The sequence below is a fragment of the Rhinoraja longicauda genome, chromosome 5 (assembly GCF_053455715.1).
Source record: "Rhinoraja longicauda isolate Sanriku21f chromosome 5, sRhiLon1.1, whole genome shotgun sequence".
In the NCBI taxonomy this organism is placed as follows: domain Eukaryota; kingdom Metazoa; phylum Chordata; class Chondrichthyes; order Rajiformes; family Arhynchobatidae; genus Rhinoraja; species Rhinoraja longicauda.
This window is the reverse complement of record NC_135957.1, coordinates 84,367,299-84,594,943: the sequence shown is the minus strand read 5'-3', so window position 1 is coordinate 84,594,943 and position 227,645 is coordinate 84,367,299. Positions and strand designations below refer to the sequence as shown.

General features: G+C 46.7%; 2 protein-coding genes across 3 annotated transcripts; one reads left to right on the top strand and one right to left on the bottom strand.

The window, feature by feature from the left end:
* Positions 1-49,063: 49,063 nt before the first annotated feature.
* On the bottom strand, positions 49,064-157,171 carry LOC144594072 (AFG1-like ATPase). 2 transcript variants are annotated; one of them, XM_078400258.1, is made up of 13 exons: positions 156,917-157,171; positions 140,070-140,296; positions 136,777-136,828; positions 129,098-129,199; positions 121,195-121,325; positions 107,154-107,253; positions 104,448-104,506; positions 85,862-85,944; positions 58,760-58,830; positions 58,402-58,502; positions 55,005-55,145; positions 52,219-52,332; positions 49,064-50,038 (listed from the first exon to the last, which is right to left on the bottom strand). In XM_078400258.1, exons 1-13 carry the CDS (start codon positions 157,071-157,073, stop codon positions 49,916-49,918), a joined length of 1,461 nt encoding a protein of 486 aa, XP_078256384.1. In that variant the 5' UTR covers positions 157,074-157,171; the 3' UTR covers positions 49,064-49,915. The 2 variants fall into 2 exon arrangements, with proteins under 2 accessions (XP_078256384.1, XP_078256383.1); XM_078400257.1 differs by having other exon boundaries at positions 49,064-50,041; positions 156,917-157,168.
* Positions 157,172-170,301: 13,130 nt separating this feature from the next.
* snx3 (sorting nexin 3) lies at positions 170,302-211,322 on the top strand. Its single transcript, XM_078399873.1, has 4 exons — positions 170,302-170,542; positions 203,703-203,798; positions 206,392-206,516; positions 210,150-211,322. The coding sequence occupies exons 1-4, from the start codon at positions 170,381-170,383 to the stop codon at positions 210,262-210,264; spliced, it is 498 nt and encodes a 165-aa protein (XP_078255999.1). The 5' UTR covers positions 170,302-170,380; the 3' UTR covers positions 210,265-211,322.
* The last annotated feature ends 16,323 nt before the right edge of the window (positions 211,323-227,645 follow it).

Here is a 227,645-nt window from a genome sequence, read left to right as displayed (position 1 = left end):
CACTTACCTGCATTTGGAACATATCCCTCTAAACATGCCCTATCCATGTACCTGTCCAATTGCTTCTTAGATGTTGCAATTGTCCCCGCCTCAACTACCTCCACAGGCAGCTTGTTCCGTACACCCACCACCCCTTGCATGAAAACGTTACCCCTCAGATTCCTATAAAATGTCTCCCCTTTCACCTTAAACCTAAGCTCTCGTTCTCGATTCCCCCAGCCTCCTGGAGTGCAGAGCAATCTAGGAGTACATAGTCCCTTGTAAGTGACATAAATGAGTACAAGTACATAATTCCGTGAAGGTGGTGTTGCAGGTAGACAGGGTAGTGAAGAAGCCATTTCACTCTCTGACATTCATCAGTCATGGGATTGAGTATAGACGTTAGAAGTTATGTTACAGTAGTACAAAATATTAGTGAGGTCACATCCAGAGTATTTTCCACACAGAGGTGGAAAAATGAAAAGAACTGATAGAGGATGTGGTTGAAACAGTTCGCTAATAGCATTTATGGAGTTATAGAGTCTTACAATGTGGAAAAAGGCCCTTCGGCCCAGCTTGCCCACAGCAGGCAACGTCCCATCTACACAAATCCCACCTCCCTGCGTTTGGTCCATATCCCTCTAAACCTGTCCTATCCATGTACCTGTCTAAATGTTTCTTAAACTTTGCGATAGTAAAGGTCCATACACCTGCCACCCTTTGTGTGAAAAATTTGCCCCTCAGATTCTTATTAAATCTTTTCCCCCTCACCTTAAACCTATGTCCTCTGGTTCTTGATTCCCCTACTCTGGGCAAGAGACTCTGCGTTTACCCAATCTATTCCTCGCAATCTTTTGTACACCTCTAAAAGATCACCCCTCATCCTCCTGCACTCCAAGGAATAGAATCCTAGCTTGCTCAACCTCTCTTCGTAAACCTTCTCTGTAACCTTTCCAGCTTGACAATATCTTTCCTATAACATGCAGCCCAGAACTGAACACGATACTCTAAATGCAGCCTTACCAACGTCTTATATAACTGCAATATGACCTTTCAACTTTTATTCTCATTACTCTGACTGATTTTTTACTGATTAAAGTTATTCACTGTACCTCGGTACACGTGACAGTAAACTAAACTGCTGTAACTGTACTGATGAAGGCCAATGTGCCAAAGGCCTTTTTGACCACCCTATCTACCTGCGACTCCACTTTCAAGAAACTGTGCCTGCCCTCTGTTCCACAACACTCCACAGAGCCCTACCATTTAAGGGCCCGTCCCAGTTCAGCGATTTTTAAGGCGACTAGGGGTGTCGCGGGCATGGTCGTGAGTAGTCTCCAATGAGTCGTAGCTGTTCTTGGGTTGTTGCGAAAATTTCTCTCTGCTCGAAAATCTTTGGCGACAGCTGGCTTGACGCCAATGATCGTAGCTTGTCATGGGCGCTGTCGCAGGTTGTCGCCAGGTGAGGTAGGTTGTCGCCGGTACTGACGACGGTTCAAATTTCATTGGTGACTACCTACGTCAACCGGCGACAGGTACCGAGATCAGGAGAAGACAAGTTGCGTTGTATACCCGGCCACATTAAAAATTATTACATGGAAGAATCTGTTTAATGTTAAAAATCTCTTTTTTGGTAGTTTTTGTAATTGTTTGAAGTTTATATTTTTTCATGGATTTTTGCATGTAGTTATCCTCCTTTTATAGGAATTTAGTTTGTTTGAATAAAGTTGATTTTGGACATTTTGAGAAAAAAATTGATGTCTGAAGTTATTGCATTTCTAAGTACTTTCTCATGGCATCTCTTTCAAATATTTTAGTTTCATTTATTTTGACCAATGAAATAAACACAGACACAGGCATTGCATTTAAAAGCGAACCCTCTTTTCATTTAATTAGATCAATGAAGCAAACACAAAGACAAGCAATTCACTGCATTGAAAGGCGAACTCTTATCATTTCTTTCTATCAATGAAACAAAACAAACATAACCATTGCAATGCATTGAAAGGCAAACTCTTATCATTTACTTCTATCAATGAAACAAACACAGACACAAGCATTTCACTGCATTGAAAGGCAAACTCTTATCATTTAAATCAAACACAAACACAAGCATTGAAAGGCGAACTTTTATCATTTAAAACAAACACAAACACAAGCATCTCACTGCATTGAAAGGCAAACTCATACTTTCTTTCGATCATTGAAACAAAACCAACACAACCAATGCACTGCATTGAAAAATAAACTCCTTTGGGAGGGTGTGGGTGGCTCTGAAAAGGCGCTTGGGTTGTGGTCTTTTGGGGGCTCTCTTCCTGGAGTAGTGGACCTCTGCTTGTGGAGTGGTGACCTACCCACACCCCTTTGGCGCCAAGATTACGTGAAATGGCTATCCCCGTTGTCATCAGTTGTGACCTGACAGGGTCGTAGCTTGTCGAGGGTGGAGGTCTGGTGACGTCGATTGTCGTAGCTTGTCGTAGTCCCTGTCGTAGGTGGACGTCCTAGGTCGCAACGATTGGGTCGCCGGTTGTCGGCAGCTTGCCGTTGCTTAGGTGATAGGTTGTCGTAGCTTGTCGTAAGGGGAGTCGTAGACATTGTCGTAGGGTTAAAAAAATCTATGTTTTTCGGCGATCTGCTACGACTTTGACAGTCGCCGGCAGTAGCCTTAAAAATCGGCGAACTGTGACAGGCCCTTTACTGTGTAAGTCCCTCCCATGTTAAACTTCCCAAAATGCAACACCTCACACTTCTCTGTATTAAATTCCATCAACCATTCCTCCGCCTACCTGGCCAATCGATCAAGATCCTGCTGCAATCGTTCACAACCATCTTCACTATCTGCAAACCACCCACTGTTGTATCATCTGCAAACTTGCTAATCTTGCCTTAAATAAAGTTTGACATAATTGACTCTAAATGCAGCCTCACCAATGTCTTTTATAACTGCAACATGACCCAGCAGCACGGTGGAGCAGCGGCAGAGTTGCTGCCTTACAGCAATAGACAATAGACAATAGGTGCAGGAGGAGGCCATTCGGCCCTTCGAGCCAGCACCGCCATTCAATGTGATCATGGCTGATCATTCTCAATCAATACCCCGTTCCTGCCTTCTCCCCATACCCCCTGACTCCGCTATCCTTAAGAGCTCTATCCAGCTCTCTCTTGAATGCATTCAGAGAATTGGCCTCCACTGCCTTCTGAGGCAGAGAATTCCACAGATTCACAACACTCTGACTGAAAAAGTTTTTCCTCATCTCCGTTCTAAATGGCCTTCCCCCTTATTCTTAAACTGTGGCCCCTTGTTCTCCCCCAACATTGGGAACATGTTTCCTGCCTCTAACGTGTCCAACCCCTTAATAATCTTATACGTTTCGATAAGATCTCCTCCCATCCTTCTAAATTCCAGTGTATACAAGCCTAGTCGCTCCAGTCTTTCAACATATGACAGTCCCGCCATTCCGGGAATTAACCTAGTAAACCTACTTACAGCACCAGAGATGCGGTTTCGATCCTGGCTGTGGGTGCTGTCTGTGCGGAGTTTGTACGTTCTCCCCGTGACCACGTGGGTTTTCTCCGAGATCAGAGACTCCTCCTCACTCACCACATTCAAAACATCACTGAAGTCTCACCTGTTCAGCACTGCCTTCAACCACTGACCGTCACCTCACCTTCTGTCTCCTTTTTCTGTTTGTTTACTTATTTATCTATTTATTCACTTCTCTATGTTCTAGTAATCCCTGTAAAGCGTCTTTGAGTGTTTGAAAAGCGCTATATAAATGTAATGCATTATTATTATTATTATTATCTTCAGTTTTCTCCCACACTCCAAAGATGTACAGGCATGTAGGTTAATTTGTTTGGGTTTGTATTCTTGGGATAAGTGCGAATTGTCCCTCGTGTGTGTAGGATAGTGTTAGTGTGCGGGGATCGCTGGTCGGCGCGGACACGGTGGGCCGAAGGGCCTGTTTCCGCGCTGTATCTCTAAACTAAACTAAACAACAACAAAAATGTCAATAAAGTTTGCCAGGAGGCATATTTTCTTGATTACAGACTGAGTATTTAAGAGCTAAACACAATGGAAACATTTCAACTCCAGGAGATTATAGAGAGGAGCCCTCAGGGATAGATGGGCAATTAAAAAAAATTAACCCTTCCAATGACGAATGACGGGACCGTATCGGTGGAGATTAAAATGGGACGACATGCAAAGCAGGTGCCTGATCCAATCTTGTCCGTTTCCCAAGGGCAAGTTAAGATGAAGTTGCCTCTCCAGTTTCAGAACATAGAGTTATTATAGTTCAATGGTTCAATAGTTCAACGGAGCCTTTATTGTCACATGTGCAGTGCAAACGCACGGTGAAATTCTTTTCTTAGAAGCAGTCCAGTAGAGTATTGCCATACCCAAGCACATCCCCCACTAGCAAGTGTGCAGAAATAATCCACTGATCCCGCATGCAAGGAGCGCTATGTTTTGGTGCTATTTTCAAAGTCTGGTCCGCGCTCCAGTTGTGATGAGCGGTGCCCGTTCCAGGCGAGCCCCAAGGCTGCTGCGGGGCCTCCAGCCATCGCCTTCCTTGGTCGTGTGAATCGACTGGTGAACCCACGTCCCTCTCCCCGCCCGTCCACCTTTGTTCCCCGGGTCTCGTGTTCAACCGCGCCTGCATTATTTGCTCTAGACTGGATTTTTAAGCATGAAGTTCATTTACCACCTGCTATCTACCAGCTTTCTTTCCCTCTCAACCCCGTTCTACTGCCTTCTCCCCATAACCCATGACACCCTAAGCTAGTCCCATTTGCTGCATTTGGCCCATATCCTTCTTAACCTTTCCTAGCACGCACCACTAGACTCAGGCCAGCTTCTTCCCGAGTTGATGAATTGCTGGACATAGTCGACTTGATGGGCCAAATGGCCTAATTCTGCTCCTATAACCTATGAACTTAGATGGGGCATCTTGGTTGGCATGGGCTAGTTGGGCCGAAGGGCCTGTTTACATGCTGTAAGATTCTGTGTCTCTATGTTGTTCAGATCAACAGAAATGGATGAAATTCACACACCACCAGTCCGTTGTAGGCGCAATATTTACTGGTACTTGGTAACTTATGGTGGCACGGTGGCGCAGCGGTAGAGTTGCTGCCGTACAGCGCCAGAGACCCGGGTTCCATGCTGACTACGGGTGCTGTCTGTACGGAGTTTGTACGTTCTCCCCGTGACCTGCGTGGGTTTTCTCCGAGATCTTCGGTTTCCACCCACACTCCAGAGACGTACAGGTATGTAGGTTAACTGGCTTGGTACATATGTATAATTGTCACTAGTGTGTGTAGAGTAGTGTTAGTGTGTGGGTATTACTGGTCAGCGCGGACTCAGTGGGACGAAGGGCCTGTTTCCGCTCTGTATCTTTAAACTAAGCTAAACACTGGGTTCTTGGAACACATGGGCATGATTTACATCGGACATCCTACACGCCAAACTGGAGGAAATGCTTCCAAATATTTTAAATGAAATGTCTCTTTGACATGGAGGCTTCCTAAAGTGCAGAGCCCCATTTTACCAGAGTCTGTGTTGCAACACAAACTTAATAAGATTACTAGTACCAGCTGTTCAATTTATCTAGCAATATTGGTATCTGTATCAATATTGGTGTCCAGCAATATTGGTACCACCAGGGGGTGCCGCACGATGGCTGCCTCGCCTACGGTCTGTCTGTCCTTTTCAAACTCTTTTTGTTATTTTTGGTAAGATTTAAAAGTTTGTGTAAATGTTCTCTGGTTTGTTTTATGTGGGGGTGGGAGAGGGGGTCGGGGGAAACTTTTTTTCAATCTCTTACCTTGCCGGAGATGTGATTGTTTTCCGGATCGTATCTCTGGTCGCTCTGCGGCCTAACATCACGGAGCTGGAGGTCTTGCCTGGGACTGACCTTGAGTCCCCGCCGGGGCGTGGACTTATCATCTGAGCCTGCGATCCCTTGCCTGGGATCGACGCATCAATGCAGCCTGCGGACTTTAACATCAGGAGCTCGCAGTCTCGGGTTGAGACAAGTCGGGAGCTCCAAAAGCCGCACGAGGTTCGACTGGTCCCGACCCGGGGTAGATCGCCGGCGTGGGGGAGCTGAGATTCCCCCCCGATGCAGGAGCTTGATCGCCCTGACGAGGAAGGCTCGCCGCCGGCTATGGGAGTCAAGATCATCCCGTCAACGGAATGTTAGAGCCCCCGACCGCTGGAGGACAAAGAAGGGAGAGATTGAACTGTTTTTTCACCTTCTATCACAGTGAAGAATGTGGAGGAGTCACTGTGGTGGATGTTCATGTTAAAATGTATTTTGTATGTCCTGTTGCTTTTTATTATGACTGCATGGCAAATGAAATTCCTCGTATGTTGCAAAACATACTTGGCTAATAAAGTTTTATTGTGATTGTGATTGTGACAGAAAATAGGTTACTATCTTTTAATGGTAAATGGAACATTTTAAAAATGTATCTGATTTGGACCAGGCACATGCATCTGAATGCTTAATAATCTTTGAAAGACGCTGTCAAAAATATGGCTAGTTTAGGAAAAAATGTGTCACCGTTTAGACAAGTAAACATTTTGGTAATTGAGGTACATTTTGACTAAGGTAGACACAAAATGCGAGAGTAACTCAGCGGGTCAGGGGAGTGTTAATGAATTGACATCTGTGGTCTTTGTCCTAAGGATTAATTGTATATTTTAATGGTTCTGTGATATCCTGATTAGTGGACATTAAAAGAGAGACAGCAGATGCTAGGATTTGGAGCAGAAAGCAAACTGCTGGAGGAACTCATTGGGTCAGGCAGCACCTGTGGAGGGAATGGACGAGTCAATAGACAATAGGTGCAGGAGTAGGCCATTCGGCCCCTCGAGCCAACACCGCCATTCACCGTGATCATGGCTGATCATCCACAATCAGTACCCCGTTCCTGCCCTCCTCATATCCCTTGACTCTGCTATCATTAAGAGCTCCATCTAACTCTCTCTTGAAAGCATCCAGGGAAATGGCCTCCACTGCCTTCTGAGGTTTCTCCGTTGTAGAGGAGGCCACAAGGAGAGCACCACAAGCAATGTGACAAGGTTCAGTTTAGATTGGTTCAGTGAAAAAAACATGGAAGCAGGCCCTTTGGCCTGCCGAGTCCACACTGACCATCAATCACCCGCTCACATTTGTTCGATCTTATCTCGCTTTCTCATCCACTCCCGACACACCAGTGGGCAATGTACAGAGGGCCAGTTAACCTACAAACCCGCACGTCTTTGGGATGTGGGAGGAATCAGGGGAGCACACAGAGAAAACCCAAGCAATTATAGGGAGAACATCTAACTATGAAGGATGCCTCGCCCTGTGACCACGTGCGTTTCCTCCGGGTTGTGCCTGAAGACGTCCATCAACTCATCAGCGGTAATATGGAATGTCCTCAAGACATCTTCATTAAGTATCCCAAGTTCCCCAGTGTTCATGTCGTTCTCCACAGTAAAAACACATTGAGGCCCTTACCCATCTCCTATGGCTCCAAACAGAGATTACAGCTTTTATTTTGAGCGGCATTATTCTCTCCCTAGTTTCTCACTTTCCCTTAAAGTTCCAATAAAATTTTATTGAACTTTCCTGCCCCACTTTTTGCCCTCCTTAGAACAGTGGTCGCTGGTCCCCAAAAGGTTCAACCACGGACACTTCAGTCACTTTCCCTTTCCAACTTCCTGAGAGTAGATCACTACCATTTAAAAAAACGTATAAAATTATAAAAGGACTGGACAAGCTAGATGCAGGAAAAATGTTCCCAATGTTGGGCGAGTCCAGAACCAGGGGCCACAGCCCAAGAATAAAGCGGAGGCCATTTAAAACTGAGGTGAGAAAAAATGTTTTCACCCCGAGAGTTGTGAATTTGTGGAATTCTCTGCCACAGAAGGCAGTGGAGGCCAATTCACTGGATGAATTTAAAAGAGAATTAGATAGAGCTCTTGGAGCTAGCGGAATCAAGAGGTGTGGGCAGAAGGCAGGCACGGATTACTGATTGTGGATGGTCAGCCATGATCACAATGAATGGCGGTGCTGGCTCAAAAGGTCAAATGGCCTCCACCTGCACCGATTTTCTGTTTTCTATCATTGCTCTCTGCATATTGCCTAAGGAAACTTTCCTGAACGCATTTGCCAAGTTCCACCCCGTCTAGGCCTTTGGCACTATCACAGTCCCAGGCTATTTTGGGAAAGTTAAAATCCCCCTACTATGACAACTTTATTAGTCTAGCAGCTGCCTGCAATCTCCTGGCAGACTTGTTCTTCTAATTCACATTGACTATTTGAAGTGCCCAAAACATCCCCCTTGTTTATTTCTCAGCTCCAACCATGTAGTCTCACTGGACAAACCATCAGTAATGTCATCTTGCATTATTGCTTGTGACTATTTCTCCTTGATCTATAAAGCAACACCCCTCCTCTTTACCTCACCTATATCTCCCCTGTAGCACCTGTTCCCTGGAACATTAAGCTAGCTACCTGTTCTGTCCTTCTCTCAGCCAGGTTTCCGTAACATCTATGTAAAAATCAGAACAGTTTTGCCGGTGGCAAAGTTTCTATTTAACCCATACATTTGGGTATAATAAGTCAATAACTCATCTTTTTCTCCCAACTGATTTTGAAAAGAAACATAGAAACATAGAAAATAGGTGCAGGAGGAGGCCATTTGGCCCTTTGAGCCAGCACTGCCATTCATTGTGATCATGGCTGATCATCCACAATCAGTAACCCGTGCCTGCCTTCTCCCCATATCCCTTGATTCCGCTAGTCCCTAGAGCTCTATCTAACTCTCTTTTAAATTCATCCAGTGAATTGGCCTCCACTGCCTTCTGTGGCAGAGAATTCCACAAATTCACAACTCTCTGGGTGAAAAAGTTCTTTCTCAGGTTTAAATGGCTTCCCCTTTATTCTTGTAGGAAAATAACTGCAGATGCTGGTACAAATCGAGGTATCACAAAATGCTGGAGTAACTCAGTGGGCAGGCAGCATCTCTGAAGAGAAGGAATGGGTGACATTTTGGGTCGAGACCCTTCTTCAGACTGTTTCAGACTCCCTTTATTCTTAGTCTGTGGCCCCTGCTTCTGGACTCCCACAATATTGGGAACATTTTTCCTGCATTTTTCTATGAAAACGTATAAAATTATAAAAGTATAGATTAGTTTGAGATAGAGAATGGAAATATGCCGATTCGGCCCACCGGGCCCATGTTGATCATCGACCACCCATTCACATTAGTCCATGTTATCCCTCTTTCTCATCCACTCACTACCCACAAGGGGATTTTACAGAGGGCCAACTAACTCGCAAACCTGCATGTCTTTGGGATGTAGGAGGAAACCGGAGTACCCGGAGGAAACCCATGGAGAGAATGTGCAAACTCCACACAGACAGCGCCCGAGGTCAGGATCGATCTCGGGTCTGTTGTGTTCCGAGGCAGCAGCTCCACCAGCTGCCCCACTGTGTCATCTTTTCTTTGAATATTTCTCAAGATTTTTTAAAAATGGTTGATCACGATGCCCTACTTTTAAGGCAGCATCTCTGGAGAACACGAATAGGCAACGTTTCGGGTCAGGACCGGACTCCACCAAACGTCACCTATCCATGTTACGCAGAGGTGCTGCAGCAAGTAAGAAGTTCATTGTTTCATTTGCATGGTACATATGACAATTAAACACTCTTGACTCTTGACCTGCTGAGTTGCAACAGCACTTTGTGTCTTTTTTTTGTTCTAAATCAGCATCTGCAGTTCCTCGTGAGCCTGTCCATGTTCTCCAGAGCTGCTGCCTGATCCACTGAGTAACTCCGGCACTTTGGGCCTTTGTTTTTGTAAATCAGCATCTGCAGTTCCTTGTGAGCCTGTCCATGTCATCCAGAGATGCTGCCTGACCCGCTGAGTTACTCCAGCACACCGTGTCTTTTTAAATAATCCAGCATCTGCAGTTCCTTGTGCCTGCCATGTTTTTTCAGCTGGGTCCTCGAACACTTTTGGCATTCGGAATGAAACAAGTGTTGGGTTTGCAACAGTTTCATTCGAAAAACTGTTTCAATAATACAAAAATAGCTTGGTGATCTTCTCACTGCCACCTCTTCCAGCAGCTCATGAAACTGTCCACACACATGGCTCACATCTGCCATCTACTGGGCATCAAGCAGTATTGACGACCATTTCGCTCGCACCATTTATAGTATCTGGAGAGCAAATTACTTGCATGACTTCACAGAGCATTTGCAAGTAAGTCCCACAAGATAAATAGATAAAGACACTACTAAACCCATCAAAATTCAACCCAGAAAGATCTATAGCTCTTACCTCCTTCCTGGCATCCAACTAACTGCTGGAATTTATTCATAAGTTACTGTATGTTGTTTCTTTTTTTTTTTCCTAATCAGATGTGCAGCACTTTGGTCAACGTGGGTTGTTTTTAAATGTGCTATACAAATAAAATTGACTTGACTTGACTTGACTTGATAAGTTATAGGAGCAGAATTAGGCCATTCGGCCCATCAAGTCTACTCCGCCATTCAATCATGGCTGATCTATCTCTCCCTCCTAATCCCATTCTCCTGCATTTTCTCCGTAACCCCTGACACCCGTACTAACCCACTGCACCCTCCCCTGGGTTCATAAGTGATAGGAGCAGAATTAGGCCATTTGGCCCATCAAGTCTACTCCGCCATTCAATCATGGCTGATCTATCTCTCCCTCCTAACCCCATTCTCCTGCCTTTTCTCCGTAACCCCTGACAACTGTACTAATCAAGAATCTATCTATCTCTGCCTTTAAAATATCCATTGGTGGCCTTCACAGCCGCCTGTGGCAATGAATTCCACAATAACCACAGACTTATTGCCGCAGAAGGCTGTGAAGGCCAAGTCAATGGATATTTTTAAGGTGGAGATTTACAAATTCTTGATTAGTACGGGTGTCAGGGGTTCTTGGGAGAAGGCAGGAGAATGGGGTTGTGAGGGAAAGATAGATCAGCCATGATTGAATGGCAGAGTAGACGATGGGCCAAATGGTCTAATTCTGCTCCTATCACTTATGAGCTCATGAATTTATAAACAATTCCCTGGCTGCGATGCTATTCATTAGAGTTAGCTGACTCGTTCTAGTATTGGAAAAAAGTGACAGTCTTGGTACAGTAGACATATTCAGCAACTTTAGAGGATAGTTCGCATGCACTCACACGATTCAGTAATTTCATTTCATTTCATTTTATTTTATTTCATCTCGCACCATTCAGTAATCTACTAAGCAAAGCACTCACAATAATCTATGCATCTAAACATGTACTTTACATATGCTCTTGTTGAATTTCAAGGGTATGGGGAGAGGGCAGGAACGATGTACTGATTGAGGATGATCAGCCATGATCACATTGAATGGCGGTGCTGGCTCGAAGGGCCGAATGGCCTACTCCTGCACCTATTGTCTATTGTCTATTGAATTAACAACAAGCTTGCAAAATGATTAAAACATGCACAATCATACTGCGTGTGAGTTTTGAAGTCATTTACCAATACATTGAATAGATTGCAATCACCCGATCGGAACCCAATTGAGCATGCCTTTTATATGCTGAAGACAAATCTGAAGGGGGGCTAGTCCCCAAAACAAGCATAAGCTAAAGATGGCTGCAATACAGGCCTGGCAGAGCATCACCAGAGAAGACACCCAGCAACTGGTGATGTCCATGAATCGCAGACTTCAAGCAGTCATTGCATGCAAAGGATATGCAACAAAATACTAAACATGGCTACTTTCATTTACATGACATTGCTGTGTCCCAAACATTCTGGTGCCCTGAAATGGGGGGGACTATGTATAAACACTGCTGTAATTACTACATGGTAAAACCAAAATGTATAAAAATGGCCTTTATTAAAATCTGACAATGTGCACTTTAACCACGTGAGATTTTTTCTATTACAAATCTCAAATTGTGGAGTACAGAGGCAAATAAATAAATGAAGGGTCTTTGTCCCAAACATTATGGAGGGCACTGTACATAGGAAAGGTTTAGAGGGATATGGGCCAAATGCAGGCATGTGAGACTAGTATGGATGGGACATCTCAGTCGGCAATTTCAAGTTGGGCCGAAGGGCCTGTTTCCGTGCTATGTGACACTGCGAATCTCGCTGTAGTTTGTGATTGGCAATAAAGCAATATTTCAGGAGATTATCCAATGATGAATGAAATTTCCCAGCATTGATAAGACTGTTCACAGGTGCCCAAATGAAAATAACTCTCTTTAGGGTGAAATGTTATCCAGTGCTTTGATATCATTAATAAAGGTGTTGCATTTTGGAAAGTCTAACATAGGCAGGACCTACATAGTGAATGGTGGGGCTCTGGAGAGTATGGTTGCCAACTTCCTCACTCCCAAATAAGGGACAAGGTGACGTCACCCACGTGACCTCACCCACCCAGCGGCCACATGCTCCCGCTCCACCAATGGCGGCCGCCAAGGCCAGGAGGCGGGTTGCTATGCAACCTCCGGGCCTATAGTGTCCAGGCATACAGTGTCCGGGCCTACAGTGTCTGGGCCTACAGTGTCCAGGACTACAGCGGCCCCCGGGCTACAGTGTCTAGGCCCACAGTGTCCGGGCCTACAGTGTCCAGGCCTACAGTGTCCGGGCCTACAGTGGCCTACAGTGTCTGGGCCTACAGAGCCGTCCGGGCCTAATACGGGACAAGGGCGGTCCCATACGTGACAAACCAATTTAGCCCAAAATACGGGATATCCTGGCAACCCTACTGGGGAGTGCTGTAGAGCGGAGGGATCTGGGAGTTCTGATGAGGTAGATGGTTCAGTTGCCTGATAACAGCTGGGAAGAAGCCAACCATCGATCACCCGTTCACAAAAGTTCTATGTTATCATCCCACTTTCACATCCACTCCCTACACATTGGGGGTAATTCTGCAGAGACCAATTAACCTACAAACCCGCATGTCTTTCAAATGTGGGAGGAAACCGGAGCACCCGGAAGAAACCCACGTGGTCACAGGGAGAACGTACAAACTCTACACAGACAGCACCTGAGGTCAGAGTCGAACCCAGGTCTCTGATACGGTGAAACCGTAACTCTACCAGCTGCGCCACCATGCCGCCCAGTGTATCATCTGTTTGGTCCCAATTGAACTGCCAGAGACAGTCGGGTGTTACAATTGCAGACAGGTTTGGTTTCTGGATGGTTTCAATTTAAATCTGTAGGTTCTAATGTCATTACATTATTATTAATGCAACAGATGCAGTACATTATCCTGGCGTTATTGATTTTTAGATGTAAACAGCAACTTGGTATTACCTCCTTGATGTGAATCTAAAATAACATTACCTTAGTTTAGTACAATGAAGGATGATCTTACTGAAACATGTACAATAAGATCCTAGGGCCACATGGCTGGGTAGATGTGGAAGATAGACACAAAATGCTGGGGTAACTCAACGGGTCAGGCAGCATCTCTGGAGAGAAGGAAAGGGTGACGTTTCGGGTCGAGACACTTCTTCAGCTAACTTGCCCACGGCCGACCAACATGTCCCATCTACACTAGTCCCAACTGCCCGCATTTGGCCCCTATCCCTCTAAACCTGCCCTATCCATGTACCTGTTTAAAAGTTGCTTAAACCTTGCGATAGTCCCTGCCTCAACTACCTCCTCTGGCAGCTCGTTCCATGCACCCACCACCCTCTGTGCCAAAAGGTTACCCCTCAGGTTTCCACCTTTAGACTTTGCGCCTCTCACCTTCAAGCTCTGCCGGCTAGCCTTTGACATTTCCCCACTACTCCTGCCCTGTGCGTGGTGACGACAGAAACAAAATATTTAATATTTATCCATTTCTTAGTTGCCCATTATCATTTCTAGCCATTGCTTCTGAGAAACCTCCATTTATTTTTTTGCAATCTTATTTTTTACATAGATTGCTAAAGCGTACACTTCTTTCTTATATTTAGTTCTAATCTCCTGCCATATCTTAATAAGTTCATATGTGGTAGGAGGTGAATTAGGCCATTTGGCCCATCAAGTCTACTCTGCCATTGGAATCATGGCTGATCTATCTCTCCCACCTAACTCCATGTCCCTCTATTCCCTGCCTGTTCATGTGTTAGTCTAACTGCATCTAAAAGGTTGGCTTCATATCTGCTTATACCACCTCCCCTGGCAATGCATTCCAGGCACCGACCACTATCTGTGTGAAACAAAACTATCCTTGCACTTCTCCTTAAGTTTATCTCCTCTCACCTTAAACCTTTGCCCTCTGGATTGCATACCTGGACAGTATTTGATATTTCAACTCTGGGGGAAAAAGACTGATTGTCTACCTTAACTTTTGGGCGGCACGGTGGCGCAGCGGTCGATTTGCTGCCTTACAGCGTTTGCAGCGCCAGGGACCCGGGTTCGATCCCGACTACGGGCACCGTCTGTACGGAGTTTGTACGTTCTCCCCGTGACTGCGTGGGTTTTCTCCGTGATCTTCGGTTTCCTCCCACACTCCAAAGACGTACAGGTTTGTAGGTTAATTGGCTTGGTATAGGTCTAAATTATCCCTAGTGTGTGTGGGATAGTGTTAGTGTGCGGGGATCGCTGGTCGGTGCGGACCCGGTGGGCCGAGGGACCTGGTTCCACGCTGTATCTCTAAACTAAACTAAAGTAAACTAACAGGTTTCCCCTTAGCCTCCGACACTCCAGAGAAACAATCCACGTTTGTCCAGCCTTTCCAGTCCGCCTTGGCCTACGCAATCTCCCAGTTGCCAAACACTTTAACTCCCCTTCACGTTTCCATACTGACCTTTTTGCCCTGGGCCTCCTCCATTGTCAGAGTGAGGCCACACACAAATTGGAGGAACAGCATCTCATATTTCGCTTGGCCAGCTTACAGCCCAGCTGTACTAGTGATTTCTATAACATCAGGTAACTCCTGCATTCCCTCCCCTCCTCTCTCGCCGCTCCTCCTACCCCATCCTGGTCATTCTGCTTGTTGGCATCCTTGCATCCCTCTCGTTCGCACACCGTCCCCAGCCAACAACCGGCCCATTATGGACTCCACCCTTCCCGAGGTCATCCTTTGCCCCCACCCCACCCCCCAGTTTGATCTGGCCCTTCTCTACCTTTCATTCTGAAGAGGTGTTCCTGCCCCAAAACGTCACCTGTTCCTTTTTCTCTCCGGAGATGCTGCCTGACCCAGCTGTACTGTAGAAGGATGAGGGGGGATCTTATTGAAACATATAAGATAATTAGGGGATTGGACACATTAGAGGCAGATAACATGTTCCCAATGTTGGGGGAGTCCAGAACAAGGGGCCACAGTTTAAGAATAAGGGGTAGGCCATTTAGAACCGAGATGAGGAAGAACTTTTTCAGTCAGAGGGTGGTGAAGGTGTGGAATTCTCTGCCTCAGAAGGCAGTGGAGGCCAGTTCGTTGGATGCTTTCAAGAGAGAGCTGGATAGAGCTCTTAAGGATAGCGGAGTGAGGGGGTATGGGGAGAAGGCAGGAACGGGGTACTGATTGAGAGTGATCAGCCATGATCGCATTGAATGGCGGTGCTGGCTCGAAGGGCTGAATGGCCTACTCCTGCACCTATTGTCTATTGTCTATTGTCTATTGTCTATTGTCTGACCCGCTGGGTTGCTCCAGCACTATGTGTCTCTCTTCTGAGAATCCATTCATCTCTCTTGAATGCGCTCAGCGGCTAAGCCTCCGTAGAAGTCTTTGAACAGAGCATTCCAAAGATTCACCACTCGGCGGGTGAAGAAATCTCTCCTCTTCTCAGCCCTGAATAGCTGACCCCCTATTCTGAGACTGTGACCCCTAACTCTAGCCCCCAACAGCTCGGGAGAAACATCAACTCTCCCATCTCCTCTTCAAGTCTCTCGTAAGAGGTTACTTCTCATCCTTAATGGAATTTGACTAAATTGCGAGTTGAAGGCAATTATTCTGCAGTGGATCTTATTCAGTTTACATTGTTTCTGCTGTTAGGCATTGAACCATTGAGTTTCAAAACCCACCCAGTACAAAAAAATGAATGCACTTGAACTTGCGAATGAATGTCAGCGGGTCTTTTAACGCTAATTATATAGATTACATTTAAATAAAAAGCAAACGGCTCAACATTTCACATCGCAAGAAGGTAGCCGTGCAGCTCATTTTCAATTTGATAAGCACACTGTGACAATCCTGCACACAAGTACATCAATCTTCAATGCGAAAAGACTTGACAAACGATTTATGAATCAATTTTTGGAAGGGGTTCAACGAGATCAGGGCTGCAGTGTGACAAATCCGGGATTGCACCATAACCTGCGATCAAAGAGGCAGAATACCAGTACAAAATTAGCCAGCCAGTAACAAGAACACTCTATCTCCAAAGAGTACATAGAAACATAGAAAATAGGTGCAGGAGAAGGCCATTTGGCCCTTCGAGCCAGCACCCGCCATTCATTGTGATCATGGCTGATCATCCACAATCAGTAACCCATTCCTGCCTTCTCCCCTTATCCCTTGATTCCGCTAGCCCCTCGAGCTCTATCTAACTCTCTTTTAAATCCATCCATTGAATTGGCCTCCACTGCCTTCTGTGGCAGAGAATTCCACAAATTCACAACTCTCTGGGTGAAAAAGTTTTTTTCTCACCTCAGTTTTAAATGGTCACCCCCCCCCCCCCCTTTATTCTTAGACTGTGGTCCCTGGTAATCACATTGAGCTGGCTCGGGAAAAGTAATTAATTTAAAATGTAATTGGCCTGTTGGTAGCATGGAGCTCAATGGGCTAAGTGACCTTTCCATGGTCCTTTATTCCCATGTTGCTTTACTTTGACGGTAGGTTTTTCACAGGCCGCGGTGAACTCCTTTATTGTGGCCATAAAGGTGGCAGGGAGAGTTTAAAGATGAGCCAGGGAGCAAAGCAACAAGTGTGGGAACCTCAAAAAACATTTCACATGGAGTGGAAATAACTCCCAAAGTTATAAAAAATCGTCAAAAGATGGTGAGAGTCTTTCCCTATTCACGTTATTTTGGTTCAGTTTGGTTTAGTTTAGTCTGGTGATGCAGCGTGGAAACAAGTCCCTTCGGCCCACCGAGTCCGTACCGACCAGCGATCCCCGTACACTGACACAATCCCACACACACTAGGGACAATTTACAATTATACCAAGCCAACCTGGTATTTATTCACAAAATGCTGGAGTAACTCAGCAGGTCAGGCAGCATCTCGGGAGAGAAGGAATGGGCGACGTTTCGGGTCGAGACCCTTCTTCAGACTGATGGGTCGTAGAGTAGGAGGGCAGGAGAAATCACGGAGGGGAGGCAGCGAGAGAGCATGTTGCTAAACTCTCGTCGAAGAGAGAACTTCTTCAAAGTGGACATACCTTGAGGAGAAATCGCAGTGGAGCAACAGGTAGTATAACCTACAAACCTGTATATACGTCTTTGGAGTGCGGGAGGGAACCGGAGCACCCGGGGAAAACCCACACAGGTCACAGGGAGAACGTACAAACTCCATACTGGCTGCACGCGTAGTCAGGATCGAACCCGGGTCTTTGGCGCTGTAAGCGCTGTAAGGCAGCAACTCTACCGCTGCGCCACCGTGCCATCCCAGTAATTTATTTTCAAAAAGGTTTTCTTGAAATATATGATTTGTATTTTTCTGAAGTGGGATACTGATGCAAGAAAGAAATAATGCAAGATAAACTTCATAAACACCACTGCCCTCCTGGGGTCAATCACATGGCATTAAGAACATAGAACATAGTATTGCTATTACAGTATTGCTATTGAGGGCGTGCATAATAGGTTAATTCCCGGAAGGGCGGGACTGTCATATGTTGAAAGACTGGAGCGACTAGGCTTGTATACACTGGAATTCAGAAGGATGAGAGGAGAGGAGATCTTATCGAAACATGTAAGATTATTAAGGGGTTGGACACGTTAGAGGCAGGAAACTTGTTCCCAATGTTGGGGGAGTCCAGAACAAGGGGCCACAGTTTAAGAATAAGGGGTAGGCCATTTGGATCTGAGATAAGGAAAAACGTTTTCAGTCAGAGAGTTGTGAATCTGTGGAATTCTCTGGCTCAGAAGGCAGTGGAGGCCAATTCTCTGAATGCATTCAGGAGAGAGCTAGATAGAGCTCTTAAGGATAGCGGAGTCAGGGGGTATGGGGAGAAGGCAGGAACTGGGTACTGATTGAGAATGATCAGCCATGATCACATTGAATGGCGGTGCTGGCCGAATGGCCTCCTCCTGCACCTATTGTTTATTGTCTATTGTCTAGTACAAGAACAGGCCCTTCAGCCCCCAATGTCTGTGCCAAACACAATGCCAAGACCAACTCTTACCTACCTGCACATAAGGGCGGCACGGTAACGCAGCGGTAGAGTTGCTGCCTTACAGCGAATGCAGTACTGGAGACCCGGGTTCCATCCCAATTACGGGTGCCGTCTGTACGGAGTTTGTACGTTCTCCCCGTGACCTGCGTGGGTTTTCTCCGAGATCTTCGGTTTCCTCTCACACTCCAAAGACATACGGGTTTGTAGGTTAATTGCCTTGGTAAATGTAAAAATTGTCCCTAGTGTGTGTAGGATAGTGTTAATACCCGGGGATCGCTGGTCAGCGCGGACCCGAGGGCCTGTTTCCGCGCTGTATCTCTAAACTAAACTAAACTAATCCATATCCCTCAATTCTCTGCATATCCATGTGCCTAGTTTATTATTGTCCTATGTACCGAGGTACAGTGAAAAGCCTTTTGGTGTGCTATCCAGGGTCAGCAAAAATACTATACGTGATTACAATCGAGCTGTCCACAGTGTACATAGAGGGTATAACGTTTGGTGGAAGATAAAGTCCAATAAAGTCTGATTAATGATAGCTTGATGGTCTCCAATGAGGTGGATGGGAGGAGGTCAGGACTACACTCTAGCTGGTGGTGAGGGGACGGTTCAGTTGCCTGATAACAGCTGGGAAGAAACTGTCCCTGAATCTGGAGGTGCGCCTGATGGGAGAGGGGAGAAGAGGGGGTGAGACTGGCCCTTGATGATGCTGCTGGCCTTGCCGAGGCAGCGTGAAGTGCGGATGGAGTCAAGTGGAAGGGAGGTTGGTTAGTGTGATGGTCTGGGCTGCGTCCACAACTCTGCGATTTCTTGCATGTCGTGGATGGAGCTGTTCCCAGACCAAGCTGTGATGCGTCCCGATAAAATGCTTTCCACGGCACATCTGTAGAAGTTGGTGAGAGTTGTTGGAGACTTGCTGGTCCTCTTATCCACAAGTCTCTTAAACACCACAATAATATCTGGCAGCATGTTCCAGGTACTCACCTGCCTCTGTGTAAAAACATGCCCCACATATCTCCTATGTGAGAAGTTGCTCTTCTCACATTAAAGCTATGCTCTCTGGTAATTGATTTTTTCCATCCTGGAAATAAAAAGGTTCTGACTGTCTACCCTATCTATGCCTCTTATCGTCACCTATATACTAAAACTCTTGTTTGTTTGTTTGTTTGTTCCTGAACTACAGCCAAAACGGTACACGTGAGCACGACAATTTTAGACCCATCTTACTCACCGTCGTCCCTTCGGTGCTAATGGAAGAAGTTTCATTGAAATCGGTGTTATATTTTAAAAGTCATTCACATTTTAAAGTTTAAATCTATCTCCTAGGGAGGGAGAGAGTGAGGGAGGGGGGAGGGAGGAGGATAAGGGGGGTTGAGGGGGATGGAGTGGGGGAAGGGGGGGAGGGGAGGGGGAGAGGAGGAGAGAGGGGAGGGGGGAGGGAGGGCAGTGGGGAGGGGATGGGAGGGGAAAGGGGAGGGGGAAGGGGAGGGGGAAGGGGAGGGGAGGGGGAGAGGAAGAGGAGAGGGTGCTGCACCAATGCAGGAGAGGTTTGGGCCCAACAGGACCTCTTGGTCTAGTATTCTATATTTCTATCAGCTCTCCCCCCCCCCCCCCCCCCCCCCAACCTCTGGCGTTCCAGAGAAAACAATCCAAGACTATCCAACTTCTCCCTGTAGCTAATACCCCCTATTCCAAGCAGCAATCTGGTGAACCTCCTCTGCACCCTCTCCACAGCTTCCACATCCTTCCTGTGACGGGGCGACCGGAACTGCATGCAATTCTCCAAATGCGACCAATAATGTCCTATGAAGCTGCATCATGACATCCCGACTCTTATACACTCCAGCTAAAGCAAAACGAAAAGAAAGGTTCCTGATCATGGAATCACTTCAAAACCAAGCCTCACCATGGTGGCGCAGTGGTAGAGTTGCTGCCTTACAGCTCTTGCAGCGCTGGAGACCCGGGTTCCATCCTGACTAGAAACATAGACAATAGGTGCAGGAGGAGGCCATTTGGCCCTTCGAGCCAGCATCGCCATTCATTGTGATCATGGCTGATCATCCACGATCAGTAACCCGTGCCTGCCTTCTCCCCATATCCCTTGACTCCACTAGCCCCTAGAGCTCTATCTAACACTCTTTGAAATCCATCCAGTGAATTGGCCTCCACTGCCCTCTGTGGCAGAGAATTCCACAAATTCACAACTCTCTGGGTGAAAAAGTTTCTTTATACCTCAGTTTTAAATGGCCTCCCCTTTATTCTTAGACTGTGGCCCCTGGTTCTGGACTCCCCCAACATTGGGAACATTTTTCCTGCATCTAGCTTGTCCAGTCCTTTTATAATGGTATGCATCTCTATAAGATCCCCTCTCATCCTTCTAAACTCCAGTGAAGACAAGCCCAGTCTTTCCAATCTTTCCTCATCTACATCACCTCTCTGGCTCCGACCCCACCCTCTCTGATCACTTATCCATCACCATGTCTGTCAACATTCCCACCCCAGCTCCAAAGCAAAAACGCAAAATAAACTTCCGCAAGCTGAACTCTGTTTCACCTACCTCGCTCTCATCCTCCCTCTCTGAAATAATGTCCGCCTCTCCCTTCGTTGACCTCCACAGCCCCTCTGACCTCACTGACTACTACAACCGCACTCTCTCCTCCTGCCTCGACCAGCTTGCACCTATAAAAACCAAAACAGTTTCCTTCACCCACTCTGCTCCCTGGTTTACCCCTGAACTCCGCGTGATGAAAACTCATGCCCGCCAACTTGAAAGACTCCGCAACAAAACAGGTCTCACAATTCACTCCCAAGCCTACAAAGACCACATACAGCACTATAAAGATGCCCTCTCCCGCGCCCACTCCACCTACTACTCTCAAATAATTCACTCTGGCTCCGGAAACCCAAAAACACTCTTCTCTACAATAAACAAACTCCTCAGCCCCCTGGACACCATCTCCCAATCATTCACAGTTGACAAATGCACCACTTTCCTTTCATTCTTCCAAAGCAAAATAGACAACATCTACAGCACCTTAACCACCAACGCACCTGCTCCCCCTCAAACCACCTGCCCCCCTTATCCTGTCTGCCCCTGCCTCAGTTCTCCCCAATCTCCACCACCGACCTCTCTGACCTCTTCACAGGAATAAAAACTGCCACCTGCTCTCTGGACCCCATCCCCTCCAGCTTTGTCAAGGCCTGCCTTCCTGCTCTCTCTCCACTTATCACTGCAACAATAAACTCCTCCCTGTCCACTGGCATCGTCCCGCCATCCCTCAAAATCGCTGCTGTCACCCCCATTCTGAAAAAACCTGGTCTAAACCCTGACACCCCAAACAACTTCAGACCAATCTCCAACCTACCCTTTCTGTCCAAAGTTTTGGAACATGCTGTAGCTTCCCAACTCAAATACCACCTCTCTACCAATAACCTGTATAAAACTTTCCAATCCGGATTCCGCTCAAACCACTGTACTGAAACTGCGCTCCTCAAAATCACAAACGACATTCTCCTCTCCTCCGACGCTGGCAACCTCAACATCCTCATCCTACTTGACCTCAGCGCCGCCTTTGACACCATAAATCACTCCATTCTCCTCACCCGACTTGAAACCTCCCTTAACATCACCGGCACAGCCCTATCCTGGTTCAAATCTTACCTCTCTGACAGACACCAGTTCATCTCCATTAACAACTGTAAATCCCCCACCGCTCCCCTCCCCCAAGGTGTCCCCCAAGGCTCAGTCCTTGGCCCCCTCCTCTTCATCCTCTACCTGTTCCCCCTTGGTCAATTAATCCGCCGTCATGGTCTCAACTTCCACTGCTTCGCCGATGATATCCAGCTCCTCATCTCCACCAAGTCAATCTCCCCCACCACACACTCTACACTGACAAACTGCATTACTGAAATAAAATCCTGGCTTCAATCAAACTTCCTCAAACTCAATTGCAACAAATCTGAAATCATCATCATTGGTCCAAAAACGCTCACCAAATCCACCCAAAACTTCATCCTCAACATTGATGGTCTCCCAGTATCCACCTCACCTCACATCCGGAATCTTGGAATCATCCTTGATCAAACCCTCTCCTTCGACAAACACATCAAACACATCACAAAGACAGCCTTCTTCCACCTCAAAAACATTGCCCGTCTCCGTCCATCCCTCTCCTCCACAGCTGCAGAAACCCTCATCCACGCCTTCATCACCTCCCGTCTGGACTACTGCAACAGCCTCCTCTATGGCGCACCCTCAAAAATCATCAATAAACTTCAATACATTCAAAACTCCGCTGCCCGTCTACTCACACACACCTCGATCCGTGACCATATCACCCCCGTCCTTTATAAACTCCACTGGCTCCCCATCCCCCAGAGAATCCAGTACAAAATCCTCCTCATAACCTACAAAGCCCTCCATAACCTGGCCCCATCCTACCTGACTGACCTCCTCCACAGGCACACTCCCACCTGCACCCTCCGCTCTGCCGCTGCCAATCTCCTATCCCCCCACATCCGGACTAAACTCAGATCCTGGGGGGACAGGGCTTTCTCCATCGCTGCTCCCACCCTATGGAACTCACTACCCCAAACCGTTAGAGACTCCCCCACACTCACCACATTCAAAACATCGCTGAAGTCTCACCTGTTCAGTACTGCCTTCAACCACTGAAGGTCACCACACCTTCTGTCTCCTTTCTCTGTTCATTTATTTATTTACTTATTTATCTATTTATTAATTTCCCTATGTTCTCAAAATCTCTGTAAAGCGTCTTTGAGTATATGAAAAGCGCTATATAAATAAAATGTATTATTATTATTATTATATGACAGTCGCTCCATCCCAGGGATTAACCTCATGAACCTACGCTGCACTGCCTCAATAGCAAGGACGTCCTTCTTCAAATTAGGAGACCAGAACTGCACACAATACTCCAGATGTGGTCTCACTAGGGCCCTATAGAACTGCAGTAGGACCTCTTTGCTCCTATACTCAAATCCTCTTGGATGCTCTAGGATGCTACGGGTGCTGTCTGTACAGAGGTTGTACGTTCTCCCCGTGACCTGCGTGGGTTTTCTCCGAGATCTTCAGTTTCCTCCCACACTCCAAAGGCGTACAGGTATGTAGGTAAATTGGCTTGGTAAATGTAAAAATTGTCCTTAGTGCGTGTATAGGATAGTGTTAATATGCGTGGATCGCTGGTCGGCGCAGACCCGGTGGGCCGAAGGGCCTGTTTCCGCGCCGTATCTCTAAACTAAACTAAAACTAAATTAAATTACATGAGCGAGAGGAATGAGAATGATTGTTAAGTTATTATTTTCCCTGAGTAACACATCAAAATATTTTTCACAAAGAGAGAGGGCTTGAATGCCACAGGTGGGGGGGGGGGGGGGGGGGGGGGGGAGAGGATAGACAATAGACATTAGACAATAAACAATAGGTGCCAGGGGTAGGCCATTCGGGCCTTCAAGCCAGCACCACCATTCAATGTGATCATGGCTGATCATTCTCTGGTATACACAGTCCTGATGCAGAGTCTTAACCAAAACATTGACTACCCCTTCGTCTCCATAGGGGTTCTTTGAAATATACAGCGTGGTATCAGACCCTTCAGCCCACCAAGTAAGTACCAACCCACGATCATCTATAAGCTAGTGTATCCTACAAACAAGGGACAATTTACAGAGGCTGATTAACCTACAAACTGCGCATCTTTGAGATGTGGGAAGAAACCGGGAGCACCCGGAGAAAGCCCACGCGCTCATGGGGAGAACGTACAAACTCCGCACAGACAGCACCCAGAGTCAGGATGGATCCTGGGCCTCCGGCGCTGTGAGGCGGCAACTCTACGCTGCGCCAACCGCACGGTTCCTCCAGCAGTTTGTTTCTTTGCTCCACATTCCAGCGTCCAAGTGTGTTTGCACGACATTGTTGCTTCCATTTGCGTCAGAGCACTTCAAAGAGAATTGTTATCGGTCACATATTTTACGGAACACTTTGCCTTTCTGAATGTGACTGGGAGGAAATTGAGATATCAGAGATAGGACAAACAAATCGACCAGAACTATTCAATTTTCAATTGCTGGTCAGGCGTGAACACTTAGAGATGCATTGAGAAGAAATGTCTTGGTTAGTACCGTGGTGTTCAGGGGTTACGGGGAGAAGGCAGGAGAATGGGGTTGAGAGAGAGAGATAGATCAGCCGTGATTGAATGGCGGAGTAGCAATGATGGGCCGAATGGCCTAATTCTGCTCCTCTACCTTGCGAACCTATGAAATCTCGCACTTACCATGCCTGCTATTGAGTGTTTTCATCAATTGTGATTCTCCTTTCAAAATGTGTAATTCCCCTACGATGGAGTCCTATTCCTCCTCCTTCTCTCCACTCCCGTCTGGCAGAAGGTGCAGAAGCTTGAAAGCATGCACCACCAGACTCAGGAACAGCTTCCTCCCCTGTTTATCAGGCTTCTGAACAGCCCTTCCATAAGCTAGGGCACTGTCCCATTCACTTCTACCCCACTGCGGACATTGGACTTTGTCTGTGGAACTGATGCGTTACAAATGCTGACAACTATATTCTACACTCTGTATCTTCCCCTTTGTTCCATCTATTGTAAAAAAAAAGACACAAAGTGCTGGTGTAATTCAGCGGGTCAGGCAGCATCTCCGGACAACATGGTCAGGTGACTTTTCAGATCGGGACCCTTCTTCAGACCCGACCTGAAACGTCACCTATCTATGATCTTCAGAAACGCTGCCTGACCCGCTGAGTTACTCCAGCACTTTGTGTCTTTTATCGTAAGTCAGCGTCTGCTGTTCCTTGTTTCTCTGCCTGTTGCACTTGAGTTTGATTTGATTGTATTTATATACAGTATTACTTGATTTATTACTTGATGGAATGCAAAACAAAGATTTTCACTCTACCCTGGTACACATGACAATAATAAGCCGAAACCTAAAATGTGGTCTCTGGCAGAAACAGGGAAATGCAGATGATGGGTTTTTTTTTAAAAGACACAAAGTGCTGGAGTAACTACACAAGGATTACTTTACGGGGATGTTGTTGGAATTCGAGGGCCTGAGAGATAGGGAGAGATTGAGCAGGCTAGGACTCTATTCCTTGTAATGCAGGAGAATGAGAGGTGATCTTATAGAGGTGAATAAAATCATGAGAGGAATAGATTGGGTAGATGCACAGAGTCTCTTACCCAGAGTAGGGGAATCCTGAACCAGAGGACATAGAATTAAGCAGAGAAGGGAAAAGTTTATAGACAATGGACAATAGGTGCAGGAGGAGGCCATTCGGCCCTTCGAGCCAGCACCGCCATTCAATGTGATCATGGCTGATCATTCACAATCAGTACCCCGTTCCTGCCTTCCCCCCATACCCCCTGACTCCGCTATCATTTAATAAGAAGCCGAGGGACAACTTTTTTTACACAAAGGCTGGTGGGCTTATGGAACGAGCTGCAGGAGGAGGCAGGTGGTATCACAAGAGTTAAGCAACATTTGGACAGGTACATGGATAGGAAAGGTTTGGGGAGAAACAGGCCAAATGCTGGCTGGTGGAAGTAGTGTAGATGGGACATGTTGGCCAGTGTGGGTGAGTTGGACATAAGGCATGCTTCCACGCTGTATCACTCTATGACTTTAAACCAGCAGGTCAGGCAGCGTCTCTGGAGAACCTGGTCTCCGCCCGAAAAGTCAACTATCCGTGTTCTCCAGCGATGCTGCCTGGACCTGCTAGTTACTCTGGCACCTTTAGTTTAGTTTAGAGATACAGCACGGAAACAGGCCCTTCGGCCCACGCAGTCCGCGTCGACCAGCGATCACCCCGTACTATAGACAATAGACAATAGGTGCAGGAGTAGGCCATTCGGCCCTTCGAGCCAGCACCGCCATTCAATGTGATCATGGCAGATCATTCTAAATCAGTACCCCGTTCCTGCCTTCTCCCCATACCCCCTGACTCCACTATCATTAAGAGCTCTATCCAGCTCTCTCTTGAATGCATTCAGAGAATTGGCCTCCACTGCCTTCTGAGGCAGAGAATTCCACAGATTCACAACTCTCTGACTGAAAAGGTTTTTCCTCATCTCCGTTCTAAATGGCCTACCCCTTATTCTTAAACTGTGGTCCCTGTTTCTGGACTCCCCCAACATCGGGAACATGTTTCCTGCCTCTAACGTGTCCAACCCCTTAATAATCTTATACGTTTCGATAAGATCCCCTCTCATCCTTCTAAATTCCAGTGTATACAAGCCTAGTCGCTCCAGCCTTTCAACATATGACTGTCCCGCCATTCCGGGAATTAACCTAATAAACCTAAGCTGCACGCCCTCAATAGCGAGAATACCCTTCCTCAAATATCCCTACTCTAGCACTATCCTACCCACACTAGAGACCATTTACAATTTTTCCAAAGCCAATTAACTTACAAACCTGTACGTCTTTGGAGTGTGGGAGGAAACCGGAGTCCCTGGAGAAAACCCAGGCAGGTCACGGGGAGAACGTACAAACTCCGTACAGGCTGGATCCGTGGTCAGGATGGAACCCAGGTCTCTGGCGCTGTGAGGCAGCAACTCGACCGCCTGCGCCACCGTGCTACCTCCTTGTGTCCGAATTTGGTGACTGACCATTTTAGCTGCCTTTTGTTTCACTGCCTCTAGGGGATGCCATTGTCCTGTCATTCAACCAAGCAACTTTAATTATTTATCCCACATCCCCGAAGCATCAAGGCCTGTAGCAGTAAAGATGATTGCAAGAGTGTCGTAATAAATAACAAACCGAGCACTGGGCGGAAAACTAACCAAAATATACTCCGAAAGGCTTTTGCACTTGTTGCTTGTTATAAAAGGGCGGTCACGGTGGCGCAGCAGTAGAGTTGCTGCCTTACAGCGAATGCAGCGCCGGAGACCCGGGTTCCATCCCGACTACGGGTGCTGTCTGTACGGAGTTTGTACGTTCTCCCCGTGACCTGCGTGGGTTTTCTCCGTGGGAGATCTTCAGTTTCCTCCCACACTCCAAAGACGTACAGGTGTGTCGGGTTAATTGGCTTGGTAAATGTAAAAAATGTCCCTAGTGGGTGTAGGATAGTGTTAATGTGCGGGGATCGCTGGTTGGCGTGAACCCGGTGGGCCGAAGGGCCTGTTTCCCCTCTGTATCTGTAAACTAAACCAAACTATTTCCCCCTGCTCCTCTACTTTCAGTCAGAAGAAGGGTTCCGACCTGAAACGTCAGCCATTCCTTCTCTCCAGAGATGCTGCCTGACCCGCTGAGTTACTCCAGCACTCTGTGAAACATCACCTATCCATGTTCTCCAGAGATGTTGCCTGACCCGCTGAGTTACTCCAGCACTCTGTGACTTTTAGTGGGGAACAACCTGAATTCTCAATTACACAGTTGCAGATTCATCAAGGAGAATATTGAGTTATTCTTTATGAGGCAACTTTGTGTACATTCCTGTTCAACAGTTGTGGGGATTTAATGGGTCATAGGGCATGGAAACAGGCCCTTCGGCCCAACTTGCCCACACCGACCAACATGTCTCATCTACACTAGTCCCACCTGCCGGCATTTGGTCCATATCCCTCTAAACCTGTCCTATCCATGTACCTGTCCAAATGTTTCTTAAACATTGCGATGGTACCTGCCTCAACTACCTCCTCCGGCAGTTCGACACCCACCACCCTTTGTGTGAAAGAGTGACACCTCAGGTTCCTATTGAATCTTCCCCCCCCCCCCCCCACCTTAAAGCAATGTCCTCTGGTGCATAGTAATGTCACAGAGGGAGGGCAATTGGCCCATCAAGTTAAGGTTGCCAACTTTCCCAGTCCCAAATAAGGGACAAAAGGTGACGTCACCACCCCGCGCCCCACGTAACCTCACCCAGCCAGCGGCTACCTGCTCCCGCTCCACCAATGGCTGCCGCCCGGGCCAGGAGGCGGGTTGCTACGCAACCTCCGTTCGGCGGCGCACGGACCTCTGGGCCTCTAGCGGCCCCCGGGCCTACAATGTCCAGTCCTACAGCGCCCCCCGGGCCTACAGTGTCCGGTCCTACAGTGTCCAGTCCTATAGCGGCCCCCGGGCCTACAATGTCCGGTCCTACAGCGGCCCCCGGGCCTACCGTGTCCGGGCCTACAGTGTCCGGGCCTAGTGTCCAGGCCTACTGCGGCCCCCGGGCCTAAAATGTCCGGGCCTACAGTGTCCAGGCCTACAGCGGCCGCTGGGCCTACAGTGTCCAGGCCTACGGCGGCCCCCGGGCCTACAGTGTCCGAGCCTACAGTGTCCAGGCCTACAGCGGCCGCCGGGCCTACTGTGTCCAGGCCTAAAGTGGCCCCCGGGCCTACAGTATCCGAGCCTACTGTGTCCAGACCTACAGCGCCCTCAGGGCCTAATACGGGACAAGGGCGGTCCAATTTAGCCCAATATACGGGATGTCCCAGCTAATACGGGACAGTTGGCAATCCTCCATCAAGTCAATGCCAGGTCTTGTAGAGATCCTATTAATCCCATTCCCTTATTAATTTACAGTCACCCATATCAACTCCATCCTGACTGTAGAATGAACTTTAATACACGACTGTAAAGAAGCAGATCTGTTGCAATTAGGGCAACATCTATCTCGGAGTTGAATCTTTGTAATCACGATGAGTGGCACTTTAAAATTGAAGTATGCACACTAATGACTAATCTAACTTTTAGACTAACGAATCAAGTAATAATATTTAAACCACAATTTTGGACACTCTTGAATGCCAATTATTCAGTCAAGGTCATCGAGCTATGAAGCATACACACAGACCCTTCGGCCCGACTAGTCCATGTTGACCACGATGCTTCACTGAGCTATTCCCACTTGCCTGGACCTGGCCCATGTCCCTCCGAACGATTCCAGCCCATGCCTTAAACGTCGCTGAAGGTAGACACAAAATGCTGGAGTAACTCAGCGGAACAGGCAGCATCTCCGGAGAGAAGGAATGTGTGATGTTTCGGGTCGCGACCCTTCTTCAGAGTGAAGTACCTGGAGTACTGTGTGCAGTTTCGGTCTCGTAATTTGAGGAAGGACATTCTTGCTATTGAGGGAGTGCAGCGTAGGTTCACCAGGTTAATTCCCGGGATGGTGGGACTGACCTATGATGAAAAGAATAGGTCGACTGGGCTTGTATTCACTGGAATTTAGAAGGATGAGGGGGGATCTTATAGAAACATATAAAATTCTTAAGGGATTGGACAGGCTAGATGCAGGAAAAATGTTCCCAATGTTGGGGGAGTCCAGAACCAGGGGTCACAGTTTAAGAATAAGGGGTAGGTCATTTAGGACTGAGATGAGGAAAACCTTTTTAACCAGAGAGTTGTGAATCTGTGGAATTCTCTGCTACAGAAGGCAGTGGAGGCCAATTCTCTGGATGCTTTCAAGAGAGAGTTAGATTTAGCTCTTAGGGCTAACGGAATCAAGGGATACGGGGAAATAGTAGGAACGGGCTACTGATTTTAGATGATCAGCCATGACCATATTGAATGGCGGTACCGGCTCGAAGGGCCAAATGGCCTACTCCTGCACCTATTTCCTATGTTTCTATGTTTCTGTCTCACCCCAAAACGTCACCCATTCCTTCTTTCCAGAGATTCTGCCTGTCCTGCTGAGTTACTCCAGCATTTTGTGTCTACCTTCGGTATCAACCAGCATCTGCAGTTCCTTCCTACGCCTTTAAACTTTGCGATTATACCCGCCTATCTACTTACCCTGCAGGTTGTCCCATATACACACCGCCCTTTGTGTGAAAAAGTGCCCCTCAGGTCCCTTTTAAATCTTTGCCCTCTCACCTTAGACTTATGCCCTCTAGTGTTAGATTGCTCGACCCTCTGGAAAAGGCTTTGGCTGGCCAGCTTTTCAATGCCCAGTCACCAAATCCTTTCATGAATATTAACGTCTAGAAATTTTTTAACACAAGTTAGAATAATGAGGCAAGAGTAGGTTTTATTTAACTGAACAATGCAGAAAGGTTTAGGCACAAAGTGCTGGAGTAACTCAGCAGACCAGTCAGCATCCCTGGAGATAGAGGATGGGTGACGTTTCGTCCGAAACATCTGAAGAAGGGCCCGGACCCGAAACATCACCCATCCTTTTTCTCCAGAGACGCTGCCTGACCCAATGAGTAACTCCAGCACTTTGTGACTATCTAAGGTATAAATCAGCATCCGCAGTTCCTTGATTCTACAGAAAGGGTTGAGAGTTTAAGTTTATTATTGTCACGTGCACCAAGGCACAACGAGAAGCTTATTTTTGAATGCTCTCCAATCAAATGAGATAATACCTTTTCAGGCGTAGTTTAGTTTAGTTTAGAAATGCAGCGCGGAAACAGGCCCTTCGGCCAACCAGGTCCGCACTGACCTGAGATCCCCGCACACTAACACTATCCTACCCATACCAGGGACAATTTATACTCGCACCAAGCCAATTAACCTACATACCTGTACGTCTTTGGAGTGTGGGAGGAAACCGAAGATCTCGGAGAAAACCCACGCAGGTCACGGGGAGAACGTACAAATTCCGTGCAGACAGCGCCTGTAGTCAGGATCAAACCCGGGTCTCCGGCGCTGCATTCGCTGTAAGGCAGCAACTCTACCGCTGCGCCACCGCGCCCGCCTTACATGAATGCAAACAAATCCAACTCAGGTGCAATGGATTGAGCAAAGGGGAAGATGCAGAGGGCAGAATATAGTTCTCAGCATCGTAACACAATGGTCTAGAGGTCAATGTTCACTGAGAGGTCGAGGAGATTCGAACCTCAGCTTCTGGAAAGACCATTGAGCCACCGGATAACAGAGGGGAAGCAGCTGCTCCTGAGAAAAGTGTGGAGACACAAAATGTCCTGATGCTTGGCCTCAACTGGAAACATTAACAAGGAGACACAAGGTGGTGAGTCTGTGGAATCCATTGCCACAGACGGCTGCGGAGGCCGCCAATGGATATTAGTTCTTTTTTAATTTAATTCTTCATTAGTACGGGCGTCAGAGGTTATGGGGAGAAGGCAGCAGAATGGGGTTAGGAGGGAGAGATAGATCAGCCACGGTTGAATGACGGAGTAGACTTGATAGACCGAATGATTTCTGCTCCTAGAACTTCTGAACAGAAGTGCTGAAGGAACTCAGCGGGCCAGACATCATCTATGGAGAGCAAGGTTGGGTGACATTTCAGATGCTCCACAGATGCTGCCTGACCCACTGAGTACTTCCTGCACTTTGCGTTTCTTGCTGCAACTATCAACAGTTCCTTCCCCCCACCCCCTTCTACTACTGGCCCTGCTTTACTCACTGGTGCTCCAAATGAGGGGGGACCTCATTGAAACTCACCGAATAATAAAAGGACTGGATAGAGTGGACGTGGAGAGGACGTTTCCACTAGTGGGAGAGTCTAGGACCAGAGGTCACAGCCTCAGAATTAAAGGACGTTCCTTGAGAAAAGAGATGAGGAGGAATTTCGTTAGTCGGAGGGTGGGGAATTTGTGGAATTCATTGCCACAGAAGGCTGTGGAGGCCAAGTCAGTGGATATTTTTAAGGCAGAGATTGATAGATTCTTGATTAGTACGGGTGTCAGGGGATATGGGGAGAAGGCAGGACAATGGGGTTAGGAGGGAGAGATAGATCAGCCATGATTGGATGGTAGAGCCGACTAGATGGGCCGAATGGCCTAATTCTGCTCCTATCACATATGAACATGTCAAATAGCATCATTGGTCATGTAAACGGTAAAATAACCGAATGACGGTACTTCAAAGAGTGTCAACTTAACAAAGGTTTTAAAAATCATAATTGTTTAATTTCACCTAGAACAGAATTCATGAAATATAAAGTGTAAGAAAATAACTGCAGATTCTGGTACAAATCGAAGGTATTTATTCACAAAATGCTGGAGTAACTCAGCAGGTCAGGCAGCATCTCGGAAGAGAAGGAATGGGTGACATTTTGGGTCGAGACCCTTCTTCAGACTGATGTCAGGGGGGGCGGGACAAAGGAAGGGTATAGGTGGAGACAGGAAGACAGAGGGAGAACTGGGAAGGGGGAGGGGAAGAGAGGGACAGAGGTACTATCTAAAGTTGGAGAAGTCAATGTTCATACCACTGGGCTGCAAGCTGCCCAAGCGAAATATGAGGTGCTGTTCCTCCAATTTCCGGTGGGCCTCACTATGGCACTGGAGGAGGCCCATGACAGAAAGGTGAGACTGGGAGTGGGAGGGGGAATTGAAGTGCTCAGCCACCGAGAGATCAGATTGGTTAACAGGGACCGAGCGCATGTGTTGAGCGAAGCGATCGCCGAGTCTGCGTTTGGTTTCGCCGATATAAATAAGTTGACATCTGGAGCAGCGGATGCAATAGATGAGGTTGGAGGAGGTGCAGGTGAACCTCTGTCTCACCTGGAAGAGATAGATCAGCCATGATTGGATGGTAGAGCCGACTAGATGGGCCGAATGGCCTAATTCTGCTCCTATCACTTATGAGCGTATCAAATAGCATCATCGGTCATGTAAACGGTAAAATAAACGGTACTTCAAAGATTATCAACTTAACAACGGTTTTAAAAATCACAATTGTTTAATTTCACCTTGAACAGAATTCATGAAACTTAAATTGCATTTTGGATGTGCAAAAAAAAAAAAAAAATCCTCAACAAAGCATTTATATTTTGGGCCCCTCGTAGGCTGGGTCAAAGCAGTTAGGCCACAGTGGGGACAGAGATACCATACGGATAAAAATCACATCTCCGTCGAGGTAAGAGATTGTAAACAAGAAGCGTTTCTGCTGAAAGTCCTATTTTCAACGGGAGCTCTATTTATCCGGAACTGATAGTGCAGCCTATTTGTCACCAAATCAAGCCTATTGTCATCTTCCCAACACAACATTCTCATCCAAGTAGTTATTTTCTTGTCAGTGCAGGGATCACTCACTGACACTTGTAAGGGGTGTTCCTTTTTCACGCATTTAATTGCAGTCATTGTTTAAGGATTACCGCATGCTATTGATAGTTGCAAGACCTGCACGGCTCTTCAATAGCACTCTTAAATTGCATTAAAAAGACAAATAACCGATCTGATGGCAGGTTTGCCCTTTCCGGGTACATTTATTTGGGGGGGGGGGGGGGGATATTTCTGGTGATGATATTTTCTTTTGAAAATCATCTAAAGTTCCAGATTAAAAATATTCTCAGGAAACCTGTGCAAGAGTGGTGAAAATTGGGGGGAAAAAGGGTACACAGTTTGGGGCATCCAGTATGAAAACAGCCCTGTGTAGGAAAGGGAACTGCAAATGCTGGTGTAAATCGAAGGCAGACACAAAATGCTGGAGTAACTCAGCGGGCCAGGCAGCATCTCTGGAGAGAAGGAATTGGTGACGTTTTGGGTCGAGACCCTTCTTCAGACTGAAGTCAGGGGAGGGTCGGGACAGAGATAGAATGCAGTCGGAGACAGGAAGACTGGTGGGAGAACTGGGAAGGGGGAGGGGATGGAGAGGGAGGGAAAGCAAAATAGAGAAGTCAATGTTCATACCGCTGAGGTGTAAACTACCCAAGTGAAATATGAGGTGCTGTTCCTCCAATTCACTCTGACAATGGAGGAGGCCCAGGACAGAAAGGTCAGACTGGGAGAAGGAGAGGGAGTTGAGGTGCTGAGCCACTGGGAGATCAGGTAGGTTAAGACGGACTGAGCAGAGGTGTTCAGCGAAATGATCGCCGAGCCTGCGCTTGGTCTAGCCAATGTAGAGAAGTTGACACCTGGTAAAAGTTGAAAACAACCTTCCCTATCCTAGTTCTCCAACCAGTCTGACTGTCTTCCTTATTAAATGTTATCTTTATATGCCTCATTGTCTCCTTCCCCTTGCTAACAATGATCTATTCTCCATTTCCCTTGAACTTCATCCCCTTTCATCCCCTTGTATATGTGCATATGCAAGGCACATTCCTTGTATATGCACATACTTGGCCAATAAACCCATTCATTCATTCATTCATTCATTCATTCATTCATTCATTCATTCATTCATTCATTCATTCTTTGATCTCTCGTTTTCACACCTTACCCTTCCATACCCTTTACCTCTTAGGACGAAAGGAATCAAGGGATATGGGGAAAAAGCAGGAACGGGGTACTGATTTTAGATGATCAGCCATGATCATATTGAATGGCGGTGCTGGCTTGAAGGGCCGAATGGCCTTCTACGTTTCGATATCTCTGTGTCTCCCTCGCCCCTGACTCTCAGTCTGAAGAAGGGTCTCGCCCTGAAACGTCACCCAATCCTTCTATCCAGAGATGCTGCCTGACCTGCTGAGTCACTGCAGCATTTTGTGTCTCCCTTCGGTGTAAAACAGCATCTGCACTTCCTTCCTGCACACTTCCACCATCGCTCCCCGCTTCCCACCATGGAGCCAATTCTGTATCCAGTTCTTGACACAAAAAGCTGGAGTAACTCAGCGGGTCAGGCAGCGTCTCTGGAGAAAAGGAATAGGTGATGTTTCAGGTCGGAACCCTTCCCAGACCTGATTCAAAACATCACCTATTCTTTTTCTCCAGAGATGCTGCCCGACCAGCTGAATTAGTCCACCATTTTGTGTCTGTCTTCGGTATAACCCAGTATCTGCTGTTACTTCCTGCATATCTGCATCCAGTTAGCTAACTCTCCGAGATCCTGATCAACTGGATTCCGACCTATCAGAGCAGCCTTCCATGCCGAACCCTATCAAAGGTCATGCTGAATTCCATATAGACTATGTCTGTGGTCCAACATCAACCTTCTTGGTTAAACAAAGACACAAAGTCAACGGATCAAGGTTCAAAATTCAAGATTCAATTTATTGTCACATGTTCCAATTAAGGTAGTGAAATTTGAGTTACCGTACAGCCATACTAAGTAAAAACCAACAAGACACACAGCCACATAAAATAAAATTCAACATGAACATCCACCACAGCGGATTCCACATTCCTCACTGTGATGGAAGGTAATAAAGTTCAACCATCTTCCTCTTTGTTCACCCGCGGTCGGGGCTGTTGAACCGTCCGCAGTCGCCGCTGCCGACTGTCCGAGGCCCTCGCGTCGGGGTGATCGAAACTCCCCACATCGGGGCGGTTGAAACACTCTCCGCAGAATGGAGCTCCCGAGTCGGCCTTTTCTTACCAGAGACGGCGGCCTTCAGGGTGTCAAAGTCCACAGGCCCCGCGGTTGGAGCTCTCCACAGTCGATCCTCGGCAAAGGATCGCAGCTCCACGATGTTAAAGTCCGCGCCGTGCCCGCGGCTTGAAGGGCCGGGCCAGTCTCCAGGAAAGGCCACCAACTCCTCGATGTTAGGCCGCAGTGGGGACGGCGATATGACACGGAGAAACATCACATCTCCGTCGAGGTAAGAGATTGAAAAAAAGCTTCCCCCAATTCCCCCCCCCCCCCCTCCACCCCCCACATAAAACAAACCAAGAAACACTAAAACATACTTTAACACATACTTAAAATAATAAAAACAGAAGAAAGGACAGACTGTTGGCGAGGCAGCCAGTGCTGGTGGCGCCACCCGGTGGAAAATCAGGCAGTGTCTCTGGAGAACATGGATAGTAGATGCTTATGGTCGAGACCCTTCCTGGTTTCCCATGCACAAAACCATGCTGACTATCCCTAATCAACTTATCTTTCCAAATATGTGTATATCTTATCCCTCCGATTCCTCCGACTACATTTCACACTGCCTTGGCAAAGTGGCCAACATAATCAAGGACCACTCTCACTTCGGCCACTCCCCCTTCTTGTCAAGTAGATTTTACGGTCCCTTTCCAGTCAGGCAGAAGACACAAACGTTTGAAAGCACGTACCACTGAATTTAATACGTTTGAAACGTTTGAAAGCACGTACCAGCTTTGCCCCTGCTGTTATCACACTCTTGAACAGACCTTCGATAGATTCTTGTAAGAAAATAACTGCAGTTGCTGGTACAAATCGAAGGTATTTATTCACAAAATGCTGGAGTAACTCAGCAGGTCAGGCAGCATCTCGGGAGAGAAGGAATGGGTGACGCTTCGGGTCGAGACCCTTCTTCAGACTCTTCGATAGATTCTTGATTAGTACGGGTGTCAGAGGTTACGGGGAGAAGGCAGGAGAATGGGGTTAGGAGGGAGAGATGGATCAGCCATGATTGAATGGCGGAGTAGACCTGATGGGCCGAATGGCCTAATTCTACTCCTATCTCCTCTGACCTTATGACCTCTTTGGGATGTATTCCCGATCCTCCAATCTACCTCATTGCCCTTTTTTTCTATCTGCACTTCCTCTGTAGTTTCTGTGGCACTCTGTTCTGCACTCTATTTCCTTTCTCTTTGGATTACCTATTGTACTCCCGCATGGTTTTGATTGTAATCATGTTATCTCGGTGCACGTGACACTAATGAACCAATAATTAAAACTTTTACCTCTCGTTACAGCACCTTTAATTGTGCTGCAGCAACTACCGGAGAGCAGTCCTGAACTGCCATCTACCTCATTGGAGATCCTCCGACTATCTTTAATCAGACTTTACTGGACACTTTATCTTGAACTGAACGTTATTCACCTTACTATCATTATCATAGGTTAAAAAAAATGCAGATGCTGGTTTAAGTCGAAGGTAGACACAAAATGCTGTAGTAACTCAGCAGGTCCAAATTTGAGGAAGGATATTCTTGCTATTGAGGGCGTGCAGCGTAGGTTTTTAATTCCCGGAATGGCGGGACTGTCAAATGTTGAAAGACTGGAGCGACTAGGCTTGTATACACTGGAATTTAGAAGGATGAGAGGAGATCTTATCGAAACGTATAAGATTATTAAGGGGTTGGACACGTTAGAGGCAGGAAACATGTTCCCAATGTTGTGGGAGTCCGGAACAAGGGGCCACAGTTTAAGAATAAGGGGTAGGCCATTTAGAACTGAGATGAGGAAAAACCTTTTCAGTCAGAGAGTTGTGAATCTGTGGAATTCTCTGCCTCAGAAGGCAGTGGAGGCCAATTCTCTGAATGCATTCAAGAGAGAGCTAGATAGAGCTCTTAAGGATAGCGGAGTCAGGGGGTATGGGGAGAAGGCAGGAACGGGGTACTGATTGAGAATGATCAGCCATGATCACATTGAATGGCGGTGCTGGCTCGAAGGGCCGAATGGCCTCCTCCTGCACCTATTGTCTATTGTCTATTGTCTATTGGGTCAGACAGCATCTCGGGAGAGAAGGAACGGGTGACGTTTCGGGTCGAGACCCTTCTCCCCCGACCACTCCCTTGACATCAGTCTGAAGAAGGGTCTCGACCCGAAACATCACCGGTTCCTTCTCTCCCGAGATGCCGCAGCTCTACTCTTGCTCCCCCTCCCCCCATTCGTAACAAGGATAGAGTCCCCCTCGTCCTCACCTTCCACCCCACCAGCCAGCGTATCCAACAAATCATCTCCAACATTTCCGTCACCTCCAACTAGAGCCCCACTACTGGCCGCATCTTCCCATCTCCACCCCTTTCTGCGTTCCGCAGGGACCGTTCCCTCCGTAACTCCCTGGTCCACTCGTCCCTTCCCACCCTTCCTACCCTCTCCCCGGGCACTTTCCCCTGCAACTGCAGGAGATGCAACACCTGTCCCTTTACCTCTCCCCTCGACTCCATCCAAGGACCCAAACAGTCGTTCCAGGTGAGGCAGAGGTTCACCTGCACCTTCCTACTCTCGCTCCTCCAGCATTTTGTGTCTAACTCCCATCATCACGGGTCTGTACGCTGTGGACGGCTCGATTGTAATCATGTATGGTCTTTCCGATGACTGGTTAGCACGCAACAAAAGCTTTTCACTGTACCTCGGTACACGTGACAATGAACTAAACGGAACTAATTCAACAATACCTTCCCGATCAAAAGAAAAAGATGCCTGAAATCCAAAATTAAAATAGAAAATGCTGAAAATAGCCAGAAGGTTAGGCCATGTGTGGGAAGAGAAACATTTAACGTTTCAGATTGAAAACTCTTCGTTAAATGCCTGATAAAGAAACTTCAATCTGAAACATTTACTCTGTTTATCTTCCCACAGGCTTGGATAGAGTGGATGTGGAGAGGATGTTTCCACTAGTGGGAGAGTCTAGGACCAGAGGTCATAGCCTCAGAATTAAAGGACGATCCTTTAGGAAGATGAGAAAGAATTTCTTTAGTCAGAGGGTGGTGAATCTGTGGAACTTATTGCCACAGACGGCTGTGGAGGCGATTTTTAAGGCAGAGATAGACCTGAATAAAGTGGATGTGGAGAGAATGTTTCAACCTTAACTGAACATATGCTTGATTAGTACGGGTGTCAGGGGTTCTGGGGAGAACACAGGAGAATGGGGTTTGGAGGGAGAGATAGATCAGCCATGATTGAATGGCGGAGTAGACTTGATGGGGCCATTTGTGCTTGTATTAGCTGTTTAGCATATCATATTATTTTGTATCTTGCTGTATTATTTTTGGACACGCGGGGGTTGTCGTGAGATGAATACATATATGGGCATAACGTACTGGGAGGAGCCAGAACGAGGTACTATCTGGGAATGCAGAGATGGGATGCCTCAGATGCAGAGAATCTATGGTGAGATATAGTTTTTACCAGATCTATGACGGGAGAAATACAAATCTGTTTGTATCACTACTTCAATAAACGACTAATTAAACTGAAACGTCGTGAAGATGTCTCTGTTGTTGATTTGTGTCAAGATCAATCACTCCAGCCTCCGTGAAATGGTAGTAAGTGGAAAGGGCTTTATTGTAAGGACTGAAGTTGCCACTACAGGGCCAATTAGCCCAGTTCTACCCCGATCACATGAACTTATGAAGATGCTGCCTATCCTGTTGACTATTGCAGGCATTTTCTGTTGTTAATTTGATATCTTCCTAGTTGGTTTTGTTCAGATTGGAAACTCAAGCGTTATGGCCATGAATCATGGTCAGGTTCGGCAACTCAAACGCCCAGGAATGAAGAAGATATTAAAAAGCGGTGAACACTGCCTGGTCCATCACGGGTGCCGACCTCCCCACCATCGAAGGGATCTACAGGAGTCTCTGCCTCAAAAAGACAGTCAGCATCATCAGAGACCCACACCACCCTGGCCATGCTCTCATTTCACTCTTATCATCAGGAAGAAGGTACAGGAGCTTGAAAACTATGACCGTCAATGGGTCAATGGTTTAGTTTAGTTCAGAGATACAGCGCGGAAACTGGCCCTTCAGCCCACCGAGACCGCACCGACCAGCGATCCCCGCACACTAACACTATCCTGCACCCTAGGGACCATTTACAATTATACCAAGCCAATTAACCTATAAACCTGTATGTCTTTGGAGTGTGGGAGGAAACAATGGTGCTGCATTGTCACACAAAATCAGCGAATTCACTCTTCATATCATTGAGTGTAAGCCTCGACTTCCTGACCAACAGACTCCAATCAGTGAGGATAGGGGACAAATCATCCTCTACGATAATCCTCAACACTGGTGCTCCACAAGGCTGCGTTCTCAGCCCCCTTCTTTACTCCGTGTACACCCACCACTGTGCAGCCACGTACACATCTCATTCAATCTACAAATTCGCAGCCGACATCACCACCATCAAATACTGACAGGGTATAGGAAGGAGATTGAGAACCTCGTGTCCTGGTGTCATAGAATCCTAGAGTGATACAGTGTGGAATCTGGCCCTCAGCCCAACTTGCCCACAACGGCCAACAATGTCCCAGCTACACTAGTCGAGACAACAACCTCTCTCTCAATGTCAGTGTCGAGTTCGACTTCGCGTTCGCAGTCAGTTCGCAACTCCTGGACCACCCATATTGAAGCAACGACCAAGAAAGCACAACAACGCCTCCACTTCCTTAGAAGGCTTAGGAAGTTCAGCATTTCCCCAACAACTCTCACCAACTTCTACAGATGCATCACAGAAAGCATTGTATCAGGATGCATCACAGGTTTGGGAACGGCTCCATCCAAGAACGCAAGAAATTTCAGCGAATTGTGGAAGCAACCCAGACCATCACACAAACCAACCTCTCTTCCATTGACTCCATTTACACCTCACGCTGCCTCGGCAAGGCCAGCAGCATAATCAAGGACCAGTCGCACCCCGGCCACTCCCTCTTCTCCCCTCTCCAATCGGGCAAGAGGTACAGAAGTGTGAAAACGCACACCTCCAGATTCAGGGACAGTTTCTTCCCAGCTGTTATCTGGCAACTGAACCGTCCTACCACAACCAGAGAGCAGTGCTGAACTACTATCTACCTCATTCCTTCCCCTCGAACTATCTTTGATAGGTCTATATTGGCTTTACCTTGCGCTAAACGTCATTCCCTTATTCTGTATCTCTACACCGTAAACGGCTTGGTTGTAATGGTGTATAGTCTTTCCGCTGACTGGATAGCACACGGCACAAGCTTTTCACTGTGCCTCCTCGGTACACGTGACAATAAACTGAACTGAACGGAACTAAAATAGATTCGGACCCGCTGATGTAGAGCAGGCCATATCGTGATATGCAAGTGTTTATATTGAATTGTTTTCAGTTTTCGCTTTAGGAACACAGCACAGAAACAGTCCGTTCTGGCCACCGCTTCCACACCGACCAGCGATCACCGATACACTAGTCCTATTCGACACACTCGGGACGATTTACAGAAGCCAATTATCCTACAAACCTGCACGCCTTTGGGATGTGGGAGTAAACCGGAGCACCCGGGCAAAACCCAAGCAGGCCACGGGGAGAACGTGCAAACTCCGTACAGACGGCACCCGTAGTCGGGATGGAACCCGGGTCCCTGGCGCTGTGAGGCAGCAATTCTACTGCCGTGCCACCGTGCCGGCCTCGAATTGAAAACGATCAAAAAATATATTGGAAAGCTTCACATTTAAAAGAAGAGTTAAAAAAAAAAAACGACTTGAAATTTAATCCATAGTAGTACAAAAATTGTAATTTATGCAGCAGGGTGGCGACTTTCAAAATTAGCCATGAGTGAAGAGAATACTGATAATGTCCATTTGGAGAAACTGTTGGGTTAGTTGAACCTATATGTTACACAGGTCAGTCTGCAGCTGTAGTCAATTTACATTTCCTATTCAATAAACAACTGATACGCTCATTACCACACAGACTAAGCACCTTGCTGAATGCAGCACAAGACGTGGGGTGCAGGAAGGAACTGCAGATGCTGGTTTAAACCAAAGAAAGACACAAAATGCTGGAGTAACTCAGCGGGACAGGCAGCATCTCTGGAGAGAAGGAATGGGTGACGTTTCTGGTCGAGACCCTTCTTCAGACTGAGAGTCAGGGATAGGGAAACGAGAGGTATAGAGGGTGATGTAGAGAGATATAGAAACATAGGAAATAGGTGCAGGAGTAGGCCATTCGGCCCTTCGAGCCAGCGCCGCCATTCAATGTGATCGTGGCTGAATATCCAAAATCAGGACCCCATTCCTGCTTTTCGGATCAGAAAGGCCATTCGGCCCATCGAGTCCGCTCTGGCACATCGCACCTCAGTAGTGGCGGAATGTCACCAACGCAGTAAGAACCACAAATGCCTCTTGCCAGTGTGACCCGAAACATCCCCCATTCCTTCTCTCTAGAGATGCTGCCTGTCCTGCTGAGTTACTCCAGCCATTTGCACCTATCCCTCGTTACAGGTTGGAATTCGTTCAGTGAAATTAAAAGAGCATTTGCATGCACTTGATTTGAGCAATGGCCTATACCTAACATACGTAAAACCTGTCAGATTGTAATTGGCACATAATTGATTTAACAAATAACAAAAGTAGTAAAAATACCTCAATAAAATGGCACACCACTAAATTAAAAAAACACTGCATTTCTCAGTTGCTTATCCAAAGGTTGCTAAGGCAAAGTGATTCACAATTGTCTTCTTTGAATTTAATGTCTAATTTGCACATGAAATGCAAGACAAACAAGTTGGCAATTAAAGCAACAATGTGCCATGTACATAAAGAAAAGCCTTGAATCTACATTCCACCTTTCACAGCCCCAGGGTGGTTCAAAGTGTTTGCAGCAAATTATATATATTTTTGGATTTTAGTCACTATTTTTTTAATGAAACAGTGCACAGCAAGCTCCAGGACAATGCTTCATAAAGATTGAGAGATACATTTTGCCCCAGACCACAAGAAATTGCAGAGTTGTAGATGTAGCCCAGTCCATCGCACAGACCAGACTCCCCACCATCATAGACGAGGCCCTCACTCGTGTCTCCTCGGTACCCCGCAGCTCCGCTCTAGCTCCCTCTCCCCCCAGTCAACAGAGACAGAGTCCCCCTAGTCCTTACCCTTCACCCCATCAGTCGTCGCACACAACGCATAATCCTCCGACATTTTCGCCAACTCCAACGGGATCCCAACACTGGTCACATCTCCCCATCTCCACCCCTTTCCGCCTTCCGCAGAGACCATTCCCTCCGCAACTGCCTGGTTAACTCACCCCTTCCCACCTAATCCACCCCCTCCCCAGGTACCATCCCCTGCAACCACAGGAGATGCAACACCCGGCCCCCTGGCTTTATATTCCACCTCTTTTCACCTTAACTGACATCCTTTTTGGCTCATTTTCATCTCCGGCCTTTGTCATTGACTGGAAAGACTGGGCTTGTATTCACTGGAGTTTAGAAGGATGAGAGGGGATCTTATAGAGACGTACAAAATTATAAAAGGACTGGACAAGCTAGATGCAGGAAAAATGTTCCCAATGTTGGGGGAGTCCAGAACCAGGGGCCACAGCCGGAGAATAAAGGGGAGGCCATTTAAAACTGAGGTGAGAAGAAACTTTTAAACTCAGAGAGTTGTGAATTTGTGGAATTCTCTGCCACGGAAGGCAGTGGAGGCCAATTCACTGGATGAATTTAAAAGAAAGTTAGATAGAGCTCTAGGGGCTAGTGGAATCAAAGGATATGGGGAGAAGGCAGATGCAGTTTACTGATTGTGGAGGATCAGCCATGATCACAATTAATGGCGGTGCTGGCTTGAAGGGCCAAATGGCCTCCTCCTGCACCTATTTTCTATGACTCCACCCATCTGCCGATCAAACCCCTTCACCTGTATCCACCTATCACTTACCAGGCTATGTCCTGCCCCCACCTCTCGTTCCCAGCTTTTTCCTCCCTACTCCAATGGTCTGAAGAAGGGTCCTGATCCAAAACGTCACCTGCCCATTCCTTTCACAGATGCTGCCTGACCCGCTGAGTTACTCCAGCACTTTGTGTGTTGGTCTAGACCCCAGCATCTGCGGTCTCTTGTGTCTCCACATGTACAATGTCCTTTCAGTGACCTTATCAACTACACCACTAATTTCCATCCTGCACTCAATTTCACTTGGATCATCTCCCTACCGTTTCTAAATCTCACCGTCTCCATCACAGCAGACTATTGACCGACATCTACTACAAGCCTACTGACTCCCATTGCTATCTTGACTCCTCTTCTTCCCACCCTGCTTCCTGTAAAGACTCTATCCCCCTACTCCCAATTCCTCCGTCTACGCCGCATCTGTGCCCAGGATGAGGTGTTCCCCACTAGGGCATCGGAGATGTCCTTGTTCTTTAGCAAACTATCGTCTTCCATTATAGATGAGGCTCTCCCTAGGATCACCTCAATATCCCGCAGCTCCGCTCTTGCTCCCCCTCCCCCCATTCGTAACAAGGAACAGAGTCCCCCTTGTCCTCCAACATTTCCAACACCTCCAACGGGACCCCACTACTGGCCACAACTTCCCATCTCCACCCCTTTCTGCTTTCCGCAGAGACCGTTCCCTCCGAAATTCCCTGGTCAACTCGTCCCTTACCACCCAAACCACCCCCTCCCCAGGTACTTTCCCCTGCAACAGCAGGAGATGCAACACCTGTCCCTTTACCTCCCCCCTCGACTCCATGCAAGGACCCAAACAGTCTTTCCAGGTGAGGCAGAAGTTCACTTGCACCTCCTCCAACCTCATCTATTGTATCCGCTGTTCCAGGTGTCAACTTTCTCTACATCGGCGAGACCAAGCGCAGGCTCAGCGATCGTTTCGCTGAACACCTCCGCTCAGTCCGTCTTAACCTACCTGATCTCCCGGTGGCTCAGCACTTCAACTCCCTCTCCCATTCCCAATCTGACCTTTGTTTGACAAGCAAGTCAACGCTGTGGTAAAAGCCAGCTTCTTCCAGCTTCGCACCATAGCTAAAATAGATAATAGACAATAGGTGCAGGAGGAGGCCATTCGGTCCTTCGAGCCAGCACCGCCATTCAATGTGATCATGGCTGATCATTCTCAATCAGTACCCCGTTCCTGCCTTCTCCCCATACCCCCTGACTCCGCTATCCTTAAGAGCTCTATCTAGCTCTCTCTTGAATGCATTCAGAGAATTGGCCTCCACTGCCTTCTGAGGCAGAGAATTCCACAGATTCACAACTCTCTGACTGAAAAAGTTTTTCCTCATCTCTGTTCTAAATGGCCTACCCCTTATTCTTAAAACTGTGGCCCCAGGTTCTGGACTCCCCCAACATTGGGAACATGTTTCCTGCCTCTAACGTGCCCAACCCCTTAATAATCTTATACGTTTCGATAAGATCTCCTCTCATCCTTCTAAATTCCTTCAAACCATTCCTTCAATTTGACATTAAAAAAATCATCCATTGAAAAAATCATTTCCTCCCGCCTAGACTACTGCAACTCCCGGTACACTGGGATCAGCCAATCATCCCTGTCCTGCCTGCAATTGGTCCAAAACGCCACAGCGAGACTCCTAACGGGTGCCCGTAAAAGGGACCACATCACCCCGATTCTGGCCTCTCTCCACTGGCTCCCAGTACGGTACAGAATCAACTTCAAGCTCCTCCTATTCACATACAAAGCCCTAAACGGGCTTGCCGCCCCATATCAAAAATCTTCTAACCCACCACTCTATCTCCAGGTCCCTCAGGTCGGCCGACTTGGGGCTACTCACTATCCCGCGGTCTAGGCTTAAGCTCAGGGGTGACCGCGCTTTTGCGGTTGCAGCTCCTAGACTGTGGAACAGCATCCCTCTCCCCATCAGAACTGCCCCCTCCATCGACTCCTTTAAGTCCAGGCTCAAAACCTATTTCTACTCCCTAGCGTTTGAGGCCCTCTGAGGGGGCGCTGTGAACTGTTTATGTATGTGCTGTTATGTTTGTGTGCCATTGTATGTTCGTTCTTAGTACCTGAACTGAACTGATGTACAGCATTTTGGTCAACGTGGGTTGTTTTTAAATGCGCTATACAAATAAAATTGACTTGACTTGACTTGTCCTGGGCCTCCTCCATTGTCATAATAATAATAATATAATAATATATTCCTTTATTCGTCCCACACCGGGGAAATTTACAGGGTTACAGCAGCAACGTGGATAGCAAGAGAGCAAGATTATTCATTATAGATAAAAGATACATAAATTGTCATCAGTTTTCTGTGTGTTCTTAGCTGTTATATCTCTCCTTCACGCACTTGGGGTGAAGGAGTCTGTCACTGAAGGAGCTACTCAGTGCAGTGACAGTGTCATGCATGGGGTGGGAGTCGTTGTCCAGCAGCGATGTTAACTTTGCCACCATTCTCCTCTCTCCCACCGCCTGCACTGAGTCGAGGGGGCAACCCAGGACAGAGCTGGCCTTCCTGACCAGCTTGTCGAGTCTCTTCCCTTCCGCCGCTGAGATGCTGCTGCTCCAGCAGACCACTCCATAGAAAATGGCCGATGCAACCACCTACGTGTTGTAGAAGGTCCTTAGGAGTGCCCCCTGCACATAGTGAGGCCCAGCGCAAATTGGAGGAACAGCACCTCATATTTCGCTTGGGTACTTTACACCTCAGTGGTATGAACATTGACTTCTCTAACTTCAAATAGCCCTTGCTTTCCCTCTCTCTCCATCCCCTCCCCCTTCCCAGTTCTCCCCCTAGTCTGTCTCTGACTACATTCTATCTTTGTCCCACCCCCTCCCCTGACATCAGTCTGAAGAAGGGTCTTGACCCGAAACGTCACCCATTCCTTCTCTCCAGAGATGCTGCCTGTCCCGCTGAGTTACTCCAGCATTTTGTGTCTACCTTCCATTTAAACCAGCATCTGCAGTTCTTTCCTACACATTTGGCCCCTTTCATTCTCCCCTTGCCCCTCACACATACGACACGATATAACTTTATTTATCCCAGGAGGGAAAAGCAACTCTATAACGGATGTTTCAGTCTTTTTCACTTACTGGATAGCACGCAACATAAAAACGTTTCACTGTACCTCGGTACATGTGACAATCACTAAACGAAACTGATGGAAGGTTGTTGTTCTGTTTCGGGACATGTGAGAACAAATCACTCTTGACTTTGAAGAGAAGATTTTGAAAATACACTTGACTAAAATATAGAATACACGTGACTAACTTGGGTCTTTGAGGATTGGCAGTACTCCTCAATTCATAAGTTCTAGGAGCAGAATGAGGCCATTTGGCCCAACAAGTCTACTCCGCCATTCAATCATACTTGATCTATCTTTCCCTCTCAACTCCATTCTCCTGCCTTCTCCCCATAACCCCTGACACCCGTACTAATGAAGAATCTGTCAATCTCCACCTTAAAAATACCCATTGATTTGACCTCCACAGCCTTCTGTGGCAATGAATTCCACAGATTCACCACCCTCTGACAAAGAAACTCCTCCTCATCTCCTTTCTAAATGTATGTCCTTTATTCTGAGGCTGTGACCTCTGGTCCTAGACTCTCTCACCAGTGTACACATCCTCGCCACATCCACTCTATCCAGGCCTTTCACTATTCGGTGAGTTTCAATGAGGTCCCTCCTCATTCCCACATAACTCCTTTTTGAATTCTCTGCCTCAGAAGGCAGTGGAGGCCAATTCTCTGGATGCTTTCAAGAGAGAGCGACATAGAGCTCTTAGTGATAGCGGAGTCAGGGGGTATGGGGAGAAGGCAGGAACGGGGTACTGATTGTGAATGATCAGCCATGATTACATTGAATGGCGGTGCTGGCTCGAAGGGCCGAATGGCCTCCTCCTGCACCTATTGTCTATTGAAGATAGACATAACAAGCTGGAGTAACTCAGCGGGTCAGACACCATCTTGGAGAAAAGGAATAGTGGACGTTTCGGGTCGAGACCCTTTTTCGGACATATGGTTTAAACCAGCATCTGCATTTTCTTCCTGCACAGTTTGTTTCTGACACTGATTCTGGGCATCCTCATCATCTCTTACCTGAGAAACGTTGTTAATCGAGAGGAACAGGTTTCGTTTAATTTAGTTTAGAGATACAGCGCGGAAACAGGCCCTTCGGCCCACCGGGTCCACGCCGCCCAGCGATCCCCGCACATTAACACTATCCCACACCCACCAGGGACAACTTTTACATTTACCAAGCCAATTAACCTACAAACCAGAACGTCTTTGGAGTGTGGGAGGAAACCGAAGATCACGGAGAAAACCCACGCAGTCACGGGGAGAACGTACAAACAGCACCTGTAGTCGGGATGGAACCCGGGTCTCCGGCGCTGCATTCGCTGTAAAGCAGCAACTCTACCGCTGCGCCACCGTGCCGCCCTCCAGCTTCATCAGCAAACCCACCGGGTGGAGTACGATGCCCTTAATGCTCCAGAATCAGATGCAACATGAGCCTCAGTGTTGAGTTGCTGGGGTTGGTCTGGCCAGCCCTGTCCACCCACATACGAGACACAGTTACAAATGTCAAACCCTTTTCCCCGTGTGAAAATGTCACAGACCAGCATGTTGGGCACGGTCATTGTGGGCCAAAGGGCGTGTTCCTGTGTGGTACAGTGCTATGTTCTGGAGGGCACTGCTTTAAGGTGAGAGGGCCAACGATTAAAGGAGATGTGTGGGGCAAGTTTTTTGACACAGAGGGTGGTGAATGCCTAGCACCTACTGCCAGGGGAGGTGGTGGAGGCAGATTTGATATTGGCATTGAAGAGGCTTTTGTGCAGGAACATGGATATGCAGGCAATGGAGGGATATGGATCATATGCAGGCAGGGAAGATTCGTTTAACTTGGCCTCGTGTTTGGCGGACATTATGGGCTGTACTGTTTTATGTTCTGTGTTATAGAGTCAGAGAGTCATACAGCACGGAAACAAGCCCTTCGGCCCAGCTTGCCCATGCTGACCAAGATGCCCCAGCGACCCATGGTCTATCCACACACCTCCGACTGTTATTTAATGGTTTAACCTGTAATTGATTCTTCCCCGTGAGTTGTCACCTTGTGGTGGTGGAGAAGCTCGTGTGGTCCTGAGATCCTGAGAGCGATGCCGTCTGGAGTTACGCTCCTGGTAGGGTCACCCATGGCGGTGAGGTCGAGGGGGAGGTCCCTGACAAAGAGCGATCCAACCAAGACCTCAACGGTGGAACAGGCGGAGGGTGACGGCTGACTTCAGTGGAGCGTCACAACGGCTGGGAAGGCGGATGGATGAAGGCCGCAGCAGAAAAGGGTCCCCAGTTGTCTTGGACTCCACGCCACTGGATCCTGACCCAGATCTGTCAAGGACCGTGTGGTGGCTGTCTGTGCACCGGTCTCCCCACGTTAAACAAAGTCACGCACAGGCGTCCGACCCTATGGAGAGGACATTCACACTCGCTTCCAGTGACCGCCGATGATGAGGAAATAATTGATTCAACATGTCACCCGGTAAAAAGAATAAGAACATTTCTTGACGTTAAATACGTTTATTGATAACAATTTAAATATGCATAAATACTTAAGAGTTTCCCTGAGGTAATGAAATTGATAGAGCATTGCCCACAGAGAGAGATGATAAAGTCAGTGGAAGGAGTGGGTTTAATGGTGCTCCTTGCTTTTTCTTTAGTTTTCTTTAGTTTAGTTTAGAGAAACAGCGCGGAAACAGGCCCTTCGGCCCACCGAGACCGCGCCGACCAGCGATCCCCGCACACTAACACTATCCCATACACACCAGGGGCATTTTCTACATTTACAATTGCCAATTTACATTTATACCAAACCAATTAACCTACAAACCTGCACGTCTTTGGAATGTGGGAGGAAACCGGAGCTCCTGGGGAAAACCCACGCAGGCCACGGGGAGAAGGTACAAACTCCGTGCAGACGGCACCCGTAGTCGGGATGGAACCCGGGTCTCCGGCGCTGTGAGGCAGCAACTCTACCGCCGCGCCACCGCGCTGATCTTGATGTGTGATTTTATCTCGTTATCTTTCTCCAGCAGTCTAAGCGAAAGGCCAAATTTGCACAACATGGAAACTCCAGCAAGGAGTTATTTATAACTGTGGGGCGGTAGAGAAAATAAATCAAGAAGTAACGATCAGATGATACCCCTTCCAAAAGCAATTGGAAAGGAAAGTGTCCACTAAAAAGATAAGAGACAACAGCATTATCTGCTTAGGCCCAGCAAAAGTTTTAAAGTGTGTGGAAGTTTGTTAAATGGTCCTGTTGATTAAAAAAAAAGGTACACCTATAATTCATCGTGCACATCGCGGTCCTTAGATTTGATCCATAGTTGGCTGCACCGTGTGGAGTTTTCCACAGTGTTACACTCAGTCAAGCACAGTCACTTCCCATTCCGATCCCCTTCCACCCAGTACTGCTCCGTTTGCATTTCCGTAAGCCGGGAAACGGTGCGCTGAAATGCAAATATTTCCTCTGCTCCGGAAAAGATTGACAGGTCCTCCACCTTCTGCATGTTGGAACAAAGTAGAAACGAAAAGTGGGTGCAAATCAATCTTCATTCCATGAAAGTATTCATTCATAATTTTCATTCTATTCTACACTGAAGTATACTGCGAACTTAAGTTTGTTGCAAAAGGTCGACACAAAATGCTGGAACTCAGCAAAACTCAATGGGCCAGGCAGCATCTCTGGAGAACAGAGTCTTTTACCCAGAGTAGGGGAATCGAGGACCAGAGGACACAGGTTCAAGGTGAAGGGGAAAAGATTTAATAGGAATCCGAGGGGTAACTTTTTCACGCAGAGGGTGGTGGGTGTATGGACAAGCTGCCAGAGGAGGTAGTTGAGGCTGGGACTATCCCATCGTTTAAGAAGCAGTTGGACAGGTACATGGATATGGACCAAGCGCAGGCAAGTGGGACTAGGGTAGCTGGGATATTGTTGGCCGGTGTGGGCAGGTTGGGCCAACAGTATCAATCACACTATCAATCTACGACTATTACAATCCACACTATCAATCTACGACTGTATCTATGACTCTAACATGGTCTGGCGACGTTTTGGGTCGGGACCTTCTTCAGACTCAGTGAGTTATTTCGGGCAGGGGATGGGATGGTGATTCTGCGTGGGTTTTCTCCGAGATCTTCGGTTTCCTCCCACACTCCAAAGACGTACAGGTATGTAGGTTAATTGGCTGGGTAAATGTAAAAGTTGTCCCTAGTGTGTGTAGGATAGTGTTAATGTACGGGGATCGCTGGGCGGCACGGACTTGGTGGGCCGAAAAGGCCTGTTTCCGGCTGTATGTGTATGGTATGGTTTACGAAACATCACCCTTACGTACGTCGGGCAGTGTCTGTTGCAACTCAAATAATGAAATCATTTGAGAGGGGATCTTATCGAAACGTATAAGATTATTAAGGGGTTGGACACGTTAGAGGCAGGAAACATGTTCCCAATGTTGGGGGAGTCCAGAACCAGGGGCCACAGTTTAAGAATAAGGGGTCGGCCATTTAGAACCGAGATGAGGAAAAACTTTTTCAGTCAGAGAAATCTGTGGAATTCTCTGCCTCAGAGGGCAGTGGAGGCCAATTCTCTGAATGCATTCAAGAGAGAGCTGGATAGAGCTCTTAAGGATAGCGGACGCAGGGGGTATGGGGAGAAGGCAGGAACGGGGTACTGATTGAGAATGATCAGCCATGATCACATTGAATGGCGGTTCTGGCTCGAAGGGCCGAATGGCCTCCTCCTGCACCTATTGTCTATTGTCTATAATGAAAGATGGAAAAAAACAGATCAACAGATTTTGAGTATAAAATTTGGGAGGTCATGTTGCAGTTGTACAAGACGTTAGTGGGGCCACATTTAGAGTATCGTGTTCAGTTCTGGGCACCATGTTATAGGAAAGATGTTGTCAACCTTGAAAGGGTTCAGAGAAGATTTACCAGGATGTTGCCAGGACTAGAGGGTGTGAGCTACAGGGAGAGGTTGAGCAGGCTGGGTCTCTATTCCATGGAGCGCAGGAGGATGCGGGGGGATCTTATAGAGGTGTACAAGACCATGAGCGGAATAGGTCAGGTAAACGCACAGTCTCTTGCCCAGAGTAGGGGAATCGAAAACCAGAGGACACAGGTTTATCATGAAGGGGAAAAGATTCAATGGGAACCTAAGGGGCAACTTTTTTACACAAAGGGTGGTGGGTGTATGGATAGAGCTGTCAGATGAGGAAGTTGAGGCTGGGTCTCTTGCAACATTTAAGAAACAGTTACAGTTACAGTCACCCATTCCTTCTCTCCAGAGATGCTGCCTGTCCCACTGAGTCACTACAGCTTTTTGCGTCCATCTTCGGTTTAAAGCAGCATCTGCAGTTCCTTCCTGCACAGTTACAGTTTAGTTTATTGTCACGCGTACCGAGGTACAGTGCAAAGCTTTTTGTTGCCTGCTATCCAGTCAGCGGAAAGACAATACACGATTAGACAATTAGACAGGTACATGGATAGGACCGCTTTGGAGGGATATGGGCCAAACGCAGGCAGGTGGGACTAGTGTAGATGGGGCATGTTGGCCGGAGTGGGCAAATTGGGCCGAAGGGCCTGGTTCTGCGTTGTATGACTCTATGAAAACCGATGCCACCAGAACCGAGAAGTCCTAGCATTTTAGAAAAGGAAAACTGTAAAGCGGTCTACTCACTTGGTTCAATCCGAGGTCATCTATAAACACTCTGGCATCATCTGTATGGCTGTCATGATCCTCCTGAACAAATATATTCTCCAGTGGCATTGCAGCCGAGCAAATAACCCTGACCTGTAGCAAAGCAAGACATTGACAGCCTGTTTTATAACTCAATGGAAACGAAAGACTTCCACTCGATTCTAAAACATCAGATTTACCACATTCCACAGATTTCCCATGCCTGTTTAGAAACATAGAAACATGGAAAATAGGTGCAGGAGGAGGCCATTTGGCCCTTCGAGCCAGCACTGCCATTCATTGTGATCATAGAAACATAGAAAATAGGTGCAGGAGTAGGCCATTCGGCCCTTCGAGCCTGTACGCACCGCCATTCAATATGATCATGGCTGATCATCCAACTCAGTATCCCGTACCTGCCTTCTCTCCATACCCCCTGATCCCTTTAGCCACAAGGGCCACATCTAACTCCCTCTTAAATATAGCCAATGAACTGGCCTCAACTACCTTCTGTGGCAGAGAATTCCACAGATTCACCACTCTCTGTGTGAAAAAAAAAGTTCTCATCTCGGTCCTAAAAGACTTCCCCCTTATCCTTAAACTGTGACCCCTTGTTCTGGACTTCCCCAACATCGGGAACAATCTTCCTGCATCTAGCCTGTCCAACCCCTTAAGAATTTTGTAAGTTTCTATAAGATCCCCCCCCCAATCTTCTAAATTCCAGCGAGTACAAGCCGAGTCTATCCATGGCTGAACATCCACAATCAGTAACCCGTGCCTGCCTTCTCCCCATATCCCTTGATTCCACTAGCCCCCATGAGCTCTATCTAACCCTCTTTTAAATTCATCCAGTGATTTGGCCTCCACTGCCTTCTGTGGCAGAGAATTCCACAAATTCACAACTCTCTGGGTGAAAAAGGTTTCTTCTCACCTCAGTTTTAAATGGCCTCCCATTTATTCTTAGACTGTGGCCCCTGGTTCTGGTCTCCCCCAACATTGGGAACATTTCTCCTGCATCTAGCTTGTCCAGTCCTTTTATAATTTTATACGTCTCTATAAGATCCCCTCTCATCCTTCTAAACTCCAGTGAATACAAGCCCAGTCTTTCCAATCTTTCCTCATATGACAGTCCCGCCATCCCAGGGATTAACCTCGTGAACCTACGCTGCACTGCCTCAATAGCAAGGACGTCCTTCCTCAAATTAGGAGACCAAAACTGCACACAATACTCCAGATGTGGTCTCACCAGGGCCCTAAACAACTGCAGAAGGACCTCTTTGCTCCAATACTCAAATCTGAGGGGTAACCTTTGCACCAGGGTGGTGGGTGTATGGAACAAGCTGCCAAAGGAGGTAGTTGAGGCTGGGACTATAACACCATTTAACTATAGCAACAGTTAATTAATGTTAACAGACATTTGGACGGGTACATGGATGGGAAAGGTTTAGAAGGATAAGTTGCAGCATTATTATAGCAGAGAAAGTGTAGATAAAAGAAATGTAACAAACAGACCAGCTGCCAGAGATTAGGCAAGAGGGAAAAGGGAGGGAAGTGGGGAGTTTTCTAATCACGGCATAATAACGCCTTGACAGAATCTGTTTTATGAAATGATTTCTGTACACGAACAATCCTTTACATTTGGAAATGTAGAGTTATCTCTAAAAGCAAAAGCGAATGCAGGACGGAGACCCGGGTTCCATCCCGACTATGGGCGTTGTCTGTACGGAGTTTGTACGTTCTCCCAGTGACCCGCGTGGGTTTTCTCCGAGATCTTCGGTTTCCTCCCACACTCCAAAGACGTACAGGTATGTAGGTTAATTGGCTTGGTAAGTGTAAAAACTGTCCCTAGTGTGTGTAGGATAGTGTTAGTGGGCGGGGATCGCTGGTCGGCGCGGACCCGGTGGGCCGAAGGGCCTGTTTCCGCGCTGTATCTCTAAACTAAACAATGGATATGTTACATCTTTAACATTACATCCTACATCCAGATTCAGAGACGGTGTCTTCCCAGCTGTCATCGGGCAACTGAACCATCCAACCATCAACTAGAGAGCTTTTGACAGCACTGGGCCTGTACTCGCTGGAGTTTCGAAGGTTGAGGGGGGACCTCATTGAAACTTGCAGAATAATGAAAGGCGTAGATAGAGTGGATGTGGAGAGGATGTTTCCACTGGTGGGAGAGTCTAGGCCCAGAGGTCACAGCCTCAGAATTAAAGGGCGATATTTTAGAAAGGAGGTGAGGAAGAACTACTTTGTGCAGAGGGTATATATCGGTGGAATTCATTGCCACAGAGGGCTGTGGAGGCCAAGTCAGTGGATATTGTGGAGCCAGGTCACTGTGATGGATGTTTGTGTTAAAATTGTGTGTCTTGTGTCTTTTACTCTGCACCGTTGTGGCTGTGTGGCAAATGATTTTCGTTCAATTCATTTTGAATGACAATAAAGGGAATTCAAATTCAAATTCAAATTCAAATATTTTTAAGGCAGAGATATTCCAATTCTTGACTAGAACGTGTGTCAACATAGAAACATAGAAAATAGGTGCAGGAGTAGGCCATTCGGCCCTTCGAGCCTGCACCGCCATTCAATATGATCGTGGCTCATCATCCAACTCAGTATCCCGTACCTGCCTTCTCTCCATACCCCCTGTCAAGGGTTATGGGGAGAAGGTAGGAAAATGGGATTAGGAGGCAGAGATAGATCAGCCACGATTGAATGGCAGAGTAGACTCGATGGGCCAAACGGCCTAATTCCACTCCTATAACTTGCGATATCTAATGAAATCCAACCTTCTGATCGTAAAAGGTATCAATAAGAGTGATGAAGCGGCGAGCTTGAGTCTTCTGTGCCAGAGTCAGCATTGGTATGTTCCTGATCAATACGGTGTCAAAGTGTTGAGCCATCTCCAGGTAGTCACTGGCTCCAAGGGGCTGCAGTTTAATCATAGAAACACGTTACAGTTAGACTTTCAGCTTCAATTTGGCGACTTTCTTTGACCCTTAGTCCTTAACACAAAAGCAGACAGATTTTTGTGATTAGTTTGCACCAAAAATGGTAAGCAAAGAAAAGCTTTTCACTCTACATCGGTGCACGTGACAAGGAACGAAACAAAACGAAGCAAGTGGCGGCACGGTGGTGCAGCGGTAGAGTTGCTGCCTTACAGCACCACAGACCCAGGTTCGATCCTGACTACGACTGCTGTCTCTACGGAGTTTGCACGTTCACCATGTGACCACATGCGTTTTCTCCAGGTGCTCTGGTTTCATAGAGTCATAGAGTGATACAGTGTGGAAACAGGCCCTTCGGCCCAACTCGCCCACACCGGCCAACAATGTCCCAACTACACTAGTCCCACTTGCCTGCGCTTGGTCCATAACCCTCCAAACCTGCCCTATCCATGTACCTGTCTAATTGTTTCTTAAACGATGGGATAGTCCCAGCCTCAACTACCTCCTCTGCCAGCTTGTTCCATACACCCACCACCCTTTGTGTGAAAAAGTGTAGCTGGGACATTGTTGGCCGCTGTGGGCGAGTTGGGCGGAAGGGCCTGTTTCCACACTGTATCACTCTATGACTCTATGAGATAAGAGATAGTCTTGGCATCATGTAGAAATAAAGAACTGCAGACGCTGGCTTACCAAGGCAGCATCCCTGGAGAACATAGATGGGTGACGTTTTGGGTTGATTCTCAGGTCCTGACCCAAAACGTCACCTATCCATGTTCTCCAGGGATGCTGCCTGACCCGCTGAGTTACTCCAGCACTCTGTGAAACGTCACCTATCCATGTTCTCCAGGGATGCTGCCTGACCCGCTGAGTTACTCCAGCACTCTGTGAAACGTCATCTACACTTTTCCCATCCAAAGATACTAGAGGAGCAAGATGAACCACTCCGTCAAAATCGCTTGTACTGAAGTGTGGTACGCAAAGGAACGTAACGTCCGCAAATTTTAGTAAGCAAAACCCGCCGTCCGTTTTGCCTCTCGCAGTGTAATCAGTGTTGTGGGGGAACAGTATGTGTGATGATACCATAAAAATGCAGAATATATCTCATCTATCAATTCACAGATTTTTGTTATTTTTCTTTTAAAATGTTTCTGCAAGTTTCTGCCTACCAAAATGGCGCCATGACGTACTGTGGTTTTTAAGGTCAAGTGGACTATCTTGGTCTGCTCTATTATCTTTGGTCCCATTTGCCTGTGTTTGACCCAAATCCCTCCAAACCTGTCCTATCCAGGTACCTATCTAAACATTTCATAAATGTTGCTCGAGTACCAGCTTGAACTACCTCGCCCAGCAGCTCGTTCCATACACCCACCACCCTTGTGTGAAAAAGTTACCCCTCAGGTTCCTATTAAATCTTTACCCCATCAACTTAAACCTATGTCCTCTGGTTCTCGATTCCCCTGCTCCGGGCAAGACAATAGACAATAGACGATAGGTGCAGGAGTAGGCCATTCGGCCCTTCGAGCCAGCACCGCCATTCAATGTGATCATGGCTGATCATTCTCAATCAGTACCCCGTTCCTGCCTTCTCCCCATACCCCCTGACTCCGCTATCCTTATAAGAGACTCTGTGCGTCTACCCGATCAATTCCTCTCATGATTTTACACACTTCTATAAGATCACCCCTTGATCTCCTGCGCTTGAAGGAATAGAGTCCTAGCCTACTCAACCTCTCCCTATAGCTCAGGCTCTCGAGTCCTGGCAACATCCTCGTAAATCTTCTCTGCGTCCGTCAGTAGCTCGACAACATCGATCCTATAACCTGGCGCCCAAAACTGGACACAATACTCTAAATGCGGCCTCACCAACATGTTATACAACTGCAACATGGCCTCCCAGGTGTACTGTGCACAGTGCACCATTCAACAGGTTAGTCAGTTAGTTTAGTTTAGTTTATTACGTGTATCGAGGTACAGTGAAAAGCTTTTGTTGCGTGCTGATCAGTCAGCGGAAAGACAACACACAATTACAATCGAGCCGTCCACAGTATTTAGACACAGGATAAAGGGAATAATGTTTAGGGCAAGACAAAATCGAGTAAAGTATGATTAAAGATAGCCTGGAGGTCTTCAGTGAGGTAGATAGTAGTTCTGGACCGCTCTCTAGTTGTTGACAGGATGGTTCAGTTGCCCTTGAAAGAGAATACATTTAGAGACTCGGTTTCGATCCCGACCACGGTTGCTGTCTGTACGGAGTTTGTACGTTCTCCCCCTGACCTGCGTGTGTTTTCTCCGAGATCTCCAGTTTCCTCCCACACTCCAAAGACGAACAGGTTTGTAGGATAACCTGGTGAACCTTCGCTGCGCTGCCTCAATAGCAAGGACGTCCTTCCTCAAATTAGGAGACCAAAATTTGAGGAAGGACATCCTTGTAATTGAGGCAGTGCAGTGTAGGTTCACGAGATTGATCCCTGGGATGGCGGGACTGTCATATGAGGAAAGATTGAAAAGACTAGGCTTGTATTCACTGGGGTTTAGAAGGATGAGAGAGGATCTTATAGAGACGTATAAAATTATAAAAGGACAATAGACAATAGGTGCAGGGGTAGGCCATTGGGCCCTTCGAGCCAGCACCGCCATTCAATGTGATCATGGCTGATCATCCTCAATCAGTACCCCGTTCCTGCCTTCTCCCCATACCCCCTGACTCCGTAATCCTTAAGAGCTCTATCTAGCTCTCTCTTGAAAACAAGACTGGACAGGAAAAATGATCCCAATGTTGGGGGAGTCCAGAACCAGGGGCCACAGTCTTAGAATAAAGGGGAGGCCATTTAAAACTGAGGTGAGAAGGAACTTTTTCACCCAGAGAGTTGTGAATTTGTGGAATTCTCTGCCACAGAGGGCAGTGGAGGCCAAATCACTGGATGAATTTAAGAGAGAGTTAGATAGAGTTCTAGGGGCTAGTGGAATCAAGGGATATGATGGGGGAGAAGTCAGGCACAGGTTACTGATTGTGGATGATCACAATGAATGGCGGTGCTGGCTTGAAGGGCCGAATGGCCTCCTCCTGCACCTATTTTCTATGTTTCTATGTTTCAAAACTGCACACAGTACTCCAGATGTGGTCTCACCAGGGCCCTGTGCAACTGCAGAAGGACCTCTTTGCTCCTGCATTTTGTGTCCATCTTCTGCACTTAAGGGGAAACCAAACCCTTAACGTTTGACTTTGGCCCCTACTCACATTATCGCACAGCTCTTCAAAGGTGCAGTCTGCCAGGGTGCCACAGGCTTTGCTCAAACGCAGGCCTCTACCTTGCACTCTCAAAATCCGTGGTCTTGTTACTATGGAAACACGAACAAAGCATCAGTCTTGCCTGGATAATTACTGTAAAATTCATCCCTTATACCTTGGAAATGCGCGGTTTCATGAATAATAGCAGATGATTCAACACAGAGATTAGACAAAATACTGATACAATGACAACCCACTTGAATGAGGCATCGACCTGAACACAGCAATGGAACTTACTAATTGGTCAGTGGAGATTGGGTATTGTGCTCTAAATGTATTCTCTTTCAAGGGAAATTAACTTACGTACTATCATTTTGTTTCTGAGCCAGCTCATCAAATAGCTTATCCAGGGCAGCCTCCACATCAACTTCACTTGTGCTACGGTGAAAGGAATAATGGAATATGAAATTAATAACACTTGAGCCCGACATCAAACAGCTGCCCGGACTCGCTTAGCTTTTTGCCCATCATCAAAAAAAAAAAAAAAAAGAGAACAGGATGTCGGGCTGTAAATACAAACATTAGATTTAGAATACACTTTAAAGCTGAGAATATTAACTCTCAGGTAGATGATTCTGCCGTATTTGCATACACTGAAAGACTCCTGCGATTGAAAACCTAAGGCAGTAATGAGGCGATAGAGATGAAGCAGATCCATTAATGCTCTGTGTCTACAATGAGAAGAAAGCACTACTAGCTTCCCTCGCATGCAAAACAAGAGCCGGCAGAACAAATCAGTTGTTGTTCTGAAGAAAACAAGCTTTTGAAAATGTACCGCTCCGGTGCATCATTGAGAATAAAATTTGGCTAAGTAGCTTGTTATAAAAGTCAAATTAGAGCAGTGTGTAGAAATAGCATGTTGCTGTTAAGCTTATGAAATTCTGAGTGGATGCACAGTTAGTTAGAAGGTAGACACAGAGTGCTGGAGTAACTCAGCGGGTCAGGCAGCATCTCTGGAGAACATGGATAGGTGACATTTTGGCACTCTGTGAAACGTCATCTATCCATGTTCTCCAGAGATGCTGCCTGACCCGCTGAGTTATTTCAGCACTCTGCGAAACGACACCTATCCATGTTCTCCACAGATCCATAGGTGACGTTTCACAGAGTGCTGGAGTAACTCAGCAGGTCAGGCAGCATCTGTGGAGAACATGGATAGGTGACGTTTCACAGAGTGCTGGAGTAACTCAGCGGGTCAGGCAGCATCTGTGGAGAACATGGATAGGTGACGTTTCACAGAGTGCTGGAGTAACTCAGCAGGTCAGGCAGCATCTGTGGAGAACATGGATAGGTGACGTTTCACAGAGTGCTGGAGTAACTCAGCGGGTCAGGCAGCATCTGTGGAGAACATGGATAGGTGACGTTTCACAGAGTGCTGGAGTAACTCAGCGGGTCAGGCAGCATCTGTGGAGAACATGGATAGGTGACGTTTCACAGAGTGCTGGAGTGACTCAGTTCTTGCAGCACAAACCATTCTGTTATCCAAGAGACTCACTGGGAAATTTAAAAACATATATATTTCTTTCTCTTGTAGAAGTAACGATTTTAAACCATCGTAGTAAGTCAATACGTAGAAACTGACCTCCAGAAAAAATACATGGCAACGGCCTCTGAGATTTGGTGCAAAAACTAGTGGGACAAGAGCAAAATAGAGCAAAGTCACAAGAAACTACAAACGCTGAAAGCTTGAATAAACATAAGTCTGAAGAAGGGTCCCGAACCGAAACGTCACCTATCCATGTTCTCCACAGATGCTGCCTGACCCGTTGAGTTACTCCAGCACTCTGCGAAACGTCATCTATCCATGTTCTCCACAGATGCTGCCTGACGCGCTGAGTTACTCCAGCACTCTGTGTTTTACTCAATATCAAGTAGTAAGACGACACAACACAAACTGACAGCTAACAACGTAGCCTATCTATACTTCTCATCATTTTATATACTTCTATCATGCGATCTCTGAAATGTTATTAAATATCATTAACGTGAACACACTAGCAAACAGTTTTCTGCTTATATGAAATTTGCAGAGATTTTTTGCTCCACCTACATGATCTGTTCACATTAAGCATCTTGTTTACTAAACATTATATTATTTTCAATCGGACTTTACTGGGCTTTACCTTGCACTAAACGCTAAACCCTTTATCATGTATCTGTACACTGTGGACGACTCGATTGTCTTTCCACTGACTGGATAGCATGCCTTGGTACAGGTGACAATAATAAACTGAACTAAACTGAAGAACATTGATGTGTAAGACAGGAACAGAGTGCTGGAGTAACTCAGCGGGTCAGGCAGCATCTGTGGAGAACATGGATAGGTGACGTTTCACAGAGTGCTGGAGTAACTCAACGGGTCAGGCAGCATCTGTGGAGAACATGGATAGGTGACGTTTCACAGAGTGCTGGAGTAACTCAGCTGGTCAGGCAGCATCTGTGGAGAACATGGATAGGTGACGTTTCACAGAGTGCTGGAGTAACTCAGCTGGTCAGGCAGCATCCGTGGAGAACATGGATAGGTGACGGTTCACAGAGTGCTGGAGTAACTCAGCTGGTCAGGCAGCATCTGTGGAGAACATGGATAGGTGACGTTTCACAGAGTGCTGGAGTAACTCAGCTGGTCAGGCAGCATCTGTGGAGAACATGGATAGGTGACGGTTGGGGTACAGACCCTTCTTCAGACTGAAGAAGGCTGAAGGAGGGTCCTGACCTGAAATGTCACCCATCCTTTTTCTCCAGAGATGCTGCTTGACCCGCTGAGTTACTCCAGCACTTTGCGCCTATCTGTGGTATAAACCAGCATCTGCAGTTCTTTGGTTCTGCATTCTATGTTCCAACATCGATGTGTGACTTTCTAAATTTCACAACCCTCCAAGGTCAGTGGGCAGCTTGATTTATAAGGGGACACAAATAAATGGCAGAACAGTTAGACGGTACTTCGGTTCTGCTTCACTTAAGGAAGACACAATCCCCCAGAAATACTAGGGAACCCAGGATCTCGGGTGACAGAGGAACTGAAGGGAATTCACATTAGTCAGGAAATGGTGTTAGGTAAACTGTTGGGACTGAAGGCAGACAAATCCCCAGGGCCTGATGGTCTGCATCCCAGAGTACTTAAGGAGTCATGGATGCGTTGGTGATCATGAATGCATTTGTGATCATGACCCACGAAATCATGGATGCATTGGTGATCATTTTCCAATGTTCTCTCGATTCTGGATCAGTTCCATTCATTTGTTCTATATCTCTCTGTATCACCGTCTATATCTGTCGTTTCCCTTTCCCCTGACTCTCTGTCTGAAGAAGGGTCTCAACCCGAAACGTCACCCATTCCTTTTCTCCAGAGATGCTGTCAGATCCGCTGAGTTACTCCAGCTTTTTGTGTCTATCTACCTTTAGTCTAGTTTACTTTAGATACAGCGTGGAAACAGGCCCTGTATTTGTGTGTTCATACTGCTTTTAATATTTTAATTTCTCTGAAGTACTGGCTTTTGTCTCCACTCTCGCTTTTGCTTGTGGGAAGATGTCGTGTCTGAACCTCAGTCAGTTCTTCTTTGAAAATTTCCCATGGTTTGTTCAGCGTCTAGTTTGACATTTTTCTTTTCAATGTGTTTGGTGAGTTCCCTTTGCATCTCACTCAACTGGCTCCTTTCCAGTTAAAAACATTTAACTTTTTCAACTCCATTTACCCTTCCAGAGCCCAGGTTTAGTTTAGTTTAGTTTAGTTTGGAGATATAGCGCGGAAACAGGCCCTTCGGCCCACCGGGTCCGTGCCGCCCAGCGATCCCCGCACACTAACACTATCCTACACACACTGGGGACAATTTTTTACATTTGCCCAGCCAACTAACCTACAAACCTGCACGGCTTTGGAGTGTGGGAGGAAACCGAAGGTCTTGGAGAAAATCCCTCGCAGGTCACGGGGAGAATGTACAAACTCCGTACAGACAGCACCCGTAGTCGGGATGGAACCCGGGGCTCCGGCGCTGCATTCGCTGTAAGGCAGCAACTCTACTGCTGCGCCACCGTGACCGCCCTAAGTTGAGCAGAGCGAAATTGGGCAGTGCTTCTTTCAGCCAGATATAAAGTGCTGGAGGAACTCAGCGGATCAGGCAGCATCTATGGAGGGATTGGACAGGTGACGTGTCGGGTCGGCACCCTTCCTCAGACTGGTTGCGGGGTATCAATCCAGAAGAGAGGAGAGGCAGAATAAAGCCTGGCAGGTAATAGGTGGGGAATAAAAGGAACTGCAGATGCTGGTTTACCAAGGAAAATTCACAAAGTGCTGGAGTAACTCAGCGGGTCAGGCAGCGTCTGTGGAGGGAAATGGACAGGCGACGTTTCCGTCTTCACTCAATTGAAGAGGAGACCCGACCCGAAATGCCAATTGTCCATTCCCTCCACAGATGCTGCCTGACCCGTTGAGTTTAGTTTAGTTTAGTTTCGAGATACAGCGCGGAAACAGGTCCTTCAAGCCCACCGAGTCCGCGCCGACCAGCGATCCCCACACATTAACACTATCCTGCACATACTCAGGACACTTTACATTTATTACCAAGCCAATTAACCTACAAACCCGTACGCCTTTGGAGTGTGGGAGGAAACCGAAGATCTCGGAGAAAACCCGCGCAGGTCACGGGGAGAACGTACAAACTCCGTACAGACAGCACCAGAAGTCGGGATCGAACCCGGGTCAACGGCGCTGTAAGGCAGCAACTCTACCGCTGCACCACCGTGCCGCCCAGTTCTGCCAGCACTTTTGTGTTTCTGAAGATTCCAGCATCTGCAGTTTCTTGTTTCACCATTTCCTTCATAGAACGTAGAAGATGGAGGATATGCATCACGAGTAGGCAGAGGAGATTAGATTAACTTGGCATCATGCTCAGCACGGACATTGTGGGAAACAGGGCCTGTTCCTGTGCTGTACTCTTCTATGTAGTTCAATAGACAATAGGTGCAGGAGGAGGCCATTCGGCCCTTTGTGCCAGCACCGCCATTCAATGTGATCATGGCTGATCATTCTCAATCAGTACCCCGTTCCTGCCTTCTCCCCATACACCCTGACTCCGCTATCCTTAAGAGCTCTATCTAACTTTCTCTTGAAAGCATCCAGAGAATTGGCCTCCACTGCCTTCTGAGGCAGAGAATTCCACAGATTCACAACTCTCTGAGTGAAAAAGTTTTTCCTCATCTCCATTCTAAATGGCCTACCCCTTATTCTTAAACTGTGGCCCCTGGTTCTGGACTCCCCCAACATCGGGAACATGTCAAATACGCTTCGTCAGAAGGCCCTCTCGTCTGCTCCACCTTCATTAGGATTAGGGTTGATCTGCCCCAGGTCTCATCTCCTCTTCTGTGCCTATTCCACATAGGACTCAATTTCCCGATATGTCAAAAAATATATATCCTGCGGTCCGCTTTAATACCCCTGTGATTTAGCCTCCACAAGACTCTCGGATAGAGATTCACCCACCCTCTGCGGGTAGATCCGAGACCCTCAGTTAAACGGCACAGTGGTGTGGTTGGGCAGCACAGTAGTGTGGTTGGACAGCCCAGTGGCACGGTTGGGCGGCCCAGTGGTGTGGTTGGGTAGCACAGTGGTGTGGTTGGGTAGCACAGTGGCGTGGTTGGGCGGCAAAGTGGCGCGGTTGGTAGAGTCTCTACCTCACAGCACCAGAGACCCCGGTTCGATCCCGACCTCGGGTGCTGACTAGATGAAGTTCGCACGTTCTTCCCCGAGACCACGTGGGTTTCCTCCGGGTGCTCCTGTTTCCTCCCACATCCCAAAGACGTGCGGGTTGTTCGGTTAACCTTTCAGCGTGTGGGGAGTGGGTTGGGATGTGGGATAACATGGAATTAGTGTGACCGGATGGTGTGCACTCGGTGGGCCGAGGGGCCTGTTTCAATAGACAATAGGTGCAGGAGGAGGCCATTTGGCCCTTCGTGCCAGCATCGCCATTCAATGTGATCATGGCTGATCATTCTCAATCAGTACCCCGTTCCTGCCTTCTCCCTATACCCCCTGACTCCGCTATCCTTAAGAGCTCTATCTAGCTCTCTCTTGAATGCATTCAGAGAATTGGCCTCCACTGCCTTCTGAGGCAGAGAATTCCACAGATTCACAACTCTCTGACTGAAAGGTTTTTCCTCATCTCAGTTCTAAATGGCCTACCCCTTATTCTTAAACTGTGGCCCCTTGTTCTGGACTCCCCCAACATTGGGAACATGTTTCCTGCTTCTAACGTGTCCAACCCCTTAATAATCTTATACGTTTCGATAAGATCCCCTCTCATCCTTCTAAATTCCAGTGTATACAAGCCTAGTCGCTCCAGTCTTTCAACATATGATAATCCCGCCATTCCTGGAATTAACCTAGTAAACCTACGCTGCACGCCCTCAATAGCAAGAATATCCTTCCTCAAATTTGGAGACCAAAACTGCACACAGTACTCCAGGTGCGGTCTCACTAGGGCCCTGTACAACTGCAGAAGGACCTCTTTGCTCCTATACTCAACTCCTCTTGTTATGAAGGCCAACATTCCATTGGCTTTCTTCACTGCCTGCTGTACCTGCATGCTTCCTTTCAGTGACCGATGCACTAGGACACCCAGATCTCATTGTACGTCCCCTTTTCCTAACTTGACACCATTCAGATAATACTCTGCCTTCCTATTCTTACCACCAAAGTGGATAACCTCACACTTATCCAAATTAAACTGCATCTGCCATGCATCCGCCCACTCACACAACCTGTCCAAGTCACCCTGCAACCTCATAGCATCTTCCTCACAGTTCACACTACCACCCAGCTTTGTATCATCTGCAAATTTGCTAATGGTACTTTTAATCCCTTCATCCAAGTCATTAATGTATATGCTTTCCATGCTGTCTCTTAACTTCACTCAACCCCTGATCATGTAACTACAACATCTGATTTGAGATGCTTTCTGAGTGCAGCCATTTAACATCTACATGCGGGGGGGGGGGGGGGGGGGGGTGCTGGAACGCGTGGCCAGTGGTGGTGGAGGAGGCACTCTGGATAGTGGTGCTTAAAAGACTTTTAGATAGGCAGACACAAAATGCTGGGGTAACTCAGCGGGACGGGCAGCATCTCAGGAAAGAAGAAATGGGTGACGTTTCGGGTCGAGACCCTTCTTCAGACTGATGTCAGGGAAGGGGGGGGGCGGGACAAAGATAGAATGTAGTCGGAGACAAGAGGAATGGTGGGAGAACTGGGAACGGGAGGGTATGGAGAGGGAAAGCAGGGACTATCTGAAGTTAGGATAGGCACATGGATATGCAGGGAATGGAGGGCTATGGATCACATGCAGGCAGCGAGATTAGTCTAACTTGGCATCGAGTTCGGTACGGACATTGTGGGCCAAGTGGTCTGTTCCTGTCTTGCAGTGTTCTATGTTCTATCTACCCAGTCCTACCACCTCAGGAACTTCACAGTGGGGAAACATTGAAACATAGAAAATAGGTGCAGGAGGAGGCCATTTGGCCCTTCAAGCCAGCACCGCCATTCATTGTGATCATGGCTGATCATCCACAATCAGTAACCCGTGCCTGCCTTCTCCCCATATCCCTTGATTCCACTAGCCCCTAGAGCTCTATCCAACTCTCTTTTAAATTCATCCAGTGAATTGGCCTCCACTGCCCTCTGTGGCAGAGAATTCCACAAATTCACAACTCTCCAGGTGAAAAAGTTTCGTCTCACCTCAGTTTTAAATGGCCTCCCCTTTATCCTAAGACTGTGGCCCCTGGATCTGGACTCCCCCAACATTGGGAACATTTCTCTTGCATCTGGCTTGTCCAGTCCATTTATAATTTTATACGTCTCTATAAGATCCCCTCTCATCCTTGTAAACACGGCAAGTGTCTCATCGAACTGCTGTGGACAGGAAGAAAGGGGTGATATGATCTCATACTGATTCATATGCTCATAGAGTCATCGAAACAGGCCCTTCGGCCCAACGTGCCCATGCCGACCAGGATGCCTCATCCACACTAGTCCCACCCACCCTTGTTTGCGCCGTGTCCCTCCATAGGGTGGCACAGTGGGTAGAGTCGCTGCCTCACAGTGCCAGAGGCCCGGGTTCAATCCTGACCTCAGGTGCTGTCTGTACGGGAGTTTGTACGTTCTCCCCGTGACCGCGTGGGTTTTCTCCGGGTGCTCCGGTTTCCTCACATACTCCAAAGACGTGCAGGTTTGTAGGTTAATTGGCTTCGGTAAAATTGTAAATTGTCCCTAGTGGGTGTAGGATAGAATTAGTGTACGGGGTGATCACTGGACGATGTGGACTCTGTGGGCCGAAGGCCCTGTTTCCGTGCTGTATCGCTAAAGTCCAAACCTTCCCTGTCCATGAACCTGTCCAAATGTCTATTAAATATTGGTCTCCGGCTGCTTCTAACTTTTAACTGCACCTTCACATATTAGGATAAATAATTTTAATCTTTATTGATATTAAAATTCCCTCCTTGTGCAAAATACAATTTTTTTTTAAATGTCACCATTAAAATAAGCTCAATTACAATCAGCTAAGTTCAACATAGTCGGAGGTATCCTGTTCAAACTACTGCAACTGGTGATCGAGAAACATTACATCCAAAAATTAGGCTGATATATTCCTTTGTTTTGACGAGCTTTTTTATTCATTTAATGCATGTCTGCTGACAATGTAAAATTAACCTCAATGTCACTTCATAGTCTCAGACAAAAAGAGAGACACACACACACACAAACAAACGTTAGACCATACTGCTTTATCTTTTTATAGCAACATTATTTCCCAAGACTTGCCAGGGAGAGAGAGAGAGAGAGAAAAAAAGCAATCTTTGTAGGCACCGTGCAGGGATTTTAATGCTCGCCAGCCAATTCCACTTAACTTCAAAACAATGTGCTAATTAATTCAACCACCAGAATATGTTGCAGCCAGAAAGCAAATTGCAACGCTGTTTTTGGACAAAATACTTGCAAAGAAAAATGTCCCTTCAGATTGCCTTGTGATCGAAACGCTGTTTTTCCAATGTTTGGAGTAAAAATAAATAAATTTTGACTTAGAAATAAACTTTAAAAAGACATTTTTTTTGTCCTCTGATATTTGAATGAACAAAATACTAACTAATCAATCAGCTCTGTGTGTGACATCTCATAAAAATAAACTGGCTGGTTGTTTCAAATGTAGAAACAAGGAACTACAGGTGCCGGTGTACAAAATAAGACACAGAGGTGTATGGAACATAGAAAATAGGTGCAGGAGTAGGCCATTCGGCCCTTCGAGCCTGCACCGCCATTCAATATGATCATGGCTGATCATCCAACTCAGTATCCCGTTCCTGCCTTCTCTCCATACCCCCTGATCCCTTTAGCCACATGCCACAAAGAGCTGCCAGAGGAGGTAGTCGAGGCAGCACCTATCACAACATTTAAGAAACAATTAAATAGGTACCGTACATGGATAGGGCAGGATTAGAGGGATATGGGCCAATCGCAGGCAGGTGGGACTAGTGTAGATGGAACATGTTTGTCGGTGTGGGCAAGTTGGACCGAAGGGCTTTTTTTCCATGCTTTAGGACTCTAACTCTCTATAACTCTATAAGTGCCAGAGTAACTCAGCGGATCAGGCAGCATAGAGCCATTGAGCATGGAAACAGGCCCTTCGGCCCAACTTGCCCATATCAGCAAAGAAAGGACAGATATAGTTTGGGTCAGACAGCTTATTGTCACTGATGGAAAACGGCTTATTTACGTGGAGTCCCTTTATTTGCAGGCCCTTCGGCCCAACCTGCCAGTGCCAAGCAAGATCCCCCATCTACACTAGTTCTACCTACCTATGTTTGGCCCATATCCCTCTAAACCTTTCCTAACCACCTCTGGAGAACATGGATAGGCTCAGTTTCGGATCGCTTTTTACTCAAAGGTTCCCAACCTGAAACATGTTCTCCAGAGATGCTGCCTCACCCACACTGAGTTACTCCAGCACTCTGTGAAACGTCACCTATCCGTGTTCTCCACAGATGCTGCCTGACCCGCTGAGTTGCTCCAGCACAATGTGAAACGTCACCTATCCATGTTCTCCAGAGATGCTGCCTGACCCGCTGAGTTACTCGAGCACTCTGTGAAACGTCACCTATCCATGTTCTCCAGAGATGCTGGCTGACCCGCTGAGTTACTCTAGCACTCTGTGAAACGTCACCTATCGGTGTTCTCCAGAGATGCTGCCTGACCCGCTGAGTTACTCCAGCACCCTGTGTCTTTGGTTCTCACTATTGCCATTTAATACCTTCTTTCAAAGTAAAATTGAAATCTCGTAGAATTGAGTTCCGAAGTTGGTTTTAGAAACCATTCTACAATCATGGCGAGAGTGCCTTTTAGACAGTGGGGATATTGGCATATAGGCAGAGGAAAGCACAGGCAACAGAGGGCTATGGGTCATGTACAAGCAGATGACACGTACGGCATCATGTTCAGCACGAACACTGTGGGCCGAAGGGACCTTTGCCATGCTGTACAGAACTGTTTTATGCCCTCCCTTTGGAAGTTAATATAAATATATAAATAACTATTTTCTCTATATCTCTGTGTTCATATAAATATCTAGGGTGGCGCAGCGGTAGAGTTGCTGTCTTTCAGCGCCAGAGACCAGGGTTCGATCCTGACTACGGGTACTGTCTGTATGGAATTTATACTTTTTGTCCCTGGGACCGTGTGGGTTTCCTCCGGGTGCTCCGGTTTCCTCCCACACTCCAAAGATGGGCAGGTTTGGCGCTTAATTGGCTTCGGTAAAAACTGTGCCTCAAGGGTAGGATGGTGCTGGTGTACGGGGTGATCGCTGGTCGGCATGGACTCGGTGAGCCAAGGGGCCTGTTCCCGTGCAAGTCGAGAGTAAAGTCTAAATAGCTTTTGGCAGGTTGATTTTCAGAAATATGTTTTTTTCAGAAAGACATCTGTGCCGTTCGTGTTGTTCCAGCACTCTGCCTGTGCCGGGCAGAGCTGGATGCAACTGTTCCAAACTCTCCCGTTACATGGTAGCCACGAGAGATTCCCAGCACGCCACGCCACGCCATCCCTGCCACGCACCGCGTTCATAGGGCTTCTCTCACGCTCAGGATGGAACCTTCCACCACACTCCCATGGAAAATGATCATATAAAATGTAACAACTAGCCACAGAGAGCTCAAGTCACCAGTACCCCATTTCATAACTTCATAAGTTACAGGAGTAGAACTAGGCCATTCGGTCCATCAAGTCTACTCCGCCATTCAATCATGGCTGATCCAGCTTTCCCCCTCAACCCCACTCTCCTGCCTTCTCCCCGCAACCCCTGACACCCGTACTAATCAAGAATCTATCTACCTTTGCCTTAAAAATACCCATTGACTTGGCCTCCACAGCCTTCCGTGGCAATGAATTCCACAGAGTCACCACCCTCTGACTAAAGAAATTCCTCCTCATTTCCTTCCTCAAGGAACTTTCTTTAATCTGAGGCTGTGCCCTCTGGTCCTAGACTCTCCCACTGGTGGAAACAACCTCTCCACATCCACTCTATCCAGGCCTTTCACTGTTCGTTAAGTTTCAATGAGGTCCCCCCTCACCCTTCTAAACGAGTAGAGGCCTAGTGCCACCAAACGCTCATCATACGTTAACCCACTCATTAAGATCATAATCGGAGTAAAATTAGGTCATTCAGCCCATCAAGTCTACTCCACCATTCAATCGTGGCTGTTCTACCTCTCCCTCCTAACCCCATTCTCCTGCCTTCTCCCCATAACCTCTGACATTCCTGGGATCATTCTCGTAAACCTCTTCTGGATCCTCTCCAGAGCCAGCACTTCCTTCCTCAGATATGGGACCCAAAATTGCTCACGATACTCCAAATGCGGTCATACCAGCAGCTTATAGAGCCTGGGCATTATAACAGTTTTTGTATTCTAGTCCTCTCGAAATAAATGCTAGCACTGCGTTTGCCTTCCTTGCTACTGATTCGACTTGCAGATTAACCTTTTGGGATTCCTACACCAGCACTCCATGTGACCACTTGGGTTTTCTCCGGGTGCTCCGGTTTCCCCCACACTCCAAAGACGTACGGGTTAATTGGCTTCAGTAAAATTGTAACTGGTCCCTAGTGTGTGTTGGACAGTGTTAGTGTGCGGGATGATCGCCGGTCAGCGCGGACTCAGTGGGCCGAAGGGCCTGTTTACGCCTTGTTTCTCTAAAGTCTAAAGTGCAAAGACAGCACCTGAAGTCAGGATTGAACCAGGGTCCCCATTGGTAAAACATTAAATAGTCTGTGGTCTCACAGCGTACCATAGACATATTACATGGAAACATAGAAAATAGGAGGCGGCCATTTGGCCCTTCGAGCCAGCACCGCCATTCATTGTGATCATGGCTGATCATCTACAATCAGTAACCCGTGCCTGCCTTCTCCCCATATCCCTTGATTCCACTAGCCCCAAGAGCTCTATCTAACTCTCTCTTAAATTCATCCAGTGAATTGGCCTCCACTGCCCTCTGTGGCAGAGAATTCCACAAATTCACAACTCTGGGTGAAAAAGTTCCTTCTCACTTCAGTTTTAAATGGCCTCCCCTTTACTCTAAGACTGTGGCTCCTGGTTCTGGACTCCCCCAATATTGGGAACATTTTTCCTGCATCTAGCTTGTCCAGTCCTTTTATAATTTTATATGTTTCTATAAGATCCCCTCTCATCCTTCTAAACTCCAATGAATCCAAGCCCAGTCTTTTCAATCTTTCCTCATATGACAATCCCTCCATCCCAGGGATCAATCTCGTGAACCTACGCTGCACTGCCTCAATTACACGGATGTCCTTCCTCAAATTAGGAGATCAAAACTACACACAATACTCCAGATGTGGTCTTACCAGGGTTCTGTACAACTGCAGAAAAACGTGCAGGTTTGTAGATTAATTTGGCTTCGGTAAAACTTGTTTCTTGTCCCTAGTGTGTGTAGGATAGTGCTAGTGTATGGGGTGATCGCTGGTCGGCGTGGATTCGGTGGGCCGAAGGGCCTGTTTCCGCGCTGTATCTCTGGTCTAAAGTCTAATTGAAGTGTAATTGCCCCTATTGTGTGGGATATAACTAGTGTATGGGTGATCGCTGGTCGGCGCGGACTTGGTGGGCTGAAGGGCAGTTCCATGCTGCATCTCTAAAACTAAAATTAAAACCGCTAAATGATCACTCCTCAGCCTCCTGCACTCCAAAAAAACAAAGTCCCAGCCTGCCCAATCTCTCCTGGTAGCTCAAGTCCTGGCAGATTCCTCAAAAATCTTCCCTGCACTCTTTCCAGCTTAACGGCGTTTCCTATAACCGTGTAACCAAAACTGAACTCCCACTAGACTTCCTGTCACCAACCTCCCACTAGTCTTCCTGTCTCCGACAGTCCCTGCTTTCTCTCTCCATCCCCTCCCCCTTCCCAGTTCTCCCACCAGTCTTCCTGTCGCCAACTTCATTCGACCCGAAACGCCACCCATTCCTTCTCTCCAGAGATGCTGCCTGCCCCGCTGAGTTACTACAGCATTTTGTGTCTGGCCAAAACTGAACTCCATACTCTATGTGCGGCCTCGCTAAGATAAACGTGTAAACTCCGTACAGGCAGCACCCGTGGTCAGGATGGAACCCGGGTGTCTGGTGCTCGCTGTGAGGCAGCAACTCTTCCCCTGCGCCACCGTGCATTTCAACTTCCAGTACCTAGAGGGGTCTGATTTTCAATCACTGCGATTGTGTCTTGAAGTGAAACTCAGGAGGTGCGATGAATGTTATCCCCACTGTCAACATAAAGGAAAGTAGTCTGAAGATGGGTCCCGACCCGTATCACCTATGTACGTTCTCCAGAGAAGCTGCCTGACCCGCTGAGTCACTCCAGCACTTTGTGTCTTTTTTTTTTTTTTGTAAACCAGCACCTGCACTTCCTCGTTTCTACAAAGTAGCGTCAGGACTTATTTGCAAGTGTACCAGGAAATAGTGACTTACACTGTCAGCCAAATCTCTGAAGAGCTCTCTTGTCTTTGTGTCAGAAACTGCTGAATTTTGAGTTTATTAATTTCCTGCTGCAGTATTGGTTCCTCTCCCAGATAAGAGAAACTTTAGAATCCAGTTGACTTGGTCGAGAAATCGAGATTTATCTTCAACAAACAACAACTTACTGAACAAATCACTCCAGGTCAACATTTTGGCTGCAGCTATATAACAGTATAACAGTATAACAGAGCTTTATTTGTCATTCGGTACCGAAGTACCGAACGAAACTACATAGCAGTCATAGAAAAAAAGAACACAAGACACATAGCCCCAACACAAACGTCCATCACAGTGACTCCAAACACCCCCTCACTGTGATGGAGGCAACAAAACTTCCACTCTCTTCCCCACGCCCACGGACAGACAGCTCGTCCCCGACCGACCCGCACAGTCCCCGCAAGGGGATGGAAGTCCCCCCGGCCAAATCGCATCGGGCGCTGAAACGTCTCGCGGCCGAGCCGGGCGATGAAAGGCCCCGCGACCAAGCCTTGCGCAGCTAAGTCCCGTGGTCGAGCCGCACCAGCGATGTAAAGTCCCGCAGCCGAGCCGCACCAGCGATGAAAAGTCCCGCAGCCGAGCCGCACCGGGCGATGTTAAGTCCCGCGGCCGAGCCGCACCGGGCACTGTTAAGTCCAGCGGCCAAGCCGCACCGGGCGATGTAAAGTCCAGCGGCCGAGCCGCACCGGGCGATGTTAGGCCCCGCAGCCGAGCCGCACCCCGCGCCGTGAGGAAGAGAAAAGTTTCCCCCACCACCCACCCCCCACCCACACCACCACCCCCCACACATACACAACCAAAAGAAATACAAAAACCATCCCAACACCGACACACAACAAAAAAAAGGAAAAAAGACGAACAGACTGCTAGCGAGCCACAGCCGTTAGGCGCCGCCACAAAATCGGCAAGTGTTGCAAGGATATGTTTAGATATTTTTGCAGAAATTTGGGCTTGGAGAGCTCTTATGAAACGTGAAATGGACAGCTAGTTGGCGAAAACCTGTCTAAGGCATAGTTAGGGTCGACAGCCAGAACCTATCTTGCATGGGCCAAGCAGAAGCAAATACAGATGCTCCTCGACTTACGATGCTTTGACTTACGATGCTTCGACTTTACGATGTTGCAAAAGTGATACACATTCAGTCTAAACCGTACTTCGAATTTTGATCTTTTCCCGGGCTAATGTAAGTGTTCTGAGCACGTTTAAGTGGGTGGCTCGATGGTGCAGCGGTAGAGTTGCTGCCTTACAGCGAATGCAGCGCCGGAGACCCGGGTTCCATCCCGACTACGGGTGCTGTCTGTTACGGAGTTTGTACGTTCTCCCCGTGACCTGCGTGGGTTTTCTCCGAGATCTTCGGTTTCCTCCCACACTCCAAAGACGTGCAGGTACGTAGGTTAATTGGTAAATGTAAAATTCGTTACTAGTGGGTATAGGATAGTGTTAATGTGCGGGGATCGCTGGTCGGCGCGGACCCAATGGGCCAAAATGGCTATGATGTTTTGTAGGTTAGGTGAATTAAATGCGTTTTCGACTTATGATATTTTCGGTTTACGATGGGTTTATCAGAACGTAACCCCATCGTAAGATGAGGAGCAACTGGAGGACTATCTTACGTAGGGCATCTTGGGCGGGATGGACAAGTTGGGCCAAAGGGCCCGTTCCCATACTGCATGACCCTTAATAGATTCAGTTACTGTTTTAGTTGAGTTTATTATCACGCGTACCGAGGTACAGCAAAAAGCATTTGCCTCGTGCTCTCCAGTCAGTGGAAAGACAGTACATGATTACAATCGAACCAGTTTATCACAAAATGCTGGAGTAACTCAGCGGGTCAGGCAACATCTCAGGAGAGAAGGAATGGGTGACGTTTCGGGTCGAGACCTTTCTTGTTTTCCTACACATTTACAGTTTATAGATAGATAGATAATGGAGTTTAAGAAGATCACAGTTAAAATAAGGAATGGTGCTGCAGGAGTAGAGATTTAAGAGTGTGGAGCGATTGTAATGTGTGATTGTAGATCTGCTTCTGTGGCTAGCACGCAGATGGTCGCCTGGGTTGGACGCCATCTTGGAAGGGGGATTCATTCCTTGACCTTTCATTGCCACCTCACTTTGTAGAGCGCTACAATAGTTTTTTTTTTGCTCAATGCTGTCATCACCCCACGTTTTTTCTTTGCCAATGTTCCCAAACACCTTGCAGCCAGGAATATTAAGTTCCCATCCTTCTTTGAGCCAATGTTCTGTTCCTGCCATCACAATAAACCACAAACTCTGCCAAGTAAACAGAATGACTTGTGAAATGCTCCTTGTAATCAGAGCTCATGACAATTCAAGGACAAATTTAACCTGCTACCACCAAAATTAAACACATATTGAACTAAGTAATTACCAAACCAAACACATGCAAAAAGGGGGTGGCGGGTAGAGCCACTGCCTCACAGCAACGGGGACCCTGGTTCAATCCTGACTTCAGGTGCTGTCTTTGCACTTTAGACTATAGAGAAACAAGGCGGAAACAGGCCCTTCGGCCCACCGAGTCCGCGCTGACCAGCAATCATCCCGCACACTAACACTGTCCAACACACACTAGGGGACCAGTTACAATTTTACTGAAGCCAATTAACCCGTACGTCTTTGGAGTGTGGGAGGAAACCGGAGCACCCGGAGAAAACCCACGTGGTCACGGGGAGAACGTACAAACTCCGTACAGACAGAGCACCCGTGGTCAGGATCGAACCCGGGTCTCTGGCGCTGTGAGGCAGCAACTCTACCGCTGCGCCACCGTGCCACCCTTGAGAGTGTCCTTTCGCCCATCTCTGTGGAGTTTGCTGCTGGCCTGATTCATTCTTGCACCATCCTGCGACTCTAATAACTTTATTGCAAACTCTTTACGGTGTGTAAAAATGTGAAATCAAAACCAGTCAATAACGAGAGGGCAAGGTCACAGTGAGAGGAGACAGATATAATAGGAACCTGAGGGGCTATCTTTTCACGCAGAGGATGGTGGGTATACGGATCGAGCTGCCAGATTACGGGAAGAGGGGCAAGATTTAAAGGAGATATGCAGGGCATCCTTTTTTTTACACAGAGAGTAGCAAGTGCCTGGAATGTGTTGCCATGAGTGGTGTTGGAGGCAGCTACAATAGTGGCATTTAAGAGTTTTTTTGGATAGGCAGATGGATATGCAAGGATATGCATTATGATAAGAATGGGAGATAACAATTGGTCTTGGCATCATGTTCAGTACAAAGGTTGTGGGTGGAATGGCCTGTTCCTTTGCTGTACTGTTCTATGTTCTATGTTCGCCCATGCTGACCAAGATGCCCCATCTAAGCTAGTCCATGTGGCAAACGGAGGCCACAGCCTCAGAATAAAAGGGCGTACACTTGAACAACTACTTTGGTTCTGTCTTCACTAAGGAAGACATAAACAATGTAACCCCACTTTTCAAAAAGGGAGGGAGAGAGAAAACGGGGAATTATAGACCAGTTAGCCTTACATCGGTAGTGGGGAAAATGCTAGAGTCAGTTATTAAAGATGGGATAGCATCACATTTGGAAAGTGGTGAAATCATCGGACAAAGTCAGCATGGATTTATGAAAGGCAAATCATGTCTGACGAATCTTATAGAATTTTTCTAGGATGTAACTAGTAGAGTGGATAAGGGAGAACCAGTCGATGTGTTATATCTGGACTTTCAGAAGGCCTTCGACAAGGTCCCACATAGGAGATTGGTGTACAAACTTAAAGCACACGGTATTGGGGGTTCAGTGTTGAGGTGGATAGAGAATTGGTTGGCGGACAGGAAGCAAAGAGTAGGAATAAACAAACGGGTCCTTTTCGGAATGTTAGGCAGTGACTAGAGGGGTATCGCAAGGCTCAGTGCTGGGACCCCAGTTATTTACAATATATATTAATGATTTGGACGAGGGAATTGAATGCAACATATCTAAGTTTGCGGATGACACGAAGCTGGGTGGCAGTGTTAGCTGCGAGGAGGATGCTAGGAGGCTGCAGAGTGACGTGGATAGATTAGGCGAGTGGGCAAAGGCATGGCAGATGCAGTATAATGTGGATAAATGTGAGGTTATCCACTTTGGCGGCAAGAACAGGAAAGCAGAGTATTACCTGAATGGTGAACGATTAGGAAAAGGGGAGATGCAACGTGACCTGGGTGTCATGGTGCACCAGTCATTGAAAGCAAGCGTGAAGGTGCAGCAGGCAGTGAAGAAAGCGAATGGTATGTTGGCATTCATAGCGAGGGGATTTGAGTATAGGAGCAGGGAGGTTCTGCTGCAGTTGTACAGGGCTTTGGTGAGACCACACCTGAAGTATTGTGTACAGTTTTGGTCTCCTAATCTGTGGAAAGACATTCTTGCCATAGAGGGAGTACAGAGAAGGTTCACCAGATTGATCCTTGGGATGGCAGGACTTTCATATGAAGAAAGACTGGATAGACTAGGCTTATACTCGCTGGAATTTAGAAGACTGAGGGGGGATCTTATTGAAACATATAAAATTCTTAAGGGGTTGGAGAGGCTAGATGCGGGAAGATTGTTCCCGATGTTGGGGAAATCCAGAACCAGGGGTCACAGCTTAAGGATAAGGGGGATGTCTTTTAGGACCGAGATGAGAAAACATTTCTTCACACAGAGAGTGGTGAGTCTGTGGAATTGTCTGCCACAGAAGGTAGTTGAGGCCAGTTCATTGGCTATATTTAAGAGGGAGTTAGATGTGGCCCTTGTGGCTAAAGGGATCGGGGGTATGGAGAGAAGGCAGGTACAGGTTACTGAGCTGGATGATCAGCCATGATCATATTGAATGGCGGTGCAGGCTCGAAGGGCAGAATGGCCTACTCCTGCACCTATTTTCTATGTTTCTATGTACCTTTAGAAAGGAGGAGGAATTTCTTTAGTCACAGGGTGGTGAATCTGTGGAATTCATTGCCAATGTGGAGGCCAAGTCAATGGATAATTTTACGGTGGAGATTGACGGATTCTTGATTAGTACGGGACGTCAAGGGTTACGGGGAGAAGGCAGGAGAATGGGGATGAGAGGGAAAGAAAGATCAGCCATGATTGAATGGCAGAGTAGACATGATGGGCCAAGTGGCCTAATTCTGTTCCCAGGGCGCGGCACGGTGGAGCAGCGGTAGAGTTGCTGCCTTACAGCGAATGCAGCGCCGGAGTCTCAGGTTCGATCCTGACTACGGGCGCCGTCTGTTCGGAGTTTGTACGTTCTCCCCGTGACCTGCGTGGGTTTTCTCCGAGATCTTCGGTTTCCTCCCACACTCCAAAGACGTACAGGTATGTAGGTTAATTGACTGGGTAAATGTTTAAAAAAAATTGTCCCTAGTGTGTGTAGGATAGTGTTAATGTGCGGGGATCGCTGGGCGGCGCGGACTCGGTGGGCCGAAGGGCCTGTTTCCGCGTTGTATCTCTAAATCTAAATCTAAACGTATGCACTTATGATACCTTTCAATAGACAATAGACAATAGACAATAGGTGCAGGAGTAGGCCATTCAGCCCTTCGAGCCAGCACCGCCATTCAATGCGATCATGGCTGATCACTCTCAATCAGTACCCCGTTCCTGCCTTCTCCCCATACCCCCTCACTCCGCTATCCTTAAGAGCTCTATCCAGCTCTCTCTTGAAAGCATCCAATGATGCATTCCTCTCCATGTACCTGTCCAAATGTTTTTTTTAAATGTAAGGTAAACTTAAAATATCAATATATTTCTATGGGTCAGATACCTTTGTAAGCAGTTTTTCTAGAGTATGTGCTATCTTGAAAAATATTTGGCAGTAAAAAGAATTTTGTTAAATAGTGAAAATACCAACATAAAGACGAGACTTTAATTTTTTGCTAAAACAACATAAATCACCAGATTGGGACCTCTCATTTCTTTTCAGAAGAGGAGCTTAATGAAGTTGAATTTCAAATATGATATGGACAAGTTTTGCATAATAAAATATGAATAATTTCTATTATTCAGATGTGAAGCTCAACATAATTCTCACAATCCAGTCAGCAGGAAAATAATATGTTGTATCTGTGCATAATCAAAAACCGTGAACAAATTTCCTTTCAGTTCTTCAGTTGTTTAAATGAGCCACTTTAAACATGGGATCAAAAGTCACCGTCTGTTTTTTTTAATTACCAAGGAAATAAAGCAGTTTAAAATTCATGACGGTCTACAAAAAAAACAGTCGGTAATTTTTTCTCTGTTTCAACAAAAAAAAGTGTTTCACAATGTGCACTGCTTGTGTGGGAGCACAATGAAGTAAATAGTCTGCCATACAGTACGTCCAAATGTTGCCTTGTATTTTACTGGAATTAAACGCTAAAAAGGAGCTATTACTTTCTAAACCTAGTCTTTTTCCTCTGTGTACACCAATATAACCACCACGATCGACTGAAGTGAAATTTCCTCATCTATCTATTAAATAATACATGGTCATTGAGTCATCTCGCATGGAAGCAGGCCCTTTAGCCTAACCCGTCCACCCCGACCCATCTGTGCTAGTCCCAATTGCCCAGTGCCTGGCCCATATTCCTCTTAAGATAGACACAAAAAGCTGGAGTAACTCAGTGCGACAGGCAGCACCTGTGGAGAGAAGGAATGGGTGACGTTTCGGGTTGAGACCCTCCTTCAGACTCATATCCCTCTAAGCCTTTCCCACCCATGTACCTGTCCAAATGTCTTTTAGAAACATAGAAAATAGGTGCAAGAGGAGGCCATTCGGCCCTTGGAGCCAGCACCGCCATTCAGTGTGATTATAGCTGATCATTCACAATCAGTACCCCGTTCCTGCCTTCTCCCCATACCCCTGACTCCGCTATCTTTAAGAGTTCTATCTAGCTCTCTCTTGAAAGCATCCAGAAAATTGGCCTCCACTGCCTTCTGAGGCAGAGAATTCCACAGATTTACAACTCTCTGACAGAAAAAGTTTTTCCTCATCTCCGTTCTAAATGGCCTACACCCTTATTCTTAAACTGTGGCCCCTGGTTCTGGAATCCCCCAACATTGGGAACATGTTTCCTGCCTCTAATGTGTCCAATCCCTTTAATAATCTTATATGTTTCAATAAGATCCCCTCTCATCTGTCTAAATTCCAGCGTATTGATTTATATATTAATTTAGATTAATTTCTTTTAAGGGATACAGCTTGAAAACAGGCCCTTCAGCCCACCGAGTCCATGCCAACCAACGATCACTCGTACACTAGTTCCATCCTACACACGAAGGACAATTTACAGAAGTCAATTAACCTACAAACCTGCACGTCTTTGGAATGTGGGAGGAAACCGGAGAAATCCCACGCGGTCACAAGGAGAACGTACAAACTCCGTGCAGGCAGCACCCTTAGCCAGGATGGAACCCGGGTCTCTGGCGCTGTGAGGCAGCAACTCTACCGCTGCACCACTGTGGTGCCTCCAACTGTACCTGGTTCAACTACTACATGAAGTCATGAAGTCATGACTTGCGCTTGACTTGGATTTAAGCGAAGGGGAGTTGCACAGATCGCCGGCCTCACTCTCTCGTCCCGGCCTATTGGGTTCCAGCAGCAAGACATAGTCGGGACGGCTGGGGACAGGTCGGGATGCAGTGGATGGTCAGAAGTGCCCTACGTATCTCACTCTGCCCTGTTTGCGCTCCACGGCGCTTTGCTGGGATCGTCTTTCTGCCCGTAGAGCCTTCTGGTGGTTTCCTCCGCTCAATCCGCCGAACCCAGGCTTCATTCACAAAAAGCTGGAGTGTCTCAGCAGGCCAGGCAGCATCTCAGGAGAGAAGGAATGGGTGACGTTTCGGGTCGAGACCCTTCTTCAGACTGAAGAAGGGTCTCGACCCGAAACGCCGGCCATTCCTTCACTCCTGAGATGCTGCCTGGCCTGCTGAGTTACCCCAGCTTTTTGTGAATAAATACCCTCGATTTGTACCCGCATCTGCAGTTATTTCCTTATAGAACCCAGGCTTCACATGCTAGGTAGACAAGCCCTAAAGCCGCTGGAACCAACGACTTGCCAACTGTACATGTGGCATGCACACAAGACAGTGGAGACATCGTGGGGGTGGGGTCGTACAACTCACATACAAGTCCCACTGAGGACTTGCCCACTGGCCAACTACTATATAGAACATGGAACATCACAGCACTAGAACAGGCATTCCGGCACATGATGTCTGTGCTGAACATGATGCCGTTGGTTATTCCAATGTCACTCGATAATGTAAGGCAAGATAACTTAAAAGTCAATAACAGATTTCAATCAAACAACATTATGCCAGCACAGGGCCAGTGGAAGGACCAGTCTCACCCTGGCCACTCCCTCTTCTCCCCTCTCCCATCGGGCAAGAGGCACAGAAGTGTGAAAACACACACCTCCAGATTCAGGGACAGTTTCTTCCCGGCTGTTATCAGGCAACTGAACCATCCTACCACAACCAGAGAGCAGTGCTGAACTGCTATCTACCTCACTGGTGACCCTCGGCCTATCTTTGATCGGACTTTACTGGCTTCACCTGGCACTAAACGTTATTCCCATGTCATGTATCTATACACTAAACTGCACGCTTCTAATGCTCATAAGTGATAGGAGCAGAATTAGGCCATTCGGCCCATCAGATCGACTCTGGCTGATCTATCTCTCCCTCCTAACCCCATTCTCCTGCCTTCTCCCCACAACCCCTGACACCCGTACTAAAAAAGAATCTATCTATCTCTGCCTTAAATATATCCACTGACTTGGCCTCCACAACCTTCTGTGGCAATGGATTCCACAGATTCACCACCCTCTGGCTAAAGAAATTCCTCCTCATTTCCTTTCTCAAGGTACGTCCTTTTGTCCCGAGGCCTTGCCCTCTAGTCCTAGACTCTCCCATTACTGGAAACATCCTCTCCACATCCACTCTATCTACGCCTTTCACTATTCTGTAAGTTTCAATGAGGTCCCCCCTCATCCTTCTAAACTTCAGCGAGTACAGGCCCCGTGCTGTCAAATGCTCATCATATGTTAACCCACTCATTCCTGGGATCATTCTCGTAAACCTCCTCTGGACCCTCTCCAGAGGCAGCACATCCTTCCTCAGATATGGGGCTCAAAATTGCTCACAATATTCCAAATGACCACCGCCATCTAAATGTCTTCTTCAGACTAATGGGTGAAGTTTTGTGTCGGAACCCCCCTTCAGTCCGAAGTGGTGCTCTGATCCGAAATGTCACCTATCCATGTTCTCCAGAGATGCTGCCTGACCCAGGTGCTGAGTTACTCCAGCACTCTGTGAAACGTCACCTATCCATGTTCTCCAGAGATGCTGCCTGACCCAGGTGCTGAGTTACTCCAGCACTCTGTGAAACGTCACCTATCCATGTTCTCCAGAGATGCTGCCTGACCCGCTGAGTTACTCCAGCCCTCTGTGAAACGTCACCTATCCATGTTCTCCAGAGATGCTGCCTGACCCGCTGAGTTACTCCAGCACTCTGGGTCTATCTTCGGTATAAACCAGCATCTGCAGTTCCCTCCTGCACGTGATTCTTTTCCCGTTCCTGTCCCTATCAAGAGTTTATCCAATTTTCAGTTTACATTGTTGACAATTTTATTCTAATTTCTTTCTTAAACTCTCGTCTTTGTTTCCTAATGAAGTAGGTACCATCTGTAATGATTCATTGATTCAATGCGACGATTTGAGTCGACACAAGTTGTGTGGGTGTCAGCTCCGCAGGTAGATGTCAAAACTCCTTGCAATTTAGTGTAAAATAATTAACTACTTTGTCCAGTGAAATGTTGATCTCTCAATTATGAGCACAGAAACGTAGCTCCAGTCATCAGCACCGCATTGTTCAAGGGAACTTGCTGTGTGGAAATTGGCTGCCATCTTCTCCCACGGAGACAAGGCATCAGAATGAATGTCACAACACCTGGGATCACGATATTCATGCTTTAATCAACATCTCTGCAAGTTACTGATTGTTCATTCACTGCGTTGCAAAAACACTTTGGGCATAATGACTCGTTGAAAAGTTTGCTGAAACAAAATCACTGCACTTCATCTTTTTTTGAGATACACCGTGGAAACCGGCACTTCGGCCCACCGACTCCAGCGATCCCCCCCCCACCCCCCACCCCCACCCGCGCACTTACACTATCCTACACACACACACACACTGGGGACAATTTACATTTTTATACCAAACCAATTAGCCTACAAACCTGTACGTCTTTGGAGTGTGGGAGGTAAGCGAAGATCTCGGAGAAAATCCAGGGGGTCGCGGGGAGAACGTGCAAACTCCGTACAGACAGCACCCGTGGTCGGGATCAAACCCGGGCTCTCTGGCGCTGATAGCGCTGTAAGGCAGCAACTCTCCCGCTGTGCCACCCACTCACTTGCAACCCTTTTGTCTGGTGTCTTTTTGTATATTGTATACCAAGTGAAAAGCAACAAGACACACAGCCACATAAAGTAAAATTTAACATAAACATCCACCACATTCCTCACTGTGACCTGCTAGTTACCAATAAGATGTGTTCCATCCTCATTCTATGCCAAATGGCCTTCTGTGGTTCATCCAAAGACAGAACATTGTGGTTTCCTCCTTGTCATTTACTCCTTAGTAAATAGAGGTTGTCGAGTCATTTCCCATGTTACCATTTACAACGATTTGTAAACCTAGAATGGAGAACAGTACGATGCAGAAACAGGCCCTTCGGCCCACATTGTATGTGCCGAACATGACGCCAAGGTACACTAATCTCCCCTGCCTGAACATCACCCATATTGTATTTATTTCCACCACCACCACAGCCAGTGAATTCCAGACACCCACCATCACCTATGTAAAACAATAGACAATAGGTGCAGGAGGAGGCCATTCGGCCCTTTGCGCCAGCACCGCCATTCACCGTGATCATGGCTGATCATCCACAATCAGTACCTCGTTCCTGCCTTCTCCCCATACACCCTGACTCCGCTATCCTTAAGAGCTCTATCTATAGGAGCAAAGAGGTCCTTCTGCAGTTGTACAGGGCCCTAGTGAGACCTCACCCGGAGTACTGTGTGCAGTTTTGGTCTCCAAATTTGAGGAAGGATATTCTTGCTATTGAGGACGTGCAGCGTAGGTTTACTAGGTTAATTCCAGGAATGGCGGGACTATCATATGTTGAAAGACTGGAGCGACTAGGCTTGTATACACTGGAATTTAGAAGGATGAGAGGGGATCTTCATATCATATCATATCATATATATACAGCCGGAAACAGGCCTTTTCGGCCCTCCAAGTCCGTGCCGCCCAGCGATCCCCGTACATTAACACTATCCTACACCCACTAGGGACAATTTTTACATTTACCCAGCCAATTAACCTACATACCTGTACGTCTTTGGAGTGTGGGAGGAAACCGAAGATCTCGGAGAAAACCCACGCAGGTCACGGGGAGAACGTACAAACTCCTTACAGTGCAGCACCCGTAGTCAGGATCGAACCTGAGTCTCCGGCGCTGCATTCGCTGTAAAGCAGCAACTCTACCGCTGCGCTACCGTGCCGCCCAAAATCTTATCGAAACGTATAAGATTATTAAGGGGTTGGACACGTTAGAAGCAGGAAACATGTTCCCAATGTTGGGGGAGTCCAGATCCAGGGGCCACAGTCTAAGAATAAGGGGTAGGCCATTTAGAACAGAGATGAGGAAAAACGTTTTCAGTCAGAGAGTTGTGAATCTGTGGAATTCGCTGCCTCAGAAGGCAGTGGAGGCCAATTCTCTGAATGCATTCAAGAGAGAGCTAGATAGAGCTCTTAAGGATAGCGGAGTCAGGGGGTATGGGGAGAAGGCAGAAACGGGGTACTGATGGAAAATGATCAGCCATGATCACATTGAATGGCAGTGCTGGCTCGAAGGGCCGAATGGCCTCCTCCTACACCTATTGTCTATCTCTCTCTTGAAAGCATCCAGAGAATCAGCCTCCACTGCTTTCTCAGGCAGAGAATTTCACAGATTCATAACTCTCTGGGTGAAAAAGTCCTTCCTCATCTCCGTTTTACCCCTTATTCTTAAACTGGGACCCTTGGTTCTGGACTTCCCCAACATCGGGAACATGTTTCCTGCCTCTAGCGTATCCAAGTAATCTTATATGGTTACAATTGTCCTGTACATCTCCTTTAAACTTTGCCTTTATCACCAAAGGCTGGCTTCCCCTCTGGCATAGTTGACAAAGGCCTCACACACGTCTGCGCCATTTCCTGCAAGTCTACTCTCACTATCCCACCCCCCTTGCCCAGATAGAACAGCAACAGAGTTCGCTTGGACTTCACCTTTCACCCCACCACCCTCCACAGCCAACACCGCAAGAAATTGCAGCAAATCTTGGACGTAGCCCAGGCCATCACCGAAACAAACCTTCCATTGACTCCATCTACACCTCACGCTGCCTCAGCAAGGCCAGCAGCATAATCAAGGACGAGTCGCACCCTAGCCACTCCCTCTTCTCCCCTCTCCCATCGGGCAACCGGGACAGAAGTGTGAAAACCCACACCTCCAGATTCAGGAACAGCTGTTATCAGGCAACTGAACCATCCGAACGCAACTAGAGAGTAGCCTTGAAATACTATCTACCTCATCGGGGACCTTCGGACTATCTTTGATCGGACCACTGGTTTTACCTTGCATTAAACGCTATTCCTTTTATCATGTATTTGTACATTGCGAATGGCCAGATTGTAATCATGTATTGTCTTTCCATTGACTGATTAGTACGCAGCAAAAGCTTTTCACTGTACCTCGGTACATGTGACAATAAACCAAATTGAGCTAAACATCCACCATTTCCACCAACACCAATGTGATCTCACCACCATCACATCTTCCTCCACACACACACACACGCACGCACGCACACACCTTTTCTTTCAGCAGTCTGTTAGTTGATCATACCAAGGGATATGGCATTTGTACAGGAAAGTAGCATTGAGGTCAGCCGTAGTCTAATTAAACAGCATGAAAGGTGAAATGCTCCACCAAATGCCCTGGCCATTTGTGACCCTATCTTGAAATTAGTATTACAAAATCTGAAGGAAACATGGGAACATTTTTATACTTAGTGGATAATCATGACCATGCTTTTCTCATGTTCATAAGTTTCTAAGTGATAGGAACAGAATTCGGCCATTCGGCCCATCAAGTCTACTCCGCCATTCAATCATGGCTGATCCATCTCTCCCTCCTAACCCCATTCTCCTGCCATCTCCCCGTAACCCCTGACACCCACACTGGTGAATCTATCTATCTCTGCCTTATAAATTGCTTCTCAAACAATAGATTTTTTTTTGGCGTCTCCCATTTATCCGGAACTTTATAAATATCAAAACTTACAGGTAATAAAGTCGCACTGTTCTAGAACCAGCCCTTTTCCTGTAGTCAATTCCAGAATTCAATTGGATAGCATCACAATATTCCTGAAAATTAAACAAAAAGATCAACAAAACACAGTTAAAAATAAAGAATAGTTCAGTTCAGTTTATTGTCACGCGTACCGAGGTGCAGTGAAAAGCTTTTGTTGCGCGCTAACCAGTCAGCGGAAAGACAACACAGGTGCTCATCTACTTACGATGTGGTTACGTTCTGATAAACCCATCATAAATCAAAAATATCGTCAGTCGAAAAATGCATTTAATACACCTGATCGCATGGCTGACTGGGAGCTACGGCTCGCTGACGTTGCCCAGCTTTTGCACCATCGTAAAGACGAAATATTGTAAGTCGAATCATCGTAAGTCGAGGGGCATCTGTACATGATTACAATAGAGCCATCCGCAGTGTACAGATACACCTCTGTGACCAGCGCGCAAAGAGTCGCCTGGGTCGGGCGCCATCTTGGATCGTACAACGGAGATGCATTCGCGCCATTGAAAGAAAAATTCTTTGTAGGATTTTAAGATCTGAGAGATAGTTTGAATGTTTCCACGGCGACAGAACATTACTTGTGCTCTGTGGACACAAGAAACTGTAGATGCTGGCTTTCAAAAAAAAAAGAAAGTGCTGGAGTAACTCGAGCGAGTCATGCAGCAGGTTCATAAGTGATGGGAGCAGAATTCCTTCTCTCCAGAGATGCTGCCTGACCCGCTGAGTTACTCCAGCATTTTGTGTCTATCTCCAGATATGGGATGGGGGGGGGGGGGGTGGTGTGAGATTTCTGAACCCCCCCAAACATAGAGAATGTGCCATGCTTTGAGTACTGAGAAAGCCCAGCAGTGTCACAGTTAAATGGGATTATATATATTCATGTCTCATTCAGGGTTCCACTAAGTTGACTTGGAAATCTTCTTTCATTCTGCAGCATTTTCAACATTTCACCATGCAATTATGAAAGATTCAAAGAATCAGTTCTTAACAACCTAGATTTTAAAGGCTGATTAGGACAAGGGTTGATATAATGGTGGGTTGGGACTTGTGGCAGCATTATTCCTGGGTATCATTATTAATCATTGCTGGTCAAAAATGTGTACCTGCGTATTACTGATTATCCTCATTTAGGATCGTTAACCCTTGGCTGTTAGTCGTGGCATTTTGTTGCACTTGAGCTCGCAACGCTGAGAGACGGAAGCTCCTAATTGGGAGGCTGTTAATGCGGGCAGTTGGAGAATGGGCTGATTGAAAATAATACTGTTTGTTTAATTGCACGGCTTTCATGCTAATCGGCAGGCAAAATGGAGAAGGATTTCTCTGTGCGTGTTGTGCTCCACTGTCCCACTGTTTTGGCAACCTTGCGATGGGATAACATCTCGAAAATTACTTCAAGTGCAAGAGATGCCGTTTGCCTCCGTTTGATCTATTCCCTGTGTCGGGGAAAGGAGTTCAATGTTCAGAAACGTGCTTAATTTAGCTGAGGAAGGAACTGCAGATGCTGGTTTAAACCGAAGTTAGACACAAAAAGCTGGAGTAACTCAGCGGGTCAGGCAGCATCTCTAGAGAGAAGGAATGGGTGACGTTTCGGGTCGAGACCCTTCTTCAGATACTTATTCCTTTTCTCCAGAGATGCTGTCTGTCCCGCTGAGTTATTCCAGCTCTTTGCGTCTAACTTAGTTTCGTTCAGTTTATTGTTGTTACATGTACCGAGGTACAATGAAAACATAGAAACATAGAAAATAGGTGCAGGAGTAGGCCATTCGGCCCTTCGAGCCTGCACCGCCATTCAATATGATCATGGCTGATCATCCAACTCAGTATCCCGTACCTGCCTTCTCTCCATACCCCCTGATCCCTTTAGCCACAAGGGCCACATCTAACTCCCTCTTAAATATAGCCAATGAACTGGCCTCAACTACCTCCTGTGGCAGAGAATTCCACAGATTCACCACTCTCTGTGTGAAAAAAAACATTCTCATCTCGGTCCTAAAAGACTTCCCCCTTATCCTTAAACTGTGACCCCTTGTTCTGGACCTTATTTGTTGAGTGCTAGCCGGTCAGTGGAAAGACTGTACATGATTACAATCAGGCTGTCCACAGTGTACAGATACAGGATTAAGGGAATAACATTTAGTGCAAAGAAAGTCCAGTGAAGTCCGATTAAAGATAGTCCGGGGGTTCAAACGAGGTAGATGGTAGGTCAGGACTGCACTCTAGTTGGTGATAGGATGGTTCAGTTGCCTTCGAAATCGTGATTGTCTACTTTAAAGTGACCTGATACGATGGTGGTACACATAATTATTATGTAGGCCAGCATCAAAATTTTGCATTGTTGGAAAGGAATCTGGTGAGAACTTTATCTATTGCATTTAACTTGAAAAGCTGGAACTTTTTTTTGTAAGGTGCAAAGGGTTTTTGTTACAATGTGCCAGAAGTTTTATGAACTTTGCTTTCTATATAATGTGTCATAACATGATGGGAGAATACCTCATTCATCCCATGCGGACTGATCGTCGCCTTTGCACGTATGCCTAACCTTTGTCCCCCGGCAGCTCAGCTACTTCCAGTCTTCCACAGCATCTCAATGGCTAGCGAAGCCACGTCAGAGATGAAAGATTACATCATTGAAAATCACCAGAATGCCTGTCACCAACCCTGACAGGGCGGATAAAAGTGATGCAGCGCGATCCTTTGCAATTATACAGAAAGATTAAATGAAAGACAGGAATCAAACGACCGTACCTTTTAAAAGTCACAACACGGCAGGCAGCAGAACAAGTCAGGATATAAATGCAACTTGATTTTAGTGCATACTGTTAAACTACCGCTGCACCACCTTCTGTCAACCTTCTGTGAACAGTTCCTTGTCATGTAAATAACGCAGAAAACCCTTGTAAAAGACAATTAAAGTGAATTACAAGAACACTTTCCTAGTGCCCCACATCGAGCCCCAGATTCCTATTGTGCTGGTCTGCTGAATAATTTTTATTTCTTGGATTTAAGGGAAAAGATACGGTGGGGCTGTGCGATAGGAAAGCTTCCTTTCACATATTTTCTGCCGCCCATGCCCCTTTTCCGCCATGTACACACTCACACACGCACGCATGCACACACGCACGCACTCACACACACACGCACACAAACACACAGACACAAACACACACACGCACTCACGCACACACACGCATGCCCACACACACACAGACACACACGCACTCACACGCACACGCACCCACACACACACACGCATGCCCACACACACACACAGACAGACACACACGCACACACACACACACACACACACACACACACAAAATTTACTTTGTATCTTACGATAGGAAGCCGACATTTGACCTCACTCTCCTCTTTCTATTCACATATCCGAGGAAACATAGAAACATAGAAAATAGGTGCAGGAGGAGGCCATTTAGCCCTTCGAGCCAGCACCGCCATTCATTGTGATCATGGCTGATCATCCACAATCAGTACCCCGTTCCTGCCTTCTCCCCATATCCCTTGATTCCGTTAGCCCTAAGAGCTAAATCTAACTCTCTCTTGCAAACATCCAGTGAATTGGCCTCCACTGCCTTCTGTGGCAGAGAATTACACAGATTCACAACTCTCTGGGTGAAAAAGTTTGTCCTCATCTCAGTCCTAAATGGCCTAATCCTTATCCTTAAACTGTGTTGGCTCCTGGTTCGGGACTCCCCCAACATGGGGAACATTTTTCCTGCATCTAGCCTGCCCAATCCTTTAAGAATTTTATATGTTTCTATAAGAACCCCTCTCATTCTTCTAAATTCCAGTGAGTACAAGAGGAAGATTTTGAAACCAATTGTTCTGTTGCCTGCAAGTCCTGTTATGTTGCAGAGAATTGTGGACGCAGCCCAGACCATCACACAAACCAACCTAACCATCCATTGACTCCAACTATAACCTCACGCTGCCTCGGCAAGGTCAACAGCACAATCAAGGACGAGTCGCCACCCTTCTCCCCTCTCCCAACCGGCAAGAGGTACAGAAGTGTGAAAACGCACACCTCCAGATTCAGGGACAGTTTCTTCCCAGCTGTTATCAGGCAACCGAACCATCCTATCACCAACTAGAGAGCGGTCCTGACCACCCACCTACCTCATCGGAGACCCTCGGACTATCTTTGAACAGACTTAACTGGACTTTACCGTGCCCTAAACATTATTCCCTTTATCTTGTATCTGTACACAGTGGACGGCTCGACTGCAATCACGTACAGTCGTTCCGCTGACTGGATAGGACGCAACAAAAACTTTTTCACTGTACCTCGAAACACCCAACAATAAACTAAAATAGACAGCAAAGATAGTTTTCAAAAACTTTAGCAGGATCTTGATCATTTAGGCAGGTGGGCTGAGGAATGGCCAATGGAGTTTAATGCAGGTAAGTGCGAGGTGTTGCATTTTGGGAGGTCAAACCAGGGCCTGGTCTTCACAGTGAATTGAAGGCTTCTGGGGAGTGTTGTAGAGCAGAGGGTTCCAGGAGTGCAGGTACATAGTTCATTGAAAGTGGCACCAAGGACGAGTCGCACCCCGGCCACTCCCTCTTCTCCCCTCTCCCATCAGGCACAAGGTACAGAAGTGTGAAAACGCACACCTCCAGATTCAGGGACAGTTTCTTCCCAGCTGTTATCAGGCAACTGAACCATCCCACCACAACCAGAGAGCAGTGCTGAACTACTATCTACCTCTTTGATGACCCTCGGACTATCCTTCATCGGTCTTTGCTGGCTTTACCTTACACTGAACGTTATTCCATTATCATGTATCTATACAATGTAAATGGATCGATTGTAATAGTGTATTGTCTTTCTGCTGATGGGTTAGCACGCAACAAAAGTATTTCACTGTAGCTCGGCACACGTGACAATAAACTGAACTGGAACTGAAACATAGGGTGGTCAAGAAGGCTTTCGGCACATTGCAAGGATATTCTTGCTATTGAGGGCGTGCAGCGTAGGTTTACTAGGTTAATTCCCGGAATGGCGGGACTGTCATATGTTGAAAGACTGGAGCGGCTAGGCTTGTATACACTGGAATTTAGAAGGATGAGAGGGGATCTTACTGAAACGTATAAGATTATTAAGGGGTTGGACACGATAGAGGCAGGAAACATGTACCCAATGTTGGGGGAGTCCAGAACAAGGGGCCACTGTTTAAGAATAAGGGGTAGGCCATTTCAAACGGAGATGAGGAAAAACTTTTTCAGTCAGAGAGTTGTAAATCTGTGGAATTCTCTGCCTCAGAAGGCAGTGGAGGTCAATTCTCTGGATGCTTTCAAGAGAGAGCTAGATAGAGCTCTTAAGGATAGCGGAGTCAGGGGGTATGGGGAGAAGGCAGGAACGGGGTACTGATTGTGAATGATCAGCCATGATCACATTGAATGGTGGTGCTGGCTCGAAGGGCCGAATGGCCTACTCCTGCACCTATTGTCTATTGATCCTGATCTCGGGTGCTGTCTGTGTGTGGAGTTTACACATTCTCCCTGTGACCACGTGGGTTTCCTCCGGGTGCTCCGGTTTCCTCCCACATCCTGAAGACGTACGGTTTTGGAGGTTAATTAGTCCTCTGTAAAATTGCCTTTAACGTGTAGGGAGCAGATTAGAAAGTGGGATAACGTAGAACTAGTGTGAACAGATGATCAATGGTCGGCGTGGATTTAGTGGGCCGAAGGACCGGTTTCCATGATGTATCTCTAACCTAAACTCATCCCGGGACTCCATCTTGGTCCCTAATTCTCTCTTGGCATCCTTGATGGCATCGCAATGGTCTTATTCCACATTATCAGGTGCCAGTGTGGCCCCAGCATTGGCAGGGCTTGTCCGGAGGCTTAGCCAGTTATTGAGTGCAGGTCCCCGGGATAGCAACTGGGATGATGTTTAGGAGGGAGATGAGAGTTTAGATTTAGAGATACAGCGCGGAAACAGGCCCTTCGGCCCACCGGGTCCGCGCCGCCCAGCGATCCCCGCACATTAACACTATCCTACACACACCAGGGACAATTTTTACATTTACCCAATCAATTAACCTACAAACCTGCACGTCTTTGGAGTGTGGGAGAAAACCGAAGATCTCGGAGAAAACCCACGCAGGTCACGGGGAGAACGTGCAAACTCCGTACAGATGGCGCCCGTAGTCAGGATCCAACCTGAGTCTCCGGCGCTGCATTCGCTGTAAGGCAGCAACTCTACCGCTGCGCCACCGTGCCGTTCCATCCTGACTACCAGTGCTGTCTGTACGGAGTTTGTACGTTCTGTACGGAGTTTGTACCTTCTCTCCAGGACCTGCGAGGGTTTCCCCCGAGATCTTTGCTTTCCTCCCACACTCCAGGAACGTACAGGTCTGTAGGTTAATTAGCTTGATATAAATGTAAATTGTCCCTCGTGTGTGTGGGACGGTGTTAATGCGCGGAGTTCGCTGGTCAGTGCAGACTCGGTGGGCCGAAGGGCCGGTTTCCGTGCTGTATCTCTAAACTTAAAAAAAGGAGCACGATGCCATTTCTCAAACACACTGCCAAGGTCAAATAGTTATTGCTAAAGGATCAGCAATGTGGTTGAAAAATGCTAAATTTAACACTCTATTCAATAAGGTTTTGTTTGTATTGGTCCATTACAACCTATGATTTTTTTTGTTTGCGTTTGAACACCACAAGAGGGTGGCACGGCGGTAGAGTTGCTGCCTCACAGCGCCAGAGACCCGGGTTCCATCCTGACTACGGGTGCTGTCTGTACGGAGTTTGTACGTTCTCCCCGTGACCTGCATGGGTTTTCTCCGGGTGCTCCGGTTTCCTCCCACACTCTAAAGATGTACAGGTTTGTCGGTTAATTGCCTTTGTATAATTGTAAATTGTCCCTAGTGTGCGTAGGATAGTGTTAGTGTACACATCCCCTCTCACTATAAAGCCCTGCACTCCAGTCTTTGACATTTCCACTCTGTGGAAAAAGGTATTTTAGTTTAGTTTGAGTTTACTTTACTTAGTTTATTGTCACATGTACCGAGGTATAATGAAATTTATTCACAAAATGCTGGAGTAACTCAGCAGGTCAGGCAGCATCTCAGGAGAGAAGGAATGGGCGATGTTTCGGGTCGAGACCCTTCTTCAGACGTTTCGACCCGAAATGTCACCCATTCCTTCTCTCCTGAGATGCTGCCTGACCTGCTGAGTTACTCCAGCATTTTGTGAATAAATACCTTCGATTTGTACTAGCATCTGCAGTTATTTTCTTACACTACGAGGTAGGATGAAATGTTTTTACGTTGCCTTCTGTCCAGCCAGCGGAAAGACAATAGGCGATCCCAATCAATTCGTCCACAGTAAACAGATGCAGGATAAAGGGAATAACGTCCGGTGCAAAATAAAGTCCATCATCATCTTTGGAATGTGGGAGGAAACCGGAGAAAACCCACGCAGGTCACGGGGAGAACGTACAAACTCCGTACAGACAGCACCCGTAGTCAGGATGGAACCCGGGTCTCTGGCGCTGTGAGGCAGCAACTCTATTGTAGTGCTCAAAAGCAAATGAAAAAAAGTCATAGGATGTAATGGACCAATACAAAAACATGATGTTTCAAGATTAGCAACACAACCAAATTGTAATATTTAGAAATGGCTAAGCAAGTTGTGACATATTATCTATTATATGTTTATTATAATTATCTACTATAATTTCCATCAAAATGTTGCTGTCACAAAACCTTTATTACTCCTTCTCAGAAGGCAGAACATGAACGAACGCAGCAGCAATATATTAGCAAAAGCAGGCAATGAATGAATAGTTTCTGACTTTACCTTGCACTCTTTGCTATTCCCTTTATACTGTATTTGCACACTGTGGACGGCTCGATTGGAATCATGTACAGTCTTTCCGCTGACTGGTTTAGTTTAGTTTAGTTTAGAGACACAGAGCGGAGAGAGGTTCTTCGGGCCACCGAGTCCGCACCGACCAGCGATCCCCGCACACGTACACTATCCTACACACATTAGGGACAATTTACATTTATACCAAAGCCAATTAACCTACAGACCGGTACATCTCTGGAGCGTGGTAGGATGATCTCGGAGAAAACCCACGCGGTCACGGGGAGAACGTACAAACTACCTACTACCTACGGCATCTGTAGTCGGGATTGAACCCGGGTCTCCGGCGCTGTAAGCGCTGCAAGGCAGCAACTCTACCGCTGCGCCACCGTGCCCCCCCAATTTAGCAGGCAAATTGGTTAGCTCGCAAACAAGAAGCTTATTCCCTTTATTACGTTATTCCCTTTATTCGTGCACTCTAGATGGCTTGATTGTAATCATGTTTCGTCTTTCCACTGACGTGGATAGCACGCAGCAATAAAAGTTTTACACTGCAGGGGACAGTAAACTAAACGAAACTTTTCTCACATATCGCATTGCTGCATGCAAGACACCACTTGGTTTTTTTTGTAGAAAGTCAAGTTAAAAACACTCTTCCCACCTACAGACTCTAACTTGTTGCCTGAATCACTTTTGAGATGAGAGTTCAATTTTCTTTTTTGTCGCTCTGTTATTGTTCGATGCAGAGGGGAGAAACTGGAGATAACTAAGTCCTTCAGGCGTGTTGAGATCTACCCCTCATTACCAACAGCTGAAAACTCCTGATGCTTCTCGTCTGAAAGGAATCGACCGACCTCAAAGCACTTGGTCTAAAGAAAATAGGACGGGGGTTGTAGTCCATTCACCATTTCTGTGTTACATCTATTATGCAAAAAGTATAAAACACTGCCTTTATACTGCCATGCCAAATCTACTCTTCTTACATCAAAGCATTTTCATCACAAGGGGGGTTTTTTTTTCTTTCCAAATTTATTCATTCCCAAAACCGAAGGCAAGGATTCATACACCCTAATTACATCTAATTATCAATTCCTTTTTCTCCGACCAACTTCAGCCGAAGCTATTTACCACTGGCATTTCTCACACCCTCCCCCCCCCCCCCCCCCCTCTGCCTTTCGCAAAGACAGCTAACATAATGGCAAGTTCTTTGGAGGACAATTATTATTTTCTTCTATGGCCTGCGATAAAGGTTTCTACCTGCATTAAATAATTATTCTATTATTTGGCCTCAACAGAAAATGCATGTTAAATATCGGGGGGCCCCCTGGCTAATTTGACAGTTCCCCACAGTGTTGCTGCTTTGTGGCAGCAGAAACGACCTCTCCTTTGCGGGCACCCCCTCCTCATTTCTTTTCATGATCTAAATGAGACGTTTATTGGATTAGGGTTCTTCCCTGCAGACCTCCAAGGTGGACGGTGACAAAGAATTTAAAAATCCCAATGACTATACTAATTGCCCTGGGATTAAAACAGAGAGGGGGGGGGGAATGACCCTAGATTCAGCATTACATCAGTGCACCAGAAAGAGAGAGAAATTTATTTGTTTCACCGTGGGCCAGTGATGCCTCAAACTAGAGTTCGACACGGCAAAGCAATGGTCCATTGGAGGTCTTAAACAATAGCCAATTGACATCAATCTAATTGTATAAGAAAATAACTGCAGATGCTGGCACAAATCGATTTATTCACAAAATGCTGGAGTAACTCAGCAGGTCAGGCAGCATCTCGGGAGAGAAGGAATGGGTGACGTTTCGACCCGAAACGTCACCCATTCCTTCTCTCCCGAGATGCTGCCTGACCTGCTGAGTTACTCCAGCATTTTGTGAATAAATCGACCCTTCAGAAGGGTCTCGACCCAAAACGTCACTATTCCTTCTCTCCCGAGATGCTGCCTGACCTGCTGAGTTACTCCAGCATTTTGTGGACATAAATCTAATTGCTGGATTTTGGATGATCGGACTTGGCTGGCTTTACCTTGCACTAAACGTTATTCCCGTATCAACGATCCACGCGCTGTGCATGGCTCGATTGTCTTTCTGCCGACTGGTTTAGCTAGCGCGCAAAGAAAAGCCTTTCACTGTACCTCTGCGCACATGACGACAAAATCAAAACTAAAACCAAGTAAACCAAACCAGGGATGGCAAATAAACTTCACAACTCTTGAAGAGAAGCGAAAAGGATGGATCTCCCCACCCCGAATGAAAGCCGAGGCAAAAAAGTTGGCGGCAAAAGATTTAGCGACCGGCGTCAAATGATAAATAGCTGGGAATTAAATTGACATCGGTGAGAAGACTGCGCTGTGAAGTCAATTGAGAAGCAAATACATTGGCAAAGGATTAACCCCACTACTCAACCTAGGTGACAGTCACACAGAGGTCACCAGACTGACCTCACAGGTTGGTCGGCGGGTCATTGTAGCTCATAAAGAGCTGTTGTAGTGTCAACCTCCTTTTAGGCTGCAGTCTGACAACTCAATTTGAGCTTCCACGCCGACAACTCCAAGATTGATTGTTCATGGTGTCGGAAGGAGCTGCAGATGCTGGGTTTAAACCGAAGGTAGACTCAGAAAGCTGGAGTAACTCCAGCGGGCCAGGCAGCATCTCTGGAGAGAAGGAACAGGCGATATTTCGGGTCGAGACCCTTCTTCAGACTGGCCAAGACAGGCCAAAGGGAAACGGGAGACATAGACGGTGATGTAGAGATATATAGGACAAATGAATGAAAGATAGGCGAAAAAGCAACGATGATAAAGGAAACAGGCCATTGTTAGCTGTGGGCTCGTTGATGAAAGACTGGAGCGACTAGGCTTGTATACACTGGAATTTAGAAGGATGAGAGGGGATCTTATCGAAACGTATAAGATTATTAAGGGGTTGGACACGTTAGAGGCAGGAAACATGTTCCCAATGTTGGGGGAGTCCAGAACCAGGGGCCACGGTTTAAGAATAAGGGGTAGGCCATTTAGAACCGAGATGAGGAAAAACTTTTTCAGTCAGAGAGTTGTGAATCTGTGGAATTCTCTGCCTCAGAAGGCAGTGGAGGCCAATTCTCTGAATGCATTCAAGAGAGAGCTAGATAGAGCTCTTAAGGATAGCGGAGTCAGGGGGTATGGGGAGAAGGCAGGAACGGGATACTGATTGAGAATGATCAGCCATGATCACATTGAATGGCGGTGCTGGCTCGAAGGGCCGAATGGCCTCCTCCTGCACCTATTTGAAGCTGGTACGAATTGGGTGGGGGGAGGGATGTAGAGAGAGGAATGCAAGGGTTATTTGAAGTTAGAGAATATTCATACCACTTGGGTTGAAAGCTGCCCAAGCGAAATATGAGGTGCTGTTCCTCCAATTTGCGCTGGGCCTCACTGTGACAATGGAGGAAGCCCAGAACAGAAAGGTCAGTGTGGGAATGGGAGGGGGAGCTGAAGTGTTTGGCAAGTGTTCGGGAGATCAGGTAGGTCCAGGCCGACTGAGCAACAGTGCTACTCGCTATTGGAAAGACGTTTGGCAGGGAACAGAGTGAAGGAAGGAACTGCAGATGTTTAAACCGAAGATAGACACAAAATGCTGGAGTAACTCAGCGGGACAGGCAGCATCTCTGGAGAGAAGGAATGGGTGACATTTCGGGTCGAGATGCTCAGACCCGTTCAGACCCGTCTGAAGATGGGTCTCGACCCGAAACGTCACCCACTCCTTCAATCCAGAGATGCAGCCTGGCTGCTGAGTTGCTCCAGCATTTTTTTAAAACCCAAGACAGATTAACCCAGTACATGAGAGGGAACAAAGAGGAAGCAGACTAAAAACTTTAACACCTCAGCACAAAACAACTCTGATTGTGGACTTTAGAAGGGCTCAACACCCAAGGACGTACACGCCACTGGAAATAAATGGGTCTACTGTGGATAGGGTGAGCAGCTTTAAATACCTGGGAGTCCACATCAAAGAGGATCTGACATGGTCAACACACATTGCCGCACTGGTGGGTAAGGCAAGGCAGCGCCTTTACCACCTCAGACAGCTGAGGAAATTCAGAGTGTCTCTGAGGATCCTTCAGTGCTTCTACTCTGGGGCTGTAGAGAGCATCCTGTCCGGCAACATCACAGTCTGGTTTGGGAACAGCTCTGCCCAGGACAGGATGGCCCTGCAGAGAGTAGTTCGTTCGGCAGAACGCACCCCTGCAGGACTTATACATCAGGAGGTGCAGATCCAGAGCAAGTAAGATCATGAGGGACCCCTGCCACCCCAGTAACGGACTGTTCCAGCTGCTACGGTCAGGCAAGCGCCTCCGCTGTCACGCTGTGAAAACGGAGAGAATGAGATGGAGTTTCTTCCCACAGGCCATCAGGACTGTTAACTATCATAACTCCAGGGACTACATTTTTTTTTTCTGTATTAATTTTAATTTATATGCTGTAATTGTAAAAAAAAAAATTGCACAATCCGCAGGCATTGCCACTTTCATTTCACTGCACATCGTGTATGTGTATGTGACAAATAAACTTGACTTGACTCATCACGCCTATTAACACTGCCCTTTTACAAAATTAAAACCTCAGCCGCAATGAAATCATCTCTGTCACATTTGACCAAGATATCTGTGCATTAACAAACATATCCGAGGAGTGATGTGCTGCTGCTAGAGAGGGTCGAGAGGGGTTTTATGAGAATGATCCAGGAATGAGTGGGTTAACATACGATGAGCGTTTGTCGGCACTGGGCCTGTACTCGCTGGAGTTTAGAAGGATGAGGGTGGAACTCATTGAAACTTGTGATAGGCCTGGATAGAGTACTAATCGGACATTGTGCTTAGATGTGGCAATACTTTACTGAACTGTATACAAAAAAACAATTTCACTGCATGTATGCACACGTGACAATAAAGAACCATCGAACCATTGATATCAAAGAAACTATAGCTATCTTATCATAAGACTCACAGTTTCGTTTAGTTTCACTTAAAGATACATAGAAACATAGACAATAGGTGCAGGAGTAGGCCAATCGGCCCTTCGAGCCAGCACCGCCATTCAATATGATCATGGCTGTTCATCCAAAATCAGTACCCCGTTCCCGCTTTTTCCCCATATCCCTTGATTCCGTTAGCCCGAAGAGCTGAATCTAACTCTCTCTTGAAAACGTCCAGTGAATTGGCCTCCACCACCTTCTGTGGCAGAGAATTCCACAGATTCGCAACTCCCTGGGTGAAAAGGTTTTTCCTCATCACGTACAGCACGAAAACAGGCTCTCCGGCCCACGTCGACCAGAGATCACCCGCACACTAGTTCTATCCTACATACAAGGGATAATTTACAGAGGCCAATCGTCCTACAAACCAGCACGTCTTAGGGATGTGGATAGAAACCAGAGCACCAAGAGGAAACCCAAGGGAGAAACCCATTGGGATAACATGCAAACTCCACACAGACAGCACCTGAGGTCAGGATTGAACTCTGGTGCTGTGAGGCAGCGGCTCGACTAGCCGCGCCACTGTGCCACGCAATCATTTACTCGGTTAAAACAGATAGGACTGCTGCATTTGATGGGCGGCTTGGGGAAGAAGTGAGCGTTTTTTTAGTTTTTAAATTTTTAGTTTTAGAGATGCAGCGTGGAAACAGGCCCTTCGGCCCACCGGGTCCGCGCCGACCAGTGATCCCCACACATTAATGAACATATAAAGGTGTATGAGTATTTTTGTATTAATATCTGATACTTGATAAATATTGATCAGGGAATGGGGGTAGGATTAAATAAGTTCACACTTCTTCCTCCTCCTTTTCACACATGTTAAGTAATGGATGAAATTCCTTGTATTTCTTCTGTTTTTTTGTTTATTTTGTTTTTTAATTGATGTCTTTTAACATGTTCGAAATAAAGTAAAATGAAATGAAATGAAAATGAAATGAAATTAACACTATCCTACACCCACTAGGGACAATTTTTACATTTACCAAGCCAATAATAACCTACACACCTGTACGTCTTTGGAGTGTGGGAGGAAACCGAAGATTTCGGAGAAAACCCACGCAGGTCACGGGGAGAACGTACAAACTCCGTACAGACGGCGCCCGTAGTCAGGATCGAACCTGAGTCTCCGGAGCTGCATTCGCTGTAAGGCAGTAACTCTACCGCTGCGCCACCCTTGTGGATGTGTCTGGGGAAAGGTTGCTAGGATGGTAGGGATTTTATTTGTGCAAAAACATTTTGAAACAGTCCCTCTGAGCTAGACATTGTTTCTATGGGCAAAACAGGGGTAGGGTAGGACCAATACAGATGGGGCAACTTGGTCGGTTTGGGCAGGTTGGGTGAATAGTGAAAGGCCTGGATAGAGTGAATGTGGAGAGGATGTTTCTACTTGTGGACGAATCTAGGACCAGAGGCCACAGCCTCAGAATAAAAGGTCGTACCGTTAGAAAGATGAGGAGGGATTTCTTTAGTCAGAGGGTGGTGATTCTGTGGAATTCATTGCCACAGACACTGTGGAGGCCAATCTTTAGCTCTTGGGGCTAAAGGAATCAAGGGATATGGGGAAAAAGCAGGAACGGGGTACTGATTTTAGATGATCAGCCATGATCATATTGAATGGCAGTGCTGGCTTGAAGGGCCAAATGGCCTACTCCTGCACCTATTTTCCTGTGTTTTCTATGTTTCTATGATATTTGTAAGATGGAGATTGACAGATTCTCGATTAGTATGGGTGTCAAAGTTTATGAGGAGAAGGCAGGAGAATGGGGTTGAGGGGGAAAGATAGATCAGCCACGATTGAATGGTGGAGTAGACTGAATGGCCTCATTCTGCTCCTATGACTTATGAACTTGTGAGCGAAAAGGCCAGTTTCTGTGCAGCATGACAATATGACTCTTTCACAGATAAAATTAGGAACACTAAAGTTTCCTGATTTTTTGCTGGTTAGTTTTATCACTAACGCTAACAGTGGAACATTTGTGGCTCAGTTTGGTTTTGCAGAACTGAATGGTTGTGATTTCTTTATCGTTTCAGATTTGGAGCATGATTCATGAATAGAACTGTCACGGTGAAAGTTACTTTAGTACCAGATTTATCGCTGATAGCCAGATCCGTTGGATGATGTTTTGGTTTAGAGCCCTTCTTCAGACGAACCTTGGTCATATGGACTGATGCGTAGACAAAAGGTCGACGAGAATGTACGCTGGTTTAGTTTAGTTTAGATATATGGCGCAGAAACTGGCCCCTTCGGCCCACTGAGTCCGCGCCGGCCAGCGATCCCCGCACAGTAACACTATCCTATACCCACCAGGGACAATTTTTACATGCACCAAGCCAATTAACCTACAAACCTGTACGTCTTTGGAGGAAACCGAAGATCTCGGAGAAAACCCACGCAGGTCACGGGAAAAGGTACAAACTCCGTACAGACAGTATCTTCTCCCCTCTCCCATCAGGCAAGAGGTACAGAAGTGTGAAAACGCACACCTCCAGATCCAGGGACACTTTGGTACACGTGACAATAAAGAACTAAACAAAATTAAAATAAACTGTCCTTTCAACGAAAATAAACATCAAAATACAATTCCTCTTCACAATACACTGGTTCAAGGTAAGTGTGAACATTATGCCTTAACAAGAACAAGGACAGAACAGGAGGTAAGCCTACGTCTGTGGTAATCATCCTAAACTCACCAATCTAATGGTGATGAGAGGGGATCTTATCGAAATGTATAAGATTATTAAGGGGTTGGACACGTTAGAGGCAGGAAACATGTTCCCAATGTTGGGGGAGTCCAGAACCAGGGGCCACAGTTTAAGAATAAGGGGCAGGCCATTTAAAACGGAGATGAGGAAAAACTTTTTCAGTCAGAGAGTTGTGAATCTGTGGAATTCTCTGCCTCAGAAGGCAGTGGAGGCCAATTCTCTGAATGCATTCAAGAGAGAGTTAGATAGAGCTCTTAAGGATAGCGGAGTCAGGGGGTATGGGGAGAAAGCAGGAACGGGGTACTGATTGAGAATGATCAGCCGTGATCACATTGAATGGCGGTGCTGGCTCGAAGGGCCGAATGGCCTCCTCCTGCACCTATTGTCTATTGTCTAATCAATCCCTACTTAAAAGAACGGACATTTTCAATGTAGAAATAAGGAACTGCAGATGCTGGTTGACAAAAGAAGAGTGCAGGAGTAACTCAGCGGGTCAGGCAGCATATCTCAATGGACTGAGGGACTTTAGAGAAGTTATGTGAGAACAGGCCCATCGACCCACTTAATCCGCACCTGTCCAAATGTCTTTTAAATTATGTCATTTATTTAGTTCAATTTTGTTTGGAAATACAGCAGGGAAACAGGCCCTTTGCCTACCCAGTCCACGCCGACCAGCGATCACCCCGTATACTAGCACTATCCTACACACACACTGGGGACAATTTCCAATTTTTTTTACAAAGCCAATTAACCTACAAACCTAAGGTAAACATATAATGCTGGAGTAACTCAGCGGGTCAGGCAGCATCACGGGAGAGAAGGAATGGGCGACGTTTCAGGTAGACAATAGACAATAGGTGCAGGACTAGGCCATTCGGCCCTTCGAGCCAGCACCGCCATTCAATGTGATCATGGCTGATCACTCTCAATCAATATCAATATCAATAGTCAATAGTCGTTTATTTGTTACATACACATAAATGTGTAGTAAAATGAAACATTACCCGCAGTTGAACAATAAGACCAATAAGATTAATCAATAAAAATGCAATAACACATACAATCACAACTAACACCAAACAAAAAGAAACATCCATCACAGTGAGTCTCCTCCAGTCCCCTCCTCACTGTGATGGAAGGCCAGAATGTCTTTTTCTCTTCCCTGCCGTCTTGTCCCGCGGTCAGGCTGTTGGAGTTGCCACGTCGGGGCGGTCGGGGCTCCCGATATTGAAGCCCCCGCTGGACGGTGAAAGGTCCACGGCCTATTCCAGCCCCCGCCGGATGGTGAAAGGTCCGTGGCGGGCCGACCCAAGCCCCGTGATTCGGGGTGGGTGAACACGTTGCCTCTGCCGCTGCCGGAGCTCCCGATGTCGGCCCCCATCCAGGGGCCTGCGGGCTTCCGACGTCCACGCGGCCCACGCCGGAGCCTCCAGAGACGAGTCGCAGCCGTTCCCGCAGCATCCGCAGGCAGCCAGCGCCGCAGGTGGTGAGTCCGGGCCGTGGGCTCTGCGAACCAGAGCCCCAGGTGGTCCCAGGTGCATGGCCGGTGGTAGGCCGCAACGGGAACGGAGACACGACACAGAAACAAAGGTCGGGTCTCCGTTCGGTTCCCGTTCCCTCCCACCCCCCCATTTTACAGTACCCCGTTCCTGTCTTCTCCCCGTACCCCCTGACTCCGCTATCCTTAAGAGCTCTATCTAGCTCTCTCTTGGATCCACTGCCTTCTGAGGCAGAGAATTCCACAGATTCACAACTCTCTGACTGAAAAATATTTTCCTCATCTCAGTTCTAAATGGCCTACCCCTTATTCTTAAACTGTGGCTCCTGGTTCTGGACTCCCCCAACATTGGGAACATGTTTCCTGCCTCCAACGTGTCCAACCCCTTAATAATCTTATACCTTTCGATAAGATCCCCTCTCATCCTCCTAAATTCCAATGTATTTGGGTGTCTTGTTGCTCTTTATTGGTTTGACTGTATGGCAATCTGAATTTCACTGTACCTTAATTGGTACATGTGACAATAAACTCACCTTGAAAACCTTGAAGTGCTGAAGTACCTCAGCGGGTCAGGCAGTATCTCTGGAGAAAAGGAATGTGATGTTCCTGCTCGAGACCCTTCCTCAAAAGCCAAAACCTCACCTATTCCTTCTCTCCAGAGATACTGCTCGATGTTGAAAGACTGGAGCGACTAGGCTTGTATACACTGGAATTTAGAAGGATGAAAGGGGATCTTATCGAAACGTATAAGATTATTAAGGGGTTGGACACGTTAGAGGCAGGAAACATGTCCCCAATGTTGGGGGAGTCCAGAACAAGGGGCCACAGTTTACGAATAAGGGGTAGGCCATTTAGAACTGAGATGAGGAAAATCTTTTTCAGTCAGAGAGTTGTGAATCTGTAGAATTCTCCGCCTCAGAAGGCAGTGGAGGCCAATTCTCTGAATGCATTCAAGAGAGAGCTAGATAGAGCTCTTAAGGATAGCGGAGTCAGGGGGGAGAAGGCAGGAACGGGGTACTGATTGAGAATGATCAGCCATGATCACATTGAATGGCGGTGCTGGCTCGAAGGATACTCCAGCTTTTTGTGCCTATCTTTTGTTTAAACCAGCATCTGCAGTTCCTTCTGACACTGTACAGAAACAAGCTTCTATTTAAATGCAACCCTACGATGGAAACATTACACAGATGATATCCCGTCCCCTACGTTACAAATGCCAGTTTTTTTCACAAATATATCATCTGCTACCCAAGCTTTCTTTTAAAAATAGAACTCGCCTGTGGCAGTCAAGTTTAAAGAAAGCAGGCTATCACGTCGCTGTGTACCTCCTCAAGAAATCTAAGGACCTGTCATTGTTAGGCTGGCTTTTCGAACAGCGATTCCATTAGCAGCAATCGTGGTAATTATTAGTACCATTCACCTCGAAGGCAAGATCAAAGGAAACTACATAAACCCTGATCAATACGGCAGTCAGTGAACATCAAAACGTGACAATCTTTACCTTCAGGACAGCAATGAAGGGCACAAAGTTAGCCCTCTGAAGACCGTTTTTATAGAGGTCTGAAAGTGAAAGAGAAAATTGGTTATTAGTTTTGCGACTTAGCTTGGTAATAGCCTCTCCTTTCAATTTTGGTGAGTGCAAGCACCCAACAATAGCGGGTAATAAGCAGGACGCAAAGGCACAAAATCGATTCCTGCTCATGCAATACAGAAGGTTCTTAATCGTGATCTGCCATAGTTAGGAAGCACACCAGAGTGAACAACTCCGGCCAGTTTGCAGACACTCTTATTTTTTGGGGGGATCTAACTGGGGGCTGGCCACATCAATAGACAATAAACAATAGGTGCAGGAGTTAGGCCATTCGGCCCTTCGAGCCAGCACCACCATTCAATGTGATCATGGCTGATCATTCTCAATCAGTACCCCGTTCCATCCTTCTCCCCATAACCCCCGACTCCGCTATCCTTAAGAGCTCTATCTAGCTCTCTCTTGAAAGCATCCAGAGAATTGGCCTCCACTGCCTTCCGAGGCAGAGAATTCCACAGATTCACAACTCTCTGGGTGAAAAAGTTTTTCCTCATCGCACTCAGACTCCTCATCAGACTCAGGAACAGCCTCTTCCCCTGGGTTCATGTGATAGGAGCAGAATTAGGCCATTCAGCCCATCAAGTCTACTCCACCATTCAATCATGGCTGATCTTTCTTTCCCTCTCAACCCCATTCTCCTGCCTTCTCCCCATAACCCTTGACACCCGTACTCATCAAGAATCTGCTTTAAAAATATCCAATGACTTGGCCTCCACAGCCTTCTGTGGCAATGAAGTCCACAGATTCACCACCTCTGACTAAAGAAATTCCTACTCATCGCCTTAGGAAAAGAACGTCCTTTTATTCTGAGGCTATGACCTCTTGTCCGAGACTCTCCCACGAGTGGAAATATCCTCTCCAAATCTACCCCATCCAAGGCAATTATCTGGCTTCTGAACGGTCCTTGCATAAGTTAGGGCACTGTCCAATTCACCTCTGTGGATATTAGACTTCTGTGGAACTGATGCGCTACCATGCTGAGAACTATATTCTGTACCCTGTATCTTCCCCTTTGCTCCACCTGTTGTACTAGTTTGACTTATTTGTATTTATGAATGGTTTTAGTTTAGTTTTGAGATGCAGAGCGGAAACAGACCCCTTCGGCCCACCGAGTCGGCGTCGACCAGTGATCCCCGCACATTAACACTACCCTACACACACTAGGGACAATTTACAATTATACCAAGTACACAAACCCAAGCCGATTAACCAACATACCTGTACGTCTTTGGAGTGTGGGAGGAATCCGAAGTTCTCGGAGAAAACCCAGGCAGATTTTTTTTTCCTTCAGATTTAGAGATACAGCACGGAAACAGGCCCTTCGGCCCACCGAGTCGGCGCCGCCCAGCGATCCCCGCACATTAACACTATCCTACACACACTAGAGACAATTTTTTTACATTTACCCAGTCAATTAACCTACATACCTGCACGTCTTTGGAGTGTGGGATAAAACCGAAGATCTCGGAGAAAACCCAGGTAGGTCACGGGGGGAAAGTAGAAACTCCGTACAGACAGCACCCGTAGTCGGGATTGAACCCGGGTCTCCGGCGCTGCAAGCACTGTAAGGCAGCAACTCTACCGCTGCACCACCGTGCTGCCGTATGGTGTATCTGCTCTGTTTGGATAACACGCAGGACGGAGAGTATGGAAGGGGGGGCGGGGGGGGGGGGGGGGCGGGGGTATGAACGAGCTGCCAGAGGAGGTAGTTGAGGCTGGTACTATAACAGTATTGAAAAGATATTTGTACAGGTACATGGATAGGAAAGGTTTAGATATGGGCCAAACGCGAGTAGGTGGGATGGGCTTAGATGGGGCATTTTGGTCGACATGGACGCAATGGGCGGAAGAGCCTGTTTCTGACTCGATGGAAACAACTAGAGACCAGTCCTGACCTACTGTCTACGTCATTGGAGACCCTCAGACTATCTACGATCGGACTTTACTGGCGTTATCTTGCACTAAATGTTATTCACGCTATTCCCTTTATCTTATAGAAACGTATACAATTATAAAAGGACTGGGCATCCTAGATGCAGGAAAAATGTTCCCAATGTTGGGGGAGTCCAGAACCAGGGGCCACACAGTCAAAGAATGAAGGAGAGGCCATTTAAAACTGAGATGAGAAAAAACTTTTTCAACCAGAGAGTTGTGAATTTGTGGAATTCTCTGCCACAGAGGGCAATGGAGGCCGATTCACAGGATGAATTTTAAAGGGAGTTGGATAGAGCTCTAGGGGCTAGCGGAATCAAAGGATATGGGGAGAAGGCAGGCACGGGTTACTGATTGTGGATGCTCAGCCATGATCACAATGAATGGCGGAGCTGGCTGGAAGGGCCAAATGTCCTCTTCCTGCCCCTATTTTCTATGTCACTAGATACAAACCTGATATTATTCTACCAGGGGGAAACAAGGAACTGATGAGGTAATCATGAGCAAAACCCAAAATGATGGTGTACATCTGAAGGTCGTCATAGAGTCAGACAGTGCAGACAAAGGCCCTTCGGCCCAACCTGCTCACACCGACTAACATATCCTTTCTAGATAGGCCCCAACTGCCTGCGTTTGGCCGATATCCCTCTGATTATTTCCTACCCATTTTAAAATAATTAATCTTACCTTCAGGTGGTCTGTTGGATGTGGCAACAACAACTACGCCGTTTTTAAATAGATTTTCAAAAAGCTGCTTCAGTATCATGGCATCAGCAATATCTGTCACCTGAAGAGACAGAAACAAACGGTCATCGAACGTCTTTCAGCTTCATTTGCACGGGCATAACTAGATAACAATTCAAATGCATCACTAAAACCAGACTCCACACCACTGACTCCACACCATTTGTATGACTCTATAAGCGCAGGCAAGTGGGACTAGGGCAGCTGGGACATCGTTGGTGGGTGTGGGCGAGTAGGGCCGAAGGGCCTGTTTCTACATTGTGATTACCTCATCTGCAGTTCCTTGTTTCTCCCTGGTAGAATAATATCAGGTTTGTATCTCGTAACATAGAAACATAGAAAATAGGTGCAGGAGGAGGCCATTTGGCCCTTCCAGCCAGCACTGCCATTCATTGTGATCACGGCTGATCATCCACAATCAGTAACCCGTGCCTGCCTTCTCCCCATACCCCTTGATTCCACTAGCCCCAAGAGCTCTATCTAACTCCCTTTAAAATTCATCCAGTGAATTGGCCTCCACTGCCCTCTGTGGCAGAGAATTCCACAAATTCACAACTCTCTGGGTGAAAAAGTCTCTTCTCACCTCAGTTTTAAATGGCCTCCCCTTTATTCTTAGACTGTGGCCCCTGTGGAGCCTATTCTAGACACCCGCAACATTGGGAACATTTTTCCTGCATCTAGCTTGTCCAGTCCTTTTATGACTCTATGACCATTGACTCACTCTGCATCTTCACCTTTGCTCGAACTTTGCCGACCAGCGATCCCCGCGCACAATTAACACTATCCTACACACACTAGGGACAATTTCCCAGTTACCATTTTACCAAAGCCAATTAACGTACAAAGCTGTACGTCTTTGGAGTGTGGGAAGAAACCAGAGCACCCGGAGAAAACCCACGCAGGTCACAGGGAGAACGTACAAACTCTATACAGATAGTATCCGTAGTCAGCATCGAACCCGGGTCTCTGGCGCTGTGAGGCAGCAACTCTACCACTGCGCCACCGTGCTGCCCTCTTGTACTTGCGTTTGAGTTGATTGGATTTATGGTGTACCTGATGTTCGGACAGCATGCAAAATGAAGCTTTTCACTGCACTTCGGTGGTACATGGGACAATAATAAACCTAAACCTGAACTTCTGCACTTAGCTCTGCCTTGGATAAGCAGCCAGAGTGGCGCAGCGGTAGAGTTGCTGCCTCACAGCGCCAGAGACCCAGGTTCAATCCTGACTCTAGGTGCTGTCTGCGTGGAGTTTGTACGTTCTCCCTGTGACCGTGCGCGTTTCTTCTGCGTGCTCCAGTGTCCTCCCACATTCAGTTCAGTTCAGTTTATTGTCACGTGTACCGAGGTACAGTGAAAAGCTTTTGTTGCGCGCTAACCAGTCAGCGGAAAGACAACACACGATTACAATCGAGCCGTGCACAGTGTACAGATACATGATAAGGGAAGTATAAGAAAATAACTGCAGATGCTGGTACAAATCGAAGGTATTTATTCACAAAATGCTGGAGTAACTCAGCAGGTCAGGCAGCATCTCAGGAGAGAAGGAATCCTGAGATGCTGCCTGACCTGCTGAGTTACTCCAGCATTTCATGATAAGGGAAGAGTATTTAGTGCAAGATAAAGCCAGTAAAGTCTGATTAAAGACGTAGATCGTAGCATGCGGGATTGTAGGTTAATTGGTCCGCTGTAAATTGCCCTTGGTGTGTAGGGAGTGGATGGGAATGTGGGATAACATTGAACTAATGTGAACCGGTGATCGTTGATCGGCGTGGACTCGGTGGCCAGAGGTCCTGTTTCCATGCTGTATCTGTGGCAGCAGTCACACAACATATGTGTTTAGTTTAGTTTAGAGACACAGCGCGGCAATAGCCCCTTCGTCCCACCGAGTCCGCACCGACCAACGGCGCCCACACATTCACACTGTCGTACACACGCTACGGACAATTTTACAATTATGCCAAGCCAATTAAACTACAAACCTGTACGTCTTTGGAGCGTGGGAGGAAACCGAAGATCTCGGAGAAAATCCACGCAAGTCTCAGGGGCAACGTACAAACTCCGTTCGGACAGCACCCGTAGTCAGAATTGAACGTGGGTCTCTGGCACTATCAGAGCTGTAAGGCAGCAACTCTACCACTGCGCCACCGTGCCGCCCATCTGGTGACTCTATACTGTCTCAGTGTACCACTGCTGTATACTTGTACTGTATCTGAGATGTGTACCTAACATGTCTTTAAGTGTTTATATGTAAAGTGATACTTGTACTGAACTGTACACAAAAAAGAATTTCACTGAACCTCGGTACGTGTGACAAAGTACCAAAAAGAATTGTGTGGGGGTCCAGTGGTCGGTGCGGACTGGGTGGGCTGAAGGGCCTGTTTCCACGCTGTAATACTTAACTGAACTAAACTGATCAGATTGACATTAATGCCAGATCCTTGGCTATTCTTAATTATCTTAGGCTCGATCAGATTTGAGCAGCGGTAGAGTTGCTGCCTTACAGCGAATGCAGCGCCGGAGACTCGGGTTCGATCCTGACTACGGGCGCCGTCTGTACGGAGTTTGTACGTTCTCCCCGTGACCTGCGTGGGTTTTCTCCGAGATCTTCGGTTTCCTCCCACACTCCAAAGCCGTACAGGTATGTAGGTTAATTGACTGGGTAAATGTAAAAATTGTCCCTAGTGTGTGTAGGATAGTGTTAATGTGCGTGGATCGCTGGGCGGCGCAGACTCGGTGGGCCGAAGGGCCTGTTTCTGCGCTGTATCTCTAAATCTAAATCTAAGACGAACTTCATGTACACCATCATTTGGGGTTTTGCTCCCACACGCCAAAGACGTGCAGGTTTGTAGGTTAATTGGCTGGGCAAATGTTTTTTTTAAAATTGTCCCTAGTGGGTGTAGGATAGTGTTAATGCGCGGGGATCGCTGGGCGGCGCGGACCCGGTGGCCCGAAGGGCCTGTTTCTGCGCTGTATCTCTAAATCTAAAATCCTTCATCAGCCCTGTAATTCAGCTAATTTCCCAGACCTTGTTCTCGTTGCTAATTCTAATTCCTGCATTGTCTTTCACTTCCCAACGCTGATCTCTCCTGACCTCGTCCTACATTTCCCCTCTTCCCAAACACCCTGCAGCAAATCAGACCGTTCCATTTGTCCTGGACTGTAACCCAACCAATCTCATGGCTCTTTCTTTCTTCTCTGCAGCTTTTCTGTGCTTCAAGGGCTGCCTTTTCACTATTCTGACTCCTGCTTCAATGTGTGGAAGTAAACGCTGTTATGTTCGTTAGCATGCATGGTTTCATATTTCGATGTCCATCAAGGCTGGGATTGTTTCTTGCTTCAATAATGCCTTCTCTTTTGCTGCGTTTCTGGCCCACTTGTTTTTTAACAACAACCTGACACATGATGACCCAAATTACCTCTGCGTGTAAATTAAATTAAATTAATTGCTTGTTAAGATGCTAAGAGAGTTTAGTTTAGTTTAGTTTAGAGATACATCCCCATACACCGACCAGTTGTCACCGCAAACTAACACTATCCTACACACACTAGGGACAATTTTACATTGACACCAAGCCAATTATCCTACAAACCGAAGGTAAAATGCTGGAGTAACTCAGCAGGTCAGGCAGCATCTCGGGAGAGAAGGAATGGGTGACGTTTCGGGTCGAGACCCCTCTTCAGACTCATGTCAGGGGGGCGGGACAAATGAAGGATATAGGTGGAGACAGGAAGATAGAGGGAGATCTGGGAAGGTGGAGGGGAAGAAAGGGACAGAGGAACTATCTAAAGTTGGAGAAGTCAATGTTCATACCGCTGGGCTGCAAGCTGCCCAGGCGAAATATGAGATGCTGTTCCTCCAATTTCCGGTGGGCCTCACTATGGCACTGGAGGAGGTTCATGACAGAAAGGTCAGACTGGGAGTGGGAAGGGGAGTTAAAGTGCTTGGCCACCGGGAGATCAGATTGTTTAACGCGGACCGAGCGCAGGTGTTGAGCGAAGCGATCGCCAAGCCTGCGTTTGGTTTCGGCGATGTAAATAAGTTGACAGCGCATGCAATAGATGAGGTTGGAGGAGGTGCAGGTGAACCTCTGTCTCACCTGGAAAGACTGTTTGGGTCCTAGGATGAAGTTGAGGGGGGAGGTAAAGGGACAGGAGTTGCATCTCGTGCGGTTGCAGGGGAAAGTGCCCGGGGATGGGGTGGAGGAGCTACAAACCTGTATGTCTTTGGAGTGTGGGAAGAAACCGAAGATCTCACCTACAGAGATGTCGGGGAGAACGTACAAACCCCGTACAGACACGTGTCTCTGGCACTGTAAGACGGTAGCTCTACCGTTGCTCCACCGTGTCTCCATGGCAACTGTGGTTTCCTTGACACTTCATCCACTCTCAAGAGTCAGAAGGTCACCCTCAGGTACGTTTCTTTTTACATAGAGGGTGCAGATTAGATCCCATGGGATCCAAGGAGAGATAGCTGAATGGATAGAAAATTGGCTTCATGGAAGGAAGCAGAGGGTGATGGTGGAAGTTTGCTTTTGGACTGGAGGCCTGGGACTAGGCCTCAGGTGTGCCTCAGAGTTCAGTGCTGGGCACATTTGCTGTGATCATCTATATCAATGATTTGGACGAGAACGTACATGGCAAGATTAGCAAGTTTAAAGATGATACAAAAGTGGGTCATTCCCTCTTCTCCCCTCTCCCATCGGGCAATAGGTATAGAAGTGTGAAAACATGGGTGATATTGCAGACAGTGAAGATGGTGAACGATTGCAGCAGGAACTTATAGACAATAGGTGCAGGAGGAGGCCATTCAGCCCTTCGAGCCAGCAGCGCCATTCAATGTGATCATGGCTGATCATTCTCAATCAGTACCCCGTTCCTGCCTTCTCCCCATACCTCATGTTCCCAATGTTGGGGGAGTCCAGAACAAGGGGCCACAGTTTAAGAGTAAGGGGTAGGCCATTTAGAACTGAGATGAGGAAAAACTTTTTCAGTCAGAGTTGTGAATCTGTGGAATTCTCTGCCTCAGAAGGCAGTGGAGGCCAATTCTCTGAATGCATTCAAGAGAGAGCTAGATAGAGCACTTAAGGATAGCGGAGTCAGGGGGTATGGGGAGAAGGCAGGAACGGGGTACTGATTGAGAATGATCAGCCATGATCACATTGAATGGCGGTGCTGTCTCGATGGGTCGAATGGCCTCCTCCTGCACCTATTGTCTATACAGTATAATTGACTGAAGTGACAAGTTACATGGACAAGAGCTATGAGTGTGATAGACATCAACAGAGAGCAAGGCAGGAAACAGATGATAGCACACATGACCACTGACACCCATGCAAGACCATGAGGAGGCAGTGAAATGCACATTAGGATGGATTTACACGGTTTGGTAGTAAACTTAATTGATTCTTTGACACCATTTCTCTATTCAATCTTTGGAAAGAAAATGGCAAATAGCACGTTAGCCGAGTACTGCTCAGCAGTCTAAATAAACAATTTTAAGTTGTCCGACATTGAAAAAAGTCAATTTTATAAGTCAAATAGTCTGCGCCAGTGACCCGGGTTTGATCCTGACTACGGGTGCTGTCTGTGTGGAGTTTGTACGTTCTCCCTGTGACCGAATGGGTTTCTTCTGTGTGCTCCAGTTTCCTCCCACATTCAGTTCAGTTTGGGATATTTTTTCTCGTATACCGAGGTACCGTGAAAAGCTTTTGCTGCGTGCTAACCAGTCAGCGGAAAGACAATACACGATTACAATCGAGCCATGCACAGTTACATAAGGGAATGTAAGAAAATAACTGCAGATGCTGGTACAAATTGAAGGTATATATTTCACTAAATGCTGGAGTAACTCAGCGGGTCAGGCAGCATCTCAGGAGGGAAGGAATGGGTGACGTTTCAGGTCGAGACCCTTCTTCAGACTGATGTCAGGGGGGTGGGACAAAGAAAGGATATAGGTGGAGGCAGGAAGATAGAGGGAGAACTGGGAAGGGGGAGGGGGAGAGAGGGACAGAGGAACTATCTAAAGTTGGAGAAGTCAACTTAGTCAAGTCAAGTAAGGGAATAGCATTTAGTGCAAGATAAAGTCAGCAAAGTCCGGTCAAAGACGTAGATAGTAGCGTGCGGGATTGGAGGTTAATTGGTTCACTGTAAATTGCCCTTCGTGTGTAGGGAGTGGATGGGAAAGTGGGATAACACTGATCTAGTGTGAACCGGTGATCGCTGGTCGTCGTGGACTCGGTGGCCAGAGGGCCTGTTTCCATGCTGTATCTGTGGCAGGAGTCACACAGCATGTGTGTTTAGTTTAGTTTAGAGACACAGCGTGGAAATAGCTTCTGCTTCCCACCAGGTCCGCACCGACCAACGATCTCCGACCATTCACACTATCGTACACACAATTTCGTATCGGACAATTTACATTTATACCAAGCCAATTAAACTACAAACCTGCACTTTGTTGGAGTGTGGGAGGAAATGGAAGGTCTCGGAGAAAACCCGCAGTGTACAAACTCCGTACAGACAGCACCGGCCGTCGGGATTGAACCCGGGTCCCTGGCGCTACAAGGCGGCAACTCTACCGCTGCGCCACCGTGCCGCCCCCGTGTTCTACTGTGTGGATCCTTTGATCATACGCAGCTCAAGAAGAGAGACTTAATTGTGTCGTCCAAGCAAGCAAAAGACAATAACCAGAGGATATACTTGAATGCAGCGCAGTATTCATTAGAAGAAAGCAGAATAGGATGGATACAAATTACTGTTAATGACAGACCGCTAATAGGAACAGAGAAATTTCATTAGCATTTAAAAGATTTTTATGACCTACAGTTGGATTTCATTATGACTCATTTAAGTAAAAGAGCAAAAAAAACCTCATCACAATATTTACATAAGCAAGTCCATTAATCTCAGTCATTGTTGATTGGTGGAGTTCTTTATAAATTTCTATCCATAAATACGTGCCTTCATTAATTAGTAGCAGCATGAAAGAAAACGCTTGGTTTTCGTGGAGATTGGGAGCAATCACGGCCTGGTTCTGCAACTCGAATGCCCAGGAGAGAAGAAGACTGCAAAAAGTGGTAGGCACTGCCCGGCCCATCACGGGTACTGACCTCCCCACCATCGAAGGGGTATCTACAGGAATCGCTGCCTCAAAATGGCAGCCAGCATCATCAGAGGCCCACACCACCCTGGCCACACGCTCATTTGACTCCCGCCATTGGGAAGAAGGTACAGGAGCCTGAAAACTGTAACGTCCAGGTTCAGGAACAGCTTCTTCCCTACAAACCATCAGGCTGTTAAACACCACAACCTCCAAATAAACCCTGAACTGCATAGACTGAGGGACACTGGTTTTGTCTTTTTTGCACTATTACAGTTTGTTTCTTGTGTGGGAGTGTGTGAGCATGTGTGTGTGTGTGTGTGTGTGTGTGTGTGTGTGTGTGTGTGTGTGTGTGTGTGTGTGTGTGTGTGTGTGTGTGTGTGTGTGTGTGTGTGTGTGTGTGTGTGTGTGTGTGTGTGTGTGTGTGTTTGTGAGTGTGTGTGAGTGTGTGTGTGCGCGCGCGAGTGTGAGTGTGTGTGTATATAGAAAAAAAAAGAAAAAAATAGTGTGTGAGTGTGTGAGTGAGTGAGTGAGTGAGTGAGTGTGTGTGTGTGTGTGTGTGTGTGCGCGTGCGCGTGCGTGAGTGAGCGTGCGTGTGTGTGTGTGTGTGTGTCTGTGTGTGTGTGTGGGTGTATATAGAAGAAAAATATATATATATATATATATAAATAAATACTGATCTTGTTTTCAGTATTGTATTGTTTACATACTCTGTTGTGCTGTTGCAAGTAAGAATGCCTGTTTGGGCCATATGACAATAAAAACTTTTGAAATATCATACAAAAAGGCTGCAAGAAATTGCAGAATTGCAGATGTAGCCCAGTCCACCATTCGATCTACACTTCACAATGTCTCGAAAAAGCAGCCAAAGTCTTGTTCTAACTCGTAGAAGCAGACAGCATGGGAACAGGCCCTTCAGCCCCACTCATCCTTGCCGACCCCAAGATACCCCATCTACACTGGTCCCACTTGCACGCATTTGGTCCACATCCCTCTAAACCTTTCCCATCCAAGTGTCCATTAAATGTTGTTTAGTGTTGATACTGTTGTCAAATGTGCTGTTAAATGTGCTGTTAATGTTGCTAAATATATATAGTGTCTGATTTTATTGGATAGCGTGCAAAATGTTCCGTCTTCTCCCCGCTCCCGTCCGGCAGGAGGTCCAGAAGCTTGAAAGTGCGCACCACCAGACTCAGGAACAGCTTCTACCCCCTCTGTAATCAGGCTTCTGAACGGCCCTTGCATAAGCTAGGGTACTGTCCAATTCACCTCTACCCCATTGCGGACATTGGACTTTGTCTGTGGAACTGATGCGCTACAATGCTGAGAACTATATTCTGCACTCTGTATCTTCCCCTTTGCTCTACCTATTACACTTGAGTTTGACTTTGTTGCATTTATGTACGGTATCTGATCTGTGGATAGCAAACAAATCAAAGCTTTTCATTGTGCACAGTACACACGACAACAATAAACCTAAACCTAAATCTAATAAAAAGCAAATTTGGAAGACTGAAACCTTAGTTTGGATTTATTCATAGAGGCACGCCATGTGGAAACAGATCCTTTGACCCATCTTGGGACAATGTGCAAACTCCGTGCAGACAGCACCCATAGTCAGGATCGAACCCGGGTCTCTGGCGCTGTGAGGCAGCAACTCTACCGCTGTGCTACCGTGCTGTCCCATGTTTAAAAGGCAACTGAACCATCCCACCGCAACTAGAGAGCAGTCCTGAACTACTAGCTACCTCATTGGTGACCCTCGGACTATCTATGACTTCACTGGCTTTACCTTGCACTAAACGTTATCCCCCTATCATGAATCTGTACACGGTGGAAGGCTCGATCGTAATCATGTATTGTCCTTCCGCTGACTGGTTAGCACGCACCAAAAGCATGTCACTGTACCTCGGTACACGTGACAATAAACTGAACTGAACTAAGTGCTTCACTAACTGAACTAAGTGCTGAACTAAGTAGGTTCACCTGCACCTCCTCCAACCTCATCTATTGCATCCGCTGCTCGAGATGTCAACTTATTTACATCGGCGAAACCAAGCGCAGGCTCGGCGATCGCTTCGCTCAACACCTGCGCTCGGTCCGCATTAACCAAACCGATCTCTCGGTGGCCGAGCACTTCAACTCCCCCTCCCATTCCCAGTCTGACCTTTCTGTCATGGGCCTCCTCCAGTGCCATAGTGAGGCCCACCGGAAATTGGAGGAACAGCACCTCATATTTCGCCTGGGCAGCTTGCAGCCCAGTGGTATGAACATCGACTTCTCCAACTTTAGATAGTTCCTCTGTCCCTCTCTTCCCCTCCTCCTTCCCAGATCTTCCTCTATCTTCCTGTCTCCACCTATATCCTTCCCTTGTCCCGCCCCCCTGACATCAGTCTGAAGAAGGGTCTCGACCCGAAACGTCACCCATTCCTTCTCTCCCGAGATGCTGCCTGACCTGCTGAGTTACTCCAGCATTTTGTGAATAAATACCTTCGATTTGTACCAGCATCTGCAGTTATTTTCTTATATGAACTAAGTGCTTAATGTCTGGAAGTTCCAGTACTTGCAACATCCTCTGTGGCGGTCTAATGCCAGCAGGTGGGGCAGTGCGTCGAAGGTTTACTTAAGAGAGCTGTAACCTCGTCACACATAGTTCCTCACTGTCGAATGACACTTGGAGAGGCTGCGCTGACTGCATAACAGATGACTTCTGTAATCCCCTTTCAACTGGTGAATTTATTGACCCTCTTTCAATGGTGCCCCTCTCCTTTGATGCTGCTCCCCGCCCGCCTTCTCAGCAAAACAAAGCTGCCAACACTAACATAGTCCCGTGCGCTGACAAAGCCCAGATAAATCGCTGCACATTTTAGGCTTATAGTTTTAGAGATACAGTGTGGAAACAGGCACGTCGGCCCACCGTGTCCACGCCGACCAGCGATCACCCCGTACATTCATACTATCCTACAAAACTGAGGACAATTTACAATTTTTACCAACTGACCTAGAATTAATTGCCACCTGTGGAGACCATTGGTGAATATTTTTCTTTAGGCAGAGGTAGATGGATTCTTGATTAGTACGAGTGTTCGGAGTTATGGGGAGAAGGCAGGGTAATGGGTTTAGGAGGGCAAGATAGATCAGCCCTGATTCAATGGCGGATTAGACGATGGGCCGAACGGCCCAATTCTGCTCCTATCACATAGAAAAACAGAAACATAGAATGTTTCTATTCGGCCCATCGTCTAATCTGCCATTGAATCACGGCTGATCTATCATGACCGATCGTCCACAATCAGTAACCCGTGCCTGCCTTCTCCCCATACCCCTTGATACCGCTAGCCCCTAGAGCTCTATCTAACTCGCTTATGAACTCATGAACTATGTACCTGCACATCTTTTGGAGTGTGGGTGGAAACCAGAGCACCCGGAGAAAACCCACACGGTCACAGGGAGAACGTGCAAACTCCGTACAGACAATCCTCAAGGGTCCAGATCAAACCCGGGTCTCTGGCGCCGTGAGGCAGCAAGACAACCGCTGGGCCGCCGTGCCACCCAGGATGCTCTACTCCTTTATGCCCACAATGCACTGCTCCTTGCTTCCCTTGCTTCACACGTGTTTGCAGACCTTCACTGAATAGGTGCTCACAAACCCGAACCGGCAGGGAGAAATCCACAAAGGTAAACCTATTTGCTAATGGACACAACGTGCTGGAGTAGCTCAGTAGAGAACAGGACTGACCCGCTGAGTTACTCCAGCACTTTGTGTCCTTTTGTGAAAACCAGCATCTGCAGCTCCTTGTTTCTACAATTAAATCTGTTCAGTCCCGAGGAATTTTCAGACAGGGTTAGAGTCGTAGAGTTATACAGTGTGGAAACTATGGCCCAACTTGCCCACACCGGCCAACAATGTCCCAGCTACACTAGTCCCACCTGCCTAAGTTTGGCCCATATCCCTCTAAACCGGTCCTATCCATGTACCTGTCAAAATGTTTCTTAAACTTTGCAATAGTCCCTGCCTCAACTACCTCCTCTGGCAACTCGTTCCATACACCCACCATCCTCTGTGTAAAAAGGCTACACCTCAAGTTCCTATTAAATCTTTCCCCCCTCACCTTAAACCTGTATCCTCTGGTTCTCGATTCCTCCACTCTGCATTTACCCAGTCTATTCCTTTCATGATTTGGTACACCCCTCTAAGATCACCCCTCATCCTCCTGTGCTCCAAGGAAAGGAGTCCCAGCCGACTCAACCTCTCCCAATAGCTCAGACCCTCGAGTCCTGGCAACATGGCGGCACGGTGGCGCAGCGGTAGAGTTGCTGCCTTACAGCGAATGCAGCGCCGGAGACTCGGGTTCAATCCTGACTAAGGGCGCCGTCTGTACGGAGTTTGTACGTTCTCCCCGTGACCTGCGTGGGTTTTCTCCGAGACCTTCGGTTTCCTCCCACACTCCAAAGACGTACAGGTATGTAGGTTAATTGACTGGGTAAATGTTAAAAAAATTGTCCCTAGTGTGTGTAGGATAGTGTTAATGTGCAGGGATCGCTGGGCGGCGCGGACTCGATGGGCCGAAGGGCCTGTTTCCGCGCTGTATCTCTAAATCTAAAAAAAATAAAAATCTAAAAACATCCTCGTAAATCTTCTCTGAACCATTTCAAGCTTGACAATATCTTTCCTACAACATGATGCCCAGAACTGAACACAATATTCTAAATGCGGTCTCACCAACGTCTTACACAACTGCAACATGGCCTCCCAACTTTTATACTCAATACTCTAACTGATGAAGGCTTCTACATTTAAACCTGTTCAGTCCTGAGGAATTTTCAGACTGGGTTCTGCGAACTAGATCTAGAATCAAGTGTGTTTAATTGTTATATGTACAGAAAACAGAACAATGAAATTCCCACCTTACCAATCCCTTACAGCACTTGTAGGGCTGGAGATCCGGGTTCCATCCCGACTATGGGTGCTGTCTGTACGGAGTTTGTACCTTCTCCCCGTGACCTGCGTGGGTTTTCTTCGAGATCTTTGGTGTCCTCCCACACTCCAAAGATGTACAGGTTTGTAGGTAAATTGGCTTGGTATCATTGTAAATTATCCCTAGTGTGTGTTGGATAGTGTTAATGTGTGGGGATCGCTGGTTCATATCATCATATCATATCTATACAGCCGGAAACAGGCCTTTTCGGCCCACCAAGTCCGTGCCGCCCAGCGATCCCCGCACATTAACACTATCCTACACCCACTAGGGACAATGTTTACCTTTACCCAGCCAATTAACCTACATACTTGTACGTCTTTGGAGTGTGGGAGGAAACCGAAGATCTCGGAGAAAACCCACGCAGGTCACGGGGAGAACGTACAAACTCCTTACAGTGCAGCACCCGTAGTCAGGATCGAACCTGAGTCTCCGGCGCTGCATTCGCTGTAAAGCAGCAACTCAACCGCTGCGCTACCGTGCCTTACAGCGAATGCAGCGCCGGAGACTCAGGTTCGATCCTGACTTGGTGGGCACGGACTTGGTGGGCAGAAGGGCCTGTTTCTGCGCTGAATGTCTAAACTAAACTAAACCTGCAGCAGAATAACAGGTCTGTAAATATAGTAGTTCAGCTTAGTTTATAGATACAGCGCAGAAACAAGCCCATCGGCACACCGAGTCCGCGCCGACCAGTGATTTAGAATTAGATTTAGAGATACAGCACGGAAACAGGCCCTTCGGCCCACCGAGTCCGCGCCGCCCAGCGATCCCCGCACATTAACACTATCCTACACACACTAGGAACAATTTTTTTTTAACATTTACCTAGTCAATTAACCTACAAACCTGTACGTCTTTGGAGAGTGGGAGGAAACCGAAGATCTCGGAGAAAACCAACGCAGGTCACGGGGAGAACGTAAAACTCCGTACAGACGGCGCCCATAGTCAGGATCGAACCTGAGTCTCCGGCGCTGCATTCGCTGTAAGGCAGCAACTCTACCGCTGCGCCACCGTAATCCCCATACACTGATACTATCCTACACACGCTAGGGACAAATGACAATTTTATCGAGCCAATTAACCGACAAATCTGTACGTCTTTGGAGTGTGGGAGGAAACACCGGGGGGGGGGGAAACACACGCAGTTACAGGGAGAACATACAAACTCCGTGCAGACAACACCCGTAGTCAGCATCGATCCTGGTCTCTGGCGCAGTAGACAATAGACAATAGACAATAGGTGCAGGAGGAGGCCATTCGGCCCTTCGAGCCAGCACCGCCATTCAATGTGATCATGGCTGATCATTCTCAATCAGTACCCCGTTCCTGCCTTCTCCCCATACCCCCTGACTCCGCTATCCTTAAGAGCTCTATCCAGCTCTCTCTTGAATGCATTCAGAGAATTGGCCTCCACTGCCTTCTGAGGCAGAGAATTCCACAGATTCACAACTCTCTGACTGAAAAGGTTTTTCCTCACAGTCAGGGAGCAACTCTACCGCTGGGCCACCTTGCTGCCTTCATAGATAACATCATAAACAACATTAAAATACATTTTTAAAAACAGTATTCATGCAAAATTCTGAAGTAACGTTCACTTTGCGCATGCACGAATACGAAAACTCAAAGGAATAAAACTCCAAGAAATTTCACCCGCTAAATTACTTAATGCATCTTCTTTCTCAATCCATTTCAATATCCTCTTTCCCAAAGACATGCAGGCATGTAGGTGAATTGGCCTCTGCGAATTGCCCCTGGGGTGTAGGGAGTGGATGAGAAAGTGGGATAGCACGGAACTAGTGTGAACGGGTGACCGATGGTCGGTGTGGACTCAGTGGGCCGAAGGGCCTGTTTCTGTGATGCATCTTTCAATCAATAGAATCAGCATGTGCAAAAGATGCTCCATTTACCTGAAACTCATCAAAACACAGCAGGCAAGTCTCGTCGCTGATTTCTGACGCGATGGGAGCTATTGGATCGTACGATTTTGCCATGAAACCAGGCTTCCTCTTTGGCAAGGTCAGCTTTAAACGATGAATTCCTGTTACAAGCGAGTTTAAAAGTTGTTATCCTTGTTTCTAGAATTAGCTTTGAATATTTACATACTAAAACTCTCGTTTGTTTGTTTGTTTGTTCCTGAACTACAGCCAAAATGGTACGCGATAGCGTGACAATTTTAGGCCCATCTTACTCACCGTCGTCCCTTTGGTGCTAATGAAAGAAGTTTCATTGAAATTGGTGTTAAATTTTTTAACTTATTCACATTTTAAAGTTTAAATCTATCTCCGCGGGAGGGAAGGGGGGTGGGTGGGTGGGGGATGGGGGTGGGTGGGGAGCGGGGGTGGGGAGGGGGAGGGGGTGGGTGGGGGGATGTGGAGAGGGGAGTACATGGTGCTGCACCAATGCAGGAGAGGTTTGGGCCCAATGGGTCCACTTGGTCTAGTCTGAAATAAAAGTGCTCTACCCAGGTATTTACTGAGTGGCAGAGTTATACAGCGTGGAAACAGGCCCTTCGGCCCAAACTGTCCATGCCGACCTCGGTGGCACAGCGGTGGAGTTGGTGCCAGAGACGGGGGTTCGATCCTGACTACAGCCACTTGTCTGTACGGTGTTTGGTTGTTCTCCCTGTGACGCCGTGAGTTTTCTCCGAGATCTTCGGTTTCCTCCCACATTGCGTACAGATGTGTAGGTTAATTGGTTTGGTATAAATGTAAGTTGTCCCTAGTGTGTGTAGGGCAGTGATAATGTACGGGGGTCGCTGGTCAATGTGCACTCGGTCGGCCAATGGGCCTGTTTCCGCGCTGTGTCTCTACACTAAACCAAGATGCTCCATCTACACTAGTCCCAAGTGCCCTCACTTGGCCCATGTTCATCTAAACCTTCCCTAACCATGTACCCATCCCACCGTCTTTTAAATGTTGTTATAGTACCTCCCTCAACTACCTCCACTGGCAGCTCATTCCATACAACCACAGAGAAGGTTCACCAGATTGATTCCTGGGATGGCAGGACTTTCATATGAAGAAAGACTGGATAGACTCGGCTTGTACTCGCTGGAATTTAGAAGATTGAGGGGGGATCTTATAGAAACTTACAAAATTCTTAAGGGGTTGGACAGGCTAGATGCAGAACGATTGTTCCCGATGTTGGGGAAGTCCAGAACAAGGGGTCACAGTTTAAGGATAAGGGGGAAGTCTTTTAGGACCGAGATGAGAAAGTTTTTTTTCACACAGAGAGTGGTGAATCTGTGGAATTCTCTGCCACAGAAGGTAGTTGAGGCCAGTTCATTGGCTATATTTAAGAGGGAGTTAGATGTGGCCCTTGTGGCTAAAGGGATCAGGGGGTATGGAGAGAAGGCAGGTATGGGATACTGAGTTGGATGATCAGCCATGATCATATTGAATGGCGGTGCAGGCTCGAAGGGCCGAATGGCCTACTCCTGCACCTATTTTCTATGTTTCTATGTTTCTATCACAGTAGAACGTTATAGGACATGTTCATAAGTTCATATGTACTAGGAACAGAATCAGGCCATTCAGCCCATCAAGTTGAGAGGGAAAGATAGATTACCCACGATTGAATGACAGAGTAGTTGTGGACACCAAATGCTGGAGTAACTCAGCGGGTCAGGCAGCATCTCTGGAGAGAAGCAATGGGTGACGTTTCGGGTCGAGACCCTTCTTCAACGTCACCCACTCCTTCTCTCCCGAGATGCTGCCTGACCCGCTGAGTTACTCCAGCATTTTGTGTCTACCTTCGATTTAAGCCAGCATCTGCAGTTTTTCTTCCGACAGAGTGGATGTGACGGGCCGAATGGCCTAATTCTGCTCCTGTGACTTATGAAAAATGCATGTAAAAACTAGATCGTTTTGTTTCTTAAAATAACTTACAATTGATGAAGTGAGCTGGAAGTGAGCATAAGAAAACCGAATAAACCAGATGGATTAATGTGGAAATGCAGGACAAGTTAATAAAACAATCAGACTAACTACGAAGGAAAATAAGCCCAGGACAAAAGTTAAAACGCGGGTTACATATGTGAAGCGCCCAGCATTAACCCTTCCACCCTGCAGTGATGCTAACACCAACCAGTCAGTACCAGACAACAGGTGCAGGAGTAGGCCATTCGGCCTTTCGAGCCTGCACCGCCATTCAATGTGATCATTCCCAGTCAGTACCCCGTTCCTGCCTTCTCCCCATACCCCCTGACTCCGCTATCATTAAGAGCTCTATCTAGCTCTCTCTTGAAAGCATTCAGAGAATTGGCCTCCACTGCCTTCCGAGGCAGAGAATTCCACAGATTTACAACTCTCTGACTGAAAGAGTTTTTCCTCATCTCCGTTCTAAATGGCCTACCCCTTATTCTTAAACTGTGGCCCCTGGTTCTGGACTTCCCCCAACATTGGGAACATGTTTCCTGCCTCTAACGTGTCCAACCCCTTAATAATCTTATATGTTTCAATAAGATCCCCTCTCATCCTTCTAAGTTCCAGTGTACACAAGCCTAGTCGCTCCAGTCTTTCAACATACGACAGTCCCGCCATTCCGGGAATCCTAGTAAACCTACGCTGCACACCCTCAATAGCAAGAATATCCTTCCTCAAATTGGAGACCAAAACTGCACACAGTACTCCAGGTGCGGTCTCACCAGGGCCCTGTACAACTGCAGAAGGACCTCTTTGCTCCTATACTCAACTCCTCTTGTTATGAAGGCCAACATTCCATTGGCTTTCTTCACTGCCTGCTGTACCTGCATGCTTCCTTTCAGTGACCGATGCACTAGGACACCCAGATCTCGTTGTACATCCCCTGTTCCTAACGACACCATTTAGATAATATTCTGCCTTCCTATTCTTGCCACCAAAGTGGATAACATCACACTTATCCACATTAAACTGCATCTGCCATGCATCCGCCCACTCACACAACCTGTCCAAGTAATTCTGCAACCTCATAGAATCTTCCTCACAGTTCACACTGCGACCCAGCTTTGTGTCATCTGTAAATTTACTAATGTTACTTTTAATCCCTTCATCCAAGTCATTAATGTATATTGTAAATAGCTGCGGTCCCAGCACCGAGCCTTGCGGTACCCCACTAGTCACTACCTGCCATTCTGAAAGGGACCCATTTATCCCCACTCTTTGCTTTCCGTCTGCAAACCAATTTTCTATCCATGTCAGTACCCTACCTCCAATACCATGTGCTCCAATTTTGCCCACTAATCTCCTATGTGGGACCTTGTCGAAGGCTTTCTGAAAGTCAAGGTACACTACATCCACCGGCTCTCCCCTGTCCATTTTCCTAGTTACATCCTCAAAAAATTCCAGAAGATTAGTCAAACATGATTTCCTCTTCGTAAATCCATGCTGACTCGTAACGATCCTGTTAGTACTATCCAAATGCTCCGCAATTTTGTCTTTTATAATTGACTCCAGCATCTTCCCCACCACTGATGTCAGACTAACTGGTCTATAATTTCACGTTTTCTCTCTCCCTCCTTTCTTAAAAAATGGGGTAACATTAGCTACCCTCCAATCCACAGGAACTGATCCTGAATCTATAGAACATTGGAAAATGATCACCAATGCATCTTTCTAGAGCCACCTCCTTAAGTACCCGGGGATGCAGACCATGAGGCCCTGGGGATTTATCAGCCTTCAGTCCCATCAGTCTACCCAACACCATTTCCTGCCTAATGTGAATTTCCTTCCGTTCCTCTGTCACCCTAGGATCTCTGGCCACTAGAACATCTGGGAGATTGTTTGTATCTTCCTTAGTGAAGACAGATCCGGCTTCAGAAAATCCTAGCGAGGGAAGGCGATCAACCTGAAGTCGTTGTGCACGTGGGCACGAATGACGTCGAGCGGAAGAGGAAGGAGGTGCTACAGCGGGAGTTTAGAGAGTTGGGAAAAACGCTGAGAAGTAGGACGTCGAAGGTAGTTATCTCTGGACTGCTACCGGTACCTCGTGCTGGTGAGGCCAGGAACAGAGAGATAGAGGGTATGAATTTATGGCTGAGGGACTGGTGCAGAGAGCAGGGATTTAGATTTCTGGACCACTGGGATCTCTTCTGGGCTAGGGGTGACTTGTACAAAAGGGACGGGTTGCATCTTAACAGCAGGGGGACAAACATTCTGGCAGGCAGGTTTGCTAGTGTGACACCTGTGGCTTTAAACTAAGTAGTGGGGGGGAGGGGTTAACAAATTGTGAATATGAAGATGAGGTAAAAGGGAATACAGGAGATATTGCAAAAGACTCTCGGAAGAATGGGAACAGAAGTTCTAGAGCGGAAAAGAAATTAAGGGCAGGGCCAATTGTGAACGATGTGAGAGGGGAGGTAAATACAGAAGTTAAAGTGTTGTACTTAAATGCGCGTAGTATAAAATAAAGTGGATGAGCTTGAGGCTCAGTTAGTCATGGGCAAGTATGATGTTGTAGGGATCACTGAGACATGGCTACAAGAGGACCAGGGCTGGGAACTGAATATTCAGGGGTACACAACGTATAGAAAAGACAGACAGGTGGGCAGAGGGGGTGGGGTTGCTCTGATGGTAAGGAATGATATTCATTCCCTTGCAAGGGGTGACATAGAATCAGGAGAGGTTGCAGGATCAATTTATTCCAAAGAGGTGGAAAGACTCTAAGGGGAGTAAGAGACACCTGTGGCTGACAAGGGAAGTCAGGGACAGCATAAAAATTAAGGAGAGGAAGTATAACATAGCAAAGAAGAGTGGGAAGACAGAGGATTGGGACTCTTTTAAAGAGCAACAAAAGTTAACTAAAAAGGCAATACGAGGAGAAAAGATGAGGTACGAGGGTAAACTAGCCAATAATATAAAGGAGGATAGCAAAAGTTTTTTTAGGTACGTGAAGAGGAAAAAAATAGTCAAGGCAAATGTGGGTCCCTTGAAGACAGAAGCAGGGGAATTTATTATGGGGAACAAAGAAATGGCAGACGAGTTAAACCGTTACTTTGGATCTGTCTTCACTGAGGAAGATACACACAATCTCCCAAATGTTCTAGGGGCTGGAGAACCTAGGGTGATGGAGGAACTGAAGGAAATCCACATTAGGCAGGAAATGGTTTTGGGTAGACTGATGGGACTGAAGGCTGATAAATCCCCAGGGCCTGATGGTCTGCATCCCAGAGTACTTAAGGAGGTGGCTCGAGAAATAGTGGAAGCATTGGAGATCATTTTTCAATGTTCTATAGATTCAGGATCAGTTCCTGTGGATTGGAGAATAGCAAATGTTATCCCACTTTTTAAGAAAGGAGGGAGAGAGAAAACGGGTAATTATAGACCAGTTAGTCTGACATCAGTGGTGGGGAAAATGCTGGAGTCAATTATAAAAGACGAAATTGCTGAGCATTTGGATAGCAGTAACGGGATCGTTCCGAGTCAGCATGGATTTACGAAGGGGAAATCATGCTTGACAAATCTACTGGAATTTTTTGAGGATGTAACTAGGAAAATTGACACGGGAGAGTCAGTGGATGTGGTGTACCTCGACTTTCAGAAAGCCTTCGACAAGGTCCCACATAGGAGATTAGTGGGCAAAATTAGGGCACATGGTATTGGGGGTAGGGTACTGACATGGATAGAAAATTGGTTAACAGACAGAAAGCAAAGAGTGGGGATAAATGGGTCCCTTTCGGAATGGCAGGCAGTGACCAGTGGGGTACCGCAAGGTTCGGTGCTGGGACCCCAGCTATTTACGATATACATTAATGACTTAGACGAAGGGATTAAAAGTACCATTAGCAAATTTGCAGATGATACTAAGTTGGGGGGTAGTGTGAATTGTGAGGAAGATGCAATAAGGCTGCAGGGTGACCTGGACAGGTTGTGTGAGTGGGCGGATACATGGCAGATGCAGTTTAATGTAGATAAGTGTGAGGTTATTCACTTTGGAAGTAAGAATAGAAAGGCAGAATATTATCTGAATGGTGTCAAGTTAGGAGGAGGGGGAGTTCAACGAGATCTGGGTGTCCTAGTGCATCAGTCAATGAAAGGAAGCATGCAGGTTCAGCAGGCAGTGAAGAAAGCCAATGGAATGTTGGCCTTCGTAACAAGAGGAGTTGAGTATAGGAGCAAAGAGGTCCTTCTACAGTTGTACCGGGCCCTGGTGAGACCGCACCTGGAGTACTGTGTGCAGTTTTGGTCTCCAAATTTGAGGAAGGATATTCTTGCTATGGAGGGCGTGCAGCGTAGGTTCACCAGATTAATTCCCGGAATGGCGGGACTGTCGTATGTTGAAAGGCTGGAGCGATTGGGCTTGTATACACTGGAATTTAGAAGGATGAGGGGGGATCTTATTGAAACATATAAGATAATTAGGGGATTGGACACATTAGAGGCAGATAACATGTTCCCAATGTTGGGGGAGTCCAGAACAAGGGGCCACAGTTTGAGAATAAGGGGTAGGCCATTTAGAACGGAGATGAGGAAGAACTTTTTCAGTCAGAGGGTGGTGAAGGTGTGGAATTCTCTGCCTCAGAAGGCAGTGGAGGCCAGTTCGTTGGATGCTTTCAAGAGAGAGCTGGATAGAGCTCTTAAGGATAGCGGAGTGAGGGGGTATGGGGAGAAGGCAGGAACGGGGTACTGATTGATAGTGATCAGCCATGATCGCATTGAATGGCGGTGCTGGCTCGAAGGGCTGAATGGCCTACTCCTGCACCTATTGTCTATTGTCTATTGTCTAAAGTACCGGTTCAACTCGTCTGCCATTTCCTTGTTTCCCATAATAAATTCCCCTGCTTCTGTTTTCAAGGGACCCACATTTGCCATAACTATTTTTTTCCTCTTCACATACCTAAAGAAGCTTTTACTATCTTCCTTTATATTATTGGCTAGTTTACCCTCGTACCTCATCTTTACTCCCCGTATTGCCTTTTTAGTTATCTTCTGTTGCTCTTTAAAAGAGTCCCAATCCTCTGGCTTCCCTCTCTTCTTTGCTATGTTATACTTCTTCTCTTTTATTTTTATGCTGTCCTTGACTTCCCTTGTCAGCCACGGGTGCCTCTTATTCCCCTTAGAATCTTTCCTCCTCTTTGGGATGAATTGATCCTGCAACTTCTGCATTATTCCCAGGAATACCTGCCATTGCTGTTCCACCGTCTTCCCTGCTAGGGCCTCCTTCCAGTCAATGATGGCCCAGATTGTGTGGGATATTACCTCATGCTCCACAGATGCTGCCTGACCCATTGAGTTACTCCAGCACTTTGTGTCTATCTTTGGTAGGAACATGGTATTCTCCAATTTAAGGCCATTTAAAACTATGAGAAAAAACGTTTTCATCCAGAGAGTTGTGGATTTGTGGAATTCTCTGCCACAGAAGGCAGTGGCGGCCAATTCACTGGATGAATTTAAAAGAGAGTTAGATAGGGCTCTCGGGGCTAGCGGAATCAAGGGGATGTGGGGAGAAGGCAGGCACGGGTTACTGATTGTGGATGATCAGCCATGATCTCAATGAATGGCGGTGCTGGCTCGAAGGGCCAAATGGCCTCCTCCTGCACCTATTTTCTGTTTCTATTCAGTCTGAGGTTTGCAGATAGACAGTGACCGCGTGGGCTTCCTCCAGGTGCTCCGGTTTCCTCCCACATCCCAAAAACGTGCGGGTTTGTAGGTTCACTGGACCTCTTATAAAATTGCCCCCAGTGTGCAGGGAGTGGATGAGAAAGTGGGATAACATAGAACTAGTGTGAAGGGGTGATCGATGGTCGGCGTGGACTCGGTGGGCCAGAGGGCCTGTTTCCAAGCAGCATCTTTAAACTAAAACCACGTTCAATATTTGAAAAAAAAATCTTACTTTTATGGACATCGTGCATGAAACCATGAAAATGTACTCGGTTCTTCTTTTTAACTGCTGCATGAGAATAAAACAGGTCCATCACCATTGTTTTCCCCGTACCTGTGAAGATCAAGGGTGAAGTCATACATTGCAGAAAGACCTAGAATGACATTGTTTCAATTATTTTCTTCATTTAAAAAAGAACACCTTACTCTGTTTTCAGCTGAGTTTTACAGGGTATTCAACAGTGTACATGTGACAATAAGTCATAGAGTCGTACTGCATGTAAACAGGTCCCACGACCCGACGTGCTGAACTACTGCCTCCCTCATTGGTGACCATCGGACTATCCTTGCTCGGACTGTGCTGGCTTGACCGTGCACTAAACGTTGTTCCCTTATCATCATGTCTATACACTGTAAATGGCTCGATGGTAATCATGTTTTGTCTTTATGCTGACTGGGTAACACGCAACAAGGGTGGCAAGGTGGCGCAGCGGTAGAGTTGCTGCCTTACAGTGCTTTCAGCGCCAAAGACGTGGGTTCGATCCTCACTGCGGGTGCTGTCTGTACGGAGTTTGTACGTTCTCCCCGTGATCACGGGGGTTCCCCCCTGAGATCTTTCGTTTCCTCCCACACTCCAAAGACCTACAGGTTTGTAAGTAAATTGGCTCAGTATACATGTAAATTGTCCCTAGTGTGTGTAGGGTAGCGTTAATGCGTGAGGATCGCTGGTCGGTGCGGACTCGGTGGGCCAAAGGGCCTGTTTCTGCGCTGTATCTCTAAACTAAACTAAACCAAACAAAAGCTTTTCACTGTACCTCGTGACAATAAACTAAACTGAGAGGAGATCTTATCGAAACGTATAAGATTATTAAGGGGTTGGACACGTTAGAGGCAGGAAACATGTTCCCAATGTTGGGGGAGTCCAGAACAAGGGGCCACAGTTTAAGAATAAGGGGTAGGCCATTTAGAACGGAGATGAGGAAAAACTTTTTCAGTCAGAGAGTTGTGAATCTGTGGAATTCTCTGCCTCAGAAGGCAGTGGAGGCCAATTCTCTGAATGCATTCAAGAGAGAGCTGGATAGAGCTCTTCAGGATAGCGGAGTCAGGGAGTATGGGGAGAAGGTAGGAACGGGATACTGATTGAGAATGATCAGCCATGATCACATTGAATGGCGGTGCTGGCTCGAAGGGCCGAATGGCCTCCTCCTGCACCTATTGTCTATTGTCTAACTTGCCGATGCCAACCAACATGCCCCATCTACACCTGCTTTAGTACAGGGCAAGTAGAAGTTACTTAAAATTAGAGAATTCAATCTTCATGGGGTGTAAGCCGCCCAAGCAGAATATGAGATGGTCTTCCTCCAATTTACGTGTGGCTTCACTCTGGCAATGGAGGAGGCTCAGGACAGAAAGGTCAGTGCGGGAATGGGAAGGGGAGTTGAAATGGTTGGCATCCAGGAGAATCTCTAGGTTTGTCAACACAGTATTCAATAGGTAAGATAATAAACAAACAATAAAATAAGCTCAATAGATTAAAAAAAAACTGTTGACAGTTTTCAGGCTCTTGTACCTTCTTCCCGATGGCAGGAGTGAAATGAGAGCGTGGCCAGGGTGGTGTGGGTCTCTGATGATGCTGGCTGCCTTTTTGAGGCAGCGACTCCTGTAGATACCCCTTCAATGGTGGGTGCCGTTACTTGCGCCATTAATATGCCTTTTGTTTTTTTCACACAGAGAGTGGTGAATCTGTGGAATTCTCTGCCACAGAAGGTAGTTCAGGCCAGTTCATTGGCTATATTTAAGAGGGTGTTAGATGTGGCCCTTGTGGCGAAAGGGATCAGGGGGTATGGAGAGAAGGCAGGTACGGGATACTGAGTTGAATGGCGGTGCAGGCTCGAAGGGCCGAATGACCTACTCCTGCACCTATTTTCTATGTTTCTATGTTTAATATACCTGTCTTGTGATGAATGTGGCGTACATTCGAATAAAGAACCTTCAATTTTGTCCTCTTCTCTTTCTTTTTAGTTCCAACTCTAATTGGAGGCATATTCTTATGTCTGTCACTCTTTCTGATGCATATAGTTTCATATGTTCATAAGTACAAGTGATAGGAGCAGAATTAGGCCATTCGGCCCATCGTGTCCACTCTGCCATTCGATCATGGCTGATCTATCTCTCCCTCCTAACCCCATTCTCCTGCCTTCTCCCCATAACCCCTGACACCTGTATTACTCAAGAATCTATCTATCTCTGCCTTAAAAATATCCATTGACTTGGCCTCCACAGCCTTCTGTGGCAATGAATTCCACAGATTCGCCACCCTCTGGCTAAAGTTTACTGCACCAGATTGAAGATATTGCTCCATTTGTTGCCTGTCTATAAATAGTGCTAGTGATGCAGCATGGGAAATGGCCGTCTTTCAGCCCATCGAGTCCATGCTAGCCCCATATCTGACGACGGGTGTGCTGCTGTTGGAGGGGGACCAGATGAGGTTTATCAGAATGATCCCACAGATGATTGGGTTACATATGATGGGTTACATACGACGGCACTGGGCCTGTACTCACTGGAGTTTAGAAGGATGAGGGGGAGCCTCATTGAAACTCACCGAATAGTGAAAGGCCCGGACAGAGTGGATGTGGCGAGGATGTTTCCACTAGTGGGAGAGTCTAGGACCAGAGGGTACGGCCTCAGAATAAAAGGAGAGGGGGAATTTCTTTGTAATGGAGAGGAGGAATTTCTTTGTAAGAAGATAACTGCAGACGCTGGTACAAATCGAAGGTATTTATTCACAAAATGCTGGAGTAACTCAGCAGGTCAGGCAGTATCTCGGGAGAGAAGGAATGGGTGACGTTTCGGGTCGAGACCCTTCTTCAGTCTGAAGAAGGGTCTTGACCCGAAACGTCATCCATTCCTTCTCTCCCGAGATGCTGCCTGACCTGCTGAGTTACTCCAGCGTTTTGTGGAGGAATTTCGTTAGTCAGGGGGTGGTGAATCTGGCAGTGGAGGCCAAGTCAATGGGTATTTTTAAGGAGGACATTGATAGGTTCTTGATTAGTACGGATGTCAGGGGCTATGGGGAGAAGGCAGGATAATGGGGTTGAGAGGGTCTGATAGTTCAGTCATGATTGAATGGCTGAGAAGACTCAATGGGCCAAATGGCCTAATTCTGCTCCTATCACTTCGGAACTTATGTACATACATACTGGTTATCATTGCGCTTTAAATACTACCATTTTGTTCGCTCTTTTTAGCTGAGTATACTGTAAAAGTTGCCTACTTAAACAGAGATGAGGAAAAACTTTTTCAGTCAGAGAGTTGTGAATCTGTGGAATTCTCTGCCTCAGAAGGCAGTGGAGGCCAATTCTCTGAATGCATTCAAGAGAGAGCTAGATAGAGCTCTTAAGGATAGCGGAGTCAGGGGGTATGGGGAGAAGGCAGGAACGGGGTATTGATTGACAATGATCAGCCATGATCACATCGAATGGTGGTGCTGGCTCGGAAGGGCCGAATGGCCTACTCCTGCACCTATTGTCTATTGTCTATTAAAATATATACCCCAGCAGTGTTTCTACTCAAGCAGTTACAACACAAATTTAACATCACCCTGGGAAGCACAGATATATACTATCCACAAACAACAGAACAAAATTTGTGGCATGGTGGCGCAGTAGTAGAGTTGTTGCCTCACAGCGCCAGAGACCCAGGTTCGATCCTGACTGCGGGTGCTGCTGTACGGCGTTTGTACCTTCTCCCCGTGACCTGCGTGGGTTTTCCCCGGGTGCTCTGCTTTCCTCCCACACTCCAAAGACGCACAGATTTGTAGGTTAATTGACTTTGGTAAAATTGTAAATTGTCCCTAATGTGTCGGATAGTGTCAGTGGACAGGGTGCTTGCTGGCCAGCGTGGGCTCGGTGGGCCTGTTTCCATGCTGTATCACTAAACTAAAATTCAATCCAACTAATCTCGGCCACATTAGTCAAAGCATAGCTGTAGATAAATTGTAATGTCTGTAGAAAATGATATCAATGTTCAATTTATCCACTGCTAAGATAACACAAGAGTTTCAGACCTCATTATAGTTTCCTTCCAAACATAAAAGATTTAAGTAGCACGTGAGATAAGAGTGACTGCCCTTGATATCAAGACAGCACTTGACAAAGTCAGGTATTAAATAGCAGGGAGGAACTCTTTATGAAGCCAATGGCCTTCATTGCGAGAGGATTTGAGTTTAGGAGCAAGGAGGTCCTACTGCCGTTGTACAGGGCCCTGGTGAGACTGCACCTGGAGTATTGTGTGCAATTTTGGTCTCCTAGTTTGAGGAAGGACATTATTGTTATTGAGCGTAGGTTCACCAGGTTAATTCCCGGGATGGCGGGACTGACGTATGATGAAAGAATGGGTCGACTGGGCTTGTATTCGCTGGAATTTAGAAGGAAAAATGTTCCCGATGTTGTGGGAGTCCAGAACCAGGGGGTTAAGAATTTTAAGAATAAGGGGTAGGCCATTTAGGACTGAGATGAGGAAAAACATTTTCACCCAGAGAGTTGTGAATCTGTGGAATTCTCTGCCATAGAAGGCAGTGGAGGCCAATTCACTGGATGTTTTCAAGAGAGCGTTAGATTTAGCTCTTAGGGCTAAGGGAATCAAGGGATATGGGGAACAAGCTGGAACGAGGTACTGATTTTGGATGATCAGCCATGATCATATTGAATGGCGGTGCTGGCTCAAAGGGTCGAATGGCTTACTCCTGCACCTATTTTCTCTGTTTTTATGTTTACCTGCTGAAATCAAACTGCGTAAAGAAAGAATAACACAAAGTGCTGGAGTAACTGAGTGGGTCAGGCAGCATCTCTGGAGAACGTGGATAGGTGACGTTTCAGGTCAGGACTCTTCTCTACTCTGAAGAAGGGTCCCGATCATTTTACTCTCATTTCACCCCTGCCATCAGGAAGAAGGTAAAGAAGCCTGAAAACCGTAACGTCCAGGTTCAGGAACAGCTTCTTCCCGACAACCATGAGCCTATTGACAATAGTCAATAGGCAATAGACAATAGGTGCAGGAGTAGGTCATTCGGCCCTTCGAGCCAGCACCACCATTCAATATGGTCTTTCTTTAATGCTTTATATCAGTCAATTTCATAAGTGGGGTGGTGAGAGTTGGGAGTGGTGATAAGGTAGTTTGAATCATCAAGTTACGTTTGCTATGTCAGAGTGAGGCCCAACGCAAATTGGAGGAACAACACCTCATATTTCGCTTGGGCAGCTTACAACCCAGTGGCATGAACACTGACTTCAAGTCACCCTTGCTTTCCCTCTCTCTGCATCCATCCCCTATCATAGAAACATAGAAAATAGGTGCAGGAGTAGGCCATTCGGCCCTTCGAGCCTGCACCGCCATCCAATATGATCATGGCTGATCATCCAACTCTGTATCCCGTACCTGCCTTCTCTCCATACCCCCTGATCCCTTTAGCCACAAGGGCCACATCTAACTCCCTCTTAAATATAGCCAATGAACTGGCCTCAACTACCTTCTGTGGCAGAGAATTCCACAGATTCACCACTCTCTGTGTGAAAAAAAACGTTCTCATCTCGGTCCTAAAAGACTTCCCCCTTATCCTTAAACTGTGACCCCTTGTTCTGGACTTCCCCAACATCGGGAACAATCTTCCTGCATCTAGCCTGTCCAACCCCTTAAGAATTTTGTAAGTTTCTATAAGATCCCCTCTCAATCTTCTAAATCCTAGTTCTCCGACCAGTCTGACTGTCCTGATTAAATTTTATCTTTGTATGCTTCGGTGTCACCTTCCCCCAGCTAACGGCGACCTTTTCTACATTTCCCTTGCTCTCCAACCCCTTTGATGTCTTGTTTTCACACCTTAAACCTTTCATATCTCCGAGTCTCCCACTCCCCTGACTCTCAGTCTGAAGAAAGGTCTCGACCATGAAACGTCACCCATTCCTTCTATCCAGAGATGCTGCCTGTCCCGCTGAGTTACTCCAGCAGTTTGTGTCTATCTGCTGTTTACTATGGTGGCTGCTTGGTGGGTATGCTGAAATGACCTAAACAATATATTTTTTAACATTGCTCTCGATCAGTGTTATTAAATTATGAACTGTTTAACAGGCACCTGAGGTTTATGAGGATGTTGCCAGGATGTTGATTGCCAACCGTGGTTATGTGGTCACATGTGCCAGGTACAGTGAAATACATTTTTACCACACAGCTCAGCTGGAGTAACCCCGTACATAAACACAACCAGCCGGTCAGTTCTGCTAGCACAGAATGAGAGGAATAGATCGGGTAGATGCACAGAATCTTTTACCCAGAGTAGGTGGAATCGAGGGCCGGAGGACATAGGCTCAAGGTGAAGGGGAAAAGATTTAATAGGAATCCGAGGGGTAACTTTTTCACACAGAGGGTGGTGGGTGTATGGAAAAAGCTGCCAGAGGAGGGTAGCTGAGGCTGGGACTATCCCATCGTTTAAGAAACAGTTGGACAGGTACACGGATAAGACTGGATTGGAGGGATATGGACCAAACTGCTTTCAGGTTCATTTGATGCTTTTTTTTTTTTGATTTAGAGATACAGCGCAGAAACAGGCCCTTCGGCCCACCGGGTCCGCGCCACACAGCGGTCCCCGCAAACTAACACTATCCGACACCCACTAGGGACAATCTTTTTACATTTGCCCAGCCAATTAACCTACATACCTGTACGTCTTTGGAGTGTGGGAGGAAACCGAAGATCTCGGAGAAAACCCACGCAGGTCACGGGGAGAACGTACAAACTCCGTACAGACGGCGCCCGTAGTCAGGATCGAACCTGAGTCTCCGGCGCTGCATTTGCTGTAAGGCAGCAACTCTACCGCTGCGCCACCGTGCCGCCGTGCACAGGCATAACTAGATAACAATTCAAATGCATCACTAAAACCAGACTCCACACCACTGACTCCACAGCATTTGTATGACTCTGTGACTCTATAAGCACAGGCAAGTGGGACTAAGGTAGCTGGGACATTGTTGGCCGGTGTGGGCGAGTTGGGCCGAAGGGCCTGTTTCCACACTGTATTAATCTATGACTCTAATGTACAGAACAGCCCACTGAGTCCATATGCAAGAGGCACCATTTTGACGCCAAGGATACTACACCTTGACGTTTACGAGGACGTTGCCCGGACTTGACATCCCGAGCTACAGGGAGAGGTTGGGCAGCCTAGGACTTTATTCCAGGATGTGCAGTGATCTCATAGAGGAGTATAAAACCATGAGGGGAATAGACAGGGTGAACCCACAGTCTTTTGCCCAGAACAGGAGAATCAAGAATTAGAGGACATAGGTTTAAGGTGAGAGAGGAAAGATATAATACGAACCCGAGGGGCAGCTTTTTCACACACAGGATGGTGGGTGTGTGGAACTAGCTGTCTGAGGAGGTAGTTGAGGCAGCTACGATAGTAACATTTAAAAGACATTTCGACAGGTGCATGGATAGGACAGGTTTAGAGGGACATGGGCCAAAGGCGGCGAGGTGGGACTGGTGTAGATGGGACATGTTGGTCGTTGTGGGCGTCAGGTTGAAGGGCCTGTTTCCATGCTGTATATGACTCCTTGACTCTCTGACTGTGCAGCATCTAATCAGCACATCAGTACAAAATCATTGAGTAGCTGCAGAATAATTATGATTTACACTTACCAACGTCTCCATAAACATAAAGGCCTTTGGGAGGTTTGGATCTTTCAAAAAACTGCAAACAGAAATATCAAGAACAGATTATTTTTTAAATGACTAAATAAAATAAAATCTGAAGAAGGGTCTCGACCCGAAACGTCACCCATTCCTTCTCCCCCGAGATGCTGCCTGACCCGCTGAGTTACTCCAGCATTTTGTGAATAAATACCTTCGATTTGCACCAGCATCTGCAGTTATTTTCTTACAAAATAATATATATATATGTCTTCAGAAATGTATGTTTTAAATACTTAAAAGCCCTCCATGAGGAGTGACTCATGGGCGGCACGGTGGCACAGCTGGTAGAGCCGCGCTGCCTCACAGAGTGACACCAGTGGCACAGCTGGTAGAGCCACTGCCTCACACCACCAGAGAGCCAGGTTCGATCCTGACCTCGGGTGCTGTCCGTACAGAATTTGTACTTTCTCCCAGTGGGTTTCCTCCGAGTGCTCTGGTTTTCTCCCACATCCCAAAGATGGTTAGTTTTTGTAGGTTAGTTCGCAAAAGTACCTAAAGTGCTGGAGTAATTCAGCAGGTTGGACAGCATCTCTGGATAATTGGCCTGTGTAAGTTGCCCCTAGCGTATGAGGAGTGGATGCTACATTGAGATAACGTGGAACTAGGGTGGACAGGTGATTGATGGTTGTTGTGGACACGGTGTGACAGCAGACATGCCAACCACTTTCACTTGAGCTGCCTACACAGACTCCTTCACATCAGGTGGCAGGACAAAATTCCCGACACAGAGGTCTTGGAACGGGCCGGAATCCCCAGCGTCCACACCCTCCTACGGAAAGCCCAAGCCAGATGGGCAGGCCATGTCGTCAGAATGCCCGAGAGTCGACTGCCAAAACAGCTTCTGTATGGAGAACTGTGTCAGGGCAAGCGCTCAGTAGGGGGACAGAAGAAACGGTTCAAGGACTGCCTCAAAGTGTCCCTCAAAGACTTGGACATCAACCTCAGCACTTGGGAGTCTCTTGCTCTGGACCGTCCAACCTGGCGTAGCAAGCTCACCACAGGAGCCCGTGCAGCAGAGAACAGATGCACTGCAGAGGCCCAGAGGAAACGCACCACGTGCAAGGCCCGGGCTACCTCCACTTCCACTGCAGCACCCATCCACTTGTGCCCTACGTGTGGGCGTTCCTTCCGGGCCCGGATTGGCCTCACCAGTCACTTCCGGACCCACAGTCACCAATCCTCCAACTGAAAGTGAAGCCATGGTCATCTTCCAACCCGAAGGATGAACATCAACATGGGGAGTGGATGCTAAATTGAGTAACGTGGAACTAGGGTGAACAGGTGATTGATGGTTGGTGTGGACTCGGTGGGCTGAAGGGCCTGTTTCCATGTTCATTAAAACTAAAAATAACTTGGAAAAACTGTGGAATGATTTACAGTGAAGTGCACTATACAAAATGATGTTCACAAAACGCTGGAGTAACTCAGCGGGTCAGGCAGCATCTGTGGAGAAAAGGAATAGGTGACGTTTCGCATCGAGAAGGGTCTCGACCAGAAACATCACCTATTCCTTTCCTCCACAGATGCTGCCTGACCCGCTGAGTTACTCCGGCGTTTTGTGTCCATCTTCAGGTTTAAACCAGCTTCTGCAGTTACCTTCCTGCACGATATCAATGTTTTTCTACGGGAGGGATATCAGGTGAGATAGCAGTAGAACAGGGTTGCAGGATCACTAAATATGCATCGACAGGGAAACGGACCTTGGTTTAACTTGAAGGACATCAACTCTGCAGACTTTCACCACCACCGAGGTTTCAACCTGGTTTCAGACCCCTTCACAGCTCCCGACTTGCTCACGTAAAATTCCATAGGAGTTCTTTCAGAAAAGATTGCGGCACGGTGGCGCAGCGGTAGAGTTGCCGCCTTACAGCGAATGCAGCACCGGAGACCCGGGTTCCATCCCGACTACGGGTGCTGTCTGTACGGAGTTTGTACGTTCTCCCCGTGACCTGCGTGGGTTTTCTCCGAGATCTTCAGTTTCCCCCCCACACTCCAAAGACATGCAGGTTTGTAGACTAATTGGCTTGGTAAATGTAAAAATGGTCCCTCGTGGGTGTAGGATAGTGTTAACGTGCGGGGATCGCTGGTCTGCGCGAACTCGATGGGCCGAAGGGCCTGTTTCCGCGCGGTATCTCTAATCTAAATTAAAAATCCCAACACTTTTACATAAACGGTGCAAATGAGCTGGTTTGGCCACCTGAGATAGCGGCTAATAATTTACAAAGGTGGCACGGTAGCACAGCAGGAGAGTTGCTGCCTTACAGCGCCAGAGACCCAGGTGCTTGTCTGTACGGAGTTTGTACATTCTCCCCGTGACCGTGTGGGCTTTCTCCGCGATCTGTGGAATGTAGAATTCATTGCCACAGAAGGCTGTGGAGGCCAAGTCATTGGGTATTTTTAAGGCATTCTTGATTAGTACGGGCGTCAGGGGATACGGGGAGAAGGCAGGCGAATGGGTTTGGGAGGGAAAGATAGATTAGCAATGATTGAATGGCGGAGTGGACTTGATGGATTGAATAACCCAATTCACAGGTTCACAAGTTTTTGAAGTAGAATTAGGCCATTCGGCCCATCAAGTCTACTCCACCATTCAATCATGTCTGATCTATCTTTCCCTCTTCACCCCATTCTGATCTTATCGAAACGTATAAGATTATTAAGGGGTTGGACACGTTAGAGGCAGGAAACATGTTCCCAATGTTGGGGGAGTCCAGAACAAGGAGCCACAGTTTAAGAATATGGGGTAGGCCATTTAGAACGGAGATGAGGAAAAACCTTTTCAGTCAGAGAGTTGCGAATCTGTGGAATTCTCTGCCTCAGAAGGCAGTGGAGGCCAATTCTCTGAATGCATTCAAGAGAGAGCTAGATAGAGCTCTTAAGGATAGCGGAGTCAGGGGGTATGGGGAGAAGGCAGGAACGGGGGTTCTGATTGAGAATGATCAGCCATGATCACATTGAATGGCGGTGCTGGCTCGAAGGGCCAAATGGCCTCCTCCTGCACCTATTGTCTATTCTCCTGCCTTCTCCCCATAACCCCTGACACCCGTACTAATCAAACATATGTTCAGTTATGGTGGAAACATCCTCTCCACATCCACTCCATCCAGGTCTTTCACTGTTCGAGTGAAGTGTAGATGGAATTGATGAAGCTGGGGGAAGAGAGGCTGATTTGCCTTAAGAGCTTCGCTGCTTAAATACCGAAGCCTAGAATTCCGATATTTCTCAACTACTGACCTCACCTGTGAAAATATGTTCTTCGGGCCAGGATTGTATCCTTTAAGTATTTCGTGCAGCTTTTGCAGGCAATGCACCACCTTTTTCTGGTTTTCATCGTGTTTTATATCTCCTTGCCTGACCAAGGATTCATAGTTTTGCAAAGGGCCTTCAATATTTGATGCAAGGTCGGAGTTTTTCTGAGGAATTCCCGTCTCAGAAGCAGCAGTATTTGTTGCTGGCGGAGTGTAACCTAGAAAAATGCACAAATTATATGGATTACTCGGCTATTCAACTTACTGGCATGTGCAGTTAAGAACATTGAACAGAACAGCTCAAGTTCTACCTCATCTCCGCTCGAAATGGCCTACCCCTTATTCTTAAACTGTGGCCCCTGGTTCTGGACTCCCCCAACATCGGGAACATGTTTCCAGCCTCTAGCGTGTCCAATCCCTTAATAATCTTATATGTTTCAGTAAGATCCCCTCTCATCCTTCTAAATTCAGAAGTTGTTGGTGATATTGACTCCTAGGAATTTGAAGTTTATAGGTTTTCTCCAGGTGCTCCAATTTCCTCCTACATCCTAAAGACATGCAGGATTGTAGATTAATTGGTATCTGTAAAATTGCCCCTAGTGTGTAGGGAGTGGATCAGAAAGTGGGATAATGTCGAATTAGTGTGAACCAGTAATATAAGAAAATAACTGCAGATGCTGGTACAAATCGAAGGTATTTATTCACAAAATGCTGGAGTAACTCAGCAGGTCAGGCAGCATCTGAGGAGATAAGGAATGGGTGACGTTTCGGGTCGAGACCCTTCTTCAGACTGATGTCAGGGGGGCGGGACAAAGGAAGGATATAGGTGGAGACAGGAAGATAGAGGGAGATCTGGGAAGGGGGAGGGGCAGAGAGGGACAGAGGAACTATCTAAAGTTGGAGAAGTCAATGTTCATACCGCTGGGCTGCAAGCTGCCCAGGCGAAATATAAGGGGTTGTTCCTCCAATTTCCGGTGGGCCTCACTATGGCACTGGAGGAGGCCCATGGCAGAAAGGTCAGTCTGGGAGTGGGAGTTGAAGTGCTCAGCCACCGGGAGATCAGGTTGGTTTAGGCGGACTGAGCGAAGGTGTTGAGCGAAGCGATCGCCGAGCCTGTGTTTGGTATCGCCGATGTAAAGAAGTTGACATCTAGAGCAGCGGATACAATAGAACCAGTGATCGGTGGACACACAATGCTGCAGTAACTCGGCGAGACAGGCAGCATCTCTGGAGAGAAGGAATGGGTGACGTTTCGGGTCAGGACATCATATCGTAATGTTGTCCCTGGTGTGTAGGATAGTGTTAGTGTGTGGGGTGATCACTGGTCAGCATGGATTAGGTGGGCGGAAGGGCCTGTTTCCACGCTGCATCTTTCAATCAATACGCCTATAATAACGATAGTATTTATTTAAAAAAATGCTGGAGTAACTCAGCAGGTCAGGCAGCATCTCAGGAGAGAAGGAATGGGTGACGTTTCGGGTCCCGAAACGTCACCCATTCCTTGTCTCCTGAGATGCTGCCTGACCTGCTGAGTTACTCCAGCATTTTTTTAAATAAATAACTTCGATTTGTACCGGCATCTGCAGTTATTTTCTTACACTACAATAACGATAGATTCGGCAGTATACAAAAGGATAAGTGGGTATGGGGAGAAGGCAGGAACGGGGTACTGATTGTGAATGATCAGCCATGATCACATTGAATGGTGGTGCTGGCTCGAAGGGCCGAATGGCCTCCTCCTGCACCTATTGTCTATTGTCTATTGCACAAAACAGCAGAATGATACGTTAAACATTTCACATTTCCCCATTTCCACGAGCTCAAGATGACGCGGTCGGGGCTACTCTTTGGTCCCAAAAGTGGAGCTGCTGTCATTCAGCACAATCGCTCCACTCTTTCGAGTCTCTACTCCTGCACCTATTGTCTATTGTCTATTGTCTATAACAGCAGCATTACTTCACTTATCATTACTACTTTTGTCCTGTGTCTGCACACTGTGGACGGCTTGATTGTAATCATATACACCGATCAGCCAAAACATTATGACCACTGACAGGCGAAGTGAATAACATTGGTCATCTTGTTACAATGGCACCTGTCAAGGGGTGGGATATATTAGGCAGCAAGTGAACAGTCACTTCTTGAAGTTGATGTGTTGGATGCAGGGGAAATGGGCAGGAGTAAAGACCTGAGCGACTTTCATATTTTTTTCATATTTCAGATACAGCGCGGAAACAGGCCTTTTCAGCCCACCAAGTCCGCGCCGCCCAACGATCCCCGCACATTAACACTATCCTACACACACTAGGGACAATTTTTACATTTACCCACTCAATTAACCTACATACCTGTACGTCTTTGACAAGGGCCAAATTGTTATGGCCAGACGACTGGGTCAGAGCATCTCTGAAACGGCAAGGCTTGTGGGGTGCTCCCGGTCAGCAGTGGCGAGGACCTACCGACAGTGGTCCGAGGAGGGACAAACCACAAACCGGCGACAGGCAGGGTGTTGGGCGCCCAAGGCGCATCGATGCGCGAGGGTATCGAAGGCTATCCCGTCTGGTCCGAACCGACAGAAGGTCTACTGTGGCACAAGTCACAGAAAATGCTAATGGTGGTCACGGGAGGAATGTGTCACAATACACAGTGCATCGCACCCTGCTGCGTATGGGGCTGCACACGGAGGACCAACAGCATATTAGGCAGGTGGGCATAACGTTAAGGCTCATCAGGTCATAATGTTTTGGCTGATCGGCGTATAGTCTTTCCGCTGACTGGTTAGCATGCAACAACAAAAACAAAAGCTTTTCACTGTACCTTGGTGCACATGATAATAAATTAAACTAAAACGCAAACTCAAAAATTATAGATAGATCAGCCATGATTGAATGGCAGAATAGACGATGGGCTGAATGGCCTAATTCTGCTCCCATAATTTATAAATTTACGAAATAAAAGCGATTTGCAGCCCCTTGCCTCATGAATAATTAGCATCTGAACAACGTTGACCGTTTGAGTTAATCCTTTAATCCTCTCGCCTATTTGGAAATGTCTCCATAACACTTAACTTTATTCTCATCACATCTATCTGCCTTGACTCCCATGATATTTCCATATTTAGTCAGACTTGTTTCTGCTCATTCTTTAAGTACAATATACTTTCCATCGCTAAATCCTTCAGGGAAACGTTCACGTCCCCTTTCACGGGCCCCTTGGCAACTAACTAGTATGAAGGACCTCCTTATCTGAACAGACATGCAAACAAATGTCAGAACCAGCTCAACACTCCAATCCTAACAAAGAGATAGAAGGGTCTCGACTCGAAACGTCACCCATTCCTTCCATCCAGAGATGATGCCTGTCCCGCTGAGTTACTCCAGCATTTTGTGTCTAGCTTGAAAGAAATAATCACACTATTTAGCACATCCCATCACCTCAAAATGCATTCAAAAGACTACAGGTGCCGTCTGTACGGAGTCTGTTCGTTATCCCTGTGACCTGCGTGGGTTTTCTCCAAGATCTTCAGTTTCCTTCACATTCCAAAGACGTGCAGGTTTGTAGGTAGGTTGGCTTGATAAAGGTAACAATTGTCCCTAGTGTGTGTAGGATAGTGTTGGTGTGAGGTGATCGCCAGTCGACATGGACCCGGTGGGCCGAAGGGCCCGTTTCCGCGCTGTATCTCTAAAACTAAAGCTGAAAATAAATCCTATTTTGGATCAAAATTGGACATTGCGCAGCTTAAAGTTTAGATTAAAGTTCACCATTACGACTTATTGAATCAATGGGAAATGTTAACATTAAGCACAAAGCAGTATGGCATGGGACAGGGCCTTTCGGCCCATAATGTTTGTGCCGAACATGGTACCCAGCTGAACTGATCTCGTTTGCCTGCGTGTGATCCATATCCCTCCATTCCCTGCTTATCCATGTGCTTGTCTAATCACTTCTTAAAGACCACCATCACACCTGCCTCCACCACCACCCCTGGCAGCGCGTTCCAGGCACCCACTAAACAACTCTGCGTAAAAAACTTGCCCCGCATATCTCCATTAAGCTTTCCCCCCTCTCACATTATAGCTATGCCTTCTACTAGAAACATAGAAACATCGAACATAGGTGCAGGAGGAGGCCATTTGGCCCTTCGAGCCAGCACCGCCATTCATTGTGATCATGGCTGATCATCCACAATCAGTAACCCGTGCCTGCCTTCCCCCATATCCTTTGATTCCGCTAGCCCCTAGAGCTCTATATAACTCTCTTTTAAACCCATCCAGTGAATCGGACTCCACAGCCTTCTGTGGCAGAGAATTCCACAAATTCACAACTCTCTGGGTGAAAAAGTTTTCTCTCACCTCAGTTTTAAATGGCCTCCCCTTTATTCTCAGACTGTGGCCCCTGGTTCTGAACTCCCCCGACATTGGGAACGTAGTGTGGGATATTTCCACCCTGGGACAAATGGTCTGACTGTCTACCCTATCTGTGCCTCCCATCATTTTAAAGACTTCTATCAAGCCTCTCCTCAACCTCCGACATTCCAGAGGAAACAGCCCCAGTCCGTCCAACCTCTCCCCACAGCTGAAATCTGCTCATCCAGGCAGCGTTCTGGTAAACCTCCTCTGCTCCCTCTCCAAAACCACATCCTTCCTGCAATGCAGCGACCAGAACCGCATGCAATGCTCCGAATGGAGATGAGGAAAGACTTTTTCAGTCAGAGAGTTGTGAATCTGTGAAATTCTCTGCCTTAGAAGGCAGTGGAGGCCAATTCTCTGAATACATGCAAGAGAGAGCTAGATAGAGCTCTTAAGGATAGCGGAGTCAGGGGGTATGGGGAGAAGGCAGGAACGGGGTACTGATTGAGAATGATCAGCCATGATCACATTGAATGGCGGTGCTGGCTCGAAGGGCCGAATGGCCTACTCCTGCACCTATTGTCTATTGTAAATGCAGCCAAACCAAAGTCCTTTAGAGACTTCATGCCTCATATTCAATGCCCCTACCAATGAAGGCAAGCGTACCTTATACAAGGCTTGAGCTATGAACTTGGATTCCAAGATCCCTCTGAACATCAATGTTGCTAAGGGTCTTGCCAATAACTGTATACGCTCTCACATTCAACCTTCCAAAGTGCAACACCTTACCTCAGCTCGGGTTGAACTTTTCCCTGCCTATTTCTGCAGCTGGTCTATTTCCCACTGTATCGTCTAACGGCCTTCCTCACTGACTTTAGACATACAGCACAGAAACAGGCCCTTTCAGCCCACCGAATCCACGCCGACTAGCGATCAACCCGCACACGAACACTATCCTACACACTAGGGACATTACAATTTTTTTTGTAGCCAAAGTCAATTAACCGATAAATCTGTACGTCTTTGGAGTGTGGGATGAAACCGGAGCACCTGGAGAAAACCCATGCGGTCACGGGGAGAAGGTACAAACTCCTGCAGACATTTCACACTTCTGTAAGTCTTGCCTGATGGGAGAGGGGGAGGAGTGAGACTGGTCCTTGAATACGCTGATGGTTCATCATCGATCTTCCCAAAAGGACTGGTAAAAATCGGTAAAGTTGCCGCAAAGGAACGCACGAAGCAGAACTATAACCATATAACCATATAACAACTACAGCACGGAAACAGGCCCGTTCGGCCCTACCTGTCCACGCCGACCACTCTCTCTGACCTAGTCTCATCTACCTGCTCTCAGACTATAACCCTCCAATCCCCTCTCATCCATATACCTATCCAATTTACTCTTAAATAATAAAATCGAGAAAAGGAACACTCGATTTCAAAGATTAAATCAGACAAAGGGGAAGTATTAACATTACCGAATGAAATTAATAAAAGATTTGTGCAATTTTATGAGAATTTGTATACATCCAAAACGACAACGGACACCAATGCAATCAATGAGTTTCTGGATAATTGCAATCTTCCCAAATTAGAATTGCAGGAACAAGAGGAATTGGGAGCACAAATCTCAAATAAGGAAATAGAAGAAACAATATTCTTATTAAAAAACGGAAAAACACCAGGTCCCGATGGATTTAGTAATGAATTCTATAAAAGTTTTTACGATATATTTAGTCCTTGTCTACAGAAAATGTACACACACGCTTTCAGAGAACAAATATTACCTGATACATTAGCTGAATCTACGATCACAGTATAGCAAAGGGGATTACAGAGGCATGAGGCGGGAGCTGGCCAAAATTGATTGGAAGGAGGCCCTAGCAGGGAAGACGGTAGAACAGCAATGGCAGGTATTCCTGGGAATAATGCAGAGGTTGCAGGATCAATTTATTCCAAAGAGGTGGAAAGACTCTAAGGGGAGTAAGAGACACCTGTGGCTGACGAGGGAAGTCAGGGACAGCATAAAAATTAAGGAGAGGAAGTATAACATAGCAAAGAAGAGTGGGAAGACAGAGGATTGGGACTCTTTTAAAGAGCAACAAAAGTTAACTAAAAAGGCAATACGGGGAGAAAAGATGAGGTACGAGGGTAAACTAGCCAATAATATAAAGGAGGATAGCAAAAGTTTTTTTTAGGTACGTGAAGAGGAAAAAAATAGTCAAGGCAAATGTGGGTCCCTTGAAGACAGAAGCAGGGGAATTTATTATGGGGAACAAAGAAATGGCAGACGAGTTAAACCGTTACTTTGGATCTGTCTTCACTGAGGAAGATACACACAATCTCCCAAATGTTCTAGGGGCCGGAGAACCTAGGGTGATGGAGGAACTGAAGGAAATCCACATTAGGCAGGAAATGGTTTTGGGTAGACTGATGGGACTGAAGGCTGATAAATCCCCAGGGCCTGATGGTCTGCATCCCAGAGTACTTAAGGAGGTGGCTCTAGAAATAGTGGAAGCATTGGAGATCATTTTTCAATGTTCTATAGATTCAGGATCAGTTCCTGTGGATTGGAGGATAGCAAATGTTATCCCACTTTTTAAGAAAGGAGGGAGAGAGAAAACGGGTAATTATAGACCAGTTAGTCTGACATCAGTGGTGGGGAAGATGCTGGAGTCAATTATAAAAGACGAAATTGCTGAGCATTTGGATAGCAGTAACGGGATCATTCCGAGTCAGCATGGATTTACGAAGGGGAAATCATGCTTGACAAATCTACTGGAATTTTTTGAGGATGTAACTAGGAAAATTGACAAGGGAGAGTCAGTGGATGTGGTGTACCTCGACTTTCAGAAAGCCTTCGACAAGGTCCCACATAGGAGATTAGTGGGCAAAATTAGGGCACATGGTATTGGGGGTAGGGTACTGACATGGATAGAAAATTGGTTGACAGACAGAAAGCAAAGAGTGGGGATAAATGGGTCCCTTTCGGAATGGCAGGCAGTGACCAGTGGGGTACCGCAAGGTTCGGTGCTGGGACCCCAGCTATTTACGATATACATTAATGACTTAGACGAAGGGATTAAAAGTACCATTAGCAAATTTGCAGATGATACTAAGTTGGGGGGTAGTGTGAATTGTGAGGAAGATGCAATAAGGCTGCAGGGTGACTTGGACAGGTTGTGTGAGTGGGCGGATACATGGCAGATGCAGTTTAATGTAGATAAGTGTGAGGTTATTCACTTTGGAAGTAAGAATAGAAAGGCAGATTATTATCTGAATGGTGTCAAGTTAGGAGGAGGGGGAGTTCAACGAGATCTGGGTGTCCTAGTGCATCAGTCAATGAAAGGAAGCATGCAGGTTCAGCAGGCAGTGAAGAAAGCCAATGGAATGTTGGCCTTCGTAACAAGAGGAGTTGAGTATAGGAGCAAAGAGGTCCTTCTACAGTTGTACCGGGCCCTGGTGAGACCGCACCTGGAGTACTGTGTGCAGTTTTGGTCTCCAAATTTGAGGAAGGATGTTCTTGCTATGGAGGGCGTGCAGCGTAGGTTCACTAGGTTAATTCCCGGAATGGCGGGACTGTCGTATGTTGAAAGGCTGGAGCGATTGGGCTTGTATACACTGGAATTTAGAAGGATGAGGGGGGATCTTATTGAAACATATAAGATAATTAGGGGATTGGACACATTAGAGGCAGATAACATGTTCCCAATGTTGGGGGAGTCCAGAACAAGGGGCCACAGTTTGAGAATAAGGGGTAGGCCATTTAGAACGGAGATGAGGAAGAACTTTTTCAGTCAGAGAGTGGTGAAGGTGTGGAATTCTCTGCCTCAGAGGGCAGTGGAGGCCAGTTCGTTGGATGCTTTCAAGAGAGAGCTGGATAGAGCTCTTAAGGATAGCGGAGTGAGGGGGTATGGGGAGAAGGCAGGAACGGGGTACTGATTGAGAGTGATCAGCCATGATCGCATTGAATGGCGGTGCTGGCTCGAAGGGCTGAATGGCCTACTCCTGCACCTATTGTCTATTGTCTATTGTCTATTGTCTATTAATACTTAAGAAAGATAAAGATGAGGAAGAACCTGGATCTTATAGAGCTATCGCGTTGTTAAATACAGATCAAAAAATATTAGCAAAAATATTAGCAAGAAGATTAAATAAGTACGCCACTAAACTAATACATCCAGATCAAACGGGGTTTATCCCTAAGAGACATTCATTTAATAATTTGAGACGATTGCTTAATATAATGCACTCACACCAAACTAATGATCCAAATCTCGCAATTATTTTGCTGGATGCAGAGAAAGCATTCGATCAGGTTGAATGGAAGTATATGGTTAAGGTATTGCAAAAATTTCAACTGGGAGAGAATTTCATTCAATGGATTAAATTAATATATAATAAGCCAACGGCAAGAATATTAACTAATAATATTTTATCCACGAAATTTCAACTGTCAAGGGGTAATAGACAAGGTTGTTCATTATCACCATTGTTATTTGCCCTCATAATTGAACCATTAGCGGAAAGTATTAGAACTCATCCGAATATCCACGGATATAAGACAAAATATTCAGACAATAAAATATCATTATACGCTGATGATGTACTTTTGTACATCACAAAGCCTCATATCACTATACCCAATATTTTAAATTTAATTGAGGATTTCGGTTCATTTTCAGGTTACAGAATAAACTGGAGTAAAAGTGAAATCATGTCAATAAAACCGAAAGATTCTATACATCTCGTACAATTTCCTTTTAAAATAGCGGGGGGAAAATTTAAATACTTGGGCATTGAAATTACTAGAAGATACCAAGACATGTTTAAAGCAAACTATAACCCTATACTTAAGAAATTACATAATTTAATTAAATTCTGGAAAACCCTCCCGATGTCTTTAATAGGTCGAATAAATGCCATAAAAATGATTTTTCTACCTCAAATTCTATACTTGTTCCAATCAATCCCACTATATTTACCCAAAAAGTTTTTTTAAAAATTGGACTCAGATATTACAAATTTTATTTGGGATTATAAGACCCATAGAATACAAAGATCACACCTGAATAAACCCAAAGTAGTAGGGGGATTAGCACTCCCTAATTTTATGTATTATTATTGGTCGGAAAATATTAGAAACATGATTCAATTGTTGGATAACGCTCTTCATCAACCGGAATGGATCATTATGGAAAAAGAGGATTGCTCCCCATTTAATATTGGTGCAATCCTTCTTTCACCAATGACGGTGAATAACACAAACTACAACAAAAACCCAATTATACATAGTACAATCAGAATTTGGAAACAAATAAAACACAATTTAAAATTAAGAAACTTATCTCTCCTATCTCCTATTGCTAAAAACCCTTTGTTTAAACCCTCGATTATAGACAAAGCATTCATACATTGGGAAAGAGTAGGAATTAAAACTTTGGGAGATTTGTATGATACGGGAAAACTATTATCATTTAAACAATTACAACTAAAATACAATCTGGGTAGCAATCAGTATTTTAAATATTTCCAAATATGTGATTATTTGAAAAAACATGCGCATGAATTTCACAACGTCCCATCAGACTTACTAGATGAAGTAATGAATACAAAGGCGGAATCACCAAATTTAATTTCACATATATATAATATTATACTAAATGCAGTAATACCAACAACGGAAGGTATTAGAGGTGAGTGGGAAAACGAACTAAGCATAAAAATTTCCACTGAAAGGTGGAAACAATACTTATTAAATGTGCACAAATGCTCAATTAACGTAAGACATACTTTAATACAATTTAAAATCATACATAGATTATACTACTCAAAAACTAAATTAAATAAATTTTTCCCTAACGTTTCACCAATTTGTGATAAATGCCATTGTCAAGAAGCTACTATAGTGCACTCATTCATCTTTTGTACAAAAATTCAAAAGTTTTGGACTGAAATTTTTGAAATTTTCACAAAAGTGTTTAAAATAAAAATGACACCAAAGCCAGAATGGATTATTTTCGGAATGACAGAAGGTAGTTCGGAATTAAATGCGTATCAAAAGAATTTATTTGATTACGGTTTAATAATAGGAAAAAAATTAATCTTAAAATTCTGGAAAAATGCTCCTATACCAACATTAAATATGTGGATTTCAACTATGTTTGAAACACTACATCTGGAACATATGAGACTCCGCCTGGAAGGAAAATCAGAACGCTTCTATCAGACGTGGTCTGCATTTATAGAATTATTACAAAGATAGGGTGGAGGAGTACCTCGGGCCTTGGTAGGGGGGGGACGGAAAACTATCGAGTTGGTGGATTCCTTTTGCGTGATAAAAGGTTTTTTTTTTTGGTTTTTTTTGTTTTTTTTCCCCTTTTTTTTTTTTTTTTTTCTCTCTCTTTCTCTCTTTCTTTTTACTATTTTTCTTTTAAAGCCATAAAATTATGGGGTACAATGATTGTAACAAGATATATGTGAAGTACATTGATGTATTTAACCTCTAATAAAAAAATAAATAAATAAATAAATTTAAAAAAAATAATAAAATCGAGCCTACTTCCACCGGAAGCCCATTCCATACAGCCACCACCCTCTGAGTAAAGACGTTACCCCTCATGTTACCCCTAAACTTTTGTCCCTCAATTCTAAAGTTATGTCCCCTTGTTGGAATCTTCCCCATTCTCAAAGGGAAAAGCCTACCCACGTCAACTCTGTCCGTCCCTCTTAAAAATTTAAAAACCTCTATCAACTGATTGTTAAACTGCCAATTGAGTTTGAAAGAATCCAGGAGTCATAGGGCGGTTACCCCCTTAGTGAAGGTAGGAAGTAGCTAATAACTCAGTCTTGCTCATTCTCGCTATTGAGGGCGTGCAGCGTAGGTTTACTAGGTTAATTCCCGGAATGGCGGGACTGTCATATGTTGAAAGACTGGCGCAACCAGGCTTGTATACACTGGAATTTAGAAGGATGAGAGGAGATCTTATCGAAACCGATAAGATTATTAAGGGGTAGGACACGTTAGAGGCAGGAAACATGTTCTCAATGTTGGGGGAGTCCAGAACAAGGGGCCACAGTTTAAGAACAAGGGGTAGGCCATTTAGAACTGAGATGAGGACAATTCTCTGAATGCATTCAAGAGAGAGCTAGATAGAGCTCTTAAAGATAGCGGAGACAGGGGGTATGGGGAGAAGGCAGGAACGGGATACTGATTGGGAATGATCAGCCATGATCACATTGAATGCCGGTGCTGGCTCGAAGGGCCGAATGGCCTCATCCTGCACCTATTGTCTATTGTCAGTCATAGAGTCATACAGCATGGTATGTAGGTTAATTGACTGGGTAAATGTTTAAAAAAAATTGTCCCTAGTGTGTGTAGGATAGTGTTAGTGTGCGGGGATCGCTGGGCGGCACGGACTTGGTGGGCCGAAAAGGCCAGTTTCCGCGCTGTATCTGAAATATGAAAATAAAATAATAATATGAGCACAGAATGAGTCCCTCCAGCTCTTTTCTGCTTTCTACTGCACAACCGCCAACAGCTGGGCTATCTCGTGCAGGTTTAGCTCGCGTGGGTACTGGTTGCAAAAGGGTTATGTTGATTTGTATGTGGGCAGGTTTGGTGAGATGATCCACGACCAAGCTGTCGAGCTGTGACTTGAAGAGTGACAAGGTTGGTTCGCATCTGGTGGTGTCGGGAAGGATGTTCCACTCTGGGATAGTCCATGGATACAGTGACTGCAGGTAGTTATTTTTGTTTGCTCTAATTCTAGTATAAATTAAGTGACCCGAGGACTGTCTTGTACATTTCTGGGTATTGGATTGAATGAAGTGAGATATGTTACTGGGGATGATGCCACGAGTCACTTTGTAGACAGGACAGAAGCGGGCTTTGGCGCATCTGAACTCGTCCACCCTAACCCAGGTGCCCCATCTACACCGATCCTATTCCCCTGTGTACGGCCCATGTCCCTCCAAACCTTCTCTATCCATGTTCAGTTTAGTTTATTGTCTCGTGTACCGAGGTACAGCGAAAAGCTTTTGTTGAGTGCTAACCAGTCAGCGGAAAGACAACACATGATTGCAATCGAGCCATTCACAGTGTACAGATACATGATAAAGGGAAATAACATGAATAACGTTTAGCGCAAGATTAACCCGGTAAAGTCTGATCAAAGTCTGATCAAAGTCCGAGGGTCTCTACTGAGTTGGATAGTAGCTCGGGAATCAGTGCCTGCCTCAACTACCTCCTTTTGAAAGATGTAAATGGATATCCATTTATACACTCCTGGCATTTCAAGAGTTCTCCCTTTCAGGTGTAATCATGCTTGAAAGCCACCAGTACCTTATTATATACTTGATCTCGCTTGAGATTGAAAGGAGCAAGTCAAAGCATTAACCACATCGTTTTGTACGAATAAAAAGAGGCGGCAAACTTGAAAGGAACTAATTGCATGGCTGGGTAAACTAATACGACCGGATAGCAGAAGTTACCAGAATGCCACTTGAATATTTGGACCAAAGGAATGTGGTTTTTGATAGTTTCGTTCATGCACCAAGTCAGGTGGAAACCGGTGGTGGATTATTTATGGAACCAGAGATCGCAGGTCTCACATATGAGCCAGCCCGTGTGAATCTCAGGTAGAACCATGCTGGTGGAAAGACCTCCATGTTGTTGGATTCAGTTCAGTTCTGTTTTTTGTCACATGTACAATGAAAAGCTTTTGTTGCGTGCTAACCAGTCAGCGGAAAGACAAAACATGATTACAATCGAGCCATTTACAGTGCACAGATACATGATAATTGGAGGCAGAGGGGTGTTTTTGAGAGACCATAGAGTAAGGAGTGGTATCAAATACCATTATTCCTATGAATGGACATCCGATAATCTCTACTGATAAGCAAGCATGTATGCGTAACAGGATTAAGCCCGAAGAAAGGCTATTTGAAATTATGAAACTGTACACTGTTTGTGGGTGATAGGAAGAGATGACAAACTTGAAAAATTGTAAGTTCATAAGTCATCGGAACAGAAGGGCGGGCATGGTGGTGCAGCGGTAGAGTTGCTGCCTTACAGCGAATACAGCGCTGGAGACCCGGGTTCCATCCCGACTATGAGAGCTGTCTGTATGTAGTTTGTATGTTCTCCCCGTGACCGCGTGGGTTTTCTCCGAGATCTTCGGTTTCCTCCCACACCACAAAGACGTACAGGTATGCAGGTTATTTGGCTTGGTGTATGTGTGAATTGTCCCTAGTGTGTGTCGGACATTGATAATGTGCGGGGATCGCTGGTCGGTGCGGACCCGGTGGGCCGAAGGGCCTGTTTCCACGCTGTATCTCTAAACTAAACTAATGAGGCCATTCTGCTTATCAAGTCTACTCCACCATTCAGTCATGGCTGATCTATCTTTCCCCCTCAACCCCATTCTCCTGCCTTCTCCTCATAACACCTGACAGCCGTATTAATCAAGAATCTGTCAATCTCCGCCTTAGAAATATCCATTAACTCGGCCTCCACAGCCTTCTGCGGCAATTGTCTAGAATGATCAGCCATGATCACATTGAATGGCGGTGCTGGCTCGAAGGGCCGAATGGCCTACTCCTGCACCTATTGTCTACCTTAAAAATATTCATTGGCTTAGCCTCCACAGCCTTCTGTGGCAAGGAATTCCACAGATTCAACACCCTCTGACCAGAGAAATTTCTCCTCAACTCCTTCCTAAAGGAACGTCCTATAATTCTGAGGCCTCCGGTCCTAGACGCTCCCACCAGTGGAAACATGTCCATATCCACTCTCTCCAAGCCTTAACAGGTGATGTTTCCGAAAAAAGAGCTGGAAGAGGGACAAAGCCTGGTGCGTGATAGACGGATAAAGTGAAGGGGGTGTTAAAAGATTTTATCCTTCCCGACATATTGACCTTGGAGACACAAAAGACTGCAGATGCTGGAATCTTGAGAAGAACATAGAGTGTTGGTGTAACTCAGCGGGTCAGGCACAATTGTGGAAGGAATGGACAGGTAACATTTCAGGTCAGGACCCTTCTTCAGACATTCGAGTTTAGAACTGTTTCTAGAACTTTTCCCGCCTGCGCCTTTCAGCCTGAGAACATTGATTGCTTCAAATCATGAAGCCAATTCTGTATCCAGTTAGCTAGCTCTCCTTGGTCCCATATTTAGTTTAGAGAATCTGAATCTGAATCTGAATTACATTTATTGTCATTCAAAATGAATTGAACGAAAATCATTTGCCACGCAGCCACAACAGTACAGAGTAAAAACACAAGGCACACAATTTTAACACAAACATCCATCACAGTGACTCCTCCAGACACCCCTTCACTGTGATGGAAGGCAAGAAAATTTCTTCTCTCTTCCCCCATGCTTCTCCCACGGACAGATAGTTCGACTTCTGCCGAGAAGCATGGAACTACAGCATGGAAGCAGGCCCTTCGCCCCACTGACTCCATGCTGATCATCAATCACCCATTTACACTAGTTTTAGAAACAATAAACTGCAGATGCTGGTTTATACCCAAGATAGACACAAAGTGCTGGAGTAAACTCAGCAGGTCAAACAGCATCTCTGGAGATAAAGGATGGGTGATATTTTGGGTCGGGAGTCTGAAGAGTCAATTTGCCTCGGATTCAGCAGCAAGTATGCCCCACAAAGACAATCCCTATATTATCTTCAAGTAGAAACAAGGAACATAGATGCTAGTTATAACCAAAGATAGACACAAAGTGTTGGAGTAATTCAGCAGGTTAGGCAGCACCTCTGGAGATAAAGGATGGGTGATATTTTGGGTCGGGAGTCTGAAGAAGTCAATTAGCTTTGAATTCAACAGCAAGTATGCCCCACAAAGACAATCCCTATATTGTCTTCAAGTAGAAACAAGGAACTACAGATGCCAAAGATAGACACAAAGTGTTGGAGTAACTCAGCGGGTCAGGCAGCATCTCTGGAGAAATAGAATAGGTGATGTTTTGGGTCGAGACCCTTCTTCAGACTGAAGTAGGTCTGAAGAAGGGTCTCGGACCGAAACATCACCTATTCTTTTTCTCCAGAGGTGCTGCCTGACCCACTGAGTTACTTCTCTTTCTGTTTCTGTTTTCTACTGCACAACCGCCAACAGCTGGGCTATCCATGTAGGTTTCGCTTGCATGGGTACCGGTTGCAAAAGGTTATTTAGATTTTTATGTGGGCAAGTTTGGTGAGATGATCCATGTCCAAGTTGTCGAGCTGTGACTTGAAGAGTGACAAGATTGGTGCACATCTGGTGGTGTCGGGATGGATGTTCCACTCTGGGATAGTCCATGGATACAGTGACTGTAGTTAGCTATTTTTGTTTGCTCTAATTCTAGTACAAATGAAGTGACCTGAGGACTGTCTTGTAAATTTCAGGGTATTGGATTGAATAAAGTGAGATATGTTACTCCAACACTTTGTGTCTATCACACTAGTTCTGTTATCCCCCTTTCGCATCCACTCCCTTACACACACTCTGGGGCAATTTACAATATTTACCGAGGCAAAAGACAATAGATGCAGGAGTAGTCCATTTGGCCCTTCAAGCCAGCACCGCCATTCAATGTGATCATGGCTGATCATTCTCAATCAGTTCCCCTTACCTGCCTTCACCCCATACCCCCTGACTCCGCTATCCTTAAGAGCTCTATCTAGCTCTCTCTTGAAAGCATTCAGAGAATTGGCCTCCACTGCCTTCTGAGGCAGAGAATTCCACAGATTCACAACTCTCTGACTGAAAAGGTTTTTCCTCATCTCCGTTCTAAATGGCCTACCCCTTATTCTTAAACTGTGGCCCCTGGTTCTGGACTCCCCCAACATTGGGAACATGTTTCCTGCATTCGCTCTGAGGCAGTATAAGATTATTAAGGGGTTGGACACGTTAGAGGCAGGAAACATGTTCCCAATGTTGGGGGAGTCCAGAACCAGGGGCCACAGTTTAAGAATAAGGGGTAGGCCATTTAGAACTGAGATGAGGAAAAACTTTTTCAGTCAGAGAGTTGTGAATCTGTGGAATTCTCTGCCTCAGAAGGCAGTGGAGGCCAATTCTCTGAATGCATTCAAGAGAGAGCTAGATAGAGCTCTTAAGGATAGCGGAGTCAGGGGGTATGGGGAGAAGGCAGGAACGGGGTACTGATTGAGAATGATCAGCCATGATCACATTGAATGGCAGTGCTGGCTCGAAGGGCCGAATGGCCTCCTCCTGCACCTATTGTCTATTATCTAAATGCAGAGCACCCGGAGAAAACCCACGCGGGTGATGGAGAGGAGGTACTTACTCCGCACAGCCACAGACAGCACCCGTAGTCGGGATCGAACCCGGGTCTCTCTGGCTGGGGCTGTGTGTGAGGCAGCGACTCCACCGCTGTGGACACGGGTGAATAAACGCTCACTCCCCGCCTCCCTTGGCTTTGACCGTCCTCCTCACTAAAGGTACCAGAGGCTCTATTATGTTTGGTCCTCACCTCTCAGCGAGCAGGGCCCGGGCGGCCAGAGCCCGCTCCGCAGCAGGGGACGGGTCCGGCGGAGCCAGTGACCGCCCCTCGGTAACGGCGGCAGCAGCAGCAGCAGCGCGGCCCCGCGACCGGCGACGGCGACCAAGGGCGTCCTGGGCGCCGCCATCTTGACACTCGCAACAACAACAACAAACTTTATTGGTCGTGTCGCTGCGCCTCTGGGTTGACCTCTTGTCCTTGGATGGTGGGAGGGATGGAAGGAGAGGGAAGGGAGGGAGAGGAAGGGGAAGGAAGGGAGGGGAAAGGGAGGGAGGGAAGGAAGCAGAGAGAAAGGGAGGGAGGGAGGAAGGAGTGAGAAAGGGAGGGAGGGAAGGAAGCAGAGAGAAAGGGAGGGAGGGAGGCAGGAGTGAGAAAGGGAGGGAGGGAAGGAAGCAGAGAGAAAGGGAGGGAGGGAGGAAGGAGTGAGAAAGGGAGGGAGGGAAGGAAGCAGAGAGAAAGGGAGGGAGGGAGGCAGGAGTGAGAAAGGGAGGGAGGGAAGGAAGCAGAGAGAAAGGGAGAGAGGGAGGCAGGAGTGAGAAAGGGAGGGAGGGAAGGAAGCAGAGAGAAAGGGAGGGAGGGAGGCAGGAGTGAGAAAGGGAGGGAAGGAAGGAAGGACAGAGAAAGGGAGGGAGGGAGGAAGGATGGATGGATGGATGTAAGGAAGGAAGGAGAGAGAAGGGAAGGGAGGGAAGGAAGGAGAGGAAAGGAAAGGAAGGAAGGGAGGGATAAATAAATAAATAAATATGGGGAGAAAGCAGGAACACATAAAATTCTTAAGGGATTGCACAGGGTAGATGCAGGAAAAATGTTCCCGATGTTGGGGGAATCTAGAACCAGGGGTTACACAGTTCAACAATAAGTGGTAGGCCATTTAGGACTGAGATAAAAAACGTTTTCACCCAGAGAGTTGTGAATCTGTGGAATTCTCTGCCACAGAAGGCAGTGGAGGGACGATTCATTGGATGGTTTCGAGAGAGAGTTAGATTTAGCTCTTCGGGCTAAGGGAATCAAAGGATATAGGGAACAAGCCGGGACGAGGTACAGATTTTAGATTATCAGCCGTGATAATTATGAATGGTGGTGCTGGCTCGAAGGGCCGAATGGCCTACTCTTGCACCTATTCATGTTTCTAAAGGACGGATGGAGAGATGGATAAAAGGAGGAAGACAGGGAGGGAAGGAGGGATAGATGATGGGTGAATGAAGGGATGGGTGAAGGGAGGGAGAGGTGGAGGGGGGATGGGTGGAGAGATGGATGGAAGTGTGGATGAAGGAAGGAATGGTCAGAGGGAGGTATGGAATGGAGGGAGGGAGAGGGAAGGATGTAAACATGATGAATGAATGGAGGGAAGGGTGAAGGGATGGGGAAGAGATGGAAGGTGGGAATGAAGTGAGGGGGGCGGATAGATAAATGGAGGGATGAATGGATGGTGGGAGGGATGGATGGAGAGAATGGAGTAGAAAACATGATGCTCAAGATAGAAGTCAAGAGTGTTTTATTGTCATTAGTTTATTAGCTTAGTTTATTATTGTCACATCTACAGACGTGTAGATTTTTTTTTAGATTTTAGAGATACAGCGCGGAAACAGGCCCTTCGGCCCACCGAGTCCGCGCCGCCCAGCGATCCCCGCACATTAACACTATCCTACACATACTAGGGACAATTTAAAAAAAATATTTACCCAGTCATTAACCTACAAACCTGTACGTGTTTGGAGTGTGGGAGGAAACCGAAGAACTCGGAGAAAACCCATGCAGGTCACGGGGAGAACGTACAAACTCCGTACAGACGGCGCCCGTAGTCAGGATCGAACCAGAGTCTCCGGCGCTGCATTCGCTGTAAGGCAGCAACTCTACCACTGCGCCACCGTGCCGTTGAGTAAAAAAGCTTTTTGTTGCATGCTATACAACAAAGAAAATACTATACATGATTACAATCAAACCGTCCACTGTACAGGTAAAGGATTGAGTACAACATTTAGTGCATGATAAAGTCTGATAAAGTCTGATTAAAGATAGTTCAGGGTATATTCACCCGTTCAATAAACGGTTCCTCACCTGCCTGGACTCTACTAAGGATCACAAGCTTGCCCACCTGCAGCCCGGTCCCTCTGCTGACTCACTCTAAGGTCGATGGGAGGTCAGGAAATGAGAGGTCATCGCCTCTTTCACCCAGAGAGTTGTGAATCTTGTGGAATTTTCTGCCACAGAAGGCAGTGGAGGCCAATTTGCTAGATATTTTCAAGAGAGAATCAGATTTAGCTTTTGGGGCTAATGGAATCAAGGGATATAGGGATAAAAGCAGGAATGGCGTACTAATGTTAGATGATCCGCCATGACCATATTGAATGGCGGTGCTGGCTCGAAGAACCGAATGGCCACCTCCTGCACATATTTTTCTATGTTTCTAAGTGAGAGGATAGTTCAGATGCTGATAACAGCCATCCCGAAATGTCCCAAAATGGAACAATGAAATTCTTACCTGCAGTAGCACGACAGATATATAACCATATCTCAGTAGACTGAGCACTCAGTAAGGTTGCCAACTGTCCCTTATTAACCGGGACATCCCGTATTTTGGGCTAAATTGGTTTGTCCCATATGGTACCGCCCTTGTCCTGTATTAGGCCCGGGGGGGCGCTGTAGGCCCAGACGCTGTAGGCCCCGACACTGTAGGCCCGATGCTGTAGGTCCCGACAGTTTAGGAGCCGACACTCTAGGTTTCTGACATTTTAACTCCGGACAGTCTAGGTCCAGAGGCCCAGGCACCGCCGAACGGAGGTTGCGTGTCTACCCGCCTCCTGTCCAGGGCGGCAGCCATTAGCGGGAGCACGTGGCTGCTGGCTGGGTGAGGTCACGTGGGGCGCGTTGCGGTGACGTCACCTTGTCCCGTATTTGGGAGTGAGATAGTTGGCACCCCTAGCACTAAGCCAGGTGGGATTGGCGTGGCGGCGCCTAACGGCAGCGGCTGACTAGCAGTCTGTCCGTCTTTTTTTTCCCCTTTTTTTGTTGTGTGTCGGTGTTGGGATGGTTTTTATATATTTTTTTTGGTTGTGTATGTGTGGGAGGGGGTGGTGGTGTGGGTGGGGGGAACTTTTCTCTTCCTCACGGCGCGGGGTGCGGCTCGGCTGCGGGGCCTAACATCGCCCGCTGCGGCTCGGCCGCTGAACTTTACATCACCCGGTGCGGCTTGGCCGCTGGACTTTACATCCCGGTGCGGCTTGGCCGCTGGACTTTACATCCCGGTGCGGCTTGGCCGCTGGACTTAACAGTGCCCGGTGCAGATCGGCTGCGGGGCTTAACATCGCCCGGTTCAGCTCGGCTGCGGGGCTCAACATCGCCCGGTGCAGCTCGGTTGCGGGGCTCAACATCGCCCGGTGCAGCTCGGCTGCGGGGCTTAACATCGCCCGGTGCAGCTCGGCTGCGGGGCTTTTCATCGCTGGTGCGGCTCGGCTGCGGACTTGACATCGCCCGGTGCGGCTCGACCACGGAACTTAGCTGCGCAAGGCTTGGTCGCGGGCCTTTCATCGCCCGGGTTCGGCCGCGGGACGTTTCAGCGCCCGGTGCGGGGACTGTGCGGGTCGGTCGGGGACGAGCTGTCTGTCCGTGGGCATGGGGAAGAGAGTGGAAGTTTTGTTGCCTCCATCACAGTGAGGGGGTGTTTGGAGTCACTGTGATGGACGTTTGTGTTGGGGTTATGTGTCTTGTGTTCTTTTTTTTTTTCTATGACTGCTATGTAGTTTCGTTCGGTACTTCGGTAAAGCTCTGTTATACCTGTTATACCTGTTATTGGTGTGGATGGGGTACCTTGGTTGGCATGTGCAAGTTGGGCCAAAGGGCCTGTTTCCATGCTGTATGACTCTATGACTCCAGATATCATAATGAACAATAAAAAGAAGATCAATATATAAAAACAAACAAACAATACAGTGCAAAGACAAAAACATGGCCCCCAAGACCCGTAGAGCAATCAAAGCAATTTGGAGTTTGGTGTTTAGTTGGAGTTTGTGGTGCTCGATAGCCTGGTGTGCTTGCAGATTCTGACAGAATGGAGTAAACCTCCTGTATATTGGCGAGACCAAGCGCAGGCTCGGCGATCGTTTCACCGAACACCTCCGCTCAGTCCGCCTAAATCTACCTGATCTCCCGGCTGCTCAACACTTTAACTCCCCCTCCCATTCCCACACTGACCTGTCTGTCCTGGGCCTCCTCCATTGTCAGAGTGAGGCCCAGCGCAAATTGGACGGACTACACCTCATATTTCGCTTGGGCACCTTATACCCCACCTTATACTTGAAGTGATTTCTCTAACTTCAAGTAGCCCTTGCTTTCCCTCTCTCTCCATCCCCTCCTCCCTCCCAGTTCTCCCACCAGTCTTACTGTCTCCGACTACATTTTGTCTGTGTACCGCCCACTCCCCTGACATCAGTCTGAAGAAGGGTCTCGACTCGAAACATCACCCATTCCTTCTCTCCAGAGATGCTGCCTGTCCCTCTGAGTTACTCCAGCATTTTGTGTCTACCTTGGAGTAAATCAGTTCTCTATGTTGTGAATGTTTCAATTCTACAGTCCATTCTTGCTTCAATGGTTTTGTTCCATATTTGGAGATGCAGCATTGGGAACAAGTCCTTCGGCCCACCGAGTCCACGCCAACCACCGATCACCCATTCACACGCGTTCAATGGTATCCCATTTTCTCATCCACCTCCTGTTTATCTGGGGCAAATTAGAGGGCAAATTAATCTACAAACATGCACATCTTTCGGATGTGTGGCTTTAGTTTTGTGTAGTTTATTATTGTCACACGTACCGAGGTACAGTGAAAAGCTTTTTGAGGCGTGCTATCCGGTCAGCGAAAAAACTTTTCACGATTACAATCAAGCTATTCACAGTGTACAGATACAGGATAGATGGCATAACATTTACGACTTATTAAGTCGTAAAAGTCAGAGGAAACCAGGGCGCCCCGATGAAACCCACGCGGTCTCAGGGAGAACGTGCAAAGTCCATGCAGACCGCGCCCGTGGTCAGGAGCGAATCCGGGATCTCTGGCGCTATGAGGCAGGAGCTTTTTTATTTACAGATACAGCACGGAAACAGGCCCTTCGGCCCACCGGATCTGCACTGACCAGCGATCCCCGCACATTAACACTATCCTATATCCAGATTACCAAGCCAATTAACCTACATACCTGTACCTCTTTGGAGTGTGGGAGAAAACCGAAGATCTCGGAGAAAACCCACGCAGGTCGCGGGGACAACGTAAAACTCCGTACAGACAGCGCCCGTAGTCGGGATCGAACCCGGGTTTCCGGTGCTGCATTCGCTGTGAGGCAGCAACTCCACCGCTGCGCCACCGTGAGCACCAATCTATCGCAAGGTAAATCCGTAAAAGTCAGAGGAAACCAGAGCGCCCGGATGAAACCCACGCGGTCTCAGGGAGAATGTGCAAAGTCCATGCAGACCGCGCCTGTGGTCAAGAGCGAATCCGGGTCCTCTGGCGCTGCGAGGCAGGTAGACGAGGCAAGGTCAGATTGATTTTTGCTCCCCTTTCCAAATCGGCATCTCTTTGTGTTTGTTGATGAGAAAGGAAATTGGGGGACCCCGCAGAGGTACATTTTTAATTATGTTTTTAAGTGAAGGATAGATTTATACTTCCTACGTCTGTGTACAGTAAAACCCAAAACAATGCTTTGCTACCCTTACAATTTACAGAATGAATGCAATCAGGTTTTTCAAAGCACATTGTTGGTTTTTCCGCACAGAAAGGGTCACTTTGTGGCCAATGCTCAGTATGAAGAAGGATTAATCACTGAGTTAGTGTTGCCCCTCTTTAAATATAAAGCACGTTTTATTTTATTTGCAGATTTTCCCACATATCCAGTTTATACATACTTTCAATAGAAGCCACTGGCAGGCTGGATCAGTTTCAAGGAAGTTTCAAAGGTATCAATTCCTTTGAAAAAATATTGCATCCTTCTTCAGATAACTATTGAAATTGCTGTTGATTTTCAAAGCTCAGCATTAAAACTGGTATTAACAACAGTTTATGGACTCCTGACATTGGTTTCCATAGAGTATTCATTATTAATTCCGTACTTTCAAAGGCAGTCTTCTCTTGTCTGCGTAATCCGTGAGCCTTTTGATTTCAATAGGCACCACACACTGCCTGGCTTGTTTCCACAAATGTAATGTTTTTATTATGTGTTGGATTACAGAGCTCTCCTTTACCCCCTGCTTCAAAGTCTCCCAGTCTGTCCACTCAAAGCTGAAATCACTGAAATCTTACAGAGCTGGAATCTCAACTCCAGCAGTAATGAGGATTATAGTTGGCAGCATAACCCTGGGTACAAAGGGTGGAGATGAATTGCAAAAAGTTCCCATTCTTGAGTATTATCTGGTGATCTTTGATACTGAGTAAGTTAATGTTGCTATTGGCCTCTCAGTTGTAACCCCAGTTGATATTAACTGTGAACGCTTGGATGTGACTACTTCGAACACCTCTTGGAGTCATGCAGCACTCTAAGTATTAACGTCATACCAAGTATAAGGGGGTAAGATAGTAGACCCGTTGTCCTTCATAGAGCAATGAACTTCTTACCTGCAAATTCTTGATTAGTACGGGTGTCAGGGGTTATGGGGAGAAGGCAGGAGAATGGGGTTAGGAGGGAGGGGTTGAACTGTTTTTCGCCTTCCATCACAGTGAGGAATGTGGAGGAGTCACTGTGGTGGATGTTCATGTTAAAATGTATTTTGTGTGTCCTGTTGGTTTTTATTGTTATGACTGTATGGTAAATGACGTTCCTCGTACGTTGCAAAACATACTTGGCTAATAAAGTATGATTGTGATTGTGATCAGCCATGATTGAATGGTGGAGTAGACTTGATGGGCCAAATGGCCTAATTCTCCTCCTATCACTTATGATTTTCTGATTTATGATCAGCATAACGGATCCTTGACTGCAGTACACACAGATAAAATTTTAAAAATAGAAACAAATATTCAATAAATTAATATTTGTAAGACTAGTGCAAGTCCCCTGTGCGGCCAAATCCAGAGTCCAGAGAAGTTCACAGTTAAGGTTAGTGTTGTGTCGTGTTCAAGAGCCCAATGGTTGTTGTGAAGAAGCTATTCTTCAACCTGGTTGGCCACGGCTTTCAGGCCTTCTTCTCAATATTAGGAGTGAAATGATTGTGTGGCCAGGGTGACGTGGGTCTCTGATGATGCTGGCTGCCTTTTTGAGGCAGAGACTCCTGTAGATCCCTTCGATGGTGGGGAGGGATCCACTGCGGAACTCCACTGGTCACAGATTGCCAATATTGTTCTTGCACAACAACCCTCAGTCTTCAGCCAACCCACAGCCAATTCTGAATCCATACGACCCTGTTACTGTTAATCCAATCCCATGCATCTTAATCTCCTGGATCAGCGTACCGTGGGGGAATTTATCAAATGCCATACTAAAATCTATGTAGACAACATCTACTGCCCTTCCCTCATCGATCACCTTCATCATTTCACCAAAAAAGTCAGTCAAGTTAGTCAACCATAATAAACAACAAAAAAATGTTCAATAATAGTGCAAAGACAAAAACCATGTCTACGTAGTTCGGAGCCTATTTGGAGGTTGTGGTGTTTAATAGCCTGATAGCTGTAGGGAAGAAGCTGCTCCTGAACCTGAACGTTACAGTTTTCAGGCCCCTGTACCTTCTTCCCCATGGCAGGCATGAAATGAGAACGTGGCCAGGGTGGTGTGGGTCTCTGATGATGCTGGCTGCCTTTTTGAGACAGCGACCTCTGTAGATACCCCTTCAATGGCGGGGACATCAGTACCCGTGATGGGCTGCGCAGTGTTCACTACTTTTAGCAATCTTAGTAGCTTTGTCCGTGCCCTTTATGTGGTGAGTATTTCGGTACTAGGGTATGCAAGCGAAGAATTCCACTGTGACTTGTTACATGTGGCAATAAAGCATTGATTCATTCATTCATAAGGTCAATAGACAATAGACAATAGGTGCAGGAGGAGGCCATTCGGCCCTTCGAGCCAGCACCGCCATTCAATGTGATCATGGCTGATCATTCTCAATCAGTACCCCGTTCCTGCCCTCTCCCCATACCCCCTGACTCTGCTATCCTTAAGAGCTCTGTCTAGCTCTCTCTTGAATGCATTCAGAGAATTGGCCTCCACTGCCTTCTGAGGCAGAGAATTCCACAGATTCACAACTCTCTGACTGAAAAGGTTTTCCCGCATCTCCGTTCTAAAGGTCATAAGTGATGGGAGTAGAATTAGGCCATTCGGCCCAATCAAGTCTACTCTGCCATTCAATCATGGCTGATCTATCTCTCCCTCCTAACCCTATTCTCCTGCCTTCTCCCCATAACCTCTGACACCCGTACTAATCAAGAAATTAATTCTTCGTCGTCCCTGGATGTTTGAGTTACCGAACCAGGCCGTGATGCAACCAGTCAATATGACTTTAGACTGTGATGTACAGCACTGAAACAGGCCCTTCAGCCCACTGAGTCCGTGATAACCAGCGATCACCCCGTACACTACCACTAGCAAATAGGGGCAATTTACAATTTTTACTGAAGCAAATTAACCTACTAACCTACAAATCTGTACATCTTTGGGGAGTGGGAGGAAACCGGAGCACCCAGAGGAAACCCACGCAGTCACAGGAAGAATATACAAACTCCGTACAGATCATAATCATAATCATACTTTATTAGCCAAGTATATTTCGCAACATACGAGGAATTTGATTTGCCATTCAGTCATACCGATAAAAAGCAACAAAATACACAAAATACATTTTAACATAAACATCCACCACAGTGACTCCTCCACATTCCTCACTGTGATGGAAGGCAAAAAAAAAGTTAAATCTCTTCCCTTCTTTGTCCTCCAGCGGTCGGGGGCCTCGAGCCTTCCGTCGACGGGACGGTCTTGGCTCCCATAGCCGGAGGTTGAACCATAGCCGGGGCGATCAAGCTCCCACATCGGGGGGGATCTCAGCTCTCCCATGTCAGGCGATTGGGGCTGGTCGAACCTCTTGCGACTTTGGAGCTTCCCGACATCGGTCTCCACCTGAGATTGCGAGGATGTTGAAATCCACGGGGCGCAGTTGGAGCGTCGATCCCAGGCAAGGGATCGCAGGCTCAAATGGTAAGTCCATGGGCCCACGGTGGGGCTCAAAGTTATTCTCGAGCAAGGCCGCCAGCTCCATGATGTAAGGCCACAGAGCGACCGGAGATCTGTAGCGGAGTCAGGGAGTATGGAGACCGGAGACCGGAAAGGGCTTAGCACCCCTCTGTGTGCCTGGGTCCTGGACTTTCTCACCGCCAGGCCCCAAGTGGTCAGGATGGGGGAACACACATCTAGCTCCCTCACCCTGAACATAGGATCCCCCCCAGGGTTGCGTCCTTAGCCCCCTACTGTACTCCCTGTACACACATGACTGTGGGGCCAGGTTCAGCCCAAACTCCATCATCAAGTATGCTGATGACACTGTGGTGGTGGGCCGGATCTCCGACGACGATGAGAAGGCCTACCGGGAGGAGGTGGCTGATCTGGCACTCTGGTGTCAGGACAATAGCCTCCTCTTGAATGTCACTAAACCTAAGGAGCTGATTGTGGACTTTAGAAGGGCTAAACATCCAAGGACGTACACGCCACTGGAGATAAATGGGTCTACTGTGGATAGGGTGAGCAGTTTTAAATACTTGGGAGTCCACATCACAGAGGATCTGACATGGGCAACGCACATTGCTGCACTGGTGGGTAAGGCAAAGCAGCACCTTTACCACCTTAGACAGCTGAGGAAATTCAGAGTGTCTCTGAGGATCCTTCATTGCTTCTACTCTGGGGCTGTAGAGAGCATCCTGTCCGGCAACATTACAGTCTGGTTTGGGAACAGCTCTGCCCAGGATAGGAAGGCCCTGCAGAGAGTAGTGCGTTCAGCAGAACGCACCATGGGAACTACACTCGTCCCCCTGCAGGACCTATACATCAGGAGGTGCAGATCCAGAGCAAGTAAGATTATGAGCGACCCCTGCCACCCCAGTAACGGACTGTTCCAGATGCTACGGTCAGGCAAACGCCTGTGAAAACGGAGAGGATGAGACGGAGTTTCTTCCCACAGGCCATCAGGACTGTCAACTTTTATAACTCCAGAGACTAAATTTTGTCTACACTATAGTAACTTTATTAACTTTATTTATATGCTGTGACTGTAATTCTTTTTTGTGCACAATCCGCAGGCATTGCCACTTTCATTTCACTGCACATCGTGTATGTGCATGTGACAAATAAACTTGACTTGACTTGACTTGAGATATGATCCGGAAAACAATCGCATCCCCGGCAAGGTAAGAGATTGAGATAGCCCCCAAGGTCAGGACCAAACCTGAATCTCTGGTGCTGTAAGGCAGCAACGCTACCATTGCGCCACTGTGTTCCCTTAATGTTCTCTACAATTTATCTGTAAATGTTCAAGAGAGCATTTGTTGACATACTGAGTTGGGTGCATGAATTGAACATTGTGCAAACTTCAGCAAACATCCCAACTTAACTTTACAATACAATACAATACAATATATCTTTATTGTCATTGTACCCAGGGGTACAACGAGATTGGGAATGCGCCTCCCATACGATGCAATAATTTAGGTAATTTAGACAGCAGCAACCCAACGAAACGAACAGTTGTAACAGTTTTGGACAGGGTAAAGTGCAAGTTGATCTATGAATAATAGATCATTGACAAAATAGCATTGCACTGATGAAATATGACCGTCATGTCTTCGAGCTGAGTTATTGATTTGCAACAGCGCCGGAGACCCGGGTTCGATCCTGACTACGGGTGCTGTCTGTACGGAGTTTGTACATTCTCCCCATGATCTGCATGGGTTTTCTCTGAGATCTCCCACACTCCAAAGACGTACAGGTTTGTAGGTTAATTGGCTTGGTAAATGTAAAAATTGTCCCTAGTGGGTGTAGGATGGTGTTAATGTGTGGGGATCGCTGGTTGGCGCGGACCCAGTGGGCCGAAGAGCCTGTTTCTGCATTGTATGTCTAAAACTAAAACACTGTATGTCTAAAACTAAAACTAAAAACCGTGCCAGTGAGCGGGCTGTGGTTTTATCTCCTGCATCTTCAGAGGCACTCTAGTTGTGCGGGAGGCAAGAGACAGCGTGAATATGGGTCAATGTGTTTGGATTGAGGTTTCAGTGGAGTGGGCCGCTGGAGGCCCTGCAGCAGCCTCGCACTCGAGTGGAGCAGTCCCCGCTAGGGAATAGAATACTTTATTGTGACATGTGACAAGTCACAGTGGAATTCTTTGCTTGCATTCCTTGCCAAGGTCTGCAAATAGTCGCCCATAAAGGTCGCTTACAAAGTTACAGAATCCCATGCCAATTTCCCCTTTGTTCTTCCCCCCATTCACCCTCCCTCTCAGCTAGGGGTGCCAACTATCTCACTCCCAAATAAGGGACAAGGTGACATCACCGCCCCACGTGACCTCACCCAGCCAGCGGCCATGTGCTCCTACTCCATCAATGGCGGACGTCCGGGCCGGGAAGACCTCCGTTCGGCGGCGCCCAAGCCTCTGGTCCTACACTGTCCGGACCTACACTGCCCGGACCCAGGCCTAATACGGGACAAGGGCGGTCCCGTACGGGATAAACCAATTTAGCCCAAAATACAGGATGTCTCGGCTAATATGGGACAGTTGGCACCCTACTCTCAGCGATCCCCCACGCTGTGTCCTCCGTTGTTCCTTCCCCCAGCAGCGACGTCCTCCCTTCCACATGTCCGTCCTCGTCAGTCGGTCGGTTGGCGCCATCATCGACCTCCGCACCGGTCGGCGCTTCCGGAAAGCTATAGGAGGCTGAGCGGTCAGATCGGACACGACCTGCAGAGGTAAGGAGCGGTGGAGCTGCAGTAGAGGACACCGTTAGTATCACCAGGCCTGGCCGTCCCCTGCAACTAGAGTGGACGTGGAGAAGATGTTTCCGTTAGTGGGAAAGTCTAGGACCAGATGCCAGCGCCTCAGAATAAAAAGACGTTCCTTCACAATGAAGATGAGAGGGAATCTCTTTAAGTCAGAGGGTGGTGAATCTCTGGAATTCTTTGCCACACACGGTAGTTGACGCCAAGTGAATGGGTATTTTTAAAGCAGAGATTGACAGGTTGTTGATTAGTAAAGGTGTCAGGGGTTATGGGACGAAGGCAGGAGAATGGGGTTGAGAGCAAAATATCGATCAGCCATGATGGAATGGAGTAGTTCCAGTGGGTAGAATGGCCTAATTCTGCTCCTCTGACTTATGAACTTATGATATGAATGACGGAGCGGACTTGATGGGCTGAATGGCCTAATTCTGCTACTAAGTCTTATGAAGTCTCCACTGATTGCAATATTTATCATGTAATGATAATGTAACCAGTTTGAAAGAAAGTTTTCAACGTAAATTCCATGCATGCAACATAATTTAAAAGGTCTGCCCGTCCTTGCAGTTGAGGAAGTTTATTTGCAGCTGGGATGTGGTTTATAAGGGGCGGCTGGAGAGGGGTGGGGGCGGGCGATGGAAACTACATTCATGCAACATAATTTCATGCCTTCAACATAATTTATGCATGCAACATAATTCCATTGTAATATGTTGTATAAATTCCATGAATGCAACATAATTCCATGCAACATAAATTCCATGCATGCAACATAATTCCATGCATGCAACATAATTCCATGCAACATAAATTCCTTGCATGCAACATAATTCCATGCAACATAAATTCCTTGCATGGAACATAATTCCTTGCATGCAACATAATTTAAAAGGTCTGCCCGTCCTTGCCCAGGGAAGTTTATTTGTAGCTGGGATATGGTTTGAAAGGGGCGGTTGGAGAGGAGAGGGAAGCGGGTGGGTGAGCAGGCGCGACCGCGTTGCATTCCGGGAGCTGTAGTTTAAATTGGACCCGACCAATGGGCATGCGGAGCGGCGACGCCATGTTTGGACTACATGTCCCAAGGTACGCGGCGCACGGCCCGGCCGTCATTTGAGGCACAGCTGAGGGGCGCAACGGACCGTAGGCGGGCACGGCCGCGTTGCATGCTGGGAGCTGTAGTCCGAATACTGGCGGGCAAATGGGCGACGCCATCTTGAGGACTACATGTCCCAGGGCGCGCGGCCCCGCTGTCACTCGAGGCGCAGCTGAGAGGCAGACACGGCGGCCGCGCTGCACACTGGGAGGTGTAGTCCCAAATGGGCCGGGCTAATGGGCGTGCGGAGCGGCGACGCCATCATGGGGACTACATGTCCCAGGGCGCGCCGCGCCCGGCCCGGCCCGTCATTTGAGGCGCAGCTGAGTCTGAGGCGGACGGTCGCCAGGCGCGGGGGGGGAAGAAGAAGACGACGGAGGAGGAGGGAAGATGGCCGAGGCTGTGCCCGACACCAGGCGCCTGCTAACCAAGCCACAGAACCTCAACGACGCCTACGGGCCGCCCAGCAACTTCCTGGAGATAGACGTGGGCACCCCGCAGACCACGGGCGTCGGCCGGCAGCGCTACACCAACTACGAGGTCCGGATCAAGGTAAAGGAGCAGCGAGAGTCCTGGCCCTGCCCCTGCCCTGGGTCGTCCTGGGCAAGGAAGGCCGCGGAGAGAGGGGAAGTCAAGCCCGGGGACGAGTGATGGAGGGGCGTGATGGTGGGGTGGAGGGATAGGGAAGAGTCCTAGACCTTGTCAAGGCCGGGGCCCAGCCAGGGGAGAGAGGGGGTCGTCGCCCGGGGCCGGGCGGTGGGGAGGGAGTCAGGCCGGAGGGGAGGAAGAGGGAGAGGAGGGGTGGGGGTGGTGATTAGGGGGGAGAGAGTCAGTCCAGGCTGGAGAGGAAGGGGAGTAAGGGAGGGTCCTGGCCAGGCTGGCAGGTAGGGGCGGAGAAACGAGGGGAGGGGAGTAATTGGAGGGGGAGTAACTGGGGGGGAATGTGGAGTAAGGGGGAGAGGAGGGGTGGGGAGTGAGGGGGGAGGGGAGTAACTGGGGGGGTGAGGAGGGGCAGAGGAGTAACTGGGGTGAGGAGAGGGAGGGGAGTAACGAGTGATGAGGGTGAGGGGAGTAACGGGGGGTGAGGGGTTGTAACGGGGGATGAGGGGGAGGGAAGTATTGGGGGAATGAGGGGGGAGGGGAGTAACAGGAGGTGTGAGGAGGGGGGGGAGTTATGCCAGGCTGAAGGGAGTGAGGGAGGGGGAAGAGTCCTGGCCAGGGTGGGGAGGAGTAATGGTGGTGGGGAGAGAAACAAGGGTGGGGTGGGTAGTGTGGGAGGAGGCAAGGGTGAAGCATATGGTGGAGGGAGAATTTTTGGGTGGAGAGGTATAAATGCCCTTTAACTCCCTTTGCAATGCTTCCCCTCTCCTTGCCTTCTCATGAGATCATGTGACAGGAGCAGAATTATGCCATTTGGCCCATCAAGTCTACCCCGCCATTCAATCATGGCTGATCTCTGTGGGACTCCTGGCTTTCCTGAGTGTGTGTCTCCTTTTCCGGGATCGTCCTGGTTCCCAGGGAGAGTGTGTGTGGCTTGCAGAGACTGCACTTTCCCCCAGTGCAATGTCTAGCACTCTTACAATGTTACAGTGCTATATCTTTAAACAAAGTGATCATTGAATCAGTGTCGATTTGAAGGTGAAACTTCCTGCCCATCTTGTGTAGAAACCTTTTTTTTCTTGTGGGAATTTGTGGAATATTGGAACTACGAACCTGTTTGTCTAAGAACAGGAATGTGTATTTCACTGAAGCAAAATTTGGCATGCCAAGATTTGTCAATAATAGGGAGTGTCCTCTAACAATTATTGATGTGACATTTCAATATTTTGTTTAAGAATAAGGGATAGGCCATTTAGAACTGAGATGAGGCAAAACTTTTTCAGTCAGGGAGTTGTGAATCTGTGGAATTCTCTGCCTCAGAAGGCAGTGGAGGCCAATTCTCTGAATGCATTCGAGAGAGCTAGATAGAGCCCCTCCCAGGAGATCGCACGGTTCTTTTGGGTGGGAATAAGGGCGATAGTGGGAAGGGGGTTGGGGTGGGATCAGCCATGATCGTATTGAATGGCGGAGTGGGCTCGAGGGGCCGGTTGGCCTACTCCTCCTATTTTCTTGTGTTGTGTTAAGGACAGCGGAGTCAGGGGGTATGGGGAGAAGGCAGGAACAGGGTACTGATTGAGAATGATCAGTCATGATATCATTGAATGGCGGTGCTGGTTCGAAGGGCCGAATGGCCTCCTCCTGCACCTATTGTCTATTGTTTTGCTCTGGTGCATACTCTAGATTTGATAACTACAGGCTGAAGGAATGTAAATTCTCTTCGGGTAGAAGGTTCCAGATTATTGTCTGTAAAGTAGACGCAGTGAGGAAACAGGCCCACCAAGTCCATGCTGACTAGCGATCACCCCGTGCACTATCTACACACTAGAGACCATTTACATTTTCTTTTTTTAACCAAAGGCAATTAACCCTAAAACTGTGTAGGAAGGAACTGCAGATGCTGGTTTACACCAAAAATCCACAGCCTGAAAGTAGACACAAAATGCTGGAGTAACTCAGCTGGTAAGGCAGCAACTCTGAGGGAATCTGAGGGACAACTTTTCCACACGGAGCGCGGTGGGTATGTAGAAAGAGCTGCAGTGTGCGGTGGGTGGGGGGGGGATAGTTGAGGCAGGTACCAAAACAATATTTACAAGATACCTAGACAGGTACATGGATAGGGGGATGTGGTACATGGACCAAATGCGGGCAGGTGGGACTAGTGTAGATGGGGCATCATGGTTGGCGTGAGCAAGTTGGACCGAGTGATCTTTTTCCAAGCTGTATGACTCGGGCTCTAAATGTTGTAAAAGTTGGATAGAATAGCAAGGGCTGCATTTTAGATCATGTCCCATGTGTAAAAGTTGGATAGAATAGTAAAGGCTGTATTTTAGATCATGTCCCATGTGTAAAAGTTGTAAATGTTGGATAAAATAGCAAAGGCTGTATTTTAGATCATGACCCATGTGTAAAAGTTGTAAATGTTGGATAGAATAGCAAAGCCTGTATTTTAGATCATGTCCCATGTGCCTCAAAGTACTTCAGTTGTTCACACCAAACTACTGCTGAAACAAAGTTAAGGAACTTGAAGTAAAATGTTGGTAGTCATTTAGTTTAGTTAGAGCTACAGCGCGGCAACAGCCCACCGAGTATGCACCGACCAGCGATCATTGTACGTTATCGTGGCCATGCCCACCCTCGCCCAGGTCAGAAACTCCGTACAGACAGCACCCGGAGTGAGAATTCAACCTGGGTCACTGGCGCTGTTGGGCAGCAGTTGAAGAGAGAGGGTTAAATATGATGTCTTTAAAACAAACTGTTTTAAAATCGGCAACATCTGTTGCGGCAGATATCTCAATGTATTGTTTGAGATTGTCTCAGAACTTGTTTTAGATTGGTGCAGAGTATTTGCAAAGGGTTGCTTTAGATTTCCTCAATCTGCAGCATTTTGCTTTTGAAACAGAATTTTCTTTTTTTTGGTACAGCTTATTCTGTTCTTTCATATACATCATGACCTGAGTGTTTCCTTTATTGATCAGGTATCTCTTAAACTGAGTTTGCATTCCAAGGCCATTTGTTCCAGTGTGCTAAGTTTTTCACTGAGTTGTCTGCGCAACCATTGAAATGAAGTAATACAAGTGTCTCCAACTTGATCAATACATGCAACAAGAGGTTGCTGATGCCTGAATCTTCAGCAAAACAAAAGTGCTGGTGGAATTCGGAGGGTCAGGCAGCATCTGTGGAGGAGAATGGACAGATATTTCGGGTTGGGGCCCTTCAGCTATCAATACATTAATATAAAGCTTGCTGTTAATAATTTTCTGTTTGGGATGCTTTGGCGGCAAGATGGCACAGTGGTAGAATTGCTGCCTTACAGCGCTAGAGACCCGGGTTCGATCCTGACTACGGGTGCTGTCTACGGAGTTTGTACGTCCTGCGTGGGTTTTCTCCGGAATTGCCCGTTTTCTCCCACACTCCAAAGACGTATAGGTTTGTAGGTTAATTGGCTTGATATAATAAAAATTTCCACAGTGTGTATAGGATCGTGTTAATGTATGGGGATCGCTGGTCGGTGCGGACTCGGTGGGCCGAAGGGCCTTTTTCCGCGCTGTATCTCTAAACTAAATTAAAATTGACACGAGATTGCTGATGCTGGAATCTTGAGCAAAGTTCAGTGCCGGAAGAACACGGAGGGGCAGGCAGCATCTAGGGAGGGGAATGGACAGATGTTTTGGGTTGGGGCCCTTCTTCAGATATCAAAACATTGCAATATAAAGCTTGGCGTTAATAATTTTCTGTTTGGAAGCCGTATAAGGCAGGAACTCTTTACGATGGCCTCTCTATAAATGAAGGCAGAAAGGGATCCAGATCACAAATTCCAGCAATGGGTTTCGTTAAGACAATACTGGACTATGTGCTTGGGTTCATTATTTAGGGGAATGTAATTGAAGCAATTACAAATAGTTGCTGTGTTGGTTTACACTGTAAAAGAATAGAAGTAACAAGGGTTTGTTTAGTTTAGAAATACAGCATGGAAACGGGCCCTGCGGCCCACCGAATCTGCACCTACCCAGTGATCCTGATACACGATCATTATCCTACACATACACTAGGGTCAATTTAGGTTTATATCCAGCCACACCTACACACCTGTATATATTTGGAGTGTGGGAGGAAATCAAGGATCTCGGAGAAAACCCATGCGGCCATGGGGAGAACGTACAAACTCCATACAGACTGCACCTGTAGTCGGGATCGAACCTGGGTCTCTGGCGCTGTTAGGCAACAACTCTACCGCTGCACCACCATGCTGCCCTTTGACAAGAATAATATTGCCAAAGCCTATTACCAGGAAATGTTGAATATTCTGTGTTCCAGAATAAGGTCTTTACAGTAATAGGAAGATATAGTAATAGGAAGATGGAGGTGGGGGATGAGGGTCATTCTGTTTTCTCTGGAACTACTTGGAAGAGTAATCTGGTGTAGCTCGATAGTATTGCCAGTAGAGCAATTGACACATAACTCAGAACTAGGTTTGATCCTGACTTCCAATGAACTTTGCGTGCTTGACCTGTTTTTAAGAGCTTTCCCTGTGTGCTCTGCTGTTCTACATGGCCCAGGCCTACTGGCCTTGGGTTAACTTGCTACTGTAAATACTCGGATAGGGGAATCAATGCGTGTTAAGAGTCGTGTGAGAGGAATGGTTATATGCATTTTTTGTGACTGTACAGTGTACAGTCGTTAAAACAAATTGACTACATGACGTGTGTGTTTATCAATCATGCATCGCAGCTCTGTGTGGTAAAATAATATTGGTCACAAGTGGTGTGACGAAGGGGCTTAGCAGTAAAGTTGCTGCCTTACAGCGCCAGAGACCTGGGTTCGATCCTGACTATGGTGCTGTCTATACAGAGTTTGTACATTCTACCTGTGACCGTGTGGATTTTCTTTGGGTGCTCCAGTTTCCTCCCACATTCCCAAGACGTGCAGGTTTGTAGGTTAATTGACTTCGAAAAGTTGTTCCTTGTAAGTGTAGGTTAGTGTACGGGGATCGCTGGTTGGAGCGGGCCGAAGGGCCTGTTTCAGTGTTGTATCTCTAATGTCTAAATTGGAAGAATAGGTTTGCTCGGAGCCAGCATAGAGTTGCTGGCCAAATGGCCGTCTCTGTTGTAAGAAAATTTGCCCTGCTCTCCTTTCTACTTTTGTTCCCTGTATTATCATATCATATCATATATATACAGCCGGAAACAGGCCTTTTCGGCCCACCAAGTCCGTGCCGCCCAGCGATCCCCGTACATTAACACTATCCTACACCCACTAGGGACAATTTTTACATTTACCCAGCCAATTAACCTACATACCTGTACGTCTTTGGAGTGTGGGAGGAAACCGAAGATCTCGGAGAAAACCCACGCAGGTCACGGGGAGAACGTACAAACTCCTTACAGTGCAGCACCCGTAGTCAGGATCGAACCTGAGTCTCCGGCGCTGCATTCGCTGTAAAGCAGCAACTCTACCGCTGCGCTACCGTGCCGCTCGCAATATTCAATAAATAATTGAAAGCCAAAGTTAAATTTTCATTTACACGAAACAAAGTTTGAGATTTTTAAACTTGTTTCATATCTGTATCGGTCGGTATGCCATGTTGAAGCGTTAACTAGAATGAGGCAATTTTCAGTTCTCAGGAGAATTCTTTGCTTTCATTCGAGATTAAATAAGAATTTTAAAACTGCTTGGAGCATTATGGAAAAAATGACATACTCAGCCTTCAGTTATCGGTAATTGAGACTTCCTTGCCAAATTAAGTGTCCATTCTACCAAAAGGAGGAATTGTGCGATTCCATCCATAATCCATTATTTCCCCCTACCTCGAGAAGCTGAAATGGTGAAAACTTCTAATTTTGTTTCTGGCCAAATAAGATTTGGAGGTCAGTTTATATCTCTGAGGAATTTGTGCATTAGCTCATTTTAAAAGCTTGGTTTGTGCTGATAAAGGATGAGAGAAACAAACCCGCCATTTGAATCCACTAAAGTTTATTCTGCACTACAAGTGCTGCTCATTTATTGCAGCTAGATCAATTAAATGTTGATCACCTTTCCTATTTGATAAAAGATAGACAAAAAGCTGGAGTAACTCAGTATCTTGGGAGAAAAGGAGTAGGTGACGTTTTGTGTCAAGTCCTTTCTTCAGACTGGAGGAGAGTCTCCGTCTGAAACGTCACCTATTCCTTTTCTCCAGAGATGCTGCCTGACCCACTGAGTTGCTCCAGCTTTTTGTGTCTATCTTCGGTTTAAACCAGCAACTGCAGTTTCTTCCTACACACTTTCCCGTTTGACCCTTGATTTGGTGGTTATTTTAGGTTTTGTGCGAATAATTTCATAGCTGGTTTGAATTTTGCAAACTCAATACCAGCTGTAATATTCTGGTCTTAGAGCATGTTCTAATTTGGATGATAGTACTTGAATCAATTTGTTGAATTTACATTAATTTGAAGCGGGATTTAAAAATTGCGCATACAATGTTTATGTATATGGTTCAATGATCAGTTACTTTAATTTGATAAAAATAGACTTTAATTGGGTGTTTAAATGCCTGGCATGATTGTAGGAGCATTGGGTCTGTGATCATCTTTGCAAGGCATCTCTATCTATTAAGATTCATTGTACCTTTGCCTTCATTCTTTCACTGACATGAACTTTATTCTGTCGTGAGGTTATTCCTCCCAAATCTTTGAGTAGTATGACTGTTTTTTTTTGCTAACTCTAAATATTTGCATTCTTATTTATTCAATGGTGATCAGATCAAAATTTCGTTGTGGCATCGTAAGTGCAAATTTGCCGTGATAGTTAATTTTTTAACTATCCATCAATTTTAGAATGGTCTCGAGAGACAGCCCGAGAGTGTGTTGATGTCTTTTTTTGTGGAAGACTTGCCTTGTTTCTTAATGTTTGGTTACCAAACTGTTTTTCTTTGCTTAATTGTTTCTGTACTAATTGGTTTCATGTATATCCTAGCAGTGATAAAGTTAGATAAAGATAAATGTTTCAGACTTTAGTCTTGTGGTGCATGCTGCCAAATGGAGCCAGTTTCACACAATTGGAAGGTACAAAAGAGCCACCAGTGAGGAAATGGGCCCTTCAGTCCACGTTGTCTATACTGACAAGTTGACATTGTGGATTTGCCTGGAATTAACCCATACAAGTCATAATTGTATCTGCTGCCATAGCTACCTCTGACGGATCATTCCAGAAATGGAGATGACTAAGATCTTAGTCCTGGCTTATATCAGTTTGAGTCCCAGACTGGTTCTAAAGACTGGCACACGAGGTTACTCTGACTTGTACCAAAACAACGCTGAAAGATGTCAGTGGGTCAATCGGCTCCTGTGGAGGCAAAAAGGTGCAAGTGGATGCTTTTCATTGAGAACCGGCATTGGGGGTGGGGGAGGTCAGGGGCTATGAAAATTGAATGTCTAGCATATGTAGTGATATGTATTGGAGGCTTGTACATGGGTGGAATCAGATGGGCAGGTGATGATGGCAGATGAGCCAGGTTATGAGATGGGGTTTAGGACAGAGATGGGATTGGCTTAGTTTCATAAGTTACAGGAGCAGAATTAGACCATTCGGCCCATCAAGTCGACTCTGGCATTCAATCATGGCTGATCTACATTTCCCTCTCAACCCCATTCGTCTGTCTCCCTACTACCGAAATTAACTTTTTGGGAATCCTGCACTCCCAAGTTCCGATGCTCGTCTGATTTCAGAATTCTCTCCATATTCAGAAAATAGTCTGTACCTTTATTCCTACCGGCAAAATGACTGACTCCACACTTTGCTATGCTGTATTCCATCTGCCACTTCTTTGCCCACTCTCTCACCCTGTCCAAGTCCTTCTGCAGAGTCCCTGCTACCTCCACCTGTCCTTGTACAATCTGAAGGTAGACCCCCCTGACATCAGTCTGAAGAAGGGTCTCGACCCGAAACGTCACCCATTCCTTCTCTCCAGAGATGCTGCCTGTCCCGCTGAGTTACTCCAGCTTTTTGTGTCTACCTTCGATTTAAACTTGCATCTGCAGTTCTTTCCTACTCGTATGATCGGAGGTATGTTTTCTTTAAATCTTCTGACACTTCTCTCTGCTGTGGAAGACTGAGATTATACCAAGCTCTACCCAATTTCTGCTTCCACCTCTCAGCAACTTGGGATGTATCTCACTCGGGCATGGTGACTTAAATGTAGCACTGGCAAATGTTCTAAGCTTTTTCCAAAAAAAGGCTGCAGGTGCTGGAAACAACAAGTCGGACAATATGCAGAGACTATTCCCACTGGGGCTCTTAACATTGCCCAATTTGTCCAGTAATTTCACTTTATAAACATTTTGTTTGCCAAGATTGCAAGTTTCAGTTCAAATACTGTAGATTTTTATTTTACTCTTTGACCTTGGTCCTCTGAACCCCCTCCTTCCACCTTCCCTGCCCCCACGTAGTCTTCATAAGGTCATCAGTAATAGGAGCAGAATTAGGCCATTCGGCCCATTAAGTCTACTCCACCATTCAATTATGGCTGATCTATCTCTCCCTCCTAACCCCATTCTCCTGCCTCCTCCCCATAACCCCTGACACCCGTACTAATAAGAATCTATCTATCTCTGCCGTAAAAATATCCATTCACTTGGTCTCCGCAGCTGTCTGTGGACTACTTGAAGAGGAGTCTTGTCCTTGAAGACAAGACTCCTTGTCTTGACTCGTGCCAAGTTTCCACTTGAGTAACATTAACATTTAACTGCAATCCCTCCCTGTTTCTCTGCCCCTGTGGAGCTTGTGACACTCTGGCTTAATGAGTCGCCCCCATGTCATCAGACCTGCTGACAAAGGCAAACTCAAAGGTTGAAAACAGTTCTGATTGCCATCTGGACGAAGGTCCCACTACTGGATGTCAGGGCATTGACTCCCAGATGGTTACAGGTCGCTTACTGTGATCTTTTTGCAGCCTCATTGCCTCCCAACTGCAGACAACTTTCCTCTATGTTTTTGTCAAAGGGCCTGACCCGAAACGCACCTATTCCTTTTCTCCACAGATGCTGTCTGACCCGCTGAGTTACTCCAGCACTTTGCGTCTGTTCTGACATTTTTTATTTTTTTTTACCCATCCTACTGGTGCCCATAAAAGTCTGTTTGTTACCTTTTTGGCACCCAGCTCACATTTTCTGTCTTGGGATTAGCAACTTATACCTATTATCATGCAGGTAGACTGGGAAAATCAGGTTGGAAATGGACCCCAGGAAAGAGAGTTTGTAGAGTGCCTTCGAGATGGATTCTTAGAACAGCTTGTACTGGAGCCTACCAGGGAGAAGGCAATTCTGGATTTAGTGTTGTGTAATGATCCTGATCTGGTAAGGGGACTAGAGGTAAAAGAGCCATTAGGAGGCAGTGATCACAACATGATAAGTTTTACTCTGCAAATGGAAAGGCAGAAGGGAAAATCGGAAGTGTCGGTATTGCAGTATAGCAAAGGGGATTACAGAGGCATGAGGCGGGAGCTGGCCAAAATTGATTGGAAGGAGGCCCTAGCAGGGAAGACGGTAGAACAGCAATGGCAGGTATTCCTGGGAATAATGCAGAGGTTGCAGGATCAATTTATTCCAAAGAGGTGGAAAGACTCTAAGGGGAGTAAGAGACACCTGTGGCTGACAAGGGAAGTCAGGGACAGCATAAAAATTAAGGAGAGGAAGTATAACATAGCAAAGAAGAGTGGGAAGACAGAGGATTGGGACTCTTTTAAAGAGCAACAAAAGTTAACTAAAAAGGCAATACGGGGAGAAAAGATGAGGTACGAGGGTAAACTAGCCAATAATATAAAGGAGGATAGCAAAAGTTTTTTTAGGTACGTGAAGAGGAAAAAAATAGTCAAGGCAAATGTGGGTCCCTTGAAGACAGAAGCAGGGGAATTTATTATGGGGAACAAAGAAATGGCAGACGAGTTAAACCGTTACTTTGGATCTGTCTTCACTGAGGAAGATACACACAATCTCCCAAATGTTCTAGGGGCTGGAGAACCTAGGGTGATGGAGGAACTGAAGGAAATCCACATTAGGCAGGAAATGGTTTTGGGTAGACTGATGGGACTGAAGGCTGATAAATCCCCAGGGCCTGATGGTCTGCATCCCAGAGTACTTAAGGAGGTGGCTCTAGAAATAGTGGAAGCATTGGAGATCATTTTTCAATGTTCTATAGATTCAGGATCAGTTCCTGTGGATTGGAGAATAGCAAATGTTATCCCACTTTTTAAGAAAGGAGGGAGAGAGAAAACGGGTAATTATAGACCAGTTAGTCTGACATCAGTGGTGGGGAAAATGCTGGAGTCAATTATAAAAGACGAAATTGCTGAGCATTTGGATAGCAGTAACGGGATCGTTCCGAGTCAGCATGGATTTACGAAGGGGAAATCATGCTTGACAAATCTACTGGAATTTTTTGAGGATGTAACTAGGAAAATTGACAAGGGAGAGTCAGTGGATGTGGTGTACCTCGACTTTCAGAAAGCCTTCGACAAGGTCCCACATAGGAGATTAGTGGGCAAAATTAGGGCACATGGTATTGGGGGTAGGGTACTGACATGGATAGAAAATTGGTTAACAGACAGAAAGCAAAGAGTGGGGATAAATGGGTCCCTTTCGGAATGGCAGGCAGTGACCAGTGGGGTACCGCAAGGTTCGGTGCTGGGACCCCAGCTATTTACGATATACATTAATGACTTAGACGAAGGGATTAAAAGTACCATTAGCAAATTTGCAGATGATACTAAGTTGGGGGGTAGTGTGAATTGTGAGGAAGATGCAATAAGGCTGCAGGGTGACCTGGACAGGTTGTGTGAGTGGGCGGATACATGGCAGATGCAGTTTAATGTAGATAAGTGTGAGGTTATTCACTTTGGAAGTAAGAATAGAAAGGCAGATTATTATCTGAATGGTGTCAAGTTAGGAGGAGGGGGAGTTCAACGAGATCTGGGTGTCCTAGTGCATCAGTCAATGAAAGGAAGCATGCAGGTTCAGCAGGCAGTGAAGAAAGCCAATGGAATGTTGGCCTTCGTAACAAGAGGAGTTGAGTATAGGAGCAAAGAGGTCCTTCTACAGTTGTACCGGGCCCTGGTGAGACCGCACCTGGAGTACTGTGTGCAGTTTTGGTCTCCAAATTTGAGGAAGGATATTCTTGCTATGGAGGGCGTGCAGCGTAGGTTCACTAGATTAATTCCCGGAATGGCGGGACTGTCGTATGTTGAAAGGCTGGAGCGATTGGGCTTGTATACACTGGAATTTAGAAGGATGAGGGGGGATCTTATTGAAACATATAAGATAATTAGGGGATTGGACACATTAGAGGCAGATAACATGTTCCCAATGTTGGGGGAGTCCAGAACAAGGGGCCACAGTTTGAGAATAAGGGGTAGGCCATTTAGAACGGAGATGAGGAAGAACTTTTTCAGTCAGAGGGTGGTGAAGGTGTGGAATTCTCTGCCTCAGAAGGCAGTGGAGGCCAGTTCGTTGGATGCTTTCAAGAGAGAGCTGGATAGAGCTCTTAAGGATAGCGGAGTGAGGGGGTATGGGGAGAAAGCAGGAACGGGGTACTGATTGATAGTGATCAGCCATGATCGCATTGAATGGCGGTGCTGGCTCGAAGGGCTGAATGGCCTACTCCTGCACCTAAAAAATATTAAAAAAAAAAAAAATTAAAAAAAAATATATGCTCCCCCCCCCCCCCCTTGCCTGTGATCATCTATTACCTGCCACGTTATGTACTGCCCCTTCTCTCCAGCTTTCATTCTCTTCCCCCCCCCCCCCCTCCGAAATCAGTCTGAACGAAGGGTCCTGACCCAAATCGTCAACTGTCTGTGTTCTTCAGAGATGCTGCCTGACCTTCAGTATTAGCCCAAAAGTCCCACGGCAATCTTGCCCTGTTTCTTGTAAGGACTGTTTTTCCCCAGCACTGGGCTTCCTGGACTTCCTGCTGGAACGACCGCAGGCAGTGGGAATGGGCCCGCACCTGTCCTCCACTATCACCCTGAGTACCGGCACACCACAGGGCTGTGTTCTGAGCCCCATGCTCTACTCCCTCTTCACACACGACTGTGTTCCTGCATTCGACACCAACACCATTGTCAAGTTTGCAGATGACACAACGGTGATCGGGCTGATCACCAACGGGGATGAAACAAACTATAGAGCGGAGGTGCAGAACCTGGCGGACTGGTGCTCGGATAACAACCTGTCCCTAAATACCACCAAGACCAAGGAGCTGATCATCAACTTCCGTAGGTCACATAACGGGGAATATGCCCCGATCTCTATCAACGGGGACAGTGTGGAGAGAGTGTCCAGCTTCAAGTTTCTGGGCACTCACATTTCGGAGGACCTAACATGGTCCAATAACACTGCTGCGCTGGTCAAGAAGGCACAACAAAGACTGTTCCACTTAAGAACACTGAAAAAGTCTGGTCTACCCCAACAGCTGCTGACGACCTTCTACCGCTGCACCATAGAGAGCATCCTAACGCATGGCATCCCTGTGTGGTACCTCAGCTGCACGGAGGCAGAAAGGAAAGCTCTACAGCGGGTAGTCCATAGAGCTCAGAGGGCCATCGGAACACAGCTACCAGACTTGGAGGGCATCTACAACACACGATGCCTCAGAAAAGCCACCAGCATCCACAAAGACTCTTCACACCCCTGCAACAGTCTGTTCGAACTCCTTCCATCGGGCAGACGATACAAGGCCTTCTATGCCCGCACCTCCAGACTCAGGAACAGCTTCATCCCCAGGGCCATAGCTGCTATGAACCGGTCCTGCTGAGCCGGATGGCCACAACGCATAGATCAACTTGCACTTTACCCTGTCCAAAACTGTTACAACTGTTTCGTTTCGTTGGGTTGCTGCTGTCTAAATTACCTAAATTATTGCATCGTATGGGAGGCGCATTCCCAATCTCGTTGTACCCCTGGGTACAATGACAATAAAGATATATTGTATTGTATTGTTTGGTCACCCGGACTTTCTCTTAACCGGGATCTCTGATCTCCCATGACAGACGGGGCTCTCAATCCCGACTGAACTACTTCCTCGGCTTCTGCTCTACCTTACCAGCCTCTCTTCATTGAAGTAGGTTGGAATTCTGAACAATCATCCGACAAAATATCAGACGTCTTCCCATCTTAACATTCCAAACGTTCTTGCCTCTCCAACCATTCCACTGTCACACATCAGCAAAAACAATCGTTTCCTTTTATCTTGCTTTGCACCATTCACGTTTGGAGTATTGTGAGCAGTTTTAGGCCCCGTATCTGAGGAAGGTTGTGCTGGCATTGGAAAGGGTCCAGTGGAGGGTTTATGAGAATGATCCTAGGGATGAATGGGTTAACATGATGAGTGTGTTGAGGCACTGGGCCTGTGCTCGTTGGAGTTTAGAAGCATGAGGGACAGCTTCATTGAAACGTGCATAATAGTGAAATGCCTGGATAGAGTGGATGTGGAGTGGATGTTTCCACTAGTGGGAGATTCCAGAGGGCATAGTCTCTGGATATGAGGAGTTTATTTCGTATGAGGGTGGTGAATCTGTGGAATTCATTGCCACAGACAGCTGTGGAGGCCATTGGGTATTTGTAAGGCGAAGATTACAGATATTTGATTGGTAAGGGTATCAAGGGTTGAGGGAAGAAGGCAGGAGAATGTATTTGTACACTATGGAAGGCTTGATTGTAATCACGTATTGTCTTTCCACTGACCAGCACGCAACAAAGCTTTTCACTGTACCTTGGTGCACATGACAATAAACTAAACTTAAACCGAAAAGGGGTTGAAAGGGAAAGATTAGCCAGGATTTAATGGGGAGTAGATGAGCCGAATGGCCTAATTCTGCACCAATGAACCTAAAGAATAATGTTTAGTGCAGGGTAAAGTCCAAAGTCTGAAGAAGGATCTTGACCCAAAATGTCACCGATTCCTTTTCTCCAGATGCTGTCTGACACGTTGTGATACTGCAGCTTTGTGTGTCTGTCTAAAGTCTAATTTAAGATGGCGTAAGGGTCTCCAATGAGGTAGATGGTAGGTCAGGGCTGCTCTCTAGTTAGTCCTGTTGCCTGATAACTTGTGTGCTTGCCTGCACATGCCTGCCCTGCCCCGAGTCGCTAAGGCAGTCAGACAGAAATGACTCATTGGCCTGCTGAGCCCATGCTGATCAAGCATTCCTTTGCACCAATCTCGCCCCCCCCCCCCCCCCCTTCCTCCAGTCCCTCTCGACCTGCTCCCTTCCTTGGATTTTCCTCCCGTCAATCTGCACCAGCTGCAGTTTACAATAGCTTCTCAACCCACTGGTCTGCATGCCTTCATCACGTGGAAGGAAATTAGACCAGCTGGGGGAAACGGTAATGTAAAGAATATGCAAGCTCCACAAAACTCCCAAGCTGAGGACTGAGTCTGGATTTTAGTAACTGAGGCAGTAACACAAACCGTGGTACTATTTCACCCCTCAGTGTAATTTACTTCTAAATTTTCTATTCATTGCTAGATTTTCATCGTCCTCCCTATAGCAGGCCCTCTCCCTTCTCCGTCCACTTTTTAGTTTAACGTCTCCAAGTTTGCGGATGACACAAAGCTGGGTGGCAGTGTGAGCTGTGAGGAGGATGTTATGAGGCTGCAGGGTGACTTGGATAGGTTGGGTGAGTGGGCAGATGCAGTATAATGTGGATAAATGCGAGGTTATCCACTTTGGTGGCAAGAACAGGAAGGCAGATTATTATCTGACTGGTAGCAAAAATAACTGCAGGTGCTAGTTTAAAACGAAATTAGACCCAAAATGCTGGAGTAATTCAGCGGGTCAGGCAGCACCTCTGGAGAGAAGGAATGGGTGACGTTTCGGTTCGAGACCCTTCTTCAGAAGGGTCTTGACCCGAAACATCATCCATTCCTTCTTTCCGGAGATGCGGAGATGCTGCCTGACCCCAGCATTTTGTGTCGTAAGTTACCCCAGCATTTTGTGTCGTACCTATTATCTGAATGGTGTCAGATTATGAGAAGGTGCAATGACACCTGGGTGTGTGTGTACATCAGTCATTGAAAGTAAGCGTGCAGGTACAGCAGGCTGTGAAGAAAGCTAATGACATGTTGGCCGTAATTGCGAGAGGATTTGAGTTTAGGAGCAAGGAGGCCCTACTGCAGGTGTACAGGGCCCTGGTGAGACTGCACCTGGAGTATTGTGTGCAATTTTGGTCTCCTAATTTGAGGAAGGACATTATGGCTATTGAGGGAGTGCAGCGTAGGTTCACCAGGTTAATTCCCGGGATGGCAGCACTGACATATGATGAAAGAATGAGTCGACTGGGCTTGCATTTGCTGAAATTTAGAAGGATGAAAGGGGATCTTATAGAAACATAAAATTCTTGGAGGAATGGACAGGGTAGATGCAGAAAAAATGTTCCCGATGTTGTGGGAGTCCAGAACCAGGGGTCACAGTTTAAGAATAAGGGGTAGGCCATTTAGGACTGAGATGAGGAAATCCTTTTCACCCAGAGAGTTGTGAAACTGGAATTCTCTGCTACAGAAGGCAGTGGAGGCCAATTCACAAGAGAGAGTTAGATTTAGCTCTTGTGGCTAAAGGAATCAAAGGATATGGGGAGAAAGCAGGAACGGGGTACTGATTTTCAGATGATCAGCCATGATCTATATCCCCAAAGTGATCCTAATGCTGCAAGTATCTAAAATTCTTGTATCTTTAACATTAGAGCATAGAACAGTGCAGCACCGAAACAAGCCCTTTGGCCTAGTTAAACTGATCTCATCTACCTGTACATGATCCATGTCCCTCATTTCCTTGCACTTCCATGTGCCTATCTTAAAGCCTCAAACGCCACTATCACATCTGCCTCCACCACCACCCCTGGCAATGCGTTCCAGGCTCCCACCACTGTGTGTTTAAACAAAAACTTGCCTCGCACTTCTCCATTAAACTTCCCCCTCTCGTTTTATAGCTATGCTCTCTAGTGTTAGTCATCTCAACTCTGGGGGGGGAAAGGTTCTGACTGTCTACCCTATCTATGCCTCTCATAATTTTAAACACTTCTATCAAGTTTCCCCTCAAGCACTTGCATTCCAGAGAACACAATCTATTAATCTTTCTCTGATCCGATGTCTTTTCGTGCCGACATGTGACCCTCGGAGAATTACAGAAACTATCTGCTGAGATCCTGATTGGTAGTCCTCCACAGCTCAAGGGAAGTCTAATCCTAAACCTGCTCTCCCATGCCGTTAAAACTGATGTGCATCGTGACAGGCTCGCCTTCCCTCCCAGCCCTGATCCTTTTGTAGAATAAGCCACCTGCCATTTGGAGTCATGTACCGTTTCAGAAATGGCTGTGCCTTAATCTTTATTTGGTCATTAGTGATAGGTGCGGAATTAGGCCCATCAAGTCAACTCTGCCATTCAGTCATGGCTGATCTATCTCTCCTTCCTAACCCCATTCTCCTCCCTTCTCCCCATAACCCCTGGCACATGTACTCGCTCTCTCTTACCTCTCCTCCTTTCTCTTTCCCCTATGCCCCATCACCTTTAACCATGTTGTCTGTCGTGCTGTGGTGCTATCCTGGGTTGCATTCCTTCAGCAAGTTGTATCACCTCCAGTGCTGATTTTCAAGAATGATACTTTCAGGTTCCAGCCCTTGCTGGTGGTTCAATGATTCTTTACTATCACATGTACTGAGGTACAGTGAAATTCTCTTTTTGCATACAGTTCAGCCAATTGCTACTATACATAAATAGATTAACTACAAAGTGAATAGAAATAGCCCACTGAGACCATATATAAGAGTTGCCATTTTCAAAGTCCAAGCTGTGCCATTTTCAAAGTCAAATGGTGCGGTGGTAGTTGCTGCTGCCAGATACTCGGGTACGATCCCGACTACGGGCGCTGTCTGTATGGAGTTTGCACGTTCTCTCCGTGGTCTGCGTGCGTTTTCTCTGCTTTCCTCCTGCACTCCAAAAACGTGCAGGTTTGTCAAGTCAAGTCAAGTCAATTTTATTTGTATAGCATTATGTGTGTGTAGGATAATGTGCGGGGATCGCTGGTCGGCGTGGACTCGATGGGCCGAAGGGCCTGTTTCTGCGTTGTATCCGGAAACTAAACCGCATCTGGCCATAAATGCCAGTTGCAGCCATCGCCTAGATCCGGAGCAGCCAGCGAACCATTGGCCCCCACCTGGCCCGGCCGCCTTCAGCCTTTGTGCCCTGGTACATCTCCTGCAGCTGACCCCGAGGGTGCTGAAGGCAAGACCCCCGGTTCCATCTTGCTGGCCATTTTTGTTCCTGCATCTGCCGTCGTTGACTCCTTCCACCCTCTTCACCAGTTCCCCAGTCCTCTGGGTCGAGCAGGGGCTGGGCTCAGCGGCTTTCCTGCTGGTGGGTGATGCCTCTGATCTAGACAGTATTTGAATTACCAGGGCACACAAGAAGATAAGTACTGGAAAATGGGATTGATATTTCTGAGTAGGAAGATGCTGGTTTTAAACCGAAGATAGACACAAAATGTTGGAGTAACTCAGCGGGACAGGCAGCATCTCTGGAGATGAGGAATGGGTGATGTTTCCAGTCCAGACCCTTCTTCAGACTGGGGTAGGGTCTGAGATGTCACCCATTCCTTCTCTCAAAAGATGCTGCCTGTCCCGCTGAGTTACTCCAGCATTTTGTGTCTATCTTCGGTTTAAAACCAGCATCTTCCTACTCAGAAATATCAATCCCATTTTCCAGTACTTGTCTTCTTGTGTGCCCTGGTAATTCAAATACTGTCTAGATCAGAGGCATCACCCACCAGCAGGAAAGCCGCTGAGTTGTCTAAGTTCATACCAACCATCGATCACCTGTTCACATTAGTTCTGTTATCTCACTTTCACAACCACTCCCTACACTTGGGGCAATTCAGAGGCCAATTAACCGACAAACCACTGTGCCTTTGGGATGTTGGAGGAAACCAGAGCACCCAGAGGATCCCCACGTGGTCACGGGGAGAAGGTGCAAACAGCACGCACAGACAGCATCCAAGGTCAGGATTGAGCTTGGGCGTCTAACACCTAGACAGCAGCTGTACCAGCTGTATCACTGTGCTGCCCTCAGAGCCTGGACTCTGGAATTTTTCCAGGTGTCTGCAGTGGTCCTTGAAACAATTAAGGAAAGGGTATTGTCTGTGAATGTTTGTGGGCATCTTAAACCTGTTTAACAGCCTAAACACTGATCAGCCAAAACATTATGACCTGACGAACTAAAACATTATGACCACCTGCCTAATATGCTGTTGGTCCTCCGTGTGCAGCCCCATACACAGCAGGGTGCGATGCACTGTGTATTGTGACACATTCCTCCCGTGACCACCATTAAAATTTTCTGTGATTTGTGCCACAGTCGACCTTCTGTCGGTTCGGACCAGACGGATAGCCTTCGTTGCCATCACGCATCGATGAGCCTCGGGCGCCCAACACCCTGTCTGTCGCCGGTTTGTGGTTTGTCCCTCCTCAGACCACTGTCGGTAGGTACTCGCCACTGCTGACCGGGAGCACCCCACAAGCCTTACCGTTTCAGAGATGCTCTGACCCAGTCATCTGGCCATAACAATTTGACCCTTGTCAAAGTCGCTCAGGTCTTTACTCCTGCCCATTTCTCCTGCATCCAACACATCAACTTCAAGAACTGACTGTTCACTTGCTGCCAATATATCCCACCCCTTGACAGATGCCATTGTAACAAGATAATCAATGTTATTCACTTCGCCTGTCAGTGGTCATAATGTTTTGGCTGATGTATGTTTTATACCAGTGAAGGACTTCAGATGCATTGTAAGAAATAGTTGGTTCCTCCACTGGATGCTTCTTGGTATTGACCAGGTTGTTCGGCTAACAATTTTTCAGTGGTGTCTTACAAAAACACACAAGTGTAGAATGACCTCTATTCTTGTCCAGGAACCTACACTAGTTTAGTTTATTAGTTTAGAGATACAGCACGGAAACAGGCCCTTCGGCCCACCGGGTCTACGCCGACCGGTGATCCCCGCATATTAACACTATCCTACACCCACTAGGGACAATTTTTACATTTATCAAGCCAATTAACCTACAAATCTGTGCGTCTTTGGACTGTGGGAGGAAATCAAAGATAATAGACAATAGGTGCAGGAGGAGGCCATTTGGCCCTTCGAGCCAGCACCACCATTCAATGTGATCATGGCTGATCATTCTCAATCAGTACCCCGTTCCTGCCTTCTCCCCATACCCCCTGACTCCGCTATCCTTAAGAGCTCTATCCAGCTCTCTCTTAAATGCATTCAGAGAATTGGCCTTGACTCCCTTCTGAGGCAGAGAATTCCAGATTCACAACTCTCTGACTGAAAAAGTTTTTCCTCATCTCAGTTCTAAATGGCCTACCCCTTATTCCTAAACTGTGGCCCCTTGTTCTGGAGAAAACACACGGGGAGAACGTACAAACTCCGTACAGACAGCACCCGTAGTCAGCATCAAACCAGGGTCTCCGGCGCTGCATTCGCTGTAAGGCAGCAACTCTAACGTGACCGCCCGACTATAGGAAGCATGTGGAGGTTTTGCCGAAAGTGCAGAAGAAATTCACCGGGATGTTGCCTGGGAGTATTTGCAAGGAGAGGTTGGACAAACGTAGATTTTGTTTTTCTTCCTTGAGAGACGGAGGCTGTGGGTCTACCTGACAGAAATAAAGTTGAGAGGCATGTGTCAGTCTTTTTTCCAGGATAGTGATGTAAAAGTCTAGAGGGCCCTGGCCTAAAGCACCTAGCAGTAAAGTTTAAAAATGTGTATCTGGTAGTTTAGTTTATTGTCACGTATACCGAGGTACAGTGGAAAGATTTTTTCTTGTGTGCCAACCAATCAGCGGAAGGACAACGCATGACTCATCAGCGGTCACTCGAAGCGAGTATGACTGTCCTCTCCACAGAGAACGCCTGTGCATGACTTTGTTTAACGTGGGGAGACTGGTGCACAGACAGCCACCACACGGTCCTGGACAGATCTGGGTCAGGATCCGCCTTCCTAGCCGTTGTGACGCTCCACTAAAGTCAGCCGTCATCTGTCAAGCTGTCCACACTGTACAGATATAGGATAAAGGAATAATGTTTTGTGCAATGTAAAGTCCGATTAAAGATAGTCCAAAGGTCCCAATGAGGTAGATATAAGGTCAGGACCGCTCTCTAGTTGCTGAGGGAATGGTTCAGTTGCGTGATAACAACTGGGAAGAAACTATCCCATAATCTGGAGGTATGCGTTTTCACACTTCTATACCTCCTTTAGGGGTGGGACGGTGGCGCAGCGTTAGAGCTGTTGCCTTATAGCACCAGAGACATGGGTTCGATCGGACTGAGGGTGCAGTCTGTAAGGAGTTTGTATGTTCTCCCTGTGACTGCATGGCTTTTTCCAGGTGCTCCAGTTGCTTTCTACTCCAAAGATGCACAGGTTTGTAGGTTAATTGGCTGTGGTGAAATTGTAAGTTGTCCCTCGTGTATGTAGGATAGTGTTAGTGTGCGGGGAATCACTGGTTGGTGCGGACACAGTGGGCTGAAGGGCCTGTTTCCGTGCTGTATCTCTAAAGTGTAAAGTCTTGCCTGAACACGCTCCTGAAACACGCTGCTTGGGAAGGTGGTAGAAATATCCACAACTGTAAAATAATAGATACGTGAACAGTTATTATCATATCATATCATATATATACAGCCGGAAACAGGCCTTTTCGGCCCTCTAAGTCCGTGCCGCCCAGCGATCCCTGTACATTAACACTATCCTACACCCACTAGGGACAATTTTTACATTTACCCAGCCAATTAACCTACATACCTGTACGTTTTTGGAATGTGGGAGGAAACCGAAGATCTCGGAGAAAACCCACGCACGTCACGGGGAGAACGTACAAACTCCTTACAGTGCAGCACCCGTAGTCAGGATCGAACCTTCTGTGGTGTAGTCCTTCATGATATTGCAAGTATTCACCTAGGTATCTGTGCTTTAGATTTGAGCCTGCAGGTTTGATTCCTGCTGCCAAGAGAGCTGTAGTTGATGCAGGAAACCCATGGTTAAGTGAATGTAGTAAATGTTTAACTATGTACTGTGGATTTCGGACATGAGATCTCTCTTCAAGTTCATGACAATTTGCATGACAATCATATACTGCCTGGCATTGTTTTAGTATGATGCTTGCTTATCTTTTCAGTTGTAGAGAGGATTGAAATAACTTTTGAGCAACTAGATATCTCAATTAAGCAATCCAGCTTAATTCTCCTGAATTCCTATCCACCCTTTGAACAGGATTTTCTGTATAGAATAAGAGAATCTTTAACGAACTGAAGGTACGTTGAGCCCGAACAGCAATCGTTACCAAACTGGTTACAAATACTTTACTTTTTATGTCATGAATAGACCACAGGTCAAACCAGAGATGTTCATAAGTGATAGAAGCAGAATTAGGCCATTTTGGCCCATCAAGTCTACTCCACCATTCAATCATGGCTGATATATCTCTCCCTCCTAACCCATTCTTCTGCCTTCTCCCCGTAACTCCTGACTCCCTCACTACTCAAGAATCTATCTCTGCCTTAAAAACATCCACTGACTTGGCCTTTGTACGTTTTATTTCTCAACCGTCGGGGTCACACTGTTATTTCCAAATCATCTTTTAAACAGAGATTACTTCTAGATGAGAGCCATGAAACTGAGAAGTGAGGCCATTGCATTTCTTTAATAGTCTGGTGTCTCAGCCGCTTTCTCTCTCTCTCTCTCTCTCTCTCTCTCTCTCTCTCTCTCTCTCTCTCTCTTGGTCGATGAATAAAGAATGAGGTGTCAGAAGTTCAAAAAGGAAATTTTAAAGGCAAATTAATGAGGATTACGCTCTCCACTTGAGCATTGTACCTGCAGCCCTGATCTGTTTCAAGGATTAACTTTTTGTATGCTTCCGTGCCCACAGGTAAGTGCTCAGGATAGGCTTTTTTGGGGGGCTTGGTTGATCTTTATACCAAGTAAAATAGAAGTTAATCTCTTTGTAATTTGAGAGAAGGTATTTAAAACGCAGAGATCCATTTTAATATAATCAGTGTTGTGAACGTTTTGTTCGGTGCATTCAAGAGTCACAAAGACCCAATGGTGTTTCAAGGGGAACCAAGGCAAGTTCAGGTAAAAAGCTAGTTGATGAAATTGGATAACTCTAATCCAAAGTACAATTAGTACAAATTAACAGCTTGCTGTGTGGAAAACGGGAGAGTTGCATTTCTTTGAAGAAAGGAGCTGACCAGAAAAATTCAGGAACGTCGCAAAAAAAACCCTCTTCTGGCCAGCATTGACTTTCAAATGGCAATTAAAATTAATAGAGATTATTTGCCCATTGCAGTATTGATATCTAAAAGTAGAACGCAACTTGTTGAGATTGGGAAGAAATCAAGCAGAGTAGCTTTGAAGACTTGAGGTCAAATTCAATGACCATTGAACCAGGACTGAACTTTCAATTATTTTAATTGCATGTGTTGGAGTCAAAGCCACAAAAGAGAGAGAAGAATGTTTGAGAACTGAATTTCTCATAATTGGGTATGTTGGAAATCATTTGCAGCTTATTGGTATTACTTGTTTGGGATCTGGCCTTCATGCCTACACGAGCACTGTACAAATTTTAAGTTGGCGTTCTAAATTAAGCCACAAAGTGCTGGAGTAATTCACGGGACAGGGAACATCTCTGGAGAACATGGATGAGGAACATTTTGGGCAGGAGGATTCTGACCTGAAACATCACCTATCCATGTTCTCTAGAGATCTGGCTGACCCGCTGAGTTATTCCAGTACTGTGTTTTTTGTGAACCAGCAATCTGAGGTTCCAAGTATCTACATTCTAGGGTAAGCATAGGTTTGAATTTCAAAAGTGATAGGAGCAGAATTAGGCCATTCGGCCTGTCAAATCTACTCCGCCATTCAATCATGGCTGATCTATCTATCGCTCTCAACCCCATTTTCCTGCCTTCTCTTTGTAACCCCTGACATCTGTACTAAATAAGAATCTGTCCGTCTCCGCCTTAAAAAATATCCATTGACGGCCTCTCCAGCCATCTGCGGCAATGAATTCCACAGATTCACCCTCCGATTAAAGAAATTCCTTCTCATCTCCTTTTTAAAAGTACGTCCTGGAAGTTCAAAAGGGAGTCTTAAATCTAAAGGGAGTCTTAAATTGAATGTTGCGCATATTGTGTGATTGTTTGTTTGTAAAAAGGTTGATTTTTCTGGAAGTGCATATGCATCATAGAAGTCATTCATTCAGCACAAAAACGGGCCTTTAGGCCCAAGCCATTGACTGGGGGTAAGATCGGTTACATAACAACATTACGCAAACTATTTTGTAGATTTGCAAAACTCTTGACTGGCAGAAAGTACAATACTTGTGGAGACACAAGGAACTGCAGATAATGGTTTACAAAAAAAACCCCACAACACAAGAGTAACTCATCTCGGCAGCATCTCTGAAGAACGTGAATAGGTGGCATTTCAGGTTGAGAGCCATCTTCAAACTCCAGGTGGTTGGATTGAGGGGACCCTTTTCAAACCCTTGACAGTTTTGATTTTGGATCTGAGTATTTGCACTAAGAGTGCCGGACTAATCTTTAAAATGGCAAAAGGCTTAAAAGACCAGTCTTGACCTATTTGAATAGTGAAGCTGCCATGAAGGATTGCCTTCTATTAAAAAAAATTAAATGAGAAATTTAAGCTTTTGAAATGATCATTGCAGCTTCCATGTCAGTTTGCTCCAATAATTTTAGTATCTTATGACCACTCTTTCTGCAGCAAATTTGAGTTCCTGTTTGTGCCTTGATTTTTGACAGTTTCAGTACACTTGGGTGACTTCCTGAATGGTAAGATTATTTGATGCAGTATAGGTTTTGGAAATTGTATTGCAGTTTTCTCCATGAGGAGTACAGAGTCGTACAGTATGGAAACGGGCACATCGGTCCAACTTGCCCACATCGCAATGGATAGAGCTCTAGGGGCTAGTGGAATCAAGGGGTATGGGGAGAAGGCAGGCACAGGTTACTGATTGTGGATGATCAGCCATGATCACAATGAATGGCGGTGTTGGCTTGAAGGGCCAAGTCAAGTCAATTTTATTTGTATAGCACATTTAAAAACAACCCTCGTTGACCAAAGTGCTGTACATCAGTTCAGGTACTAGGAAACGAACATACAATGGCACACAAACATAACAGCATAAACAGTTCACAGCGCCCCCTCAGATGGCCTCAAACGCTAGGGAGTAGAAATAGGTTTTGAACCTGGACTTAAAGGAGTCGATGGAGGGGGCAGTTCTGATGGGGAGAGGGATGCTGTTCCACAGTCTAGGAGCTGCAACGGCAAAAGCGCGGTCACCCCTGAGCTTAAGCCTAGACCGCGGGATAGTCAGTAGCCCCAAGTCAGCCGACCTGAGGGACCTGGAGATAGAGAGGTGGGTTAGAAGATTTTTGATATTGGGGGGGGGGGGGCAAGCCAGTTTAGGGCTTTGTATGTGAATAGGAGGAGCTTGAAGGTGATTCTGTACTGTACTGGGAGCCAGTGGAGAGAGGCCAGAATCGGGGTAATGTGGTCCCTTTTACGGGCACCCGTCAGGAGTCTTGCTGCGGCGTTTTGGACCAATTGCAGGCGGGACAGGGATGATTGGCTGATCCCAGTGTATAGGGTGTTGCAGTAGTCTAGGCGGGAGGAAATGAATGCGTGGATGATTTTTTCAATGTCGTCAAATTGGAGGAATGGTTTGATTTTAGCTATGGTACGAAGCTGGAAGACGCTGGCTTTTACCACAGCGTTGACTTGCTTGTCAAACTTTAATGCCGCCTCCTGCACCGATTTTCGATGTTAACTGGAGTTCAGAAGGATGAGAGGGGATCTTATAGAGACGTATAAAATTATAAAAGGACTGCACAAGCTAGATGCAGGAAAAATGATCCCAATGTTTGGGGGAGTCCAGAACCAGGGGCCACAGTCTTGGATCAAAGGGGGGGCGTTTAAAACTGAGGTGAGAAGGAACTTTTTCCACCCAGAGAGTTGTGAATTTGTGGAATTCTCTGCCACAGCGGGCAGTGGAGGCTAAATCACTGGATGGATTTAAGAGAGAGTTAGATAGAGCTCGAGGGGCTAGTGGAATCAAGGGATATGGGGAGAAGGCAGGCACGGGTTGCTGATTGTGAATGATCAGCCATGTTCACAATGAATGGTGGTGCTGGCTCGAAGGACCGAATGGCCTCCTCATGCACCTATTTTCTATGTTTCTATCGACCAACTTGTCCCATCTATACTGGTCCCACCTGCCTGTGTTTGCCCCACATCCCTCTGAGCCTGTCCTATCCATGTACCTGTCCAAATATTTCTTAATCGTTGCGATAAATGCCACCTCCTGGCATAGACACAAAATGCTGGAGTAACTCAGTGGGACAGGCAGCATCTCTGGAGAGAAGGAATGGGTGATGTTTAAGTCTGAAGAAGGGTCTCGACCCGAAACGTCACCCATTCATTCTCTCCAGAGATGCTGCCTGTCCCACTGAGTTACTCCAGCATTTTGTGTCTCTTTTGTTTAAACCAGCATCTGCAGTTCTTTCCTACACTACCTCCTCTGGCAGCTCGTTCCATTGACCCACCACGCTCTTGTGTGGAAGAAGTTAACCTTTGGGTTCTTATTAAATCTTTCCTCCCTCACCTTAAAACGATGTCCTCCGGATCTCGATTCTCTCTGAGCAAGAGACTCTGTGCGTCTACTCAATCTATTCCCCTCGTGATTTTGTACACTTCTATATGATCACCCCTCGTTCCTTCTGCGGTTGCAAGGAATATAACCTCTCCCTTTAGCTCAGGTCCTGAGTCCTGGCAACATGCTCGTAAGTGTATTGGAGGATGGAGTGCAGTTTGCACTTTGTGGTATGAAATACTTGCAAGGTAAAACCATTGAAGCAGGAATAGGCTGCCTGGCCTTTGGTAACTGCTGTCAATCGTCAAGATCATTATCATACGACACAAACGGTCCTTTAGCCCAACTTGTCTGATGTAGCAATCAATACTAATCCTTTTCTTAAGCAGCTGGACGACTCAAGTGCTCATCTAAATACTAAACTGCTCTTCATTGTACCCTGCTTTCTGCTTTCTCCCACTCTCCCGTACCCTAATCTGACATGGCAATCCAGATTTACCTACCCTGAGGGAGTCTCTGCATCATTCCCTCCAAATCCTCCACTGCTCACACCTATCGGTACTTGTTATAGACTTGCTAAGGGAAAATCTCTTCCAGCTACCCATCCACACCCCTCTAACCTAAAGATGGTCCATGTCCTCTCTGTTTCAAGGAAGCTGTTGGGTACGGGGTCCTCTGGCAAGGGGAGGCTTTCAAAAGTGAGATGGGCAGAGTTCGGAACCAGCAAGGGCGGCACGGTGGCGCAGCGGTAGAGTTGCTGCCTCACAGCGCCAGAGACCTGGGTTCGATCCTGACCACGGGTGCTGTCTGTACGGAGTTTGTACATTCTCCCTGTGACCGTGTGGGTTTTTTCCGGGTGCTCCAGTTTCCACAAATACTCGAGACATACAGATTTGTAGGTTAATTGGCTTGGTAAAATTATAAATTGCCCCTAGTGTCATAAGGTCATAAGTGATTGGAGCAGATTTAGGTCATTCGGCCCAGCAAGTCTGCTCTGCCCTTCGATCATGGCTGATCCATCTCTCCCTCCTAACACCGTTCTCTTGCCTTCTCCCCATAACTCTTGACATCTGTACTAAGTGTGAAGTCTGGTAAATTGGACAATCAGGCAATTTAATTGGTGATATAAGCAAGACTTGCAAAAGGGTGCAGCCCTGTCCGGGTGCAGCCCAGTGAGGGAAGTGCCCTGTGAGAAAAGTGCGAGTCTTTGCGAGTCTGTGAGAAAAGTGCGAGTCTTTGTCTGCGAGTCTGTGAGAAAAGTGTGAGTCTTTGTCTGCGAGTCTTCGGCGAGGAGGCTGAGGTGATGAGGTTACAATTGTTTTAAGCCAGACACAAAGTAATGGCGGAAAAGTTGGTGCAGTGTGTTTCCTGCAGGATGTGGGAAGACAGGGACGTCGCTAGAGCTTCTGGGAGCTACACCTGCAAGAACTGTGTCCAGGTGCAGCTCCTGAAGGGACGTGTGGTGAAGTTGGAGAGGCAGTTGGATGACCTCAGGGCCATCCGGGAATGCGAGAGTTTCCTCGACAAGACCTATTGTGAGGCTGTCACGCCAAGGGTCCAGGTCGAGCGAAGGTGGGAGACTGTTTCAGGGGGGAGTGGACGAGGACTACAGGAGACCCCAGTGGCTGTGCCTATTGCAAATAGGTATACCCTCTTGGGAACTGTCGGGGCAGAAGACGGTTCCAGTCCGAGTGGCGGACCTGTTGTCAAGGATACTCGACAGGGGAGACCGAAGTCAGGAAGAGCCGTAGTGGTCGGTGACTCCATCGTCCGAGGGACGGACAGAAGATTCTGTGGCAGCAGGAGGGACTTGAGGATGGTCTGTTGCCTCCCTGGTGCCAGGGTTCAACACATCACGGACCGGCTTCAGAAAATCCTAGTGAGGGAAGGCGATCAACCTGAAGTCGTTGTGCATGTGGGCACGAATGACGTCGGGCAGAAGAGGAAGGAGGTGCTACAGCGGGAGTTTAGAGAGTTGGGAAAAACGCTGAGAAGTAGGACGTCAAAGGTGGTTATCTCGGGACTGCTACCGGTACCTCGTGCTGGTGAGGCCAGGAACAGAGAGAAAGAGGGTATGAATATATGGCTGAGGGGCTGGTGCAGAGAGCAGGGATTTAGATTTCTGGACCACTGGGATCTCTTCTGGGCTAGGGGTGACTTGTACAAAAGGGACGGGTTACATCTTAACAGCAGGGGGACAAACATTCTGGCAGGCAGGTTTGCTAGTGCGACACCTGTGGCTTTAAACTAAGTAGTGGGGGGGAGGGGTTGACAAATTGTGAATATGAAGATGAGGTAAAAAAAAAGGGAATACAGGAGATATTGCAAAAGACTCTCGGAAGAAGGGGAACAAGTTCTAGAGGGGAAAAGAAATTAAGGGCAGGGCCAATTGTGACCGATGTGAGAGGGGAGGTAAATACAGAAGTTAAAGTGTTGTACTTAAATGCGCGTAGTATAAAAAATAAAGTGGATGAGCTTGAGGCTCAGTTAGTCATGGGCAAGTATGATGTTGTAGGGATCACTGAGACATGGCTACAAGAGGACCAGGGCTGGGAACTGAATATTCAGGGGTACACAACGTATAGAAAAGACAGACAGGAGGGCAGAGGGGGTGGGGTTGCTCTGATGGTAAGGAATGATATTCATTCCCTTGCAAGGGGTGACATAGAATCAGGAGATGTTGAATCAGTATGGATAGAAATGAGAAATTGTAAGGGTAAAAAGACCCTAATGGGAGTTATCTATAGGCCCCCAAACAGTAGCCTCGACATAGGGTGCAAGTTGAATCAGGAGATAAAATTGGCGTGTCAAAAATGTAATGCTACGGTGGTTATGGGAGATTTCAACATGCAGGTAGACTGGGAAAATCAGGTTGGAAATGGACCCCAGGAAAGAGAGTTTGTAGAGTGCCTTCGAGATGGATTCTTAGAACAGCTTGTACTGGAGCCTACCAGGGAGAAGGCAATTCTGGATTTAGTGTTGTGTAATGATCCTGATCTGATAAGGGGACTAGAGGTAAAAGAGCCATTAGGAGGCAGTGATCACAAAATGATAAGTTTTACTCTGCAAATGGAAAGGCAGAAGGGAAAATCGGAAGTGTCGGTATTACAGTATAGCAAAGGGGATTACAGAGGCATGAGACGGGAGCTGGCCAAAATTGACTGGAAGGAGGCCCTAGCAGGGAAGACGGTAGAACAGCAATGGCAGGTATTCCTGGGAATAATGCAGAGGTTGCAGGATCAATTTATTCCAAAGAGGCGGAAAGACTCTAAGGGGAGTAAGAGACACCTGTGGCTGACAAGGGAAGTCAGGGACAGCATAAAAATTAAGGAGAGGAAGTATAACATAGCAAAGAAGAGTGGGAAGACAGAGGATTGGGACTCTTTTAAAGAGCAACAAAGGTTAACTAAAAAGGCAATACGGGGAGAAAAGATGAGGTACGAGGGTAAACTAGCCAATAATATAAAGGAGGATAGCAAATGTTTTTTTAGGTACGTGAAGAGAAAAAAAATAGTCAAGGCAAATGTGGGTCCCTTGAAGACAGAAACAGGGGAATTTATTATGGGGAACAAAGAAATGGCAGACGAGTTAAACCGTTACTTTGGATCTGTCTTCACTGAGGAAGATACACACAATCTCCCAAATGTTCTAGGGGCCGGAGAACCTAGGGTGATGGAGGAACTGAAGGAAATCCACATTAGGCAGGAAATGGTTTTGGGTAGACTGATGGGACTGAAGGCTGATAAATCCCCAGGGCCTGATGGTCTGCATCCCAGGGTACTTAAGGAGGTGGCTCTAGAAATAGTGGAAGCATTGGAGATCATTTTTCAATGTTCTATAGATTCAGGATCAGTTCCTGTGGATTGGAGGATAGCAAATGTTATCCCACTTTTTAAGAAAGGAGGGAGAGAGAAAACGGGTAATTATAGACCAGTTAGTCTGACATCAGTGGTGGGGAAGATGCTGGAGTCAATTATAAAAGACGAAATTGCTGAGCATTTGGATAGCAGTAACGGGATCATTCCGAGTCAGCATGGATTTACGAAGGGGAAATCATGCTTGATAAATCTACTGGAATTTTTTGAGGATGTAACTAGGAAAATTGACAGGGGAGAGTCAGTGGATGTGGTGTACCTCGACTTTCAGAAAGCCTTCGACAAGGTCCCACATAGGAGATTAGTGGGCAAAATTAGGGCACATGGTATTGGGGGTAGGGTACTGACATGGATAGAAAATTGGTTGACAGACAGAAAGCAAAGAGTGGGGATAAATGGGTCCCTTTCGGAATGGGAGGCAGTGACCAGTGGGGTACCGCAAGGTTCGGTGCTGGGACCCCAGCTATTTACGATATACATTAATGACTTAGACGAAGGGATTAAAAGTACCATTAGCAAATTTGCAGATGATACTAAGCTGGGGGGTAGTGTGAATTGTGAGGAAGATGCAATAAGGCTGCAGGGTGACTTGGACAGGTTGTGTGAGTGGGCAGATACATGGCAGATGCAGTTTAATGTAGATAAGTGTGAGGTTATTCACTTTGGAAGTAAGAATAGAAAGGCAGATTATTATCTGAATGGTGTCAAGTTAGGAGGAGGGGGAGTTCAACGAGATCTGGGTGTCCTAGTGCATCAGTCAATGAAAGGAAGCATGCACGTACAGCAGGCAGTGAAGAAAGCCAATGGAATGTTGGCCTTCGTAACAAGAGGAGTTGAGTATAGGAGCAAAGAGGTCCTTCTACAGTTGTACTGGGCCCTGGTGAGACCGCACCTGGAGTACTGTGTGCAGTTTTGGTCTCCAAATTTGAGGAAGGATATTCTTGCTATGGAGGGCGTGCAGCGTAGGTTCACTAGGTTAATTCCCGGAATGGCGGGACTGTCGTGTGTTGAAAGGCTGGAGCGATTGGGCTTGTATACACTGGAATTTAGAAGGATGAGGGGGGATCTTATTGAAACATATAAGATAATTAGGGGATTGGACACATTAGAGGCAGGAAACATGTTCCCAATGTTGGGGGAGTCCAGAACAAGGGGCCACAGTTTAAGAATAAGGGGTAGGCCATTTAGAACGGAGATGAGGAAGAACTTTTTCAGTCAGAGAGTGGTGAAGGTGTGGAATTCTCTGCCTCAGAAGGCAGTGGAGGCCAGTTCGTTGGATGCTTTCAAGAGAGAGCTGGATAGAGCTCTTAAGGATAGCGGAGTGAGGGGGTATGGGGAGAAGGCAGGAACGGGGTACTGATTGAGAGTGATCAGCCATGATCGCATTGAATGGCGGTGCTGGCTCGAAGGGCTGAATGGCCTACTTCTGCACCTATTGTCTATTGTCTATTGTCTAATCATGGATCTATCTATCTCTGCTGTACAAATATCCATTGGTGGGCTCCACAGCCTTCTGTGGCAAATAATTCCACAGATTCACCACTCTCTGACCAAAGAAATACCTCCTCATCTCCTTCCTAAAGGATCAACATTTTATTCTGAGGCTGTGACCTCTAGTCCTCGACTCTCCCACTAGTGGAAACATCCTCTCCACATCCACTCTATCCAAGCCTTTCTTTATTCAGTAAGTTTCAATGAGGTCCCTCCCACCCTTCTAAACATCAGTGAGTACAGGCCTAGTGCTGTCAAACACTCATTATATGTTAACCTACTCATTCCTAGGATCATCCTTGTAAACCTCCTCTGGACCCTCTCCACAGCCAGCACATCGTTCTTCAATTATGCTGCGCAAAATTGCTCTCTCTGCGCAGTGTAGGAGGATAGTGTTGTTGGATGGCGATCACGGGTCGGCGAGGACAAGGTGGGCCGAAAGGCCTGTTTTCCGCGCTGTATCACTAAACTAAACAAATCTTCCTGTCAACGAACAGCAAAGAGGATAGCTGTATTAAGGAACACTGACTAGAGAGGCAGATGTAATAATATATTCCTTTATTTGTCCCACACTGGGAAAATTTGCAGTGTCACAGCAGCAAAGTGGATAGCAAGAGAGCATTCATTATAAATATAAATAAAGATAAGGACAATTGTCATCATTTACTGTGTTTTTTTTAAACTGTTAACTGGTCTGTTGACTGGTCTGCTGGGAGCAGTGCTGGTTTTGACGTTTCAGAGTGCTGGAGAAACTCAGCGGGTTGGGCAGCATCTCTGGAGGACATGGATAGGTGACGTTTCACAGGGTGCTGGAGTAAGTCAGCGGGTCAGGCAGCATCTCTGGAGGACATGGATAGGCGATGTTTTAGATTGTAACCCTTCAGATGAGGGAGTCATGTCAGCAAAATGGAGATACATGTCCAGTACATGACAACTGAATCTGAGTATAAGCAACGTGGGAGGTAATCGAGAAGGCAAAAGAGGGGACGTGAATAGTTATGTTGGTACTTTCTCTTCAGCCCCAGGAAGGGAATAGGAGCAAATTTCTTGTTAATTGGTAGATATTACTGCTTGCCTCCTCACTTGTCTTTTCATTCACTAATCTCATTAATATCAATATCAATATATTCCTTTATTCGTCCCACACCGGGGAAATTTATAGTGTTACAGCAGCAACGTGGATAGCAAGAGAGCAAGAGATTATTCATTATAAATAAAAGATACATAAATTGTCATCAGTTTTCCGTGTGTTCTTAGCTGTTATTGTTGACTCGTCTACTGGGAGCAGTGCTGGTTGTGCAGTCTCACAGCAGCGGGAAGGAAGGACTTCCTATATCTCTCCTTCACGCACTGGGGTGAAGGAGTCTGTCACTGAAGGAGCTACTCAGTGTAGTGACAGTGTCCTGCATGGGGTGGGAGTCGTTGTCCAGCAGCGATGTTAACTTTGCCATCATCCTCCTCTCTCCCACCACCTGCACTGAGTCGAGGGGGCAACCTAGGACAGAGCTGGCCTTCCTGACCAGCTTGTCGAGTGTCTTCCCTTCCGCCGCTGAGATGCTGCTGCTCCAGCAGACCACTCCATAGAAAATGGCCGATGCAACCACCGTGTTGTAGAAGGTCCTTAGGAGTGCCCCCTGCACTCCAAAGGACCTGAGTCTCCTTAGCAGATAAAGTCTGCTCTGACCCTCTGTATAGCGCATCGGTGTTTTCAGTCCAGTCCAGTTTATTGTTGAGGTAGACACCCAGGTACTTATAGGAATCCACCCTCTCGATGTCCATTCCCTGGATGTTCACCAGTGTCGGGTCGCATTTGATGGCCTATTGCTATTGCCATGCTGCTGTTAGAAACATGGTTTTGGAACCTAATGTGTCAAAGAATACGAGCTTCCCCATTATCCATGCACTATCTGGTCATAAAGTCTCCTGGTTTACAGTGTTAAATATTTGCGCATATCTCACGTTTAATCTCAAACTCATTTTCAGAACTCCTGCACGTTTGAGATGAGTTTGCTGGATTTTTTTCGTTGCACTTTGAGTGACTTGAATTATTTTTTCCCAGACCAATCTACCGATATTCAAGTTGAAGGAGTCTTCAGTGAGAAGAAGATACAGTGACTTTGAATGGCTGAGAAATGAACTTGAAAGGGAAAGCAAGGTAAAACCCAGTTTATTTCCAATTTTTGGACAAGATAATGGAGGGTAAATACTTGCATCCAGCAATCATGTTGATAGGTCTGGACAGAGCTAATGTGGAGAGGATGTTTCCATTAGTGGGAGAATCTAAGACCAAAGGCCGTAGCCTCAGAATAAAATGACGTACTTTTGGAAAGAAGACGAGAAGGAATTTCTTTAGTCAAAGGGTGGTGAATCTGTGGAGGCCGTCAATGGATATTTTTAAGGTGGAGATTGACTGATATTTTTAATTAGTGTGGGTGTCAGGGGTTTTGGGGAGAAGGCAGGAGAATGGGGTTGACAGTGAAAGATAGATCAGCCATGATTGAATGGTGGAGTAGACTTGATGGGCTGAATGGCCTAATCCTGCCCCTAGAACGTGCGTGGTACCCTCCAGCCATAACTGGGTTTCCGTCACTTGCCCATTTTGTTTGGGTAAGCCATTTCACATTGGCCTTTTGGGGAAAGGAGAACTCAGCAAAAATATCCTTACAATAGAATTAGTGAAATGTACCAGATAATGTTTGATCGGCTCTGCAAGTACATTTCAGCTAGTTCAAAGGTAGACACATGATGCTTGAGTAACTCAGTGGGTCAGGCAGCATCTCAGGAGAGAAGGAATGGATGACATTTTGGGTCGAGACCCTTGTTCAGTCTGAAGAAGGGTCTCGACCCGAAACGTTGCCCGTTCCTTCTCTCCACAGATGCTGCCTGACCAGCTGAGTTACTCTAGCATCTTTTGTCTACCTTTGATTTAAACCAGCATCTGCAGTTTTCTTTCCTACCTTTCCGCTAATTCAACTTGCCTCTGAGGGTCGGCGCAGCGGTCAAGTTGCTGCCTTGCAGCATCAGAGACCTGGGTTTAATGCTGTCTGTACGGAGTTTGTACGTTCTCTCTGTGACCGCGTGGGTTTTCTCCGGGTGCCAGTGGATTGGGGTGTTTGCTGGCCGGCATGGACTCGGTAGGCCGAAGGTCCTGTTTCCGTGCTGTGTGTAAAATCTAAAACAGTCCGTTATTGAGGCATTCCAGAACATCCAATTTGAATTGGTTGTGTGGAATTTACCTAATGCATAAATTTAAATTGATCTACAATGTCTTTTGAACAAAAGTAAATTGCTGCTACTTCCATGAAGCCATTGTCTAGAAATAAAAATCCACTGAGGTAACTGTGCAGGAAATGGGTCTTAACAGAATGCAGAACAAGCTGTAATGGGTGTATTTTCAAAATCATGGCAAAGAGGAAATGTACTTTGATTTGTAGTGGGGGGGGGGGGGTTTCCAAGCTCGAATGTGTTGGCCACATCAGTGTTTGCCTTCATCTTTAAATCTGGTTGTGCGGGTTTTCAGCGAGTGGGAAGAGCAGGCATAGAATGTTCCAGAACATTAAAAAAACACCAGAGTTCTTGTCACAACGTAGTGTTGAAGCTGTATCCTGGTAGAACCGCTGCCTCTCCATGCCAGGGACCTGGGTTTGATCCCAACCTTGAATGCTGCCTGTGCAGAGTTTGCATGTTCCCCCTGTGATGCACTCCGATTTCCTCCCACAACCCAAAGTCGTGCAGGATTGTAAGTTAATCGGCCTCTATACAAATTACCACTGGTGTATAGGGAGTGGATGAGAATGCGGGGAAACGTAGAACATGTGATCGATGGTCGATTGAGAGTTAAAATTAGCTCTGGGGGCTAAAGGAATCGAGGGATATGGGGGGAAAACGCAGGAAAAGGGTACTGATTTCAGATGATCAGCCAAGCTCATATTGAATGGCAGTGCTGGCTCGAAGGGTTGAATGGTCTACTCCTGCACCTATTTTTGAAAAATGTTTCTATGTCAGCGTGGACTAGGTGGGCCGAAGGGCCTGTTTCCATTGCTGTATCTCCGAACTAAACTAAATCAGCTGTGAGCATATAGTTATTGCCGGATGTAACACGCACTACTACCGACTTGTGATCGGACTTGAGATTATAGAAGGGAGGAGGAGGACAATGTTGTACATTTTTTAGATTTAGATTTTTAGAGATACAGCGCGGAAACAGGTCCTTCGGCCTACACACACAAGGGGCAATTTTTTAAAAACATTTACCCAGTTAATTAATCTACATACCTGTACGGCTTTGGAGTGTGGGAGGAAACCGAAGATCTTGGAGAAAACCCACGCAAGTCACGGGGAGAACGTACGAACTCCGTACAGATGGCGCCCGTAGTCAGGATCGAACCCGAGTCTCTGGCGCTGCATTCGCTGTAAGGCAGCAACTCTACTGCTGCGCCACCGTGCCGCCCAAAATAGATCTGGCAGTGCCAGGTACATTTCGTGAAGTGGCTACACAGGTGGTCAGGGTGGTGAAGAAGGCATTTGACATGCTTGCTTTTGTCGTTCGGCAGATGAATATGAGGAAGGGTCCCTATCCATTTTTCCCCAAACACGCTGAGTGACCCGCTGAGTTATTCCAGCATTTTGTGTCCATCGTTGGTATTAACCAGTATCTACAGTTCCATTCTCTCGTGTATTACTATGTTGGCTGACTATAGATTTGTTTTCTCGGCTCTTAAACGTTGTGGTCCACTTCTCCCTTTCAGGTTGTGGTGCCACCATTGCCAGGCAAAGCACTATTTCGGCAGCTGCCTTTTAGAGGAGACGATGGCATCTTCGATGACAGCTTTATAGAAGAGAGACGACAGGGACTTGAACAATTTATTAACAAGTAAGGCTTTTTCATTTACTTATGAATGCAAAGAAATTGAGTTTGGTGAATAAAAATGGAAAGCAGCCCAAATGTTTAAGCACGTGGAATATTGTTTGAGGGAAGTGAAATTCAGGAAGTGTTTAATTTAACCCAAATTCTATTTATTGAACAGTAATAGACACATGACTGTTAGAAGTGGCAGGATGTGTCCTGATTTTTCGGATCTCGTGTTCGGATTTTCATCTCCAACATTTCGTCTTTTGAAAACCAGCATCTGCAGTTCCTTGTTTTCACATAGTTATTACCTGACCATTGAACCATAAGCAAATGGGATCAGCTTCCCTACATCCACCTTGTTTAAAACAGGTAAACTTTCACACATCGAATTTCCGCTCTCTTGAGATCAACCAGAGTCTAAATTTGTAGCTGAAAGCCCACAATCCTAGAACAGCTCCAGCAAAGAGGCAGCATGGTGGTGCAGCGGTAGAGTTGCTGCCGTACAGCGCCAGAGACCCAGGTTTGATCCTGACTACAGGTGCTGTCTGTACGGAGTTTGCACGTTCTCCCTGTGACCGTGTGGGTTTTCTCCTGTTGCTTCAGTTTCCCTCCCACTCTCCAAAGACATGCAGATTTGTAGGTTAATTGGCTTCTGTAAGTAGTCCCTAGAGTGCAAGGATATAACTAGTGTGAAAAGGTGAACGCTAGTCGGTGTGGACTCGGTCGGCTGAAGCGCCCGTTTCCACGTTGTATCTCTAAAATTTGGTTTCATACGTTATAGGAGCAGAATTAGAAACATAGGTGCAGGAGTAAGCCATCTGCCCCTTCGAGCCAGCACCGCCATTCAATATGATCATGGCTGATCATCCAAAATTAGTATGCCATTCCTGCTTTATCCCCATATCCCTTGATTCCATTAGCCCTAAGAGCTATATCGAACACTCTCTTGAAAACATCCAGTGCACTGGCCTCAACTGCCTTCTGTGGCAGAGAATTCCACAGATTCACAATTCTCTGGGTGAAAAAGTTTTTCCTCACCTCAGTCTTAAATGGTCTACTATTCTTAGCTGTGACCACTGGTTCTGGACTCCCCCAACATCGGGAACATTTTTCCTGCATCTAGCCTGTCCATTCCCTTAAGAATTTTATGTTTCCATAATATCCCCTCTCATCCTTGTAAATTCCAGTGAAGATAAGCCGAGTCGATCCATTCGGCCCATCAAGTCTACTCCGCCATTCAATCTGATCTATGGCTGATCTATCTTTCCCCTCAACCCCACTCTCCTGCCTTCTCCCCATAACCCCTGACAACTGTACTAATCAAGAATCTATCAATCTCTGCCTTAAAAATATCCATTGACTTGGTGTGTCAGAAGGAACTGCAGTTGCTGGTTTAAACCGAAGATAGACACAAAAAGCTGGAGTAACTCAGCGGGACAGGTAGCGGGAAGGAGATGCTACCTGTCCACCTCCAGTTTAAATTCCATTTGGAATATTTTGGAGGACCAAGAACCAAGGAATGGGTGACGTTTCGGGTCGAGACCATTCTTCAGACTGAAGGGTCTCGACCCGAACCGAAGGGTTCTCTCCAGCGATGCTGCTTGTCCTGCTGAGTTACTCCAGCTTTTTGTGTCTATCTTCAATTAACGTGCCCTCCACAGCCTTCGGTGGCAAAGAATTCCCCAGATTGGGCACCCACTGACTAAAGAAATCCCTCTTCTCCTTTCTAAAGGTTTGTTACCGGGCTTGTGCCAGATTGTCGGTGTTGTTCCATTTGTGGCCTGTCTGTAAATAGAGCCATAGAATGATTCGGTTGCAGCAGGGAAACTCGATGTTCTCCACACCACCAAGCCCATTCTGACCCATTTACACTATCGTCAATTATTTGTTAAAAATTGTAAAAGGCACAAAGTGCTGCAGGAAATGCTGCAAAGTGTGCAGTGTTGGTCTCCAAATTTGAGGAAGGATATTCTTGCTATTGAGGGCGTGCAGCGTAGGTTTACTAGGTTAATTCCCGGAATGGCGGGACTGTCATATGTTGAAAGACTGGAGCGACTAGGCTTGTACACACTGGAATTTAGAAGGATGAGAGGGGATCTTATCGAAACGTATAAGATTATTAAGGGGTTGGACAGGTTAGAGGCAGGAAACATGTTCCCAATGATGGGGGAGTCCAGAACCAGGGGCCACAGTTTAAGAATAAGGGGTAGGCCATTTAGAACGGAGATGAGGAAGTCAGAGAGTTGTGAATCTGTGGCATTCTCTGCCTCAGAAGGCAGTGGAGGCCAATTCTCTGAATACATTCAAGAGAGAGCTAGATAGAGCTCTTAAGGATAGCGGAGTCAGGGGGTATGGGGAGAAGGCAGGAACGGGGTACTGATTGAGAATGATCAGCCATGATCACATTGAATGGCGGTGCTGGCTCGAGGGGCTGAATGGCCTACTCCTGAACCTATTGTCTATTGAAATCAGAGGGTCAGGCAGCATCTCTGGAGAATATGGATAGGTGATATTTCAAGTTACGCCCCTTCAGACTGAATATTATGATTGAATTTTAACACAGTAGGTGGTAGTGCTCTGTGGAGTGGTAAAGAGCGGAGTGATCTAGGAGTGCAGGCACATAGTTCCTTGAAGGTGACATCACCGGTAGATAGGGTGGTCGAAAAGGCTATTGGCACTTAGGCCTTCATCAGACGTAGTATTGAGTAAGGAAGTTGGGAGGTCACGTTGCAGTTATACATGACATTGATAAAGCCGCATTGAGAGTATTGTGTTCAGTTCTAGGCACCGCGTTAAAGGAAGGACGTTGACAAGTTGGAAAGGGTACAGAGCAGATTTACGAGGATGTTGCAAGGCCTTGAGGGCCTGAACTACCGGGAGAGGTTGAGCAGGCTGGGTCTCTAATCCATGGAGCGCAGGAGGATGAGGGGTGATCTTATAGAGGTGTATAAAATCATGAGAGGAATAGATGGGATAGACTCACAGTGTCATGCCCAGAGTAGGGGAATCAAGAACCGGAAGACATGGATTTAAGGTGACTTTTTCACACAAAGGGTGATACTTGTATGGAACGAACTGCCAGAAGAGGTAGTTGAGGCATGGACTATTGCAATGTTTAAGAAACAATTGGACAAGTATATGGATAGGACTGGTTTAGAGGGATAGAAACATAGACATAGAAACATAGAAAATAGGTGCAGGAGTAGGCCATTCGACCTTTCGAGCCAGCACCACCATTCAATATGATCATGGCTGATCATCCAGCTCAGTAACCTGTACCTGCCTTCTCTCCATACCCCCTGATCCCTTTAGCCACAAGGGCCACATCTAACTCCCTCTTAAATATAGCCAATGAACTGGCCTCAACTACCTTCTGTGGCAGAGAATTCCACACACTCACCACTCTGTGTGAAGAAATGTTTTCTCATCTCGGTCCTAAAAGACTTCCCCCTTGTCCTTAAGCTGTGACCCCTTGTTTTGGACTTCCCCAACATCGGGAACAATCTTCCTGCATCTAGCCTGACCAACCCCTTGTCAAACGCAGGCAGGTGGGACTAGTGTGGATGGGATGCACTGGTCAGTGGGCAAGTTGGGCTGAAGGGCCTGTTTCCACGCTGTATCACTCTGTGACTGAAATTGCCGTTTCCCTTTCAGAGTTGCGGGCCATCCCTTGGCACAGAATGAGCGCTGCCTTCACATGTTCCTGCAAGAGGAAATCATAGACAAAAACTACACGCCAGCAAAGGTGAAACATGCACAGACAGTGTGAAAGGACTAAAACACTGATCTTGTTGACAAAATCCTTCCATATCAATTGAAATTGCTGGTTTTTGGTTAATCCTCAGTACATCTTTCTGCTTACCGATGTTTCTCGAACACAGAGCTTCGTCACGGGTGCAGATCACAAGCAAGAAAGATCTGCACTTGGGATATGAGTTGGCTACTATGATTTGGCTTTGTATAACACTTTATTGCTTTATTCATACTGAAGCCTTAAATTGAGTCGAGTATGGCGATGTAATTGTTTGTGCCCGCGCGTTAAATTTGGCAAGTCCGTCAGATGAACCCGTTGGCTGACGAGTGCAGTATTTCTAACAATTTTATCCGATACTCCCATCAGTTGTGAAAGAATATTTTTATAATGCATGTGCTTTGTAATTCAAAACTCCTAGCTGAAGTCTGTCCATATCTGGCAAGTATTTTGTTTTTGGAGTGCACGGTGAATGGATGGGGAGATTGAAGACCGCCTAAAGACCACCAGTAGCCAAATGAACACTGTCTCTGTCCGTGTTCCTTCACACTTTTGCCAAGCCCTCCTATAGTCACGTAGCTCCCTTTTTGTCCCTCAGCTAGGAACCTCTATCCATATACTGCATTTGTATCTTTACGGCTCGTATATAATGTCAAAAGTAGAGCCTCTTCAGATTCCTTCGTTTTTGTACTAACTCTTGTAGCCAAGTCTCTGCTTTTGAATTTACCTAGACACTAAGACCAAGCCTCCTGCAAAGTTGAAATGTTTTCGAATAAAGTTAAGACAAATGTTGAATCATATTTAACTTTGTGCATTATGTTGCTATGTTATACACTTTAATGCTACTCCTTGGTTTGTTAGACATGCTCTGCTTGTCTTCTCCACATATTTTTTTGCTGTGCATCAGTGTTAATGGAAGACGAGCAGAGTTCACATGACAACCAACTTTTTCCAGTGCAATTGATTTACTCTACACCAGTTAAGTGTACAACCTTGCTGTATTCTGGCCAGCTATCGTGTCTAACTGCACTTGAGAATATCCTGAGACTCTAAAGGCACATTAAACATGTATTGATACCTGATTTAATGACTTCAGTGTTTGTACAGCAGCGCGGAAACAAGCCCTTCGGCCCGACTTGCCCACGCCGACCATGATGCCCCCATCCACGCTCGTCAACCCTGCCTGCATTTGACTTGTATCCCTCTAAGCCCTTCCTAACCACTGAGATCTTTCCATTGAAGTACCTGCTGCGGGTAGATCAGGTTTCAAGTGTAGCCTCCCAAATACACTTGTGCCTGCTCTTGATCTTCAAACCCTTGTTGGGCTAACATATTTAGTTCAGAGATACAGCGTGGAAACAGGCCCTTTGGCCCACCAGGTCCGCGCCGACCAGCAATCCCCGCACATTGAATGGCGGTGCTGGCTCGAAGCCCACTCCTGTATCGTTTTTCTATTAACGCTATCCTACACAGACTAGGGACAATTTTTACATTTACCAAGCCAATTAACCTACAAACCTGTACATCTTTGGAGTGTGGGAGGAAACTGGACATGTCGGAAAAAACCCACGCTGGTCACGTGTAGAACGTACAAACTGCGTCCGTAGTCGGGATGGAACCCGGGTCTCCGGCGCTGCATTCGCTGTAAGGCTGCAACTCTACCCGCTGCGCCACTGTGACTGCTCAAGTGTACCTGCTCCTTCAATGCCTCCCTTTGCAGAGTTCTTTTCAGAGGTTATCTGTTTTTCAGCCTCCTGCCATGAATGTTGCTTGTGTGACAATGCATCGGTTGAGAGATCCCACTTAAAATTGGTTTGTTCCAAAGACTTCTAAGATTTGTCTCATTACCAATGTTGCTTACTGTGGGTGTTTAATTAGAAAAAGGGCAACGAAACCTTCAGACCAAAATCAGTCCAAAGAAGAGGGTCTCGACCCGAAATGTCGCCTGCCCATAATTCTCCAGAGATCCTGCCTGACCCGCTGAGTTACTCGAGCACTTTGTGCCCTTTGGTGTATTAACCAGCATCTGCAGTTCCTTGTTTCTACGACAAAACCTTAAGTCTTTTCATCTGTAGAAAGGAAATGCAGGCGCTAGTTTATACTGAAGATAGACACAACGTGCTGGAGTAACTCAGTGGGTCACGCCGCATCTCTGGAGAAAAAGGTTGGGTGAAGTTTCAGGTCAGAACCCTCTTCAGTCAATAGACAATAGGTGCAGGAGGAGGCCATTCAATGTGATCATGGCTGATCATTCTCAATCAGTACCCCGTTCCTGCCTTCTCCCCATACCCCTGACTCCGCTATCCTTAAGAGCTCTATCTAGCTCTCTCTTGAATGCATTCAGAGAATTGGCCTCCACTGCCTTCTGAGGCAGAGAATTCCACAGATTCACAACTCTCTGACTGAAAAAGATTTTCCTCATCTCCGTTCTAAATGGCCTACCCCTTATTCTTACACTGTGGCCCCTTGTTCGGGACTCCCCCAACATTGGGAACATGTTTCCTGCCTCTAACGTGTCCAACCCCTTAATAATCTTGTACGTTTCGATAAGATCTCCTCTCATCCTTCTAAATTCCAGTGTATACAAGCCTAGCCGCTCCAGTCTTTCAACATATGACAGTCCCGCCATTCCGGGAATTAACCTAGTAAACCTACGCTGCACGCCCTCAATAGCAAGAATATTCTTCCACAAATTTGGAGACCAAAACTGCACACAGTACTCCAGGTGCGGTCTCACTAGGGCCCTGTACAACTGCAGAAGGACCTATTTGCTCCTATACTCAGCTCCTCTTGTTATGAAGGCCAACATTCCATTGGCTTTCTTCACTGCCTGCTGTTACCTGCATGCTTCCTTTCAGTGACTGATGCACTAGGACACCCAGATCTCGTTGTACGTCCCCTTTACCTAACTTTCTGAAGATGTGACCCAACCCGAAACGTCACCAGTCCTTTTTCTCCAGAGATGCTGCCTGGTTTTCTGAGTTACTCCAGCACTTTGAGTATCTATCTTCAGTCTTTTTAGATTGGAGCAAATAAGTTCAGTCAAAAATTAGGTTTATCTAGACGACCTGTTGGCTTCCCGTTGTGACAGTGGTTGATGGGGGAAAAAAAAGACACAATTTTAATATTATTGAGCGGTCAAACTTTAACTTGAAGAAAATATGAGCATTTACCTCAGGAGTCATCGTTCAACGAAGCACGCGTTTTAATGGCAACATTGAACACCGAAGTATTAGATCAAAATGGCGATGTTTATTTTATGGAGTATGTGTCCGAAATACAGCCAAAACGGTACACGATAGCGCAACAACTTGAACAAAACTTGATACTGCACACCGCAGGCGAATGGTGAGTAAGGTGCCCCTAAAATTGTCGCGCTATCGTGTACACTTTTGGCTGTATTTCGGGGACATGCATATATATAAACATAGCACAAAAAGTAAGGAAATTTGTGTTTGGTAGATTATTTCTTTGTTGTAACAATGCTTCTTGGCAATAAATCTTATACCGTTGGAAAGCCTGTTTATTTCCCTTTTAAATGGTGCCACATTTGTAAGGAACATGCATTTGTGGGATGAGCAGCAGAGATGAGTATATGGGTTGCGCCCATGAAAAATTTGCCAAATCTTCTCTGCCAATGTCAAACAGCTTATTCTGCTGTTGCTATTGACTCTTGTTTTGAGCTTCTGGTACCCCCAGGTGCTGACAAGAATGGGATGCCATCCCACAACAGTGTGTGACCAGGCTGGTGACCAGCATGAGGAGGAGGTGCCAGGCTGTTATGGCTGTGTATGGTTCTTCCACACACTACTGTGGCTCCTGTTTATTAAATGAATAAATTGTTAAATTGCCAATATGTCTTGTTTCTTCAGACTTCAATCATCCAATCCACCAAACAACACCGAACAAGAGTCAATGGCAGAATAAGCTGTTTGGCATTGGCAGAGAAGATTTGGCAAATTTTTCATGGGCGCAACCCATATACTCAGCTCTGCTGCACATCCCACAAATGCATGTTCCTTACAAATGTGGCACCATTTAAAAGGGAAATAAACAGGCTTTCCAACGGTATAAGATTTATTGCCAAGAAGCATTGTTACAACAAAGAAATAATCTACCAAACACAAGTTTCCTTACTTTTTGTGCTATGTTTATATCAGTTGGTCATGAAGTCAGTCATACAGCATGGACACATGCCCTTCACCCCGACTTGCCCACGTTGACCAAGATGCTCCATCTATGCAAGTTGCACCTACCTGTGTTTGGCCCATACCCCTCTTAACCTTCCCTATCCATGTACCTGAGTAAATGTCTTTTAAAGGTTATAGTCCCTGCCTCAACAACCTCCTCGGGCAGCTTGTTCCATACACCCACCACCCTCTGTGGAAAAAGAAGTGGGTTTACACAAAGTGAGTTGGGAACGGAGATCAACTTCCTAAAGAAATGGTGGCTGGTAAGATATTTCCTCAAAGCTAAGTGGCTTGAGCTGAATTGTATTGAAGGGTGTAGTTGGGGGGGAGGAGGCTATGGATGTGAATGCAGTGCATGTATATGTTTTCCAAAGAGCTAGGAGGACTGACGCAAGCAACGTTACGTAAAAATGTGGCAATGGGTTCTGTTACTTTTTAACAAAGCTAGTATGTCAAAAGTGGGTAAATTATTGACCCAGCCTGTTCTTGTCACAACTTTCCACATGGCCATCCCGTTCATAAGTTATGAGCAGAATTAGGCCACTTGGCCCATCGAGTCTACTTCGCCATTTTAATCGCGGCTGATCTATCTTTCCCTCTCAACCCCAATCTCCTGCCATCTCCCCATAACCCCTGACACCCGTACTGATCAAGAATCTGTCAATTTTTCACTTTAAGAAATCCATTGGCGGCCTCCACAGCCTTCTGTGGCAATGAATTCCACAGATTCACCACCCTCTGACTAAGTAATTCCTCCTCATCTTTTTGAAGGTCCTTTTATTCTTAGGCGATGGCATCTGGCTCTAGACCCTCTCACTAGTGGAAACATCCTCTCCGTATCTACTCTGTCCAGGCCTTCCACTATTCGGAAAGTTTGCCCTGGCGAGACGACATCTGGAGTATTGTGTGCAGTTTTGGTCTCCTAATTTGAGGAAGGACATCCTTGCTATTGAGGCAGTGAAGCAAAGGTTCACAAAGTTAATCCCCGGGATGTCGGGACTGTCATATGAGGAAAGATTGGAAAGACTGGGCTTGTATTCACTGGAGTTGAGAAGGATGAGAGGGGATCTTATAGAGACGTATAAAATTATAAAAGGACTGGACAAGCTGGATGCAGGAAAAAAAATCCCAATGTTGGGAGAGTCCAGAGCCAGGGACCACAGTCTAAGAATAAAGGGGAGGCCATTTAAAACTGAAATGAGAAACCTTTTCACCCAGAGAGTTGTGAATTTGTGGAATTCACTGCCACAGAAGGCAGTGGAGGCCAATTCACTGGATGAATTTAAAAGAGTTAGATAGAACTCTAGGGGCTAGCGGAATCAAGGGATTTGGGGAGAAGGCAGGCATGGATTACTGATTGTGGACGATCAGCCAAGATCACAATGAATGGCAGTGCTGCCTTGAAGAGCCAAATGGCCTGCACCTATTTTCTATGTTTCAAGGAGGTCTCCTTGCGATCCTTCTCAACTCCAGTGGTTAGAATGAGTTTGGCCAGATATTGGCCTTTGTTTAAAAGTAGACACAAGGGCAGAACTCCAAGGTAACTTGATTTCCTTCCAACAAGGTCGTTTTTGACAAGGTGACTGACACAAGTTCAAACTGAATTTAATGGGCAGTGAGGAGGCAACACTCCAATTGCAGTATAAATCTCCCATGGATGGTTAAAAGTTGGTCGTCATCCCAGAAAAATAAGTGCCCCTGAGCTGCTTTAGTAATGTTTGTTAATTGCACAATATTTGTTTGTAAAACTCAATGAAGCAGTTCGTGACCGCATGCACCAAGCTCTCCACAATCTGATAATGGGGAGAGCCTAGGACCAGACTAGCAACTGCTGCAACTGAATCATTCCATAGCACGGTGGCGCAGCGGTAGAGTTGCTGCCTTACAGTGAATGCAGCGCCGGAGACCCGGGTTCCATCCCGACTACGGGTGCTGTCTGTACGGAATTTGTACGTTCTCCCCGTGCCCTGCGAGATCTTTGGTTTCCTCCCACATTCCAAAGATGTGTAGGTTAATTGGCTTGGTAAAATGTAAAAATTGTCCCTAGTGTGTGTAGGATAGTGTTAATATGCAGGGATCGCTGGTCGGTGCGGACCCAGTGGGCCGAAGGGCATGTTTCCGCACTGTATCTCCAAACTAAGCTAAACTAAACTTATAGACAGGCCTCAAATGGAACAATATCTTCAATCTGGCACTGAGCTAGGTAACAAACCTCTAGGAAGGAGATAAGGAGGAATTTCTTTAGTCAAAAGGTGGTGGAATTCACTGCCACAGAAGGCTGTGGAGGCCAAGTCAATGGATGTTTTAAAGGCAGAGATTGACGGACTTGATTAGTTCGGGTGTCAGGGGTTATGGGGAGAAGGCAGGAGAATGGGATTAAGAGGGAGAGATGGATCAGCCATGATTGAATGGCGGAGTGGACGTGATGGGCCGAATGGCCTAAAACTTATGAAATTATACCCAAATGTCTTCTGCAAGTTTATATAAACATAGCACAAAAAGTAAGGAAATTTGTGTTTGGTAGATTATTTCTTTGTTGTAACAATGCTTCTTGGCAATAAATCTTATACCGTTGGAAAGCCTGTTTATTTCCCTTTTAAATGGTGCCACATTTGTAAGGAACATGCATTTGTGGGATGAGCAGCAGAGCTGAGTATATGGGTTGCGCCCATGAAAAATTTGCCAAATCTTCTCTGCCAATGCCAAACAGCTTATTCTGCCATTGACTCTTGTTCGGTGTTGTTTGGTGGATTGGATGATTGAAGTCTGAAGAAACAAGACATATTGGCAATTTAACAATTTATTCATTTAATAAACAGGAGCCACAGTAGTGTGTGGAAGAACCATACACAGCCATAACAGCCTGGCACCTCCTCCTCATGCTGGTCACCAGCCTGGTCACACACTGTTGTGGGATGGCATCCCATTCTTGTCAGCACCTGGGGGTACCAGAAGCTCAAAACAAGAGTCAATAGCAACAGCAGAATAAGCTGTTTGGCATTGGCAGAGAAGATTTGGCAAATTTTTCATGGGCGCAACCCATATACTCAGCTCTGCTGCTCATCCCACAAATGCATGTTCCTTACAAATGTGGCACCATTTAAAAGGGAAATAAACAGGCTTTCCAACGGTATAAGATTTATTGCCAAGAAGCATTGTTACAACAAAGAAATAATCTACCAAACACAAATTTCCTTACTTTTTGTGCTATGTTTATTTGTATTAGGTGTTGTTGGACCCAAATACATGGCAGCAAGACCAACATGTGTAGAAGGGAACTGCAGATGCTGATATGTACTGAAGGTGGACAAAAAGTGCTGGAGTAACTCAGCGGGTCAGGCAGTATATGTACTGCCTGTACCATTTACAAGAGTGATTTCAGGAGTGAGTGGGTTAGCATATGATGAGCATTTGACAGCACTGGGCCTGTACTCGCTGGAGTTCTGAAGGTTGAGAGGAGACCTCATTGAAACTTGCAGAATAATGAAAGGTATAAATAGAGTGGATGTGGAGAGGATGTTTCCACTGGTGGGAGAGTCTAGGACCAGAGGTCATAGCCTTAGAATTAAAGGGTGCACTTTTAGAAAGGAGCTTCTTTAGTCAGAAGGTAGTTAATCTGTGGAACTGATTGCCACAGAGGGCTGTGGAGGCCAAGTCAGTGGATATTTTTAAGACAAATTCTTGATTAGGAGGCAGAGATCAGCCATGATTGAATGGCGGAGTGGATTCGATGGGCCGAATGGGCTAATTCTACTCCTATAACTTGTGAACTTGTACATCTGGAGAAAGAGGATGTGTGACATTTTGGATCAGGTCTGAAGAAGGGTGCCGACCCGAAATGTCACCTATCCACATTCTTGGAGATGCTGCCTGATCCGCTGAGTTTCTACAGCACTTTATGTCTACCTTGAGCAGCAAGAACGAGTTTGTTTCTGCTTATCCTAGTGTCATATGGTATAAATGAGGTGGCTCATTGGCTCGTATCTGTGCCTGATGTTGAACGCCTTTTAGAAACATAGAAAATAGGTGCAGGAGGAGGCCATTTGGGCCTACGAGCCAGCACCGCCATTTATTGTGATCTTGGCTGATCATCCACAATCAGTAACCCGTGCCTGCCTTCTCCCCATATCCCTTGATTCCGCTAGCCCCTAGAGCTCTATCTAACTCCCTTTTAAATTCATCCAGTGAATTGCCAGATGCAGTTTAATGTGGATAAGTGTGAGGTTATCCACTTTGGTGGTAAGAATAGGAAGGCAGAGTATTATCTGAATGGTGTCAAGTTAGGAAAAGGGGACGTACAACGTGATCTGGGTGTCCTAGTGCATCAGTCACTGAAAGGAAGCATGCAGGTACAGCAGGCAGTGAAGAAAGCCAATGGAATGTTGGCCTTCATAACAAGGGGAGTTGAGTATGGGAGCAAAGAGGTCCTTCTGCAGTTGTACAGGGCCCTAGTGAGACCGCACCTGGAGTACTGTGTGCAGTTTTGGTCTCCAAATTTGGGGAAGGATATTCTTGCTATTGAGGGCGTGCAGCGTAGGTTTACTAGGTTAATTCCCGGAATGGCGGGACTGTCATATGTTGAAAGACTGGAGCGACTAGGCTTGTATACACTGGAATTTAGAAGGATGAGAGGGGATCTTATCGAAGCGTATAAGATTATTAAGGGGTTGGACATTTTAGAGGCAGGAAACCTTGTTCCCAATGTTGGGGGAGTCCAGAACAAGGGGCCACAGTTTCAGAATAAGGGGTAGGCCATTTAGAACTGAGATGAGGAAAATCTTTTTCAGTCAGAGAGTTGTGAATCTGTGGAATTCTCTGCCTCAGTAGGCAGTGGGGGCCAATTCTCTGAATGCATTCAAGAGAGAGCTAGATAGAGCTCTTAAGGATAGCGGAGTCAGGGGGTATGGGGAGAAGGCAGGAACAGGGTACTGATTGAGAATGATCAGCCATGATCACATTGAATGGCGGTGCTGGCTCGAAGGGCCGAATGGCCTCCTCCTGTACCTATTGTCTATTGTCCTCCTCTGCCTTCTGTGGCAGAGAATTCCACAAATTCACAACCCTCTGGGTGAAAAAGCCTTTTCTCATCTCAGTTTTAGCTCTAATTAAAATGCTCATTAATTTTGTTTTTCATCATTTGTAGCTCGCCTGTGTTTCCTGTGCCAACCTGGATGTGCATCATTTCCCCCCACAATCCTGGCCCCATCCCCTTCCACGTATACCCCCTCCTCTGGCTTCATACTTCACACCTCTTTTCTCCTCCTTCTTGACACCATTCAGAGTGGAAGTTTTGTTGCCTCCATCACAGTGAGGGGGTGTTTGGAGTCACTGTGATGGACGTTTGTGTTGGGGTCATGTGTCTTGTGTTCTTTTTTGTATGACTGCTATGTAGTTTCGTTCGGTACCTTGGTACCGAATGACAAATAAAGCTCTGTTGAACTGTTAACTCCTTTGGAGTTCCCTGAATCTCCAAAGTGCTGATGTAACTCCTGAACATTGGCGAGACCAAAAGTAGCCTTTCGTCAAACGCTCGCGCTCAGTCCACCGAGGTCAAAGGCATCTCCCAGTTGCCAACCATTTCAACTCCCCTTCCCACACTGATCTCTCTGTCCTGGGTATTTATTCGAAGGTATTTATTCACAAAATGCTGGAGTAACTCAGCAGGTCAGGCAGCATCTCGGGAGAGAAGGAATGGGTGACGTTTCTGGTCGAGACCCTTCTTCAGACTGATGTCAGGGGGGCGGGACAAAGGAAGGATATAGGTGGAGACAGGAAAATAGAGGGAGATCTGGGAAGGAGGAGGGGACGGGAGGGACAGAGCAACTATCTAAAGTTGGAGAAGTCGATGTTCATACCGCTGGGCTGCAAACTGCCCAGGCGAAATTCACAAAATGCTGGAGTAACTCAGCAGGTCAGTATGCTTTCTATTGTGCATCTGCATTCTATTTTCACCAGGTGCTCTGGTTTCCTCCCACACTCCAAAGACGGACAGGTTTGTAGGTTAATTGGCTTGGTGTAACTATAAATCGTCCCTAGTGTGTGTGGGATGGTGGTAATTTGCGGGATTGGTGTTTTGTGCTGACTTGGTGGGCCGAAGGGCCTGTTTCCGTGCTGTACCACTAAATTAAACTATAGGAAAGATTTAAGAGGACTCTCCATCGCCCGGTGCGGCTCGGCCGCGGGGCCTTCCATCGCCTGGTGCGGCTCGGCCGCGGGGCCTTCCATCGCCCGGCACGGCTCGGCCGCGGGGCCTTCCATCGCCCGGTGCGGCTCGGCCGCGGGGCCTTCCATCGCCCGGTGCGGCTCGGCCGCGGGGCCTTCCATCGCGCGGCTCGGCCGTGGGGCCTTCCATCGCCCGGCACGGCTCGGCCGCGGGACCTTCCATCTCCTTGCGGGGGCTGCGCCAGTCGGGAGCCTCGGTCGCCTCGGCAGAAGTCGAACTATCTGTCCGTGGGAGAAGCATGGGGGGAAGAGAGAAGAATTTTTTTTTTGCCTTCCATCACAGTGAGGGGGTGTCTGGAGGAGTCACTGTGATGGATGTTTGTGTTAAAATTGTGCGTCTTGTGTCTTTTACTCTGCACCGTTGTGGCTGTGTGGCAAATGATTTTCGTTCAATTCATTTTGAATGACAATAAAGGTAATTCAGATTCAGAAGAGAGAACCGAGGGGCAACTTGCAGAGTGGTACATGTGGAATGAGCTATGAGAGGAAGTGGTTGAAGCAGGTACAATGATATTTAAAAGACATTTTGACTTGTACATGGAGAGGAGAGGTTTATAAGGATCTGGATCAAATGCAGGTAGATGGGACTAGATTAAATGGGCCTATTGGTCAGCAGGGATATGCTCGGCCGAAAGGTGTTTTGGCAGTTTTGCGATATTACACTCAGACTGACGCTATCTGCTAACTCCTGTGTCTCCAGTCTATCCAGTATTTGATTTGAGTGCTTGATTCTGGACGGCATCTTTGCAAATCTCATAAGATTATGCTCTTGTGACTCTAGGCCAGTGAGCTTAAAATCTGTGGTAGGTAGTAGAGGCAGGCACTATCGAAACGTTTAGGAGAGCATTTAGGCAGGTACATGGATAGCACAGGTTTAGAGGGATATTGGCCAAATGCCTGCAGGTGGGACTAGTGTAGACGGGACATGTTGGGCCGAAGGGGCTGTTTCCGCACTGGAAGACTCTATGATTCAATGATTCTAAGTTCATAAGTGATAGGAGCAGAATTAGGCCATTCGGCCCATCAAGTCTACTCCACCATTCAATCGTGGCTGATCTATCTCTCCCTCCTAACCCCATTCTCCTGCCTTCTCTCTGTAAACCCCTGACACCCGCACTGATCCCTGCAACCTCCCCACTGATTAGAACTGAACGTAGCACTCCAACAACGTTTTACATCATTGTATAATGTCCTCAATCTATCAATCTGCACCCCAGTTAATGAAATCAAAGATTCCACCTGGAAGTTAAACGAGGGCAGAACTGTCACATTGAATGGCAGGGGGCCTGGGACAATTGCAAAGCAGAGGGATCTACGAGTGCAAGTACATCATTTTACTGAACATAGATGCTAAATGGCCTGCTCAATAGACAATAGGTGCAGGAGGAGGCCATTCGGCCCTTCGAGCCAGCACCACCATTCAATGTGATCATCGCTGATCATTCTCAATCAGTATCCCGTTCCTGCCTTCTCCCCATACCCCCTGACTCCGCTATCCTTAAGAGCTCTATCTAGCTCTCTCTTGAATGCATTCAGAGAATTGGCCTCCACTGCCTTCTGAGGCAGAGAATTCCACAGATTCACAACTCTCTGACTGAAAAGGTTTTTCCTCATCTCAGTTCTAAATGGCCTACCCCTTATTCTTAAGCTGTGGCCCCTTGTTCTGGACTCCCCCAACATTGGGAACATGTTTCCTGCCTCTAACGTGTCCAACCCCTTAATAATCTTATACGTTTCGATAAGATCTCCTCTCATCCTTCTAAATTCCAGTGTATACAAGCCTAGTCGCTCCAGTCTTTCAAGATGTGACACTCCCGCCATTCCTGGAATTAACCTAGTAAACCTACGCTGCACGCCCTCAATAGCAAGAATATCCTTCCTCAAATTTGGAGACCAAAACGTCACACAGTACTCCAGGTGCGGTCTCACTAGGGCCCTGTACAACTGCAGAAGGACCTCTTTGCTCCTATACTCAACTCCTCTTGTTATGAAGGCCAACATTCCATTGGCTTTCTTCACTGCCTGCTGTACCTGCATGCTTCCTTTCAGTGACTGATGCACTAGGACACCCAGATCTCGTTGTACGTTCTCTTTTCCTAACTTGACTCAGTGTTCAAACCAATTCAGTCAGTCAGAATGAAACAGACCCTTCGGCCCACATGCCGATGCCGACCAAATTGCTCCATCTACACAAGTCCCACCCGCCCACGGTTCTCCTCATGATCTTATACATATCTATAAGATCAACCCTCCTGCACTATGTGGAATTAAAGCCACATGCTGCCCAACCCTACAGCTCAGGCCCTCAAGTCCTGGCAACATCCTCCCAAATCTTCTCTGCACCCTTTCCAGCTTAACATCTTTCCTATAAGCAGGGTGGCCAAACCTGAACGTAGTACTCCAACTGTGACCTCATCAAAAGTATTGTACAACTGTAACATAACCTCCCAACTTCTATACTCAATAGATAGACACAAAATGCTGGAGTAACTCAATGGGTCAGGCAGTGAAGAAGGCGAATGGTATGTTGGCATTCATAGCAAGAGGATTTGAGTATAGGAGCAGGGAGGTTCTGCTGCAGTTGTACATGGCATTGGTGAGACCACACCTGGAGTATTGCGTACAGTTTTGGTCTCCTAATCTGAGGAAAGACATTCTTGCCATAGAGGGAGTACAGAGAAGGTTCACCAGATTGATTCCTGGGATGGCAGGACTTTCATATGAAGAAAGACTGGATAGATTCGGCTTGTACTCGCTGGATTTTAGAAGATTGAGGGGGGATCTTATAGAAACTTACAAAATTCTTAAGGGGTTGGACAGGCTAGATGCAGGAAGATTGTTCCCGATGTTGGGGAAGTCCAGAACAAGGGGTCACAGTTTAAGGATAAGGGGGAAGTCTTTTAGGACCGAGATGAGAAAGTTTTTTTTCACACAGAGTGGTGAATCTGTGGAATTCTCTGCCACAGAAGGTAGTTGAGGCCAGTTCATTGGCTATATTTAAGAGGGAGTTAGATGTGGCCCTTGTGGCTAAAGGGATCAGGGGGTATGGAGAGAAGGCAGGTACGGGATACTGAGTTGGATGATCAGCCATGATCATATTGAATGGTGGTGCAGGCTCGAAGGGCCGAATGGCCTACTCCTGCACCTATTTTCTATGTTTCTATGTTGCTTCTCTGCAGAAAAGGAATTGGTGACATTTTGGTCAGAGACCCTTCTTCAGACTGAGAGTCAGGGGAGAGTGAAACGACAGGGTACAGAAAATGTACAGAGAACAAATGAATGAAAGAACAAATCTGAGCCAACAACGATAATCAAGGAAAGGTGGAGCCCACAATGTTCCATTGTTGGCTGTGGAGAAGGTGATAACGAGTAAATACAAACAATGAAACTAAGCTGGATGGTTGTGAAACTCGAGGGATGACTAGGGTGGGGGAGGGACGGAGAGAGGGAGAATGCAAACGTTACATGAAGTTAGAGAAATCAATATTCATACCACTGGGTTGTCAGCTGTTCAAGTGAAATATGAGGTGCTGTTCCTCCAATTTGCGTGTGGTCTCACTCTGACAGGCTAGGAAATTGATCACCAATGCGTCCACAATTTCTAGCGCCACCTCCTTAAGTACTCTGGGATGCAGACCATCAGGCCCTGGGGATTTATCAGCCTTCAGTCCCATCAGTCTACCCAACACCATTTCCTGCCTAATGTGGATTTCCTTCAGTTCCTCCGTCACCTTAGGATCTCTGGCCACTAGAACATCTGGGAGATTGCTTGTATCTTAGTGAAGACAGATCCAAAGTACCGGTTCAACTCGTCTGCCATTTCCATGTTCCCCATAAATTCCCCCGCTTCTGTCTTCAAGGGACCCATTCCTAGATCCTTCTGCTCTACAAAACACCCCAGAGCCCTGCCAGATTCCCTGCTTTTATTACTAATTCACCTCTGTTTACTTTTAGAAAATTCTAGCATTTCAGTCATTGAGCTTGTGTCTACACTGAGTGACTAGGTCCAACATACACTGATCAGCCAAAACATTATGACCACTGACAGGCGAAGTGAATAACATCGACATCTTACAATAGACAATAGGTGCAGGAGGAGGCCATTTGGCCCTTCGAGACAGCACCACCATTCAATGTGATCATGGCTGATCATTCTCAATCAGTACCCCGTTCCGGCCTTCTCCCACACCCCCTGACTCCGCTATCCTTAAGAGCTCTATCTAGCTCTCCCTTGAAAGCATTCAGAGAACTGGCCTCCACTGCCTTCTGAGGCAGAGAATTCCACAGATTTACAACTCTGACTGAAAAAGTCTTTCCTCATCTCTGTTCTAAATGGCCTACCCCTTATTCTTAAACTGTGGTGCCTGGTTCTGGACTCCCCCAACATTGGGAACATGTTTCCTGCCTCTAACGTGTCCAACCCCTTAATAATCTTTTATGTTTCGATAAGATCCCCTCTCATCCTTCTAAATTCCAGTGTATATAAGCAGAGTCGCTTCAGTCTTTCAACATACGACAGTCCCGCCATTCCGGGATTTAACCTAGTAAACCTACGCTGCACACCCTCAATAGCAAGAATATCCTTCCTCAAATTTGGAGACCAAAACTGCACACTGTATTCCAGGTGCGGTCTCACTAGGGCCCTGTACAATTGTAGAAGGACCTCTTTGCTCCTATACTCAACTCCTCTTGCTATGAAGGCCAATATTCCATTGGCTTTCTTCACTGCCTGCTGTACCTGCATGCTTACTTTCAGTGACTGATGCACTAGGACACCCAGATCTCGTTGTACGTCCCCTTTTCCAAACTTGACACCATTCAGATAATAATCTGCCTTCCTATTCTTACCACCAAAGTGGATAACCTCACACTTATCCACATTAAACTGCATCTGCCATGCATCCGCCCACTCACACAATCTGTCCAAGTCACCCTGCAACCTCATAGAATCTTCCTCACAGTTCACACTGCCCTCCAGCTTTGTGTCTTCTGCAAATTTGCTAATGTTACTTTTAATTCCTTCATCCGTCATTAATGTATATTGTAAATAGCTGCGGTCCCAGCACCGAGCCTTGCGGTACTCCCCTAGTCACTGCCTGCCATTCTGGAAGGGACCCATTTATCCCCACTATTTGCTTTCTATCTGTCAACCAATTTTCTATCCATGTCAGTACCCTACCTCCAATACCATGTGCTCTAATTTTGCCCACTAATCTCCTATGTGGGACCTTGTCGAAGGCTTTCTGAAAGTCAAGTCAACAGTAACTCGGACACTCCACACTTCTCATTCAAGTCTTGTTACAATGGCACCTGTCAAGGGGTGGGATATATTAGGCAGCAAGTGAACAGTCAGTTCTTGAAGTTGATGTGTTGGATGCAGGAGAAATGGGCAGGAGTAAAGACCTGAGCGACTTTGACAAGGGCCAAATTGTTATGGCCAGACGACTGGGTCAGAGCATCTCTGAAACGGCAAGGCTTGTGGGGTGCTCCCGGTCAGCAGTGGTGAGTACCTACCGACAGTGGTCCGAGGAGGGACAAACCACAAACCGGCGACAGACAGGGTGTTGGGCGCCCAAGGCTCATCGATGCGCGAGGGCAACGAAGGCTATCCCGTCTGGTCCGAACTGACAGAAGGTCGACTGTGGCACAAGTCACAGAAAGTTGTAATGGTGGTTACGGGAGGAATGTGTCACAATACACAGTGCATCGCACCCTGCTGCGTATGGGGCTGCACACGGAGGACCAACAGCATATTAGGCAGGTGGTTGTAATGTTTTGGATCATCAGGTCATAATGTTTTGGCTAATCGATGTATCATTGTCACGAACTTGGAATCGGAGGCAGGGAAAGCCATTAAGTGGAACCCAAGTTACTCGTATTTTCAGTGATGTATCTTTCCATCCAATGCAACTTCTGAACGTTGATATTTAATCGTATAATTATATTCTATTCCAAATGAATTACAAGAGTCTTGACTCGACAACTCGGTTACATTTGATATTTATACACAGAACAACGCAACAAATGTTCCATTCAAAAACAAAATAGTCCAAGTGCTGATTTCCTTAGTGCTTAATTGAACAGTAACTCGGACACTCCACGCTTCTCATTCCAATAGATAGGGTAGACAGTCAGAACCTTTCTTCCCGGGGTATAGACGTCAATGACTAGAGAGGGCGTAGCTTTAAGGTGAGAGCGGCCAAGTTTAAAGGAGATCTGCAGGGCAGGTTTTTTAACGCAGAGTGTGGTGGGTGCCTGGACCGCGCTGGTGGAGGCAGATACGATAGTGGTGTTTCCATGCTGTGTCAATTAATTGAATTAAGAGACCACCCGGATATGCAGGGAATGGCCGGGTGTGGATTTGGTGCAGGCAGAGGAGGTATGTAGGTTAATTGGCTGGGTAAATGTAAAAATTGTCCCTAGTGGGTGTAGGATAGTGTTAATGTATGGGGATCACTGGGCGGCACGGACTTGGAGGGCCGAAAAGGCCTGTTTCCGGCTGTAGATATATGATATATGATATGATATGATATGATTAGTTTAACCTAGCATTACGTCCGGCACGGACATAGGGGGCCGAAGGGCCTGTTCCTGTGCTGTGCTGTTCCGCATTCAAAGACGATGTGAACTTTCCCGGTAAACGGCGTCCCGGCCAACAGTGAGATCTTCTTCCTAACTGGTGGTTCAGGCCTCACAGCGCCAGAGACCCAGGTTCGTTCCAGACTACGGGCGCTGTCCGTACGGAGTTTGTGCGTTCTCCCCGTGACCTGCGTGGGTTTTCTCCGGGTGCCCCGGTTTCCTCCCTCGCTCCAAAGACGTGCAGGTTGGTAGGCTAATTGGCTCAGGTAAAATTGTAAATTGTCCCTCGTGCGTGCGATGGAGCTTGTGTGCGGGGAGCGCTGGTCGGCGCGGACTCGGTGGGCCGAAGGGCCTGTGGCCGTGCTGTATCTCTGAACTAAACTAAAACCTTCAGGAAATAAAAGAAAG

What these genes read in the sequence shown, in the direction of transcription:
- LOC144594072 (XM_078400257.1), bottom strand. Translation starts at nt 157,073, where the DNA reads ATGGCGGCGCCCAGGACGCCCTTGGTCGCCGTCGCCGGTCGCGGGGCC. An exon ending in CCTTCATTGCTGTCCTGAAG is followed by an intron (nt 85,945 to 104,447) that starts GTAAAGATTGTC and finishes TTTAATTTTCAG; the next exon opens with GAATATTGTGATGCTATCCA. An exon ending in ACAGTGCGACTTTATTACCT is followed by an intron (nt 58,831 to 85,861) that starts GTAAGTTTTGAT and finishes CTTTCACCGTAG; the next exon opens with CACAAGTGAAGTTGATGTGG.
- snx3 (XM_078399873.1), top strand. Translation starts at nt 170,381, where the DNA reads ATGGCCGAGGCTGTGCCCGACACCAGGCGCCTGCTAACCAAGCCACAG. An exon ending in ACTACGAGGTCCGGATCAAG is followed by an intron (nt 170,543 to 203,702) that starts GTAAAGGAGCAG and finishes ATTTTTTCCCAG; the next exon opens with ACCAATCTACCGATATTCAA. An exon ending in CTTGAACAATTTATTAACAA is followed by an intron (nt 206,517 to 210,149) that starts GTAAGGCTTTTT and finishes TTTCCCTTTCAG; the next exon opens with AGTTGCGGGCCATCCCTTGG.